Consider the following 288,358-nt stretch of genomic DNA (forward strand, 5'->3'; position numbering starts at 1 on the left):
GACATTCAACTGGCCTCCTCGCTCACGTGACCTTTCAGCTTGTGATTTCGCCGTATGCGGTTTAAGTAAGGATGCCGTTTACGTTGCGAAACCACGAAATCTGAATGATCTCCGACATTCAAAATGTTTTCAATGAACTTAACGTAAGTAAAAAAATTTCAAAGACGTGTGAATCTGTATATTAACATTACTTAGGATGTATTGATTTTGAGGGAAACCTATCGAGCATGTACGGTAAATTACAGTTATCTTTACTCAGCCATAAATACAGCTTCCCTTACTGTATTATAATTTTGCTTTCAGCTATGGAAAAGTTATTTTGGTCTATCTAGTAGTTTCATTGTTTAATGTATTTAACTATGAAATTTTTAGCTGGAAAAAATATTTATTACTTTTCATCTCCTTGCATCAAGTAACATGTTTTTTAAAAGTTTAATGAACTTCGAGAACAGTAGTCTTAGAATAATAAAACAATAAAACTGTAAATATAAAGATTTTTATTTCATACTTATAGGAAAATATAGAAGAATTATAAAGTTTTGAAGTTTATATAGTATGCCTATTTTATTGAAACTCGTACATTTTACTCCGAGCAGGTTTACCACTATGTTCCAAATGTAAATTGTTACATAGGAAAATTCCTTATACCATTTACTGGATATATCGTACAATATAAACTTCCACAGAGTAATTACTTTTTGCAATTGAATTGGAAGAACTACACCAGTACATAGCAGTTACATTCCTTATCAGATGTAACAAGAAAGTTTAAAAAATAAATAAATAAACAGTAAAATATAACTTAGATTCAACATATCTCTCAGCAGCTTTAATCTAAGGCGCGACTTTACAGCTCATTTGACTTAAAACAGCTCATTTCATGATAAAATTGCTCTTTTTGAAGTATTTGGAGGTTTCATTAATTTTCAGTGATTTTCCACAGAAAAAAAATACCATTAAAAACTAGAAGTCAAACAGTAGGAATTCTTTAGTGTTTCACTTTCGTAATTTCAAAATTAGTCGAAATTAGTGTAGCCACAAAAAGTTTGATGCGATTCGGTGGTATTCTAAAGATAGCAAGCTCCGGTCCAAAAGCGTAGAATTCGCAGCGCCATTTATTTATTTTTATTTTTTTCATACAGATGCATGAAATAGAAATAGAATGCCTATTGAGAATATGTACCACAGACAATAACGAAAATCATTTAGAATTGTGCAATATACTCAACGAGAATCAAAATTGTTGCAAAAACAAATAAATACATAAATAAAATAAAAACTTTTCTAATCATGTATATGTTAGAGAGGGGAGCGTATGTTCAGTTTTGCAATACTAGTGATGACGGTACTACCGAAACAATGCACGAATATTTGAATTTAATCTGCGAATCTGCGATAGTGGACAACGTTTTCATAATTTAGCCCTTAAATTAAGCTCAAAATGTATAAAATTTATATTAGAGGTATCTTCTTGCATAGCATATGAGCTTGCTCATTTCAATGACGAAGCTACTCACAATATTTAATAATATAAGTATATACTTTTGTTTCTATTTGTTGCAAATAAGAAAAAACTAAATAGTCCTGTAATGTTTACAATCGAGTATTACATCACTTTTTGCTCTATATTTAGTTGTCTTAACCTGTACTGTACAGGTAAATAAGCATTGTAACAAACACAATATTCTAGTCCACAGCGTTCGAGAACTTAGAATCAATGGAAGTCATAGAAGAAGCTTTATTGGTTTGTAGTTTCATTTTCTTTTCCCCAAATTGTCTACTTGAACCAAATTATAGAATTACATACCGAGGCTATTGCTTGCTCAGTGGTCTCGCAAATAGCCTATTCTGTCCATAATAATGCATTCATACAATCCACTGGTTTATTTGCGCGCAGTCTTTATTTTTACATTTTAAAGCACCGATCTCTTTCGGACACTGAGACACAGTTAATGTATTGTCTCAACCACACGAATCGAAGCAGCTCACAACCATTCAGAAAAATTCTTTCGGTGGATTCAACGAAGAATGTCGTAACCTTACCTCTATGATGTTAGATGAGTAAATGAACTCTACGGGCTAATGAATTATCCAGAAACAAGAGTAATGCATTACATATTTACACCAATTCTCATAACTGAATGAAGGTAATTTGCTTTCAATGCTTTCCAGTAAGACCACCATACCATACCAGTATACCATGCGTAACATAATTTAAAAAAAAAAAAAAAAAAAAAAAAAAAAAAAAAAAAAAAACCTCCATAAGTTTTACTCTGGAGTTTCACTTATAACACTTTAATTGCCTTTATTTAAAAATCCCAAAATCGTATTAAAAGTATGATTCTTTCCCATGAAACACCATAAATATAGTTACCGCTTGTGAGCATTTACTATATTTATTTTTGCATATCTAATCACATTGAATTCTACACTTAAATGTGAACATGGATCAATTTTAGATTATTGAAAAAAAAAAAAAAAAAAACACTTGTGTATGGTGTATGGCTACCATCCTATTACGTCTAAGATTGATGATCAACAAAAATGTCCTTTGACAATTAAAAAAAAAAAAAAGTATTTATACTTTTTATATCTTCCTTCTAATTGCATTTAACTTCAAAGAACTTCAATACTAGTCAAAAATCTTAGTTTTCATTAACCACGATGTATCAAAATGGATACAAAGTTAAGTTTACACAAAACTAGTTTAACATAACTTTACAACGTTTGAAACGGCTATATTGTTATAGTTTCAACACAAAATGCTAGCGAGTGCATTCCACAACATTTCTGACCAACTTTAAAAAAAACATGATTTCCTGCAGTCTAGAATGCGCAAAAGCCTTTGTTATATTATTGAAAAGACTACATTTGCTCGCACAAGTTATTCCTCGTAAAAGTAATTTAAGTCTAAACTAATTTCAGTTATACTCAAACAATCCCATCCCAAAACAAAAACTACTTATTATATTTAGAACATAATATAATTATATATTTGGAAATTTATATTTCCAAAAGTACTTAACAGTTACTCTAACAGAAAATGTGTAATTAAAATAGGAGCAAAATACGTATAATAAGAAGTATATAGAAGAAACAGGCACACATATGTATTAAAACATAATTGAATAAAATATTCTACTGAATTTTCTTGCCCGTGATAAAAAAAAAAAGAAAAAAAGCAAGAATATATTAAAGATCTTCATTACGCTCTCCACTTCTTTTTTGAATTTTAGTACATAAAAACAATATTTATCTTAAAAAAAAATAGAAAGTAAGCTAGATAGTTATCTGCAAATGCTATTTAAAAAGAAACTTAGTTGTTTCTAGATCTTTTCTTAAAGGCTAGAAATCTGAGGACGAAGTTTATGACGTCATAGTTGTAGATGCTCACATTTCTGCACTGCAAAAGGACTTGAAAATAGTTCATTTAATAGCATTCCGTAAGTACTGAATCCTTCACTTTTCAAAACTTAGTTATTTAAAATAATAATAATAATAATAATAATAATAATAATAATAATAATAATAATTGAGCTGAGAGAAGCGAAGCTCTTATACTCGGGTTAGCCGTTTGGTTGTCCGCGAACTCCTCCTAGACCGTTTGGCCGATCTCAACCAAACTTAGCACGCTGATAGAGTATGTCGTGCTGAGTGACAACATAGGTCGAAATCAAAAATCCGATGTACCATCGAGGAATAATGACCGAAAAACGCTTCCTCCTAGACCGTTTGGCCGATCTCAAGAAAACTTAGCACGCTGATAGAGTATGTCGTGTTGAGTGACAACATAGGTCGAAATCAAAAATCCGATGTACCATCGAGGAATAATCACCGAAAAACGCTTGCATAGACTTAACATGGGGAAAAAGTTTTCACGCGATTTTTTTTGTCAACAATTAAAAATGGCATTTATTATTGCATAATAGCCAGGAATGATTACGTAGTTTAAGCTCGCTCAGCTCATTTCATTGCAATCGGGTACATCCATTGCATTCCTAGTAATAATAATAATAATAATAATAATAATAATAATAATAATAATAATAATAATAATAATAATAATAATAATAAAAGACAAGATATACAGAGATGTTCTCGGGATATCAGCCAGGTAATGTCCAACGATAGAGCCGACGTTTCAAGAACTGACATCGTTCTCGTCTTCAGGACGATTATATCGAGACCAGTTCGTGTGTACTATATATAGGAATGGTAAGTGGGGGTGGGGGCTTAAGAATCTCTCTCTCTGATTGGATGGTCTATGGCTTGACGCTGATTGATCGTATTCATATATATATTTAATGACTGGTGTCCATGTCTGGCTGAGTTGAAATCCTGTATCCCTGTTGATATTGATGGGTTCTTGTAGTATGGCAAGACATTCTTTAATTATCCTATCCCAGTGGTTTGAGCTCTTTGAAATAATTATATTGTCTGAAAATATATTTTATGTCCTTCGTTTATACTGTGTTCCGCCAGGGTTGACTTCTCCGGATAAAACAGCTTGATGTATCTCTCATGCTCCATGCATCGATGTTCTGTTGTTCGTCCTGTTTGTCCTATGTAAGTTTTCCCGCATTCGCAGGGAATGCAGTATACTCCTGCTGTTTTAAGACCCAGATCGTCTTTAACTGGACGGAGTAGGTTTCTGATATTTGATGGCGGTCTGTGTATGGTTTTGATGATGTATCTCTGTGGTGGTCTTTTTTACTGGATAAGGTCCTTTTTAGGACCAATCGAATGTCATCTTCCTTGTATCCATTCTGCAGTAAGGTCTTCTTGAGATGTGCAAGTTCACTGGAGAAGCTTTCTTGGTCCGAGATGGCTTTTGCTCTAAGCGCAAGCGTGCTGATGACTATTGCGCTGTGATTTATGGTGAAAACTGTTTCCATTAAGATAAAGATCAGTGTGGGTAGGTTTTCTGTAAACACTGTGGCCCAGACTTCCATCAGGTTTGCGACGAATGAGGATGTCTAGAAATGGTATGAAGCCTTCTGTTACTATTTCCATAATAAACTTGATGTTGCTGTGTTGATTGTTGAGAAATTCAAGGAACGATTGCAGTGTATTTCTTCCATGAGGCCAGACGACAAAGGTATCATCAACATATCTATAGAAACACGATAGCTTTAATGGTGCTGATTCTAATGCTTCCTGCTCGAAGGTTTCCATGAAAAAGTTTGTCACTGTTGGTGAGAGAGGTGACCCCATGGCAACGCCGTCCGTTTATTCATAGTACTGTCCGTCGAAGAGGAAATATGTGGAAGTTAATGTGATCTTGAATAACTCAACTATCTCCGGCGGGAAGTGCTTACTGAGTAAATGTAACGAGTCTTGTACTGGAACTCTGGTAAACAGAGAGACCACATCAAAACTGACTAGGATGTCGTCTGAGAAATGCGTATGGTCTTCAATATTTCCACGAATTCATATGAGTTCTTGAAGTGGTGGTCACACTGTCCTACTAGCGGTTGAAAAAGAGAGATGAGGTACTTAGTCAGACGATAAGTTGGGCTTCCAATCACACTGACAATGGGTCTCATTGAAATGTCAATCAGCGTCAAGCTATAGACTAACCAATCAGAGACACGGATTCTTAAGCTCCTCCCTTCCCCTTATCTCTCCTATATATAGTACACACGAACTGGTCTCAGTATAATCACCCTGAAGGGGAGAACGATGTCAGTTCTTGAAACGTCGGCTCTGTCGTTGGACTTCACCTGGCTAATATATCCCGAGAACATCTCTATAATATTCGCCGCCAGGAAATCTTCAATTCTTATTTTAAGATATAGATTAGTTTGGTAGTAAAGATCTCCAGGACTTGGATTTTGGTACTGAATATCTTTAGGATCTAGATTACTTTGGTAGTGAAGATCTTCAGATCTAGATTTTTTGGCAGTGAAGACCATAGGATCTAGATTTTGGTAGTGAAGATCTTTAGATCTAGATTTTTTGGTAGTGAAGACCATAGGATCTAGATTATTTTGGTAGTGAAGATCTTTAAGATTAAATTTTGATAGTGAAGATCTTTAGATCTAGATTTTTTGATACTGAAGACCTGAGAATCTAGATTATTTTGGTACTGAAAATCCTTAGGATCTTGATTTGGTACTAAAGATATTTAGGATATATAGATATGGTTTCTAACTATACTAATTGATCACTATCATCATCATTATTAGTATTAACATTAAAACACAACATTTCACACCTTGCTCAAATATGAGATTGTTCGAAATTTAACATACGTATCACTATTCGTGTTAAGTCTGGAATAGGAAGGTCGAGTAGGTTCAAGTTCATTGAAAAATTATAACTACCTTTGTCTACATCATGCTAGTTCCGGAATGGCATTTTTAATTTAAACCCTCACGAATATACTTACCTTAGAAAGCCGTAAAAATATACCCTCACTATGGATCCTATCCACTGCCAAGCGAATCCAGTTAGGAGTTACCAACTTCCTTAATATCTTGTTCTATGTTGTCCTTTTGTCTTTTTGGTTTACTAGAATTCTATGTATCGTGTGCATACAACACATATGACTCCCGTTTATTACCTATACTACATTTGTGCACTATAGCTACTGTGCAATTCCTCATTATTTAACTTTCTAAATTGATGTATTTGTTCGTCCCTCTCCGCACCCACTATTTTTTCTAATTTTTTTTCTTTTTTTATTTAAGAAAAAGTTTCAATTTTGTTCTTCGCCGCGTCAAAGATCAATTTTGACAATCACACAACGGGAAGATTTAGATTTATTTTACGATTTTTTTTTTTTTTTTTTTAGTTCCGACGATTAAGAAAAAAATGTATGCAGTAATAACAATTATCTGCCGTTAATCTATATTTGTTTTCAATTTCCTTCTTGATTCTATTTTTATTACCACTACGCATACGTATTGAAATTTATTCGACACTTTTACATTATTATTGACTAAATATAAGCCGTACTTTACATTAAATGACATCTCTATGTATACGTAAGGGGCAATTTAAAATAAATGGTACAAAAGAAAAGTTACTTGTGATTGCTGTATTGTATTTATTGCAAAAACGACATCCCAAAAGGTTAAAGTTTCCAAGTTCCATTTAGCAACAGTAAAGAACTCCGCATTTCTGTGATACTCCAGTAGAGGCGCTAGAATGCAAAATGACACATCAGCGACAGAGGATTATTGTTGGAAGCATCCAAACTCGCCAAGCCTTACGTGCTGCGTAGCAAAACCGAAATAATGTTGATTGTGTTCTTCGCTTGCCGTAGTATTGTGCATCATATGGAGAGTAAGGACGTACAGTTACAAAGAACTACTCTTTGGACGTTCTCCGTTCTCTACATAACGTTTTCAGTCGAAAATGGACAGACCTATGGTACTCAATGATCGAGCAGCTGCACCAAGATAATACCTCCGTTCCTTTTTTTTTTCCGCACAGCCCAACATTCTGGTAGTTTGTCACAAGCTTCCTACTCTTCAGACATAGCCTCGTGCAATTTGGTTGAACCCTAAAATCAAAAGGCACCTACAAAGAATGCACATATACACCCGAAGGGACATCTAGTGCAACGCGTTAGTTGTGCTATCAGCTCCCCCCGTGAAAACGTTCCAGGTCTATTTCGAGCAACGGAAAGACCACTGAACTCGCTATGTAGAAGCAAGAGGGAACTAATTTGAAGGCGATTAGGACGACGAATACTCCAGAGAGTGTATTGATTTTTCGGGATTATGATCGGATATTTTTCTGACAGGTCTTATATATCTCAGTCAACCACTGTCATTTTACTGCTAGATGAATGTCTCCATAGCCATTTGTAGTTTGGAGAACTCTCTTACATTACTCCACGATATTCCTTGCTTTTGTTAAATATATGTATATAAAAATCATAATATGTTTCCTTCACCAAACAGCACAATAAGGTGTACGAGGTTCTAGTTTGAAGACCTATGAAAAATATAAAAACCTTCGGATAAACTAAGACAGCATAAAGATGGATCTTAGGAAGGTTGATAACAATGGATAAAAACAAACGAGACTAGATCGGCTTAGCCCAGGATAGGATACAATGACAACGAACCGAAGGGCCAGTTGGATACGAGCTTAGAAATTTTAACAAATAATACTTATCAGTATGTTTCTTACTATATACTCCTTATCAATTACTTTCTCCCTCCATAATCAACAATACTTACACAGTATTACACAAAATTGCATTCTATTCACTAGTCTTATTCAAAAATCAATACCATCTCCACTGTCACTAAGTGTGAGACTGCACTAAAGACTTGAACAGTTTGTTTTAGTTTTCACGCCCTACGTATATGGTCTGTATATTAATGAAATCATATATAGAACAAATTTTGGAATGAGTGTTGCAAAACTGACTAGCAACGAATTGAGCTCTGTACTTTAGAATCCTGTAACAAGGACTACAAGATAAAAAGGAGAATGATATCTGCAAATACTTGATCATAGATTGTATACATACTAGAGCCTTTTTGTTTCAACTGTACCCCTTCTGGCGCTGCTGTCGATATCTGCTTTCCCGTATCTCCCTCGAAAGATAAAAAAGTTGCTGCCGCCGAGATCTTTCAATTGTTGGAAGCGTTGCCACAATCAATTATTTCACAGACTTCGCTGTGCTCTGCCTTGTTAGCTATTCTAAGTAGCCTACGATCTTCACTCGTCAAGACCAAACAATTCAATGACAAATTGACAACACACCTGAGGTCATTCACTTCTTTCCCTTAACAGGGTGTCTACTAAAATTCCAAAATGAAATTTCGTGACTTTTTCGTGACCTTTTCTTCACCAAATCATAAAATTTCCTAACATTTTCAAGAGCAAATTTGGGTGCGAATTAGGCCGAATTTTCATCCATGCGATACAAACGTACTTTGCTTGCGATTTGGTGGCATCTAAAGCCGATTACAGACATTTCTGGTGGTGAATTTTGACGTTTTATAGAACGAAATTTTCCACTCTGTATTTACATTTGTACAGTTTAAAAAAATCGTGACCCAAAAGCTAAATTTCTTGACTTTTTCGTGACTTTCATGACCGTTTTCTGATTTCGTGACATTCGTGACTTTCATGACCGATAGACACCCTGCTTAAGCAAAGGGAGAGTTTCCTCTCTCAGAGGGTAGCAGGGATGGGGTCGAAGTATTTTCCGAGGGTCACACCTGAGATAGACAAGTTCTAATGCAATGAACTTATTCGAAAAAGAATAATAAATATTTAGAAAAAATTTCGGGTTATTTTAATAGTAGTAGTCACTTGACACTACTTCTTGACACTCTCCCGTAACAAGTTACAGTGCTTTACATCTGAGGACATCTAGGCAAGTACAAATGAATATTCGTGTAATGAATCTATAATTACTCTGTTCCTATAGATGGGGTATTCCTTGTCCTAAATTTTGCTTGAGTAACAAGGTGAGAAGATGTATTCCTAACTGCATGAACAGAAAATGATGATGACAGACTCTTAGGTAAGCTGGTGAAAGTAATGGCACAAGAAAGTGTGGACAAAGTATACAAGATGATTATGACAGAGACGTGCAATCCTCGAACATACTGCTGTTGCTATAACTGCCATTCATATATATATATATATGTGGGTTTGAACTGCTCAATATCCATAATATTCAGCCGATCTTGTGTCACATGAATACTATCTTCCCCCTAATCTGCAAAAGGTGCCAGCTGCAGAACTTTTCACCTGTTACAACTATTTCGACAACACTGAGAAAAACTTTTACCAAACTCAGATCAGAGCACTGCAAACTGTTAGCAAAATATAAGAACGTGAAAGGAAACGGACTATGTTATTTATATATATATATATATATATATATATATATATATATATATATATATATATATATATATAAAGCTCTGGGTTGACTATGCACTCCTTGTATATAAAGATACTGCAAGCAATCATCAATATAATGAGCTCTGACTTCTATATAATAATGAATAGCTTACAATATTCATGTCTTTAATTTTTCGAACATCACAGAATATTCGTATTGTATCAGAATTTACATGGTTAGCTGACCACCCCCATAACAAAGAACGTTGGGATTATTGTTCTGGCTAAATGACAAAAGATTCAACCGAATAATAACCAACTGGGTTTCGATTTGCAGCCGATCTCCCGACCAGTATCTCTGTAAATATTCCATGTTATAGTTCTTGTTTTAAATTAGTGGTGTCATCAACTTATAGACTGGAAAGCAGAAAAACTTGTAGATATTATGTTTTATTTAAAATACTTTCCCAGTTAACCGATAGGTATCGAAAAAATATATTACATAGACAGAAAATAGATACCAAATTTATTAATCAGCAGACTGGTGGGTACAGAACATCATTTTTATACAACCCCACCCATAGTAAGAATTTAATATTTTAAGGACATACAGAGAGCGCTTGCCAATCTTAAGAAGTGCCACGTAAGTCATCAGGAAGAGTAAGAGATTTTAAGATACAAACGACTTTCAAGTCTTTACTACATTCCCAGATACGAAAGAGTCTACACATCTTAAACACAGTGTTGCCAATTTTGGGGAAAAGTCGCTAATCTAGGGTATTCGACTTCCAAGATAGAGACAAAAATATATATTTTTTCCGATTTGTGACTTTTTGGTCACTTTTTTAATGATAATTTGGCGAGTTACATACAAATCTAGCGGCTTTTGTACTTAGAACAACGTGAATTTTTGTAATCAAGCACTCGGTATTAGTTCGAAGCCTCGTTTAGCGACTTTTTGTGTCAACACTTTGGCAATACTGCTTGAACAAGACTTCGTCTTATTCTCATAGAATCGAACGATCTTCATACTTTGTTTCAAATTATAATGCCATAGCGCATTTTCCTATATACATAAAAAAATATGTACAACTTAAGAACCCGTTGTATCGATATCCAACTTATCTACTGCATGATACTGTCCCCTATACGGGGAAATATACACAAAAAATACACGTATACATACAAATATTTTTAATTATTGCACAGTTCATCCATAACTCATTAGGTAGAAAAGTATATATGTACACAATCCAGTATAAAATTATAACATACCAAAGTATAGCATTTAAACATTGTTGTCTTTGGTTTAGATAGACTGTTGAGGCAACATAAGCTTTTCTATGTCGTCAATGGTCTTGGGGCACTTTTCAGTCAAGACAACTGGGCCGTTCTCGGTTATCAAAACATCGTCCTCAATTCGAACTCCGACACCTCGAAACTCTGGTGGCACCATCTGGTTGTCCTTCCAAATATACATACCTAAATTTTAAAAAAGTAGCAATAGAATTTTAGAGATCATGACAATTTATTGCGTTTTATTTACAACTAGTCGTTATCACATAAGTATATTTGCCCTTAAATTTCACCTGTGGTATATGTGTTCTTTATGACAATGCAAAACGCATAAACAAGCACCGTACTTACTGGCACATAAAACGCACTTTTTTTTTTAAATATTCAATTTGAGGTAAAATATATATATTTCACTGCATATTAAAAAAAAGTGATATTTTAGCACGTAACATGCGGAGTTACCAATACTTAACTAAATAGAGAACCGTATGCGCATCTACATTTAGTCTTAGCGCATATGTGTCAGTGACGTAACAATAACTATGCGAGGCCCCTACAAAAATAATTTTCGAGCCCTTTAAAAAGATTTTAAAAACTTTAAGGAACTAAATGAGTTACAATTAGTAAAGATATATCGCAGTAGACAAAATGCAAGTTGATATGCTGATAATTATTATTTGGTTATATTATATGTGAGAGTTTGCAATTATTTATCAGATAAATTACTAATACAGAATGCGACAGATAAATCAGGCGATTTGACATACGCTATGAACAAGAAGTTATCGCATTTGTTTGGATATAACACAGTGTTTATAAATACAATGTCGTATAAACATTTGGTTTTCTCGGTTTAACCTACTAAAAGCATAAAACAAAGTCCATGTCCGAAAAACATATCTTAGATGGCCCCATTACACTGAAAGCACCAATCTCATGGCAGATATCTATAGAAATTAATTTACCTGTTTCAGGAATTCACTGTGTAGTACTGAAGTTTGGAAAGCTTGGGATTTCATGCATCTTCAGAAAGAGAAAATGCATGCAGAAAAATCGGGCGAGTTGGATTCTGGAGATAGCCTAGTTAAGGAACAGATTCTTCACAACTGCTACAGAAGCTCGTGCAGCATGGCATGTAGCCCCATCTTGCTTGAAAAATGTTTCATCGTTGACTAGAAGATGGGTCCGATAGCAAGAGCTACGAAGTTCTCCAACATGTGAACGTAACGTGGTCCAGTCACAGTTCTTTTCTTCTCTCTTCTTTAAGAACTTTCCAAATGAATACATCGCGCAGCATACTATTACACCAATAACGGAAATTCTGCTTATTTGAAAACCAAGATACATGAAAATGAATTTAATCGCTCATTAGTAGTAAGCTGTTAACGAGATTTAGTTCTCTCTAATTAGAAAAAGGTCTAGCAAAATTTCACTCTGATTTTATGGTCTTGCTCCTGTAGCGAATGAAGAATTTGAATTTTATAGGGATTAAAGTCTAGAGCTTTGTGCAAACTTCTTTATATATATATATATATATAAAAGCTGGATTCAGACAATCCTAGTGACAAAGGTTAACGACGCACAGACTGGAGTGGATATCTTTCCATGGCTTCCCTCACTAGCTCTACATTCTCTGGTTTTTACACTGTAATCCTTCTTGTTTAGTTTAGAACCAGTACTTGAAAATTCTGAGCCCACATCTTGAAAGCATGGGCTGATCTACACTATTTCGATGAAACCCGAATTTTCTTCGAAATTCACGCTGAGCAAATGCGAAACTCTCATCATTTTTCACGAACGCTTTTATAGCAGGCCCAGACCATGGCTTCATTCAAACTAAAAAGTTTTGATTAAGCCGCTAGGTGAGAGAGTAACATAGTCTCCTCATGAGCGAACCCAAGAAAAGACACTGTTGGCCTGGCAGTGACATTTACTATAACTGACATTAAAATACAGAACAGAAATTCAATTTTCAACGACCATTGTTGCTCTATTGTAAAAGCATGAAATCTATTTTTGTGTCTGTCTGTGTGTGTGTGTGTGTTGTTGTTTCTTCAAGATCAGATCATTTAATAAATATTAATATTTCGAGTGAAATGTGGATCTTCAATCAATGGAAATTGTCGTGAACTGGGAAATTACTGAATTTAATGATGAAGTTACTCTGAACATAGGAATTTTACTTTTGTGCGTGCTAAAAGCGTAGTTCCAGATAAGAAGAAAAATATGTGTTGCATCTCTGCTATTATGAATGTATTTGGTGTCTATTGAGTCTTTCTCATTTCAATGTTACAGCGCTACGAAATTTTTTAAATCAGGGAATTTGATGGAAACAAAATTAAGGCGCCGATTAAACATAAAAACAATGTGTAGATCTTCTGTGTACGGTAAGATCATTATTAAAATCCCAGTGTCATCCCTTCACTGTCACAAATTATTCCTTATAGTAGATTAAAATTATTTGTACGGCAGTGAGAAATATTGAAGAGAGATTAATTCTAAATTTTGTAACTGGGTGAGGTGGAAACGAATCTCATAAATATTGAAATCTACTATAGTTTATACATCTTTAATTGAATTTATATTCAGTTGTTTATAACAGATATATATCCTGTATTTTTTCATGTTCGAAACTCCTGATTTCACGGCTGGTATGTACAGCAAGATTGGGAGAAATGAAAGTAGTATGCGCGATATACTGTACCATCGGCGATATCTGTCAGTTTCTCATACGGTAAGCATTCTTCATAATTGCCTCGATCTCAGCACAAAATTAAAATATGAAATTATTTGATGTTTTCGTACCTCTCTGAGCTATCCATAATGAACACTGAGGGCTATCCTACAAAATCTGATCTTTCTTATTCAGAAAAGAGGAGAGTCTACGGATCCCAAAGCCACGGACGGGCCCGCCTAAATACACTGCACATCCTAGTGTTTCTTCGCTGAATAAGAGATACTTTATCAATCTAACTTAATGCAGGTCATTTGAAATCACATCTGACTATTAAGCTTACCTTGGCCTTATGTATATTATAACTGTGCTGTATTTATCTTTTCTACAGACTTTCCCAGGATCATACTTGAGGGAAATGGATATAACACGAAAAGAAGAAAAGGGAATGAAACGGTCCAGCGGTCTAGGATATTAGGCTAACGATTGCTAGACCTGTGTGTCGTAGTCGAATCCCACCCACGGCATGGGTTTTCTTTTATCATTAATTCATTATCATCATTCATTTCTCATTGTCTCTTTTAATTTTAACGAAATTGTTAGACGTAAATAATAATAATAATAATAATAATAATAATAATAATAATAATACACGAAGAAGGGGAGGAATGAAAGTCCATGACGGGAAAGTGCTCTAACAAATTAAGTCATCCACAACACTATTAACTCTTATGCTTTTTGTCTGTTCCTCGAGCTTCACCTAATCACAGCTTACGCAAGATATTGTGTATATCACGAGGATATATACTTTTTTCTTCATTTCAGTATCAAAATAATGGATTAATAATAATAATGGTACAAGATATTGTTACTGGAAAACAAAGTAAGATACTATCTGGTTTATGCTAGACTGTTAGCTTACCTGCGACTTAATTCCACAAATAATGCGTCATAATAATTGAGATATTGCTCATCAACACATAATACAACTATGTGGTTGTAAAAACAGGTGGCACCGCACAGGTAAAAATACGTCTGCGTGACCACTATCAAAGTCGATGAAACCTATTTCATACTACTTCATAAAGACTAGGCTAATACGAACTTCAAATTCTGACACTATTCTTTTACTCCGTTACCCGTTACGTTGTAAATTGTGAAAAGAAACGCAAAATCAACGAAAACGCCTTGATAAAGAAAATTTTACAAGAAGCATAACACTTTATTTTGTATGTGATGCAAAATTTAAATAAAATAAATTGATAGTGGCCAAAAGGACTGATACTTCCACAGAGTTACTATTTTCAAACCACCAAATTTTTCCTTATTATGATTAGAACTACTGTACGTTTGAAAGAATCTTCTAATACTTAGTCAGTGATTTAATTAGTTTCAATACCTGTCGTGAGAGTATTACATATAATCATCAATACTTTTGTTCTTACATGGTGGACTGTTATCGTTCATAGTATGGAAGATAAAAATAAACTAGACTGAGGTTATTCATGATTTATAGGACGACAATAAGCTCGTCTAAGGTAGCAAACTTGTTAATGCCATGAGCAGACACAGACTAACCTGGTTCGACTGTTATTACCATTCCTGGCTGCAATCTCACACTTCTTGGAATCAGTGCCGTGTCATGAACGTCCATTCCTAGGTAATGGCTCACATGGTGAGGACAAAACGTATACGCAGCCTGAAAGTATGAAGAAGTCTTTGAGAACCATAGGATCAACACAGAAGTAGGGCTTATCAGAAGAAAATGAAAATACTTCGGTGAGTGGTTCTACATCAGTAGTAATCAAAACAAATTGGAAAAAGAAGTCTAGTTTCCGTTTTAAAAAAGACAAACACGTCAGGTGTCGATGATCAGCTGCCGCTGCGCCACATCCACATTCCCAAGATCCCCATTACAGTCGCAAGAGGAGTGCACCAGTATATGGATTAACTGATAAGCAGTGCTGTAGCTCGCGTGTTCTATGGGTTACATCGTCACAGAGAGGTTCATGTCGTTTTGCTGTTACGATCTGCACTTAACTGCTGAACTATGCCGCCATCTATACAAACTAAGAATACGTTGACATAATGTTCGTTTGTTGTACTGGAATGGAAATAGCCAGAAAGCTATAAGGGAATACAGACATTGTTTTCCAACCCGCAGAGCTCCAAACATTCGTGTTCGTAAGAATGTATTAGGCCATACGGGTGTTCAATAGGGTGCCCAGAGCTAGAATTGGTTTGGACAGGAAGAGCAGAATGTCAACTTGAGACGCATTGCACGCCATATCGACATCTGTGTAAACAATATTAGTTGACGGCGGGCTACACCCTCATTAGTTTCATGAGGATGACGAAGACAAGGGATTGCAAGTTTGTATATGTGTGGTTACGAATCAACACTAAATTCGTTACATAATACTCGATAACGAGATTACATTTACTAGGGACCCACACAGCCATAACTGGACTGCAAAAAATCTTCATGTGATTATCACAACATAATTCCAGCAACAATTTTCAGTGTATGTATGGTCTATCATTGTTAATGATATACTAATTGGACCAATTATGATGGAAACAACTTTTTTGAGACACTAGCACCTGTACTGGAGGACATATGTCTACACATACATTTCCAATTGGACGGAATTCCGGCCACCTGACACAGCAAGTGACTGCATTTTTCAATCGGCACTACCTCGCTCATTGGATTTGACGTTATAGCCAAATCGACAGCAGTCCAGGTCACCCGATTTGTTTGCAACATCTGGAGATGGACGAAAGATGAAGTGTGCAAGCTGAAAACAGACATCCCTGGGCCAACTCATTCAACAGATTCATTCAACTGCAACATGCATGAAAGGCAATGTGATGGCTGTTCTCAGATGTATATATTCCTTCGTCAGAGCGCGGAAGCACATCTTTGTGTGAACGGGGAAATTGTTGAGAATCTGTTGTACACAGAAATGTCAAGATCATCATCCCATTGATCCTGAGACGCAGGGGTGGCTGATCATAAGTCAAGCGTTTCTACCTTACTTCTTTCGGAAACTAGGCTTTCTTCCGATACATGTTTATGTGACTTTTTTTGATGTACTACTCATGTAGCATCACACCGAAGTAATTGTATTTTCTTCTGATACACCCTATACACAAGTCTGCTCCATTCCTCTAATTTACTATTTCAATTAGGGTAAAATCAGAAGTTTAAAAAGTGAAAATGCGACTCAGCCGTGATCGCACATGGATTTTCGGCTTGTAGCCTATGTGACTCAGTATTTCCTCAGATTTGCTATACAACCTTGAGATTGTACCCAACTCAGTCTACATAGTATGCGCCTGAGCCACAAGTTGATCTGTTATATTTGGATAGTAGAATAACTATAATTCTGAACATTCCCAACCAAGTGACGAGTTTTTCACATTGATATACAGGTTATCAAGTTATCAAAATAATAGAATCATATCTTTAAAAATAAACGATGTATGAAATGATAACATTAAGGATACGTATGGAACATATGACTGTTGTTAGTGATGTGTTAAGTGACTGTCTGTAGTACGTCAAGCGGAGTAGAACAGTCACGTGTGATCAGGCGGGCAGATGGTGGTGAAGCAAAATCAGAGTTCTCCGAGTTTCAAATTGTGGAGTCCGCGATTAATTGGCTTCGTGTATTTAAGGTGATGACGGTGATGATGGCCTACAGAACCCATTGCAAGACAACATCGGTGAAAAGTAACAGTTGACAGAAATAAGTCTCATTGCTAGAAATTGCCGAGCACTGAAGAGAATTGTCACTAAACATTGTTCGGCGTAAGCTCTAAACTGCGATAAACAAAGCCACGTGAAACTAAATCTCGCTGATTTGCTGTTGTCCTACCGACGCTTGTACTCCTCCGCAAAATAGTTCATGTGACTGGATTATTACTTTTACTATGAAGTTCCATATAAAACTGCTACATTATTATAAATGACAAAAAAATAATACGGATTATCTAATAATACTGCAATCGAGTGTGGCTAATGAAACAATAGAAATAAACACTAAGCATGCGCAGTAATTATGGCGCCAACTCAACTGTGGACGGGTGTTCTGCTTTTAAAGTCTGAAAGATGGCTGGCATGAATCCCGGTTCCGCGAGTGTCGTGGTGAAACACCAACAAGCCAAACCTTTACTCACTAAGCAACAATTGTTTACCAGCGAAATTCAAATACTTTCTTTTTAATCTTTCGAGTTTTTTTCTTTCTTTTCCGCTGCTGCTGTAAGTATCCGGACAACACGAGACAGTATTGTCAAAATGCACGTGTATAAGTTGCTCCTCCCCGTGGGGAGTGAGAGTGATACATCACTAGCCAATCGTATTTGTGACAAGCGGAAGGATAAAAATATTTTGTTTATCGGAGTTTAGAGCTTACGCTAAACAATGTATAAGAACATTAAAGTGACTGTGGAACTCTATCAGTACCTGAAACAATCTAATGCGACAATCACAATGCGATACAAGTTGCATAACCTGAATAACGATACGAGTAGAGCTGCAATTTTAAAACCGCTAATCCCACCAACAGCGCTTTAGTGCGAAGAACGTGCATACTGAATCACCAATGATCGAAAATGTATAAGATATAATCCGACGTTTCTTCTTTGGCCTCATTTCTTACAACAAGTTGTGTGTATGTATAGCGAATGCCCAAAGAAGTTTATGCTCCAAACTGTCTCATCCCTACCCTCCGTGAGTACGCTCATGAGACGCACTACTGACAGTGATTTCCTAGTATTTCAAAGATTCTTTATGAGTACGCTCATGACATGCACTACTGACAGTGATTTCCTGGTATTCCAAAGATTCTGTGAGTACGCTCATGAGACCCACTACTGATACTGATTTTCTGGTGTTCCGAGAGTTCTATGAATACACTCATGGGACGCACTACTGACGTGACTTCCTGGTATTCCGAGGATTTTGTGAGTAACTTCATACGACGCACTACTGACAGTGATCGTTAGGTGACCATGTGCATCGTAGATGTTGCTTCCTCACCTTCTTTTCTTCTTCTTTCTCAGCAAGATGTTTGCAGTTAGCACCTGAATGCAGGTTTCATAAAAGTTTAAATCGCGGAATCGGTGAGCGACAGCTGTATACACTTATCTACTGTATAAAAATTGTATGTATCTTGATCAAATATATTATCCTTGCATTTATAAGTCATGTCTTTCTGAAAACAACACCTATGTCTGAAGGACCTTCGTCTTTCTGATACTTCTTCAGGATACTCCCATTTTACCGGGCTTCAAAGTTGCCAGATTCAGACTAGATAGCACGCCTCCTGTACTTCAAAAACCACATCTAGAACCTTAAATATTTCTCCTAGTGACATGGAAAAAGTATCACAATTGTTCAACACGCATGTAGTTTGCTGATCAAAGTAAGGATGAGACACTAAAAAAACTCCTTTCTTGTTACGTCAGTTGTGAAGCGATGATTCGATTTCTCTCTCATGACTTTTTGGCAGCTGAACGCTAGGAAATCATTTTTGGTATTTAAGAACGTTTACCAAAAATGAATGAGAATTTGATTGAAGATTGGAAGGCGATCGTAGTAAATCCGTGCATTAATATTAGTACTCACCCCTCCTCGGATCAACTTGTGATCTTCGTCAGGACAAAAATAAGTGAAAACACACAACTTACACAAAGTTAAAAAGAAAGAGCCGCGGTAGTGTATCGATTAGAACATGTTTTACCGCTATAAAGAAATACAGCGTTACTTGGGATGAATAGTTCTTACAATACATAGATTCCGATATATTCTTCTAAATCCATCACAACGTCATTTGGAACTGATATTTTGTTCCTCTCGCTTCTCGTCGGCCGAATTTCAATAATAACTGATAAGACAGTCCCATCATCTAATCAACTGATTATAATCACGATCTGGTTGTTCTTTCTTTTTTTCTTCGTATTAGTTCATTTTTCGATAACCTACAAAAAGCACCAGCGGAATATCACGACACGTAAAACTTTTTTTTTTTTTTAATAGTGAAAATACTGGAGTGTTTAAGAATACTTTTCCTTCATTATTAGGAAAATCATTACATATATGTGTATGAAGACGTAAAAGAAATAAACTACGTTACATCCTTCACAGATCCCTTGAATTCAATGTATATTCAATGAAAACGTGTGGAACTAAGCGGAAAATCAAGCCCATGTCCCAGACTTACAGTTTCGTTGCGCTAACCACTTCGTTACGCAGCCTGCTCTCTGAATTGTCAACAGAATTCTCATATTAGTGAATACCTATCCTGGTTGAACTCAATATTATATGAGAAGGATAGAGAAAACACTCGTTAACCTTATCACACACTTTCTATAGATACGTATTGAATGAATTTCAAAGAATGGAAAATTCACTTTTGAAAATTCATTCTTCGAACTTCCAATGAATTCCTAACTATCGAACAATTCCCGGCAGAAGCTCATGTTGTTCGGATCCCACGTTACGCTGTATGTCCATGTCTCATATAGCCTTGTTGCTGAAAGAGATGCTAAACTCAAATGAAATCAAATCAAACCTAACTCTAGAAAATAAGGAGTACGGAAAATCGGATGTTTCCTGTAACTTTCTCATACAATTTCGAATTTAACTGTCGTAAGTGTTCACTAGTTACGATACTGGATTATATAAGGAGTTGCAGTATATTTTATATAGTCTGAAAGTATGAACACCGACCTCAAGAATGAAAGGTGCATTATGACTGAAGGAAGCGACTGGATAGCACAATGGTCAGCGAATCGTCCGAAATCCAAGTTTGACTCTCGGTTCAGTCCTGTACTATTTCACTTTCTGAACTTATGAAGCTTAATTATTTTATGTATTTAATAAACTTGCACATACGGCCTGGCAGTCAATTTATACTGAATGATAATAAGGATAAGAACAATGGGAAAGGAAGTTTGCACTTCCCGATGAAAAAAAAATAATAATAATATTACCCTATACACTTACTTTTGATAGCTGCTCATGTGTGGAATTTGCTGGCATAATACTTAATTCTTTGAGCTTTTGACCAAGCATACCACACATGCTATGGAAGAGCGAATCAAGTGTAGGCATATCCGCACAAAGTTTTATCAGAGCTGTTTGGACGGATAACACAGCCTCATATAAAGCTCGCTGGGCATCTGTGAAACGGCCAGAGACAGGCCACGTCCTTGTAATATCACTGCTATACCCATAATACTCACATCCTGAAACGAACAAAAAATTTACTATTTACCTGATAAATGAAACAGATAAGTTCTCTTAATTATTATTAAATTCAACAATGGAAATAATCCCATTACTACCAATGAAATCAAACATTGTGGTACATCTATACAACGTATAATGTAGAAAAGAAGACGCTACACGGTTTATCAACATGGATATTTAGATAGAATTTGAACTATTCTTTGTTCCTCCTTACTTGTAAACGCTAGTAAACAAAAGTATTTGTGTCCTTCCTCTATTTGAACATCTGATTATAACGTTTCATCTCGTTCTTCTAAAGGGAGGGACAAATGATACAGATGTTCTTTCGAGCCAGTTGTGCACTTTCCCACTCTTTGTATATCAAGGTCTGAGAATTATTTACGGACAAGAAACTACACACTAGTAAATACAACTGTTAAAACTATTAAATATTAACTTTTAGCTAGAAATATCTTATTTTAGCCATTAATTTTGCGCATAAGTAACTATCAACGCAAAAGAAACGATAATTATTATTTTTACATCAAAACGAAACCATAATTAACCATTTTAAAAATAATTCTTAGCCATACACACAAAAAGGCATCAGTGAAACGGAACAAAAAGAACGACGAAGTAGTAGGTTTTGCTGAGCATATACCAGTAGCGTAGCGTGGTATTCCGAAATGGGGATGCCAAAGTTAGTCACTTGTGCGATACAATACTGCTGCAATCAGCAATACGAGGGGAAATATATGATACCGAGGAAATATGGGATTATAAAAAAATTACGGGGCCAGGCCACCCTAATTGGTGGCCTAGTGGGGCATACAGAAGCAAATGCGTGGATTACGTCCCATTGCTGAATGAATATTGTTTTCAGTATAGTTAGTTCCCTTCATTTCTTTTTCGTTGGAAGCTTCTTTCTCTTTCTTGACATACCATCCCTCAATCTCGTTATATATATATATATATATATATATATATATATATATATATATAAATAATGTAGCTCCTAGAAATTTGTCATCTTGGGTCCGGAACTCAGTGTATACGTATATCATTTGAAGATGTAAAAAGCACTTAAAACAACTCAGGGGGCCTGTTTCTGTGTGTCTATTTTGCTGTCAGATATTCAGATTCGAAGGGTCCAAGCAATCTTTGCGAGGAGCGGGGAGTGCTGGCTCTCTTGGCCTACCAGATCGGTGACCCATGATTCTACATAATGCTTTATATCTATGCTTGTGTGTGAGCTCCCTTAGAGTTTCTTGCTACGCCACTGGGCATACTATGTATTTATGATGAAGATTAAAAGTTTGCATTTAATTACGATTACAATTACGATGCATTTAATTAGGACTAAAGCATAACTCTTTTTATACTATTATTTACATAACCGACGTGCTTCAAAAAGGCACTGAACTAGCCATTTCTGTTTTGTTCTATTTCCTTGCAGTTCGCACTCGTACGTTCTGTATAGCTTAGTTCAAAATAGATAGAGTTGGAAATACTTGAGAATATGCCAGCTTATATCTGAAGCAAAATGTAGAGTTGCGAGGGGTGAAGAGGAGTGAGAAAGCAAGTATTTGAGCATGCGCATTCGACAGAAAGCAGACGAAAACCCCGATGCTTGTAGTAGGCCTGGATGCCCAAGGAACATAGCATACAAGAGGAAAGAATGAATGTGCATTTGAGTGACGCGCATGCGTAGGTTCCGATTGTCAAAGTAAAGCGAGAGAGCGCATTCAGAAGATTGCAGTGGAAATATTTGTGATAATTACAAGCAAACAATTTATATATAATGAAATACGTACTTTTTTAACAGGGAATGCCGGGCGTACTGGCGTTCCCTTATGCTACGCCGCTGGCATATACTAGAAAGGAATTATGAAGCATGGATGGAAAATTAATTTGGTAAGTAATTCATAACCGATGGCTTTTAACATGGTACAAACGAATTATGAAGCTTGGATGGGAAATTCATTCTGGAAAGCAATGCATCACTGATAACTGTTAACCTTGAAAACTGTAAATTATATATAGATTTCAGAGCCTTCGAAAAATTCATCTATCTTGGCTCGTACGGTTCATAATCTTTTCTTTCATTTTCGTTTTTATGAATAACGCAAAGAAATTCAGAAAATAAGGAACTTATTATTTATAGTGTTTTGCATACATTATTGGCTGAAATAAGTCTCTTTTGAACACTCTTATCATGTCAAGAAACACAGTCATGTGTCAACACTATATTTTAATTTTCGATAAATTTTACTAGTTTACTTTTGCTTCTGCAACGAATTTATTATGTAACATTATCATTTGGCCGTTTCTGCGATCGTATATATTTTTGTATGTAATTGACGAATTTTCAGTGATTGGGGTTATTATCTTGTTTCCCAGCTTCATAACTAAAAGTGGATTGGTTGTTTGGTAAATTTTAAATAAGTAATAAGAAGGATAAGCTCGAAATTCCACGTCTTATTCAAGATATTTAATGAATAAAATAATATAGTATTCCTCTTTACTCTATTGGGAATGTCAATCTACCACTTTCCTCTTTCTCCACAATACTAAAATGTACTGTTTCTTGTTCTTATAGTTGGCAATATTAAATAAACTACAAAACAACCATTGAAGGTTGCGATCTCCCAAAGTATTTCAAACGTAGTAGTCCTGAACTTAATCGTTCTGGAAAAAGTATATTACGGCCCTAATCTATCCAAAATACTAATACGTGCATACTATCCAGCAATGTAGGACGCAAAGATTCATCACTTCAAAGAAAGAGGGGGTCAAAGTATTAAGGAATGACGTCATACTCTAGGAGATATTTTGTTCATAAATTCAACTGGAAATTCGTTGTTGTGAAGTAAAATAAAGTAGAATGAATGGCTAATCCAGTTAAGGCTCTCAAGCTCCTTTCTTTCCTCTAGTTGTGACTCACTGTCTTATCACATTCACAGCAGCACCGGTGAAGAATGCAGATATCAGCAGATGGCGAGAAAAGTCTAAATGCATGCTTGGCAAAAAAGTCCGTAAGTACTCATTGTTGTTTCCTATATCAATGATATTCAAACATTATTATGCTTGTTTTAACTGTCAACTCATGCAGGAGACTGTTGTTCTTTCGTTTGATCTACATTTATAACGATAAATGACGTTTATATTTTACATTTCGTTATATATGCCCACAGTCCGAATTGCAATATAAGTCAACACGGCTAAACATCTTAATTTTATTTACCTGTACTTGCAAAAACTACTGATTATATGCATTGAGAATTAGATACCTCAAATGCAGAACACCATTAACTTTTTATTCTCAAAACCTTCATAAAAATTATTATTATGTTGTCATAGCAACCAAGCAAAAAAGCTATCTTCTTTTTAACAACTCACATTACCTGATTATCAATATAAACTCAACATATATTCTACATTTCTTCTTCTTCTTCTTATCAAAACAATTGCGCACTTTTAAGCACCGTTGTCCAAAATAACTACATGAATATGGAAGTAATTTATCGCACAGATATACAATACCGTTGTACATTCCCCAGTCAGTGAACACTCACTCACTGTAAACACAGACTGGGGAATGTAAATGTAACAAAAGGACAACAGTCACCTGCATGATTTAACAGTTAGAACAATAAACAGAATTTAATATCATTGAAATAGCAAGCAGCAAGAGAAATGAGTACTTACAGACTTTTATTTGTCAAGCATGCATTTTGATTTTTCTCGCCATCTGCTGATAGCAGCATTCTTCACCAGTCCTACTGTGGGTGTTATAAAGACAGTGAGTCACAACTAAAGGAAAGAAAGGAGCTTGAGAGCCTTAACTGGACTAGACATTCATCCTATTTTATTTTACTTCACAACGACGAATTTCCAGTTGAATTTGTGAACAAAACACCTCGTAGAGTATGACGTCATTTCTTAATACTTTGACCTCCTTCTGCTTAAAAATACAAAACGCGCTATGTTGTGTATTATGGTATGCTAAAGGAATAACTATTCTTAAAATTTCATTTTTTTTTTTTTTTAATCCAGGCCCATTGGAGATATTGGACAGTGAAATTTGGCAGATTGACATAATTCCCTAACTTTACGATATTTGTTCAGGCCTTTGGGAGCAGCTACAGGTCTGCAAATTTTTTAGTATAAACGTTTGACCCCGGACTACATGCACACAAAAATTCAGAGCTCTACGTCAGTAGCTTTCTCTTCCTAAACATGTCTTCAATGTCCAAAAATGTTGCTACTGTAGGCCCTGATTTCCCCCCTTTCAAGTGGTTATAGACAAAAATGTTAAGAGGACAAAGTTTTAGCTCTGCACAAGCTGGACACGCCCAGCAATTTTCAATTTGCTAGGACAAATACATGTTGAGATATTCAAAACAACGTAAACACCTGAAATCGAGAAAACGCAAAATGTTGGCAGAAGCCGCGTCGCTAAGAAATGTTTTAAAAAATAGTTAATTATGGTTTTGAAGTACCCTGATATAGTATAAACATGCATGACGATTTTTTGGAGCTGGTAGAGCGGCACATGCCTGATCATTTAGAATGGATTTACTCTATAGCCATGTGGGTGCTCTATTTGTGTGTGTGTGTGTTATAATGTGAACAATGATACAGAACAAACTTTCTTTTTCCAAATGGTAAGCGCGTCACTGTTAAAGATTAAAGTTTAAAAGTGGATCATAATTTTGCGCCCTCATTACTCATACTGTATATACTGTCGTTGCTTGCTAGTATCATAATGAAATGCTTGATTACTGTATATTTCAGGATCAGTTTCTCTTAATAGTTGGCATATATTGTTTTAAGTTTACAGAAAGAAACTTGTTTTCTCGAAAACTACACTCAGCCGAATCATTTTGTTCAGCTCAGTGAAAGCTATTGGAGTTTCCTTTGCTTTTAAATGTATCAAACAAAAAGTCTTAAGCTTCATTCTATCATACGTACAAACTGCACCTGCTTCTTACAAACCCACTTCATTATAAAATTGGGGTTGCGGTAGCTTAGTGGCAGAGCGTTCACTTCTGGTACGTGGAATTCCTGATTCGATTCCAGTCCGCGCCAAGTGAACTTTATGGTGGACAAAAACCGGGTACATGGCTTCTCCCGTTTCCTCCCACTTACTTCTTTTCACCACTATTATCCATCTCATCATCATCGTCTCTCTTAGCCTTGATGCATAATCGTCAAACATTCAACAAACAAACAAAAATTAACTAATCTCGTGAATTAGAATCTAAAAATAAATCATATTTCTACAGTTCAAATCTAATATTACATTCCTTCAAACGAACCCCAAACAGAGCTGTACTACTTTTATTATGAGAAAGTACAAAAAAAGACATGGCTTTCATACCAAGCATTTCGTATTGTAACTTAAACGTAGAAAGAAAAGGTAACTACCATTTTTATACAGAAAAATCTAACTTAAACATATATTACCCCACTAACCGGCATCCATAAGTACCATTTCTCCTGGTAAAACTTGCTGATTGTTATTGATGTAGTGGATAATATTGGCACGATTTCCTCCAGCTACTACAGGCGGATACGCCAAGAAGTCAGCACCTCGCATGCGGCATTCGTAATCCACTTTGGCAAAAAGATTATGCTCCTTAACATACGGATGAGAGTACCTGATAGTTTCACTAATTGCTTCCGAAGCAATTTCACATGATTTGCTCATTAAAGCTACTTCAGCCGGAGACTTTATAAGACGTAACTGATGAACTAAGATTCTTGGTGACTCCAACACTTTACGCCACGTTGTATTCATGAAATTCCGAATAAGCTTATGTAAATCTTCTTGCACTGGGTGTAGGTAATCATACCACAATACACACGACCTATGACTTCTCACAAAAGCTTCTAAAAAATGACCGAGTTCATTGATAGGCAAGGCTTGGTCAACACCAAATAACCGCACAGCATCATCACCGCTAGTTCTTGGCCCATCCCATAGTTCAGCATGCGGGTCCTTCTTTCTCACAAATAACGTCGATATATGCGTAGGTAAACACTGCTCAGGCACTGTCGAAAGAACTAGTGCACTATCAGGTTCCAAAAATCCACTCAAATACCGGAAGTCAGAATTCTGACGGAAGACATAGGGTATTTTCTCAGTCATGTACACTTTACTCGCTGAAGGTATGATTACAATGTGGTTGGCAAGGGGCTGCTCACTCCGAGTGTTGAATTGCCAAATTTTTTCCATTAATTTCCACCTTCTCTCCCTAAGTTCACTCTTCGTTATTCCAGGAGCAATGATCTGAAAAAAGAAATAAAACTGAAGACTTTCTTTCATAAAATTTCAATCATGGTACAGTCCGCAGCAAAAAACCTGCAACATGGGCATGTAAGTTTATTGTGAAACTACGACTAACAGCGCATGGAATCAACATAACGTCTAGATGGCAAGAATCACGTCAGGAGAAACCTCGGCGTTCTCCCCTGCACACTTATTTTGGAGCAAAACACTTCGTCGTTTCACAATAAACGTTATGCTCATGTTGCAGGTTTTTGCTGCGGACTGTACAGAAAAGTCAATATAATTAATATCATTTAAAAGAAACATATTATTTAAATGTGCCAAACGAGGAAAATATTAACTAAGTAGGAACCTATGCCATACTTTTCTAATCGAAATCTGGAGTCGAGAATAAAAGTGGCGGAAAAGGTCTGTTCTGTGCAAGATAATCTTTCATGATGGTTCATACAAATAAACTTCAATTAGAGAAAATTGAATGAAATGAAATATTTAAGTTTTACGTCCCACGCCTATGCCGTGTAGGCTAAAGGAAACCGTGAAGATGAGAAATGAATGAAATAGTAGAATGAAGAGAGTGGGAGGAAACGGGAGAACCCCGAGCAAACCTACGCACATGGTGTTTGTCCACCATAAAGTTTATTTGGCTTGAGCGGGGATCGAAATAGGCCCTACGTATCAGAGGTAAACCCTCTACCACTTAGCCACCGCGGCCCCTAGTGATAATTAAGATATAGCTTTCAAGCTTCCTGAATTAACTATGATGTTTTTATCTTAGGTATTTTCGAAATTATAGTTCAATAGACGCCAATAAATTATATATCAGTGCGCAACCACGTTAACAATTCCACGCGCTTCCAAGTGCTTATGACCATAGTACCGGTTATGCAAGACAAAGTGAGATGGAATGTTAAGGTTGTTATGTACTGATATACAATTCACAGGCACCTACTTAACTACAATTTAAAAATTAAGGTGAACTGAATACATCGTAGGTTAGAAGTCCAAAATACCTGAAAGCTATATTTTAATTATCTAGCTACTGTTGTTCACTTGCTTAGATTCAGGAAAAAGGTAAGAAGAAATAGTATTGAATACTAAGGAAATTTAACACCAATAATTCGAATACGATAAGCATTACTTCTGCAATGAAGGAACTAATAAAAACATTTCACAAGCAACGTGACTTCTTAAGGGACGCTCACTGAGGACTGCGACAGCTGGTCGCTGAAATGTTTGCGTTGAATTGCTAATTGAGTGCTTTGGGAAGAATTTCTTTGCTTATTTAATATGCATTCTTTACGTTATTAAGAATAAAAGAACAATTACATTTCTTTTAAATTATGATTTAAGTTTCTAATTGTCTTTATTAACGGCTCGTTAATTAATTTGATCTATTTAATTTGAGCCCACTGTCCGCAAAAATGCAAATTTGAATTACAAATAAAATGGATGAAAAATCTAAAACCAGTGAACATAGGTATACGAAGTATAAAGGAAATAAATGCTATTTTTCTTATATATTATTGAACACCGACCTCAACTTTGAGAGTGTGTGGATACTGTAGAAAAGAACCGGCTAACGCAGTGACGGCATATTTACATGGTAAGCCGGAGAGTCCCCTTCGATCGCCAACCCACTTTTTTTTTTTTTTTTTTTTTCATTCTTTGTATTTCAATGCTAAATATATTTCTTCTAATTTCCGAATTACGTGATACTCAACACTTACATAGCCAAAGAAATATACATACGAAAGATATGTACTATAAAATTAATCATCTTGCACAGTCAGAAACAATATTAAGTATAGGCTGGAGGTATAACAAATAATAGATCCAACCTGTAATTAATATTGTTTCTGACTGTATAGGTAGCCAATTTATATTGCCAATAATTTGGGAATAAGTTTATGAATCTAGAAAATGATTTCAAAAAAATACTGCCAGTTTTCCAAAAGTTATTTTCGATTCAACCCAATTAATTGTTGAATTTTCGCTGCTACACTGGCAATATTTTAACAATCACAAGATAAAAGATGTTAGTGAGGACAGGATAAAAGGAAAATTACCAATATATATACTACATGTAAACGTGAAATAAAAAGTAATAGAGAATTTTGATAAAATAAAATACCAAATCGATCCATTTACGATTGCAGCTGTGGTTGCAAAACACACCACACTCCCTATATATCATCAATACAAATGAAAGTAAATTCCATAATTTAAATCCGATTAAAACTACTCGTTAAGCAAAACAGTACGATTATTATAAAAAACTAATATCGTGTAACAGTTTGCCAACTATCCACTTGGCTTCATCAGACACCATAAATATGAAATAGATATTTATAGCGTCTGATGAAGCCAAGTGGATAGTTGAAGAAACTGTTACGTTATTAGTTTTTACAATAAACGTACTGTTTTGCTCAACGAGTAGTTTTAATCGGATTTAAGTCCATAATTAAGTGGAACTTCAGTAAGGAGAAAGGCTAGACACAACAATGAATCTCTGCACTCTGTTTATTTGCTGCGATGTTTGGCACAAGTGCTGCATGAAATGTGAATGTGCAATTTAATAGAACAGAACTACACTGCCTCTGACGTAGAATCGAAACCAGGCCCCTCCACAAAAGGATAAATACAATAACCACTCACCCAGAAGAAAGGCATTATTTCACTGTTCAGAGATTAGAATGTAGAATATCTTCAGAGATTAGACATATCGTCCTCATCATATGTAATTTTTAACCGAGAGAATGCACCCTAGTGGGTACCGTTCTTGTCTTTAAATCGGAAGGTCCTCGGTTCGAATCCGAATTCTGGCCATCCTTACATTTTTTTCAGGAATTTTCTTGCCTCACCTGGCAAATGCCGGGATGATACCTTTAAATATATATTATTTTAAATATCCCAGTGGGGACTATTCTCAGATGCTATATCTGGAAGTTTGATTTAAAATAAATAAATAAACAGAGACTTCAACGTTGAAAATATTCTCTTACCTCAAGCATCCGATAAAATACAGTGCTGTGAACTGTTTCGGAGCACTCCTCACTCCTTCGTCAGCGCACCAAGATGTGAGATGAATGTATTTATATATATATATATATATATATATATATATATATATATATATATATATATATATATATATAAACGCAGCCTATTTTCATCGTGTCAATAACGAACTTTATAAAACAACAATATTGTACTAAAGGCAAATCCTAACCTAATTTAAATAGCAAAACGAAGCCATTTCAGTACCTATGTCGAAACTTTATACATTGTATAACGAAATCCGGGAAGACTTTAAAAAAATTATTATAGTACAAACAAGTAGCCAACAAAGAGTCAAGTTGTAAGTTTTTTCTCATTGTTGGTGTTACGTGTAGTTCCATATATCTTTGCTAGATGGTGTCATAATCAAGATGGTACTATTTTCTGTAGCTGAGAAGGCTTTCAGCGTGCTAGAAGTTGACACAACAAAGAGTGCAACGCATGTCCAATGAAAATTTAAGATGATGCACGGAAAATCTGCACCATCCACAACTGGCATGTAAAGTTTGTTTCTAACTGTGTGTGTGTGTGTGTGTGTGTGTAGAATAGAAGTGATCAACCAAGTGTGAGTGCAAATGACATTGAAAGAGTACAAGAAACATTATTTCAGAAGGAGGCTGAGAAAAGCATACGCAGCTTCACGTGAGTTGGAAATCTCAACAATGACTGTGTGGCGTGTTTTGCGTAAAAAAAATTAGACATGAAACCGTACAGACTACAGTTAATACGAAAGTTATATCCTAAAGACAAAGATCAGCGATTCTAGTTTTAGTGTGTACTGCTGATCAAAGATGATGCTTTTGTGACTTTCAATTTTTTCGGACGAGGTAACTTTTCATACAAATGGGAATACACAATTTTAGAACTTGGGGAACAGAAAACCCTCATAATATTGTTGACTTAAGCAACAATCTAACAAAGGCAGGGTTTGCCCAAGTGGGCCCAGCCCGAAAAAACCCAGCGGGTTTTTTCGGGTTGGACCCACCTGAAAAAACCCGCCTTAAACCCCACCTGGGCTTTTGAGCTTTTTGTTAGTATATTATTGGTATAACTAAGGTGATCACATTGAAAGTTATTTTTATCAGATTTTGAACTTTCTTTAGGCGAATTAGATGCTTTTACTTTAAGGTGCACAACAACATTCAACATGGGACCTTTTTAAAGTTCTGAATAAACTGAATGAATGAATATATATATATATATATATATATATATATAAACCTTCTCTTAGCTTGAGATAATTATAGAACAAATTAATGTGTGGATTATGCTTATAGCCTATTTGAAGTAAAATAAGCAATTTTATATTTTAGAAAAATACTTTCCGTGAATAGTGTGCTTGCTGACTCGGCGCCGCCGAGAGACGTTATCCCTCATACGTTGACGGGTTTAAGGTCATAGGTACCGGTACTAGCAGTAAATATGTAAATACATTACTTCTTACCTTTGGTGGTAACAAAAGTATTCAGTAAAATTTGGTTTTCCAACAACAACAGTCATTTGTTGCTACCCTTCAAATAAGCATTCTGTAGAATCAACACCAGCAATAGCGTAAAAAAATTGTCAAAATTAAGAAGCGCAATGCTCGGAGCTCCCAAGACTACGTAACGCTTACTATTTTAAGTGCTGAATTCAAACTTCAGTATTAATGGAAGTTTCGATGTACAGTAAAGCAAGCTGCATTTTCAGGGAAAACCTGTCGTGAAAAAAGTGTTCGGGAAATTCCCGCAATTGAATGGGCAAAGCATCGGAAATGAATACTTCAACAATAAAACTATTTATTTTACTCTGGAAGATGTTTAATCTCATTATTACATTTTGAAACATTGACTTTATAACATGTGAATTATAGGCCTATCTTTGTTAATTGTTTTAAATTAATTTTCGGAAAAGAATAGGGTTGGTTTTTCACCGGCCTGGCCATAAATATTGCTGTTATTTTGATTAAAGCCGGTGACCGGTGCAAACTTCTTACCAGCCCATTTATGACCGGTTTTTTCAAACTTGAGTTGAGTTGGTTTTGAGTTTAACGTCCCTTTTCAGCAGCGAGGCTATATGAGACGTGGACCTACTGATTAACGTGGAATCCGAACCACATGAGCTCCCGCCGAAAATCGAACCCGAGTCTCCCGCGCCAAAGGCGCGTACGCTAACCGCTTAGCCACGGAGGAGCTCTTTTTCAAACTTGTATCTAGTTCAAAGTATAGATTTAAAAAATGACTTTCATTCTGTAAATCCAAAACTCATCTTTCACCATCTATCAACGATTAATATATTTTGTTCATCTGCTTACATAATTTTGAAGAGATGACAGGGACTGTATCACGGAAAGTTTGAAATTTATTTGTAAGGAACTTTATACATTTATTGAGAGTAAAAAAAGGACTTCTTAAAGCAATTTCCTATAGTTGAAGTGTAAGCTTAAAGAATTAGTTTCATTTTACAAATCCAAAATTGTCACGTAAAGATTAATTTATTCATTTGTTTCGATAATTTTAAAGTAGTAGTGATAAATACAAAAAAAAAAAAAAAAAAAAAAAAAAAAAAAAAAAAAAAAAAGATCAATGCCGATTTCAGTTTCTCATTTATAGTAAGGATGGCCAATTCTGGAATTCGGAAAAAATTCTGAATTCCGGAATTTTCCGAAATCCGGAAAGTGAAATTTCCGGAATCCCGAAAATTTTGGCCATTCCTACTTTATAGCATCAGGTTTATTAGTGAATGTATTAAGGATATGCAGAATACAAATACTAATGCACTTTTGTTCACGATAGTATTTTCCTTCCCATGGGGGGGGGGGGGGGGCGAACAGAGATACATCACACTTAGATCTATATCATAGGGAATTTTGAGGGGGTGCCGGTTTTTCTACTTTCCATAGTTGCCAACACTAGAAAAGAACCGTCTTGCAACAAGTGCTCGGGAAATTCCGTAATTGAACGCACAAAGCATCGAAAGTGAACTTCAGCAATAAAACCATTTATTTTACGTTGAAAAATATTTATTTCATATAAGACATTTTGATGAATTATGTCTTTGTTTCAAATTAATATAGATATTTGGTATTCATATTTGGCGAACGTCACTGAGGCTCCTGGGATGATCTACATTTGTTCGTTTGTCTGCCTGTACTACACAGTGTTCAACTTTCGGTCTTTTAAATTTTCAGGATACAAACTAGAGACACACTAAATTTTCTGCATAGATTTTGGCGGCATACCAACGTAAAATTACAAAATGGCTTTTAAAGAAAATAGCGGATATTCACGCTACAAAGGGCAGTTTTCAGTGTTTCAGGTTGAAATTTTCAGAGTAGAAGCACGAAATTCTAAATTAGCTGTATATATTTTGGCGGCATAAAATTTCAAAATGGCGGCCATTATTCAAAATAGCATGTATCCATGCTACAGGGTATAATTTTCGTACTTTTTAAGTTCAAATTTTGAGGGTAGAAGCACGAGACGTTCTAAATTTGCTGTATAGATTTTTTCAGCTATCCAATAAAAAATTTCAAAATGGCGGCAATTTTTTAAAAGCAGCAGTGTATAGAAAAATGTTGCAAGTTGTGACAATGACAATCTTGAAATGTAAATCACATTTTAACATTTTTACCCCAAAGACATTGAAATATTTCGAAAAAACCCAATTAAACCCGATAAAACCCAATTAAACCCGAAAATACCCGAAAAAACCCACATGGACCCGGGTGGGTTGGGTTTTTTCAAAAATACCCGGGTTTTTTCAAACCCTGAACAAAGGTCAACGTATTATGTGCCATGTCCCACAACAAACTTTATGGGCCTTTCTTCTTTGGGGAATAAGATGTAACTGGAGAGTCTTTTCTTCAGATGTTAAAGAACTGGCTAATGCTATTGTTGTACACTGGATCAGAGAACTTTATCTTTCAGTTAGACTCTCCCGACCCCCCAATATACACATTTTCACCAGGATGTTAGGGCATATGTGAACGCACAGCTACCGAATCGTTGGATTGGTCATGGTGAAGAAACCGATCGATGTGTGCTAAAATGGCCTCCGAGGTCCCCGGATATCATTCCTTCTGATTTTTTTTTATGAGATTATGTAAATTACCTTGTATATGCCCCTTCTCTTCTATGTGATGTTGTGTGACTCAAAAGAAGAATTGAACAAGTAACACCCATAGTCTCGGAGGGCCATGTGTGGCAAGCATTGATTATCGGGTCAAACATGGCTCCCATATAAAGTGTTTATATAGTGAGTGCTGTTGTAAAAAAGCTTAAAAGTTTACTCTTTAAAATGATGTATTTTGTTACTTTGAAATGTTAATCATTTGGCTTACAATATATATATATATATATATATTTGGAAAGTGTTCCCGGATTTTTGTTACACGCTGTATTACAAATGTGAATCACCCACAAAAATGCATACACTTACCTCCCCTTCCTGAGGGACAGTAGAGGGCATAGGTTTTCCATAATATACAACTCCCTTCTCCTGCCATTTCGGTGGAGCTTCTGTTTTTATAGAAGTCGCCTTAGTGTGACACGCACAACGACTAAACCATTTTGAAAGATATCCTGAAATGAGAATAAAAAAAAATGTTATATCGTGCTAGGATTGAATGAGAGTGCACCTACTGTTCCGAGTTTCCTTATGAGCTAACTCACGCTGTATTGGATAACCAAGCTTCTAAAGATAAATAAATAATACACTGGTTTCATGTTTCGGCAATATTTGAATCAGGCAATAATACTATTAACGAAGGTATAGCTAAGGTTTTCAGCGCTCGGCGACAAAGTTAGTTTTTGCGCCCTCTCCTGCCACCTTCATGACAAGCTGAATTTTAGAACATTGAAAACATGCATTTCATGGCATATTTTTATGGTATGAAGAGGGTGAAAAAAATAAAATAATTAAGGCAACAATAGTACTTTGACTATGTAATTAAATAAGAGAGAAGAACAGAATCAAAACACAAGAATACACATGAAAAAAATTAATGCATAATGATTTTACACTAGAATATTGGTCAAATGCAACACTGCAAAAACTTGAAACATTTCTCTTAATATAATAACTTGAAAAGTTAATATAAAGGCAAAGAAATAGTTTGACGTAACGTTTTAGAGGTAATTATGTAACTTCAAAGATAAAATTCTCCTTCCCTTTGCTGCTGCAAATTTATCGATTAGTTCCTCAAAATTTATGTTGTCGGTAACCTCAGCAAAGCCAAGACTACAATCTTTCCTGCCCCATGGATGTTCCGACGTAAGATAAGGCAGGTTTTAACTTGCTAAACTTACGCAAGTAGCAATGAATGTTAAAACAGTCAGTACGATCTGAAGACCAGCTCTCAGATTTGGAACTCCACCCTCATACTGCAACGAAGGAAAGCAGATTCACTGGTAGGTATCGATAGCTTAACGCAAGCTCTTATCTTGAGTAGCATTCGGCGTCCATTATTTCGATGAACATCTCCAAGTTATACAAGTCTCCCCATAAAAATGCATCTCTGTTTCAAGCTCTTTTCATTAGTTCACGTCAACTCTTCTACGTCTGACAGGAAGTCTTAATAAAACTAGAAAGTCGAATCATACCTATACCTAGAACTTGTGTTAGGTGGCCACTAAAAAGCACGAGGCTATCTGAGTCATGGCAGGAGCGCAGCATAGAGACTGAGAGGTAATGAGGGAGTGCGTCCGTAGGGAGCAGGCGCGTCAGCGAAGGGGGGTATACGAATAAACAAGGATACTGGTAGAGAAAAAAATGAAATCTTTAAGTTTTACGTCTCACAGTTATGCTGGTTAGGCTAAAAGAGACGGTGATGATGAGACATGAATGAAATGGTGGAATGAAGAAAGTGGGAGGAAACGGGAGAACCCCGAGAAAACCCACGAGCACGGTGTTTGCCCACCACGAAGTCCACACGGCGCGAGCTGGAATCGAACCAGGAACCCCAAGAATCTGAGGTGAACGTTCTACCACTGAGCCACCGCGGCCCCCTATACTGGTAGAGAATACTTATATATACAATACTTTCATTATTACTCAAAATTCATTTCAACATGTTGTGCACTGACATTAATTACTTATATTCACACTCTCATTCCTTCAAAAAAAAAAAAAAAAAAAAAAAAAGTTTTACATCATATTTTACCCATACGTTTTCTATTTGGTAGAACGGTCTGCTCGAATGGACCCATTTCCTCATTAATGACAAAACTTCACATTTTTCAGCCTAAAAATACTGGACCTACTTCGGCCAAAGGCCATATGTAAAAAAAAAAAAAAAGGTAATAGTATACATGAGAACCCCCTGTCTTCCGTGCGAGAGGATACTTCATATTATATATTTATACGTTACCAAATTAAATCACTGCGTTGTCTTCATTATATGTGCTTAACATTCTAATTTTACTTTCTAGAATAAATTTTGTTGATTTCGATTCGAAAAATGTTAAATATTTTTAAATTTATATCATGATGCAGACCAAAATCCTTGTTGCATATAATGTAATGCGCTATAGCATATAAAGTACAAGGGCAAATAGGTACGTTCTTTTTTATTTTCGTATCACTCGCGAAGTAAATGAAAGTGGGTTTGTTACCCCCTTTTTAAGTTCGTAGATACTCAATGAATAATCCCTAAAAGTATGAGTGTCCAGCTCCTTCTGCAACTGCTCCGGTCTTACGTATACTATATCCAAAAAAAAAAATAAAAAAAGTAATTATGAATATGTTTTATACATAACACAATATGCATTGTGATTACCTTCGTGAGCCGCTGTTATTCATCTGCACAAGAAATCGTATGATAAAATTCTAAATGACTCCATAAAGAATAACCTCTGAAGCAAAGGAAAAATTTATTCTCAAAATTATTACTTTATTTTTGCACTCATATGATATTCATCTTATTCTCAATCTGAATGTAAAATATATTTGACTTACTGAAAAGTAGTGACCTTTGGGAAGGATGCCAACAATACAAACACAGTGATATATTCTCTGTAATGCTATATTTTAACTGGAAAATTATCTCAATAAACATTTTACTTTATACGGTATATACATTTCATAAATACCTGTGCGGAGGAAAGGGGAGACAGCATCCTGTACAATACCAATCATCTTGCCCTCTCCATTAACCCTTGTCCAACACAATTATTTCAGCTGACTACCGCGACCGCCACGAACCGCCGCCTTGTGCCAGATGTTCTTACTACGAAACAGAAGAATGACGAAATTCGTTGTTGTTTACATCTGTATGTTCATGCTGTCAGCTGATACACAATTTTTAATATTACATCAAAGACTAAACATAACGAGTGAGCCTTTCTTTTAACATACTTGACAACGCAATGGCACTTCAAGGTGTAGTAAACACTCCCCAGCCCTTTCAAAATCAATTCACAGGAAACAATATGTTCCAAAGTATGCCAAACACAGGAAATAATTTGTTTCAAAATGCAGGAAGTACTATGCCATTTGGAAGTACTATGACAAATTCAATCCAGCAAGGTAATTTTAAACATAAACAAAGTTAGAACTAAAAATGACAGTAGTAATTGTCACGCTAATTTTAATATGTACATTATTCCGTTAGAGTCATGATCCTTACATACGTACGTTAGAGCCTTCAACCGTAGTTACTTGTGGGTCTGTAATGAAACTAATGTATTTACCCTGGGCAATCACTTGTTTCGCTTAGCCCTCCTTTCAATACTAGATTGGTTTAGATTTTAACGTTCTCCTTAGCACTGAGAATATATGAAATATGAATCTGTAGCTTAATGAGATTCGAACCAAATAAGATTCCACCGTGAATCGCTCCCTCTATGTAGCGAACTGTCATCGTCGGGGAGAGGTGGAACTGAGAGGGCGGCTTCATTCTTCATGCATTTATCACCCCTTTATTTCCATGTTCTCGCATGGCTTCTTAGCCGCGAAGACTGCTATCGGTGGCTATCGGACTCGCAGGTGGTTGGTGGGAGTCTTGGGAACTGGATGGTCCGTGGACGCCTTCCTCCAACTAGAGTGGACATGCATCCATCCCGGCCTGCTGTTGTGTGTTGTCGAATTTTTGAGTCTTTGAAAGTATCAAAAAAATTTAAAAAAAGAAAAGTAAAAAATATATAAAAGCACAAAATGATTTTAAAAATCCACACCTTTTGTTTTTTATGGGTTTGTAGGGTCTATTTTTTGGTTTGACAGTTTTTTTCTTTTAGTCTCACTTTCGTTTTCCGGGGCCATGTGTGACTGTCAAAGGGAATGGTTTTCTTAGACCCCCATTCCCGTTGACTGCGTTGGCCCCACGCTGGTCCTACGGTGAAAGCATGCTTATGAGAGAGCCAGAGAAGTTATCTTTGCAAGCGCCCTGGTGTGAAGTTGCAGCGCTCACATACTTTTCTACTTATAAATGTATATTTAGTAACAACTTTTTATGGATACTGAGAAAACTAAAATCGGGTCCGGCCTCTCTTAAAAAGCCCAAAACAAGCGAGAGTGAGACCAACTCCCAAGTAGTAGATAGTGTGGAAGAAATAAGGCCGTGTCCAAAAGTGCATAGTGCACACTTCGAGGATGCACACTCGAAGTCTACAAATGGAGTGCACACTAAATAGTGTACACTTCGTAAAATTAGCTTTTGATCAGCACTTGGTTACAGCGCCTCGTTGTGGTGGAATATGGAACATTGATAACAAAAGAAGGGAGAATTTCGCGTACTAGAAAAAATTAGCATGCTTTTTTTTCTTTAGATGAATGACTTTCCAGTTATATTAAAGATAAATAAAGCGTACAGATTGACTATATGGGGTAACCATAAAATGATTTAAGAGTTTTTTCATGTATGCCAACAGCTTCAGCTTTGCCGTGCCTGCAAATATTTGTCATTTTGGGTATTTCACGCGCAGATTAACAAGATCGGAGCATAAATGCAATACATATATAATATATATGTGCGTTGTCTTATGTGCACAATAAACTCGTAACAGCATAAAAAACACTAAACTATTGGCGATATCCTACTTTATTAGGCATGCTTGCGGAGGGAATATTTAATAATCTCCCGAAAGAAGAGTAGCACTGGTGATTAGGGCGCTGAAGACACTTTTGCGAATTAGTTTAGGTATTTTATTGCAACTGAAAGTAGGCAACGTACAAGAGCGTTAGGACACCGAGGGGAGCGGTATTTACAATAATGTGGCACAAAACTACTTTGGGAGAGGGTTGATACTGAGTATAATTGCTTCCTGTACGGTAGATTATACAACAATGACAGTATAATTGTTGTAGTTCTACTGTATTCTTTCAGTTCAGGCATACTGATTGAACTGTTTCTACCATATTGCGCTAATATTGAAGTTCCTTAGATGTTATTCTTTCACTGTGTATTTATTGATTTTACCTGGAAATCATCGAAATAGTGTCTCCGTATTCTTAATCTACAGCAAAAGTTAACACATAGAAGGATGACAAGGAAAGAAATGGTAAAGTTGAACAACATGAGAACCAAAATTACAGGAAAAAGCTATTATGTCGCTATGAAATACCAATTTATAAGGATAATGCATACTCAAGGCGGATAACCCTAATTAAAGTAGTATGGTAAAAATAACAAAAAAAAAGTGAGATTACTATCTTATAAGCCTGCTTGAATGGAGTTCTGTATATTGTATACACTTCAACATTTACGTGCATTTTACTACGCTTTCGGCGCCCTACATCTCTCTTGAAATATACTCTCCTACATGCTTCCCACTGCGAAAATGGTTATTCAGTAACGAAAGAAATCCCCTCGTCCAAATATAAACGTAAAATAAACTACTAAAAATATAATAAGAATTTTATGAAAATTAAGAGACGGTTTTATGAAAAAATACAGTATGTAATGTAATGGCTCTCATTGTTCAACTATACGGAAGAAATTATTTGTTCATAATCTTTTAATACTGGGTACAGTAATGGGATTATATGAATTAAGAGGAAGGCAAGTCTTTACTTTGGACATTTCTTTCAATGAATCGTTCAATGAACCGATTCGTAACGAAGACGGAAAAGAAAGTGCTCTGCGGGGTTCCAACCAGCCTTCACTCGCTAACACTCGCTCGTCAATATTATGTGAATTAAATATTATACTTTGGTACAAAAAGGAACCAACCTAGCTACTACCTTATATACAGTATATGGGTGAAGAGGCAAGTTCTTAAAACCGGAACCGAGAGATCAAATCGCTAAATCGAAGAATAAAAAAAAAAATGAAATGGCCATAGTAAAGACTTACTAGGAGTAATTTGTGAAATCTTTGATAAATGTGGAGAAAGAAATTTTTTATCTGTATTTCACTTTTCGGTACCTCTCAAAAATACAATGTACGGTAATTGGTATATTACAGTCTCTCTCAAGTGCAAGGAAATATGGTAGCGTTGAAAGAAATTCGTTTAGAATCAAAACTATAAAATTAGGCTTATGTGTCTATGAATTAACATTTGCGGCTGCGGCTGTAGCTGTAGCTATACAGAAATCAATAATCTATGTATACTATGCTAGAACTTAATATTTTAATTCATACACCATTAAAATTTGTCATTTACGTGCAAATAGCCGCATTACCGATAGTGCAACTATTTCAATTAAGCTACATAAACCATGTAATATTTAAGCACAAATGTCTTTATAGCATTATTAAAGAAACTATTTGTTTGTTTTCCCTATACTATTTTAAATTCTATTGCATACTCAAAGAACATAACGTAAATACATTTGCTATTTGCGTAATATTTTTATATTCGACTTGTAAAATCACTAACTTGTATGTTTATCAAGTAAATTATTATAAAATCAGTCCACAAATATATTTACTTAAACAAAAATATTAAGAATATGCCTATTAAAATTTTATTAGGTCATTCTACGAGAAATCGCCATATTAAGCACACAAGTATACTAACGTAGTGTACATCCTCGCACACTACGCACTATGCACTCGCACACTTGTGAACTTGGACCTTTTGACGCACACTAGGTGACGTCACTTCCGGAAATAAGCGTACTTCAAATGTGCACTTGTATCTTTTGGACACGGCCTAAGTATCGCGACACCCGCAGTTCGGTAACTTGTAATTAAAGATAGAGATGCTGATAGTGCCAATGCTGAAACAAACCGTCCGAGTGATATTAGGGACTTATCCCCCTTTCTTTATTAATAAAGTTATTACTTATAAAGCCAGACAGGTTAAAAATATCAAAAAATTACGGATTGGAGGAAACTTTCGCCGAGAATCAAACATCGAAGCTGCTCAAATTGATTACTGTTGGACCAGTGAACGTGTCAGTAGAACCCGACTGTCTACTGAACGTCGCTCGAAGAATCATATCGTATTAGGACCTCCTAAATGCCACCGAGTAGGAGATTAAATCGGAACTCGCTGATCAACATTTTGTAGAAATAGCTCGTCTCAAAAGTCAGGTGAACTTGTTGCTATTCAGTCACTGATTCTTACTTTCAGTTTGCATACACTTTCAGACTACATGAAGGCTGGTTATTACCGATTTAAGGCCTGTGCCTATACTTCCAGTCCCATTTTAAATGTCAACACTTCAGGCACACCAGCACGTCTTGTAATGCAAGTGCTGCTCTTTATGCGAATTGTGGCCAGGGTAGTTATATTGTGGAATCCTGTACAGCGACCAAGCCCTTTTGTGTTAACTGCAAGGGCAATCATTCTGCTTGGTCTCGGAACTGTCCAGCCCGAGACGTCATGAGAACTACGTCATGAGAAACGTATCCGAAAGCTAATGGTTGTTAAGAAGATAGGTATCTGCTGTTGATGCTAAGCATAATCTAAAAGGAAGCATCCCTTCCTCGCCTTCTGTGCCCTTTGCTACTGTTGCAGTTACTTCTTGTAAATCTGTGGCGACCCAGACGTCAAACGTCTCCATCCAAACTGGCCTTGTTCCCGACAAAAGTCTAGAAATTCTAATCCCAGTCGCATCGACAGTGAACTCCATAAAGCCCCAAGTATATTGGGGGTCTTCAGCGAACACCAGCTCATCGTTGCCCACCTCTCATCGCCAGCCTTAATCAGCATATACGCCGGCTCAATGATACGGTTCTTTCCCCCAAAAGACCAAAATTTATACCTGTTCTTAAGCCACACCTAGTTTCTTTGAAATCTGACGTCAAAAGTGTAATACAAGGCAGTACTTGAGTTTTAATTCGAGTTAAGCACCTTACCTCCACTGAAATCGGTATTGTACACGGTAATTATAAGAATAAGGTAAGCATTTCTTCATTGGTTCCTACAAAAGTTATGCATTTGTCATTTCAAAATATATAACAAGAAACCAATGAACTATTCTCCTTGTTAGGAAAATATTGTGAAATAATTATTACGATTCAGAGAATAATAGTTGGTTATTTAGAGTTTAGCATCCCTTTCTGTAATGGGCCTATTTGAGACGACCTCCAATTTAACTTTTGATCCGAACTACATGAACTCCTACCGAGAATCAAACCCCGGTCTCTTGAGCTTGAGAGGATAATAATTAAGATACTTAATACTCTATTTATTTTACCTTTACAATTCTTGTAATATTGTTTTCAAGTCGAAATTGAAGAGAAAAGAGTTAATTCAAAGAATGTTCTCCGTATCTGGGTAGATTATGAGCAAAGAAGGCTTTCTCCAGTATTTAAACATACAAAGTATTTAAACATACAAATAGATGGTTATCAAACTATTTAATCAAACCGCTAGACTATTTCGTACAGTAATTCAAATTTGTTTAATGTAAAGTTGTTTTTTTTTTTTTTTTCACACTAGGTTTTGCTTATAGTCAGATACGACTGAATTTGCGGCGAATAATTGGAAATTATATCTCTTGTAATGATAAATGTATTTTTTAAGCACAAGTCACATTTTATTTTACGTCACAACAACTGATGTAAAACTGATTGAATCTGTGAAGTGATAGGGGCTGCAATGATCGTTAATAATAATAAAGCAATAGTATAATTGAAAAAATGAAATTAAATCTTTGAGTTTTACGTCCCATGGTTATGCCGGCTAGGGTAAAGGAGACGGTGATGATGAGACATGAATGAAATGGTGGAATGAAGAAAGTGCGAGGAAACGGGAGAACCCCGAAGAAACCCATGCACACGGTGTTTGTCCACCACAAAGTTCACTTGGATCGAACCATGGACTCCATGCTCCAAAGGTGATCGCTCTACCACTGAGCCACCGCAACCTTAATAGTATAATTGTAATAACTATTAGCTGAACAATAAAATTTGAAGAAGAAAATTAATTCACTCAACTAATGAGCATCTCTTCATAGAGCCTTAGTACAAGGGCTGTTATATAAATTCTAAGCAAGAAATGTTAGAACTAGATATGTAATACTTCTAGACCGTATTGAACCTTCCTATGATGTCATATCAAATTTGATATTAATATTGACTTCTATTCTATTATTACAGGTACAGAAAGACAGAAGAGTGATCAATTGGAGAAATTGAAGGCGAGAGCTGTTATTGATATCTCCACAAGAAAAGTTTGAAGCCGCAGGAGATTCATGGTTGCAACTTTAGGTGATAGTGCCTCTTCATATGCCACAGTGAAAAGAAATGGGCAGCCGAATTTGAGAGGGAGAGAACTTCCATTGAAGATGACACTCGATCAGGAAGGCCCGTAGAAGCACTAACTCAGGAGAACATTGCTCGGTGAATGACCATCAGCAGATTGCTGAGAGAGTGGACTTATCTACTCCAAGCGTTGACCGAATTGTCACCCAGCATTTGGGAATGAGCAAAGTTTCAGCGAGATGGGTATAAAAAAAAACTTTTGATACCTGATCAAAAGCTCCCCAGAAGCAACATATCAAGGAAGAGTCTTCATCTCGTCAAATCCAGATGCCTTTCTCACTTGATTCATAATAGTGGATGAGACCTGAGTCCACCATTACCAACCAGAGTCTAAACAAAGTTCCAAGCAGTAGAAACACCTCATGCCCACACCGGAGTACGCCAAGTCAGTGCCCTTACCTGGAAAAGTGTTGGTAACAGTTTTCTGGTATTCGGAAGGGATAGTGATGGTAGATTATCTTCCAAAGGGGAACAGTTACTGAGGAGTACTATGCAGTTCTTCTACGACATTTGCGTGATAATATTGGGCAGCCGTATGGTGGGAAACTGACAACAGATGTGCTTCTCCATCAAGACAAGGCCCCTAGCCACAAGTAAATCACCGCAATGGCAGAAATTCACTATTGCGGCTACGGATTGGTCCCCCACCCATCTTATACGCCTGATTTGGCAACTTCCAACTTTGATCTCTTTCGAAAGCTCAAAAAAATTGGAAGGTACTCATTTTAACATTGATGATGACGTTATGCATGCCGTAGATAAAATTTTACATGCCTTCGACATTATTATTATTATTATTATTATTATTATTATTATTATTATTATTATTATTATTATTATTATTATTATTATTATTATTATTATTATTTTACCAGTGTCATAATACACTTAAACATCGATGGGCAAAATGTCAGGAGACTGTGTTGAGAATGTTGTAAAGTAACACCATCCATAAATTCTCTGTTACTCTGTTCATAGGTAAGCTTAGAACTTTTGCAACAACCCTCATAGGTTCTTGAGACTTACATGAAAAGATTTTAACTAGCAAGCTACCTGTTGTTGTGCAGCGTCAAGGCACCAATTAGCGTAAGTAAACTGTTTACGTGTTGGATTTTGTCGTAGGAGATCGGGGCTCGAATCTCCTTAATTTCATTTTTTTAAATGCTTCGATGTCAATTTCAATCCATACTTACTGTGATAAGCAAGTTCTTCTCCCGTAGAGAAGAAAATAGATACAAGAATGGCGGGGAATTGGAGTAGAACTATGAATGGAGATAAAGATTTTCAAATTTATTTCCTTCAACCGTTCCAGATTTGATGTTTTCAGTTTCCTTCAGTCATTTCCAAACTCGTGTATGAGCAGTGATTTTATTCTTCTCATATATAGTGAAATAGGCATTATACACTCAGCGAGTTACGTCTTTCATATATGGCACTCATTAAACAACACACTCCAAACAATAGAGATTAATTTTGAAGTGGTTAATTTTTTGTTCATCAATTGCACAGAAAGAACTTGTTTCTGTGCTTCACAAGTTTATCAACTGACTTCAGATGTTTGAAATGTTAAGTGTAAGTTGGGTTGCATCTGCCCAGGCGTTTGTGATATCACCGAAAGCACTGAACCTGACCTAATGGAGTTTTACAGCAGTTAGGGATTTAAGTACTTTTGTCGATGAGCGTACAACGTTCTTTGTACTTTAGGCTGATATCATTGTACAATAGTTTACCTATCTGATGTTACTTTTGATTCAGATACATTTCAGAATAAAAATAATGCCTTTGTAAATATTATATATACAATATATATATTCATTTTGTTATTTTTGTATATTTTGTGTTGCAATACTTCAATCTAAAGTAGATTAACTTTAAGATCTGTATCTGAAACATTATTAAATAAATAAATAAATAAATAAATATTAGTTATTGGTTTCAGTACTTGGATGGCTTGCATTCACAATGTGAGGTGGTGTTATTAACAACACAGAGTATAAAGTGAAAGTGCTATTCCCTTTTCGGCGTTCCTTCCTTCATTTAGCTAGTTCTTTAATGTCACCGTTGTGTTATTTTCACATTCCTCTGTATGAAACGGTAATGACGGACCCTATGTTAACTGCAACAGCAGACCCTTGGTGTTGATATAACACGCGAAAGCGCTAGTCATGCTGGAACCAGTGGAATGTGTTAATATTGCGTTATATTAGCACCATCATTTTTTTTCTGCTCGGAAAGTGATCTGGAGTCTCTTCCATCTTGAAAGCTCATTTAGGCGATTCATATCCAGACGAAGTGAGATGTTAAAGTGTCCATAGTATCTTTATTGTTAATTTTACGGTCAGTCTTCAGTAATATGGTGTGTTGTGGAATAGTAGATTTGTGTTGTTGAGAACCAGAAGCGGCTTGTGAGGGAAATTACACGGTAAAAATGAAAGTTCTTTTTTTTTCACTCGAAACTAAAAGAAGACAACTTTCTTAATGTTTATACATTATATAACCTTTATTTCCTTAGTCTCAAGCGTTAAAATTTTAATTTTCACCAGTGTAGCCTTCGTCACGAGCTGCCTCTTTTGAGAACCAAGAAGGAAGTGTGTTTTTGAGGGATCAATTATCCCAAATTACATGTAAAATCAAAACAGAACTTTTTGCAATAAAGAAAGGATAATGATGTGCTGCTCTAGTATAATAAAATGCCGTATAACACTTGGGTAATAAATAATTATGATGCTAGTGTGTTGACTGATAAAAGTACGCTTAGAGTGAATAGTTTTCCATTTCTTATAATGAAATGAAGCGAAATTTTAGTTTAGCACCCTATGACAAATTATTGGTGAAAATAGAGGATTGCGAAATTAATTTTTTTCTGCTTTCCTACCGGAAATCACACCCAGAATCACTGCACCAAAGCCGCACGCGTTAGCCACTAGACTAGCGGGGACAGCACATTTAATAATTCATATAAAGAAAATTTAGTTTTTAATGTGCAACTAAATGCTGCTTGTGTAAAATTGTTGTGTATGAGTAACATGCAGTGTTCGAAGTGAGACGATATGCGGTGGTATGTCATACCGCCTCTGATTTTTCAGTAATAAGGACATACCGTCTCTGGTTTTTCAGTGATCAAAACAATATTTAACTAGCCGGTATGTTGAGTCAAAATCATAATAAAATATACCGCCTCTGCTTTTTATCCACTTCGAACAGTGGTAACATGTTAATACACACATAGGTATAATGAGCTATTTCCAGATTCCGCTATGTATGTTTTGAATAGTGACTGTTACCTATTTATGTATGAATATGTAAGAATATAATATAGAACTAGCTGAACCCGCGCTCTCTATACAGCACATCATTGACATAGGAGCATGAGTCTCCTTGCCATTCTTCACATTTGTTCACGTCATTTTACAGACACAAGTGAAAGACGTCCTGATTAAAAAAAAAAAAAAAAAATCAAGGGTAGGTTCTTTCGATCATTTTTTCAACATCTCGCACCGTTTGCAAGATTTGAATCTACTTCCGGTCAGAGTTCCTAATTCATGTATGATCATTCTTATTGCATGCAGTATGTAATAAGCAACTACATTACGTACACTATTAATTATAATGTCAATGATATATGGTGTTTATTGAGCAAAACCCTGCAAACAATATTCATTTTAGACTGGAAAAATGGTTATTCTTCGTTTTTCATTTGACCATGAAACCAAACGCCTGAGCGATATACAACCACTGTATACAACAGTGTTTTGTTGGAATGTATAACTTGTAGGATATGATGTTTTACTTTTTTTTTAAAGGACTCCCCTCAGAGCTGATCGAAATCTGATTTCCGTTAAATTGGCTGGTGTACCAATATGTTGAGTATTTTGGACCCCTGATGAAAAATATCAATGGGCACGAAGCTCTAAAACCCCACGTTTTTGACCTTGAAAGAATATTGTCGGGTCAAGAGAATGTTGCAACGTTCCCTCTCGATTTGACCTTTGGTGGACACACACCGTGTGCGTGGGTTTTAGAGCTTCGTGCCCATTGAGACTTTTCATCAGGGGACCAAAATACACAACATATTGCAATACCAGCCAATTTAACGGAAACCGGATTTCCATAAGCTCTGAGCGGGGTCCTTTCAACTCTTTCAGTGCACCCCTAAAAATGTAATAAAGAAATAACGGTCATATTTTTTTTAACTATTCACTTAGAACTGGACAATTTTCACAAAATTTAGAATCGACGGGTCAAAACGGCACGTTTCTAGCACTTGTGGTTTTCGAGATCTCCATGACCGTTTTATTATGACCATGAATCTCCTTCCCATTGTGCATGTCTCCTTACTCACACAAGTAAAGGATAGGAGACACAAACGAAATGAATTGCTATGCATAGATGTATAGGTGGAGTGTCATAACAGAACGATGCGCTGAGTAGACAGCACAGGTTTAGCTAGTCTATATATTAAAATGCTAGGTTTATATGTTGGTCTCCAAAGAAAAGTGTATATATAGTGTCTTGAGCTTGACAAAATGAATTTACTGTACTTTTATAAACTCATAAACCGGACTGAAAGTTTCGTTCAATCATTTTGGGTTTTGGGCCTTCAATTATTCCTTCTTTGGAAATCATTTACGCGTTTGAATTGTTCAGATTTTTTTCCATAACATGTTTTCCTTCAACATTACATTGGAAAGCTATTTCTTGGACGTGCCTCCCTAATGTTCTTGACTAATTTTTGTCTCCTATCGTTAAAACTAAGCATATATATTGGTTTTTGATTTGAGTTTTGACCACTTTGTTCTCTTGGGCTTGCTAATCTCAACGAAGTATACTGCATTTGTAGGCGATCAATGGCGTTGATGGCAATATTGGTGTACGCTTGGCTGCATAAGAGGGTATCATCGTCGCTTTTATCGCGAGCTCCTCCTTCTGAGGTGGTCCAGCTGGTAGCTGACGCAAATGATCAAATGTTCATTAATCGATGGAGCATCTGTATGCTGGTTGGTTTATGTCTAATTTGTCCTTTCCCGTGGCCAAATTTGATCATTTGTCCCTGACGAATCATAACAAATTTTGTATACCATGTAAAAAGGTCATCAATGACCTTCTTTTCAAGTCTGGTTGAAATCTTTCAAGCTGTTCCTGAGTAATGGAAACTTGTATCAATGTTGGTCTTTCTCCTGATTTTGGTCCAAATTTGGTAGCCCCCTGCCTCCCCAGCCATATTAGCTATGAGTGACGTTCAAGTCGATTTTGATTTAAGCCGGTGCACGTAATTCACAGACGGACGGTCGGATGCAAACTGTAACATGGGAAATAACAAAATAAAGGCCTGCTCGAATTATAAAGAAGAAATGCTTTCTGACCAAACTACTAATGAAAAAGTTTTCATGTATGCATTAGTTGTATTCAAAGATTTGCACCAGTTGAATGAATTGCAATCACATCTACGGCAACATACGCTTTAGTTACCATCTTTTACGTGGTCCCGGTGAGAGGGCGCAAAAAAAAAAAAAAAAAAAAATCTCAGCCATTCACTTTCATTGATCCTTTAGCCTAATGACATAATCGTGGGGCGTTAAACTAAGAATTTTCATTTATTTTTTCAACATTTGTTCAACTGTCTCGTAACTAGTGCATGCGTAGCCACAAAAGCTATCGTGAAAATAGGAAATATGGCAAAGAGCGCAGAAAACACGTGGTTGATGCATAGTCGAGAATGCTTGGTAGTATAGAATATACTACCAGCTTGGTAGTATAGAATAATTTCATTATTATCTTTTCAGGTTCAGGAGGTTGTTTTCAGCCATTCCCAAATCAATTTCCTACGAATGTACAGACCCCAGGAATGCAAGTTCCAATGGGATCTACTGGTATTAGTCCATCTAGCTTCCAGAATATGGGCGCGCCTTTTGGAGCACCTATGGGAAATATGCCACAACAACAGCCAGGTAATTGAAAGTATCTAATTTATTTATTTATATACTGTGCAGTAGTTCATGATACATTCATTTTAGATTGGAAGCAATTAACAATGAAATATCGGATTGATAGGGCCAAAGCAAAAGGAGTCAATGATATTGTTCCAACATTGTTTGTTAAGGCTGAAGGAAAACTCTGGGATTCGAACTTGGAACTCTCCGATTCCAAAGTGTAAACATTAGTTTTTTTTTTATTTAATTTGCTCTGTAAAATATTTCATTCGTTTTGTTTCACCAACAACTGTCAAAATTAATAAATATTGCTAACTACCATTTATTTATTCACTTAATCGTTACTTTTCTACCTTGCAGCGTCTAGGTTATACCACATACTTCTGTACTTCTTTCTATCCAAACTAATATCTTTTACTTACCTCAATTCTATGTCACTTCTCCTTTCAATATCCTGCACATCCCTCTCCCATGTGAATATAGAGTTTCCCGTTTCTTTGTTTGAAATAAATTGTATTAGTTTTCAGAAGAGATATCATTCTCATTGCCCAAAAGCTTGCTAAGCGTTTTAGGTCATTATCCAAATACCATTACTACATACATTGGTGAATACGTATTTTGGGAAACCACTAGAAATTCACATACATGGTCCAAAGTTCGTACACAAGGTGATGGTAAGAGTTGTGATCCTTATATCATACCGATAGGGCATCCTAAAAATGTTATTCAGAGTGTTTAAAATAATGCAGTACTAACATTGATAGACGTGTAACTATCCCGGACAGCCAATCAAGCAGCTTCTTAGGCATACACTAGATGCTAAATAACTTTTATAAGATATGAATGCCACACTATGATATAGATTTTAGCGTATCTGAATATGATCATCTCCGGAGTCCGGGTGGTGGTCAGACAGCGTTTCGCTATATTCCACTGATCCTTGGTCAGATTAGGTCCGAAGACCTAACAAGGCAAAATAGTAGAGTGGAGAATTTCGGGTTGCCATGACGGTATGTAGATGCGCATTATCATGCTAGAAGATAGATACGGTTCAGAGTAGCAATCTGTTTTAATACTCAGCGGGTGTTTTTCCGACTAGTGCTTCCCTTTGCCGATATGGTTTTAAGTTACGAAGGCCGTCATCACCTTGGACATTGCCCTTCGCAACACACCCACCATACTTGCCACTTTTGTCACGCTTGTCAGAGCCGAGCATGAACATCAACAATTTGCTCTCTTTGAAAATAAAAAAAGATGCAATTTTACATGATCACTGTCTGCTCTGTCCACTACCTACTGCCGTTCTACTGCTCCTCGCGTAGTACGGAATGTGCTCTAACATACTACCAACAACAGTCCATCGCTGTAGTCGCCGCCTCACCATTGACAACCCAGGCAACTGGAATGTTTGCAGCTTGCCATTAAATTAACAATGGTATGTAGCTAACACTGGTATGACACGTTTTAGCCAAATATCGCATATGTTCATACTTTTTAATCTTATAATTATCATTATTCTTGTGGCAGAACGACAGATTTAAGGTTGTGGGCTATCCACGGTTATCCAACGAAACACCACAAACTGGAGTTTTATGGCTGTTCAATGGCGAGTCCACATTTCTACAAGGGAAAGTCACAGTGGAGGTAAAACCGGGTTCCACTAGCTTTCGGACCACCAATCAATGATTTTTCAAATTAAATGTATTATTTAAATTCTGATGTAAGGTAAAAATATTACAGGAAAAAATAATAACCAATTTTTGATGCATTATATTCAGTATAGTCTCATATACAGAATTATTGAACATAATGTTAAATTTTTTACTCAACACAAAGAGTTAGATAATTCTAGAACTGTGAAACAATTTACGTTCCCAACAGTGTTTCCAATCTTTTTCTTTCATGTGAATTTTAGAGTCGATTCTGTAAAGATCATTCGGTTAAATAGCCATTTAAAAAACTGCATATCAACAGCGTAATTTAAAATAAAAACAAAAGCTAAGTAGAGTGAAGTTAACTAGGTTTGTTTCTCGTATTTTTATAATATTTATTACCTTATAAAATAGAGGCACGATAATATTTTGATGGTGCATTAAAATTTAAGTATGTATTCGATTTCGATAATTTCTAAAGCAAATGAGCAATTAATTCAAACATGAAGTTTCACATCAAGACGTAGAGCTATTGTTTAACGTAAAATTTGAATCACATGTGCTATTATCGGCAATCAAACCCTGGTAGCTCATGTCGAAGACGTGTTTGCTAACCATTTATCCATGAGGTCGTTACAAAATGTGCATGAAGTTCCGCATGACTACCAGGGACCGAATTTACTGAATCCCCGTGCGTGAGTGTTCACCACCATAAGCCTACACTACATGACTTGATAGTTAACTCAAACATACGATCTCTGATCTTCAAGCAAATTAAAACAGAAATCCAAGTTTATGCATTTCTTTGTAAAAATTGAAATTTTATTTTTGGGTATTTTGCTATTCTCTATTTAACAGTATTTCATATTTATTTGATTATATTTATTTGAGTGATTTATTTGAATTATAAGTGTAACATTTGCGTATTTCTCTGACTTCACATACATCCTTTCATAAGACATTTAGAAGGAAAATAAATTAAAAATATACGAGTAGTTTAAAGGCATTCATTCCTTTTCTAAATACGCCAATGTCACGAAACAATGACAATAGCTCGAAAATCTACTGCGGAGTGCTATCGACCTTGAAACAATGTGAGTCATTCATTTCTCTGCAAGAAGAAGATTAGATCCATATCTCAATCATAGTGTACAGTGCGCGTCATCAGCGGAGAACTTCGAGGCTTTACTCTATTTTTTCAGCTTCTGCTCCTCGCATGGAGGTATAAAACCATTTTTTAAACAAAAAAAAAAAAAATTAAGTGTCATTACATTTTATCTATGGGCAGAAGTTTAAAAGACTGTTTTGTTATAGCAGACGGAGGCTAAAAAGAGCCAAGCCACAACGTGGAAGTGTAAAGTAGCAACAATCATCGATCGTGACTTACTTTACGCTTGTTACTAATTCTCTAATGGACATCAATCAAGGTTGCGGACTCCATATTAAAAGAATTTACATTGTTGTTCTGTTGTTAGTTATTAATATACAGAAACAAATATCCATAATTATTTTTAAGCGTTTTCTTATTATCAATTGAGAAGGTACGTGATTTTGTGACTGAATTATGGAGTTACCCTTGATTTTCTTTCCACAGATTTCTGGATTTAAACATAGTAACATGTTTCGATACTAACATGTAACCTTAGCGCACAAAATTATGAACAAAGAGCAGTTGATTCGATGCTATATCTCGTTTTTTACTCAACGATTTCTTATAAATAACTTGTTACCGAAGAGTCACTCAACATTGTATCGTTACTTTGGTTGTTATTACAGATCTTAACCTTTTCTTTGGAGGTATTTCTCCAATTATACTTAGGGACCACGGTTGCTCAGTGCTAAAACACTAACTTCTAGTACGAAGCGTCCGTACTCGATCTCAGTCCGTGACAGTTTGTGGTGGACAACATCATGTCCAAATATTTTTTCGAGGTTTCTTATTTCCTCCCACATTCCCATTCTACCAATTGTTTCATAATCATCCACTTTCAGTAATCAACTTCTCCTTTAGCCAACACGGCATGAGCGTGTGACATAAAACTAGAAATTTCATTTACCTCATTTCGAATAGTATTAATGCTTTCGCCTTATAGTTATACTAACATTAGCGTTGATTACCCGCTTCGCGTCGTTGAAATAAAATCTTTAAATGAAATAACTTCTTATGACATATGTTTAGTAAAAATGACAGTAAAAATTAAATATGGGTCTATTACTATAGTAGGCTGATTTTTGATTTAAACGGCAGTGGAAGTAGTGTTGTAAAAAAACGGTTTTTTTTCTGTGAAGTTTTTTTTCAATAAAAAACGCCGTTCTTTTTCATGTTTTTTTCAAATGTCTGTTTTTTTTTCTGACAACTATTATTTATTGATTTATGTTGCAGATTATTGAAATAATCAACAGAACTTGAGTTGAAGCCCTCGTAACTTAAAAATCGCTTGTTTCTTTGTACCCATATACTAGCAAAATTGTGTGATTATTCCTTTCGGACCCAGGTCATTTTTGGCGTTTTCCTACATTTTCAGTTAGTGACTTATTGTTCAAAAACCGTTTATTTGATTGATATGGTTAAGGCCTTGTTTTCTAGAAAATAGATGTGGCTATTTTTTGGTGTAAGTTACATTGCAGTCTTGCCAACAGGTGGGAAATTATTGAGGGAAATGTAGGGTTGAAAATTTACAAAAAAAAATCCCTAACCGAATTTTTGTATCTAGCACCACTGCTGCCATATGGGTTCAAGTCACCTAAAAACATTCTTTGATGTGTTGACAAGGTACAGTGAAATTTTGAAGTCGCTGGCTTACATTCAAAGAGGCAAACAAAAAATTCTCCTTCATGATACACATGAAATTTTGACACTTTTTACGCCTCAGAAGCAAAAATCAGCAGATAAGCCGGAGCTACAGCTTCTCTAATTATCCTATTGAAACTTTTTATGCTGCGTTCTGTAGACCAAAGAGGAAGCTTTCAGGTGGTGGTACATTTGTTTCAAAGTACCCAGCAAGAGGAAAATAATAGAGGGGAAAGAGAAATTTTCCGAAATTTTTACCTAAAATCGGGAATTAATTATTTGGCTGGAAACACTGCCATCAAACAGACGAAAAGTATCTGAAGATAAACCTTGGTACCCCAAGAATATATTCTACAAGTATCATAGCGATATCTAACAAAGTAAGCATGAAATTAAAAAAAAATCTCATTCTACCTCAGAAATTCACCATTATCTTGCCATTTACAGAACATAGTTTATTGTAAACCTCAACTGTTCTTTCTCTAATTACGCGAGTGAAACTTTTTATGGAGCGCTGTGTAGGCTAAGGACGAGCCTTTTAGACACTGGTACGTTTGTTCGAATGTAGCCAACAAGAGGGAAATAATAGAGACAAAAAGGGAATTTTTCAAAATTTCCACCTAAAATCTGGAATTAAAATATTCTGTAGCTGGCAACACTGCTATCAGTCACAAACACACACAAACTATCTTAAAATAAGATTTTGTATCCCTCTACTATATCCTACAAGTATTGTGACGATATCTAATAAAGTAAGAATGTCAATAAAAAATCTCATTCTACCTTAAAAAAATCACAGTTATCTTTCAACTTAGAGAACAAGGTATACTGTAAATCTCAACTATACTTCCCCTAATTATCCTATTAAAACTTTCTATAATGTGTTGTGTAGGGCACAGACGAGACTTTCAGATACTAATACGTTTGTTCCGATGTAGCGAACAAGAGGAAAATAATAGAGACAAAACAAATAATTTTCCTCTAAAATCTGGAATTATTTTTTTTGTTGCTGGTAACACTGCTACCAGACAGACGTAAACTATCTTAAATTAAACATTGGTACACCACTAATATATCCTACAAGTATCATGCCGATATTTAAGGAACAAAGCTTCTAATTACCAAAAGTATATTACGGTAAACAGAAAAGTAGGAAAAAAACTAGAAAAATCAAGGGTTAGAACCTAAATACGAATTTTCCGTGCGCCGATATCTGTTCCCGCCTTTGTTTAGTAAGGACAAATGTTCGACTGGCGTAAGTTGACTTGCACTCAGACGTATAGATATGGATTTATGAACAAAAATTTCGATTTTTTTTGTCCAAATTTAGGGAAATTTTAATTTACCTAATTGGCAACACTGCGCGCAGGCCCGACCAATTGATGTGAACAATTAGGTATCAATCCGAAGTATGTACCTGGCAAGTCTTAAGGAGGTCTCTCTACAATGAAGGAAGCTACAGGGAAAAAAAAGAAGTAAAGGAAATTCGAAAATTCTCGAATTTTTAACTGGGCTGAAATTTGAGAAGAAATTCGACTCCGAGAAGAAAATGAAATTAATATGATAAACTATGGTCCAACCATATTTGGCAAAAATAATATCTCGATATCTTAATTAGTGTCCACACAGGAGCGGATTAAAAAAAGTGACACACCCGTGTGTCACTTTGGCCACCTGGGTCCGAAAGGGTTTCGAGTGTACATTTGATTACATTTTTTTTTACTACTAACTCGTGTTGTTCTAGTAGCTATAGTCTCGACTAATAATAATATCATTGTTGTAAACAATAACTTTATAAGGAAAATTATCTCTCCTTTTTACATCTTAGTTCCAATATTGTTGAGAAATGCAGGGTGTTTCAAAATGAATATCGGGGTTTTAAGTCTTCGTAGTACTTATTACATGTTACGTACAATTATAAACAATACATCAAGTAAAAGAGCACCTCAAACAGTCTTTGCTAAAAGTGTTCGATGTGAGCTTCATTCGTCACACGGGACACATCTAGTCGATAGGCGAGAAAAGCCCACAAACTTTTCGCCATATAGCACAAAACACATTCAAGTTAGTGGTGTCTCGTTGCAACTGTACCATCTCCTGAGGATTTGCTGACCGCCAGATGCGAACATTATGAGTATTCACATTAGCTCTTAGGTAAAATATCGATTCATCTCTGAAGACGACACGATCAAGAAAATCTTCATTGTTATGCATCAATATTTGTAAAATTGGCACGTAAACCGTAGTCTGTAGACTTTAGACCTGTACCAACTGCAAACGATAAGGACGTAGTTGCAAGCGTCTCCTTAATATTCTTCACACAGACGGTTGCACTGTAACTACAGATTCAGTCTTTATTAAAACACAAAAAGCTTTCTGCTCTCTAATCCATCTTTGCTACTTGCTCTTTCTAACGGCAGACAGAAGAAACAATGCATGTGAATGCGTGGGTACAAAACTCTTTGAGTTGCTCTTTGATTTTGTAATACAGTGAAACCTCTACTAACGGACACCTCTATAAAGCGGACACCTGCCATAACGGACATATTTTGTAATCCTCTAACACTGTAATAGGAAAAACATATTGGCAAACCTCTCTAAAGCGGACACTCTCTAGTACGGACACGGACAGTCTTTCTTGTCTTTTATAGGTATTATTTACCTCCGTTTTACGGACACTTTCTCTAGAAACAAGTTGGAAAGTGCAGGAAAAATACACTTTTAGTAATTCATACGTATGTCACCAAGGAAGAACATGTGGGTGTGACAACATATTGCCTCCTCAACTGTCTATTCAGCAACCCAGAGGAAGGGTCTCTGTTTCATAACACCCTTATATCCTTTGCTTGCATTCCACTCCCACCGAACCTGCTTCAGAAACAAAAGTGATTGACAGTTGCCCACTGTTTGAAATGACACATCATTCTACTGTCCCGCTGGAATCTCTAAGCAAACAGAAGACAATTTTGGTATCTTTGACCACGGATACGCATATTGTCTTTTAAAAAAGTAATTACTGGACTGCAATTAACTCACAAATTAAAGCAACACACCGAAAACGTAGTAAGTAGCGGTAAGTGTGAAGTGCAGAGAACTATAACATCTTATTCCCATGTTGTGCCTCGAATTGGATGGCGCAAGATAATGCAGGTACAGTAACATTTTGGTAATATTCATAAATACGTGATTCATGCAAAAATATTTTTTTTCTAATTGCATATTACCTTGTGTATTAATTTACATAAGAAAATATTGAAACCTCTTTAAGGCGGACACCTCTCAATAGCGGACAATTTTTGATTCCCCACGGCTGTCCGCTTTAGAGAGGTTTCACTGTATTTTATAATTGTAAGTTAAGTGTAATAGATACTACAAAGTTTCAAAACTCTAATATTCATTTTGAAACACCCTGCATTACTTCAAATTGAGTCATCCTATATTCATGTCTTGTGTATACATATCATCAGGGCCAGGGCCAGCCCTAGGCAATTTGTCGCCCCGTGCAATGGCATAATTTGCCGCCTTCCCCTTTCTCCAGATATAACCAATCTTAAAAGTCACGATTTTAAGTATGCTATTCCAGCATGAACAACAAAGGGGAGGGTAAGTACAGTCGCACTCAGAAAGGCTTAAATACTTACTAAAGGTACAATCTCCTTGTGTCTGTTTTTTTCTTTAAATATTAATCTGTAATGTTAGTGAGAGATAAAGGAAACACACCTGCAGAGGAAAGATGATAACCCTTTTTTATAGAATTCAATATCGAGCTTCAATCTCAATGTATCAGTTTGCAATTCCAGTGCAACTAGCTCTTTTATCTTTATTTCTTGATTTTTCTTCTACATCTGTTAACATTAAAAAAAACTTTTTTTAATCTTCAATGATAATTAACTTGTTTGTGACAAAAACAAGACTAGTTGTCATATCAAACTGTGATAACTAACTAAATGGAACAGATATTCGCTACTATTCGAGAATTGAGTGCTGGGATTTATTTGACTATTTGCTTTAGCATTGTCCATATGACCTTAAACTAATGCGACCTAAACATAATTTATGAATGTAGTTTTCAAATATTATGTCAGCTTAATAAATGTAACTACCATAATCATGAAGTCTGTTTAAAACAAGAAATATTTAATTTAAATAATATACTTTAGGCAGATTTTGCCGGACCCTCCAAACTTGCCGCTCCATGCAAATGCACGTGTTGCACATATGGTAGAGCCGGCTCTGCATATTATATATATCTAGTCGACAAATTATTTATATATGACATTTAGAAAAATAAAAGTAGCCAAATTAGTATTGGCTTTTGCCTTTAGACAAGTTATTTGAATTTTATACTGTTAGTGACATTATTTTTATACTTAATAAAGATCTGCTTTCACGAAAAACCAAAATTTCATTTCTACTTTTATTTCTAAGTTGATATTGATAAAAACTGCTGAAATCCGAATTGATAGTAGGTATGCTATTCATATAAATTGTAAAATATTTGTAGCGTAATTTATGTTGCATTTTACGGTAATTACACCTACCTATAAATATTTCATACTTAAATAGACGTAAGATGCATTAAAAATGACTATATGAAAAAAAACGAAATTTAGAAAAAAAACGAGAACCAATGTTTTTTTTTCTAAAAAAACGTACATTTCTAAAAAAAATACGGACGGTTTTTTTTTTCTATTTACAACACTAAGTGGAAGTGTCACTGTCGTTTCAGCTACCCCGAAAACTACGGATTGTATATTAATATTGCACCCCCTCTCCCGCAAAAATTTGCGGGGGTAAATTTGGATTTAAATGGCATCAGTATTGTCATTGTTCATCTCAGTGAAACCGGAAAGGTATGGATTCAATACTAATATCTCTCTTTTACGATCATTTTTAAATTTCCCATTCCTAAGTTGCACCGTCAAAGGGAAATAATACAAACTATCCCAAGCCCGAACCTAACCTATGTAGAAAATTTGATCGAGATCGTTCGGGTGGTTCAAGAGTTATTAAGTCAAAAACACAGTGACTTCCATTTATATATATATATATATATATATATATATATTTAAAATATCCCATCCTGCTTGTCTAGTGGCTAACGCTAGCGCCTTTGATTACGCGGTGCCGGTTCAATTTTCGATATGAGAGCATTGAACGCAATCACCGTGCTTCGGATTACACCTTAAACTACAAGCTCATGGCTCGCATAGCCTCGATGGTGGAAAGGAACGCTAAACTCCAACAATAATAACAACTAACGTTATAATCCGTTTCAACAATTCTCGATATTAGGGTTGAAAGTAACATATCCCAGGATTAATAATTCATTTTCTCATCATTACTACGATAACTACATGACGATGGTGCACCGTCATACTTGCACAATTTGATCTCAACGTTATAGTTGGCTATCAACTTTATTCAATTACAAATAGCACAGTATTTTTAGTAAAGAAGTAATTTTTATTGTAGTTATTCACACATTAATAACAATCTGCTGGAATTCTGATTTAGGTATCCAGAATCCATTTACAAGTATGCAGAACTTTTCTGGCGTGCCAAATCAAATGGTACCCACAGCAGTAAATCCTAATCTTTTCCAAAATACTGGAGGATTATGTCCTGGAGTTTCCGTACCAAACGCAGCTCAAGGTAGACATAATGTTTAATTATAGTAATTTATACTATTATATAAAATAGAAGTTAGTTGGTAATCATCGTCCAGCCCACTACCGTAGGTATTACTCCTCTTTTCATGAAAGCAAGATATACCAAAGGATTTACGGAAAGACTGATTCCAAGGGAGTAAAGGATTAAAATTTTCTCCAAGTATATAGTGTACCTCACGAACCACTGGCATTAGAGAGATGAAACTCGGCATATGAACTGCCATGAAACATAAACGAAAACCTTTTTCAGCGTTTTTGAAAATTCCGCTCCCAATGAGGATAGTTATGAAATATTTAAATTTCACTTTGTTGAATCAGAAAGTGCGAATATGAGGATTTGCTTAAGTTCGATATTTGAAATTCGTTATAGAGACCTTTAATTTAAAAATCTTATCTTTATCTCTTTTTTAAGTTTTACGCCCCATGGTTATGCCGGCTAGGCTAAAGGAGACGGTGATGATGAGAAATGAATGAAATGGTGGAATCAACAAAGTGAGAGGAAACGAGAGAACCCCGACAAAACCCACGTACGCGGTGTTTGTACATTACAAAACTCACTTGGTTCTAGCTGGGATCGAACAAAGGACCTCATGCACCAGAAGTAAATGCTCTACCACTGAGTCACCGCGGCCCCTTTAATTAAAAATAAACACACAAACACACACACACACACACACACACACACACACACATATATATATATATATATATATATATATATATATATATATATATATATATATATATATATATATATACGGGCGGCGATTAAGGAGGGCAAAGGGGGGTAGTTGCCCCCACTTCTTTCAAATGACCCATTAATGTATATAGTTTCATTTGGAAATATTAAGTTTTTGTATGTATTAATGGTTCATAGAATAACAATTGTGCCATAAAATATATGCCGTCCCGTGAGTACGTATTGGTTGTCTTCCGGTTCAGTTAAGAAAGCTACAGGAATTGCGTTTTAATTGCCATGAAAAATGGCCCAAAAATTAACCTATTGGAGCGCCATAATTCGAGTGTATTTTCATTCTTCTTACAAGGGCTCAATATGTTAGTCAGCCGCTTTGGTACAAATTGAGATAACATTTCGTACAAAAAAGAAGTCCTTCACAACTTGTGAATCACAAGATATTCTTTAATTGCACAAAAATAGAAAGTTCCTAAAATGACTTTTCATCTATCTAATACTAAGGAATAATTTGATTTGATTTTTTTTAGTTTAACATCCCGTTCAGCAGTGAGGCTATATGAGACGAGGACCTACTGATTAACGTGGAATACGAACCACATGAGCTCCCGCCAGGAATAGAACCCAGGTTTCCCACGTCAAAGGCGCGGCAATGTTTGCAGTGTAATATACGAGTTTAGGGGTGTACATATACAATTTTGTATATACAATTAAATTTAGTGAATTCAACATAATTTTATGTTTTAGGATTATTTTGTATAACTGGAGTGATTCTAAGTATTGTTGAGTTTTGATGTTCGTATTCCAAAAAAGTGAAAACTGTACATGCAACGAACATGCTTCGGAAAGCTGCAAAAGTACTTCTTTAAATGTCGCAGCATATGTTTCTAGTATTTACTATCTTTCTAAGAGTAATAACATACATTTAATAGCATGTGTGGAATTAAAAATATAAGTTGTTCATTAATCCCCGGTTTCAATGTAACTTTTGCAAAACAAGCCTCATTTTTCATTACTATTCGATTAATATTACTTTTTCTGTTTATTTGTTTTGCAAATTTGTTATTAAATAGACCCCTAATCTGTGCACACAATTTTCAAGACAGAATTTTAAAATGTTCTTGAGCAAGGAATCAAATCTCTTCTTACATCTTCGTTCTTTAAGAGTAAAAAAGGCTAGTATCTACTTGCGTTGCTCTTGCCAATTTATTTTAAAAAAATAAGAAACACGATATACGGTATTTTAACTGGAAAAGAGAGTATCCTAATAGTTATACAACCTTCCGTCAAATAAAATGTTAGAAGAAACCAGGAAAACTAACATTGATATACAAATATTGAGATCATGTCTTGACCCCCCCACTTTTAACGTCCAACCGCCGCCACTGTATATATATATATATATATATATATATATATATATATATATATATATATATATGTGTGTGTGTGTGTGTGTGTGTGTGTGTGTTTCTGTTAACCCTGCTGCAGAGGAGTGAAGAATAAAAAAGACAATTTCAATCATAATGAAATTTCCCTTTATATATTCACAAAGTGGCGAATGCAGGAATTCGCTTAAGCTGGAGATATGAAATTCGGTTCATAAACTTTTAATTAAAAATAAGAGAATACGTGTTTCAGCAGTTTTGAAAATTTTGCTCCCGAGGGGAAAGATGGTATTTCTTTAATATCAAAATCTCTCTTTATTTATTCTCGAATGTAAGGATTTGCTAAAATCCAAGACGTAAAATTTGGCATATCAACTCTTGAATAAAACCTAGGGCATACGTTTCCTAGTGTTCTCGAAAATTTTGCTTCTAAGAGGGAAATGTGGGTCATTTCTATAATATCCAAACCCTTTCTTTATTAGGAGAGAGTGATAGAAGCAAGATTAAAGGAAGAGACCGAAATAACTGACAAGTAAACCTTACGTTTGGGTGAATCGAGTTGCTGACTGAGACACATATGAGAAAGTAGTACTAAATGTGGTCAGTATTTCAGTGAAGTTGTAGGTGCGAAGCTCCAGCGGTTTAGGAGATACAGCTACCAGAACATCACATGGAAGTACAGAATAGTCTTCATACAGTTGGAGGTAAAAGCTCTGTAAGACCTCTTGTAACGACAAAAGATGAATAACAAATATATGGGTACATATTAGGACTAGGGGGAAGTCATATAGGAAGGGTATACCTGACGGCGGCCATCTTGAAATCCGCCATTTTGAATTAAGGTTAAGTTTTGAAAATAGGAATAGGGTCATGTGATACATGATTTAGGGCGCAAATTTAATCAGAAGAACAATGGTGACGTTAATTTTGATTTAAGCGCAATTGGTAAAAAGTTACAGGGAAATCAAATATTGTTGCAGCATATGTATTAGTCCTTTACCCCACCTTGTAAATTTTGTGTTAATGATAATAATTAAATAAAAAGCAGGTAGATAAATATTAGGTCTATGGTAAGAGTTGCCTTGATGGCGGCCATGTTCAAATCCGCCATTTTGAATGTGTCAAGTATAACTCGATTGCCTTTGTCAGGTGTGCTCACTGTGAGCAGAGCATATGTGCAAGTCATGCACTCCTTTATGAATTACATATTGATTGTATTTGGTCTAGGAATTAATTCGTGCGGGTGGACAAGAGATGGCGCAACGAATGGAGCGTCCCACAGTTCCGTGTATCCACACATGTGTTGCAAACCCCTGTCATCGCGTATCGTTCGTAGTATAGGGCAGTGGATTAAAGCGTCAACAACACCAGTTTGTAGTTAAGTGAACATGGCGCAATTTGTGCCTGATAAAGTGTTTTTGCGGGGTGTCCTGCTGCATTACTTTAACATGCAGAAAAGTGCGACTGAAAGTCATCGTATTTTGGTGGAAGTGTATGGTGACCATGGTCTAGCTGAGCGAACGTGTCAGAAGTGGTTTGCACGGTTTAGAAGTGGTGATTTCGGCTTGGCAGACCAAGAGCGAGCTGGACAGCCAAAAAAATTTCAAGACGAAGAATTGACAGCATTGCTCGAGCAGGATTCGTGTCAAACGCAGGAACAACTTGCAGCAGCATTAGGCGTTGATCAAACAACAGTCTCCAAACGCTTGAAAGCCATGGGAATGATTCAAAAGATGTCACATTGGGTTCCACATGAATTGAAAGACAGAGACGTTGAAAGACGAAAAACCATTTGCGAATTGCTGCTTCAACGACAGAGCAGAAAGGGGTTTCTGCATCGAATTATTACGGGTGATGAGAAGTGGATCCATTACGATAACCCTAAACAAAAAAAGGCCTGGGTGAAACCAGGTGAACCAGGTCCATCACAACCAAAACGAGATATTCACTGTGCATATGGTGAGATATGAAAGGGGTGGTGTACTATGAGCTGCTGCAACCGGGTGAAACTATGAATGGAGAACGTTATCGACGACAATTAATGCGTTTGAAGCAAGCTCTGGCCAGAACACGACCAGAATGGGAGAACAGACATGATAAACTTATTGTTCAACATGATAACGCTCGCCCACATGTCGCAAAACCGGTCAAAACCTATTTAGAAAATGTCGGATGGGAAGTTTTACCCCACCCGCCGTATTCACCAGACGTTGCTCCTTCGGACTACTACTTGTTCGATTGCATGAACAACGATTTGATTGGACAGCGGTTTACTTCTTCAGAAGATATCGAAACATGGGTCTCTGACTGGATCGCTTCCAAGGATGAGGACTTCTTTCGCCACGGAATCCGTACATTGCCTGACAGATGGGCGAAAGTGGTGGCTAGCGATGGACAATATTTTTCTTAAAGTATTTATGTATTTTGTGTTTGTACTACAGCTTCAATGTGTGCGTACCAACCGCACGAATTAATTCCTAGACCAAATACTAATTGAAGACGTTTCTGGAAGAAAGACCCAAGTTCAATTATGACTTAATTCCACTTTTGTAATTTTTCCTTAAATTAGCAACTTGTTTATGCGATAACAAATGCTGGTTAATGATAAAGCAAAAATGGTTATACCGTTAGATTTATGGTAAAATTTGCTATTAATAAGGTGTCAATGTTATGCGTTTTGTTTAAAACTTTTGTCAGATTCAAAATGGCGGATTTGAACATGGCCGCCATCAAGGCAACTCTTACCATAGACCTAATATTTATCCACCTGCTTTTTATTTAATTATTATCATTAACACAAAATTTACAAGGTGGGGTAAAGGACTAATACATATGCTGCAACAATATTTGATTTCCTTGTAACTTTTTACCAATTGCGCTTAAATCAAAATTAACGTCACCATTGTTCTTCTGATTAAATTTGCGCCTTAAATCATGTATCACATGACCCTACTCCTATTTTCAAAACTTAACCTTAATTCAAAGTGGCGGATTTCAAGATGGCCGCCGTCAGGTATACCCTTCCTATATGACTTCCCCTTAGTCCTAATATGTACCCATATATTTGTTATTCACCTTTTGTCGTTACAAGGCGTATTACAGAGCTTTTACCTCCAACTGTATGAAGACTATTCTGTACTTCTATGTGATGTTCTGGTAGCTGTATCTCCTAAACCCCTGGAGCTTCGCACCTACAACTTCACTGAAATACTGACCACATTTAGTACTACTTTCTCATATGTGTCTCAGTCAGCAACTCGATTCACCCAAACGTAAGGTTTACTTGTGAGAATCGATTTGGTTTCATGCCAGGACGATCGACAAAGGATATAACATTTGTACTTTGGAAGCTTGTGGAAAACTACAGAGAATACCATAAGGACCTTCATATGATTTTCATCGACCTAGAAATAAGGTATGATAGAGTGCTACGAGATCTTACTTGGTGGGCACTGAAAAATGAAATGAAATCTTGAAGTTTTACGTCCCACAGTCACGTCCGGCTAGGGTAAAGGAGACGGCGATGATGAGAAATGAATGAAATGATGGAACGAAGGAAGTGGAGGAAACGGGAGAATTCCAAGAAAACCCACGCACACTGTGTTGGTGGGCACTGAAAAAGAATTATGTCACAAACATATACATTTATATAATTCAAGATATTCGTATGTGTAATGGATGGAGAACAGGAGTGAAGACCGTGTGGAATGGCAGAAGAGTGGGATTTCATCAGGGTTCTAGTCTTAGGCTAGTTTTAGTCGGAAGCATTTATCTTAGTATTTCTCGTAACAAAATCATATCATCGATATCGTACCATATAAAGTAGCAAATGCTATAGCATTTCACATCCCTTGGCATATCCTATGGCATTTCTTATCAACAGAACCTGGTCTATTTCGTAGCATTTTCCCCAGCATTTCTGGCCCGATTACAGCGCCGTGGTGTGTTAAAAGATTTTGTGCAAAATATCCATGCTCTTGTTTTGTGTGGAAAATTGAATTGTACTAAGAAAAATGAGTTGGGGTAGGGATGCCATTGTTATGCTGATTGAAAAATATGAGGAGCATCCTTGTTTGTACAAAGAACTTTTCGAAGGCTTCATTATCCATACGCAGGAAGTTCTTGAATGCGATAGGATCCTGAGGCTTCAGTTCTTTCTCTACGATAGAAAGAACTGAAATATTATCATCCCTCCGCAATAACCAATTCTTTGCCCACACACCTCTTTGTGGTTTTCGCTTTTTCTTTTAATATAACGGGAGAGAACTGTTATTGCAACCACTATAGTTTTAGCTACTTTACGCTTTAGTTTCGAAGCCATAATTGCGCTCTTCTCCAGTGATTTGTTTGCTACGTCACGACAAGATGGTTATCAAAATGCTACCGTGTAAAAACATCATATACTTTCGATGCCATGGAAAATCATACGAGATTTTTAGCAGCATATCTGCTACGAGAAATAGCTTCCGTCTAAAACTAGCCTTAAGGTACTTTCGTGAAATGTCCCCTCGAGATTCATGTAAAATTGATTCAGATGCAAAGTTCTCCGTAGCTGAATGTGTATTGTATTAATTTCAGCGGCCCATACCGGTAATTTGCATATTTCTGAGCATTCCTATATCCGGAATTCAATCATAAACTACTATAACACTCAAGGGCGCCCATCAAGGGGGAAAAGGTAGGGCGCTCGCCCCTCTAGAAGAAATTGTACTTCAGAATATCGAAAACCCAGTAGAATTTTTACATTAGTTACAGCAAAATTTGAAACTATATTTGAAACGTCGCTTATACTTGCTTCCCCTTGGAAACTACAACATGGGCGTCCTTGATAACACTCGGCCACAAAATTGCTTTTAGTTTCTTTAAATGTAACAGGACATGAATGTGGGCATATACAAAACAAATTTTATTAAGTACTGTTTGTCTGACACATGCTACACATTCGACCGCCATCTTGGATTCAAATTCCAATTTTTCGAATGGGAATAGGGACACTAATTGGCATTCAATTTTCTCGGAAATTCACTGATGTAGTAAGTTTTACCGTATCTTCCACCGTTTGCAAGCTATTGCATTTTAAATTCAGGCAATTCACGAATATTAAACCAAATAGAAAGTTGTGCAGAGCAGAGCAGGCAGAAAGTTGTGTTGTTCAGTATACCCATGTGTATTAATATATCTAACATTTTACGTTGATTCCGTGATTTATCGTTGACGAAATATTCTCTGGAGATACACACCTACAGACATAGTCAATACGGAAATGGTAGGTCTGCACCCAAATCTGATCGTATTTGGATTTATGTTAGAGATTCATTCAGTTTGCTTTCTGTCGTGTATATTTATACTTACAGATTTGATTCATGAATTCTCATTAGCATGTATAGGTATGGGTTGTAGCAATTAGCACAATACACATGGGGCCCTGCAATACACACATTTAACTTGCAATACCTTGCAAATGGTAGAACTCACTACACCAGTGAATTTTCTAGAAAATTGTACTCGGATCCAAGATAGCGGCCAGGACGTGCAATGAGTGTCAGAGAAACAGCCCCATAAGCATTCCGCCAGCGGGCCGCCGTGGGCCCATCGACGTGCGAATGGCGGGCCGCTGATGGACGCCGCCGCCGGGCCACTTGCTCTATTACACTAATTACGCCTTCGTCCCGCCGGCGGGGTATCCGCCATAATCCCGCTGCTCCCCCGCCTTTAGCCGATACCGAACCGCTGAAATCCCTCACGTATTTCCTCATGTGCAAGACGTAATCGAATCTACCGCAAACCACGGCGGATTGCCCCCTCAATTTTTCTTCATGCCGCCTTTAATCATCTACTCTCAATTTTGAAAATGTATTGGCGCTTAAGCGCTGAAACCTTTATACTAATACATAGTTAAAATACAAACATTTAACACCATTTCTTTTTTTCAAGAATTCCATTCCTATCCGGGGATGGGTGAGCTGTAGAAGGCAATACCTTCCAAGCATATCTGAACTACTATCTCGTAATTGTCAGTGAGAATTGTAATTTTGAAGTTGATTGTTTGCAATGAGCAAAGCTTTAGGCAGTATATTTGACATTTTGCCAAGTAACAAATAACGTAACATGTTCTGCTGTAACCGGTCACGAAAATAGTTTTGTAAGGGAACGAACTGTCTGACAATAGACTGAAATAGTGATGTCGTCATTTCCTCTTCGTTACCATGGTGATCGCCATGTCTTTTTCTACACAAATGCGTGAAGCGAAAAGAATACTGTGAAGTCTACTGTTAATAAGACAACTGTAGTAAAATTTTGAAAACAAAGTAGGGAAAAGATACAGATTAAGAATATGGGGTCAGTATTTAGGAAATTTAGAGGGAAATCTAATAATTCTTGAAGTAACATCTAACGAATCTTTTTCTACAGAGCCCACATCTCTAGGTAAACTGATAAGGTAGAAACTGCATAAGTAATGCCAGCGCCATTACCACGTAATGCACGAACAAAAGCAATTATACACAGTGTCAAAAACCTAAGGTGCAGATTGCGAGCTGTTGGCACAATGCAAATAGAACAAATATATGATTTGTCTACAAGGAAAGATCATTGTCTACTTTGAGAATAATGTTAACTATATTGGCGCATTTAGATTTCTTACGCCCCTCTGAGTCCATACAGTAGCAACAAAATAAACACACATTCAAAACAAAAACGAACACTAAGGTTGTAACTATATGTGTGCTCAGAATTTTCAATCTGGACCAATTTTTGATTGGTTAACATGCATCGCATCTTTCTTATATTTCCTATTCACTTGAAAAATATACGCAGGCAATACAAGAAAACATGCAATTATGAGTGGCTCAGCATAAGTTTTAAACAGTAATTTTGTAGGCCTACACATTAGCAATGTAATGTGTGATACTGATATAACTAACTAAATAAAAATTTTCCAGAGTTGTTTAAACTTAAGATCCGATAATAAACAAGCTAAGTATATTTTGACACTTAATGCAACCTCCAAATTTATAAATACACAAAATGTGCGATATCGGAGAAAACATTTCACTTTCAATGCTTGTCATATTTTAACATATTACTTACCTAATTCCTTGCTTTTTGTATCTTTTCGTAGTTTCATTAATTGGATTTTTTTTCTTTTTTACATATACAAGTGCTTCTTTTACTCTAATGTTTGCAATCAATAAGTTCATACGTCACTGTTTTCACTTTGTAATTAGGTACTTAGGCCATGTTGTTTAGAAAATAAAATGACTATCACCATGGCAACGAGAAGGATGTGACGTCACACTATTTCAGTCCATAGTTACATGAGTACAGTGCTACCACCTGTTGCTCTTATATCCTAGGTCAGCAGACGTTACCAAGTTCTCTTCTGTTCATATGAAAACCAGAACAAATGACGTTCACCACGCGAAGAGTGAAGAATTGTAGGTAATGCAAAGCCAATCCGTGCCCGCCACACCACCGTAAGCAGGGACAACCGCCACGATAAGCGTATGGTCCGAAGGCTACATCCGTCGCAGTAGCGCGTTTGCGGGTACCCCGACATAACCGTCATCGGTTCGCCAGTGGTTGCAGTTACTCAACCGACTCAATATCCCGCCTCGTTTCCGCTCGAAATCCGCTTATATACCGCCATAGTAGCGATCGTCCCGACGATGTGCGGCGGACAATTACTTATGGGGAGTACTTGATCCAATTTGTTTTGCATATACCCACATTGATGTACAGTTACATCTAAAGAAACTAAAAGCAATTTTGTGTCGAGCGTTATATTAGTTTAAGATTGAATTCCAGATATATATATATATGAAAGCCCATAAATATGCAAATTATCAGTATGGACTGCTAAAATTAAAACAATAGGCCTACACATTGGGCTGTGGAGAACTTTGCATTTGATTCAATTTTACATGAATCCTGAGGGGACACCACGAACATTCCCCAATAAGCTTCATAAAGTTTTCTCTTGTTAATATTCCAATAATGTGTGTATTTGCATATAGGTAAAACACACCTTCTTCAACACTAGGACTTGCAATAATACTCCAAGCACGGGTTTCCAGCGATTTTGTATCTACATACATACAATCGTGAGCATAATCATGATAAGCACCCGGTCTACATCCATCGCATATTAATGTATCGTTGAAATCCTACTTTACAATAGCGTCCTTTACACATTCAGGGTCCACATATCTTGACACATTCAGGGTCCACTACAATTACAACTTATCCGGAAAAGTAATGTCAGGGATTGCTGCGGTGTTGGTGATACTGTAGGTGACAGGGGCGGATCCAGGGGGAGGCAATCGGGGATGAAACTTTCTTATTGTATGTATATAAATTAAACCCATTCCAAAGTTTGGAACCCTTAAAAGTAGCAACATGACAACCCACCGCCCCCCAGAAGTCGGTCCTGGATCCGCCCCTGGTAGGTAATGGCGTTACTGCACGTATATTATCAATTTTGTCATCTGAGTATGTATGTATTTCTGTTTTGATATCACATAGCGATCCACTCTTAATATGACCAGTTTCGTTAGCTTAATCATTCTCAAAGTCACATCCGCAGTGCAATCATGTGTTGACAAATGGTAGGAGCTATCGCGCCACGTTGGAATCATGTTACAACACGCTCCCGATCCGCAAGGCATGCACGTATTCACAAAGGATATGCGTTATTGTATTACAGCCGCAGTCCTCCATGTCGGTGTCTTTGTCCTATTGTACTAACGTGGACCGTCGCGCCTTATCGGCGTCATTATTCTATTTTATTAACGTCGACCATAGCGCCATATTGGGGTCATTATCCTATTTTATTTCGGCGACATGTTACAACACTTTCCCGTCATTTTAAGTTAATTGTCCTAAGTTACAACAACTTTCACTGCCGCAGGGTATTATCAGCCAAACCTGTTTCAAAGCGCGTGAAAACTCAGTCAGTTCCTTGAGCCCGGCAGAAGCAGATTTCTCTCCACAACGCTCCGCATCATCTTCAATAAGTAGGCCTATATATTATATAGAATAGAGTAGTATAGAATATTTTTGTCATTAAGCCTATGATTTAGGCAATGGACAACCTCAAAGGATTGTACGTACGGAAGCACCCTCTCGCTCGCTGCCCCTCGGGCCCCCTCCTGTCCTGACTCAGTTGCATAGCTATTGTGCTTTTTAGTGGCCACCTAGCACAAGTTTTCATATTTTATGTACTGTAGTTTTTATGCCATACGTCCACATTGAACTTATACAGAACCCTTCTGAAGTCAATCTGCAAGTAGTAATGCAGCTCCTCATTTAGTACATGGTCAGCGGAAAGAAATACAAAGCTCTAATCTACCCTGAAAATGTAATAAATGTGTCAATGGCAATATAAATTTTCAATTTGGTAGAACCGTCTGCTAAAGTGAACGTGAGCCTATTTATAAATATATGCTTTTTGTACAGAATATCGATAAGTAACGTGCGACTTGCGTAAGAGATAGACATATTGGGCCTTATGCATTTCTGAAACAGTACCATACTAAAGAGTTCGACTAACATATGTTTCCTGCAGTAGTCAGGTCTTTAGTATGACGCTAATCATTCGTCAAAACGACTCTGCATAAGGCGGATTGTTCCTTTTAACAGCGAGTGGGGATTACTTTATGCAATAATTGCCATTATAGGCGGAGCTATGGGGGAGCATAGGGGGCATTGCCCCTGAAACTTTTTGAGAAAAAATAAAAATGCCACATGTAAGATCCTTCAATTCTCATTTGTATTTACCCTGCACCCCAGCAGACAAAACGTCTGCCCCCAGGAGACAATTCCTATGTACGCCCATGATTGCCATCGTTATCAATTTTTAACGTAGGCAAATACTCCTCCGCCCAACCAAATAGTTGCCTTCCCAAGTTATAATAGAACACTTGTACGTTACATAATTTTGGCAAAATTTCCAACAACTCATAATCATATTGTTCAACAAATAAGCAGACTTAGTAGTAGTTTATAATAGTTTAACTATTATTTAGGTAGTAGTCTTTACGAGCCTTTTGACAGTATAAATTCACTACATATTCCCATTCACCCAATGTTATTACAACCACATTGTATTAAGGGGCGGATCCAGGACCGACTTCTGGGGGGGCGGTGGGTTGTCATAATGCTACTTTTAAGGGCTCCAAACTCTGGTATGGATTTTATTTATATGTATAAAACAAGAAAGTTTCCTCTTCTGGGGAGGGGCGATGGCCCCCTGGATCCGCCCCTGATTGTATTATTGATTTTTATAGGATAAAAGACGGGGCGCGGTGGCTCAGTGGTAGACAGTTCACTTCTGGTGCTTGGGGTCCCTGGTTCGATCCCAGCTCGCGCCGTGTGTACTTTGTGGTGGACAAACACCGTGCTCGTGGGTTTTCTCGGGGTTCTCCCATTCCCTTCCACCTTCTTCATTTCACCATTTCATTCATCATCACCGTCTCCTTTAGAATAACCGGCATAACCCTGGGATGTGAAGCTGAAAGATTTCATTTCTATAGGGTAGAAGAAGAAAGAAAATGTATTATCTTTGACACATATGAAATTCGAAACAACGTTGATTTTTTCGTCGTACAATTTTATCTAGGAACATAGACCATCAACAATAAAAGAGACATAAGTTACTATGGAGCATTACGTGAAAATACCTCTTTTTCCATTTTAAATATGGCGGATCGATTCGATATATGGGAGTTCGATGCCATCAAAGATCTCGCATCTGGACACCTCTAGGTCTTTATATTATCTCGATGGTACCAATTAAGAAAAATTCCCGGGTTCGAGATTAATTTTGCAATTAATTTATCAGCCCGCAAAGCGTATTTTTACTAGGGTGGCCATCTTGGCCAATTTTAGTAATAGCACACGTATGTGTACGTATCAACAAATATAAAAATAAAAATTATTGCCAATTAATTTTATAATGACTTCAATCTGACGAATCGAATTATTTTCCAAGACGGCTATATTAGCCAAGATTATAAAAATCAAGGATGTTATCAAATAGAGGATCTACCCATACAACAAAATCGTGTAGCCATACGTCACAACTTCGCCACATCTACTCTGCCCACTCCGCACCACTAAGATCGCAATATTTCGAGGTAACAATCATGGCGGTAACGAGAGTAGCCAATCAGATGTTCCGGCTCAGACGATGCTCGGTTGTTTTTCACCTTCACTGGGTTCACGTGATGAAGATACGTATGGGCAGATCCTCTATTTTATAACATCCTTGATAAAAATGAAAAAAGTTGAACACATAACTTGTCGAAACCTGCTCCTTCACCGCACTCCGCCCCCCCAGTGGGAAACCGTTTATCTACACCACATGGTTTTATTAAAAATTCATCAATCAAATCTTGACAGCGCCAGTAAACGATGCTGTCCGCCATTACTGCGTGTGTACAAAAACTGGAGATACGAGGGTCACTACGAAAGTTTTGAGATACGCATTGTTGTGGCACAGTATTTGAATTCAAACAATTGCGTTCGGTAGTGGTATCCAGAGCGGAAAAGGGAATGCAAGTTTCAACTCGCCTCGCTTTTTGGCGTGGCCGTATCACCTTCACTTGTTTGTTTATGTGAGCAGTATTCGGCTGTCTAGAATGGAGCTCAAAAGGGAACATTTTCGGGCAATGATCCTTTACGATTTTAAAAGTGGTTTGAACGAGACACAAAGCCTTGACCGTTTGCAGGGAGCATTTGGGGACCTTTCTCCTTCCCGTGCTACAATTTTTCGGTGGTTTAGTGAATTCGGAAGAGGCCGGACATCGCTTAAAGTTGAAGAGAGAGCTGGACGTCCGGCAACAGCTGTATCGGATGAAAACATTGCCGCTGTGGAACAAATAATTCGAGAAAATTCTCGGACAACTTTCAAGGACATTGAATCAACAGTGAACATTGGATCACCAGTAGTAACAAAAATTCTTCATGATCATCTTCGGCTCAGGAAGGTTTCATCTCGTTGGGTGCCTCACACTTTGAACAGCAGAAGCGCATGCGTGTGCAATAGTGTGAAGAATTGCTTGCAAGATTTGATGGAGGCAATTCTCGACGCTCTCTGACATTGTTACTGGTGATGAGACTTGGATCTATCAATTTGACCCTGAAAATAAACGCCAGTCTACAGTTTGGATCTTTTCAGACGAAAATCCACCCACGAAACTGAAGCGACCGAGAAGTGTAGGGAAGAAGATGGTCGCAACTTTCTTCTCCAAATCTGTCCATATTGCAACTGTGCCACTTGAAGAACAAAGGACTGTTACTGCTCAGTGGTACACCACTGTTTGCCTAACAAAAGTGTTCCAGAAGCTTCGAGAACGGCGTCCAAGAACTGGATTGCGTGGGATCCAGCTTCATCATGACAACGCGTCCTCACACACGGCCAACATCACAATTCATTTTTTAGAATCTACGGAGGTCAAACTTATGACTCATCTACCGTATAGCCCTGACCTGTCCCCGTGTGATTTTTTCTGTTCCCCAGGATCAAAGATCGCATGCGTGGGAAGAAATTTTGCAGCCATGAAGAAACTGTAGTGGTTTACGAGAATGAACTTCCAACACTTGAAGAAAAAGACTGGCGACACTGCTTCCAAAAGTGGTTTTCGAGGATGCAAAAGTGTGTACAGTGTAATGGTGAACACTTTGAGAAAATGTAAGTGTTAAATTGATTTTAAGTATGTAAGTTATTTCACATCTCAAAACTTTCGTAGTAATCCTCGTACTATTATTATCAAAGCATGAGTTCACTGCTTTGGTTAAAATTTATTAAACAATTTTACAACATTTCGAAATATTTCCAAACACTGAACATTTGGGTTTTAAACAATTTAAAATATATATATACTACGCAGCTAGAGCTATAAACGGGGTGTTTGGTTTAAAAAGGAAACACTGGGCCATTTAAAAAATCAAAACATCATTAGATATCATTTCGTATTGCGTCAACGCAACAATAATCTTACGATTTAGTTTGCCGTAATATATTATAGCGTACAACAGTTATTATAACTTGATCCATTTTTTGCGTTGTGATCTTGAAGTTTTGCCTAGACCGTTAGGAAAAAGCTTCATAGTCGTCCTACCATCGGAAAAAATTATAATTGGGAGCTCCCTTTTGAAATGACAGGCGATAATTACCTTCTACTTTGAAAATTTCATACTTTTTAATCAAATGTATACTAACATAAAGGAGCAGTTATACTTAGAAATGCATTTTTTACAAATTATTTCCATTTGTAGATTTGAAAGTTATAAAAGAAATGGTGTTTGTTTTATTGCGATACGTTCAGTCGTTAGTGAGTAACAGAGGAAAAAATATTTTGTGATGACGTCATACGTGGTCAAGCAGCGAGAGCAGGCTTCCATACACAGTGCGAAGCATTTAGCTTGTGAGAGGTGCGGTGGCACGTCTAAAGTGCGATTTCCTTTCCCAGAACTGATTGCAAAGACTTAAAAATGTCATCTGCATGTAGAAAATGATAATATGTGATGGTGTGCTGCACAAAAGTTTTCATAATATTAGAAAACGTAATTTTTTCTACAAAGCATAAATTCAGCGTTTCACAAAAGAAACTAAAATTTCGAAACCAACGCCATGTAAATAGATGGCGGACGAGATTGCTACAACACTTAAGTGCCTTTTCTTTAATCACGCTTTCGATTCCCAAACACAAGTATGTTCATTTTCACGTTTTGTTACAATTTTTAAGGCTGACCCTATAAGTTTGTGCTTCAAGGTATGTACAGGAGCGCGCTATATGTAGCAAAAATGAAATAACATATGTAAAGTTTGTCAGAATACGAAAAATACTTTACCGGTTAAATTTGTTTCATTCGCATCGCTCTCCGCGGAACAACCCTCGTCACCAGTTTCATCAATGTCACTTGGTACAAAAAAATTAAACGAAATCAATGTCCTGAGGAACACTGTCATCGTCACTGATTCCTTCTACGTGCCGGTATATTCCACTCCCCAATTCACATTGTATAGCAGTTGTATTTACGTTTACTTCTAAAGTAGTACCGTCACAATCTTGAGTGACACCGTTGCTATTACCCTCTAATGTCTCGTCTCGACTACAACCGTCAATTTCGTCTTGTACGATATTTTTAGGTTGGTAATTGGACATAGATCGGCGCTTATTCAATGGCTCGGATTCTAAACCTTTCAATAATATACGTAGAATAGCATTCTTTCTCAGTTTGCGTATAAATAATTCTCCTGGCAATAGCTTTCCTTTCAGTAAACATGACTGCTCGAAGTCGGACTCTTCAACTTGTTTGGAACAAACACGAGTGTTTTGAATTTCATTTCATTTAATTTTCATTCATAAGTCATACATGAAGCTCGAAGAAAGTTGAGCGTATGAATCGGACACGTCAATAAATAGATACAAAGAAATTGTTATTACATACTAAAAGACAATAACGCTATGGTATTATATGAGACAAAATTACACTACACAATCTACAAGCTGCATTTAACAGATAGGTATTCATCTACTGAATAAAAACAATTGTGAAGTAAATACTTCTTTGTAACTGATTTAAATACATTCATTAATTCAATGTTACGAATATCTTTGGGGAGGTTATTATATAATGTTTGGACCTAAATATATGGAACCGCTTTGAAACAATGCAGTACGGTGATTTTGAATGTGAAGATGTTCCCTATATTTAGTATTATGACAGTGAAAGTTTCCTTTATTGGCAAAGAATGTATTAAGATTTTGGCGCGTGAAAATCTGTAATATATAAAGACACGTAATATATAAAAAAACTTTAATATATAAAGACACGGCAGTGGTAATATTTGTAGTGTTATAAAAGTTTTTTTTACATGGTTCGTTTACTCTCGAATTGGCTAATACTCTAACAACTTTTTTTTTGAATACGGAAGATTAATTTACTTCTTGAATCATTTCCCCAGAAGATAATGGGTGATATCAATAAAAATAAGTAACTACTCCTGAGAAGTCATGCTCGAGAATAGGAGTAACTACACCTGGAGTAATCTCCTCCCTCAATTTTGTATCAATAAAACAAGCCACTACTCAGGTCTAGACTACTACAGATTTATGAGCGTTCACTCGCGTTTCCTCTACGCGTAACAGTGAGTCTTACCAATAAAAGAAGTGATTACTCATTTCTCCCATCCGTCGCGCGGTCATTTCCTTGTTTTTACCTATGGCGTAGTATGCTAAACGCCATGGAACGGGCAAGTAGCAACGACAGTTTCAATTAAAGTACATTTGTGGATATTATAAAAGGGTTTCTAGTGATACTTTCAAAGTCACAGTTACCAAAAAGTAAACGAAGGAAAGCCGAAGCTTTGAAGGCAATTACAGTGAAATGCAACGAAATATCAAATACATCTACGACTGAGACACAAATCCAAAACATAATCTTTAATATTCGAGCAAGAATAAAACAAAAAGAAAAAAGAAAAAAAGTAAACAAGAAAGTAACCCTGAAACCATGGGAACGAACCTATTGGAGCTGATGGATGTTGATTCGAATCCAGCAATATCAAGATTAACACGACAAGCGTATATCACGTGTTGTCCAAGGTCTTTGTAGATTGTTTGGCTTTAAGAACGAAATCAGACACTTGGCTCCTTTGTTTCCTTTTAAAAAAGTCAAGCCAGTCACGTCTAAAAGCACGTCCATCTGATTGCGTTTTCCACACCATACGTGTCCCCCTTTCGCTTTGACATAAACAAAATACACTCTCATGTATATATCCTTCCTGTCAACGTTGAGTTGAGTTGATTTTGAGTTTTACGTCCTTTTCAGTAGCGAGGCTACATGAGACGGGACCCACTGATTAACGTGGAATCCGAACCACATGAGCTCCCGCCGGGAATCGAACGCGGGTCTTCCATGCCAAAGGCATGTACGATAACCGCTTAGCCACGAATGAGCTCTTTCTATTAGTGTATTCGTCTCCAAAATACTATGTTTCTTTATTGCCACATGTATATAGTCAAGTGCTCCGATAGCACCCAGAAATGTATATTGTTCTTGCCACTCTGCCTTTGCTATTTGCATATTACACACATTTCCGGATTTTCATTTTTCACAATAATCGCATCCATTACATTTGTAGTACTCATAGACACAGTACCTTAAGCCACACCAGAATCCCCTGACATTCCGACCTGGAATCTCGGATCACTCACGTAACGCAAAAAAAAAAAAAAAAACGCATCTTTTCCTCATTACGTAGTGCACCACCCTGAATTTCGGTTAATTCTCCTTTAAAAAATGTTGTGGTAATCACTCTACATTTTCTTTCATGAACACATATCTTCACAGGGGGGCGCGGTGGCTCAGTGGTAGAGCGTTCACCTCTGGTGCTTGGGGTCCCGGGTTCGATCCCAGCCCCCGCCAAGTGAACTTTGTGGTGGACAAACACCGTGCTCATGGGTTTACTCGGGGTTCTCCCGTTTCCTCCCACTTTCTTCATTCCACCATTTTCACTCATCTCTCATAATCACCGTCTCCTTTAGCCTAACCGGCATAACCGTGGGACGTAAAACTTACAGATTTCATTTCATTTCACATATCTTCACAATATAATGGTTTTTGTAATCTCCATTTGCAACATTTCTATGTAGTTTACGAGTTTTTCTACGTAGCAAAACAATCATATATTCTGCCATATTTCGCATGGAGTCACCTATTTAGCTTGCTCCACAAATTTGGAGAAGTTACTAGCATCACAGAGGAGTCTTTGATTTTTATTGATATCAAACGCGGAGTAGTAACTCGGCTCAAGAATAGAGGTGTGCTTACTTCAAAAGGGCGGGGCTTATCCGAGGTCAGCCGAGACGAGTAGTGCTCAGTTTTCTCTTTATTGATACCAATGCGAGTAACTACTATAAAATTGGGAATAATGAGTAACTTCGTTTTATTGATATCACCGAATCATATACTCTGCCATATTCGCACAGAGTCACCTATTTATAATAGTTACACAAATTTGGAGTAGTTACTAGCATTACAGAAGAGTCCTTTATTTTTATTGATATCAAACGTAGAGTAGTTACTCAGCTCGAGAATAGAGGTGTGGTTACTTTAAAAGGGCAGGGCTTCTCCGAGCTCAGCCGAGACGAGTAGTGCTGAGTTGTCTTTTTGTTGATACCAAGCGAGAAACTACTAAAAAATGGGAATAATGAGTAACATCTCCGTTTTATTGATATCACCCAATAGGTGATATCAATAAAAATAAGTAACTAGTCCTGAGAAGTCAAGCTCTAGAATCGGAGTAACTACACCTGGAGTAATCTCCTCCCTCAATTTCATATCAATAAAACAAGCCACTACTCACTCCCGGCGGGAGCTCATGTGGTTCGGATTCCACGTTAATCAGTAGGTCCACGTCTCATATAGCCTCGCTGCTGAAAGGGACGCTAAACTAAAATCAACAACAACAAGCCACTACTCAGGTCTAGACTGCTATAGATTTATGAACGTTCACTCGCGTTTCCTCCTCGCGTAGCAGTGAGTCGTATCAATAAAAGAAGTGATTACTCATTTCTCTCATCCGTTGCGCGGTCATTTCGTTGTTTCTAATTTATGGTGTACGCCATGGAACGGGCAAGTAGCAACGACAGTTTCAATCAAAGTGCATTTGTGGATATTATAAAATAGTTTCCAGTGGTACTTTCAAAGTCTCAGTTACCAGAAAGTAAACGAAGGAAAGCCGAAGCTTTGAAGGCAATTACAGTGAAATGCAACGAAATATCAAATACATCTACGACTGAGACACAAATCCAAAACATAATCTTTAATATTCGAGCGAGAATAAAACAAAAAGAAAAAAGAAAAAAAGTAAACAAGAAAGTAACCCTGAAACCATGGGAACGAACCTATTGGAGCTGATGGATGTTGATTCGAATCCAGCAATATCAAGATTAAGACGACAAGCGCATATCACGTATTGTCCAAGGTCTTTGTAGATTATTTGGCTTTAAGAACGAAATCAGACACTTGGCTCCTTTGTTTCCTTTTAAAAAAGTCAAGCCAGTCACGTCTAAAAGCACGTCCATCTGATTGCGTTTTCCACACCATACGTGTCCCCTTTCGCTTTGACATAAACAAAATACATTCTCATGTATATACCCTTCCTATCAACGTTGAGTTGAGTTGATTTTGAGTTTTACGTCCTTTTCAGTAGCGAGGCTATATGAGACGGGACCCACTGGTTAACGTGGAATCCGAACCACATGAGCTCCCGCCGGGAATCGAACGCGGGTCTTCCATGCCAAAGGCATGTACGATAACCGCTTAGCCACGAAAATGAGCTCTTCCTATTAGTGTATTCGTCTTTAAAATACTAGGATTCTTTATTGCCATGTGTGTATAGTCAAATGCTCCGATAGCATCAGGAAATGTATATTGTTCTTGCCACTCTGCCTTTGCTGTTTGCATATTACGCACACTTCCGAAAACAGTAAATTTTCAGATTTCACAATAATCGCATCCATTACACTTGTAGTAGTCATAGACATAGTACTTTGAGCCACACCAGAATCCCCTGACATTCCTGGAATCCCGGATCACTCACGTAACGCAAGAAAACCCGCATCTTTTCCTCATTACGTAGTGCACCAGCCCAAATTTGGGTTGATTCTCCTTAAAAAAATGTTGTGCTAACTACTCTACATTTTCTTTCATGAACCTATAATGTTTTTTGTAACCTCCATTTACATCATTTTTATGCAGTTTATAAGTTTTTCTATGTAGCAAAACAATAATATATTCTGCCATATTTCGCACGGAGTCACCTATTTAGCTTGCTCCACAAATTTGGAGAAGTTACTAGCATCACAAAGGAGTCTTTGATTTTTATTGATATCAAACGCAGAGTAGTTACTCGTCTCGAGAATAGAGGTGTGGTTACTTCAAAAGGGCGGAGCTTCTGCGAGGTCAGCCGAGACGAGTAGTGCTGAGTTCTCTTTTTATTGATACCAATGCAAGTAACTACTAAAAAATGGGAATAATGAGTAACTTATCCGTTTTATTGATATCACCCAATGGCGTACATTAACTAAGGTTGAAAGATACCAAAACAAATGCTTCTACAGCTATTTATATCCAAAATATTTTTAATAACTTTCAAGGCATGGGAAACATTAGTTGAGTTGATTTTGAGTTTAACGTCCCGTTCAGCAACGAGGCTATAAGAGACGTGGACCTACCGATTAACGTGGAATCCGAACCACTTGAACTCCCGCTGGGAATCGAACCCGGCTCTCCCACGCCGAGGACGCTACCGCTTACTCACGAAGGAGCTCTACGAGTGTTTTCATTTGGCACATTTTTTTTCCTATCGATTTTCTTGAACCATAATTTATATCGATCTAGTGATTTCTCACGACTTGGAAACGTAAAAAAAAAAAAAAAAAAAAACCCTTTATGTTCTCAGCTTTAATCGCACGAAAATTACAACTGAAAACAGCGTTATGTATTTCTACCGCAATTCACAGACATAGCATATGCTGTACTAACACGTGCTTTCTACTTCACACCAAAGTTTCTTTCACACACACACACACACACACACACACAAAAAAAAATGTTCTGAGGGGCCACACTTAGTATTCGGAGAGGAACATTATTTTCACTCCTTCTTAATATATTTATTATATTATAGACATATTAATTTGGTCTCCTCCGAGGGGCACTCTGAGAGCTCCGGGTGAAAGTGCCCTCCTAAAAACATGTCTGGAAGAATACTGGTTCGCACAACACTACGTAATTACTGCTCTCTCTCTCGCTACTACTTTTTATAATAATGCTGTAGGAAAAACAACTATCAAAAACGTCCCTCAAGAATTCAAGATAAAGCAAGACTGCTAACGAACCCAAAATACGCATCTATTAAATCCACTGTACTATTAAATATTTATCAGCTGCATACAAGGGAGTGGCTGCTGATTCACATTGAATTCCTTACGTAGCCCACGAGCGACGTCAGCATTTGCGATTCATCAAAAACAAATGCCTATAGAACCAGAACGAGACGGCCTATAAAGATTTTTTAAAAATACGGGTCTTATTTTTTGTTACTCTTTCTTTTGCACCAAAATTGTATATAACTCGAACTGCTCCTATAATGAAATACATGTAACTCTTATGTCGGTCCAGCATCTTGCTTCCTTCTCTTTAGTAAGGTCTGAAATGAGGCAAATGATGGAAATATGTAGCCAGAAGCGTCCTTATACGGATTCAACGTCATATAATACATTGTATAACATCTCTTATTTCTGTACTTAAACCGGAAACCTAATTTTACAAGAAATGTGTAGCCAGTTAATTCCTATTTTTTCTGTATTTATCTCCATTTAGTAAGGACTATAAGAAAATGTTTTTGACACGGGTCCCATTTCATATGGTAACGCAAAATCGGCGTTTTAGTTTGCAACAACAGATAGAGCGTTTATAATTATTCTTGCATATTTTGCATTGCTTTACGCTTCGCAATTTTTGCGAAAGTAGGTGCGGATCAGGTCCATAGCTTTGAAGGTGCTATAAAGGGCATTGGATATCCCAAATTGTATTTTGCCCACTCTATAATTACGCTAAAGAGAATTTTCAAACTGACTCAAATCCAGTGAAATTCTTGCAATTGTATTTACCAAATTAAATTAGACTTTGCGAATTCTACTCGTTTCTGTGTAAAATTATATGTTTCTTGTTAGAAGCATCAATTATTTTCTTTTGCATTTACCCATTTCAAGAATTTCAAACCGTACCCTTGAGAAGCAGCCAAGGATACCGTACCTGATGCCCTTCCAAACAACAGTATCATAGTCCGCAACGTTAATTGTGAATATTAATACGAGCCATTTGCGAGGTACTTTGTTTCATATTAATAATTAAAATTGAAGTATTTCTTTTTTAACAATTAGAACAAAATTATTTTACAGCAATTGTAGATTATATCAATACAAAATAGAAGTATAGGATGCGGCAGAAATAGTTAGATGATGTTTTTTTTTTTTTATTTTAATGACCTTATGTCAGTGAGGTGTGCACCATGATTATTCAAACAGATCTCTGCACGTCGCCTCACAGCACTTACAGCTCGCTGAACCATGTCCAGCGGGATTTGGTGGATTGTATGTTGAATGGATTCACGCAAATCCTGTAACGTTGCAGAGGTTTTGTTGCATACACTTGTTGCTTCAAGTAACCCCGCAACAAGTCACATGTCGATAGGTCGGGCGAGCGTGCAGGCCAAGGAACATTGCCGCGACGAGAGACAACTCGTCCTGGAAAAATCCTCCCAAGAATGTTGATCGATGCAAATGCTGTGTCTGACGTGGCCCCGTGTTGTTGGAACCACATCTGTCTAAGGCGACGCCGTCGCAGTTCTGGGAGTAAAACGTTTTCGAGCATGTCCTCATATTGAACACACGTGACAGTTATAGTGTTACCATCCTCGTCGTTCAAAAAGTATGGTCCGATAATCCCATCAAAATAAACACCACACCATACTGCAACTTTAGGGCTATGAAGGGGCACTTCATGCAACAACTTTGGATTTCTGGGTGCCCAGTAACGGAAATTCTGCTTATTTACACGCCCATCAATATGAAAATGAGCCTCGTCGAACATGATTAACCTCTGTAGAAAGTTTGGGTTCTTATTAATCATTTGCAACAGCGTATTGGAGAATTGTACGCGAGCATTAAAATCCTCAGGGAGCAACTTGTAAATCATCTGAATTTTGAATGGGTGGAAGTGTAGGCCCTGGTGTAGTATTTGCCGCACATTCCTATCTGACATGCCAAGTGACACAGCATGCTGACGAGCTGAACGCCTAGGACTTCTAATTAATGCTTCTCGTACCCTCTCTATTTTGCCTGGTATTCTCACTGAACGTCGACGACCTGGGGATTTCTTTGATCTTGCAGAAGCCGAAGCTCGGAACCTTTTCACCCAATTAAGAACAGTTTGTCGTGTCGGTACTTGTCCATTTCTGCCAATGTTAAAACGACTTCGAAACTTACGCTGCGTAATTGTTGCAGAGTCTTTGTCCTTGAAGAAACACTCCACTGCGAAAGCGCGATGTTCGTCCGACCAATGCTCCATGGCTACTGACGGAAGGCTTACGTAATTCTTCCAATATTGCGCATGCGCACCGAACAGTCGAACAAACCTACATGCTTTGAACCAGTTTACAAAACAAAACAACAATCAGCACGTTATCTATCGGGTTACGTTTTCTATGTTCATTTTACATTATCTAACTATTTCTGCCGCACCTTTCATATGTTTTATTCAACGTTTGCACTCAATTTTCTAACTTCCAAACTAAGCGAGACACGGTAGTTTATTAAGCACACAATAATATATATATATATATATATATATACGGTTTCGATAATTCAACAATAAATAAAAATTCTGTAAATAATAACTAAATGTACATTTTATGGTGTTTTTTTTTGTCTTTTTCATTGTCCTCTCTGTCTTCATTTCGGCATTTCTGAAAAAATCAGGCTAGCTTCGGGCCTGATACGAATTGTAATCCGGTTACAAGAAAATGATCCATGCCCGCTCTTGACTTTGTATTTAAGTAGGAAATAGTAGAAGGTTACAAATTCTGTTTCCAAAACAATTTCCATAGCACATTAACGTAGTTTACGATATTTATCTAGCATCTGATAATAGGTTATTATCCAGCTTACCTTTGTATGAAACAATGAGTGAATGATCAATATTAAACCCCACAATTGGAAGCCTAGAATAACTCTAGAATTATAGATGAAGCGAACTTGTTTCTTTCATGCAAAATTAATCAATGCACTAATACTTTCTTATACAAGTGCAGATTGATATATAAATATTTTGGGAGACCACACAGAACCACCATATTAGTGTTGCCCCATAAGAAAGCAAGGGCCGTATTCATAGTTTTCTGAAGCGTGATTAGTGCCTTAATTAATAAAGATTTCAACTAACATAAATTTCCTGCAGCAGTCATGCCTTTAGTGTGATGATAATCATACGTCAAAACGAGTCTGCAAAGACGGCAAGTGTCTATATCTTATCTTACGACTGCGCATGCTAAATTAAACGATCATTGTGTACCAATTTTCGAAAAATTTTTGCATACAGCTACTCAACGCAAAAAATCATAACTGCTTTGCCGTTTATCGCAAGTAACAAGATTGTCTTATTGTGACGTAATCCGCTCGTGATTGAATCCAAAGAAGAAAATTTTCCAACCCTGTAAGCCTAAAAAACTGACAAACGATTAGCGCGTATGTTAATGTTGTTATTATCTAAAGCGCGGTGGTAATATTTTAAAAATTTTACCAGTTATTAAAAGTTACGACAGAAAAGGAAACTAAAGAAAACTTGTTAATTGTGCAAGTTAGTCGTATATCAGTATGGCATTTTCAGGTGCAGTAGGTACTGCAACACCTTTCTCGAATCCTGGGACCTCAGCTTCACCGTTCAGTTTTGGAACAGGAACGACAACCACTACTCAATCAGGAAATAGAGGTTAGATGTTATTGTTCATGGGTGCGACTTTATTTTAGGTTATTCATTTATTAAGTAATTATTTCCGGTATTTAATTTCATAGTTATTAGAGGAGATAAATTTTCAGTAGTGAAAAGTTAGATCATGTTTAGTTTTAGGTGTCTTAGGTTTAGGTTTTTAGAATTTGAATCATTGAATGAATTGCCTAAAGTAAAATCTTGTTCATTGTATATCAGTAACGTCATATTTAAATATGTGAAGACAGTACATACCTTTTAGAATACTTTATACAAGAGTTCGTTAATTTTTCTTATTTTAGCTAAACAGCCACAGATGGCGGTCTCAAATAAGACCAAGATGAACCTGTTTTTAACCTTGTATTAGTACTTATCGGTAAGGTTCTAGAACAAAGGTTCCCTTTACCGTTGGGCTATAATAAATACAGAGAACAACATGCCGGGCGGAGCTGTAACGCGCCTTCATTTGCTAACGCTCGCTCGCCAATACTATGTGAATTGAATATTAAACTTGGAGTATGTTTAGTATAAGAAGCACGTAAGAAGTAGAGGCACGTAAAAACAAAATTTACAGGAGAAATGAATGATGCAAGTACTTAGACGTAACCAAATCTAGCCTAACCTACGAGTAACTAACCTAAGCTAACCTGCACTAACCTAATATTAGTAGAAATAAGCGAAATTCTATCATTATTTGGAAAATTATGCGGGACCCCTACACTAATATAACATAAACTAAACTATCTTAACCTAAACTAACCTAACCTACGCTAAACTAACCGAATGTGAACAGAAATTACCAAAATTGTAACTTTTGTAGAGAAAAGAGCTGGACTCTTTCTGCTAAACATAGGCCTTGCTACAGAAACGAATCAACCTAGCCACTAACCTATATGGGGGGGACCTGTGTCCTAGAACCTTCCCCTATTTATGATTTCTTACTTTAATATACCTTACCTACAATTAAACCTGTTTCATTTCAGACCTTCACTGTTAATCACAAATATTTCTTATTTTCATGCTTCCTTTCCTCTTTCCTACATCCACATACATCTACATAGTATTACTGCGCAAAATTAATACTGTCAAGGTGATGTTACAAACTATGCTCTACTCAGAAATTACTAACACATTGATCCAGCTCGCGCCATGTGACTTTGTGTTGGACAAACACCGTGCTCGTGGGTTTTCTCGGAGTTCTCCCACTTTCTTCATTCCACCATTTCACTCATCTCTCATCATCACCATCTACTTTAGCCTAAGCGGCAAAAACGTGGGACGTAAAGCTTAAAGATTTCATTTCATTTTTACTAAAACATTGAGTCCTTACTTCTCCTGCGACAGAGGATATGATATGCCTTCGAAACTGTTATTAAGAATTCGTGAATATCATCCTTCCTTGTTGCTTATTTGAATACATATTCAACCAAGTATTCACCGAAGTCTTCCGTTTTCCTGCCATGTGTGTGAATGTAATTACAAACTGTTCTCCACTCTATGCAATCAACTGAAACGCGTACGAAGATACTCCTTTTCTGCTAACAATTCAGTGGAAGAATACTTACATTCACGAGAAATGAATTTCTTTCGGCATCACATATATTCTTACTGCCTTAGAAAGTTTCGTAATGGAGGAGCTTCATTAATAGGTGCAAACTGACTTCACGAGGAGTGAGTATAAATACAGTGTGTAAATGTATGCCACAAGAAACTACAGTGCATTAAGCACGAACCAACTTGTGCTAGGTGGCCACTAAAAAGCGCCAAATCTAGTTAGCTGAGTCAGAGCAGGAGCGCAGTAGGGGGAGCGAGCGACAACGAGGGGCTGCGTCCTTCTGAAGCAGTCATGTCAGCGACGGTGGGTATATACATTAATGATGATAGTCAAAAAAAAAAAAAAAAATCATATGACATAAAACATGTATTGTGTATTGCAAAGTTTGCGATACTTGTGTTACCACTCTGCACATTCCCCTGACATAGCACTTTCTTTCATGATCTCTTTATTATTGAGTATTATGTGGTACCGAGCACACTTTCCATTATGTTCTACTTTATTATACGTAACAGCCCGGTTTTCTTTCTATTGCGTTTATAGTCCTATTACGAAATCAAATACAAAACTTCTTCCGTGGGTTTCCTCTATAACATGGGATGTCACCCAGAATTTTTCTCCATTTCACTACATTTATCTCAAATGCAACTCCACTCCTACTGTGTCATCCTCACTACTACCAGTCTTTTAGTGGCATCTTAGAACAAGTTGATTACTTTTTTTTTTTTTTTTTTCAGATTAGCTTTTATGGCATAAGTACACTAAAGCTGACCTAATTGAATCTGCACTAAGGAGTGCAAGTTCAAACTCCGAATGTTACTGTTTAAGATACAGGAAGTATGTTTACTGAAAGTATATACTTCAAGAATACTTATATATCCCGATTTCTGAAGATGACCGCTCGCTCAAAAGTCAAGATCTATATATAACAATTCGGTTGACATTTACATGCGCTTCCTGTCTTTCACAGTGTACTTTGAACTTCGCATAACTCGAAACCGAACCAGTGTTTTCGAGTGGCAGGAAATTTACGGTAAAGCTAGAAATTTTTAAATGGTCAAAATGTGGTGATTTTTATTTAAAATAGGCTGATGATTAGGTTATGATATTTTAAACTGTACTAGTACCTTCAACATTCTTTAACACACACACACTCTCACTCACTCACACACACAAAATACTCGCTCACTCAATTCAAGGGTCAACCCGTAACAGTCTTCAGAAAATTCTGCGAAAAAACAGCGAATGCATAGAATGTTAATTATTATAACTACTTTATGATTATCGCAAACTAAATGCAAATATTGGTCAATGCCAGGGTTGACAAAAACCATGGTTTTTATTTAAAAAAAAACAGGTTTTTTGGGTTTAAACCAGGTTTTTTCGGTTTAAATAATTTGCTCTATCTATTTACATTACACATGAACGCAAATAAGTTTGTTTCGCCTTCGTGTTATTATGCAGCAAAGGGGTTGTGCTGGGAGAGGTCACATAAGCTTAAAACGGAATCCAAACCGCTTTTCGGCTTACATTGGAAAAAAATTGTTCTCTGCCGACTCACTCACGAAGGACTCTTGATAAAAATACGTGTCAAGAGTCATTTCAGAAAGACAAAAAGATAAACAGTTGCACAAATAAAACCCTTATACAGAATTATATAGAAATCAGGAAACTCCAGCCTTAGCCATTGAGGAAAATCCTGTTATTACTTTAAATGCAAAGCAATAACGGAAAAATTCCGTTATTGCTTGGCATGTAAAATTTTATAGTCAATGTATCATAATCAGTACGCTAAAACTGAGTTATTAAATTACAATCTAGTATGCAGATATCATTCAGTTAAATTAAAACTGAAAGTCCAATCCGACCTAATGTTAGAAGCTACATAGGCAATCGATAAATGTTGCCTATTTCTATCAATATATTTAAACAACCGTGGCTTCTTAATAAAATAACAGACATTCAGGCATACAATTGGGTTTCGTTTCGTGTGTTTAGGCTTAACACATTCTTATGCAATAACCGAGGTAGGAAGAAGACTCGCTTAAAGTGACATCCGAACCGCTACTTGTTTTACACTTGAAAGATTGGTTGTGGTTCCACCGAGAATTGAACATGGGACGCCTTGATTAAAAGCTGAAAAGGAGATAATATTAATGCATGTGTTATGATATGTGGAAACGTCACCATGAAGTTCATACGATTTAAAGCATTTTTCGTTCTTTATTTTATTTTTATTTTTTTATTTTTTTTTTTTTTTAACGGCTGGTTTAAAGCAGCCAACCCTGGTCAATGCAAAGCAACAATGGCGTTTTAGTTTGCGATAGTTGGTATAGCACTTACAATTGGTTCTTTCTGTTTTTTTTCATTGCGTTGCGGTCTACAAAATTATGAGAAGACTGGAACTTAATCGAGAACTTTACACATTTGACCTCAATGTAGTTTCTTCAAGAAACGGGACATACCGTATACTAATGAATTCCTCCGACAAATTATGTAGGAATACGTAAAGAAAGAAAAAAAAAACGTCAGGTTTAACTGTTTAACCCATTATTAGTATAAATACAGCATTCATAAGTATACCATAATTAATGAAAAAAATTAACGAACTTGTGCTACGCCGCCACTAAAAACAAGAACTATATCTAGTCAGAGGAACAACGCGGCAGGGGGTTTATGCGGAGATGGGTCTGTAGAGAAGAAGCACGCCAGCGATTGTGAGTGTGCGCGTAAACAAAGATAATGGAAAAACTCTTCATATGGCTTAAAAACACATGCCTTACGTGTCGAATAGCATTCGCACACTGTTATGGCTACATATCATTTTGCACATTGCCTTCAGGTAGCAGTTGAGTGCATCATGCTTCCTTTTAGCGTAGTACGTGATAAAGAGACCATACACTTTGTACACCTTGACGTTACAGCTAAGATCTCCATATATTTTCATTACTCGTATGTGTGTGTTCTAAAATAACACATCTCATCCTTAAATTTTACATACATGAATATATAATTTCCGTTGCTGTCGAAAATGCTTTACAAAATTTATAAACTGCGATACAAATTTAAACTTGTTTCTATAATTACTATATAAAAAAAAAAAAACTTATGAATACCTATAGACATAGATAATTACTTATTTCATTAGAAACTGTTACATTACAATCTATAATAGATTTTCTTCAAAATACATTTATTTTCTGTAAGTTGACCATATGTCTACGTCGTTCATTTTTCAATAGAACCAATGGTGACCAACATAGATAGGTTTCACTGTACTGTGAACGATATACTTATAGAACATAGTGCCTTTTGCTCGTCCAAACAATCTTTAAATAAAGTTGAGGCTAAGCGTTATCTAAACAGAAGCAAAGAATTTGTTGTACTGAAAAGAAAAGCCATAAATCTTTTTAAAATTGTGAAAAAATATAGCGTTTTTTATTGAACACACCTCCAACTTTTTTTTTTTTTTTTTTTTTTTCAATTCTACAACTTTAGTGAATATCACGATATGGGAATTTTGTACTCTTTGCTCTTTTCATGCTAAGAGACAAAATAAAGAAGAGAAAGTGCTAAGAAAACGGTGTTTATTGCAATGTTTTTAAATAGTTGTAATTTATATAAATTTACGCTAAGGTCTGCAATGTCACCAATTGGCATGCGCTGCTCAGCACGGCAGCCACTTAAACGGGCTGGGATTGTAGTTTCGAAAAACCAGCCTTTTTTGTGCTGCCAGTGTATTTTGTAATGCAGTATACAGAATTATTATAAATGATGTGCTATTTTTCAAGGTGTGTACTTATTAAAGTACAAATCCAAAATCAACAATCTTTATACCAATGGAAAGTGGAAGTTCTTTTTTTTTTTTTTTTTTTTTTTTTTTTTTTTTTTTTTGCAATACACTATAAATGTTCAATGTGCCCACCGTCTGCTGCACGGCAAACATCTATGCGGTATCTGAACTCGTCCCACACAGGAGCAAGTGTATCTACTGTTACTGAGTGCACGGCAGCTGTGATACGGATCCGCAGATCGTCCAGAGTTATTGGTAGAGGTGGGACGTAAACAGCTTCCTTAACATAACCGAATTTTGTACGAAATGCCCGCTGCACTACAATTTGTAACTCACTTCTTGTGAACTCAAGAACGCAGAAAACCTTGTGCTCCAGGGTAGCCATCCCACTCACAACTGAGAGGGAAACGAATGGCGGCCTATTCCCGCGCGAACTCTACCGGCCGCTTCGGGAACCATCATTGCCCACCAAAACTTTCAACCTTCCTCTTTGCATTGGTATAAAGATTGTTCATTTTCGATTTGTACTTTAATTACTACGAATTTTTAAAAATGGTCAAGCAACCAATATTTTTTTTTTAATTGAGTTATTTCATATGAATTGACTCCATAAACTTTTCCAAGAATGAATCTACATTCTAGGTGATACGTATATTTTGTGAAACGATCTTAGCCATCCCTAGTTTATATTTAAAATCATAACCACTAGTTTCGCTGCATGGTCTAAATATATAATATTACTGCAAGTGCATGATCATTAATAGTAAATCTCCGTATATTACCAGGTAATAAATAATTTTCTTCCCTCAATGGGTATCTCTAATTGAGGTATTCATTTACAGAATAAAAACAATGAGAAAACATAAATCATTTAACTACCTTTCTAAACCTTTTACTTTGTATTAATTTGATTTTATTGGTTAGTTCGGTGTATATTGTCATTGCTCTATAACTTGGACCTTTGCCATATAATTATGTAGTATAAGATAGAATGTACAGTAAAACCTGTCAACTTGGCCACCTGTTCATTTTGGCCTGGTTCGTCTTGAACCTGCATTTTCTCATAAGACATTCGTTACTTATTACTCTGTAAGTCGAGCACCTATCTATTTTGGAAGTTGGCCACACAAAATACCGTTTTGTTTATTTTCTTAACTCTTTCGTATTCCCATATCAGAGGCAGATGTTCTGTATTTTTGACTGGAGACAAAGAGGCATGGATTCCCATGATTTGTTCTTGGAGCTCAATCGCCAGAACTACCCTGATAAAGGGGTGGTGAAGGACGATGTGAAAAAAAAAAAAAAAAAAAAGAGCACATTCAGGAAATGGTTGTGCATATTTGTTTACCTTGTCTGTTTTGGTAAAACCATTAGCTATATCGGCTCCTTGGAAAATTCTCAAAGTTAAAACTAATAATCTCTGTTGTCGACTATTGGCACCTGACGGCTTCTCGAAAAGTACCGGAGATTTTGAGATACGAATTCCCTTAAGATTTTCTGAAAACATCTTTTGCTCCAGAGGAAACACTTGTAGCTCACTAACAAGAGGTAGACGATACTATACAAGAACTACAAAATTAGAATGTGTATATGTACCATAAAGAATTAAAGATGTACAGCAGGATGGTCCTTAGGTATATGGGAAAAAGTAAATTTTCGAATTTGTTACGCCGCACCCTCGATTTGTTTTCCTTTGGTAATAAAAATATCACACTCAAAATTTCACAAAAATCCATCAACGTTAACCCGTGCCACATCTTGATTTCTGCAAATAAAAAAAAATCCATTTGAATTTCAATGGCACTCGATTTACTATTTTTCAATAAACGTATAATAATTATTACAATTGTAAATAGAACGATCTAAATTTTTCCTCCATAATTCAGAATTGACTGGTGTTCAAATACAGTCGGTTGGTTATCAGGCAACAAGTTACCAGTATCATAATCATCGTCCGTACATACAGTACTTATGGTAATACATGGTGTTATGAACCACTGTGGAAAAGATATTTAGGTCTGTTTCTCATGCCACTTGCTTCGTTAATAAAATTTACATTAGTTAAGAATTAATTAGCTAGTAAATACAAATAAAAATGATAGTGGTTGATATCCCAAAAAAATGGACAGAAATATATACTTGAAATGTAGATCGACTTAACGATAACTGTTACTTTTTACATAAGGTAGCTTTTCCTCATCCTGAAAACTCACCACTTGCAAAAGGAATTGCTTCTGTTCTTCATTTTTAGTTAGAACAGCATTATAATTGTCCAATAACTTCACAGCTCTTTCCGCTGCGTCATTTGTAACATGCGGCTTATCAATTACTTTTTCTCGAAAAAAAAAAAAATCCTCATTTGTCGACCAACAAACCGGATCAAGGTCCAGAAAACCTGTAGAAATCCGAAACCTTTCGAAGAACTTGTTCGTGTTTCCTGTTACAAAATTTGCAATTTCTTTTCCTTCAATGCCATCCATTTCACTAGCGTGAAGTTCAAATCGATTCATCATTTCATGAATTTTCACAAGTTTTAAATTTTTCTGTCTTTCTGTTTTTGTTTATTACTAACATTCTCGTCAAAAAATGAAAGTGCCACACATTCCTTTGAGAGGTACCAAAGATGCCGGGAAAACTTCAACAAAGCCAGTCAGGAGACATCAAGGTTCATGAGTTTGTCCTTTGAAGGCTCTTCAAAAATTGTAACTCTTGATGTGGTCCACGAGATGCATTGGAACAAGTAAACCAAGCTTTTACATACAATAGAACAAGAAAAGTGCATACTTGACTAGTCCTTCCCGCTCACTTAACTTAAACTGATTACGAAAGAAAATTATTTTTAAACAATAAAAGGCTTTTCCCATCCACCTCGCCTGATGTACAACTCCAGGCCAACGGAAAACACCTCGAGGAGGCGTACTGCCTAGAAAAATTACTATATGCTTAAAACGTTCTCTGTAATCTTCTCTGTAATGCTCCATTTCCAAATTTTAAACAGCAAAAATTAGCGTATCTTTCTTCGTGTTGCAGAGAACTGAATTGACACTTCGATCAGAAATTCCTGTAACAAAATTGTTGTGTTGAAATCTCGGCCACTCTTTCTGGAAACGCTTAAAAATTGGCACCTCTGGACACCGATAGAAGCCGAAACATATTCTTCAAATACACACTTCAATACTCATTCAAAAATGTGATGCCTGCACGTAAGATATAAAAGGTCTTTCCCCAATTTCTGTTCAAGAATAATACAAGCTCCATTGATAAGTCCAGTATTAGAAGAAGTTGTGTCAAAGGACAACGTCTGCACACGTTCTTCTATTACCCACTCTTCTAAAGTGTGAAAACAATATTGGCAATGTTTTCTCATGTTCCAGACGGTAGGATAGGAACTCCAAGTAGTTTCTCACCACTTTCACCTGTAACAATTATTGGCTCTTCCAGTTAATGCTGCCAGTAATTTCTAGTGAACAACAAGAGGATCTGACGTTTTCGTAACGTATGCATGTAGCTGCTTCTGAATAATTTCTTTGCGGATATTTTCTCGACATCGTCGAAAAGACTATCTCTTTATTTCAAGTTCTTCCACATTATGTCCCAATGCCTCTGCTGTTGCGATGAATACGTGTATGCAGCTCTATCACTCACTTTATAGTGATCAAGAGCCGCAACGAGTCGTGGAGTAATGAAACGTACTTTCCTTCTTCTTCTGAAGATCCTGTCACTTCCTCATCAGTTTCTACTCCTTCCATTGAAATTGTATTTTCTGTTTGGCATATATCTTCGTCTTCACCACTTGAATATATAATCGACGATTCACCCTATTCACTCACTTTACACTGTTCCTCTTTATATTTCTGTTTCCGAGACGTTTCAAGCTCTAGTCGCTTTGTTACTCTTTCTTCTGTGCGAGCTAGACATATGTCCCTACCAAGCATACTTCAGGACGTCCTTGTTGCTTTTGACATATAAGGATTTCCTTGTCCTCTTGAATTTGTATTAAGCCTAAAGCATTTGCATGCGCTATATCAAATAAATCGTCTAAACATATCTAAGAAATATGTGTCTCGTCTTTTCTTCCCTTCACTATTTCTTCTACTTAATTTTTGTAACCGACGAACATTTCGTACAATCCAATGAGTTTATCGATGCTGTGGTGAGTATCTTTGATCGGTATTCTTGCTTTAGACCAAAATATTTCTGTTTCACGAACAGCTAAACGACCACTCTCTCTTAACCTCTACGGTCCCCGTGTTCTCAATTGAGTACATATTTCTATTTTCGTTAGTTGTAATTTGTAAAAGCTTATATTGAAACCCAAAGTTCTCAAATGAGCACTAACCAATAACATCCATCCGAAAGCAAATTTTTCACAAGCACTATGTTTTTCTGTTTATTCTATCCCAGAACACACGAATATTTATTTTTTTTCATAGTTTGAAAAAAAAATCAGAACTGTAGAGGTTAAAGGTAATTTCACCATTCGTAAGTTATAAAAGAACGCACTAAGTACTTGTCTGTCGTACGGTAACTTAGAACCCAATAGCTGTTCACTCATATTATCAACCACTGCGATGACTGCATTCACTAAGCAGCGAACACTTAACAATAACTTCGCTTGCTCATTTAATCTCACATGATGATATAAGAATCACAACGGAACTTCAATCCCCTGAAAATAACTATCACATTATCACATCAAGACTAAAAATACAAAATACAGAATTTCAAATATATATTATAAATAGCCTGAAATTATTATAGTTACAATAACACTTGTAATTAAAAACTAAGAATTTGCTTTAAATTACACACAAAATGGGGATTAAATACAATAATTTAAACTTGTGAATGTGTTGCCATCTGTTGAGAAACATTGGAAACTACTGTTTTCAATATTTTATTATTATAAAAATTGAAATGTCTTTGCGGCACAATTTATCGTCGTCATAACGATTTCAAAATTACAGAGGACACTTTTCTCATTCAAAGGAAAAAAAATAAGGAGTGCGGTCTCAGATATATATATATATATACAATTCGAGAAATAAGGACTATCCTAATGTACAGTACGTTATTTAAAAATAGCTGTCGTGCCATTGCTTATTAAAATTTTACACTCAAGTAATACTAGAAATCATATTCTGAAAATACACCAATCATACCGATTTTCTGTAATTTGGCCACTTGTCAATGGAACCGATGGTGGCCAACATAAGGTTTCACTGTACATATCTTTTGTTTTTAATTTTACTGTTAATAAATATTTATTTTTCATTTAATTCTGAAATACTATTCAAGTTTTCTTTAACAAACTTCTTGTATGTAATGATGTAGCAGAATAGCGATCTTTAAAAAAATACTTTACATGATGCCCTTGTTTTTGCTCCAACAATAAAGCCTCTTCTTTGTAATACAAATGTACATTTACTGTCTGTATGTGTGACCATATACGATGAAATACATACAGAGAATTACAGAGAATTACATCGGTATGACGGAACTACCTTCTAACTTAAAATAAAAGAGCAAAGTAGGTATTCAAATAAAATCTAGACACATATGATGGTGTATCGAAGGATTTATTGGAAAATAAAACATTTGACAGGATAAATATTGTTCGTAATTCCGGCATAAAAACAGAAAAAAACTTATTCTTGTATCACTGTAACATTTTACCAAAGAAATATTCCTTTACCTTGGACCAAGGCAATCGGCAGAATGTTATAATTAGGCTCTCCCGGGAGTTCAACATTGTACAGCATTCTTAAGAATTCATGTTTTCAAGTGTCTGTCCTCGCCTAAGACTACGCCTCATTAACTCGTAACTTCTAAACGTTAATAACTTAAATAAAACTTACATATGCCGTCGATTACAAGATTAGATTTACCACTTAGTCTGTGGCCATGCGTTAAGGTTAAGAAAATCCATTGTTTTTAATCTTTTGTTTTCCTTGAAGATTTTTAGTGAAGCTTATACAATGCATGGTAACACAATTTTAAATGCTAGGAAATTATAAAAGTTTTTATTACCGTATTTTCTTGTGTTTTGTGCTGGACAAACACCGTGACCGTGGGTTTTCTCTAAGTTCTCCCGTCTCCTTTCACTTTCTGCATTGCACCATTTCATTCATTATCATCATCACCGTCTTTCTTAGCCTCGATGCATAATCGTTTCATTTCATTTTTCTTTTCTTGTGTCCTGTGTATGAACCAAATTTATTGCTCCTTCCTGTCTAGTGGCTAGTGCGTCTGCCTTTGGTGCACAAGGTCTATGGTTCCGATAAAACACTGAACGCAGTACAGTGGACGTAAAACAAATCATTAATCAAATTAGTTGATTGGATTAGAGTTTGGCGTCCCTCTCAGCATCGAGGCTGTATAAAACATGGATCTACAGTTTAACATGGGATCTGAACCACATGCTGGGAATCAAACCGACGTTCCCCGCGTCAAAGATAGAATATGCTAATCATATAGTCCGATAAAGTTCCCAATCAATCAAATAAATTAACCTCTTGCACTGAAATGACGAGTCTAGCTCGTCATGGCCTTCCGATGCCAAATCGCATAATGATGAGCTACACTCGTCATAAAATTTAAACTATTGTAGCATCACGTAGGGTTACTGTATTGATGTTTTGAAAGTTATATAATAATAAACCATCTATAATACACTTTTATAACTTATACTTCAATTATCAGAATTCAGAAAATAAATCGTAGTGGAAGAGGTTAAGTTACGTAAATTGTAGAGGTTTTTTTTTCTCTCTCTCTCTCCTCGTTCCAAGGCTATGCCCTGGAAAGAATTTTGTGAGTTCTGTGCTTGATTGTTATAAAGGAAAACAATAAGCTCCAGCATGAATACTCGTTAATTAATAAACTCTTAACATGAATATATGTTAATTAAAGTTGTAGTTATTTTCCTGAGAACTTATTAACCATAGAAACAATGTTGATTGTAGGCCTCTTCTCAATATTTTTATTTCATTATTTTCCCTATATGCCTTTTCAAATCATAAAACTACAAATCTAACTTTACATATATTTTCCTTCCATTTCTTCTGAAGTGAGATAGTTAGATATATCCATAGTTGGAAATATTAATCAAAATTTTAAGGGATTAAAGTTAAAAGTTAAAACTTTGAAAATATAATTCATTGAATTAAAACTTAATATCAGAAAAAGTAACAGTTAACATTAAAAATCATAACTTTACTACAACGCAATATGGATTGTCTTGAGTTGTGATTGTTGATGTAAGATTTATTGGATAAAGTTAAATGCATGTTAAATTAATCTATTACTATGACAAAGTACTATTTTCAAATAAAACCGATAATTAATAATAAAAATTCAAATATCTTTTAAAAAAAACATTGAGAAATATACCCTCACTCCTCCTACCCTCCAGCGTTATTGTTATTTTCTTCAGAATTGTGTTCTATTCAGTCTATAGAAAAGTCAGTCGATATTCAAAGAGTAAATTGGAATAGAGAAGCTATTACTCATCATTCCACTCCGATTAGTTTTCTTTCAGATCGAAGAAGTGTGCTCTGCGCGCAAAATACGATATATACCAATATTCGCTTGGACTAATTTTGATATACGTTTCTCATATAGTTCAATTTCTGCGCTGTTTAATTTCTTTTTCTTCTTTCCTCGGAAAAGAGTTAAAAGTATTTAAAAACTTATTAGAACCACTATTGTGAAACTTTTCTTGTGATATTTCAATCCTCCTCTTGTGAATAACGTGATGCAACGTATACCAGGTATATATTTGTAGTCTTGCATCGGTTTAGTTCTTTAAGTTATGATATGTAGCAATTAAAAGGTTAGCTTTCTTGGTAAAATACGCCAATTAGATGCAAACAAACTCTTCTACTGGCCAGATTTACAAGTTTTATTTTATTTTGTTTTATTTATTTATTTATTTATTTATTTATTTTTAAGGGGATACAACTTGTAAATGAGATCGTTATTTCTGCACTCATCAGGAGTAAATTAAGGGGAAATCCTTGACCTTTCTCTCTCCCGAGTTAATTATTTTTTTCGCTATAATCTACAATTATGAATACTTATTAAAGAAAAATATTTTTTCTTGCTCCCCACCTTCCTACTCACACCAGGTGAAAATGGCTGAATTCTGCAATTCTTGTTTTCATTCTTATTTCAATGTTGCTCTAAATGTAAGCTATGGATATACATATGTACTATATCCATACTGCTATTATTCATCGACTTAATTAAAGCAATGATACGAATTAACTGGCCGAGAAGTAAATGTATCAGTTACATGTGTTTGTCTTTTCTCAGAAGCTGTGGTGAAAGTGTCAATGAAGTGGGACCAATTCTTGATAAAGGAGACAATTTCTGACATAATTAATCTTAATTTCCAATATCCAAGTCATCCATGAGTTTCACTCGTAATTTTAGATCATTATTTATTTATTTATTTATATATTTATTTATTTTAATATATAAGATCACGTATTCATGCTGTGAAACATATATTGGCATGAGAGAAGTTTGCACACAAGAATGAAAAGCACATGAGGGACACCAAACGTAATGATAATCTAGTTTTAGGTCGTGCAAAATCTTTTCATTTAAAACAAGTCCTGATTGACTAACCTATCAGCGCCTAGGCCAAATTACTTAAGCTAGAAACTTAAAATTTGGGCAATACGTAAACTTTTAATGTAAGGTACCACAAAGAAATGATTTTTGGAAATTCGATGACGAAGGGGGGAAGGAGTGATAGAACTTGCAATTATTATAATATGTCCATATCTTGGAATCCCTTAAGTTTAGAAGTATGTAGTATGATATTTAAAATGTAATTAAACTGTGTTCAAGCAGTTTTTGCAATTTGACCTAGAAGGAAAGAAAAGGATTTTATTATAAGATTTCATATCTTGGTATTCCTTAAGTTTAAAGACATAAAGTTTGGTATTTAGAATTTCCATTTAAAATAATGAAACAAGTGATCGAGCGTTTTTCTAATATTTGACTTGTAAGGGACGAGAAAGGGGTGGGATGGTTCAAAAGTTTGCTGATAGGCACCAAATGTGCCACGAACAGCCAGATGAGTGAGGGTATAAACGTAGTATTCATTAAAACTTATTTTCTCCGTTCGAAAAACGGAGGACCTCTGCTAGTATTTATATAAAATAAACTCAAAAAAATCTACATGCACAGGTTATTACAATAATGAACGGCTAAGGTAGGTGATAAGGAACTGAGGGTTCATTTCCGTATCCATTCTAATTAAAGAATTTTACATGAAACTGAAATTGAATAGTATTGCCCATAAAAATGAAAATATATGAATTCAGCTTTTAATCGAACAGACTACTATACATCAATTTTTAAAAGAAAATTACTGTATAAAGATCAAAATTCGTATTAACTTCTAACACAGTTATTGTCAGCCCCAGACTTTAGAAGTTGCGTTAAACTTGGTTCTTGCGGTTGACGGGGTTCTTCGTATGGATAAATTCTGATTGAGGCTCTTTTGCGATAAATAAGAAGCCCGAATCCGATTAAACACAGCACAGTAAGCGCACACCCAATGGTAATAAACACAATGTCTTTGTTCTGAAGATCTGACGTGGACCCTGAGTTGTCAGGAGTAAGTACTTGGAGTGGCTCATGATCGCATAACTGAACCTTAGTTAATAAGCTGCTACTATATGATGGAGGAGTTGCACACTTTGTTTTGTCTGTAGCCACGAGAAACTGTCCATTATAATAATTCCGCCTCTCAAGAAGCCATTTAAGACTACAATTACAATGTAAGGGATTTGAACTTAAATCAAGTTGTAGCTCTTCGCTTTCCGGAATGCTTCTGAAATCGAGATATGTTATACCTGTATTTGTTACACTGAGAAACTTGAGCCGCACAAAATTGGCCAGAACATTGCTTTTCAGTATCTGATCTGCCAAAACCGGACTGTAATCCAAGTAAAGGAAGTTCAGTCTTTCCAACTTTTCAAACACATGATATGGTATGTTACCTGTGAAATTTATGTGTTCCAGACGAAGATTTAAAATAGTAGATAAATTGGATAAAAAATTTAAATCTGGGATTGTGTAGTGAATTATGGCCAAACTAGAGAGCTGTGGTAACAACTGGATAAAATCCTTTGAATTACTACTCAGCACAGCATGAGGAGTATTCTTAGCACTTAATGTGAGATTTGCGAGATGGGGCAATCTAAATGTGAAGTCTAAAACTATTTTTACTTGATTATCACCAAGACACAGAGATTGTACTTCCGGTATTACAACTAGCATGGTTGAAAGTTCATCAAATTGGTTCCCACACAGATTTAGGTATTTGAGATGGTTCATGTAAATATGTCCATTGATGTTCGGACCAATTCTGTTGTTACTGAGATCAAATTCAACTAGATTAAGTGGTAACCTAGTAGGCATTTCTAAAAGATGATTATTTTGTAGGAATAATTTCTGTAAGGAACTTAGTTTGGTAAAAGCGTCCTTTTCTATAATTTTAAGGCCGTTGTCATTCAGGTACAACTCTCTTAAAAATTCGTGATCCAGAATACCGGAGTGTAGCATGATAATGTTGTTCCCTGATAAGTAAAGAGTGATAAGGTTGGGAACATTCTCAAATGCACTTGGGTACACTTCTTCTATGCTACAGTCACTTAAGTCTAAGGTTTCTAAGTTCTCACTTCTTGGTAAAAGTTCCTCTCTGAGCTTTGTGATTTCTTCTTGTATTTTGAGCCCAGTTACGTTACTTGTCAAGGTCCTTGGTATTTGAGAACAAACACTGAATACAGTTGGTGCTTGAAAACGTTGCGAACTTTGTGAGATCGTACAAGTACAGGCTTGAGGGCAATATTGCACGTTGAGCGCGTGGAAAGATGATGTTGATGTAAATAACACCAGTACTGTGACGTGGACGATTCCTCGTACTTCCTGTAAATAAAAATAAAATTAAGTTTAAGTATAAAGCAACAAATACTTCTATTTCAAATACACAGATATGACAAAAATCTTCTGTATATATAAAAATGTATGTATATTCCAGCATAACTCTGGAACACCTGGGGAAAATTCAACCAAACTTGGTACACATATTACTTACTATCTGAAAAAAAATACTGGAGGGGGGGGGGGTCATACTTCCTATCAGAGGCATGGGAAGGAAGACACATACAAAAACAATCAAAACCGATATTAATTTCGAATCCATAGTTTTCTGGGTGGCTTAGATGAATAGTGACACTGCCGATGCTTAAGTCCAAGTTTAACCTCCATTTGTACTCCTAGGAGAGAGAGGAGGAATAACAAGAAAAAATAATTGAGAACGACCGATATTATTATCTGTGCAACAAGAGCTGGCCTCTGACACATCAATATTTTAAGTACCATTATTGTTTATTTGGAAACCATACGCCCCTGTATATTTTTACGATTATAAAATTATAACTTGTTAAATATCCATGCCCTAATTTGACACCAGAGTTGCTGTGTCTGTTGCAGAGCCTTTGGCAACAGCGCTATCAATACTCCGCATGCTCTACCCAACTGTCAGATGCCAGCTCTTGTTGCACGGATAATAATGTCGAACATATTGCTTTCAACGCCACTGAGATGAATAGCAACTTCCCGATGCCGTTTAACTCGAAGTTCAGCCCGTAGTAGGGACAAGAACCCCCTAATCCCTAGGAGGCGGGGAAAGGGAAAAGTGTAAAAATAAAATTTAAAAAAATGACCAATCGTAGTATTGAATTCATAGTTTTCGGGGTCAGTGAGATAAATAGTGACCCGATTCCATTTAAGTCCACATTCAGCTCTCATTATCACTCTTAGAGGGTTGAAAGGGGGTGACATGTGAATTAACTGAAAATGACCAATATTAGTGTCGAATCCATAGTTTTTGGAGTTGTTGAGGCGAATAGTCACCCTCTCGATGCTGTTAAAATCCAATTTTAGCCCCCATCGCCATGGAGGATAAGAAGAAATCAAGCGAAATGTCTGAAATGACCGAAGTGAGTGTCCAATTTTTGGGGTCACAAAGCTGATAAGTGACAATTCCAATGATATTTAAATCCGAGTTTAGGGAAGAACAGGCATGTCAGCTGGCTTGGGAGACGTTGCTTATATATATATTAATGGTACCGTACGTGTATGTGTATGTTCCAACTAACTTTGGAGTGCCTGGAACAATTTCAACCAAGCGTAATACAAATATGACTTAAAAGTGTGGAAGTGGGAATGGGGTGGCGTGTAGAAATAAACCAGAACGATGATATTAGTGTGAAATCGATGGTTTTCGAGGTCGGGAAGACTACTGACCCGTTGGAAAGGACTTTTGGAACACAGTACCCCTCTCAAGCTCATATCACTTTGATTAAACAGCGTATTCTAGTGGGTATGATACTTCAAAATTTATGCCAAAAGTAGAATATCTTATGTTTTTTTAATCATCACTTTCATTGAAATGAGTATCCTAAGGGGAAACAGGATTCAAATATTTTTCACAAATGTAATTACCGATGCGAAATAAATGATTTCAGCTAGTAAATAATAAATAAATGACAAAGCTTTTATAGATTTTTTTACACATGTTTTAATTAAAAGTCACAAAGTTATATAGTCAGCGCCCAGTGCAAATATCATATACACATTTATATATTGTTGTTTTCTTTTGTCCTTGACTTATGCATTATATAAAACTGTAGTGTGTGTGATTGCATAGTTGCATAACACCTAAACGGAATGTTCTTTCTAAAGTAAGTAAAAGTGGAAAATGTTTGCGAAACATTCGATATCATTATCTAAAGTAGGCTATTAAGCGATATTTAAAGATGTTTTGCAAATAATATATAAATTGAAGAAACTTCTTACCTTTATACCCAATTAGGTGTAATTTTATATAGTTTCAATACATGTTGGTGTCTTTCTCAATATCCATATTCCGCTACTCAACTTCAAATGAGAATTCTGTATGTCCGAAGGTGTTAAAAGAGATGGAAATCATCGGAAAAACAAATATACAAAATATACCAAAAAAATAAAAAAAGGCTCGAATTTCTCTTGTAACTACTGTGTGAAGATTGTCAGGAATTGTATCACTTGTCCAGAAGAATGTGAGGAATGTTTAGAATATTTACAAACAAACTAGACACTTACACACTTAGCCACATTTCATAGAAAATTGTGTTCACCAAAAACATTACCAATGCATAAGACTTGTCCCTTTACGATAATATATAGTTGGATTTTAGCTATGTTCGGAAACTTGTCTGTGTACTCACTTCCTGTATATAGTCACTCTTCATGAAAATTGTATTTACTGTACATCTCCTATGTATTGGTGGTGTTCTTGTAAAAACAATTTCGTATGAAAAGTGCTAAGTACGTAAGTACTTAGTTTGTTTGGGGGATATTCAAAACGTTCCTCTCATTCTTCTGAGTGAGTGATGCACTTGCTAACAATTTTCAATTGGTTAGTGCAAGAGTCGATCATAGGTTTTCTGTGTACTTTACAGGGTTGGCAAAAACCATGTTTTTTTATTGAAAAAACCAAAAAACTCGGGTTTTTTTGGTTTAAACCAGGTTTTTTTAGTTTAAATAATTTGCTCGATGTATTTATATCACACATGGATAGAAATAAGTTTGTTTCGCCTTGATGTTATTATGCAACAACCAGGTTATGCTGGAAGGGATCACATAAGCTTAAAACGGAATCCAAACGGCTTTTCGGCTTACGTCCGAGAAAAAATGTCCTCCATTTGAACTCGAAACCCGAACTACTTGGGCATAAATGAGATACGTCTGCCGACTCACTCACGAAGGACTCCTGATAAAAATATGGTGTACTAATTTTTACATACTTGTTAATACAATTATCAAGAGTCATTTCAGAAGGACAAAAAGGAAACAGTTGCAGAAGTGAAATCATTGTACAGAATTACATATGAATAATTTCAAAATACTACAGAGTACAGAAGAACTAATTTAGTCCAAGTTAGTTCACTACGACTTTTATTAGTCCAAGTTAAAGAAATATAACGACTTAATTTGCATATCAGTAAGAAAAGTGAATAAAGATGCGAATTATTTGAGTTCACTTTGGCTCTAAACAGTTTATACATAGAGGATACTTCTGATTTCAATAAATGCCTCTTGTGGGGTTTGTATGACCCCCCTTCCAAAAAATACCGCATTTCGATTTATTTTATCAATAGTAAACATATTAAAAAGAAACAACATTTAGAATTTTCTTCGGTTGCAATTGCATAACAATAATAACAAACTACAAAAAAAATCACAAAAAAAACATTCATAAACTTATATTTTAAAAAAGCTGCTTTTGTAGTTTAATATCTTTGAGTAATGAATGGGAAATTTAGGTCTGAATATAATACTGTAATATACGGGAGTGAAACGTGATAACCCATAAGTGTGTGTTCATCAAGATGTTACGAACACTTACCCTTTTACGAACATTTTTCGTTGTCTGGTTTAAACCAGTTTTTTTTTTTTTTTTTTTTTGAAAAAAAAAACAGCTGGTTTAAACCACCTTGGTTTAAACTATCCACCCCTGGTATTTTATGAATTTGTTTTTACGATGATTCATATCGCTTTAAGTGCCTCATAACATACAGAATTCTTGCACGAATCCAATATGTAACGAGGTGTGGGTATTCAGAAAAACAGCAGCATGTGTTGAAATATTTATATAATATTACACTTAATTAAACACACTGTTTAAGAAATGCCTTTATTTTTTAATCTGTATCTCTCATTAAAATAATTTCTTTATTTTTCAATATCTATTCTCTAACATGTTTAATTAAATATAAATAAATTATTTATTTGGAAAATTTCTAAAGCAAATATCGTAAATTCAGAAACATAGACACTTAGGTAGAACTCATATTAGTTCCTATGTAATTGTTTTAGTACCGTGATTTTCATGCTAGGAATTTTGTACATTCTACTGCTTCTAGCTCTGAGAAGAGTTTTATTTATTTATTTTTACTTTTTACCAATGTCTATCAGAAATTTTTCTTCCATTTCATTTCTTTAATGAGATTTTTTACCTTTCCAAACAATCACTTCCTGAAGTTTGATGGTGATATATATGGAAAGAAAATCTGGAACATAGCAGGAAAGGCTTTTCATATTAGCATTTCAAATACTTGCACTAAGTAGAAACATGAACAAGGGCACCCATGTTGTGGTTTCCAAGGGGGAGGGGGCAAGTAAAAGCAACGTTTCAAATATAGTTTCAAAGTTTGCTGTAACTAATGTAAAAATTCTATTCTGTTTTCGATATTCCCAAGTACAATTTCCTCTTGGGGGGGGGGGGCAAGCGCTCCACCTTGCCCCCCTGATGGGCGTCCTTGAACATGAATCCTTTTACGTAGCTCAATATTTCTTTGATTGACGAGATATGTATTGTTACCTATATATAGGACTCAAAAGACTCATAAAATGCTTCGTGTGGAGTATTATACTGTATGGGGTGGAAACGTGGATATTATGTAAAAGTGATGAAAATCGACTGGAAGCCTTCGAAATGTGGGTGTGGAGAAGAATGGAAAGAATTAGTTGGGTCGATCGGAGAACGAATGAGAGAGTAATAGAAATGGTAGGGGGAAGGAACACTTTTAGATATTATTAAGAAGAGGAAGAGAAACTGGTTGGGACATTACCTAAGAAGAAATTGTGTCATGAGGGACGTCCTAGAGGGTATGGTGGCGGAAAAGATGGAGGGGGCGAAGGAGACTACAATCAGTGGATGATACAAAAACAAAGATCATATGTGAAGACGAAGAGGTTAGCGGAGGACCGTGGAGCATGGAAGCTTCTTAGCTGCTGCAAGTGACTGCCAGTAAGGACATAATAATAATAATAATAATAATAATAATAATATAGAACATAATGTTTACAAAGAAGTGTTGTCTCTCTCTCTCTCTCTCTCTCTCTCTCTCTCTCTCTCATTACAAGTGGTTTTGCATTGGCGCTATATATAATTATAAGTTGTAAATAGTGAATATTCAAATTTCTTTGTGTACAGATGTTATTTCATTACTATTAAATTTTCAGACGAAGTTTACTTGTGGTTTTTCCAATATTGAGCATAAAGTTGAGCATAGTTCAGTTGAAGAATGGATTAAAGTTGAGCACGTTTATATTAAAATCTTGAGTTTGAGTTAAGCTTACCGTGTTTCAAACGAGAGCGTCTACTATCCTAGTCTAACACGGGATAAATAATAAATTGTGTTGTAATTTTTTTTACTTTTTAAAAAATGTTTTAGGTCAAAGTTACTACGTATCATATCAACTGAAGTCGGTCTTCTGTTCTCGTGTGTACATAGATATTTTACGTAATTTTTGGAATATTTTTACTTTTGAATGATGGTAGGAGAAAAGAAAGTATAGTGACTGAAAAAATCATATCGAGATATTAACATACCTACACGATTCATGACCGTACATGCCGGTAGTTATTTTTGAGTGTCTGTCCATTCGTTCGTCCCATGTAAACATGCTCACTTGTCTACAGATCATGTCAGTCAACGTATGGGCACCAAACTTTAAATTTTAAGAATTTCATAAGATTGTCAAGGTTTTGTTTTTTTTGTTTCTTCTATTTTTTCCCTGGCCCCAAAAATAAGGGTCATGTGAAAATGAAAATGAAAATTTGCTATTTTCTTGAAAACTGCATTAACGATTTTGTTTAAATTTTATAATCCAGTATTTTATTAACAAACCTGTACTGTAATATAACTCATTTGGGAAAAATCTAGAAGTAGTAGTTTGGTTTTGGGGATGATTTCGTTTTGAACGATTTTCTCGAAAATGATTCAGGCGATTGTATTCATATTTCATAAATAAATATTTCGTTACTAACGTGAGAATATGGCATGGCATAACTCGTTTGTGATGACAAATTCCAAGGAGTGGTTTACTCTGGGAAGCGAATGTTTTTCGGGCGATTTTGTTCATGGTTTATAAATAAATGTTTCATTACCAGCGTAACAATATGGCATAACTCATTTGTCTCCAGAAGAATTCACAAGGAATCGTAGTTTACTTGTTGATTTTGGGAGTGTGATTTCTTCCGGCGATTTTCTCAAAAACAAAAAAATCCTTTTCAGACCATTTTCTTCATATTTCATAAATAAACATTTCATTAATAACCTATAATTTTACGTAGATTTCTTTTTATGAAAGTATCCACAAGGTAATTTACTCGTATGGGTGAGTTTTCTTTGGACCAGGTTTTCGAAAACGCCTGAAAAATGTCGTGGGTATTTTATATTTAAATAAGAGAATACATATAATATACATATACATATACATATACATATAATAAATAAATGTTTCAGTAATAACTGCAGCATAACGTGATTTAGTCGGGGTATCTATTGCTCATGGATGTCACGAAAAAGTCACGAATTCAGAAAACGGTCATGAAAGTCAAGAAAAAGTCACAAAATTTAGTTTGTTGCTCACTATTTTTTTTTTTTTTATCTGTTCAAATGTAAGAAAGACTGAAAAATTTTATTCTATAAAACATCAAAATTCATCACCAAAAATGTCTACGGTCGGCTTTAGACGCTACCAAATCGCTAACAAAACACGCTTCTATCGCATGCATGAAAATTCGGCCTAATTCGCACCCAAATTCGCTCTTGAGAATGTTACTACTAAATTTTATGGTTTGGAAAAGAAAAGGTCACCAAAAAGTCGCGAAATTTCATTTTGGAATTTTAATAGACACCCTGTTTAGTTTAAGAAATTGGAACGAGAAAGTTTAGTGCTGTGGCTCATATTTTTTATTTCATTCGTTACTCTTTTTTTTTTTTTTTTGTGTGTGTGTGTAAATATCAATAGAATCCTTCAGAAGCGGAATTGAAAACTATGAAAAATATAATTCAATTATAATGGAGTAATTTATGGAATGTGATATTAGATAATCTTTCAGATTTATGTTGAGAGCTTTTGTGGTTGGGAGATCCTTATTAAACTGTAGATCCATGTTCCATACGGCTACGGTATTGAAAAGGGGCGTTAAAACCTAAATCGCTAAATTTACAAACTAAAAGTTGCTTAATAGCAAGGTTGGTTCGTATGCCTGTCGAGGATCGAATTCTGATTTCGTTGGTCAGAAATGAGTTGTTCATTACCTAGTAATCATAAGGTGGTGTTTATCTGCGGAAGATGTTGCAAGAATCATTGACTCATCAAGTGCATAGAAGTATTGAATATGAAGCAGCGTATAATTTCAGTAGCTTTCCTGATATTTTATGGGTTAAAATTTAAGTAGAATCATGAATTTCTTGTTTAATTTTGCCCTCAAAATGGATTTTGTTTCTCTTAAGTTCGGTTGTAGCTTTCGCGTTTTCAGGAACATGAGAGTCAGCTTCCTTGCAGTTTGTTTTTTCAGTATGTGGATACACCTAGTCCCATTCTGAAAGGGTAACGTCATCTCTATGATTTAGCAAGTCCATTTGACCTGGCCGAGGGAATACACACATAGAGTTTCATTGACTCTCCCCACATCCACTACCCATTGATAATAGCTGGAAATATATATTGTAATTTTCTGCTGATTTTTTTATCGTCGTTGTCATGATTGGATATTGAAAAAAGTAAAAGTGAAAATCTGGAATCCCAGTAGTATAGTACGGATATTGAAGTTAAAAACACTTCATTACTTTTGTACCGTAGAGCGCCTTCGTGGCTAAGCGGTTAGCGTACTCGCCTTTGGCGTGGGAAATCCGGCTTCGATTCCCGGTGGGAGCTCATGTGGTTCGGATTCCACGTTAACCAGTAGGTCCACGTCTCATATAGCCTCCCTGCTGAACGGGACATTAAACACAAAATCAATTTTTGTACCATAGTATAGTACGGATACTTCGGTACAAAACTATACTAACAAAGTGTGAATAGAGAAAATAACACAACGTGAACTTCATATCAGACCAGGAAATTGAATTAATAATGTGATGCGAATTTTAGAAAGGTAGCTGTGGATCTAACAGCAATCTTACTAGTTTGGATTAGCACAAACTAGAATCCGCTGACTGTTCTGGTAAAAGGAACCTCAGCTTCTCTGAGTCATAGAATGAGCATACTATCAGGAAAATTATAAAAAAATTGTTAGTGTCTTACATCAGAAATGAATTTCGAGAATTTCCGATGACGAAAAAACTATGATATTGCATCTTCTTTGCGTAGGATTTAATTCCGCTTACTGTTGCTAATTGTGACAAGGCCTTAAACAAGCAAAGAAAATCCACATTAATTTGGTTTCATTCAGTTTTGTGGGATAGAATAACAGTAATTTTCAAAAAAAAAGATTTGGGCATCTATTAAAAAGTAAGATTGAATGTACTTAAAAGAAACAATAAGGTGTAATAGATTTGATATTGTATAAATCCCAGTCCAACCAAACAAGATGGATCGTGTCAGGAAAGACACCGGTATATGCCTAAACTGTTAGGTTTTTTTTTTTTTTTTTTTTTTTTTTCAAGTTTTGTGTGTGTTTACCATGTGGTAGTTAGTACATTATTGCCTCAGAACTGGGAACAACTTAGAATATAAACGAATAATTAGAGCGAAAATTTTGTCTCGGAATACGAACGCTGCTTTGGAATCTGAACTTCCTGCATGTTTTTTGTGTGTTTATACGTACCGGTACGTTTTCCATGTGCTTGGTCCACCAATACGCTTTGTCATTTGTTGTGAAATATGTAATATAGTGTTAACTTTCATTTTTTTTTTCTTTAAATATAACAGCAACTTAGTGTGTTTGTCATGGGTGCTAAAAAGTTCATTTATATTCATGTTTTACTGTAACTGGATAGTACTTTACCTTAATTAGGAATTAGATTTCTGGGCTGTCGGCATCTAAGGCCATTTAGGCCGTCACGTATATGAGGAATGATGTCCCTCGGCGATCACTCTGCCTCACAAATAAAGGGTCCAAATGGATGCATCGAGTTGCGGGATGAGACATAGTGCGCCTGATAGAGGATGTGAAAATATGCGTATATGCAAAGTTATAGCGGTTGAGCGCCATAAGAAACGGAAGGGGTCAAAATTGATGGGAGAAGGAGGGCTATGCTATGTTATTGAAATACATCAAATAAACCGTTGAATCCTGAAATAGTGAAAGATAGACAATGCAAACTGTGGCAGTTTCACATATTGGCGAAAGAAGAACGAGCAGAGTAGATCACGAACCTCCGACGCCATCTTGAAATCCGACATTTTGAAATTTGTGATACTTTTTTTTTTTTTTTAATGGAAAGGTAGCCATGCGGCTCATGTGTTAAGACTGTATTTTGATCTGAAATGCAATGCTGCTGTCACAGTAATCGAAGACTTCATATTTCAAACAAACCGATCAAATATAATGCGACACGATAGACACTCGAGAAAGCTACCTCACTGCAGTATTCCATTTTTCATCCAGATACTACATGCTACGCTCGTTCCACGTTGCTGTTGCTTACAAAGGTGGACAGAGAAAGTTGAATGAAAAATATAGCAAGTGGTAAAAAGTAGTGGTTTACGTAAAGTACGTAATAATTGCATTCCAATCTATCAGATTTTATTGTGTTATAGTCTATATTAGTAAGTATGTCATTTAACAACAGGTAGCTATATAAACTCCACATTGTTTTCGGCCAAAAGCGGAAGCGGTTCTTCCGGACCGGAACAGTTCTCTTCGGCAGTATATGAAGCAAATTAGAAGTAATGTCATAAATAATAATGTACAATTTGGATATCAAATTTCACTGTTAGTTTTCTTGACTTGTAGATATATTTAACTTAGGTGTGTTTTCGTGATAATCCAAACTTTCAACATACGAGTATCAGTTTCCTAGATCTTCGTAGATAACTATAAAGATAATCATAAATCTTCCAAATAAGTGCAGATAACGATCACTAAAGTTCATAATTGATTTGTGAGAGCATACTGGCCCTAATTGATATATCACATGACAGCCTTTCCATGGAAAAAAAATAATCAAAATGGCGGATTTCAAGATGGCGTCGGAGGTTCGTGATCTATTCTTCCCGTTCTTCTTCCACCAATATGTGAAACTGCCATCATTTGCATTCTCCATCTTTCACTGTTTTTAGGATTTCGCAATTTATTTGATGTATTTCTATAACATAGCATAGCCCTTCTCCCACCAACTTTGTCCCCCTCCGTTTCTTATGGCGCTCAGCCGCTATAACTTTGCACATATACATATTTTCACATACTCTATCAGATGCACTATGTCTCATCCCGCAATTCGATTAATCCATTTAGACCCTTTACTTGTGAGAAAAGGGAAGAAAGGGAACGGCCTGGGACCATTATTATGTTAGGTACCATCCCGGCATTTGCCTGGTGTGAATGAGGGAAACCCAGGATAAACCTCACTCAAGATGGCTAGCCTGAAAAAGCTGTTACACATTTTCGGCCGAGTGTCCCCACCGGGAATCGAACTCGGGACCGGTCGCATCAAAGGCGGGAGCGTTAGCGACTATAGTACGCGGAGTCACTACTTTACCTTAAAACTCAGTGTATTTACTGCCAAGTCATTTTGAAAATTCGAGTTTTTGGGAGTCAGGAACATAATAATCCAATTTCTATTATTTGAAAGAGAAAAAGAAACTGTCTTGGAAGTCGAACAAGGTTCTGAAACGGATTGAGTTCGTATTCCAATTCAATACTGTAACAGTAAATTTCATTCTGTCCAAGAGATCGAGTAGTGTTTCAAATAGTTATTGAATACCAAAATAATCTATCGCTTTCTAATTTACGGTACTTTCTTGAAATATATAGTTTCAAATAGTAAATAGGAAGTCAATATTTTCTTTTTAATCTGATTTTTCCTTGAGATATAAATCACTATTGTTTGATCTAATACCAAGGATATCCGGTGCTATAAAACCACAGCCTCAGTCTCCTGTTTCATGAGTCATACCTATCGTGATCGTTAATGCAATCTTATTCTTTAATCGACTACATATCTTGTATTTTACTGTGGCCAATTTTTACTTCGATTCAAAATAGAAATAAATCAATGCAGTAAATAATAGTAATACTAGATAAAATAATAAACAACCTATAAGGAACTGTTTTCTTCAAACGGCCGCTCTAACAGAACCAGACGTTTTCCAGGTTGTCGCGTGAAAGCTGAATGAGGCGGGACTTACATGTTAATGTAGCATTCTGACTATATGTATACTGTATAACCCTGTTTACCCTGGGATCGAATCCAGGACCACACTTACACTGAGCTTCCAAATCTAACGTTACCCTTATTAACAATCCAAATGTTACAACTGGGAGACACGGTGGCTCAGTGGTAGAGCGTGGAGTTCCTCTGGTGCGTGAGGTTCCTGGTTCGATCTCCAGCCAAGTAGTTTGTGGTGGACAACATCGTGTCCGTGGGTTTTCTCGGGGTACTCCCGTTTCCTCCCACACTCTTCTTTCACTACTTCTTCCTTCATCACTCGCTTACTTTAATCGTCCCTTAGCCTAACACGCATACCCGTGGTACGTTAAATTGAAAGATTTTCAAAGATTTCAAGTGTTACAAGTCTTGCACTTTGAGTGTTCTACCCGAAGATTTATTCTCGTTTTAAACCAACAGAACAGCCTTTGCTGGCCAGTAGCTTTCGCCTGTAGATCAAAAGATTATATGAAAAATCTGAAATTAAATAGCGGGTGTGAAGAAACGGATTGTGAATTGGCATTAGAAATATCATGAGTATACAAGACTTAAAGAATTCGTTGCTACATTATACAGCTATTGACTTACATTAATTAATATTCCTGCGCTATAAAGGCGCTCCGTTGGAGCACGGTGGCTCAGTGGTATAGCGTTCACCTCTGGTGCGTGGGGTCCGTGGTTCGATCCCAGCTCGCGTCAGGTGGGCTTTGTGGGGGACAAACACCATGCTTGTGGGTTCTCCCGTTTCCTCCTACTTTATTCATTCCACTATAGCATTTATTTTTCATCATCACCGTCTTCTTTAGCCTACTGTGGGACGTAAAACGGAAAGTTTTCATTTCATAAAAGCGCTCGGATGTCGTATGCTATTTATAAGACAAAACCATCTGTCTGTTATACTCGAATACATTCAAGAATTATGTACTACATAAACTTGTATGCGAAAATATTTATATAATCTTAATGCTTATTAAAAACACAAGACGTCTTAGTCTGTCGGTCACGCTGATTCCTTATAGTTCATAGTGAAGCTAATATTGTCGCTAGCTACGCTGTATCGTACCTGACTCCAAAATATGTAGCTAGCATGCAGGCAGTTTGCACATAAGCCAAAGGCTTGAAGGAACAATTAGTAGTACCGTAAACTGGGGTTACTTGGAGTTTTTTTTTTTTTTATACGACCCCTTGTTATTTGTTGCAATTAATTTTTCTTCTTGTAATGTTTCTAGAGCTTAGTCCATGTTACCATTTCCTGCAGTCATAACAAAATTTTACTGAGACTGAAGCTTCCCAGGAGCCAGAATGTGCTATTTCCAAGTAGCCCCGCTTTTGGAGCTACTTGGGAAATATATGTCTTTTCACTGTAGTAAGAGTTGTGTGAAAGATGGAACTATTTGGAAAGAGCCACTTGCAAAATCATATTTTCCTAAGAAGATTAATATGCATCAGGGGCGAATCCAGGGGGCGCGATCGGGGCAATCGCCCCCCCCCAGAAGAGGAAACTTTTTTTATTTTATGTATAAATAAAATATATAGTTTATTTTTTTGACGCTCTTAAAAGTAGCTCGAAGTAGCAGTATTACAACCCACCGCCCCCCCCCAGAAGTCCGTCCTGGATCCGCCCCTGATATGCATCATGCCTATGTTGATATGCAACATGCCTCTGTTTCATAGTAATGTGTTCCTAGTCTGTTTTAAATAAAAGTTATTGATTTATTTATTTTTTGCACAACCTTTTAGTTAAACACAATAAATTGTTGAACCAATCTAAACTAAGTACAGTGGTAAGCTTGTCTTCCTGAAGGCCTAGAGAACCAGAAAAAAAATGCAATATGCTTTTATAAACGGTAGTTGTATAACAATGCAAGGGAAATTTTGACAAATGTCAATACACGCACAAGCTCTTGAGACTTCTTTAAGACACTGAAACATGCCCTACATAATTTTATTAAATTTATGTATCAGATCAGCAATTGCCTTACATTGGTTGACAAAATTACCTGGTAGCCTACTATTTTTACAAGTGTACATTTACGTTGACTCTTTGCAAAAATAGAGCTCTCTCGTGGCTAAGCGGTTAGCGTACGCGCCTTTGGCGTGGGAGACCCGGGTTCGATTCCCGGCGGGAGCTCATGTGGTTCGGATTCCACGTTAATCAGTAGGTCCACGTCTCAATCACAAGGTGTCTACTGTAGTGGAAGTCCTTGAATTATACTGGATTTTGTTTTACATACTAGAAATACTGGAATTTCAAAATTATAAAAACTGAATTAACAATAAAATTTTGTAAATTTAAGTTTCAACGAAAGTTAAGTGTGCTTTTTATTTGATAACTTTTCAAGCCAAATGTAAGTCGACCAGACTACATATGATTGACTGCATTACATACATAGTGAGCCTATTCCATTAAAAAACTTAAAGCAGGCCTTCTACTGTAGTTACGCAATAAGTGTGAATGTCAAACACATTTCTAGTGGCTAAATGACCAATATATGTACACTTAACTGATATTTTTCACTTTGAAATAGTTTTTTTTTCGCCACTTTCTTTAATGCAGATTAAATGCTTACAATGGGACGAAAAAAATGTGTGTTAAGTTTTGATTTTTATATTGGAATGTTAATAAAAAAAAGTGATACCAGAAATACGGCATACTACAGTTCCTAAACTCAATGTGTTAGACATCCTGTATGCAAAATATGTCTTACACACCATGTATGCAAAATATTTTTCCCTCAACTCGATTAGGATTTAGGATTTTTAGATTTCTGGGCTCTCGGCATCTAAGGCCATTTAGCCCGTCACGTTTGAGGGAGCACACTATCCGGGGAAAGGGAAGGAAGAAAGGATTGGGGAAGGAAGGAAGCGGCCTGGACCTATAAATTAGATACCACCCCGGCATTTGCCTGATGTGAATGAAGAAAACCCAGGAAAACCTCATTCAGTGTGGCTGGCCTGAAAGAGCGTGTTACACTTTTTCGACTGAGTGCCCCCACCGGAAATCGAACCCGGGACCGATCGCACCGAAGGCGAGAGTGTTAGCGACTACGCTGCAATCTTTTATTGGTAGTTCTTTATTGGACTTAAGGAAGAGAAGAGTTTGGCAAACGTAATACGAAAGAAAACCAATTTTAATATTCATAAATATGTAATTATTAACTTTCTTTAAAAAAATACAAAAATTAAATCAATATGTTTTAATTAACATTAAGAAAATTAACAGTTCGTCTGATTCCTTTATTTCCTAGCTTTCTTATATAATACAAAAATTAGATCAGAAGTACAAGAATCGTGAACAAGCGAAAAATCAATCCATGACGAGGTTAGGCAACAAATCCCACAAACGCATTAAAATATTTAATTTAGATGAATAAATAAGATAGAGATAGAAAATATACAGATAAATGAGGTGAGATAAAGATAGAAGTGTAGGAAATGTATATATCTTGATTGGCGCTTAGTTTTCAGTGCCTAGCTTACTTTATATGTCGTAAATTGTGATTTTTACTATGTACCTCGCGCCCAAACGTCTGGCGCCTAAACGGCTTTGCGCCCAAACGTCCGGCGCCCAAACGGCAGCGCCAAAACGTCCGCGCCAAAACGTCCGCGCCCAAACGGCAGCGCCAAAACGTCCTGTCCCGTCTCATATAGCCTCGCTGCTGAGCGGGACGCTAAACTAAAATCAACTCAACTCTTTGCAAAAATATCATTGGTATTGATATAATAATAATAATAATAATGTAACACAGTACGATAAAGACAAAAAATCACATATTGAAATTCTTTGCGGCAAAATCATATGGAAAGACAGTTGTTCTCTGCGGTTGTAGGTAGGTTCAGCAAAACTTCAGTGGTGTCATCGTGGTCTATCCTCTGATCAATATAATCATTTTTAGGAGAAAAAAGGATGGAAATTAATAAAAATGACCACAGATTGTCCCAGAAAGGAAGTGGAAATGTAAAACTAATTAGTCTCAGTAGGAAATTTCCGAAAGCAATGACATTTAGCATAACTAGGTAAAAATCATTTTTCATTACGAAAACACGGAGACAATGTACAGAAAATTTAAAAAATACAAGAAAGTATCAATTGCTGTGACTTACATTGATATACAAGAAATCAGTAGCGGATCGTAGTCTGTACTAGCACCGGTTGCAATGTTGCAATATCAAAGGTATGTAGGTACGCGCAAGTGTTCCCCTCCCCCAGCATTCTTCAGTCTTATCCAAGAAATATTCAGGAAATATGAAGAGGAAAGTCTTTGAAGCTCTATTTGCATATTATTGCTTAAATTATTTCTGTAATATTAATTTAATATATAAGCTATTTGCTTTTTTTCAAACAACCACTATCAATGTACGTTTATACACTATTTATATACAAAACCTCTACACTCATGTTATTGAACACGAGATAAATCGAATATATAGTATGCGCTGTAAGCCATGAATGATGGCGTTAATCCGAAAAGAAGAAAAAAAGCAAGAAAATTGCATGCACGCAGTTAAACAAAATTATTTAATTATATAAACTATGCATTATTTTAGAATGGAAGGTCTTTCTTCGATCTTTCGGGCTTCAAATTTTTCTATGACTTTATTGAAATCTGAAATGTTGCTCGCCAAGTTTCTCTGAATAGAAAGCGTCGCTACCGCAAATATTTTCCGCTTTATTTTCTTTAGGGTCCAGAAACACTTCTCTCTTCCGACAATATGCATTTTGTTAGCATTTCTTTGTATAAATATACGGAACAAAAAGTCCATTTTCAGAAACCACGTATTTTTTTGTTTGTAAAGAAGCATGAAATCTAAGATGTTTTCCTTTGAAAATGAAAAAAAAAAAGTTTAACATTCCAGCAAATTAGGCTAAAGAAGACAGAAGAGTATTGGAAGTGAATGATTTGATATTAATTTATGCTCTCCGACGGAAATCGAACACGGAGTCATGTGCACGAAAGACACAAAGCTAGGAATTAGAACAATAGTAAGACATTTTCTTCTTGGAGACTCGATTGACCCCCCCGCCCCCAGAATAGGATTTTTTAAAAAATAAATCTTACCCAAGAATTTTCACCTTTGTATTATAAATGTTAAATAAAATCTATTGACTTCGAACGACCGCCCCCCAAACTTTTAGCCTGGATCCGTCCCTGCTACCACCAGACACGTATTTGTTCTTTGCGAGTTTATGTTTTGTGAATAACTTCTTTCTTCCACGCGTCTGTTTCTTCCTCACCCTATCAATTGAGTCAAGCGCTGCTAAGCGGAGGAATTCGTAACTATTACAGAAGCCGACCAGTTGCGGAAGAAAATGCAACCGCACGGGACCAATACGGAAAGATGGGAGCGTTGCAAGAATAAATCCACTTCCCCATGTTAAGAGATAGGATCTCGCTGCCATATGCTCAATGTTACTGCTTCCAGTGGCAACGTTCGCTGCCACTGGAAAGGTAAATCTCTCTCCTTCTTTCCGTTTTTTAATTGACTTTTTTCAGAAATGCATCAATACTGTTTTGCGCTCAAGAGCAAAGGTTTATTTTTTACTGATACACTACTTTAACACTTAAAAATATTTTTAGTATTAAAAAAAATATCCGGTTGCAAAACCATGCAACATATAGTACCAGCCGCCACTGCAAGAAATACAAAAAAAAAAAAAAAAAAAAAAATGCAAGAAAGTATCAACATGAGACTTGTAGGGATACAGAGAAATTTTCTTCCAACTGTACTATAACATGTCGAGTTTTCAGATTGTTTCCGATTGAATTTTCCATCACAGCCTTCTCGTTCACAAAGAAAAGTTATAATATTCCCTTTGTAAACGTTTTAGTTCGCTTTTTTCCATGTAAGCACCATTATACAGGATAAAGCTATATTGATATTATAAGGCATGTGATTTATATAAATAGAACCAACCCAGTTGCAGGTTCATAGGCACAGCTTAATTAGCTGCAGTTAAATAGCAATAAAGTTCAAGTCGGTGTGTAGTTAACAGAAACTTAACATAAGTCATTCTGGTCGTATTTTATTGATGTAAATGGTTGAGGATAATCTGGGTGTGCGGCTGTACATATGCATGACAGCTTATGAAAATAAGTTCTATCCTTTGTAATGAGTGAGAATAAACCGATTCCTCTGCTGACTCAGTCGTCTTTCTTCATTATCATACTTCTTATGTAACCAGAAAACACTATCATCATTGCTTCTAGACCGCATTGTCATTTCGCAGAATTCAGAAGTTTAGAAAAATATAATCTAATACGAAAAAGTCTAATTTCGCAGGGTTGTGTCGCCATCAGTATAACTTCAGACATACAAGTTCAATACATCCATTGTTCGCGCTCGGTTCTTCCGGAAACGGCAATAGACTATATTTCCCTTCCGATTTGGAAATCATTTTAATTAATTTTATCATTTGGCAGTTTAAATGACGCTGTTGTTTGCAGGCGTCAAAGGGAGATACACAAAGCGCTTTGATTATATGCTGTTGCCGCTGCCAATGACTTCATACCAGTTTTTTTTCTCTCTCTCTCTCTCAGGAAGGGGTGAAAGCAGAGCTTTAGCCTTATTCCAAGTAAATTCACATCGTTTTAGTGTTTACAAATTAACTATTAAAATTTGGATTTGGATAGATTGATTGGAATTTTCCCTTATTACCACCGAGGATATATGAAAGGAGATTAACTGTTTAAACTATTCAGTTTAATATTTCATGATTATGTCCTTTAAGCTAAGGGAGGTGGATAATTAAGGCAAGTGAATGATAATGGAAGAATTTGTGGAATGAGAATGTGGAAGGAGTGGGAATACCACGAGAAAACTCCCGGATATGTTGTCCACCACAAACTAACTTGGCCTTGAATCAAACCAGAGACCCAGGCACCAGAGATAAGCGCTCTATGCCAATGAGCGGATATACTGTTTAAAAGTAGGATTCGAACCACTACTTAGGTTTATGTGTCCACTGGAAATCCACCCGGTTCACTCATCGAGAAGACGTAAGATTAGTCACTCATACACGAAGGGGCACTGTATTAGTATTAGATGAACGGGACACTCTAATGCATAGTAAATACTACGAAGTAGCGTAGGAAGAGTACGGTGGGTGAGGAAAGGTTTCATACTGCAACTCGTGATGAGTCTGTACCCTACTTTCAGTGCCATACGGGCGTGCAGTGACGTATGGGCATCAGACGAAAATGCGGACATCTTATTCGCATCAGCCTTTTTTTTTTTTTTTTTTACACACCTCACCTCCAGGTTTTTTGAGAATACCTTCATGCGTTTTTGTCAATTATGATTTGCAGTCCTCTTGTAGCAGCGGTGAATTGCGAATTTTACATGTCCCTATCACTTCTTACGTTTTCGCTACTTTAAAAATCTGTAAAATTAAGTATCTTCTGTCAGACTTCAGACTAGTAAACTTAAAAGAAAGTGAACACACAGCGTGAACTGAGAAGTATAGACTAATCACACAGTTCAATGATAGCCGTCAGGTAGGCTTATTAATTACAAATTAGAATTTGAATTTTTAGGTGCTCTTAACCCAATACCAAGTTTCTACATAGTTTGCTGCCAAAAAATGAACACTGATTTATCTTTTAGCTATAATGCAGATGAAAATTCACAAAATATCTGTTCTCGGGGAACCAGGAAGCGAGTATTACTTGGTTGGTGGAGCTTGAATGGTTTAGCGTCCCATTCAGGGTGGTCCTACACCTTAACGTGGGATCGGAACCACATAAGCCTCCGCTGGGAATAGAAAATGAAAATGAAATCTCCCATTTTAACGTCCTATAATTATGTCGTTTGGGCTAAGGAAGACGGTGATTAAGACAAGTGAATGACGATTGAAGAATTGGTGGAATGAGAATGTGGGAGGAAACGGAAGTACCACTAACACGCTGTTGTCCACCACAAACTTACTTGGCCGATAATCGAACCATGGACCCCTCCCCCACACACCACAGGTAAGCGCTCTACCGTTGAGCCACCGTCCTTGGATACAAGTGAAAGTCTTGACTTTTTGGATCTAGTAATGCCTCGTCTCGTTTACAACACTAGTTTACTTAAGTCTTAGATCTTAAACACTTATTAGCATTACGTGATTACTGGTGTAAATTAAAAAGAGATTATACAAACATAATAAAGAGTATTTATCAGCGTTTAAAGATATGCAAGTCATACATTATATAAATACTTCACAAACTAAACACACTTTCTTACAAGGCTGTCTAAAATCTTTATTATAAATTAACTAGATGATAAATTAACTAGAACTATATTGAATTTTATATATCAATATTAACTAGATTAAGATATATATTGAATTTTAATGAAAAGTGATTCCTGATTGGTAGAGATAACAAATGATGTAATGTTATTTATGATTTCAGTTGGAGTAGTAGTCTGAAGAAGGAAGTGATATACTTCCGAAACTGTAACATTTCTAGTTAATTTATAATAAAGATTTTATACAGCCTTGTAAGCAAGTGTTTTCTAGTTTGTGTTTCAGATGGTCACAAGGCCTTTTTATCATATTATACTCCAATAACAAATACAGTTTAAATGTTATATAACACTTTTCGTGGAGCTCGTATGACGCAGAAGAATTCTGATAACTTTTTGAGATGAAATTGAGAAAAAAATCTGAGTATTAATTTTGTACATAAATTTACAGAATAACCGCTTATTCTTGATTGATTTTAGTCCCAATCGTGTTAGGGATACATAAAAAAAGTGAAAGTGTAGATATATTATATCAAATCCGAACGAATTTTGGAAAATTTGTCGTTGAACTCGGAGAGAAAGCTAGGAGGGTTAATTCCGTACTTTTATTCTTTACTGATTTTAACTTCCTTCAGAGGGTATGAAATGGGGAAGCCTCAAAGAAAATGTAGGAAATATTACGCCAAAAGTGAACACTTTTTAATGAAAATTGTCGTGGAACATTCTCTTAAGTTGTAAACTTGTAACATAGAGTTGATTTTATCACCTTTTTACTGCTCCCTTATAATTGATGGATTGCAACCCCAAACAATAGGGTTACTTCTGCAAGTGGAATGAAGACACATACCAAGTTCTATCAAAATTGGATAAGTTGTACGAGAGTTTTTGTGGAACAGATGGACAAACACAAACACACACATACACATAAATGTCAATCGAGTCGAATAGTAGAAGCTTCGCTAACGCTCGCTTTAATTATTCTAATAGGAAATTCTGTTAAGGATATAGTTAATTTTTATTAACATCAAAAGAAGTTAGAGTGTTTTTTTTTAATATGATGTATTAATTGATTATGCAAATATACATCTATGTAATGAAGCTATAATGATTTAGTTTGTTTATGTGCGTGCTTCTGCGTGATATCCCTAATCTATATTATGCAATTGAAAGCGACTATGTTTGTGACTCTTAATCTCTAGAACCGCTCAACCGATCTCGATAAAATTTTTGATGTAGATGCGATTCTGGAAAGTTTTTAGCTATTCACTTTCACGGTAGAACTTAGGGGAGAGGGTGGAGAGGGAATTAAAAATAAATAAAATTTAATATACTCTTGAATCTCGATCAAATTTTCAACATAGATAAGATTCGGCCTGGGATGTTTTTTTGTCATTTCACTTTGACGGAGCAACGTTGGGGAGAAGAGGGAGATATACTAATATATATATATATATATATATATATATATATATATATAAAGATGACTATGTTCGTGAGTTAATAACTCTTGAATCACCCGATCGATTTCAATCAAATTTTCAATATAGATGAGGTTTTAACCTGGGAAGTTTTTTATCATTTTACTTTGACGGTAGATCTTAGGGGTTAGGGAGGGAGGAGTTAAAAAATAAGGCCCTAAGATATATTTCCTCTCCGCTCGACCCATCTAATTCTCTCCATTCTTTTTCACACCCACATTTCGAAGATCTCCAATCGTTTTTAATCATTTTTGCTTACTACTGCTCCATAATTTCGGGTTTTGGACGTACCTTTTTTGGAACAAACGTAGAAAATAAAATAAAAAGGCAATCCTACCAGCGATTTACTCTTTTCCCTTTAGATGTGTTAGGTTAATAGCCAAAGCATGCCTTCTGGTAGGACATTCATAGAAGATAAAATTATGCTAACTCTTTTCATTGGTCTAGTGGCTGGCGTGTGCTTTTGTGGTGCATTGATTCAGGATTCGAGTCCCGATGGGGGAGCATTTAAATTTGAATACATTACGATGGTTCAAATTGTATTCCATGTCTTATATAAGCTCGGCACTGAGAAAAAGACACTAACCTTCAATCAACAACAATAAAATTATCCTACATTGATTCAGAATCGAGTAATCTTATTTGCACCACCAATGAACTAATCCCTTTTCCACACACTCTAGCGAATAATGATAATTTTAAAATACACAATACACAAATGTACTTACGGTAGCCATTTAATGAAGAAACGCGATGAACAATTAATGATGAATTACACTGACGGCGAATGAAGCAGAAGTGTTGTTTGTTGTGTATAAACACAGTATACTGACTGTAGTTAAATAACTTCGGATGCAGGCGTTTCCTTTGATAACTCATCAGCTTCCTGTCAAGATATATTTGAGCACACGTTTCCAGAAGTACGATAGGAATGAGTGAAGCGATATCACCAGTGCAAAGTGTTAGTCTACTGGTAGCTGCCTTCCCCTCTTTTTTTCAGATGGGTCTGTACAGTTTACATTTTGGAGATTTATGCAGCGTAGTGAACTGTTCAATTTTAATTAGCTTATTTTATTTATTTATTTTTAATGCATTTTACGTAGGCTACCTGATAATATAGATTTATATGAGGGGATGAAAAACTTGCTATTGCTTTATTATTATTATTATTATTATTATTATTATTATTATTATTATTATTATTATTATTATTATTATTATTTATATCTATAATGGTAACTTGGTTCTATCCAGTAACATAAGTATGATTTTTTCTTTCGAAAGAAATGCAACAGCAACATACATAAATTTAATAGAAAACACCTGAAAAAGTGCAGCTGATAAAGTAAAGATTAATACGGAATTGGGCCACCTTTCACCCTCAAAACATTTCCTGTTGTGAGGTGAAGTGGTGTCATTTCAGATCATGAATAGTAGCAAGTGCAATACTATTGTACCATTCCCGTGCAGTGCATCACTGAGTTCCGTGAGAGATGAAGGCGTAAATCTGCTCGGGATTAGTGTCTCCAGAACGGACTACTAATGTTCAGTTATTTTCAGGTCCGGGATTGGGCAGGGCCAGGGGAGATGCTCAACCTCAATCCCGATATTCTTCAAACCATGTCACAACAGCTCCAGCTGTGTGATTGGACGCATTAAATGGACAAAACTTCTGAACCATAGGATATTCCACTTTAGACCTTCCTAGCGGCCTCCCAGAAAAGTTACCAAACTAATACCTTCCCTGTATAAGAAAAAAAGTATAACACGAAATCTATTAAAACATCGAGGACAAAAAGAAAAAAGGAAAAGAAAAAAAGCAGCAATCGGTTGAAAATATACTATGTGATCAAAAGTATCCGGACACCCCCAGAAACATACGTTTTCATATTAGGTGCATTGTGCTGCCACCTACTGCCAGGTACTCATTATCAGCGACCTCAGTAGTCATTAGACATCGTGAGAAAGCAGAATGGGGCACTGCTCGGAACTCACGGACTTCGAACGTGTTCAGGTGATTGGGTGTCACTTGTGTCAGAAGTCTGTACGCGAGATTCCTACACTCCTAAACATCCCTAGGTCCACTGTGTCTGATAGTGAAGTGGAAACGTGAAGGACACGTACAGCACAAAAGCATACAGGCCGATCTCATCTGTTGACTGACAGAGACCGCCGACAGTTGAAGAGGGTCGTAAAGTGTAATAGGCAGACATCTATCCAGAACATCACACAGGAATTCCAAACTGCTTCAGGATCACACCAAGTACTATGACAGTTAGGCGTGAGGTGAGAAAACTTGGATTCCATGGTCGAGCGGCTGCTCATAAGCCACACATCATGCAGGTAAATGCCAAACGACGCCTCGCTTTGTGTAAGGAGCGTAAACATTGGACGATTGAACAGTGGGAAAACGTTGTGTGGAGTGACGAATCACGGTACACAATGTAGCGATACGATGGCAGTGTGTGGGTATGGCGAATGGCCGGTGAACGTCATCTGTCAGCGTGTGTAGTGCCAACAGTAAAATTCAGAGGTGGTGGTGTTATGGTGTGGTCGTGTTTTTGTTTGAGAGGGCTTGCACCCCTTGTTGTTTTGCGTGGAACTCTCACAGCGCAGGCGTACATTGATGTTTTAAGCACTTTGCTTCCCACTGTTGAAGAGCAATTCGGGGATGGCAATTGCGTCTTTCAACACGATCGAGCACCTGTTCATACTGCACGGCCTGTGGCGGAGTGGTTACACGACCATAACATCCCTGTAATGGACTGGCCTGCACAGAATCCTAACTTGAATCCTATAGAACACCTTTGGGATGTTTTGAAACGCCGACTTCGTGCCAGGCCTCACCGACCTACATCGATAGCTTTCCTCAGTTCAGCACTCCGTGAAGAACGGGCTGCTATTCCCCAAGAGACCTTCCAGCACCTGATTGAAAGTATGCCTGCGAGAGAGGAAGCTGTCGTCAAGGCTACAGCAGTACCAATGGAGGGCGCCACAAAGTTGTAAGTCATTTTCAACCAGGTGTCTGGATACTTTTGATCACATAGTATATATATATATATATATATATATATATATATATATATATATATATATATATATATATATATATATATATATATCGTTATTTTATTCTGTTTAGATGTAAAATTTAGTATTTCCAGCCTACGTTCATCGTCTAAGAAACGATCCACTACTGATCATAAATACACATGGGACCAAAAATATGACGCATATGTCACAAAAAGGCCGATATTTTAGAATAGCAAGAAGATGATATTAGAAGAAATTTATTGTGATGTATAAGTACATACCTTGGCTATTTTTCGACGATCTTCCAGACATTTTTGGTAGCGTGGGGTGGCAGAGAATCTTCCGTATAACCTCTGTATAAAAATCTGCCGCCTGAGAGTGCAGCCACTGTAGAACTGAATGTTTTGAGCAATTCACTGTCGTTGAAACACTTTGACGCACGCCACTTTTTCAGGTGAAGAGGAAGACAAATCGCTGGGGGTAAGGTACGTCCTTAAGTAACATGATAAAAGCCCAGCTTGAGATTGATACTAATCATGTTACAAAATGCGTATCAAACGGTTCAGACGTTTTCTCGTTAAGCAATTATAAACAACAGACAACGTCACCTTTACTGTGGAAAAAATATATAAATAAAAGGCCTCCCTTGGCCCCCCTTTAGACGAGAATTTTTCAAAAACTCAAGGACACGGGTTCGTTTATTTTTAACGAGGAGTTTACATGTCGAGTTTGATCTTGCTCTCAACTGGTTTGTGAGATACCCCCCCTTTTTTTTGCATGGCCTACCAACTCCCCCTTAGGACATACTTTTTGATCAAAGTAACATGATAAAAAGCCAAGTTCGAGGTAATTGATAACTACGTTCAAAAATTAATTTCAATCTGTGTAATAACCGCTTACCCGTAAGACGATCACAAAGATCAGTTTCATGTTTAGATTAGGAATGGCCACAAAGTTCCGGTTCTCGGAGATCCGGTTTTCAGAACCGATTCTGGAACTGGTTCCGGACCTGAAACCGAAAACCCGGTTCCAGAACCGGATCTTAGGAACCGGTTCAGACCTGGATCCGAAAACCCGGTTCCAGAACCGGATCTAAGGAACCGGTTCCAGATCTGGATCTGAAAACCCGGTTCCAAAACAGGATCTTAGGAACTGGTTCCAGACCTTGATCCGAAAGCCCCCAAAGACCCGTAAAGGAGACACAAAGTTCACCTTCAAAACACTGCAAAGAGGACCATGCGCTTGTGCCCTCCCCGCCCAGACCCGCTTGTGCCCCCAGAAAAAGATTTTGTTCCACCAGTGGGTGTTTAGCCAAATTAGTTGGCCAGTTTGCCTGTTTAGACAATGAGTTTGCCAGTTACCCAGTTTATTTAGCCAAATAAGACAAGCGGCCGCCACCTGGGCGCCTGCCTGTTGATTCCACTATTTCATCTAGCACACTGTTCACAGCCTGCCAGCAGCCACGGTAGGAATGGTCACAAATTTTCGGTTCCAGCGGAACCGGTTCTTGAAGATCCGGTTTTCAGAACCGGTTCCAGACCTGGATCTGAAAACCCGGTTCCAGAACCGGATCTTGGGAACCGGTTCCAGACCTGGATCCGAAAAACCTGTTCCAGACCTGGATCCGAAAAACCGGTTCCGGAACCAGATCTAGAACCGGATCCGTTCAGTCCCGAAAATGGTTCCACCAGGAACCGGTTCTGGTCGTTCCTAGTTTAGATTGCCATTATATTTTATTTCAGTCGGTAGCATTCGCCCCTTTGCTCGGTTTTCCCACCCTTCAGGGAGCGCGCCCGCCAGGTAGAGAACCACTAAGATAGAGAAAGAAACTTAGCTAATGACAGATTAATTTTTCTGCCTCAAGAGCCGACACTGCTTAGTTCATATTAGAATACTTGTTTATTGAGTTTGCTGTCACATGCTTATGCACAGGGGATAAGGGACACTGAGGTGTGAGATAGATTATAATAATGGAATTAAGAAAGTGGGAGGAAACAGAAGAACACCTTGCAAATCAACAACGCACATAGTGTTGGTCAGTGAGCGGAGGTGAGCACTGCCCCCCCCCCCATACTTAACATAGTGTGGACAATGTACATAGAGAGATTATATGTTTTGGAATGTTTTAGTATGTCAGAATTTGTCAACAATTGCGGAGTAGGACACTTAATTCTTACACTAAGGGTCCCTTGTTCACACTCAGGCTATATAAGTGTGTGATGGGCATGATGTCTTCGGAAATTCTAGGGTACTTTCGTTTTCTTCCATATTATTATTATTATTATTATTATTATTATTATTATTATTATTATTATTATTCCATCAAATATTCTATAATCATTCATTTTTGGTAATCACACGTTTCTTTTTAGCCTAAAGGGCATAATCGTGATGACGTTTACCGTGAAAATGTCATGTTTTTCTTGCTCAATGGCTGACTTTTTTTATTTTACTAATTTCGCTTTTGTAGTTCTATATGATAAAAAAAACACCAAATATTTTAACAGATTTAAAGCAATAGCTCGTTAATTTAACCAAGAAAAAGTAGGAATATTTAAACTGTTACACAAAAATATAAAAAAACATTTTCTTCAAATCAATCAACTAAAATGGGAAATTGTTTCTTGGTTTCATGGCTTTGTTGGTGGAATGGTTACTCAAAAGTGGAAGTTCATATCCTGTACGAGATAGCAATGCATTAAACGAACTTTTATCATGAAGACACGCTTACACCCGACGCCCGGGACTTCCGCCGAAACTTAACTGCGAAACTCATTTTGTGCAAATGATGATAAAACTAGCATCTTGTATGTATGATTTTTGATATCTTGTGTTGTTTCAAAACACCAGAGATTCGTCGCTTCGCGAACAAAAGACCTCTTTGATCCTATTACTTTCATATCCATTCAATACAACTGGATCGACTCTGACATGTTACAGATTTATTCTCTCTTAGAAAGAACTGTTTGTAATGCGATAAAGCTGAACTAAATCGTAAAATCAGTTTTGATTATTATCAGTTATAGTCATGACTAAAATTCGAAATTCTGTGCTGTCATATTTTTATCCTTTTATTATTATTATTATTATTATTATTATTATTATTATTATTATTATTATTATTATTATTATTATTATTATTATTAGAATACCCATTCTTCGCACGGAGAGAATACGTTTCATTTTGGATATAAAGATCAGCAAAACTGTCACTAGTCAACTTACGGACCCCAAAAACTATGAATTCAACACTAATATCAGTCATTTTCAATTATTTTTACATATCACCATTATTTTTCGATCATTCTTATGAGGCCGCGGTGGCTCAGTGGTAGAGCGTTCACCTCTGGTGCTTGGGATCCAGGGTTCGATCCCAACCCCCGTCAAGTGAACTTTGTGTTGGACAAACACCGTGTGTGTGGGTTTCCTCGGGGTTCTCTCGTTTCCTTCCACTTTCTTAATTCTACGGTTTCATTCATTACTCATCATCGTCCTCTCCTTTAGCCTAACCGGCATAACCGTGGGACGTAAAACTCAAAGATTTCATTTCATTTTTTCGATCAGTCTTATATATATATCTTCTCCTCCCCTCCCCAAGTTGCAGGGCTAAATTTGGACTTAAACTGAATCGAAAGTGTCATTGTTCATCTCAGCGACCCTAAAAACTACAGATTCTACACTAATATTGGTCTTTTCCGTTCTTATATATATATATATATATATATATACGTAAGGTAAACGCACCGGATTTCGACAGGTTAAGGACCTTTTTCAAAATCAATTGCCTATTGTGGCCATAATATTGGTGAGTGTTGGCCCATTTTTTTCCTTGAAATGTACAGTCTCTACTAATACTAAAAGTCACTTCAAGGTTCAAATGCTAATGTTAAAATTTTTTATGAAACTGGCACTCGTCAATGGAACCCGAATTCGACACACTTCGCCTGGTTTCGACAGTTGCGGTATCTGAATTCGACACCTTCAATTATATCCATGTAAAACATTAAGTCGGCATTATTAGTAGTAGTAATCTCTTCTCAGCTTCAAATATTGTTTTATTATTATGCAGAAATTATCAGACGGGCAAAAGAACACAAATTTTCTGAACTGAGTAGTTACTTCGATGATAATCAATTCGACATGCTGGAACCTGATTTCGACATTCCATGTCGAACTGAGGTTACAACTATCGGAGAATTATGCAACAAATAGCTTTATGAAAGACTTTGAACACACTTGTACGTTTAGATATTCAGTTAAAATTGTATTTGCACTACTGAGCGTGAATTCGACAACCTTGTCGAAACCCGGTTCACGTTACAAATAAAGGTTCGTGTTTTCGACAACCCCCCTTTCATGTTACATCACAATCTTTGTCCTCACAGAAGAAAACAAAACGCACTGATTGAAACTCCTTTACAACATTAAAGTACCACTATTTGCTTGAAGCAAACCTAACTTTAATAAAAGTCTTACGAAAATAACTTGCCGTCTTATGATTTCCTTAAGATTATGTGTTTTTTCTCGAAGAGTGTATCACACACACGACAATGTACTTCTTTTCTCCATACATATGACTCATCTACTGTAACCGCACTTTTGACACGAGAAAAGACACTCTCATAATGTTGCCACTTCTATTCACGATCGCAGGGATGACATCTTACGCTTATTTCACAACATTTAAGCACAGGTATGTCGAATTCGGGTGCCTGTCGAATTCAGGCGCGTTTACCTTTATATATATATATATATATATATATATATCCAGGGTGTTAATGAACTATACCGACAAACTGTAAAAGGTTATTCCTCACATCAAAATAAGAGAAAAAGTTCATATAGACCTATGGCGAAAAGGGCATAGTTTCAGAGCAAGGGCTGAGCAAATTCGCGAAAAATCTAAATTTCAACAGGACCTATTTCGAATTCCAGAAACTGTGGATAGTGGTCCTTATTAGCGTAAATTACGTCACGCATACGCAATGCAAAAAAATTTCAATGCGTGTACAGAGTATTCCATACAGGGTGAAATTCCTAGACATACCAACAACGGAATTTTGAGATATGCTCTGACTTTATGATTGGTCCAAAATAGGCAAACGATAAGCCTTGATGGCAGTGAACACAGACTCCTTTGGCGCGATGTCGGAAGTGTTAAGGGTGGTCAGCAGCACGGTTTCTCGTATTCGGGAAAACGCATGCTGCAATATTTTTTTTCATGCTTATAAGTGAAGAAAACGTGAAAATACCGTGACGAAATACATTGCATCACGCATTATTCCGAACGCAAAAAAATCATGGAGCTGCCGGTTCCTGACACTTCCGACTCTCCTCCAAATCATTGGATGTCCGTTGTCAAGGCTTACTATTTGTCTATTTTGGACTCTCATTGAAATCAGGGTGTGTCTGAAAACTCTATTTAGAGCATATCTGAGAATTACATCCTTGACATATTCACTAGTGGATTGTGTGTACGTGGCTTTTTTAGGCTGATAAGGACTACGATCCACAGTTTCTGGAATTCGAAATAGGTCCTGTTGAAATTTAGATTTTTCGCGAATTTGCTCAGCCCTAGCTCTGAAACTATGCACTTTTCGCCATAGGTCCATATGGACTTTTTCTCTTATTTTGATGTGAATCACCTTTTACAGTTTGTCGGTATAGTTGATTAACACCCTATATATATATATATCCTCTCCCTCCCCTACGTTGAGCCGTCAAAGTGAATTAGTATCACGATCCCAAGCCCGAACGTCACCAATGTTAAAATTTGATCAAGATCGGTCGGGTCGTTCAAGAGTTACAAAGTCAGAAACATAGTCAATTTCATTTTTGTATATAGAGATTATTATTACATGAATAATTAAGTATAAACGTTTTTTGACTGTTCTGTGGTCATATAAATGCGTATTTGAACCATATTTTAGATTTTTTGGGGGAGGGGGATCCAAAGTGATGCAAAAACAATGCAAGTGATGCAAAGTGATGCAATGTTTTTGGTATTATTTCAGGCAAGAGAGTATCACATATTACTCAGAAATTCTCTTTGATAGGGTTAGCAATGAGGAAAGGGATATTCAGTTTTCTTTTTATGGGGTTAAGCGATATGCTGTAATCAGTGCTTCAGATCTTAAAAGATATTTATTCGGTAGAGGGCCACATCCATGGGGGTCAGCCGGATCCGGATCTCAAAATAAACTTCCTAACTCAATATACATTTCTACACTTTCTTAATAAAACTATACATGTTTAACAGGGAAATGATTGATGTAACATAAGCATTTATTCTTACGAGTTAAACTTGATCTGAACTCTTTCTCTTGTAAAAACAATCTAGTTCTGTCATTTTTTTTCTGAAAATATAGGTAGAAGTATTGTACCAACTACTTAACGTCTTTTCGAGTGCAGCATAATATCCGTTCAATAGACGTAGTGGCTTGTAGTATTGGACTTCGCCTTCCCCCAAAAGCTTGGACTCCTCTCTACAAAAATTTCTAGGTGCGGGCTTCTCTCACATGTCAGTACAAAATAACTTCGTAGGCTTCGCTATTCTCTGAAATTTTTATTTATTTTTATGAGTCATTCAGTCATATTATGTCATTTTTAGATCACAAATGCGTATATGTATTCAAAGTTTTTAAGTCATAGAAATTTGAGTCGTACTCATGACACTGAATCAAATTAGAAGTAGTCTCCACACACATTTATAATATTTCATTTTGTAATGCATAAGTGGTGCTTGTGCTAAATGCACGGATTGGTGTAGTCGCGGACTCACGAGTAAATCTTCTTCTGATTTGGGGTTGCATTCTTCCAGAATGTGGAAACCCTGATTTATCAAGAATAAAAAGATAACCAAATTTGCAAATCGTTTCAGTGCATGTTGAACTTAGACTTTTTTTTTAAAAAAAAAAGCTCGTATTTACCTTGCAGGGATAATCAAATCAATCGTAAAATAACGTACGAGGGATGTTAAGAAATTTCTGGGCCTAACTATAAAAGGAGCACCTGAGATTCAAGTATAGTGTTACTTTTCAACTTACAAGCGCTACAAATCGATATTCGAAAAAAAAAAAATCAAAATCTTCCAGTGTGTCATCAACAGTGCGCAAGACGTCATCATCGGTTTCAAAATCAAAATCTTCCAATTTCTTTTTTTAAGCTATTAGAATAGATGAAAAAGGAGCCAAATCACGATAATAAAGGGTAGGCTATGGGGTCCAATTCGAAGCAGCAATCCTGAATTGCTGCAGTGACCAGTACCAACTTGTAGGTTGAGCAAATGTCCTTATGGTTAGGAGCCTTTTTAAAGTTTCTCATAACGCTTCTTTCAAGTATGATCACGCAGCTTTCGTTGGACGTCTTTATAATATTCTTCAGTTGCTGTTTCCGCCTTTTGGAAGATAATCTACAATCACAATCCCCTCCGAATAAATAAATAAATAAATAAATAAAAACAGTATCCATCACCTTTCCTGCTGAAGTCACTGACTTGGGATTCTTTTTAAAATGGGGATGAAGGATGTTTCTACTGCTTGGAACAATGTATTGACTCGGGTTGATAATGATATATCCATGTGTCATCTACTAATTATTATGAATCGAGATTTGTCCGGAAAGCCTCTCGAAATATTGCACCCGATCATCTTTTGGTCAGGGATTACAAGTTTCCAGTTTCGCGTAAACATATCTCGTTTCCAGATACGGGTAATTTTTCTGTCAACGTTTTATAGCTTACAACCCCACCAGGGTGGAAAAAAATCATGATTTTTTTAATAAAAATCATTTTTGTAGATTTTTTTGATTTAAATCGATTTTTTTGATTTAAATCAAATCTTTCTCCTCGTATAATACAAGTCGCGAACTGGAGAAAAAACATTAGGAATTAATATTAAATGGCAATTATGCCATTTAAGTGAAAGTATTTTGGTTTAATTTCGAATTAATCCTCAATCGTTAACCTATTTCAATCCGAAACAATATTTCTTAAGCATTAAGGAAAAAACGTACAGCAACGTTTATCAAAAGAGACACTGACCAAAGCTTAAAACTTTACTTTATTTTAAATTATAATTTGTAACTGTTTCGGATATCTAGCATATCCTTCTTCAGACACGATCGAAATTAATGAAAATACAGAAATTTTCATTAATTTCGATCGTGTCTGAAGAAGGATATGCTAGATATCCGAAACAGTTACAAATTATAATTTAAAATAAAGTAAAGTTTTAAGCTTTGGTCAGTGTCTCTTTTGTTAAAACAATTAATCCAAAGCCATGAATAGTCTTACTAGCAACGTTTATCAACATAACACTTTTCTTTTCACGAAAGTTCCTGATATTTGGCAGGAGTATATTTTTTAAAACATCGAAACTATCCAGCGGCACGAAATACATGTAAAGTACATAAATTTCGCCCAAAATTAACTGTTTAACTCTATGGCCTATGGAACCCGGAGGTTCAATGCCGCGTTCACGGAAACTCTCCACTGACTTCTATCTTTAGCCAACTGGATCCAGTTTCTATTTTGTATTCCTATTTCTGCGAGATTCATCTTAATATTGTCATCCCATCTGCGCCTAGATCTTCCTAATGGTCGTTTTCCGATTGGTCTTCCAGTTAAGAATTTGAAAGTGTTCCTATTTTCTTCCATCCTGGCTACATGACCTGCCCACCTGAGTCTCCTAGACTTGATGACTCTAGCAATGTTTGATAAACCGTAAAAATTAAGTAGTTCCTTGTTACGAAGTTTCCCCCATTCCCGCTTCTCTTGGGTCTGAATATTCGTCTCAGGATCTTGTTCTCAAATACTTTCAGTCTACGTTCTTCCCTCATAGTAAGCGACCATGTTTCACAACCATACAGAAGCAGGGTGTCTACCAGTCAGAGAAAGTCAGGGAATTTGCAGGGTCAGGGAAAATGTCAGGGAATTTCATTGTGTATCAGGAAAAAATCTTTCCCAGGCTGTGAGGGGTGAAGAAATGCCACTAAAATAGTCATAAATTACAGGTAAATGAATTGGTTCGTTTGTACGTCTGTAGAATATTGTATAAGCATATAAACAATGGTGAAAACTTACAGTTCACTTTAAATATAAGTTAGGGGCGCAATGGCTCACTGGTAGAGCGTTCACTTCTGGTGCTTGGGTTCCCTGGTTCGATCCCAGCTTGCACCGTGTGAACTTTGTGGTGGACAAACACCGTGGTCGTGGGTTTTCTCGGGGTTCTCCCGTTTCCTCCCGCTTTCTTCATTTCATTCATTACTCATCATCACCGTCTCCTTTAGCCTAACTGGCATAATCGTAGGACGTAAAACTGAAAGATTTCATTTTCATGATTTAAATATAAGTTACTTTTCATGAGTTACTAAGAAAAAAAGAATGACAGTCAGAGAAAATTATAATTTTGTCAGGGAAACTCAGGGAATTTGATTATGCTTCCTTCTAGACACCCCGAGAACAACAAGCATATATATTTTAATCTTCAAATTCCTGGACAGAATTCGTGACGACAAGAGATTTTGAACTGAATAATAACATGAATTCTCTGCTTTTAGTCGACATTTAATTTCTTTGTAGATATCGTTTTCGTCTGTTTCAAATATTGATCCTAGATATTTGAAAGAATCCACTTTATCAAAAGTATTATTCGATATTTTAACGCATCCAAAATTTGCCGTATTACGATCCCGAGGAACTTCGTTCTATGTATTTAGTACATAAATTTCGCCTAAAGTTTTATTTATTTATTTATTTATTTATTGTTTCGGAAAGGGGATCGGGCCCATCTAAATACGCCCCTATTATCTGGAAACAAACAAATAGACGTGGACATAAAAGAATTTTTGTCTTAAATGTCGATGGTGATTTCTCAGTTGGAATAGTTAACGATTTAAAAACCCTATGTTACGAAGAGAAGAAAGCAGGATTCTCCCGTTACCCGTTCAAAACGGGATTTTCCCTAATCATCCTCTGCATGATACTCGTTTTCATACTGTGTTGTACATACATTGGAGTCTCATTGTATTATGAATATTATCTTCCATAATCGAAATAACAGAACAGAAACGGGATTCTACTTATTTTCACTTTAAATTAATTTATTTCGAAATTTGATTTAAATCAACGATTTTTATTAAAAAAATCAAGTGATTTAAATCTTGATTAAAATCGTGATTTAAATCAGACTGATTTAAATCAATCCACCCTGAACCCCACTATCTCAGTTATCTTCCTAATGGTCAGTCAGTCTTTTTCTGGCTTAGTGCTTCAATGGACATTTCTGATCAACTGCCTATTTCAATGCTGATTCCCCTCCTGTATTCATTAATTGTCCATTTTTTCACAGACTTAAAGGTCAGACCTGTGATCTAATATAGTAATCATTTTGACGTGGATATTCTGCGCCGTTAAACCTTTCTTATGGAAATATTCAGATATTCTTCATTTTGTAAAAAAATATAACGTCCCACGTTTATTCTTCGAGGCTAAGGAAGACTGTGGTGCTGATTTTTTTTTAAAAGGTTAAAGTCCCATGATTATGCACCGAGGGCGAGGGAGATGATGATGGTTCATAATGGTGAAAAGACTAAAGTAGGGGAAAACAGGAGAGCCCCGAGAAAACCCAGTGCACGGTGCTTGTTCATCACAAAGCCCACTTGGCACAAGCTGGGAGATGGAACCAGGGACCCCACCCTGCAGAGGTGAGCGCTTTACCACTGAACCAGTACGACATCATAATGACTTCTAGTATGGTAACACGAATAAGGAGGTGGGTTTTCCATAGAACAAGCTCGTGATACTGTGTATAGAGTGCACAAGACTTAAAAACTGGAGTGTTCAAAATTCTGCTGCAATCCTGGATCGTGCTATATGAATTTTGTAGTGTATAGCATTGCATGAGTGGGTTCTCTATAAGGTTTTGCTTTCCCTCCGGCCACACTTTCATTTTATTAATTATTTCTTTATAATCCCAATTCATTTAGCACGTCTCCTTTAGTATAAAGAGCATGACCGGTATATATTAAAACTGCAACTTTTCTTTTAATAAATGTTAAATAAATTAGTAAAGCTATGTTTTCGCAGTTTACAGTAGTGAAAATAATATCAACTTGTTCTTATTTCCACCAGCTAGCAAAAATTAGGGGTGATTAGCTTCCACTCAGAAGTAGATTTGTAACTTGTATCTCAATAGTTAAGCATTGTTAATTTCGCGTATGTTCCTTGCTAAATATAACTTTGTATCATTTTTAAAAGTCTATAATATGCAGTAAAAATATTGTTTCCTAAAGATTTATGACAGAAGGTAAGATGCTTCTATATTTCGGCCAATACATGGTTAAGCTAATAGTTTTGTAATATCTGATGTTTATGTATTTCTTCTCGTTAGGTTTTGGAGGTCAACCTGGATTCTCTTTCTCCAATCCTAATCCTACAACTGCACCTTCATTGTTTGGAGCAACAAGCACATCTACGGGTGTAGGAGGATTCGGAAATTTAGCTTCATCTGGGGCTCCTACTGCTTCGACAGGTGGTTTTGGATTTCAGAGTCAGCCGTCGTTTGGAGCTACATCTACAGCGGCCACAGGAACTGCTCCGTTTGGTACTGGAACTGGTGGATTTTCTTCATTTGGCACAGGAGCAGCTGCTACTTCAACGCCGTTCGGTGGTGGGCCCACATTTGGGACCCAGGCTTCTACTGCCCCCAATTTGTTCTCAACGGGAATTGGACAACAGTCAACAGGCACCTCCGGTAAAACTAGATTATTTAATAGTTCCATCTCTTGTAGCCTTTGGCAGTGATTGTTTTATTTTGTTTGTTCCTTTAGTTTATGGTTAAGGCAAAGGTAATAATAACCGTAAGCAATGCTATTTTAAAGTGCAATAAAAAGGAGCTTTAAGTGTGTGGAAGATGGGAAACAAAAGCACTTCCTAACGCAGAGGTGGACAACCGGTCGATCGGCAAATCGTGGAAGATAGACCCCGGTAGTCTGTTTTTCACTATTGATTCCAATGCGAGTAGTACCAGTGGATTAATCCCGTTAAAAGAAAGTACATTGCTCACTTTGTAGAGTTTTAAGTATAAATGGCAACCCCTTTGCACTACAATCATTTTATGTTGCTCTGTGCAATAAAATGTTTTAAAGCTAAGCAGTCTTTATTCATTCATAATAGCCGTAATGTCGTAACACTCTTTTTTAAAAAATAGAAGCTCATCCCTGTATTTGAAACTTTTTTTAACGTATTAGTTACAAAAATGCTTATTTTGGTATTGTAGAAGGTAGGAACATGTTTACGTCAATATGATGAATTTTTGATATTCTTGAATAGGCAGTATTGTATTAAGTTGCGGGACAGGGGGGAGAGTGGAAAAAAGAAATTTAAAAAAGCAGTAACTTTTTTAAGCTGCGACCTTCCATTTCGTAGTACACACGCTTACGGCCCTTAGGTTCGTTACAATTGTACACTACTGATCTACTGTATATTAAGATGAGTAGACTGTCAGTGATTTCTGAAATAAAAAGTAGTTCTCAAACATAAAAAGTTGGAAGACCTTGCCCTAAGGATCAGGACTGGTTTTCAGTCTTACTTTCTTCATTTTATTCCAACAAAAAATATGTTTTCTCCTTTTTTTCAGTGGATTTTATAAAAGCATTGTTTTTAGAAGTTTTTTATGGTTATTATTATTATTTTACTTGTTAGTCTTTATTCAACATCGTGCAATCACTGCTTTAGTCTTATCTTCCATAATTTGAAAATACATGATTCCAATGTGTAGTCTTTTTTTTTTTTTTTTTTTTTTTTTTTTTTTTTTTTTTTTTTTTTTTGAAAAGCTTATCAAAATGTGACTGCTCGAACTTGTTGATGCAAGGTCATCAGAGCGCCTTATCCTCTGCAACCAGCTACATTTCTGTGGAAGGTCGGGTTGCATAAGCAGCAGACGTTATTTATATTTTTTTTTTTTTCTAAATCACTAATTTTACAGTAGAACGACAAACTACAGCGAAATTCATATGAAAATGTTGTATTGTCATCTGGTTTCCGTGTCGGAACAAAATTTCAGAGCTCTAGTCCAAGGACCTGACAATGAGGAATGTGTGTGCTTGTTTTGCAAAATGTATCGCATTTTTGACAGGAAAGAGTAATGTAAGGATTTGGTGGCTACTGCAGTACGGAATAATAACTTTCTGAAGTGCATCGTGGCGGACGATGAAATTTAGCGTTCAGCAGTTTCGTGTGGCAACTTCACGTTAAAATGCATTTGTCGCTAAAATGCTTACCCAGATACAAACTGCATTAAACAGGCATTAATAGGAAGCTGTAGACAAAGGTTTTTCCAGTGTTGTCATACTACAGTAACAATGTTAAGGGAGTTGGGATGTTTGTAAAAGTTCGGTTACTTTATGGGCGCATTATGTATGTCCGTTACCCCACATTATATTTTTAAAGGAAAGCAATTTTTTAATTTTTTTTTTTTTTTTTTTTTTTTTTTTTTTGCAATAGACAGTTAGAGCAATTAGAGTTCATTAATGGAGTCAGTCCGTCTAATGTTGACTTTAACAATGGCTATCCGTACCCTTTCAAAAACTGACATTCCCTAACTTCAATGAAATCAGCACAGTATCAAAGAAGTTTTGGTTGCCTACAATAAAAGGCTGTGAGCGTTTTCTTGCTGCAAATATCCCATATATGGAATCTTGTGATCCTCTTTACTGTCTTTAGCAAAGTTTATATCACTCTGACACATATCGGATACTCATTGCACTTCTGAAGCACATAGTATACAAGTTATCTCCGTTTATACTCTAGTGTTAAAACGGCATGATGGCTCAGTTAAACACTCTCTGTTGGTGTCAACGGTGGTGGTCCTAGACTATGTAAATTTGTCATGACAACTTGTGTTTTTATTTATTTATTTTTGTTTTTCTTTCTTTCTTATTGCCTCTCAAATTCTAATATCACTAAATTTTCCACCTCATTCACTGTCATTTTTTATCTGTCTCCTTTTAACTCTTTAATTCAAATTTTGATGTGACGTGATTTCTTTTATTTTGAAAATCAAGAAAATAAAACAAATCCTCAGAAGTAGCATTGTAAGACATCGAGAGCGTTAATTGTTGAGGTTGAGACACGAATACATATTTTAAAAAATGTCAGATTTATGAAAGTTGGCAATGAAAGTTTGTCAAATATTTCAAGTAACATGTAATTGACATCTGGAATCTTTTACAAGGATTGATTTTATTATTCAATATTTACTATTTGCAATTCCATTTTTTTTAAATATATATTTTTCACATTCAGTTAATCTAGTTCCGTGTTATACTGCCTTAAATGGAGAAATATTAATAGACATGTATAGCAGGGTCAGCATTATTTAGTTCTCGAATACTGGTATACCTAATCGTAATACTCAATTGGTATTTTCATCCATATATCCTTTTAAACCCAGGGGAATGGAACTATCTACTCTCCTCATGTTTTAACTACTTAGTAATGTCACCTAACTAAGTTAGGTAAACGAATCTCTTGGGCGGAACATGATGATAAATTAATACATCGAATAAAAATTTAAAATGCTGTTTTAAAGCAGTATTTTCTTAGTTTTTAGTTACTTTTTTTTCTGCAACAGGATTTGGCGGCTTCGGAAGTTTTGGAAAGACAGGAACCACAGGTGCAGGAACTTCTTTTGGATTTGGAGCTCCTACTGGCTTGGGAGGGGGATCTTCAATTTTTGGAGGCCCACAAGGACCAGGTAATTAGATTACATATAACTATTCCTGTCACTTGGTTTTTATCAAATCATGGTAATCTCTAATATGTCTAAGATTTAAAAGGATGATGGTAAAATGTTACATGTAAAAGGTATTTAATAAGAGACTTAACTAATTCTGGAAAAAAATTGTCGTTCATTGATCTTAGAAAATTGTCTTTGTAAGTACACTGCTTTTATAGACTAATAATTTTGATGGTCAATATTTACGGAAAACTGAAAGCTACCTTTCAATGCAATAAATTTTGCTAGCACAATTACTGAATAGATCCTATAAGGTACATCTTAATATATAACAATGTACTTACCTTTGCACCCGATATCCTCTTCATTTTAGTTTATATTAATATTGTGACTCGTGAGGAAGTCATGATCATAAAAGGTTGTAATTTCTACATCCTACAAAAATTGAAAAAAAAAAAAATATGCATGAGAATATCACATTAGACCAGAGAAAAAAGTTAAAAATTACAAAAAATGGGTTTCGTTACCCCTTTGGCCAGGCATTTACGGAAGAATGAAGAAAATAGGCCACACCAACGGTATTAATTTTTCTGTGAAACCTCGAACAAGGTTGAAAATTCCTTGTCAACGTACAAGAAATACTACAAAGAGAAACTGGTCTTTTCAGAGATTTCCGCTAGACTCAAGAGAAGTCGATAATGCCCTCTTCTACTTCAGGCTTATCAAATCATCTGTGAGTTAGGACACAAAATTGAAAAAGTGGAATTACATTTCTTACTCCAACATCGAAAGAAGTGTGTTTAAGAAATTTTATTCCATTTACAGATCTTTAGAGGTTCTTATTCTGGGACTTACGAAATTATCTAAAAACTCAAAACTAATCGCAGGTTTAGCTCAATATAAATTCGATCTGACTACAGTGCTTCACATATGAAGTTGAAAGTTGGAGCCGCGGTGGCTAACAAAGTACATTCGCGAAGTGTCCCCTCGGGATTCGTGAAAATTGATTCATGAGCAAAGTTCTCCGCGGTCCAATGTGTATTGTACTAATTTTAGCGCCTCATACCGGTAATTTGCATATTTATGGGCCTTCATATATCCGAAATTCAATCATACACTACTGTAACGCTTGGACAAAAAAAAACCTTTTAGTTTCGTTAGATGTAACTGAACATGAATATAGGCATATGTAAAACAAATTGGATCAAGTACTGCTTTTCTGACACATGTTAACCACCTCGGCCGCCATCTTGGATTCGTCATATTGAATTCAACTTTGTTCTTCAAATGGGAATATGTGCAAGTGATACATCATATTCATGTACAATTTTCTTGGAAATTAATTGGTGTAATGAGTTTTACCGTAGCTTGTACCGTTTGCTAGATATTGCATGTTAAATGTCAGGCACGAAATACCAACGAAGAGTGGTCCCGCGTAGCGCTAACGCTCTCGCCTTTAGTGCGAGCGGTCCCGGGTTCAATACTCGGTCGAAAAAGTATTAGAGCTTTTTCAGATCAGCCATCCTGAGCTTCCAAAGGACGCTTCCTTGTTCACCATTCATTTTGATCACCGAGGAACGTCACTTCTCATAAATGGCGGGTCATAGATACCGAAAGCCCAGAAATCAATTTCAATTCCTAATACTAACTGAAACGACGAGAACTACGGGTACAAAGGTAAGCACATTGTTATTTAGGTTTTGTTGTTCCTATATCCAGTTGCGGAGCGACGTTTTGAGCGAACTGTGTATTGATATATTCATTAATTGTTTTTAATTTGTAGGTTTAACACAACAACAACAACAGCAGCAGCAGCAGTTGAACCCTAATGAAGCTTTATATAGCTCTCTATTCTGCGTTAATCTCTATGGGGATGAGAGAGATGCCACTTTGCAAAGGTGGAATGTTTTGCAGGCTATGTGGGGCATAGGAAAAGGTAAGAGTATAGATTTTTGTCTGTATAGTAGCGTTGTAACTGTTACCCTGGTACCGTATGTTGTAACTGTGAAAGCCATCACCTTCATGTGACGCATCTGGGTGTTATCAATGGCTCCTTCAAGATATTGTATTTCGTGTTCGAACTTCGCAAAGATGCGAGATAGGAGATTTATCTGAGATAATCTCCGGAAAGAAGACGACTAAAATATACCATGTAATATTCCCAAATTGGCAAGCTTAAGTTATTCGTACTTGAACGTTTTCTCATTAATCCCATTTTACTATGTTAGTTTGAATTCCATTTCCCAAAAGCAAAGTAGGAATAAAAAGTTAATTACATTCAGGTAAAGCAGGAAACAGTTAATTAGAGATAATAAAGATGGTTAAAAAAAGAAAGAGCATATGTCAGGTTGTCTAAAAAAATATTGAGCCTTTCGAGGTCAAAATTAAGAATAAATTCGTAATTTGAAAATAATGTAATGAAAGCACATATGCACCATTTTTGTTCGATAACCTTATGCCATTTTTAGGCAACACCATAATTTCGTCGCTGTAGAACTTCTGTGGTGTTTGGTCAAAAAATGGGGTCACGTAGTTTTCATAGGCCTCTGTTCATACTAGCTTAACACCATTCTGGGTGTTCTGCAGAGACAAAAACAAATGATAGCGTAACGGTGCCAGGTTCGGGCTATATGATGAATACGTACATTGAAACCTCCCATCCAAGTTCTCTAAATTTCTGACGGGTCGTTAAAGATGTTTGCGATCTGGCTTTGTCATCGTGGATACGTCACCCTACTTGTTGACTTGTTCTGGCCATTTATTTTAAATTGTTAGGTGCCTTACTCTAATTTTCAACAGTATAGGTTCGAGTGTATCGTTCTGCCCGGCGACAGCAGTTTGTGATGCACGATGCTCTTCCAATCACACCAAAGGCACAGCATAATCTTCCTCGGCATTAGCGTGGGCTTTGCCACAGATTGTGGAGCTTATCCGTGCTTCGACCACGATCTTTTTTCGCACATTGTTTTCATAGGTTATCCACTCTTTTCATCACTCGTAACCAGCCGCTTCAGAAATGGCTCGAGTTAGTTACGTTTCATTAGAGATTTGCATATGAAAATTCGATCGAGTAAATGTTCTTGAATCAGATCATGTGGCACCCAAACGTCGAGCTTCTTTTAGTGGACAGATTTCCTCAAATCGTTTAACACTTTTTTGGTGATGTACGTTGAGGTCATTGGCAATGTCATGACTGCTTACTTACTGGTTTTGCTCGGCATTTTTCAGAATATCATCCGATTTTCCTGCTTGGTAGCCCACTACGAGCATATTTGACATTGAAGTTTGTGATGAACTAAAGATATTTTATTTTTCCTGATGTGAAAGATGTTATCTATGAACAGAAGAGAAGACAATCCAGTTACGGAATCCTCACGGATTCCAGACTATTGGATCTAATACAACATACTTATTTGTTCTCTTGATCAACACAGATATTTCTTTTTCAATCACTAATTACAAAAACAGCAGAAAATTTCAATTTAACAGAGGAAAAAGAAGACAACTGGCTATAATTTCACGGCCATTAACGCCAACACACCGGTGGCGCATATTAATTGTAACCCAACATTAACATAAGACACTACGAAATAACAGAAATAATGGCATAAATGCAATACTAACAGTAACTAATAACTTTTGATGTTGGTAAAGATAAACATTAAGGGCATATAAAAAGAAAGATAATCTTATACTGTAATGGAGATCAAACTGCTCCATTACAAGTTTCCAGAACGAAAGCGACTGCACAATATTTTGGCTGTTCTTTACATAACGTGCTCGGCGTATCTCTCCCATAAACAGCACAAATTTCTTCATAGGTCTGCACATCTGCCGTTTTATTGAAATACAATTTTAAATGTAAGGTAATTTTATGGAAAGTTTTCGCTCATTTTCACGGCGCATTACGTTACATCTGATTGTAAGAGTTTTACCACTTTTTGCATATCTACTAGATTCAACTGTCAGGTGCCAAATGACGTTACGGATGACCTGTTGCGACTCATGTAATCTGAGATTTGGAACACTAACGCTATCTCGTCTGCAAAAGACTCAATACTTTTTAGACGACCTGATATATTTTTAGCATAAGAAATTGGTTGTAAATACATTACTTATGCAGAAACATGCGACAATAGAACAAATAAAGATAAACAAGCAAAAATATAGAGGATTAAAATTATACAACATTCAGTTATTAGTTTTACAGAATTTACGTTTAAATTAATACTTTAGTTATTAGTGCTATGTGCTAATAAATTAACATATTCAATGTTATATTTATTTTGCATCGCAATTAATTGATTATTTATTGCTATAATTGTCATTTATTCATTTCCTTCGTTGTATATCATATACATTTTAAGCCGCAGAGACATAAGTACATACAATCATACTCAGTATTTATTCACAGATATAACATGTCTTCATTGGGTTAAATTGCATGTAATGTTCATATCTTGTTTTGTGTGTTTTGCGGATGTCTGCATAATATTTTAGTTATGTAACTGCTTTCATAATGCAGTTTCATAGTTTCTTTCTTGAATAATTATATAAGAGGAAATGATTCATACATAAGTTTGGACGGTTAAAGCGACTACTGTTGATTACACGAAATTTATTGATCTCCTTAATTTAATAATATCATCGTAATTATTTCAGCTCTTATTTCACCAAGGATGAAACCTATTTAATTTAGATAGACAACAAGATCTACAATAAAATTATTAAAATCCTCAAACTATATCGTCAAAGGACACAAGTTTCAAGTTGTGATATTCGAAGATTGTTTTTTGTTGATTTCACAAACTTACATTGTAATAAAGTATATTAAACAATTTTCACATCTCATTATCATAGGTATTTTGCCATTATTGGCAGGTCATTTGCTACAACTGAGAAGCTTCCATGCTCCACGGTCTTCCGCTAACCACTTCATCTTCACGTACGACTTCTCTGTTTTGACATCGTTCATTAATTGTAGTCTTCTTTGTCCTCTCCCTCTCTTTCCTGCCACCATACCCTCTAGCAAGTCCCTCATGATACAGTTCCTTCTTAGCCAATGTCCCAACCAGTTTCTCTTCCTCTTTTTAATAATATTTAAAATTGTTTTCCCCCCACCATTTTCAACACCCTTTCACTCGTTTTCAGCTCGACCCAGATAATTCTCTCCGTTCTCGACACCCGACTTTCGAAACCTTCCGTTTGTTTTTTCATCATTTTTGCGTAATGTCCATGTTTCTCACCCAATCAGTACAATACTCCACACGAAGCATTTTATAAGTCTTTTTCTCAGCTCTTTATTTAAGATCTCACAACATAAATCTTTTCCTCCTCAAGGCTTCTTTCGCCATTGCTATCCTTGCTTTTATTTCACCTTCACACTTCATATTATCATTAATGATACTACCCAGGTATTGAAAACTAGTCAGTTGTTGTTCTATTTTCTCCCCTCCTATTTCTATATTTGACACCGACCGCTTGATTCTAATCACCATGACTTTTGTCTTTCTAACACATATTTTCATTCCATATTCTTCACAGCTCTTCATAATGTTTTCTAATGTCTTATTGATTTCCTTTTCTGATTCCGCAACTAGCTCCATATCATCTGCAAACCGTATACACCTAATCATTCTTCCTCTTACCCAACTGTCGTCTTCATTAGGTAGGTTCTTTTTCGCTATCTCTTCTAGATAGATATTAAATAACGTTGGCGAGAGACAGCATCCCTGTCGAACTCTTCTTCCAGTTGCACTCTCCTATGTCAGTTCCTTCCCTATTCTAACACTTGTTGATTCATATATAAGTTTCTTATGAGTCTTCGATCTTTTCAATCCAATCCCACCTTCTTTAGAACTTCCCAGTTCACGCGTTAGAAAGCCTTTTATAGACCAATAAATACAACAAACACCTCTTTCCTTTTTTCTATAAACCTTTCAGAATTACCCTTAATAATTCAATTGCATCTCTTTTGCGCTTAACTCTCCTGAACCCAATCATATCTTCCAAAGAAAGAAAAAAGGTACAGATTCGTATGTCTAGCGGTGCCACTTGAAAACTCATCGCAAGCAAAATACAAATATCAGTAACATTACAATTAAGAACAAAATAATATATAACAATAAACAATGATAATGAACATTGGCTTATACAGAACAAACTAATAGACGCTAGAGAATACATACTCTAAATAAAATTAAGTACTAATTTGCCGGTTTGACATCATCATAATAGTAGAAAGAAAAGTACAGCATAATGTATATATAGGAAATTGAATTGCAACGTGACATGAGATAAAATAAACCCTAAATGAATCAACTGTGATCTACTACAATGTTTAGTTGTAACCTAATATGATGAGGATATGAAGCGAGAACTCGATTTGTACGCAGAAGAATCAGAAAAGCGACGCCTATTAAGTTGTGTATGCCATTGATTTTCTTCTTCAGCATGCTACTTCTCAGTATAAATTTTATTGCAAATGTGATACCTGGTTATCTGATTGTTAAATTTATTGAAACATATTCCTGTAGTCACTGTTTTTCTCAATGCTTCAAAATAGATTTCAGGAATCAAACTGTCCCATATTGAGCCATTCTTTTAGTTACGGCTTGGTTTCTGGGTTGAACAGATGTGACTAACTTTTTATTAGCAGTGAGCATGTCGTAAAAGTAGCTCTCTTTATTTTCCGTCTTCCACTTTCTAAATGAACTTCATACATATCTCATGTTTCAGTTAAAATTTTCAATGCCGCTAGTGTTCTGTAAGGAGTTCTCTCCATGTTTGTCAAAATGTGAAGCAGCTCCATTCGCATTTTATATTTCAACTTCATACTACATTCACTGAGTGATGCCACCAGTGTCTGTTCGTATCCAAGTGGCACGTTAGTGCCATTCGCGATTTCGTGTTATTTTAATAAGTGAACTGAGTATGCAATCCTCTTGTTTTGTTGTCTTCGCTGAGTTCATGTTTTGTTCTTTATCTTAGTTTTTCTTGCCTCAGTTTTTTTTCCCTCACTTATAGTGAACTTCAGCCGCTTGAAGATAAAGATTTAGGATTGAGATTTCTGGGATTTCGGCATCTATGGCTATTTAGCCTGTCACGTTTAAGGGATAACGTCCCTCGGCGAGCACACTATTCGAGGAAAGGGAAGGAAGGAAGCAGCCTGGGATCTATAAGTGAGGTACCACCCCGGTATTTGCCTGGTGTGAATAAGGAAAACCCAGTAAAACCTCATTCAGGGTGGCTGGCCTGAAAAATCGAGTCCCCCACCCTGAACCCGGGACCGCTCGCACCGAAGGCGAGAGCATTAGCGACTACGCTACGCCTTAATAAACTAAAAGCTACTCACCTTCCTATTTAGTACGTGTTTTGTTGTGGATTTATCGAACAATCATCAATCATTCACATTCAATATTTTCAAGATACAAGAATGGAAAAAGGAAGACAGCGGAGTTAGGACGTTGGAAATTAATCACACAAGTAATAGCTACTGTATATACACAACTAAATATAAATACCACTAAGGAGGGTCAAGTAGGTTAGAATATGCTCTAGATGTCTATTAAAATATAATTTCTTGTAATACCTTAAGACTTACGTAGCTAGCACAAAAATCAGATTTAACTTCCGAAATCAGTGTGACTCGGCAACATTGCGATAATACTGTTGTATTGTGATCTAAATAATTCAGCTGTTCTATTTATTAAGCTACATAAAGCATTTTTACTCACTTTTAATTACTTTGTCAGTCTTTCTAGTTACGTTAAGTTTCTTTCTCTTTTTGACAGGTTTTTATGCTCGAGACACGCCCCCAGTAATATATACTCAAGAGAATCCATTTTGCAGATTCAAGGCAATTGGCTACAGTTGTATGCCCTCAACTGATAATGCAGAAGGACTTGTTGCCTTAACGTTTAATAAGAAAGAGTCCGAATTAAGGTTAGTTATTTCTTTTTATAGATTTATATAAAATAATTATTTTAATAAATATTGAAGAATTTTACGAATGTCTTACTAGCGTGCTCTTCCCGTTTGTTTCATACAACCCTAGCAGAGAGAACTTATTTCTTTTGGAACTAAAGATACCAATACATACGTTTTAATGTCCAATGCTACAATAGACTAAATACAATTATGATTACTAATAGTATGGAATACATTTTACAAAGAAAAATTATACTTACCTTGCTTGTATCCCTAGTAAACAAATAATTATTATGTTTAAGGTATATTAATCGATTATCCGTTTTCAAGGTTCACAGAAGCTTAAATCATTTTAAGCAAAAGTTTTTTTTCACATTCTTTGCTTCAACATCAGTGGCAGGCAAATCATTCAATAACGTATTAATACGGAATAACGTTTTTACGAAGCAACGTATAGTTTGAAAACTAACAATGATAAAGGGGGCATCAACTCCTATACGTCTCCTCACAAAATTCTGATTATGTAAATACAATTGTGCACTACCCACATTAATTATACCTGGTTACGCAAGATGTCACAAAAATATATCAGAATATTTTGGGAATAGAGTCCTCACATCAAAATAAGAAAAAAAGTTCATATGACCCTGTGGTCGAAAGTGCATAGTTTCGTAATTATATGGTGCCGAAAACGTAAAAAATGAACTTTAGAGGTCCATAGTTCCATACTATAGGACCGATCGTAGTCGAGTCAGGCATCACTGAGGAACGTGAACTATCCAAATATCCATCTTTCAGAACCTCCGATACTTGCACAATCATTTTTAGAGAAGCTGTTTGGGAGTACTTGATCACTGTCCACTTACCTCTCTAAAAAAAATTGGTGTGCCAGTATCGAAACATTCTTAAACATTGATATTTGAATAGTTCACATATCAGTTCCTCAGTAATGTCTTGACCCGACTACAGTAGGTCCCATAGTAGTGGAGCTATAAACTTTAAAAATTCACGTTTTCGGCGCCCTATAACTCTGAAACTATCCACTTTTGAGCACAGGTTCATATGAACTTTTTTTTTCTTATTTTGATGTGAGCAATCTGTTCCCAAAATATTGTTCCGCATTTTCGTAACACCCTGTATATTATTATTTAATTCTACATGCACTTGAGAATATTAAATTCATCAGCGGAGCTCCTCTTGGCGTCGTTAAGGCAACACACATCTGACATCTTTAGGGATAATGAAAAGTTAAATGTAGCCAAATACTATTGTGTTATATACAGTTGAGTAGTACAAATATAATAATACATCTGTACAAATACAATTAGTACAAATATAACTGAAACAATATACAATTTGTTTTCGGAACATGAAAAATATAATTTCGTAAAATACTTTTCTAGATGAACTGATTACAATTACCTGTAAGTTGGTCGTAAGAAATAAATTCACAAATTAAAAAAAAAGAAGAAGAAAAAAAGAAAGAACTATTAGTAGGTATATAGTGTTTCTTCTGCAGCGTTTCAGGTATATCAAATTTCTTTCGTTACGAATCAGAAGTATGTCCAGCGTAAAGACAAGCAGCCTCCTTGTGGATTATTATTTTTTTTAAATTTCTTTCATCGCCAGCATGTAGGAGTTGAGAATAATAGCGAAGCCAAATTTTGTCTCATTTGGTTTCCGGAAATACAATGACCAGTTAGTGGTATTCCGCATTGTATACTATTATAAGTTTGTGTGTTAAGAGTTTTGAAACAACCTGTTAATCGTCATTGGTTTTGTATGGGTATATATTCTTTCTTTCAGAAATCAACAGCCACAGATAAGTGGTCTTCTGTCTACGATATTTACAAAGCCAGGACCTAACACAACCATAAACGTAGTAGTCGATGGACTGAAACCAATGTCAGATAATAAATCACAGGTTATTTTCTATGTACAAGAAAAGACTAGCCAAGGTTTGTATGTTTTCTTCCCCTCACGCTTGTTCTCCTCTCTAATTTGTCTTACGTATTGCTATCAACATTTATTTAGACGATGATTTGTAATTGTATTCAATGAACTGGTGCATAAACAAAGAAAAAGCTCATAAAAATATGTCGATACAAAAAATATTAAAGGGGCAAAGATCAGATAAAACCATTCGTTCAAAAGAGGTGTTTGAAATATTCATCCCTAACGCCACAAAGCTACACACGTAGGTCATACGGTGACTTGCCCCTCTGCTTACAATATATGACTGCAGCAACTCCCTTCACGTATTGTATATTAGGGTGGGTCGAAAAAAAGCGTATTTTCAAATATTGAATTCTCATTGTGCGGAAAAGTTGCGTACTCGCATGCAAATAAAGGAGTAAATATTAGACGCACAAAGTGCCTGAAGTTAAAAAAAAAAAAAAAAAAAAACTACCATTATCAATGATACTTTAACGCTCAAATTTTAAAGATTAAGTTAACCGACTTCTAATACATGAAATTACTTTATTTTAGTTACTAAAAAACTTGACGCACTTTTGTATTAATATATATATATAAGGCCATTTTTTTAAACTCATTTTCTCTAGAAAGTGATGGATTATATATATATATACACATTTGAGATGAAAATATTGGCTTGCAGCTCTTCGCCCATTTCATAAAATATACCTGCTGAAATGACCAGATCCTACCACATGTAAGTGGTTGCAATTCGAGCTCCATTCACGTCCTACCAATCTTCCAACAACTCAGGACATGTTAAATTAAGTTGTTTCACCATGATCAGTCAAGGATTTCATCAACATAATCACGTGGAATCAGATTTCCGATCTAATTCCATGGGCATCAAAGATTGCAATTGCTCTAATATAGCCTTCTCTGTTATCTTGTCCGCACACTTTTCCGGCGGATTCCGTCACAAGTTTAACACATCTTTGCACTGTTTAAATATGACACTGGAAGTTCATAAATTCAAACTTAGAATTTTATTTTGCATAACTGATAAAATATTTTCTGTTGTCAAGTTTTTCATTATTGAAGGGAATGACAGGTTACATTTCATCCAGTCAGCCAGCTCGATGTAGTCCTTGACATTAATATGTATTAAAGAAAGCTTAAAAGTTCTAACAAATTTTCCCTTTATTTGTTGATTCCTAGTTCTCAATATTTTCCTGTAATGCTACTCAGCCACTGTAATCACCAACAAGATGTTTTCAGGATGACAAAGATATCGCGTTTCTCTTATTGGACTGATGGGTTCAGTCATTCCCAATGGTTGACATGGGCACCGGGTCTTACTAATATTTGTTTCTCAAACTAGTCCTACGAATGAACTGAAGATACTAGCCATTTACATTGTGAATATGCTGCTGTCTAGTTCGATATTAATTTTTGAAGCCGGGATCCCAAGTACACACTTACTATTAAATGCGTACCTTATTGTGGGATCCCGAGTATGCACTCGCTAAATGCAAGGTATTAAAAAAAAAAGGATGGCTGTGCCAGCTATGGAGTTTTACTTCCAGTAGAGTAGAGAAGTATGGATTTATATGTTGTTTAGGCGATTAAAGGGTATCATTCAGCGAAATACTGTAGATAGTGCGTATCTAAGGCCTTGGAAACAATAAGGCATGCCGACGAATAGTAAAGAAATCGTCACTCCAGGGATTAAGAGAAATGCGTTCTTCTGTCATTCTGAGAACATGTTGTTGGCGACAATAGTGACTGAGAGATTATACATACGAGACATGGGTTACAGGAAAATATGTCACAAATCAAAATATATTACAGCACTTATATATCATTATAACAGCAAAGATAAGGCAGCTTACTGGCCCCGTAAATAAAAGTGAATGAGAGAAACTTATGGAAGCAATGAAGTAATGAACTAATGAAGTAAGGCAGGGTGAATGTTTACTTTCATATTTCTACTAAATGTATTCTGAAGCTTCTATGAAGACACACAATAATAGTCAGAATTCATTGAGTGAATAGTTTGTGTAGAACTCAAATGACAAATCTTCGACAGCTGCAGGAGCTTTTGACTGAGTGTGATATTCCCACATATTTCTTCATACGTTGTGGAAGTATTAAGAGTTTATTCTACAGAGCGTTCAAAAAGTCTCTATACACCTGAATCGTGGCAAGTCAAAGTCGCATTCAAAGTCACATGAAATAAAATTTTATGCGAAGTTTTGCAACACTGCTATATTATCGCCTTGCGTGAAGTTCCTTTCTTAGATTCCAGTCGGCAAAGTGACGTTGAAGTGATTGTTGCATCTAGTTAGCGGTCTCTGAAACAATGGTGTTAACTTTGGAACAACGAATATTCGTGGTTGAACATGTGTTCTGTGAACAAGGTGAGTACAAACAGACAGCCAAAGATAAGTTTGCAGCTAGGTTTCCGGATACACCTGTTCCGAATCGTCACACTGTAAGGGCACTGATCGATAAATTTAGAGACATTGGAACGGTAATGGACTATGATCGAAGTGGTAGATCGTCAGTGCTCGATGAAAAAAAAAAAATGCTACACATATCGGATGCAATGCAACATAGCCCCTATAAACCACTTCAAAAACTTGCCCAGGAAGAAGCTATAAGTGTTGGTACGGCACAAAAGGCGGTTCGTAAGAAACTGCATCTGAAGTATGTATAAGGTGAGAGCGGTGCAGCAGTTACTTCCTCCCGACAGTGTAAAACGAGTGCAGTATTGTGAATGGTTTTCACGTTTTGTTATGGACAAGTCTGACGATGTTTTGGATAAGGTTTTTTTTTACTGATGAGGCCTGGTTCCATTTATCAGATTACGTCAATGCCCAGAACTCACGTTTGTGGTGTGCAGAAAATCCACATGAAGTTCCTCTGCATGACCAGAAGGTAGGGATGTGGATTGAAATATCCAGAAGAAGAATAGTCGGCCCCATATTTTTCAGACAAACAATAGATTCAACTCGTTATTGTGAAATTATTCACTAGTTCATGGGAGAACTAACGGAAGACGAAATTCGTAAGGCTTGGATACAACAAGATGGCGCTACAGCACATACAGCTCGCCCAACCATGAGGTTACTGCAAGAGGTTTTTGAAGATCGAATAATTTCAAAAGGATTGTGGCCACCCCGGTCTCCTGACTTGTCTTTTCCGGATTTTTACTTCTGGGGTTATGCAAAGAATTCTGTTTATAAAGGGAACCCCCACACGCTACAAGAACTCGAAACAGCTATTCGAGATTTTGCTCATAGCATTCCACATGAACAACTTGTGAGAGTATTTGAGAACAAGAAGAAACATGTGCAAGCATGTTTGGAGGTTCATGGGGGACATGTCCAACATTTGCTGTGAAAATGTGTGTGTATGTGCTACGCCCTGTACATAGTGCTTTTGTGCCTTAAAATATAATAAATTTTGAGTAAAATAATTTTCTCGTTGCTTTGAATATGTGACAATTCAGGTGTATCGAGACTTTTTGAACGCTTTGTATTTCTATTTCCAGTTAATTTTAAATAATTTCAAAACTTACAAAAGGTTATATGGCAGTATGTTTAAATAAAATAAAAATAGCTGTTTTACTACAAGCGGGATAAACAATTTCATGTTATTACATCGTGCAATAGGTAACTGTTTATTCAAAAGACATTTGTAGGTTTAAGTTGGGCCTCTACAGCACGTAGGAAGAAGCTTTTATAAAAAATACATAAAAATGTATAATACGTACTTCATTACTAAATTTTTTTTTTTATTTTTTTTAATTATTTTTATTTTTAAGGTATCACAAGACGTATCCCAGCCACTGAAATTTCAAATTTTGTTTTAAATGCACCACAAAAACAGCAGTTGATGACTATGGGTGCCATAGATTGTCATCCTCATGTTTCTCCAAGTAAGGAACAGCTCAAAATATATTTGGATAATCCTCCAGCAGGTGAGATATATTTTCCACTCTATTAATTAACCACTATACTTGGATCAGATATTATTTAAAGAGGTTGAAGTAATGTTTGAATAAAAATATACTGTATGTTGATATTTATCAGTATATTTGTCATGAAATTCTTTCAGACAGATGGCAGTAATCAAGTTCTTAGTATAAGGGTAAAATGAGGAATAATAAATAAATAAAATAAACCGTCACTTCTACACACTGTTATAGGCATGTAATAAGGACATGGAAACTGATCCATGGACCGTCACAACACACGAAATGTAACACGGTTCAAGAATGTATTTAAAAGAAAATAAATAAATAAAAAAAATATATTGAAATTGTTAATGTCTCCATTTCCTGACCTGAATATGAAAAGTTAGTCAATGTAGTCCTTCCAGCCAGCATGTAAAATAATGGAATTGACACTTCTCAACGGGATTCAAACTATATTAAACGGTGGTTCCCAAGTTCTGGTAACCTTCGGTAAAATGGGATCAAAATTCCAAATTATTCTCGTTCCATGTCACTTCCTGGAGGCCAGTCTTGTTAGAAAGATGACGGTAGAATATTTGTAAATGCAGAACTACGTGCTTCCTTTGGGTCACGTTATTTGTGAGCAGTGTGGTGTAACGTAATACATTTGCACGTCGTTGTCATGGTACTTGAACCCAGCATTATAGATATTGTAACAATGGAGCATTTTTTAGCGAGTTTCCCGAAGTGATTTTTAATTCTCAGACAAGTAAAGCGAATAGGCGGAAATCGAAGGTATAATCTCGGCCAAGTAAATTTCCGCTTTCTTGGCCTTTTGTCATAAGGAACCAAAACAGCACAGAAAAGGAAAGAAAAAGCCTTTAGTTTTATTATATAAAATAAAATAATCTCTTAAAATTATAAGGCAGAATGCATGAGTTTGAGCGTCTACCGTGGAATTAATTTTCCCACAATCTCTGTATGACTAAATTCCTGATCAAATCTCTGGCTCATGGTTAATTCTATAGTAAGTTTGATCAGGAAATGGTACGTGTAAATTCGATGGGAGATCTTTAGCGTAAGTTTAATTATCCTTCAATCCTTCTGTTAGTTTTCTTGGCCAAAAAGAAATACCTGTGAGAAGCTGTGAAGATTCTGAATCCTAATTTCTGGCAAAAAGATTGAATAAATAGAATACATTGCACAGTAATGTTGGCAGAAACAAGGAAGAAACTCGTAATTAAATTATTAATTTCGATAATCTTGGGCCGGGGTTTGAACTTTGGTCCATATCATGGGAATCTGTAATGTCTGAACTACAATATGATCAATTTTCAGGCATTTCGGGATCGTGGTTTGGCCAGAACAGTGTAATTTGTTACTCTATTTTTGATTTTCCGTCTGGTTCTTGAAAAGATCTGTCAAGGCTTCTGAGGATTCTGACCAATATAAGACCAATCAAGACAATAGTGAGGACCGTTCCCTCCTTTTGCTGTTTTGCCCCAGTTTTCATGAATAATAATGTACTTTGACAAACTACTGCCGGTCATTTTATATATGGATTTTTGTTTAATGTAACCGATTGGAACTCAGTGTGACGGAGAGCAACCCCTGTGTGGTTGATAGTGATGATAAATATTTATTCCCATTACCATTTTTACTAGTTTACTTCTTTTTGCTTTTACTTCGACTCCAAGTAAGACCTAATGATTTAACATGCATCATACACGGACGGCGCTCACATTACAACCCGTCTACTACTTAATTCCTTTAAATTACAGCACTTCGGGCTTTGTACGTTAAAAGTGCGAATTTTATTGTGATTGAGCAGTATTAATGAGTATCAAGAGAGCTATAGTTTAGATATTACTAGTTATTTTTTGAACAATGTAGTTCACAATTTTATACAATACTGTATGATCCAGTGTATTTCATTCTCGTATGTTAAACACAAAACAGTGTTTATACTTATAATTTAACATAGCTGACTTCCCAAAGAATACTACTAGTAATTTCGAACTTCATTTCGAGGCTGAGACGTGCTGCAAGGGTGAGAACACCGTAGGTACAATATTCGATATTCGTCATTCGCACCATCTTACTACGTGTTAGCTTATCAGGAAAGTATCTACCGCCTTAATTCTGCACGGGTTATATCTAGTAGACTCCTCAAGCGTGATCCCAGTTAAAGAGCTTCAGGTCATAAGTGATCTTCTCTGATGTGGAGTCTTTCCCTTTACGTTAGTTTCGCTAACGTCTACAATAGTATCTTCAGGCCTGTTAAAAACATATGGTTCACAAATTTTGGATGACCCAGGATCATTCTCTTCTCCGTTGTAAAAGTAACGGAGTTTAGTGTTCTCCCTGTTTCCAAAGGTATCACACCCTCATCCGTTTGAAGACCCGATCTCTTTATCTAGAGGATTGAAATGAGGAGCTCCGTAGCCAGTTCCGTTCCTGAGGGTTCAACTTACGTAATGAAAAGAAGCTACACTCATCCATAATTATCATCCCATGTTCGGGTTTAGGTTGTGCCTGCTCTCAACGACTTTGAAGCCCTAATACGGGGTATTCTGAGGTTTCCTGGAATTGAGAACTTCATTTTTTTAAGAAATTCTATGTTGTGTCTTTTTTTGATGTTTCAACGATAAAATGAATAGATAAATGTCAGTCGTAGTCAGCGAGGCAGTATAAAAAGGAACTTAGCATATTTGTCTCCCAGTCCGTTCCGTTCACAAGAAACACTTTCGAACATATGGAGGGGTGTCAATCTAAATTACTGTAACAATAAAACTTAATATCAGTAATTATCAAAATAATTTAAGGAGTGTAGTTTTCAAACATGCTGTCGCCAAGGGTAATAACTCCTTACATCTCCTCACCCCGGCATAAAAACAACGTGGTAACTCAAAGCGAGCCTATCCATTTTTTTAAATTTAAATGTTTTTACATATACAACAAAGGGTAAAAAAGGAAAATTCAACCTTTAGTTCTTAGAGAGTAGGGTCCCGGGTTCGATCCCAGCCCCCACCAAGTGAACTTTGTGGTGGACAAACACCGTGTGCGTGGGTTTTCTCGGGGTTCTCCCGTTTCCTCCCGCTTTCTTCATTCCACCATTTCATTCATTACTCATCATCACCGTCTCCTTTAGCCTAACCGGCATAATCGTGGGACGTAAAATTCAAAGATTTCATTTCATTTTTCTTACAGAGTAAACATAATCTCCGTGTTAAATATATATATATATATATATATATACAGTGAAACCTCTCTTAAGCGGACAGCCGTGGGGAATCAAAAACTGTCCGCTATAGAGAGGTGTCCGCCTAAAAGAGGTTTCAATATTTTCTTACGTAAATTAGTAATCAAGGTGATATGTAATTAGAAAAAAATATTTTTGTATGAATCGTGTATTTACGAATATTACCAAAATGTTACGATACCTGTATTATCCTCCGCCATCCAATACTCTATGTTCGAGGCACAACATTGAAATAAGATGCTATAGTTCTCTGTACTTTACACTTATCACTACTTACTACGTTTTCAGTATGTCGCTTTAATTTGTGGATTAATTGCACTCCAGAAGTGTCTTTTTTGAGACAATATGCGTACCCACGGGCAAAAAATACCAAACTTGTCTTCTGCTTGGTCAGAGATTCCAAAGGACAGTAGCATAACATGTCATCCCAAACGTCGGGCAAATGTTAATCACTTTTGTGTCCAAAATAGCTTGGGTGGGAGTGGGATGCATTCAAAGGACATGAGAGTGTTGCTAAACAGAGACGCTTCATCTGGGTTGCTGAACAGACAGTTGAGGAAGCTAAATGTCACATTGCTTCCTTGGTGATACATATATGAAAAAATGAATTTTTACTATACTTTTTAACTTGTTTCTAGAGAAAGTGTCCGTAATACGGAGGTAAATAATATCTATAAAAGACAGAAAACACTGTCCGTGTCTGTACTAGAGAGTGTCTGCTTTAGAGAGGTTTGCCAATATGTTTTTTCCTATTGCAATGTTTGGGGATTACAAAATATGTCCGTTACGGGAGGTGTCCGCTTTATAGAGGTGTCCGTTAGTAGAGGTTTCACTGTATATATATATATATATATATATATATATATATATATATCAGGGACGTCATTTCAGACTTCGCTTGGGGGGGGGCAAGAGCGCCACCGACATAAGACTTTCATGTTTTGTAGTAGTATATTAGTATACAACTGATTAAAGTATATTACTCAAACTCTTGGAGGGGGGGCAATTGCCCCCTCCTGCCCCCCCTAAATGACGCCCCTGATATATATATATTTCAAAATTATAAGTCCTATTCTTTGCTCTACCAACATTAAATTACAATTTTATATATTAATTAGTAGTAATTATACCAACAGCTTTTACATAACTTGGGAGTACCGGTATTCTTTCACACTGGCCCTCCACAAACAACAGGGGAGTAGGTGGCTTAGTAGTAGAGCTCTCACCTGCAGTGTGCGAGGGGTCCTTTGTTCGATACCCGGCCACCTAAATTTGTGATGGACTTCATCATGTCCGTGGATTTTCTTGGGTTTCTCCTATTTCCTTCCACACACTTGTTCCACCAATTATTTCGCGATCATTCAATTTCATTGATCACCCGTTTCCTTTAGCCTTAAGGGTATAATTAAAAGTTTCGTTGATCGTAAAACTAGATATTTCATTTTCTTTCAAAAAACGAAAATGTAGGAAAATGTGAACAATACAAAACAAGAAAGAAAATAAATAAGCGTGATTCAAAGATTGCGCAAGGAAACACTTATGAAATGGCTAATCAGCCTTATGTCTTCATCAGTATCTATAACGGTGTGTAGTGGTGGCGATAAATTCATCTGTCTCTTCCTATTTCGTTCTATTTCTTTTCAGGAAGTTTATTTTGGATGTGGTATGCAATAGAAGGAAACCACCTTTCAATAAGAGTATTACATCCGAAAGGCAGAAAGGGGTCGCGGTGGCTCAATAGTAAAGTACAGTACAGTCTGTGGTGCATGGGGTCCCTGGTTAGATCCCAGCTCGCGCCAAGTGGGCTTTGTGGTGGACAAACACCGTGTACATGGGTTTTCTCAAGGTTCTCCCGCTTCCTCCCACTTTATTCATTTCTAACATCACCGCCTTCTTTAGCCCACACGGCATAACTGTAGTATGTAAAGATTTCATTTCATTTCATTTTTCCGAATGGCGGAAAGAAATTAAAAACAATAAAATTAAGCCATGAACACTAAACATTGTTAGGATGTCTGATCAGAATGCAGAATATTATTGATAGTTTCAGTAGCTGTTTTCCTCGTGCATTCTTTTAACCAAATACGTTTTATGAGTTGAATCTTGTTTGCTGTATTGTTTTACCTTTTCCTAAGCGGAAAGATAAATTGAAAGTGAATGAAAATTTGTAATTGAAAATAAAAGTTTAAAGCCAAACATAGTAAACTCTTTGTACATTAGTTCACAAGCTCTCCTGCACGCAAGGTATAAAAATGGTATTTAATATTTGGCAATGACTTACCATTAAATACATCACAATTTGAAAAATCCCAAATGGTTTCAACAAAACCTCTTGTCTTCTTCGGTGGCTTGGAAATTCGCACTGCAAACGTACATTAAGTAATTATGAAAGCTGCAGTCTATGAAACAGTTTAATTTAAGTAGAAAGTACTGTGTTGATAGATGGCCCTGACTATTAACTCAGTTTTGAATAACAATTGGGCTTCTGCGTGAGTTAGGGTTCTCACCTTCGGTACGGGAAGCCCAGGTTCAATTCCCAATGGTAGTTCTTGTGCTCCTGCATTCAGCGGTAGAGTCACTTTTCATGTCTTCAGTGTTGAGAAGAAACTTTGAACTCGGAACGGACGAATATAAACTCAATTCTTCATGAAAGCACAGTCATAATCTTACTTAAAATCTCTTGTCGTATCTGCATGCTTCTAATTCTTCATGCACATATATTTTATATTCAAAATGCTATTCAGTTATCTCGTAAACTGCTTTTGACACATTATTAAGTTTATTACCAAGAGCACAGATAAACCGCAACTTTTAGCTTTATTCCATTTCTTAACTCTCATCTATTTTTCTCACATTTGGCCTGGAGCACTCATGTTATAAAATGTTGCAAATCACTCGCTGTGTACTGTTGATTCCATAGTTTCATTATGGTTAAATTTTGATATTGAAAGATATCAAGGTATCTTAACACAAGTGTTCGAAGTGAATGAATCCATAAATTTTCCACAGTAATAAATATTACAACATTCGTGCATTCTTTTGTCGTTTTCTAAATTCATATTCGCCTCGCCAGATGTAATATCGATTCACATATTTTTTATCCATCATTCAGTTTTGGCTCTATATCATTAAAAGATTACTGAAAAATCGATGCAAAGCTGTGTACTACGTATCTTCCGTACTTTTTGTACACTCTTTTTCCAAAATTTTCTTTAGTCAATTTTTCGGTGCCTAAACAGAATCATCAGGCATAATGAGTTGCACGCGATGAAGCAGAGAAAAATTGGTTGAGTTAGAAGAGGTTTGTGGCATTTATATCACTGAGGTAGAATGGTAGATTGGCAACTCTCCGCATGTCAGAAGGAATCGTCACACGGAACAAACTTAATACATTTTAGATTTATCATGGTATCTTTCAGTCTGAGTATACTTGTTACCCTAAGATATCATTAAATTTCATAACATCGTTGTTATCACATATTTTTACAATGTCAGCAAGATTAGAATAAAGTGTTAAAAACTGTAAACCAAGTGAGTGTCTCAAAGTACAAGTAGACCAAGAATCAATTTAAGGTTTGATTGGTTGGTTAGAGTTGCAGTGTTTCTTGTCAGCACCGAGGCTATATGAGACGTGGGCCTACAGTGTTAAATAGAATATGAATCAGCGTAATGCATTCAAATTTCAGGGCTCCTACCGGGAATTGAACTCGAGATACCGTGCACTAAAAGCGCACTAGCCATTAGACCAGCGGGGACAGCTAAATTATCTTGTGAAGTAACACAGTGCTGAAAACTGTAAAGCCACTGTCACTACGTCTGGAATTGATATCTGTACCAATCAATTACAGCGATTTCCGTCAAGCCGATTAGTAGCTGATAGCTTTGTCTGAATACTCGAATTAAATAAAATCCAAGGATGATCCTTCTAGAGTTATCTTCGTAATTCAGTACTGTTACATACGTTCTTCTTCATTAGCAATAAAAAGTGTCTGCGTGAGGTATTTTCTGTCAGGTAAGTGTTAAAAAAAATTGATGTGCGTGACTATTCACCACTAATATAATACTAAGTATAAATCTCTGCTTGTCGATGAGAAATTTTGAAAGTAGCCCTGGAAAATCAGGACATTTAATTAGCAAAATTTGTAGCAATCCTTAAATATATTAGTTTCTTAATGAATTCTTATTGCTGTAGGTATTGATTCAAGATTATGGAAACAAGCTCAACTAGATAATCCCAACCCAGAGAAGTTAATACCAGTACCTATGGTTGGATTCAAAGAAGTGCGTTGGAGGATGAAATGTCAGGAACAAGAAACTCAGCTTCATCAAGCTTTCCTCGATAAAGTAGCCCAAGATATAACAGAGCTGCAGAGAAGGCACTCTGTATCTGTTGCCAAGATAGCTGAATACAGAAGAAGATTTGTAGAGCTGGAGCATAGAATATTGCAGGTAAACACGACATTTTTAAATCCACAGAACGAATTGGTAAATACAAAACTTCCATTCTCATCGCTACCTCGTTCATAGTTTGTTCAGTGTTCATGAGTAAATAACTAGTATTACGGGTTTTTTTGTTTGTTTGTTTGTTTGTTTTAGGAGATGCTGTACTTTTAAATAATGTAGTGAAGAGGTACGACTATTTGTAAAATCAGCATTTGTAATTATTAGATGTAATTTTTAACTAAGGCCGTTGCTATGAATTTTCATCTGCAAAATATAAGCATATTTTATCACTCCATAGACATTAATATGTGATACTACTCCTGATGATAGTAACGCTAACAGATGTCACTGCCTGCTCTATAAGATGTTAAACTGTGCAGGCAGTTTTCCGATTTAAAACTACTAGTACATATACACCAGGAGGAGTCCAAAAATAAGTTTCCCTATTCGACTGTGGACAGAGGTAGAGATGCAAGACCAAAAATAGCATGTGACATTCAAGATCAGACTACCTGTATTTTTCTACATAAGTATCACGTACATTGAGACATTCGTCATTCCGGTCTATAAGCTTCAAAAACCCTTCCAGGAAAAATTCAGGGCTCTGTATACGGAAGAAGCGTTGAACAGCTTCTATGATCTCAGCATTGCTTCCAAAGCCCTCCTCTACTTCATTGATGGTGATACACCGGTTCACTTTAATCATATCATCCACCATCCTGACAATTATTTTCTGTAGTGGCCGTGCAGGTCCTTCCAGGTTTCGGTGTGTCCAGGACTTGCTGCCGCCCCGAACTGGATTGATGACACAATCTCCGCATTTTTTTTAGAAATCATACTGAAAGTGTGCTTAGCACATGCAAGAGCAGCGATCTTCATTAAATTTGCATCAATTATTATTATTTTGCCCCGCCCTAGTGCACACTTAAGTATGGTGTTGCATTATAAATATGTTCCCTTGTAGCAGGGTTGGCTGGTTTAAACCAAGGTGGTTTAAACCAAAAAACGAAAAATGTTCGTAAAAGTGTGTTTGTAAAATCTTGATGGACACACATTTGTGGGTTATCACGTTTCACTCCCGTATATTATTTGTATTATATTCAGACCTAAATTCCCCATTCATTACTCAAGAAGATTCTATTACAAAAGCAATTTTTTTTATAAGTTTATAAATGTTTGTTTTCTGATTTTTTTGTAGTTATTATTATTGTTATGTAATTGCAATCAAAGAAAAATTCTAAATATTGTTTCGTTTCAATGTTTACTATTGATAAAATACATCGAAATGCCGTACTTTTGTGTGTGTGTGGGGGGGGGGGGGGGTTCATACAGACCTCACGAGAGGCATTTAGTGAAATGAGAAGTATCTTTGATATCTATTTATGTATAAATGAGTCTGAGCCAAAGTGGACTCAAATAATTTGTATCTTTAATCACTTATTATTTATTTATTTCTTACTGTTATGCAAATTAAGTCGTTGTATTTCTTTAATTTGGACTAATGAAAGTCGTTGTTAACTAACTTGAACTAAATTAGTTCTTTTGTACTCCGTAGTACTTTGAAATTGTTCATATGTAATTCTGTATAATGGTTTCACGTGTGCAATTGTTTATCTTTTTGTCCTGAAATGACTCTTGACAGTTATATTAAGAAGCATGTAAAGATCAGTACAATTTATTTTTATCAGGATTCCTTCGTGAGTGAGTCGGCAGATGTATCGCATTTGTGGCCAATTAGTCCTGGTTCCGAGTTCAAATGGAGGACAGTTTCTCTCGGATGTAACTCGAGAAGCTGTTTTTATTCCGCTTTAAGCTTATTTGACCCCTTCCAACATAACCCGGTTGTTGCATAATAACATCAAGGCGAAACAAACTTATTTCTGTCCATATATGATATGAATATATGGAGCAAATTATTTAAACCAAAAAACCTGGTTTAAACAAAAAAAAAAAGTTCTTTTTTCAATAAAAAGCATGTTTTTTGCCAACCCTGCTTTGTAGGGTCTTTCTTTTAAAGGTACTCGCGCCGCCCCTGACAATCTTCGGCGCCACCCCAGGGTGGCGCGCCGCACAGTTTGAAAGCCCCTGTCCTAAGCAAAGAAAAACTCAAATTTATCAGGTATTTTCTCTGCGAAGACAATAATTATTTACAAAGATAAAAACACATTTTCAGATCTTATTATTGAATTTAACAGCATCTACGAAAGTTTAAAATTTACTGTGGAAAACATTCGTCAACAATCTTTAATTTTCTAGACATCCACATTTACCGAAACAACAACAAATTCTGCATTTCAACCTTTAGGATAAAAGCCGTATTATTTTATATGTATACAAAGAATTGGCACACTTCTACCTCATAAAGGCGAAAATTTGGAAAAAATTTCTAATAGCTTTCCGATATTCTGCGGAAGGAAAAATATCAAGCACCTTAAAATACTGTTTGATTTAGAAAAGAAGTGTGGTGTTGATTCACTAGAAAACGGAAAAGATCTGCATGGGTGGTTCACAACAAATAAATTTGTAAATAATCGGAAAACCGATAAGGTATGCATTCCTTGACGAATTGAGAATCAATTTTGCGATAAAATTGTACACAAGTTTTGAAAGCTTTTTGTGAGCATTCAAAAATTATTTCAGGAATGAATTAGTTTCTCCAGGAATGTACGTTATTGCTTGTGAGTATACTGAGTCCTATATAGGAATGGGAAAGAGAAGTATTTCCACTACAATTGAAGAACATATTCGAGACCCTAGAAGCTAAGAACCCCTCGACTTCGGGTTTGTCTAGATATTTACAGAAAACATGACACAACATAGAAAGAAGGAGTTCTTTATATCCATGTTTCAGCAACGCGGAAAGGAACATTTTTGAATAGTTTTTCATTAGGACTGAAGACCTCAACTCAATTTATATAGGGGAACCTAGGTCATAGATGGGACAACATAATCACGATATAAAGAAAAAGTCAATACCTTGCAAAATTTACTGTTATTTTCCAACAGTACATGTTTTTCACATGTTACTACTAAAGGATGTTTCGAGACACTCTCCTCGTAACTATTATAGCTCGGATTTGCTCACAGTGTCATGACACTGAGTTGGATAGTCAGTTGCTTAACCTTGCAACTTAGTATATGGAACAACGCAAAAAATGAAAGAAATCATTTTTGAAAAGAAAATTTATAAATAAATATAACATGTATATATTCAACTTACAGTAAATTGTTTATTAGATGATAGTGTTTTTGTCTCTTATAAGGACAATTTATAATGACATATTAACTTTAATAGACAGAACCAAGTTAATTATTTTAAAGATACTTTTATGGACTTGTATATAATAAGTCCGTTAATTAGGACCAAAATATTCTGTTAAATTAGGTAATGGGCTAACATTAGAACCTAGGAATTGTTAAAATAGTGAAGAATCAAGATTTTGCAGAATACTGAAATATACTTGTATTTTATAGGAAAATACACTAAACATACGCGCAGAAAATATCTTTCCAGCAACGCGGTAAAAATTGTTGATGAACAAGATCTCCGCGAGGATCGAAATGGTACGATAAACAGATAAAACCCTGAGGCACAAAGGTAGTTTTGTGTTCCTTATGGATATGTACCCTATAGTTCAATCAGTAAAACTTGTGCACAATATTTATTTCCAGTGTCACTGCATTACTGATGCATCATACAACACCGTACACCTTAAATTCATACTTACCAATTTTGTACTCTAACATATGTATTCTTGTTACTGCCGATTCACTGTTGTTACCGTCTAAAATGTAGATAAAGTATGGTCACTTCTTGTCGTTTTACATCCTTTTAGTTTTAGGATTTAAAAATAATATAAATAACATACACATTCGTATAAATACTGTAATTATTTACATATATTGCTTGATTTTTAATTATTTCATTTTTGTCCCAGGTGCTTGTAAAGCAAGAAATCTGTAGAAAAGCTGGTCTTACTATGCAACCAGAAGAGGAAATGTTACGTTCGCAGTTAGAAAATCTGCAGGCACAGTTAAATATTCCAACTCAATTCAAGGTGAGTTTGTTGATATTTGTGATACTGCGGGATGTAAATATTTTATGTAAATAAATATAAGGAAGTCCTTTTTTAACGGAATCACTCAAATTGTTAATACAGTGGATGCAACTTGGTCCAGAGTATAATTTTCGAGCTTTTAATCAAAAGTGAATTGAAATTTTTGTAGTTGAAAAGTTACAGGTTAAAAATTATAAATTTCTGTAAGAGAAGTAGACAGGCCACTACTGACAATAGTACAATTAAAGGAAGGAGAAAAGTTTGGAAAGACAAATCACAACGTACTGATATATTGTATTCGTATTCGTAGTTACTCGTACATCTGAGGGGAGCGCGGTGGCTCAGTGGTAGAGCGTTCACCTCTAGTGCTTGGGGTCCCGGGTTCGATCCCAGCCCCCGCCAAGTGAACTTTGTGGTGGACAAACACCGTGCTCGTGGGTTTTCTCGGGGTTCTCCCGTTTCCTTCCACTTTCTTCATTCCACCATTTCACTCATCTCTCATCATCACCGTTTCCTTTAGCCTAACCGGCATAGGCGTGGGACGTAAAATTCAAAAATTTTCATTTCATTTCATTTTCGTACATCTGATAAGTTTATCAGTTGAGTTTTGATTTTTGTTAAAAAGCGAACATGATCTTAGTTTTCATGTTTTACATAAGTGAACAATCAATATTTAATCTAATAAATACAAGATAAAAGGGACAGAGAGAGTAACAAACGAAGATGTTTTAAAACGAATAGAAGAGAAGAAGACGCTTTTAGCCAGCATCCTTCGTAGGAGGTCCAATTGGATTAAACATATTTTGCGAAGGAATTTTTGTGTGTATTAATAATAATAATAATAATAATAATAATAATAATATAATAATAAAGATAATAATAATAATAATTTTCAACATGAAAAGCTGAAAACGAGACATCTGAAAAAGTTTAACAACGAAAGTTTTATTTTCTTGGATATGCAGTCATTTGAGGGGCCTTGAAAAGTATTTGTATTGGGAGAGGAATTGAGGTTCCACTACTGTGTGCGAGACAATTGCTAGTAAACTTAACGTTCCTCAGCAATAATCTCTAATTTTTTCTTTCTTTCTTTTTAATTTTTATATATGCAGGTTAAGGGCCCAGATCTTTCAAAGGAGAGCTATTAAAATTAATTTGTCCTCTTTTCGTTTACAGGGTCGACTAGTTGAGCTGCTGTCCCAAGTTCGAATGCAAAGTACAAAGACAGCTCCAAGGAACTTAGAAAGATACGCAATGGACGAGGCAGTGCAAGAAGATATTAAACAGGTATTGCGTTTAAATATATTTGTATAATGTTATTGATAATCATTACAATAAATGTTTGTTACGAGATGCATTCTTGTGTGCATGTGTGTCTAGAGGCTCTTGAGTCATCTGATATGTCTTGAGCACTTCATATTCTTATTTCTTCCAACAAGTGTGTTTACGACTAGCTTAACAAAGTTATAACGACTTTTAAGAAATAACGGAGCCGAATTATTTTTTTCTTTTTCTAAAGAATCTCAGCAAAAAATCATAAGGCTTGAGTTTATATGCTCCGCCCGTTACATGTAATGGAGAAGTCGACGAACAATCGAAAGTTGTACAAATGCCATCGTACATTGGACAGGTAGTCGTTTATAGTACTCTGGACGAGACATGGATGTATATCGGAAAACAAAGACCATCTTCTGTCGTTTCTGTGGGTCCAGAGGTAGTTCTAAGTACTTTTTTTTAAAGCTTATTACCAGATGAACATTTTGGAGCCAATGTACCACCATGATATTTCATTCCTATGTGGGACACATTTCAATTTTAATTCGCAGGACAATTTTAATTCTTAAGAGGAAGTGAACGGTGACGTAGTGGCACGTAAAGCGGAAATTCGTGCATTCCGCTTTACAGACATTCCCGTGAAGTCCTCTGATGGATTTCCCATGAATGTTTGTTGGTTCCCGTTGTTGAATCGAGCTTTGAACCATCGACAGCGCGCATATTCAACGATCTGTAGAAAGTTTCGTAAGACGAATGGAACAAACTTGATTAAATTGTGCTTCAACACACTCTTCTTCAATGGAAACTGAGATGCAAGGCGATGGATAACAGACAGATCTTGTATATCGAGCTCAACTCTGGTGGCGTGCCAGATTCATTAGCAAAAACCTGAAACGACTTTGCGTTTTAAAAATATTTGAAAGATAGAAATGAATGTACACAACCTAATTTCTGTATGTTGACAGCCATATTAAGAATAATGAAATAAAACAAAAAAAAAAAAAAAAAAAAAAAATGCGGGAATTAGAATCTCGATTTCGCACTGTGCAAGCAACTGATGTTAACGTTAAGCTCAGTTTATACTATAAGTAAAGATAAACGGGTATGTTGGCTAACACAGTTGGACTAGGATTTTGAAGTACTGAGATTAAACCTAGGTTGCTTTTATAGAAAATCAACAATTACAAAGGTAATACAGACATAATGGTAGATGGGCTAAGAGGGAAAAGTAATTTGATAGTCATTTCATAAGATATAACTAAGAAAAAGGGAAACAGGACAGTACTTTGATGTTGCACTGGTCCTTCAGGTTAATCTGCTTCTCTTCTCCCAGTGGCTTAAACTGACAACTGTTACGGAGGGCTCTGGTCCAATACTTAGCCAAGGCTTCCCAAGTATGTTCACTATTCCCGTCATTCTTGAGACGAAGCCAAAGCGTGGAAATTCTCGTAAACTTAATAGTGAAACACATGGAAGCATTCTCTACCAATTCAAAACTTAGTCAACTTATCCTCGTCAATATGTACTTGTACTTTTCACAAAAGAAATGTCTTGGGGAATATTCAGTGAGCCATTCCCTCAGACAATCTCCTACGAATGCCGATATCACACTCCTCTCGAAAGCACTGGGCTTTCCTATATCAATCAACTCGGAAGACTAGAATCCGATACGTGGATATGACTTTATTAAGAAGTAAAGAGCCTAATGCAATCTTAAGAATGTGGAAGTGGGAGTAGACCTCTCTTGTTTTTTTTTCTGAAAGAATACTAAGTTAAGTGAATGAAATGTAAATCATATACATATTTGTTGTCTCACCCAGTGCAACAGTCGGGTTCCTGTGCTATCGTTGTTCTGTTCTTTCGGTATTTCTTGCATACCAAATAATCGTATGTCCATCATCTCATAGCTTCCTTAACAAAATTTGTCCACTATTGTTTGATTACTTCTACAAATGGTCAGTAGATGATTAATGAATAAGTGTTTGAAGAAAGCACACACACACACACACACACACACAAAAAAAAACTACTTATGTTACTGGTAGTTGAATTGGAAGAGTAACCTCTCGACCAGTGCGAGAAGCTCCCTTGTGGCTAAGCGGTAGCGTACGTGCCTTTGACATGAGAGATCCGGGTTCGATTCCCAGCGGAAGCTCATGTAGTTCGAATCCCACGTTAAGCTATAGATTAACGTCGTATATAGTCCCACCACTGAAAAAGACACTAAATTCAAATCAAATCAAATGAACCAGTGTGAGGTTGGGGTTAAAATCCCTACCAGTTGAACGGTCAAGATTTATGTATAATGCAGATTTGATTGCAATTGCTGTTGCAGATTTAGAATGACACTTTAATAAAAATAAGTTACGTATTTATTATTAGAATAGTAATCTTGATAATCCTAGATTCTGAAAGCCTATTAAGCTATATGTTTTTCTTTTACAGTTCCTTGCCTCAGAACAAATTGGAATGGCTTCCCTAGTGAAGACTGTTCAGGAAGACTTAACAGATTTGAAACTGATCAAAGACGGAATGCTGCAATTATTACAAGGACACTAGACAATGTAATAAATTAATGTAATTCTTATTTTTTTTTTCCAAAGTTAATATGAATAACTCACAGGTTGAGAAGAAAAAAGGAACTATGAAATTTGTGTATACTGAACATTTTCTATCTTTGAATGCTACACTTTTAGTTATGTGTCATCTGTGTGAGTCACAACCAACAATTTAAGTAAGAAAGGCCAATTCTTTTTTTTTTTTTTTTTTTTTTTTAATTAAAAATAAGAAAATGTGTAATATGATGTATATCATTTTGAAATTTGATATATTTGTATGTGTATATTTCTTCTTTCTTTATTTTTTTGTAACATTTTAAAAGACAAATATTGGAAAGAAAAAGAAAACATTTAATAATGGCAATGTACAAACATTTGGAAATAAAATTTGGCTTAATTATAGGAATTTACTTTTAATTCCATGTGTAAAAAGAAATCTTTGGATACATTGTTTCTGAACAAGGAGACGGACTATCATAAGGTTGTTTCGAATTCCTGAGAGATAGCGTGAATTTTGGTATGCGTGGTTCCAACTGCAATTGCCGTTTGGAGCACATGTAGTCCCATGTTCTAAGTGTAAGTTCATCTCTTCCTGAAATTAGAGAACACGAAACTCCTAAAAATAAACTCAAGACTTCTAGTGCAAATAATGTTCTTTATCGTATACTAACTCTACACTTGCTGCAGAATCAGATAGATCAAAAAGTAGTTTTCTTTAGCATAGAGGCGGTAGGCTACTGTTTCCGTATTTGTATGTATATGAAAAGCGTAGGTGCTTAGCACCTTCCATCGTTTAGATAAGGAAAAGATGCAAAATTTTGTATGTTTTCAAAGGGTACAGAAACTAATTCTACAGAACACAGACAGATAACTGCATTTGAATGAATACGCTGATGTTAGAAACACTGACATTGAAATTGAAGCAGAGATCAAATACAAAGATAAATCACAAGTCTTGCAATATTTCCACAAACCAAACAGCATGCGCGTATATACGCCGTGATCAACCATAAGTAGTGTGGCAAGCGGACCATTTAACACGGAGGCCGCTACTCCGTCAATGTCTTCAGTCAGTTTTTTAGTGACAGTGACAATGGGTGCTTAACAACGTCTGATACATCAACAGTTGGAGTATGAGTTCGAATTCAGATATAACAATTCGGCAGCAATCCAAAACATTTGTCACACGAAATGAAAAGGTGCCAACAACTCGTTGGTTCCAGAAATTTCGTGCATGTAAAAATGTCGAAAATCAGCCGTCCCAAAGTAACGGATTCGGAGTTCATACAACACGCTAGTAAAAGAAATCTATCCACCAGCATAAAACTCGATTTTGAAATAAACTCGGCAGTCCCAGTCCACTGTAGTGCGTCACCTTCACGAATTCGGGAAAACTATCAGGAGCTGCAGCATGGTGTCACATGAGTTGATCCCAGCTCGGGAATGTCATGTTCCGACAACTTCTACAAATCCATGTGATGTGCGTTTTTTGAAACAATTATCACATGCGATGAAAAGTGAGTGTTTTTCCGAAACCTGAATGTTCAAAAACAGTGGTTGAGCAAGGGCCAACTTCCAGAACTGGTTATCAAACAGGGCCGTTTCGAGCATGAAGTCAGTTCTGTGTGTGGTGGAACTACGAGGGGCTAATTCACTTCGAGTTTGCTTCTAACAATCGTACCATCAGTACCAACTTTTAATCTGAACAGTTGGAGCAGATGTATTCTGCGCTATGCCAAAAATATTGTGCATTGGGGGAACCGAAAGTGCGTCCTATAGCAACAATATAACACAAAACTGACACCACACTATATATACAATCCCGACCTTGACCCTTTGGATTATTTCCTATTTTGGCCCATGATCCACTTCGGAAATCACGATGCTTTGCTAACCAGAAGATGCAAACATCAGTGACTGACTTCTTTATCTCGAAAGACAACACATGGAATCGAGGAAGTGGTAGGAAGGTGGCTGTAGACAGTCCAACACGAGGGGATATACTCAGTGGGGCTAGTCAGCCGGTTTGCACGGGTTCACTAGAACTGGTTGTTAAAATATTTCCAATTCGCAGAACCGTTTCTTATACCCAGACATAACAGTAAATTTTACCCAGTTATACTCAGGGACACTAAATTTTAGTTTAACTATCATTGTTTTTAGAAATTCATACAGCTACAGGGTTAAACATATAATCTCTCAGAACAAAGAATAAGCATTTATTTTTTAATCTCAAATACTTAGATATCAAGAATGAGAACTGGAGTCACATTAATGTAGTGGTGAGAATTATTTATGCTTAAAACACATACATACCATTATCAACAATTGTTGATCCATTGCTGGATTAAGGTCCTTCCAATAGTTTTTGACAACCATCTACAAGAATCATTTCAAAAGTCTTGCACACGGCGCATGCACGACCGTTTGAGTGGTGTGATCAATTTTATGTCAGTTGTGAGTCAGAGTTTGGGCTTGACAGTTGTGTCTGTGTTGTGAGAAATTCAGTGTTAAAATGGAAGATGAACCCGATTCAGTTCAGATAACCCATAGTGACCAGCGTTCCTATATCAAAATCGAAACTACGTGGAAAGAATCCAACTCAAATTTGCAATGCTTTGCAAAAAATTTGTGGTATGGTACAGTGCATCGTAGCACTGTATCATGTGGTCAGCTCGTTCCGTGAAGGTCGTGTAATCACTGCGGACAAACCAAGAAGTGGAAGACCAACAATTGCAACAGAATACACCTCTGAGATTATTGTGAATGACATTTTGAGAGAGGATCGACAAAAAACATGTGAGAAAATTGCATATGAGGTAAAGATGTCTGTCACTTCAGCTTGCAGAATCATAACTGAAAAGTTAAAGATGAAAAAAATTGCTGCCAGATGGGTTCTGCACGATCTTAGTGAAGAGCAGAAAGCATGCCGTAAAAGAATCGCAGAAGAATACTTCCCCACCCACCATATAGCCCTGATTTGAGCCCACCAAACTTTGATTTTGTTTCCCAAATTGAAGGAACCACTCCATCAAAAACGTTTTGATACAATTGGCGAGGCTTCCAGTGAGGTGACCCGAGTGGTTAGACAGCTCAACAATGAAGGTGCCTTATCCAGTATACAGAATTTACCAAAACGTTGGGAAGTCACACCACCTTGTATCAGGATGCTGTATAGATCTTTACTTGTCATACTTGTCATTTGTGGTGTCCATTTAAAAATTGCTTTTGTCTACCTTGTAGTTTCCTAAGAGAGTTATATCTATCCATTTACTCTCTCTCTCGATATATATATAGATTCAAGAGACTGTGGATGGCGGTCCTTATCAGCGCAAAGGAAATCACGCTTACGCAATCCAAAAATGCATATTTCATTAATGTTCAATGGGTGTACGGATTATTCCCTGCAGGGTGAAATTCCCAGACATACCATCAACCGAATTTTGAGATATGATCTGACTTTATGATTGGTCCAAAGTAGGCAAACGATAAGCCTTGATAGAAATGAACATGGAATCCTTCAGCGCGATGTCGGAAGTGTTAAGGATCGTCAGCAGCATGGTCTCTCGTAATCGGGAAAACGCATAGTGTGATGTTTTCTTTCACGCTTATAAGTGAAGAAAATGTGAAATATACCGTGACGAAATACATATCACGTTATTGCGAACACAAAGAAACAAGGAATTGCCGGTTTCTAACACTTCTGCCTTCCCTCCGAAGCATTGGATGTCCATTATTACCAAGGTTTACCTCCTGGCTACTTTGGATTATTCTTGAAATCAGGGTATATCTGAAAACTCTATTGAAAACATATCTGAGAATTACACCCTGTAGCGAATAACCTTTACACCTATTCACAATACTGATAATACTTGTATTACTTGAAGCGTTATTTATATTGAAGCATTGCAATATAAATATCCAACCACTTTGAGAATAGGGATAAAGAAATGAGGAACAGGAAAATTTTCAAATGAATTACAATATGATTTTCATGTTTAATCATAACTATACACCATGTCACTTGAAATTCCTAGGATTTAACATCTGTCTCCTCTATATTTATATTAATTCGTGCCAATAGTCACTATTAGTGAAAATTAATTTATGTTTAGCGTTATCATATGACATCCAAGTAGTTACGGAAGGATCAATAAAGATACAAGAATGCTCAGGAGAGACTATAGCCTGTATTAGCCTAACCACCCAATTCAATCTTCGTGTGACTGTTAATGGTGGATGTATATAACAAATATATAACTCTAATATCTTCAAAACTTTGAAATTAAGATGATGTGCCAGTTAAATAGTCTGTCTGTAGCCCAGTGTGGCAGAATCGTAGTTCAGTGCTTCCTTATGGCGAAATGACTAGCGTTTTCGCCTTCAGTACAAGGCTTCATTTTGATTCCCAGTGACAACTCATTTGGTTCGGATCAATGTTTCATATAACTGTGGTGAACAAATGAAATACCTCCCCCAAAGAACAGAAGTGTACCAACATTTCCAACATCTGTAAGGATGATTGAATAAGTAAGATACATCCAAGATTACACAGATGTCCATTAAATAACCCCTCATGGCCGTCACACTCCCAACATTATTTTTAAGATTGCGACGCTTACGGAAACATGATCGTTATGTGATCACATTGCTTCGTCTACAGCAGCCCTGGCCACGGCGAGCAGATAGTGGAAACTCACCTCGTGAACGCTCACGAGCATTCTACGTGCAAATACCGTTGTTCGTACTTCGTGCATCTTCGGGTTTCGTCCTTAGAGGAGCGGAAGTGTTGTCAACCTTGGCGGTAATCACTAGCTTACCAAATAAAAAAAAAGTATGTATGGTAACTGATTGCCATTTAGTGTAAAGTGTTTTTTACAATGTGGTAACCGTTAACTATAGACAACACAAACTTGTAACAGCAATCAAATGATAAACTATGTACGTTCCTTTTCTTCTTTTTTCTTTTCTTTTGTTAAAGAAGGATGTGGTGGAACCAAACCATCGCTTATATTTATAAAAATTTGCTAGTTTGCCCAATGGAAAACCAGTTTTCAATATACAGGTATATATATGTAGGGGAAGGTGTTGTACCTTTGAAACAATATACCTTTGAACACCTGTCCTTTTCTCGAATTCAGAGCTATCTAGGTACAGTGATTAAAATTCGTTTGAAAGAGTAAATGAAAAAAAGCACTACAAATGCGTTTGGCTGTTGTTTACTGAGTGTTGTGCCGAGTAATGTTCCTTTTAATTTTTTCACCCCAAAAACGAAGATTTTTTGTAGTTACCTTTTGAGTTTTGTGCTCTTCGGTTTTCGCAACTTTCGCTTATTTGTCCAAACTTCGGGTAGAATCATTGGTGAATACAGTAATATTTTTAGTTTTAACTTCTGTTCAATATTTAAGCTAGTGAAGAACTTTTTTTCGTAATGGTGGCCCTCTTGTACCTATGAACATTAATGCATCGTGTACTTTTGAACGACAAATAATACTGTTTAAAGCTACACAATGTAAGTAGTTAAAACAATTGATATATTTTATATAGGTTAGGTTAGGATATAAAGTTATTAATTATAATTTTAAGTAGTTTCTAAATATTCGCTTATTGTATAACATATGAGGTTATGTTGTATATGCTCAACATTATTCTTCACAAGTTTATGTTAGAACTTCTCTTCAATTTTTAATTTAATTAATAAAATTTCAATTCTGGGGAGCTTTTTACAGCTAAACCTTTTATTACAACTTATAACTATTAATATTTGTGGCTTTTTTCTTATATTATTGCCTCAGAAACATTGTAATTATCAATTTGTTCAAAGGTACAAGAGGGTCTGTTCAATGGTACATGACCATAATGTAACCTGTGAACAAAACGGATGTTTTCTTATTATATCCTATAAAATATACTGCAATTATGTAACACGTTTAAAAATCATCCTATCTGATAGCAGAGATGGCACTTCAAATATACAACAAAAATTGGGAGAAAAGTGCTGAATATTAGCACCAAAATTTCGAAGACTCTAAAAGTGTTCACAGGTACAACGCCTTCCCATATATTATATATATATATTATCAAGTTCTTAATCCGAGTGTGGGTTTGTTATATTATGTTGTTTCGCTTTTTAGGAAAAGAGACAATCTGTTGATACGAAAAAAATACTGTAGCACTTGTTTGTAATTATCTAAGTATTATATCCAGAAAATTAGCTTATGCATGTATGTGTGTACGAATAGGCTTAGCAAGAGGTTGGCTGTGGAGATTAGAAGCCACTATTACACTATCAATAGGAAGAATAGTATTTCTTACTCCACTTTTAAAGTTACTTTGATCGCAAAGAATCAAACAAAATATTAAGAGAGCCAAAGAGATTTTCCATTTTTAAGAGTGACCATTAGTGACTACCATTAGTGTGTGTGTTTTATGTTTTTAACAAGGAGTGTCTTTTTAATAATGAAAAATATATTGTCCCTGGCTGGTTGCTTGCCGGTGGCTTGTTAAAAGTGAAAAAGAATGTTAAATCATATCAACGACTGAAGCTACACGCTTGTCTTTCTTCGATAGTTACTGACTGATTTTGAAAGTCACAATGTTGTAGGCCTACTGTAACAGCGTAAACTCGAAAGGAAACGTTTCAACTGAATGATACGAACAATTATTCCCAATGTCTTGAACATGAAACATGGGTTGCACAGATAACGCTTAAAGTGGGCTGGACTACACTGGAATTTCCTTCCGGCAAATTAGTGTTTGGTCGGAACTCAGTTCTTCTGTGTAATTATCTCTTAACAACATTTGAACATTTCTTTTAGATAATAATAACTAACTAACTAACTAACTAAATCTATGGCCTATGGAACCCGAAGGTTCAATTCCGCGCTTACAAAATATTTCCACTAACTTCTGTCCTTAGCCAACTGGATCCAGTTTCTACTCTGTACTCTTATTTTTGCAAGATATATCTTAATATTGTTTTCCTTCTACGCCTAGGTCTTCCTAGTGGTCTTCTTCCAATTGGGTTTTCAGTTAAAATTATGAAAGCGTTTCTAATTTCTTTCATCCTGGCTACATGGCCTGCCCACCTGAGCCTTCTACACTTAATGACCCTAACAATGTTAGGTAAGCGGTATGAAGTATGCAATTCCTCGTTATGAATTTCCTCCAATCTCCATTTTCATCCCTCTTTGGTCCGAATAATACTATAATAATAATAATAAGAAGAAGAATACGCATTATTATTAAATATTATTATTATTATTATTATTATTATTAGTAGTAGTAGTAGTAGTAGTAGTGGGAGGAGGAGGAGGAATAGTAGTAGTAGTAGTAGTAGTAGTAGTAGTAACAAAAGTAAAGATTAAGTACATGATGAAACACCTTTACTAGTGTATAGCAGACTGCGACTAATGCCACTTATGCTCAGCCTACTATCATCCGTGCTTCCAGTTTTGGCACCTGCATACATAATATGTTAGTTATCTAGCCACTAACTCCCCCTGTGTACATCTGCTTATAGAGACCAGTATTGAGCGCAGTCGTTGTAAAGAGTTGAAAGCAGTAAGATGGCGAAACGATGCTGCCCTACACCTACTTTTAAGTTCAACACGCAGTGGGAGGCGGATTATCTCTTTGTCAAAGAAGACGGTGTAGCCAAATGTTTGGTGTGCTTTAAAACATTACACGGATTTAAAAAGTTCAACCTTCAACATCACTACAATACTTATCACGTGGAGCAATACGGGGAACTTGAGAGACATCTTCGCAAAGAAGAATTGAAGAAGTTGAAAGAGAATAAGATCGCATCGGAAAAGGAAACGGGGAGAGAACGTGTGAAGCCTCTGTGCGGGTGAGTTATAAAATTGCGTTGCATATTGCGAGATTGTTGCGCTCTTTCACAGACGGACACCTAATAAAGGAATGTATAGTAATATCAGCAGAAGACTTTTGTCCATCTCGAATACAGCAGTTCGAATCGGTTCCACTTTCCCGACAGACTATTACGCGACGCATAGAACATCTTGCAGATGATGTTTTGAGCCAGCTATCGAAACTTTCGAAAACGTTTATTGCATTTTCCCTGGAGCTCGACGAAAGTACGGATGTTACAGATACTGCGCAGCTTGCTATCTTTATTCGTGGTGTACATAGTGATCTGGAGATTCGAGAGGAACTGTTGCACGTAGTACCTATGAAGGGCACCACAACGGGCGCTGACATTCTTGCGTGTGTTGAGGAAAGTGTCGAAAATACAGGCCTTTCGTGGTATGCACTGGTTTCTGTAGCGACCGATGGGGCACCTGCTATGGTTGGGAAGCAAGCAGGGTTTGTGGCGCGACTAAAACAAAAACTGCAAGAGCTTGGGGTGTCGCATGATATCAGGGGAATTCACTGTATGCTGCATCAGGAACAGTTGTGTGCAAAAAGTGTAACGTTGAACGATGTCACGTATCAATGTCGTGTTCGTACCACCAGCTACCTCAGAAAACATGGACTGAGACATCGCCAATTTAAATCCTTCCTCGAAGACCTAAACAGTGCATACGGAGACATACCTTATTATACTGAGGTGCGCTGGCTGAGTCGTGGGAACTTATTAAACCAGTTCTTTCAGTTACTAAACGACATTGATATGTTTCTCGATATGAACGATCATTCCGTGCCAGAACTGAAAGACGACCAATGGAGATGAAACCTTGCGTTTTTGGCAGACATAACTACTCATTTCAATGCTCTTAACCTCTCATTGCAGGGTCAACATCTGCTAATTACAAATATGTGCGATCGCGTCGAAGCGTTCAAAATGAAGCTATCCCTTTGGGCGCAGCAATTTGAAAACAAGATTTTGGTTTACTTTCCCAGCTTAGGCACCTTACAAGAGTCCGGTAAACTTCTTGACTTGACTCATTACCGCAGTTTGCTGCTTACCCTTAAGGACGAGTTTGAAACCAGATTTCAGGACATAACATGTTTGGAGATGAGCTTCAGGGTATTTGCCACCCTATTCTCTAGAAACATTGAAGACGCTCCTTCTGATGTTCAGTTCGAACTTATAGACTTAGTGTGCGACAGGGAATTTAAAGAGAAATTCCATCAGAAAAGCAATTTACAAGAGTTCTATAGGAATTTCCCTCAATGTCGATTTCCGCGACTGCATAGAAATGCTGCCAATATTATGTCAATGTTTGGTTCGACGTATGTGTGTGAGCAATTATTTTCAAAAATGCGACTGACGAAATCAAACCAGAGAAGTTTGTTGTCCAACCATCATCTGGAATGTTTGTTACGTCTAAGCTGTGTGCAAACAATAACAATAGAGACACTTACGAAGAAATTGTGCTGTATATCTGCCTCAGAGAACAAGGCTTGAAGCAAAACACTTGTCAGTTACTAGTGTTTATAGTGTGTTTTCTTTTTTCTGTGTTTCTAACTTTATACACATTCGGCCTCTTTGTGCGTTTTCGAGTTCTGTTGGTTTGAATTTTGATTTGCTACTGTCAGACATTTTGTCTCTTGTGGCGTTAAAATACTTGAGTACGCTTTGGCAAATGTGATTGAATTTTTCGAACTTTTGGGAATGTGCAACAAGTGTTTTTCTTTTGGGACCTTTGTCTACGATCTCGGATTTCTGTGGTAAGTTATAAAAGCTATTACAATGTTTATATTTTGTAGCTACGGAAATCTAATAAGTATAGACTATTTGGATGAGTTCTAATTGAATAATATATTTTCGAATAAAATCTATTCAAATACTCTGATTTTCGAATTGTTCCATATCTCTGTTTCTTTGCCTACATTAGCATCCAGTGGCAATTTACAGCAGAACTCAAGCAGGTATTATGCATATTTCGAACACGACCTTATTATTATTATTATTTTCAACCTCCCGTCGTTCTGCTATCAATCTAGCAACGAAAGACGTTTACAACTTAGCAAACGTGAAGCGAGTGACAAGTTACAGACCGAGTGCTAATGTAATACAACGTCACGAATTGTGTAAGTAAGCTAAAAAGGTCTGAAACAATTCGTTTCCGATTTTTGCAGTCGTTTTTACGTCTGTAAGCTGACATGTTTAATATTAGTTTCTTTCTTTCTTCCTTTCTTGTTCATTTGTTAGTTACTTCAACGTTAACTGTAAACTCTATCATGCGTCTTCCTCGACCAAAAAACGTACCAATTTTATTTCCTGCAGTGTTTTCGCGTCACTGCTTTCGAAATGGGGAGGGGGAGAGCACACGTGCATATTTCACGCTTGCGTCTGCTCAATGCTTCAACATCGTGCAAATTTCTGACCAGGCTTGGCCTAGCTGTTTTGCCATCATGTGTGGTTGGCAACACTTATCGGATGCAGTGGAAGGGGCGAAGCTACCAGCACCTGTGCTCACCTGTTCTTGTCTTCGCTCGTGCTCGCTCACGCTTCGGCTCCGGGAGCCAATTCATGAACAGGCCTGGTCTGCAGAGTACATCACTAACTGAAATTCGCTGCATTAATAGAAAACCGATTTGGTGTACGAAGTTCAACAACAGCAAGATAGACGTGCAAGTTGAACGATGATCTAGCCGAACAATATGTCTACCGTTGAAAACCATCTGTTCGTACTATTGAAGAGGTATTCATTAGACAGGCGATTCACAACTGACGAGCAAGTTCAACAAGTAATCATGCACTTGTCAGCCACTTCGATGATGAAGATTTATGTAAAAATAATAATAATCTGTTTCAAGGTTATCTATTGTGTATATATGTACAACTTCAATAAATTTAAAGTAATGCAAGGTCACCCCACTTATTGAACTGTCTTTCTCTTAAACTAGTAAATTTGTCACCGACTTTAACAAATTGAACTACATGATAGCTAGGTAGATCTTGAAAAAAAAGTGCTTAATATATTTTCAAATAATCTTCATTTATAAACTGCAAATAAGTTACAAAAAGTATACATATATATAAACACCCAGAGCATAATTTAAAAAATACAAACATCTCATTACATGTTTGTTTTACATATTTCTGATATACTCTTATATATAGCAACATAATTCACAATAAGTTAATCACAGTAATTGTCTATATGCATTACATGCTAAGTTGATCTATTTTAACTTTTCTTAATTCAAAGCTTTACATTATAACATTGCACAGCCACTTAAAAAGCTTATAAAGCTTTTGAAATAGCGTTAATTTGTACCAAATTAAATTTAAAAATTACAGAATATTATTGCTATGTACAGTCTTCAACGTATTCGTATTGTAAGATAAACTGAAACAACATTATGAGCTTAATTTGTTTTGGACGGTTTGTCTAATTATAGAGAATAACGTTTAAAAAACATATTTGATTCACTTCGAAAAATCTGAATCTTTTACAGAAGCATTGAGCTTATTGCAGTTCGAATGCATTGTTTACCTAATAGTTCTTGCGATTTAGTAATAAAGAAATTGGTTTGTGCGCCTTTGTCAAGTGTAATTGGTATGTGCTTTTAATAAATTCAACTATTATAATCAGTGTTGAAGGAAAGTACATTGATAGTGATTGTTACTTGACATTTTGTTAGATGTACAATACATATTTTTATAAATTGGCTAACCATGCTCACTATAGATGCTTCATCATACCCTGTTTACATACACGTCCTTTATTTGTTTATGAACTTCAACAAACTAAAAACTCTACTTATGTAATTCAAAAACCATATCCAACTTCGCAGGATTGACAATTTTCTCGAGCATGTTAGTCGACAAATGTCAGCAACTAGCTCATGCTAGGTGACTCAACTGAGCTAGGACAGAACGTTTATTAAACAAGTACGTCAGAGGCAGTAGGGGCTAAGAGAGTTGTCACTAAATGATTGAATATCTTGGCTGCAACAAAGAGTACAACAGTGGTGTAGAAAAACTGATACTGTGCTTGAATTGACATAGTAGCTTTGTCGGTAAATCAGGTAAAATTTGGAATGTGTGTCCAATAAATCTTCTCCGTTCATCACTTGTTTTTCGCTAAATCTTCCTTTATTTCCTAAACGAGCTATATATATCACATTTTCTTTTCTCAGAAACTTCGGAATGAAGATCTGGCAGTAACTTGGGGGAGGAATAGGAACGTTTACTCATTTCACCCACTATTTAAATTTAAAAAAAAAATGATAATGTACTAACTTTTACTGGGGTCCATGCTATCTGATATTGATTGCTTTTACAGCTAACGTATTCCATTACAAACAGCCCTACATGTAATTGTTAAATAAATGTTTTTCCCACTCTGTGTACTGTACACTAAAATTAACAAATGGGCCACTGCGTAGTTTAAGGATTTTTTTCTATTATTTTTATTCGCTAGGTCATATACGTATAGCTAATAGTTATTACACTAATGGTTCACAACTTCTTTTTCACGGCACAGTTATATTCTTTGTAGTGAGTCCCCCTCAGCGTATATGGGATGTAACTGAACTTTTGTAATGAAAATAAATTCAATATAATTATTATTATTTGTAAGCCACAAACTATCTTTGAAATAAATGTTTAAACTGTTTTTGTTCTGATTTGAGCTAATTTCGAATTAATACTTTTAGCGTATAAATGGATTTATCATGTTTCCTTAACGTACTCTGTTGTCCCACTCAGTGTGGTGATTTCTTTTCTTCCAGTTCAAAGTATTTACAGGAGACATACACAGTAGTCATGTAGATTTGCTATATTCTTATCCTAAATGTAAATATCTATATTACATTTTCAGTCCTCAAATTTTTTGTTTGAATAACTCTTAATTTTAGAGAAGAATTAATATATTACATAATTATCGGCTTTTATCTGTACATACTGCGAAGTTAGAGTTCCTTGATAATAATTAAATTTGTCTAACAAATTCAGTTTTATTTATTTATTACAGTATGATATGGTATTCAACAATACGAGAACAGTGAAATTGTTTGACAGATACAGATTTGTTTTTAAAAAATTCTCATGAGAGAGAAATTGTACAGCCAGGTGTGAAAATGCGTATTCCCCTCATACAATTTATTATATCAAGAAATCCAGAACTAAAAGATCAATTTCAATAGTCTTGTCTTAAATCAAAAGCAATATAATTTTGAAAAATTGCATTAGAAGAAATGCGTTGTTGACATTGACTGACTGTACAATAGTAAAGTAAATTCTACCAAACAATTTCAAGAAATGTCTCTTCAGAATTGTTTCATGCGTCGTGTAAGTCCAATTTTCAAATTTTTTAAAACTCTTATTCAAATTTTGTGTAAAATTTTAATTTTTTATCTCTTGAAAAATGGATCTCTTATTCTATTTTTATAAGGTGACCCAAAACTCACGTTTCCTCTAGGAGAAACAAAATTATATTTGTAGCAAGGAAATTGTATTTATTCATGAGGAAAGATAGGAGGGAACTACAGTCTAATATCTTTTTAAAATTTAGGCCTTATGCAGAGTCGTTGTGACGCGTGATTAGTGCCACACTAAAAAGTTCGACTAACATGTTTTCTGCAGTAGTCAGGCTAATTATACGTCAAAACGACTCTGCATAACGTGGTTTAATTCTGGATTGTAGTTTTAATTTTTTGAATTACGTATGCAGTTTCTCTACAAGGAAACTGACTTTTTTTTTTTATTTACCCTGTATTTAAATACCAAATGTTTTCAACTTGATTTGTCTTAAAGGAAATAGTCTGGAGGAGAATTTGTCTTATCTTGACAATATATTCTTTTCTAATTTCACGATTCTTTCCTAACTCCCGAATCTCAAACTAGTCGTTAAATCTTAACAAAAGTCTCATAATCTAATTTTGAATCGAAGTAAAGCAATGCTTTTTTTTATGAAAGAGAAAAAAAGTGGGACCACAATTTTTTGTACCGTTCCAATAATGCACTATTAATACACGTAAGTGAAATTATCCATTTCATTTCATTCCTACTATTCAGAGATTTCGAGCAACCTTGTGCAAATAATAAAGTGAGCAAGACTATTTTCCGTTTACCATGAATACTTCGATTTATGGGAGTTGTGGATCGGAACAAAGCTAAGGAGCTGTACATGAAAAGGACATACTTATCACGTGTTAGGAAAGAAGCAAAAAATATAGTACAAACATTTCAAGAAAGTGTGTGCCCACTAACTGAAGCACTAATGTCAAGTATAAAACATGATTTCCTGAGTTAATTTCAGCAAAAGTTTACTGAAATATTTGTTTTCAAAATACTCTACGAAAAATGCCTTTGATTGTTCTAATCATTATAATTAACATGACTTTGTAAGAATCCGAAAACTGGTAATTTACTATGCAGTATACAATTCGTAATATATATGTATTTCCTGTACAAACGATAAAACTCTTTAGAAAAAGATGTCTTCATTTGTTTTTTGGTGTCTTAATTTTTACACGCTGCTTTAACAGTTAGATCCAGAGGTAGAATTTGTTCAGTGCTACTCGCACAACTGAAAAGACCACTTTTTGTTGTAAGTCCCAATGGTGAAACGTTATTTTCGTGCGCCCTTGTCAAATTGTCTCGATGAAATGCACTTGGAGACCAGTACTGCAATCCAAACGGGAAACTGTATGAAAGAATTGCAAGATCAGCACCAAACCAAGGACTTGTCGTAGAGGGCGAACGAGTGCAGTCCCAGAACTTATCAGCGTGATAACTTGAAGTAACACTGGTTTTGGACGGGCTGTAATGGTCCCTCATAATGGGGCTCGAAGATTGATCACTTGGAGATGAAGATTGATCACGTACTTTGGAAATGTTATCATTTTGCAAAACACCACCGTAACTCAAAACTGACACACTCTCAGTTTTCAATTTCTTTACTACATGTGAGTCTGTGTCATCGTGTTTATTATGTTTGGTATCAGCTACAAGGTTCTCAGAACTACACGTGTTCTTTTCTACAATAACGTTCCTCTGACTTAACACATTATCACTGCTTTTGTTTTTGATATTTGTATCTACAGATGGCTTGTTTATGTCACCACTTGTTGCGTTTCCAGCCGCACTGGGGAAATGTTTGTAGGTTTTAACGTGCTTGCGAAGGGAACTTGGATCAGTGTAACGTTTAGGACAACCAGCTACTTTGCAGACATAAGGCTTATCCACGGAATGCGTCCTCGTATGCTTAAAGCGGTCGCTGGAATTGGAGTAAGCCTTCCCACAGCCTTCCACTGGACAAACGTACGGCTTCTCACCTGGAAAAAGTAAAAAAGAAAGGGCAAAATTAATAAAATCTTTAAGCAGGACTACATATGTGTAATTATTATATTGTTGCTAAATCCAAAAGGAAACGAAAAAATAACTAGATTGATCTGAACATTGTATGTCAACACAGCCAGGCAGTATTTATTTTATCCTCATAACATCACACGAACATGTGTGCAATGATGTGTCAACATCGAGAAAGGGTACAATATTTGTTAACCTTTTGTTATTAGACTACTCTGTCTGTATTGCTATCACAAAATCTACATTTTTAAATGTGCTTCAGCAACTACACGAAGTTTTTCCAGATCACCACACGGTGATAATTGAAATAGTATGTATTATGCTGCCCAAATATAAATGCTAGTAAATAGAAGTTGTATAAGTAATGTCCTTTCCAAAATGGAATAGCCAATAAAGAATTAGTAAATCAAGACGTTCGTAACTATTTCAAGATACCCTAAAATGGGAAAACAGGTACGTCATTGACAATTAAACTCGAATAACTCTCTTCCTGACTTTCTACTCCTCAGTTTAATTAGCTACCAAATGCAAGGGTAGCGAAGATTTGCCTTAATGTTTTTCTGGACCTTTTCTGTGGGCATGTAGTTTAGTGGTAGAACACTTAACTCTGATGCGTGGAGTCCCTGATTCTATTCTCGGCTAAGTAAGTTTGTGGTGGACAACACCGTGTCCGTGTGCTTTCTCGGGGTACTCCCATTTTCTCTCACATTCTCATTCCACCAATTCTTCCATCATCATTCACTTGCCTTAATCATCTGTCTCCCTTAGCCTAAAGGGCATATTCGTAGAACGTTTAAAAAAAAACAAAGATTTCATATTTTAAAATGCAACATGGGAGCCTTATCTTTGTTGCGATGACTTGTATTATTCCGGTCTTACCTAAAATTTCGCATTACCATAATACGTAATATCGGAATGACCAAAAATATCCAACTATTTTATATTTCATTATTTTGAATAAAATATATTGATCTTTTCTTAATGTAAGGCTAACGGGAAAAGTATACTTTCAGTTTAGTTTGACAAAACATTTACTGAGATATTTACTTTCTTTATTCATTGTGTGAGGAGCTGTATTATTGCAGTTCTCTATGTATGTTCATAACACAAAGTTCTATCATGAATCGAAATTCTGTCGACTTTATCCAGAAACGTGTTAGTTATTCGACTGTCAAAGCATTTCAGAAAAATTACTATGGTGTTGAAAAGTGACACACCACGTTTGTAATATATGCCCAGTACCTACCTGTATGTGACCGTGCGTGTATCTTAAGATTCTCTGCTCGACTGAAGCTCTTATCACATTTGAAGCAGCGATGAGGTTTCTCGTTTGTATGAGTGCGGACATGCACCAACATCTTGTATCTGAAAAGACAAGTAAATATACAGTAAGCCCAAAGAAGAAAAAACCGAAATTTTTTATTAAAAGTGACTGAAATAAAAATATTGTGTGATCGAATCGCTTTTACATATTTCCATTAATTCGCTGTGGCAACAAAACAGAACAGAATTCACATCTATTTGATTTATTATGTTTCTCAAAGAAATAACTGTTCAAAGCTTCCAAATTGCTTCATAGTGAAAAATCTTTCGCAACTGGTAATACACATATTGCAAGCTGTAAATTTCCAAGCTTTCTCTCTCTCTTTCTAATACTCGAAAAGCTTTCTTCCATGACTAACTACAATTTAGCAAAATATTTGTTGATTCTTTTAACTTTCTGAGCTAACTATATATAAAAACTTCTAAATTAAGTCAGAGAGTGAACATATGACTACAAAATGTGCCAGAAACTAAATCATTATTGTTGAAGGTGAAATCCAAAAAGAAAGAAAAAGTGCACTTTAAAATTTTATGCTAAATTTCTGCAATTTTCTTGCCTATTTCAAATATTGTTTTAAATGTGTGATATACCAATTATACATTATGTATTTTATTCACGCAGAATTTACTTGAGCTTTGAAATTATTTTTGAAAAAAAAAAAAAAAGCACTTGTTCTTTCGACTTATATTCGGCTAATTTAATTATACAGTTGCTAATTATTTGCTAGTAATAAAAAAATATTTAGGTTCATATTTCGTTTTCTTATGAGAGGAAAAAGAAGATCCCAATATTTGCATAAATACTGGAATGAAAATAAATGTTAAAGACAAAAGCCATGGTGGTTGGAACGAAGGGATCAGTGTCAAATATAGAAGCAGGGGGGGAGAGAAATTATGACAGGTGAATAGTTTTCGATACCTGGTTAGTAGTATTAGTGATGAGATGAAATGTGAACGTGAAATAAAAGCAAGGATAGGACTGGCGAGAGAAACCTTTAGGAGGAAGAACATACTATGTTGTGGGACCTTCAATGAAGAGTTGAGAAAAAGATTCATAAAATGCTTCGTGTGGTGTATTGTACTGTATAGGGCAGAAAAATGAACATTATGCAAAACTGATGGAAAACGACTCGAAGCTTTCGAAATGTGAGTGTGAAGAAGAATTAGGAGAATTAGCTGGGTCGACCGGAAAACGAATGACAGGGTGTTAGAAATGGTGGGGGAAGAGAACAATTTTAAGTACTATTAAGAAGAGGAAGAGAAACTGGTTGGGACATTGACTAAGAAGGAACGGTATCATGAAGGACGTCTTAGAGGGTATGGTGGCAGGAAAGGGAGGGAAGGGACAAAGGAGACTAAAATTAATGGACGATATCAAAACAGAAAAATCGTACGTAAAGACGAAGAGGTTAGCGGAGGACCGTGGAGCATAGAAGCCTCTCAGCTCTATCAAGTGACCTGCCAATAATGGTAAAATATTGATGATGACTCGTACAAGTTCCAATTTTCGCCAAGTCTTATTTCTTGTTTTAAAAAAGAAAAGCAAGCGCAGTCCCTGTTGAAGATATGTAGTAAATATTTGTACTTCTCCAAAAATAAAACATTCACGAAATACTGACAAACCTTTTAAAATATTTAAATTATACTGAACTAATATAACAATGCTACGTAACTAGGCATTTCCAATACAATTGCTGTAGTATTTGTTAAGATGAAGTATTAGAACTGTGTGGCACTAAGGATAACCTGTACCGGAAAAAGCGAAAAGAATGTAAACCTACCTTGCATTAAATCCTTTATCTCCTCGTGTGCATCCTTCCCATCCACAAAAGAAAAGTCCACCATTACCTGCAACCGCATGAACTTGAGTCACATGGGCTGCTAAAAGCTCCAGCCGGTCGAACCATATACCACAGCCAATCCATCTGAAGAAAAACAAGACACGTGTAAATAGTTTTTGCAACAATATACCATAATTAGAATATTCGATGGTAGTGATCTACAAGCAAGAAACAAGCAGTTATTCCACATTGTTTCCGATTTTTTTTTTTTTTTTTTTTTTTTTTTTGCTTTAAATAAACCACTGTCCTCAATGATCTTATCCCTGGTTCGCTACTAGCATTCTAATAAGTGTATTCTTACAATATGACTGTCCATATTGTATGTTGTAAAGCTCTACGATCCAACTATTCTTGAGTTACAGTTGAAAGGTTTATTCTAAAGATGCATCGAGTGCTAAGCAGGAACGCTCCCTAATTCTTTTGAGGGGGGAGGGGCGAATGTACACATTTTGATGCACTCGTAACATTTCATGTAAAACAATTATTATTATTAACGCACATTGACTCATAACTTTACTAACTACAATAAATATATTAAATACTATACTGGGTGAGTAAGCAAATCTAACATGTTTTGATATGTATTTCGAAAAACCGAACTTCTTTCGAAAATTCAGAAGGGCGAATTGCCCCCGCAGTGGGCAACCATGACGCTAAGACTACATTTTACGACTTTAAATTACTACTTTTAGTAGTAGTGGTGGTAGCAAGAATGGATTACGAGGATAAGTGGAAACTAACTGTAACTCTGAAAATTAAGTAACCCGAAGGTTTATCGCTGCAGAAAAAAAATTCTCCGTAAAATTCTATCCTTTGCTGATCCAATCCACAGTGAATTGTCATTAGACCATCTTCCTGCTTCGTACTGTTCTGAATCTCTGGCTTCCCGACTACAATTCTACACAACCCAGAATCCTTGCAAGCGATGTCGACATCTCGACTGTTTGCCCACACGATATTAGGTAATTTCTAGCTATAGGTAGGTTCGCTTTTGTGTACCTTTCTAAATTTACTAGTTTTTTCTCTCTCTCTCGCCAAATACTTTCCTCAAGAAAATAAGCACAAAATACAAGTATAGTGCAATGTTTAAAATACTTACATAAAATTGAACTTTGTGTCAATATATTATGCACACTCTTTTTCAAGTTATGGATATAAATATAAGCATTTATATATACAGGGTGTTTTAAAACAACGCCGACAACGTTTGGTAGATGATTCTTGACACCAAGATAAGACAAAAAAATATAGACCAACTTGGGTGCACAAATGCTTCCTTTCGGAGTTATCTGCCGAAAACATGAAAAAATCAACTTTAGAGGTACATAGTTCCAAAACTATGGGACCTACCGCAGTCGAGTCAAGACTTCACTTAGGAACTAGTATGTGCCCTATCCAAATATCCAAATTTCACAATCCTAGGGTACTTCCGAAACAATTTTTATAGAAGCGGTTTGACTATGGGCACGTAATTTGAAGTACTCACCAACTACCTCTATGAAAATTATTGCGGAGGTACGGCAGGATTCTGGAACTTGGGTATTTGGATAGGGCACACACTAGTTCCTGAGTGAAGTCTTGACCCGACTACGATAAGTCCCATAGTTTTGAAGCTATGGGCTTTTAAAGTTCGTGTTTTCGGCGACCTATAACTCCGAAAGGAGGCATTTGTGCACCCAGATTAGTCTATACTTTTTGTCTTATCTTGGTGTCAGGTATCACCTCCTAAACGTTATCGGTGTTGTTTTGAAACACCCTGTATATATGTCCACATTTTCTGCTATTACAAAACAGTTTCATTCTATCAATTTCTCGCTTCATTTTGAAATATTTATGATGATAGTTTGTAATGATTGAATTGACTAAAAATCTACAACGACGTTTTGTTCAAGTTTGTTTTAAAGTAATTTAACAAAAAGAATCCTAAGTAAGTTGGCACGTTTAGTTTCGTAAAACATGTTCCCTGCCATGTAAAGGATAGTTTTATGCTGTTGCTATATTATTGTTAAAGAGGTATTAAGCGGAAACCTGTTTACAACATAAATAAATGTCTCTTCGTTTTAAGTGGATACCACTGGGGGCCTCAACCTCAAATTACACTAGAATAATGGTTCAAACTCCATTTTAAACAATAAAGCCTCATCTCATATAAATTCTGTGTTTAATAGAGGCATTTAAGTGGTGAAGAATTCCGTTAAACACAAATTCAATTGCAGCAACCTAGTTCAAGAGATGTGCGGTCAAGTTACAAGGGGCAGGTAATTTACGGAGTAGAATCTTAATGGTTTCGTGTATCAACAGTCAAATTATTTTCGGTGGACAACACATTCTATTGTTCCGAAAAGCCGAGGATGAGTGGAAGAAAAATGGAAAGCTGCCATAGGCTGTTGTAAACTGTAGCTATACGCACCTGCATTTAAAACCCTTTCCTTTGTCACCTTCCTCAACCGTTTCATGGTGGTAGGTAGGCATTTTGTAGAGAGTTTCAGTTTCATCGCCCTACAATAAGTAATAAACAAAGAGCAATTAAACAAACATCTCTATTATCTTTCTCTGCGTATCAATTTAATAAGTAGATCTCTAAAATATACAAAAGACCAAATTGCTGAGATGTAAATCCTCATATATGTGTCCATGTAGGCACGGTCAACGGTGTACGCAAGGGGACTTCGGGCTTTTAACCCCATACCTTGGGCAAGATATTATGCAAAAATATTTTTCATATTACGATATGTACTAAAACACCTGAATTTGTATGAATTTTGGGGCTTGAACACCTTTCCCCTTGACGAACTTCTTTGTACGCCACTAGTCACGGTATCTTTTAATTCACTTTTCTCATCGTTCTAACATCATTTCCAACTGGCCGACATATGACGTAAGAGCGCGCTTTTACAATCCGACAAAAGCAGACAGGAAACTGAGGAAAAGGAGAGAAATAAGTTGGAGAATGGATTAAGTAAATGTACACGTAATCATGGATCCTCGACTAGTATGCCCCCAAACCAATCGGCTACGCTATCAATGTGTTTGTTTGCGTTGTTCTTGTGACTGTCTTTTATCAACGTCAGGTTACCTGTCAGCTCCTTCCCCTCTCAGTGTAGTTTACTGAGAAAGGGAGCAATAAGCTGTGACATCACAGAGCATTCAATTGGAAACGAATACAATGTATCATTCAAAGACAGAGAGAGAGAAAAGAATTTGATACATTGAAGCCAAAAATGTGTCTCCAACATTGCACACATTTCAACTAACCACAAGAATGGATCAGCAAGCTGCATGAGTGAAAGCAATAATCTATCCAGAATATTTTCATTGGTGTGTGGATTCTAATAGAAATGAGGGTCTAAATTTCAGATGGGAAAGGCTTCAGTTAACTAGCGGGAATATTACAGACTATTATGAATCACTGCACGGAAGAATAAAAATGCCAATAGATGTCAAGAAGGCCGAGAAATTTGATCACTGTACACTCTCACTATTGTAATAAATTTTTGCATGTTGGATTTGCACCTCAGTAAAATACCATTTATTCTTACTAATAAGATCGCTACTGAAGAAAAGAAACAGACAGACATCAAGCACAAAACAGACAAAGAAAAGAAATTTGCTGGCTATGGCCATTAATCAGAACATCAAAGAAAGCTAAGAAACTGTTAAAAAGTTATCCAAAAGTCTGCATTCGTTAATGTAATAAAATAATGCTTCTGATAGATAATATTGGAGAAGTGTAAATGAATTTCAAATCAAGTGAATGCAAACGACCAGAACTTCGTTTAACGACAAAACTGTTTTACGTATGGTCAGATGATAGAATGTGCGGCTTTTGGCACGGGATATCCGGGTTCAATTCCCGGTGGGAGCTCTCATGTTTGAATTCCATGTTAAGCTATAGGTCCACATTTTGCATAGCCACTCTACTCCAAACCAACCATCAAACAGAATGCTCCTTACAGGTCGCAAAACAATCCTCATTGGATTTGGTATTTAAAAAGAAAGAAAAAGAAAAGGATGATAAGGATTATGATTTGAAGACGCCATATGTTAGGCCCGTGTTTCTTCAATCTTAGCGTAATTGATGAAACATACATCTTCCTGTCATACAAATTGGCTAATGCCCCAGTAACACGTGTTAGGTGAACCTTCCCCAGTGGTCCCCTTCCTCTTTATTGCATAGCTATAAGACACTTTGTAAACTACAATTTCACTACTACATGTGGCTGTGTGGAATGGACTTACCATGCCAGATATTAGTCCCGTTAATTTTCTTGTCCTTAGAGATAAACTGAGAGAAAAGATGTAGTCAATGAAAGTAAAATACGTTAATAATCTAAAAGATCGCATCATAAATGAATGTGCTAAGATAGATAGGAGGTAGTCCTATACTATCTCTATTATATTTATGTGAATCGCGCAAACCGCGCCCAACTTTGGATAATCAATATAACTAATAATTGACACTATACTGAGGATGCACTTAACTACAATTACCTCTTTTCGGCTTATGTAGCCAGTTTCTTGGGGATACCCTATATAATTTCAAAATTTATTTTGTTTTCAAAATAATTACTTTATTCACTAGAATTCCTAAGTAATATTCTATTAACAACCAATATATTGGTAATATATTATTACCTGAATACTCATTAGCTTGAGAGGCACTGAATGTTTCCCTGTCGTCGGTATCATTTCACCCATTTTCAGTTTTAATCACTGCAATCTGTGAAGGGAAAAAGTAAACGAAAACATTAGTTTCTTAAAATCTACTTTCATAAATATTATAGAAATTTTACTAGAAGTTTAACCTATTCATTGCGCTTAGGGCTGCCATTTGTCCCGGAAAATCCGGGACCGTCACGGAAAATGAGATCTGCGTCCCAAAAATATTTTCGGGACGCTTAAATATCCCGGATTTCAGCGAAGAAGAAAGAAAGAAAATATTATAGTTTGCTTTTTCACAGAGTTAGGTACCGGTATATAATTATTTTCTTCAGAGTGCGGCAATTCAAAAGACGAAGAAAAAAAACCTTAAATGCGTAAAATATGCATTTAACTAAAATGCCTAAAAATATGATTACGTAATACTTGAAAAACTCTATCTAATGGAAGAAAATAAATTAGTATATAAACTTCTTTTCATTTTAAGCATTTCAAAGATTCTCTAATTTAGTAGGGTCCGGGATGGCAACTCCAATTGCACTGGAGGGGTTAAAAAAATGCATGTAGAGCAATTAATTGATATATTGGGGAGGGGTACTTTTAGAATGTATACAGCCTGCAATATAAAATTCTTACAGTCATTATAATTTTTAGTGACCCTCATTTGGAAGAAACCAAACAATCTGTTTTGTAACATAATTCATTGGTTTATGAGATGCATAAGTTTATTTTCTTTTTCTTGGTGAATGGATGCATTTTTGGTGCATCTTAAAACGAAAAAATAAATTCTATTTTGTATTACAACAGCACTGCTACAAAACACAAAAAATCTATTTAAATGTGTCGTTCTATTAGTACGTACAATACTTTCAATAAAGTAATTAACAGCAACAGCCGTGAAATTATTGTTAGTCTATAAAATAATAAAGTATGGTCTTTAAGAGTCTGTATCACTGCAAAATTAAAATTCCGCTAATTTTACAGTAATTATGTAATATCTTCAAATAGATAAAAGATAATCGAAAAGGGGATCAAGACCTCCCTAGATGATGTTATTTTGCATGAGACCGTTATCACGAGTCACCTAGTAGCTTTTCGTTTGCTGTTATTTAGAAACGCGAAAATAAATGCCTATTTTCTAAATGGCTGGAAATGGAAAGCAGATAAATGAGTCGTGATAACGGTATCTCACGCAAAATAATATTGCCTAGGGAGGTTTATTATCTTTTATCTATTTGAAGATATTACATAATTACTGTAAAATTAGCGGTATTTTAATTTCGCAGTGATGAGGCCTCTTAATTCGTTGCATTGGGACTTCATTCTGATTTGTAACACTACAACAGGAACTTTATGTATACGCCTTCGCCGCGAGAGATCCGGGTTCGATTCCCTATGAGACCTCATGTGGTTCGGATATCACATTATAAGCTTTAGGTTCATGTCTCATAGAGCATCGGTGACGAACAAGATGCTAAATTGTATATCAAGCGCGCACACACACACACACACACAAAAAAAACATGAAAATTCTATATGAAAAGAAAAACAATAAATTATCAAGGAAAAAATATTAAATTCAAAATTGGATCATTTAAATTATTATTACCGGAAAGTTGCTATACAATAGATCAATAGGACTAATTGAACGAAAAAAAAAACGTTTAAATGTTTATCTTATCTGAATAAGCTGTAATTTTAATTTCATATCTGCAATATTAACAACAGCACTAGTAATATATACACGATGTATACCTATAAATATGTATAAATACAAATACATGATAAACCTATATTGTATTTTCCTTATAGGATAAAGCATGGGTACCAAGCAAGAAAAAGAAAGGAAAGCAAGCAAGCAAGCAAGTAAGAATAAATCCCTAGACAAAAGGAATATATAGACATTGCATAGTTGCCAGCAAAAGAGCATACTCCCCGTTACATGTTCTTTGTCAATATAATTTTAACTTTTTTAAAAAAATTAAATCTGAATAGTTTTCCATTCATAGTGAGGGCACGATTTTCTGTGTCACCGACAACCGTATTCAAATTGAACAATTCATTATTAAATCCAGAGGAAGGAAAACTTTTGCTGGCAAGCACTTGTACTTCTAAACTTGATTCCAAATAAACAAAGGTTTAAAAAACGATAAAAAAAATATACTGTACAGTTTAATTCATACACTTCCTGAAAACTTCAAACCTAAGTTGGAAACATTGATAACAAGATTGCGTTTGGCAGCACTGTGTATCTACGTATTATAATGATATAGGAAATTCTGCAAGTGACGGCGCGGCGGTCACCTATAGCAACGGGATTGGCGCAAGTGTGACAGAAGGCAGATAACTTGAACCAGGGAGCCGAGTCCAAGGACAATCCAGCTTAGACCGGTTCTTACCAGCTGAAGATTTTTCCACTGGTTATGGTCACCGGGTCACCACCCGTTTGACCCCTTGTTTCTCCACTAAAACCGGTACTTACTGATAAATAATGAGGGAAGCATATTTTGCTGCGACATTTTTATTTTACTGATACTAATCACCATCTAAGTGTATCGTTTTTTAAACACAGTGCAATGCATCATCAAGTATGTACTTAATGTAATAAAAGATCTTACTAATTGTCAGAATAGGCGATGAAGTGGAAGATAAACTGTGTGAAGTTTTTATACTGTATATGATATAAAAATAAAATTAACATAGTCTACTACACAATATTTTACATAAATGCATGAAATGCAGCTATGTTCAAAATGTGCAATTTTTTTTTTTAAAAAAATTACTATTTAAGAGTCAAGAATACTTTATCAAATACTAACCTACATTTTGGGGTATTTCTTTACATGTACTGTATCACATTTATGATAAATTTTTTACTTATTTTATCTTCTCTTCTCTCTTTCGGTTACAGATGAGATGCATTAATACAGTTTTTGTACTTTTATTTATTTTTTTAAACGTTGATTAAGTATACAACAATCTGTTACTGAATTAAATCTATATATACAAGTGATGAGGAGGTCGGGCTTTAGGGAAAAAAAAAAACAATAATAGAGTTTTATAGTCTGTAATACATGTTATCAACGAGGCCTAATGGTAACATGTCCGCTTCTTGTAACAGGCTCCTAGTTCGATCTCATGCCACATTCTCATTCCACCAATGTTTTATGATCATTCACTTTGATCAATCAAACGTTTTTGTTCGCCTATAAGGTATATCTACTGTACGTCAAATTGAAGATGTTTCGAGTATTGTATGCATTTTCTTTTGTGAAATGACAACGTATACCTTAGATGCTAAACGCAAACAGGACCCGTGGTGTACCAGTGGTTGAGCTTACATGTCTGGTGCGTGGGATGCCTGTAATTTTGGCTTTGTGGTGGGCAAACACCGTGTGTGTGAGTTTTCTCGGAGTTCTCCCGTCTTCTATCATTTTTTTTTAATATATCATTCTATTCATTCTCATTATCACCTTCTCCCTTCGCCTACACATCATAGCTATGGAATGTAAAACAAAAAAATCATTTTCTAAATGCGTACACACCATTTCCAGTGATACTTCGCAATAATTACAGAGGTAATGAGATAACGTTAGCCGTTTATTTTCTTACACACTTAATATACGTTTGATGGCGACGTCTAATATACTTGAAAGTTCTAAATATTTTGATATAACAAATAAAAATAGATTAAGCCGCTCATCTACGTAGAAACATTCTGCATTTTACATATATGCTTTGAACAGACCACATATCAGCTTTCATAGGCGCGAACAAGGAGACAAATTTTCCTTCTGGAATTTTCGTAGAAAGGATCAATGTAATTGTGCTCCAAGTACGAATTAGGAAGTACCGGATACCTTCGACAATCTACAAAGATATCCAAGATTGTAAGATTGAGTTTTACATAATAATACATGCGTATTGTTTTATTTGGTTTAAGAGAAATTAGGTTTATATTGGCCGATGTCAACTTCATGGGTTTTCTGGTAATCATACCTACTGAGGGATTTCATGCGTAATATTATCATAGTTTGTAGCTAGTATTTCCCCATGATACGAGAAATAAGATTTATTGTCTGGTGTTGTAAATTTTATAAAGTTTCGTCTCGTCTTAAAATTTGTTTCGTCTCTTTTGTAAATTTATGTTAATAGCTTGGCACTTTTGAATTATCCATAAGCTATAAAGGAGATTTACATCATTTTACTCCTTTATAATGACAGAGGTAAACGACAGGACAGTGACCATTCTGGACAAAGTTACCTTTTCAGTATTTGAATTGTAGAAACCAAGACACTGTATTAGAAATGTTAATTTGCTTATTTATGTGGGTAGTTTTACGTTCCACGATTATACCCTTTAGGCTACGGGAGACGGATAATTACTGAAAGTGAATGATTGTAAAATAATTGGTGGTAGAATGAGAATGTGAAAGGAAACGGCAGAATCTCGAGAAAACCCACGGGTACGATGTTGTCCACCACAAACTCAATTGGCTTGAAATAAAACCAGAGACTAGGAATGCGCAAGAGACAAGATTTGTGGCTGTCTCGTCTCGAAAATGTGCTGTAAAATTGATGTCTCGACTCGAAAAATGTATATTTTTCTATGGGAAGAGCTGTGTCTCGACTCGAATTTTGTCAGGAAAATCCTGTCTCGACTCGTCTCGTGAGCATCCCTACCAGAGACGCCTTATACTAAGTGAACGCTATACTACTGAGCTACTGTGCCCCCTCCCCCCTTATAGTGGAAACAACCTTTTGTTGACGTAAAAAAATGATCCGATTTTAGAGCATTTTTTTAAATCTCACTTGCTCTTTTAAAAATATTTTTTTAATAAATCAATAGTTGATTTATATGATAGCAAATTTACAAACAAGGAAGGAAATTAAAAACATAATTAAGATGTCATTAACTTTTAATACTCAATTACTTTTTCACTGCTAATTTTTAATTAGAAGTCATTAAACATAAGACTTAACTTAAACTAAGTTATCACTTAAGTGTTTTTCTATAGTAATTTGTTTAATGTATATGTGTATATGATGTTTAAGTTTCTTTGTTTCTTTCTTTCTCTCTTTCTTAAAAAGAAAAAAAACTGGAAATAACACCCATTTTTCTATTTCGCCCTTTTCCCGAATTAAATCAATACATTTACACAATTTTTATCATTCAATACACAATATTTTACTTTCTATAGACTTTTCTGCGAATAAATTTTAATTGTAACTGTTTTTTCTCAGTTTTAAGGTTAATCTTCTAACTATAGTAAAGTAACTTGACATAAATTTCAGAAAAGTATCAATTCTTCTAAATTCCTCTTTATTTAAACAAAATAGGAAAAATTTTTCCATATAAGTTATTATCACAAATTAGTGAGCCAGTGTACTTGCCTACTACAGGCTTAAGTTCACATGCATGATCTCCTAACTATACAGTATGCAGGATATTACTAGATTCCATTATCTGTTTCGGAACTTAAATGTTCCGTTTCAGAATATAGGGTATATGTACGGCGTGGACCAACAATTTTAAAAGTAGAATCCGAACTACATGTAGAGCTCTTTCGTGGCTAAGCGGTTAGCGTACGCGCCTTTGGCGTGGGAGATCGGGATCATTTCCCGGTGGGAGCTCATGTGGTTCGGATTCCACGTTAACCAGTAGGTCCCGTCTCATATAGCCTCGCTGCAGAAAGGAACGTTAAACTCAAAATCAACTCAACCCGAACAACATGTACTCCCACTGGAGGGTTGAGCTCTGGTCTCCCTCACCTAAGTCGAGAAAAATAACCAATATAGACGCAAGATAACTCTAGAGCATCCAAAACAAATATCTTGAATATTATTATTATTATTATTATTATTATTATTATTATTATTATTATTATTATTATTATTATTATTATTATTATTATTATACATACCAGCGGTAAACAAGCATTCATCGTTGCAGTGTATTAATTCAGAATCTGAATTAAAAAGATGAATGTGTTTATTCCATTGCCCGGTATTTGCCCCTTGCTATTATGTAAGCCTGCAGAACAAACCTGTGATGGGGTTGTATAAAAACAAGGCGTTCTTAAAATAACCAGGTTAGAAATATGTATAAAATTTGACTTCCCGACCCCTCTCGAAGCAGAAAATAATAATAATAAAAATTCGAATGGTTCGTACACGAGCAGATGTGGTAAAGATCAATCTCTGTACCATATTTGGTTATTTTAAATGACGCCTTTGTATGTGAAATTCTGTGCACTGATATATTATTATTTTATATACTGTATATACCATATAAAATAAACAGCATCTTACCTTGTTTGAACTTCGATTTCTTTTACAAGGTTTAACCTATCTCCTTATAAGGATGATACACTGTTTAAAACTTGGAATCGTTCACCGAATGACTAGTACAACCGATATCTTGTTGTTTATTTAATAAGTGCACAAACTCTACCATTACACAATACACCTCAACTGGATTGGTTCCGTAATATCGGTGATTTCTGCTCAGGGAGGAGACACGAACACGTTATAGTATTGTAGAGGATGTATAGCCATGCACTATTCATCTGACGTGATGGGTGACGCGAGCGCGTGCAATGGAGACAACACTTTTAAGAAATGTTATCAGTTCTTAACTATCATTCGACCACACACAGACTGAAAAACTTTCTGCTCGTCCCCCGCGTTCCTAAGCAGAACCAGCTATAACTTGTTTCTCTACCATTTCACAATCTGCCGGGTTATTGCAAACTATCATTTCTGAAGTGGAAAAACACAAATAGCTTGTTTGTCTCAACTTTTTTCTTTTTTACCAATAACCTTCATGGGATGAAGTGATTTCCTTAGTAAAACAACACTCAACGATATGTTGAACTAATTATCTTATTTTTTAATGTCAAAACAGAACCCTGCCTGGTTACCTTATCGAATCGAATACCTGATCAATATCATGATTATATGGGGCATGAACTAACAGTGCAGATTTTCTTCCAGAACATTTTATCCAGGGGAAGGGGTGCAAAATCAAATGTGAGTGAGTTGCACTGAGACACTTTTTGATAAAAGACGTTCCCTAGCCAAATAAGCCTAGAAGAAATAATATTACAATGTAACTTCAGATCCTAATCAATTTGAAACACCTGGAGGCTTTCTTACAGAAAATTTTGTTCTGTGGGGGATCAAAATGTGCAGGACTATACTGAGATTCTATTTTGGTATACTGGCAATTGCAATTTAATTTTTCTTAGCTCCAGAGGGCGCAGTTGGGGAAGTTGGGCAACTCCAGGAGGCAAAGTCCTCTCCCCCCCAGGGGCGGTTTTAGGATTTTAATTTTGGGTAGGTTCGCTCCCTCGCTTATGGATACATATACATGATTGATTAATGATAGTAGGAAATTACTTTTACAGTAGTGGTTAATACTATTTTTAAATAATTAGTGGAAAATATATTTAGTCTTTATTGTATCATTTAGGGATTATATAGTTTCAAAATTTTTGGGTCCCGACCTACCCACTAAAGACGCAATTGCTCCCCCCTCCCCCAAGAACGTCTGGAAGAAACACTGAACACCTGGACAGCTGGCTAAAATTAGATTCTCGTTATACCTGAAAATCTACATTAAGAATATCGGGAACTTTTGTGCGTGTGCAAACAAATACGTTTACGAATGTTGCTCATTCAACATAACACACTGCTGAGTATCATGGGTAGATTTCAACGCTGAAAAACGGCCAATAATGCTTTTCCTTGCTATCTTGTGTTTTCAGCACATTGTTGATTTTACTCTGTAAAGAATGAAATACTTGAATAAAGAAAATATTTCCTGAGGATTACAATGACCTCTGGATTAGGATGGCCAGAACCGGTTTCTGAAACATCTGGGTCCCGGGTAATAATGAATCCGGATACCTGATTCTAGGTTCTGGAGCTGGGTACCCGATTGTAAGTTCTAGAACCAGGTACTCGACTTTACCTTCTGGAATCGGATGCCTGATTCTAGGTTCTGGATTCGTGTACTTGTTTTCAGGATTCGGATACATACTACATTGGTATATGAAGTATAATTATGGTATTTAAAGCACTCTAAAATGGAAGTCGGGTCAGGAAGCACACAAAATTACTTATTATTATTGTTGAGGTTCAGGTCCACGCTTAGCTGGCTATCGGATACTTTTTTTTTCTGTTGAGTATCTTGATTTACATGTTTTTTTTTTAATTTTTTATTTTTAAAAAATGTGTAGCGAAACAAAGAGCATGATAGATTTATACACTATTCTATATCTCTGTGCCAAATGCCACGTTATACTTATATATATATATATATATATATATATATATATATATATATATATATATATATATATATATATATATATATAAAATGCTACAACAGCAATTAAAAGCGCCTGAGCTCCAACCTATAACTTTAGCTTGAAGTTAACAGCCGGGTTTTCTGTCAACTGAGAATCACATCTGAATTTTCAACCATATGCTATGCATTTATCTTTCACCTTACAATTGCAGCACTCTGATATACAGGATGTGTCCTAAAGCCATGAAATATATATTTTTTAAAGTACAGTATTAATAAGATCTGTACAAAGGGTTAATATTCTTCGAGTTTTCTCCACCGACTCTCCCATGTCCGGTACACCCCCTCGAAAACCTCGATGGGAATATCCTGTTGTTACAGCTGCATGAATAGCCTTAGTGTTGTCAAAACGGCGTCCTTTGAGTACTTTCATAATCTTGGGGAGCAAAAAGAAGTCGGCCGGAGCGAGGTCGGGTCTGTAGGCTGGCTGCGGCAGCGCGACCACGTTATGGTTCGCCAGCAACTCACGGATGTGCAGAGACATGTGGCTGGACGCATTGTCATAATGCAGAAGCCAGGTAGCGGCAATATCTTTTCGCCCTCTTTCACATTCTTTCCAGAACACCCATGTAGTACGCAGCGGTAACGGTCGTCCTTGAGGTACAAACTCTTTATGAACCACACCCTTAGCATCGAAAAAAAAAAAAAACAACCAACATTGTCTTCAATTTGGATTTGCTAATCCTCGACTTCTTCTGTTTCGGGGTTCCCGGGTGTGCCATTGGACACTCTCGCGCCTCTTCTCTGGGTCGTATTGAAATGTCCATGTTTCATTACCGGTAATAACGTTCAAATGATCCGGTTTACTTTCCACACGTTCCTTCAGTTCACTCGCGACCAACAATTGATTGGCCTTTTGCTTGTCTGTCAACAATTTGGGGACCAGCTTAGCGCACACCTTTTACGTGTTCAAATCTTTCGTAATGATGCGATTCACAACGGTTTTCGGAATGTCTAGAGTGTCATATATCAGCCAAACACTCATTCAATTGTCAAAATACAACAACTCACGCACATAACTCACATTTTCATCACTTTGGTTTGATGATGGCGGTCCAGAGCGAGGGGCCATCGTTCACTCCTTCTTGAACTTCTTCATCCACCTCATAACTTGTACATACAAAAAAGCAGACTCCCTGTATGCTTGTTTAAGCAGTTCGTGAGTTTCTGCAGAGGTTTTGTCAAGTTTTGTGCAGAACTTGATTGCCCAACGTTGTTCGAAAATATCCGCCATGACGTGGTCTCAAGACATGGATGCACTAAATCACCGATCGTGACGCCACCGACATTTGGAGCAGAGACTGACCTAGAGTGCGCTGCAAAGCTGGGGGCCCGCCCACCTAAAACACTCGAACGTGCTGCGACCTATCGGGGCGAAGCAAAAAAATAATTACTTCATGACTTTTGAAACACACCTTGTATGCACAAGTTCTGGCATTCTACTGATTTCTGCATTGTTGAATTCAGGAACTCTCAAGAGAGGGCAAAGCCTCCTTAGGTTGCCCCACGACTTTCTAAATTTCCAGAAAAATATGTTTGTAGTGTAGTAATCAAAGTAGCTACTGCTAAAGGCGTTGAAGTTTTCAAATGTACTAGCTTCTAGGGGAGAAAATTCATTGTTTCTTGACAAATGGACCAACATAAACTTCCTTGTGTAGTTATCTTCATTCTGAAACTCGTTTACCTGTAGAAAAAAGTCTATGTAGCGCGAAGTTATTTGATACCAAAACGGACACTAATAAATATTCGATGTTGTGATACACCAACTGAATAAAAGAAACGTTGTCAAAGATAGATAGTTGCCCACGTATTCGATGATCTGTAAGTATATCAGTGTAGGCACGTAGGCAGAAATTTATGTACAGTGAAGTCCAATGCTTTTGAGGGGGAGGTGCAAATTCAATAAGGATAAATTATATTAACATTCATAAAATCGCTCCTAAAATTAGACTAAATTCGAAAAAAAAAAAAGTCGGAATTTCATAGGCCGGAGCCCCATAACCCATCCTCTGTGTCCATCCTGCGTCAGTGGAACTACAGCCTCGAAGGGCTACGTTCGCCAAGGTTGCGCTTGTTTGGATGAAGCGAGGATAGCCCATCAGGTCCGATAGCGGTATGTTCTTTGTTTCTTGGTAAGATGAATTCTTATGTTAATACATTTTTTAAATTACGTAAAACTGATAAGTAAAAGCAATTTTAAAACCAAGCAAAATTTTAACAGTGGAAGTTGTCTAATTAAATATTTGTTGATTGTTCGTGTGAGAACAACCTAAAGGAGTTTCTTTTATTCTCATTTCGTAAATATGATAGGCTTAACCTTTTGGCTCTGTGCGTTTTTTCCTTCGAAGAAAAATTACAATTTTATTAATATTAATTTTCGTGAGTGTGAATTTTGTCAACGTCCAAATTTTCTTGGTGCACCCTTGAAAAAAATCTGTATTCAACACTGGTCGCAGTGGTTCAACTATAGAGTGCTCGCTTTAGTGCGTGGAGTTCTGGTTAGATTCCAGCTCCCGGCAAGTGGGTTTTGTGGTGGATAAATCATGTGCGTAGGTTATCACAGGGTACTGCCCCCCACTTTCTTCATCACACCATTTCATTCATTACCACCATCACCGTTTCCTTTAGTCTGGGTGCACAAAGTGGGATGAATAACAAAATTTTAAAAAACGAAAAAATCCCAGTAACGAGGTTTTCACTAAAGCAAGAGTTAGCACTTCCGAATTCTAATAACGTTTGTTTGAAAACGTGAATCACTGCATAAACTAAATTATTCATTGACGTCACGTTCGCACCAAGCACCCACTATGCATTTCTTGTCATTAATATTGCAACATTGTTGTTGTTGGTAAAAATACGTGATGGCAAATAACAAACAAAAATGTGACTGTGGTGATATTAATAACTGAGAATGCGCGTACTTTAATCTTCTGCTGAGTTCAAAGGCCAATAATTCGTTCCAATGTTGTTTGATAAATGTTTGCCCAGTGCTAAACTACGCATATAACAAACACCATATTTGTACTATAATCATTATAACCTCCATATTGCTGACGTAACAGGTTAGTTGTTCGAGGAAACGTTAAAGAAAAGGACAACTCTTTTAATCTGCATAGCTTTTCACAATTCACTCAGCAGAGAATAAAGTGAGGAAGTAATATGATAAAGATTTGTGGTTGTATTGGATAGATTTTTACTACACCTAATAAATTTAGAATCGAGCCTCTTTTTCTACCAATTAAGCGTGTCGTAGTTATGGGACAGTAAAAGAATATGAACCAGGGCGCCTTGTTGGGAGAGGTGCCAAGAGTTTTGACAAGAATATTTATCTCGTGTTTTGCATTTCAAACAGGGACATAATTTAGGGAGGGAAGGGACAACTGCTTCTCCCTAAGTTTGAGAAATCCATGCAGTTTAATCAATTACTTAAAAAGAAGAAGAAGAAGAAGAAGAAGAACTCTTATAACAATAGACAATCTCGCCTCCTCCTAAGCTCCAAAGCAAAATCAGAATTAAAGCTGCTGTCAAAAATAGCATGTATTTATGTATTTATATACTTGCATGCTTTGAGGACATATATTTGGGCATTACCAGCATCTATGGCCTTAAGCCTGTCACGTACTCTGTATAAGGGATGACGTCCTTCGGCGAGCACACTATTCGAAGAAGTGAAGTAGGAAGGAATCGGCAAGTTAAGTACAATCCCGGCATTTGCTTGGTATGAATGAGAAAAAACCTCAATTATGATGGCTGACCTGAAAAACCTCGTACATTTTTTTTGACAGAGTGAACATCATAATAATAATTATATCTTTGATCACAATATCATTTTTAAATGTTAATGAAGGGTTACAAATATTCATAATACATATTTTATGAAAATAAAATTCATAAGCTTTTTTACCCACAGGCAGATTTTAGAGTTCAGGCTCCGACCATTAGATTTTTGGTGGGGACGTAATTTTTCCATTGAAAATGACAGAATCGAACCTTAATTATACCATAATGCTCCTTTGAAGGACGTTGACTGTGAAGCACAACCTACAAGGAGTTATCATAGAAGGCTACAAGGCATTCTCTTTTGATTGAATTTTTGAGTTTTACGTCCCACGGTTATGCCGGGTAGGCTAAAGGAGACGGTGATGATGAGAGATGAGTGAAATGGTGGAATGAAGAAAGTGGGAGGAAACGGGAGAACCCCGAGAAAACCCACGAGCACGGTGTTTGTCCACCACAAAGTCCACACGGCGCGAGCTGGGATCGAACCAGGGACCCCAATCTTTTGATTGAAAGTACAAATTCTGGCAAGAGGAGTAAACATATGTATACGGATTCTGTTCAGAAAGAAAGGGGCACAATCTCATGGTCTATGCCTTCTTAACAGCGTTATGAATCCCTGGTCAAACCAGTGTACTAGGGCCATCACGACTAAATTTTATATGTAATATATGTAATTCTGCTCGTGTGGCTCCCGGACATGTAACCATTGGATCTATGCGTTAAGACGACCCTGCACAGGTTACCAACTAAAGTATAACTCCTATATATTTTACATATTAATGGTGTAAGAACTTGTTATTCTGATTTTTATTTTTAGATGAAGAGGTGGGCACCTCTCCCACCCTGTTCACAAACAAATAATCAACTATTTTATACAATTAGAAGATAAAATGGAAAGAGAGAATAATAAACGAAGATTACGAGAAAAAGGGCATCAGCTTCCTTAGTAGAAAGTCGATTGGATTGGACACAATTTGCGAAGAAATTATCTTCTTCACATCGTCACAAAGGGTAAGACGGAAAAGAGACGAATAGGAACAAGAAGAACATAACTTATCGATGATATGCAAAATAGAAGCAAATATTGGAAGTTAAAAGAGGAAGCTAAAGATCGAGAAACGTGCAAGAAACATTTCCAGACCTTAATCTAAGGAGGGGGGATCTCTTATTAGTCCTAGGACCTGCCAACAGGCATAATACTTAATAATAATAATAATAATAATAATAATAATAATAATAATAATAATAATAATAATAATAATAATAATAATAATTTATTACGAGACGACATAAAGCTGAATTTTCGTGGAAAGAGAGAAACAGAACACTTTCCAAGACGACATTACTTTCATAGCACCTTTTCGAGATGTGACAAATTCAACTCTTGTCTCTATTAGGCACCTTAATTACGTACTTACAAGATTCGTTAGCTGAAAGACTGGCATTTATCTATTGAAATGCTACAATAGCAATTAAAAACTTCTGAGCTCCAACCTATAACTTTGGCTTTCAAATCTTTCATTTACGGTTATATTTGGTTTCACGTTTAACAAAGACAAACGTTTTGAGTATGTGTACTTTAAACAAATTATTTAAATAGACCTTTTTTCATAATTCATAAAGTTTACATATCTATTAAAATGCTACAATAACAATAAAAAGCGACTGAGCTCCAACCTATAACTTCGGTTTCACATCTTTCATTTACGGTTATGTGTGATTTCACGTGTAACATACACAAACATAACATTTTGAGTATGTGTACTTTAAATAAATTAGTTAAATACATCATTTTCATAAAGTTTATGTTTTAAAATTATTTTTCAAAGCCTTTGTATTTTAATAAGCCTTCTCTAAAATCAATGCAGGTGAATTGTGTTGCCATCTTCCGAGTTCTTTTAAACTATATGTTGTGGACGTTTATATGTTTGTGGTCAATCTTTTCGACAATGAGATCTCGGAAACTACAGGCTCTAGAAAGATGATGTTTTCACTGATCGATTGCAATTTTCATGTAGATTGTCCAGTTCTAGTTGAATATTTAAAAACATGGCCACTATTTGTTTATTACATTTTTATGGGTACATTGGAAGTGTTGAAATTAAAAACTAAAGCATCATATCCTACGCATTATACATTCCAACACCACATTGTTGCATATAGGGGTTGCATATGTCTCAGGCGTTTGTTTCATGGCCAAATAATAATGAAAAAGGAAGGGTAACCATTTCTCCAACCTAAGATGAACATTTATTTTTGGAGTGTTTTGCCCAATGAACACAATATATAACTGACATTATAATTAATTGTGTATGTAATGTATCTGCTTATTACATACTGCATGCAAGAAGAAAGAAAACACTGGTCATACATGAATTAGAAACTCCAACCGGAAGTAGGCTCAAATCTTGCAAACGGTGCGAGATATTGAGAAAAAATAATCGAAAAAAGTCTCCCTTTTATGATACCCTTTGGCTTTTTTTTAAATCAATATGTCTTTCACTTGTGTCTGTAAAGGGACATGTACAGATGTTGTGAGGAATGAGAAGGAGACATGTTCATATGCGAATGATGTGCTGTGTAGAGAGAGCAGGTTCAGCTAGTCTTTTAAAATTATTGTTCAAAGCCTTTGTATTTTAATAATCCTTCTCCAAAATCACTGCAAATGAATTGTGCTGCCATTTTTGGAGTTCTTTTAGACTATATGTTTGTGAATGTTTATATGTTTGTCTCCAATCCTTTCGACAATGAGATCTCGAAAACCACAAGTGCTAGAAACTTGCTGATTTCGCTGGCAGATTCCAAATTTTGTGTAGATTGTCCAGTTTTAATTGAATATTAAAAAAAAACATGGCCATTATTTCTTTATTACATTTCTAGGGGTACACTGGAAGTGTTGAAATTTAAAAAAAGTGAATTATCATATCCTATGAGTTATACATTCCAACACAGTATAGTTGTACACAGGGTTCTATATCTCTCAGGCGTTTGTTTCATGGCCAAATGATAATGAAAAACGAATTATAACCATTTCTCCATTCTAAGATGAATCTTTACTGTGTGGAGTGTTTTGCCTAATAAACACCATATATCACTGACATTATTATTAATTGTGTATAATGTGTTTGCTTATTACATACCGCATGCGAGAAGAAGAATGGAAACAGATCACACATGAATTAAGAACTCCAACCGGAAGTAGGCTCAATCTTGGAAACGGTGCGAGATATTGAAAAAATAATCGAAAAAATCTCTTCTTTATAGTAGTCCTTGCCAATTTTTACTCAGACGTCTTTCACTTGTGTCTATAAAGGGACGTGCATAGATGTTGTGAGGAATGACAAGGAGAGTCATGCTCATATGTGAATGATGCGCTGTGTAAAGAGCGCAGGTTCAGTTAGTATATCTAAAAGATTTTTTTTAACTCTCTTTCAAAAAATGTTCTTTCAGAGTAATCGTTGAAGAAGGAACAAAAACTTCCTAATCGTTAACCCGAAATAATTGATCCAATTGCATAATATTAAGTCTTGAAATAAATCGTAAGATTGTAGTGCACACATATTGTAATACCAAATACTATTTTTAAACTTATTAGACTGACAGGCCTTTTCAACCTTGTAGAGACCTGCACGGGCCGAATTTTTCGGCCCGAGCCCAATCCGGCCCAACCGTGCCTAGGCCCGGTCCAGCCCGGGCCCGAAAAGTTTTGGAGATTTTCGGCCCGAGCCCGGCCCGGCCCGATAAGTTTTTTTTAGAATTCTTGGCCCAAGCCCGGCCCGGGAACGATCAATTTTAAAAGGTTATGGCCCGACCCCGGCCCGATAAATTTTTTAAAAAATTAGCTCGAGCCCTAATCTTTCTCAAAATTTAGTACTAAATTTGACCTAACCCTCAGAAACATTTTCTAAACTCTGGTTCACAACCTGACGCTTGGCTCTCGAATGGTACCATGGTACCATTGCCTCCTAGAAATTTGCCTGTCATCGAGAGAACAAAAACTTCATTCCCTGTAACACAAATCTAACTTAATTGATTTTTAGCATAAAGTGAAGATGGCAATATTGTTTAGCGTCAGGCAAAACATTCCCACCCCTTCTTGTTATGTTTTGAGTTCAGTGAAGGGCAAGGTCAGAGCTCAATTTACCGCATAATGACTGCAATCCTCTATAGTGAAAGTGGAGCCGCTAAGCAACACAAACTGTAAATAGCTATTGCATCCTTTGTAACATTTTTCACGGACACACTTCTTCAACGTTTGGCTTTATTCCAATTATCGTTTAACGAAAGTCAATAATTATTAAAGAATTGCAATTGATCGACCCCAGCCCGGCCCGATCTAAAGAGAAATCAGCGTCGGCCAGCCCAAGCCCGGCCCGGCCCAAAGAAATAACAGTATCGGCCCGCCCAAGCCCGGCCCGGCCCAAAGAAATAGCAGAGTCGGCCCGCCCAAGCCCGGCCCGCGGGCCGGGCCGGGCTTCGGGCCAGGCCCGGCCCGTGCAAGTCTCTACAACCTTGTTGCACAAATTTGTTCATTGAACCCTGAAATAATGCAGAGAAGACTCCCAAGGGCAACCAAGTGAAGCTTTCACTCAATAGTCAACAAAGTGTTTTGTGGATATAATTTTATCACCAAACTTGTTTTGACCACAGAAATCACGTGGACGACGCAATATGTAATGACGTAAATAGTGCCCTTAGTTCTTGCTGTCTTTCACTAAAAACAGGTGAAGAAAGATATTAGTTTAAGGAAGTGTTTTCAAAAAATAATAGGTATTCTTCTAACAGGTGACCTACAGCAAATGGGTCAGGAACCATGACCAAAATCAAAGAAACGAGTAATATACCCGTATTGAACTCCACGAAAAGCTCCAGTACATAAATGAACAAAGAAATTATACATAGTTACTTTTCAAGATCTACCGAATATGATTATGATTATTTACCGCCGCATGGTGACCTACTCCAGATGAATTTCGAGCAAACACGGCATATTCAATAGGAATGTTGGTAAAGTTATACAACATAACCAGAAGAATGTAAGTACTGATGTGGCCAAGAAAAGGACCTATCCACTGGTGTTATTATATTTTTTTAGCAACTGGTTCCGTATATATACTATCTCCCTCTCTCTCTATTTTATGTATAAAATAGAGAAAGAGAGAGATAGTAGATGGATAGGTAGATGCATAGATACAACTCTCTTAGGAAACAAACCATACAAGGTAGCCAAAAGCAAATTTTTTACTGGATACAATAAGTGACAAGTAGCGACCTATAATACAGGTGACGTGACGAAATTAGGTAGCAGTGCGAATATCTTGGAAATGAATTATCCAAGATAGATGGTCAGGGCCAAACCTAAGAGATGCAAGGGGTCATGCCCCCCCCCCTCATCAGCTAATGATGTAGCCTATTTTAAACGAGTAAAAAATTAAACGAAAATAGTTCTTCATTGAAACTTTATTCAGTGGAAGTTTATAATAAGAAACAGAAATGAACGGGACCGGGTATTTTTCTCTTTCTTATTTTTCTTGACTAATTCACTTTACACAAGTTAGATAACAACATTGTGTTGCTAACAGCTTTTTTTCTTTTTTGACATTTGGATTTAACCAAACATTCTGGACAGCGTTTCAATATTCGTGCTACTTTTTTTAAAAGCACGAAAGCATTTTATATGAAAGCAAACACCAAAAAAGAAATGGTATTAACGCTGAATGTTCTAATTATAAACGAAATACTAGTTGTTTGCCCTCTTTTTCTTGCAATACATTCGCCACAGAGCTACACCGATGAATAGCATAAGAAATTAACACATTCTATTTTTCTGTCTACCTGTCTCAGGCAGTGGCGTAAATAAGGGCCCTGCAGACCCCGCATTGCGGGGAGTCCAAGCCATCAAGGGGCCCCCAAATCGTGAAGTAGGATGTAGAGAACAGACCCACTCCACGCTGTCTGCGGGGAGGCCCCCAAGCCTTTAATTACGCCACTGGTCTCAGGCTAATAGACGGCATTCCTAATTTCCCGAGAGTCTTTTCTTTTGAAATTTTAATTCCTTTATATTTTATTTTATAGGTATCTATGGGCATTACCGGCATCTACGGCCTTAAGCCTGCAGGCCAGTAGTCAGGATTATTTCATTGGGAGGGTACAGCCTTTTAATGGGAGGTCCTACTAAAACCTTATACATATATTAAAACATGTTGAATAATTTATGTTGATTTGTCTCGGGGTGCCCGGCCCGGCTCCCGTAGCTGCGGACTTGTATGCATGAGGGATGACGTCCCTCGCCATGCCCACTAGGGATGCGCACGAGACGAGTTGAGACAGGATATTCCTGTCCTGACAAAATTCGAGTCGAGACACGGCTCTTCCAATAGTGAAATATACATTTTTCGAGTCGAGATCACTTTTACAGTATATTTTCGAGACGAGACAGCCACAAATCTTGTCTCGTGCGCATCCTTAATGCCCACTATTATGGGAAGGGGGAAAGATGAAGGCTGCTATGACATAAGTAATGAGGCCCCTCCTGCTAGTCTTCCCTAAAATACCACTACAATTTGTAATTCACAAAGGACAGCTGGTTATATAAAGAGTCTCATTACATTGATAGCTTGGGTCTCATCAAACTTCAATCTTGCTCTGTGTATAGAGCATGGTGAATCAGGGTCGGATTTAGGGGGGCTGCACCGGTGCACGTGCACCTCCCCTTCGTTGTAAATATGCACTATCTTAAATTAGGAGCTAGCACTGAAAATAGTAATACTTTCCGGAAACCTTCTGCCGTCATCATGTTTCCGTTTGTGGCTTAAAAGAAAGTTTTTTTTTTTTTCCCAAAAGCAATAGTTTAAGTCATTTTCTGAAGGTCGAAGAAAAAGGATATAAATAGGATTTGTCAAGTAGGGAAGAAACCAGAAGCCAAGAAGTGAGAACAATTTTTCCTTCACATCACTTGTGAGCCTCTTTAAAATCCCCCTCCCCCCGTTCTATCTATCAGGTGTAAAGAATATTGTCACATGTCACTTTGAAGAGTTTCAATGAGACTGGTTATTTCGGCAGTTATGGTTCACACACACCCTTCAGAAAATCCTGGATCCGACCCTATGGTGAATCCAAGATAAATTCTCATCACTTCAGTAGCGACTAAAAAATTATTTGCGCTTAAATTTTTCGTCAAATGTGGCAAGTGGATTAAGTTTTTTAACTTCATATTAATTTTGGATTCACGCTAGGCAATAAAACCCATATTCTCCATAAAGCAAATGAATGTACCCCTTCTACTGAAAATAAATAAATAAAATGTTAGCATTCAGATTTTAAAGAGAGAATATTCGCGGAAATGCTATTGGTCACAACAAGCAAACAAGTGGAAAGACATGTTTGATTGAACAGTGATCGCAAATTAAGAAGAAATCATAAACTCCAGTGTATCAATAGAAAGAAGGGGTGCCTACTGCTTATTCTCCCTTCGTCCATGATGCACTGCCTAATTTCACCTAACATGTAGAACCACCACCAAAAAAAAAAAAAAAAAAAAAAAAAAAAAAAAAACTGTTTTTGAACTTACTCAGCTGACCTCCAATTCCTTAGACCTTGATTAAGAGTATTATTCATGTAGAGTCGATGACAAAAGTCCTTTTCCGTTTGGTAAAATTTATTTTGCGAATAACAATGGTAGGGCTGGAATGTACACTCATGTCCAAAATGATTGTCGCATATCTATAACTGTCTTCTTGTAAGAAAATAATTTGATAACAATTTTGCAGGATACTTTTAATACTGATACTATGTGTATAATCGGGAAATGTATATTTGTGATAAATTTCATAGGAAAAAGAATTATAAATACGAAAATTAGAATGAGTAAAACAAAATGTTGCTAAATGGACAAGAAAGTTTTATTTTCGTTGTATTGTTCTTATTTATTGCTCTTTTGACATGAAATTTTCCACATACATGTCTCTGTCGATTATACACATACTAACATTATAAGAAATACCGGGCGAATTCGTTATCGAATTATATTTCTACAACAACATATTTATAGACATACGACAGTAATTTTGGACATGAGTGTACATCGGTAGTATGGCTGCAGCGTAGAGAAAATTACATTCTTTTAAATTTATTGAAAACTGTACTCAAATTCTTCTTCCATTCTGAAGTTATTTACGAAACTAGCTGCATCTAACAGAAAGAACATTTGTCGCTAACTGTACACAGTATACCTTCTTTTACTTTTTTCCCCTAGGTAATTGGTTGGTTAGTTTGGAATTCAACGTCCCCGTTCAGTGCACAAAGGATATAAGTCCACTTTTTGGTCATTTTGGATATATTTAAGATCTCAAACTGAAGCTCGCCTTTACAGGTCAGGATAGAACAAAGAAAAATTGAAGAGGTCGATAATTTCAAGTATCTGGGAATATTTTGACGAAAGACGCTTACTGCACCAAAGAGATCAGGTTAAGAACTGCCATAACCAAAGAAGCATTCAACAAGAAAAGATCACATTAACTTGCAGGCTTATTATTGTACTAAAGAAGAACTGGTTCAAGTGCTATATATAGTCTAGAATATTGGACTATATGGTTCAGAGACTTGGAGATTAGGAAAGTTAGAGAAGAAATATTTAGAAAACTTTGAAATGTAGCGTTGGAGGAAGATGGAGAAGATGAAACGGACACAGAGAGTAACAAACGAAGATGTTTTAAAACGGATAGGAGAGAAGAGGACACTTCTAGCCAGCATTTTTCGTGGGAAGGGCAATTGAATTTAACACATATTGCAAAGAAATTGTCTTTTTCATGGAAGGAAAGTAAGGCATAAAGAACACAATTGATCGATGAATTTGAAGAATAGAACAGAAATATTGGGAGTTGAAATAGGAAGTTGAAAATTGAGAAACATAGGCCGAAACCTTAAATTAAAAAAAAAAAAATGTCCCAGGATCTGCCAAAGCCAGAATATTTAATAATAATACCTGAAGGTCCTTTCAGGGATTAAAAGTTTTATGTCTTAATGTTGTAAATCAGGGGTGCTATGATGCAAACTGCGTCATTGAAATATTTGGGGGGTTAAAAATCTATATAAATATGTTTGAGGGGGTGTAAAAATTAATCGAAAAGATTTTTTTCATGGAAGAACACCTACGGATAGACAATTGGGGGGTGCGTCATGGACATAAGGGGGGCACCCCACTGTATAAATAACTATTATTGAAAAACACTGAATTTTTCATATATATATATATATATATATATATATATATATATATATATATATATATATATATATATATATATATATATACATAATGCGTCTTTCTCTCACAACTTTGGCAACTGGACATGAATCCCCTGTGCGCTAAACGCCCTATATGAAATGTAATATTGCCCACGAGACGAGACGAGATGAGAAATAAGATTTCCTTGTCTCGTCTCCTAAATTTTGTAGGAATTTCATCTTTCCTCGATTCACAGAGAATTAGTTCTTGTCTCGTCTCGATTCTCAAAGAAAGCTTTCCTTACGTACAAAACTTTATTCCCTGATTGTTTTGTTTTCTTAACCCTTAGACTTAACATATATGCAAAATGAATACATAGTGAATTATGCAGTTCGAAACAGCATAAGATCAGGACACCAATGCAGACATCATGTTGTATTGAATAGCTCTCCGGTGTGTGTATTTTTCTCCAGCATGAAAGCAGTGTTGCCAGTCATGTGTTTTTACAACATTTTTTCGTAAAAATAGGTGAATTTTCTCTACTTTTGGCAACACTGCTTTCCTGATAGATCTCATATGAAATGAAATGAAATCTTTGAGTTTTACGTCCCTCAGGCTAAAGGAGACGGTGATGATGAGTAATGAATGAAATGGTGGAATAAAGAAAGTAGGAGGAAACGGGAGAACCCCAAGAAAACCCACACACACGGTGTTTGTCCACCACAAAGTTCACTTGGCGGGGGCTGGGATCGAACCCGGGATCCCAAGCACCAGAGGTGAACGCTCTACCACTAAGCCATCGCGGCCCCATAGATCTCATATGAGTCCCAGTGTTACGGAATATGAAAGCGTGGCCTTTGACAAATCCAACGAGGTATAAATCATCACCCTGCTACAATATCTCGAGTTGCACATAAGCATTCAATGCAACATAATTTCTCTGCAAAAATAACTATTTTCTCTATATACGAGGGTTTCACGCATTATTTTTTCTTAGTACTTGCTCCCTACAATTTTGCGGTACTTGCAGGATATATTGACAATAGTCCAGCGCACATTTTCCAGTATTTTTCTCCAGCATGAAAGCAGTATTGTCAGCCATTGTTTTTTTTTACAATATTTTTTCGTAAAAATAGGTGAATTTTCCCTACTTTTGGCAACACTGCTTTTCTGAGGGACCTCATATGAGTTCCAGTGTTACGGAATATGAAATCGTGGTCTTTGACAAATCCAACGAGGTATAAATCATCACACTGCTACCATTATGGACCAAGTTACACTTATTTAAGCAAAACTACCCAATTTTCACCAAAAAAACCCTATTAATTCTAAGGATTAATTTAATCTAGAATTGATCACAATCCTCCCACATGACGAGAAGTCCACGAAGCTTGTGATATAACAACATTTAAACCATATTTGTTAAAGGAGTAGGCCTATCTTGTGTAATCCTTGCTTCTCGTTAAACGTTGATAGATGCTCTTCATTGTTCTTACAATCACTTCATTAATACCTAAGTATATAATGTTCATACTAATGGTAAGAACAATGACACATTAGAACAGTGCTTCAGATTTAAGACTTGGGGTGAACTATTGTTGCCCATGAGGTTGGTGAAAATTCTCACTAATGGTAAAAACAATGACACATTAGAACAGTGCTTCAGATTTAAGACTTGGGGTGGACTATTGTTGCCCATGAGATTGGTGAAAATTCTCACTAATGGTAAGAACAATGACACATTAGAACAGTGCTTCAGATTTAAGACTTGGGGTGGACTATTGTTGCCCATGAGGTTGGTGAAAATTCTCACTAATGGTAAGAACAATGACACATTAGAACAGTGCTTCAGATTTAAGACTTGGGGTGGACTATTGTTGCCCATGAGGTTGGTGAAAATTCTCACTAATGGTAAGAACAATGACACATTAGAACAGTGCTTCAGATTTAAGACTTGGGGTGGACTATTGTTGCCCATGAGGTTGGTGAAAATTCTCACTAATGGTAAGAACAATGACACATTAGAACAGTGCTTCAGTTTTAAGACTTGGGGTGGACTATTGTTGCCCATGAGGTTGGTGAAAATTCTCACTAATGGTAAGAACAATGACACATTAGAACAGTGCTTCAGATTTAAGACTTGGGGTGGACTATTGTTGCCCATGAGGTTGGTGAAAATTCTCACTAATGGTAAGAACAATGACACATTAGAACAGTGCTTCAGATTTAAGACTTGGGGTGAACTATTGTTGCCCATGAAGTTGGTGAAAATTCTCACTAATGGTAAGAACAATGACACATTAGAACAGTGCTTCAGATTTAAGACTTGGGGTGGACTATTGTTGCCCATGAGGTTGGTGAAAATTCTCACTAATGGTAAGAACAATGACACATTAGAACAGTGCTTCAGATTTAAGACTTGGGGGGTGGACTATTGTTGCCCATGAGGTTGCTGAAAATTCTCACTAATGGTAAGAACAATGACACATTAGAACAGTGCTTCAGTTTTACGACTTGGGGTGGACTATTGTTGCCCATGAGGTTGGTGAAAATTCTCACTAATGGTAAGAACAATGATACATTAGAACAGTGCTTCAGATTTAAGACTTGGGGTGAACTATTGTTGCCCATGAGGTTGGTGAAAATTCTCACTAAAGGTAAGAACAATGACACATTAGAACAGTGCTTCAGATTTAAGACTTGGGGGGTGGACTATTGTTGCCCATGAGGTTGGTGAAAATTCTTGTCTCGTCTCTAATCTGAAACCGATACAAGATGATCAATTTTTTCGCCTCGTGGACAACACTATAATGCGTAATCTACCGCTCAGCGGGAGATTTGAACCACATGAGTTCCAGCAGGAACTGTCCTGGCTCTCCCGCGAAGAAGGCACGTTTGCCAACAATGTTAGAACCATTTTTCTCTCCTGTATGTAAAATGTAAATGGTGGGGAGATCATACTAAATTTATGAAAATCCCGTGTAGAAAGCCAGAAATAGCAATGATAGTAGTAATGTAGAGACCACGCATCATCCAGTTGAAAGCTATCTGAAGGACCACCACCGTGTGTAAATCATTACTTAAGAACATTACACACAAAAGAAAAGTAGGTTGTAACAGGTGGTACACATGAGAATTCGAAACGAGATACGAAATATGACAATTCTGTGGACCTCTCGTGACGCGGAAGAATTCTGATGTTTCTTGATCACCGGTTTTCAGTCTTTTTCTTTGGCGTGCCACCTAAACATATTAATTATTCAAACCACTATAAGTTGTACGTTCCTTCAACAGTGGTTAGCGTACCACCAGTGGTACGCGTATTACAGGTTGAAAACCCCTGTTCTAGTTACAAAAGGAGACGAGAAGAGACATGACAAGTCTTTTTACAAAATTTTACAACACAATAACAGAACACCTTATTTCTCCCTCCGTTTCGCCATATGAGAAGGGAGTGCACCCACATCTACTTGAGTTCCCTATTGATGTCACTTACGCATAGACCTAATGCAATATCACTTTGCAGAGAGTAGTGATGAGCGCAAGAGTCTTGGTCTTGCAGTTTTTGCAAGAGTCTTGCATGCAAGACCAAGACCAAGACCAAGACCAAGACCAGGAATCCCGATGCAAGACCAAGACCAAGACCAAGACCAAGACCAGGAATCCCGATGCAAGACCAAGACCAAAACCATACCAGCAAGACCAAGACCAAGACCAAGACCATACCTGCAAGACCAAGACCAAGACCAAGACTCTTGCGCAAGAGTCTTGCACAAGTATGGTACTACTTGATTTTTTATAGAATGTAAAAAGGAAGGGGAAAAATCATTACATCTTTCACGTGAACTTCTTGGCTCCAGTAAAAATACCGCCGGAGTGAATTTGTTCCCAGTAGTTTATGCAATCCATGTGAGTCGATCTGCTCCTGTAACATATAGCTACAGTATGTCGTTTTTTGAATCGGTTGTTCACGAGACGACCGACAGCATAATTCTATGAATTGTTACAAGCTATAATAACTTCAGTGTCTGATTTACTTTGGTCATCATTTGATCATTCACGACGGCCCATGATTGGATTTTGGGAAATCATACGAAGAATAGTTGTGTCCATAAGAAGTGAATAAGCAAAAATAAACTAGAGCATGTTATGGACACGGTAGCTCAGTGGCAGAGCGTGCACCTCTGGTACATGGGGCCCTGGTTCGATCGCAGCTTGCGCTATGTGAGCTTCTTTGGTGAACAAACACCCTGTGCGTGGGTTTTCCCGTTTCCTCGTACTTTCTTCATTCCACCATTTCTCATCATCACTGTTTCCTTTAGCCTCAGTGTAATAATCGTGGGACGTTAAAGTAGATATTTCATTTCATTTCAAAACATATTAATGGTGTTCTTCCTTCCAAAACTAAAGAAATGTAGTATTGAACATCGGCAATTCCGTACACCATACATGCCGACTACATGAGTATGGCCTTGGCTCTGAGGTTCAAGCATCCGTTGGAAATGTTTAATGTGTACTTATAAAATTAATATTGAAATAACATTTTCATGACATTGACAAAAACTTAGCGCATGTGACCGCAAGTTTGATTTCATAGGTGGATGCTTATACGTTGAATAATTGTTTATCAATATAACTTATAGCCTCCTTAGGTATACGGCATATCTAGGATTTAACGATATAACATTATACAGCAATAAATAATCTATATTTACAACTAAGAGTGATTTCGTACTTATTTCAAATAACTTGAAGTTTGATGCCGTTATTATGTATTTCTAATGTAGGTCAAAAGTATTTACATAAATTGAGTTTACACAAAAGATCAAATTATTCTAAGATAGTGGGGCCGCGGTGGCTCAGTAGTAGAGCGTTCAGCTCGGGTGTTTGGGGTCCCGCGTTCGATCCCAGCCCCTGCCAAGTGAACTTTGTGGTGGACAAACGTGGGTTTGGGTGTGTGTGTGTGGGTTTCCTCGGGGTTCTCCCGTTTCCTCCCACTTTCTTCTTTCCACCATTTTAATTCATTTTTCATTATCACCGTCTCCTTTAGCCTAGCTGGCATAATCGTGGGATGTAAAGCTCACAAATTTAATTTCATTTCATATTCGAAAATATTAAGAGGTTTAATTATTATTATTATTTTATTTTTTTCTCTCTATTTTGGTCAATATTGCAAAACATATCATCATCGTCATAATAATAGCTATTCTGCCATTATTGACAGGTCACTTGCTGCAGCTGAGAAGGTTCGATGATGTGGTCCTCAGCTAGTCTCTTCGTCTTAACGTAGCAATTTTCTGTCTTAATATCTTTCTTCAACTACAATCTCCTTCGCCCCCTCCCTCTAGCATGTCCCTCATAATACAGTTCCTCCTCAGCCAATGTCCTCTAAAATTCTTCTTTTCTCCCCTACTGCTACTATTTCTAAAACCTTCGCATTCGTTTTCCGTTCAACCCAGCTGATTCTCTCCTTTTTACTCCATGCCCACATTTCGAAAGTCTAACTGTTTCATCGTTTTTGCGTAATGTCCTTGTTTCTGCCCCATACAGTACATATTAGAATCAGTAAAAAAAAAATCAATATTTAATTGGGAGTTTGTTTAATACAAAGATGAGCTAATCGTGGTTGGAAAGAAAAAATTCTGACGCCTTTAGAGTGTAAAAATAATTTTGCAATTTATGGTATTTCAGTAATCTGTGCCGTCTTGGTTTTCTTTCGTGCGTCTCACTGTCAGGGCTAGCCTCCCCAGTTTGGGAACCAGTGGAGTATTGTATCTGTTAAAATATAAAAATATTACGAAATGTTGTGATTTATCTTCTAAGTAGTGAAGCGTGATCACCCATTGACAAAAAAAAAGTAAAGGTCATCGCCTATGTTATACAGTATCATCACACTTACACGAAGGTAAAATATATTACATTTAGAAACATACATTGTATTTCCCTCACTATTGACGCAATGTAGGATTTATTATCCCTTATATCCAGAGTAAAATTTACTTATGAAAATCATAGATTTCTTAAAAGCAAAACTTGCAAGACTCTTGCAAGCAAGACCAAGACTGGATGTGCAAGACCAAGACCAAGACCAAGACTAGGTGTGCAAGACCAAGACCAAGACCAAGACCAAGACTAGGTGTGCAAGACCAAGACCAAGACCGCATGTGCAAGACCAAGACCAAGACCAAGACCACTCGGGTCTTGGTCTTGGTCTTGCATTTGCTCATCACTAGCAGAGAGCAAACCCTCTACTGCCACAGAAAACTTTTCTCCAAGATAGTCGTATACAGGATTTCCGTCAGGATTTCAAAATCGGGGGGGGGGGGGCTTCAAAAATTTAAGGGGAGTGCGGGTGCTCGACTTTTAGAAAAATTGTATTATTATTATTTTTACCTTTTTCGTATTATCCTAAAATTCTGCAATAACTCAAAAACTGATATCAACCTTCAACCTTTCCACTGCAATCCTAACTTCAACAAAGTAAAAAATGTTGAATTTACCTTATTTTCGTTTTTGTTGTTGTAGTTTTGTTTTTTCTACTTTGCGTGAATACCTATTACAATTAAGGTAAGTTATAATATTAACGATTTTTTTTTTTAATTCACTTGCCTGATGCCGAACGAAAGTCCGTCGTAGTTTTCTTGATTAATGTATGTATGGAGAAATAAACGTCGGAAGTTCACCTAAATTTATCATTTCTATTATTGTTCTTAGACATCTATTTGCACTGCCTAAAATGGAAAAATCTTCATGTTTCACGACTGAGATCAGTTAGTGGTTACGTTTGATTAGATGAACTCAATCTGATATCTCAAGTGCTAAAACAACATGGTATACTAGAACATTTATTGCTTAATTGCAGATATTGTACATTTATCACAATATTGTTGGGAACTTTAATTCGTTTAGATTTATAGTCAACTTAAATGTAATTTTGTACTTACTAATGTGACTCATATATCCACGAATGTGTTAAAAGCCTTGATGATTATGCATATTTTGACAAACTCTCCTCTGAACCGTCATTAGGGTTCTTCACATTTTCACACATTGTAACACCACTTAATAACCTAAACGTGCCTTATGCGGGTTCGTTTAATAATCAGATTAAATTCTATATATTGGAAATATATTTACAAGCATCTTGTGAACCGCTGCACAGTCTTACAAAGATTGAAAATCACTATTGCAAGTTCCTTAATGTTCTTTGAAACGCAAATTCAATTATTTTGATTCACTCATGATGCAACTGAACTGATGCCACTCGTCTAGGACTAATAACCACGCAACTTTTTTTTTTTTTTCGTAAATTGGAAAAATTCCCTGTTCAGGCTCGGATCTAAACAAGAAGATTAGGGGGATGTTACAGAAAGTTTGGAGGGGTGACACTTTCCCATTGGAGCGTTTGGCGGAATCCCTGGACGTATACGAGGATCGTGGTACATACATATGAGAGAACATCACAGATAACCTAAAATTCTGGAGTATATATTTTAAGTATTTATGAAAGATAATTAACTAAAAGATGGTGATCATCTAGAAGTCCATTATTTGATGTCCAGTGGCGTATTTACGATTTTGTTTCGGGGAGGGCTTTGCTAACTTTGGGGGGGGGGCTTTGCCTGAAAATGTGAACATTCTACAAGATATTTCATATACTTTACTATAATAAGTAAGATTTCGGGGGGCTTAAGCCCGGAAGCCCCCCCTAAATACGCCACTGCTGATGTCATTATTGACTTGCTGTAAACGAAAATTCGATGCATTCACATTTTTAAAATAATTTTTACGAGCGGAAACGAATGAGTCTTACAAATGATGGGGGAGAAAAGAACAATTTTTGGCTATTATTAAATATATGAACCATTCTCTATATTTTTTCATTAACACAGTTCACTACTTGTTTTCAGATGCTGCGTTAACATCGAAAAATATTCAGTATCCAATTCACCTGGAATTGAACTCAGGACCATGAATGTCAATATAATTATTGTGTGTCCAATGAATTACACCGAAGTTCTATTTACAAAATAATGTGAAAACTATTGAAAAAAGAAAAGGATTGATTTGTAACATGCCTAAGAGATGTATAACGTAAACAACTAAACTGGCAAATAAAACTGCCAGTTAGAAACACAGTTCCGATGTACTGGACACATAATTTTAATTTATCCACAACGTAAGAGTTGCCAGGTTACTAGACTCGCAACTTTTCGAAAATCGGGGAAAACGTCCAATTCCAGGAGGCACCAACAGAAAAAGATAATTCTACATGAATTGCAATGAATTTTACACGAACAATTAAAAAAATAAAGGATACAAAATAACGACTATTGACCTTGATGCTGCTGAAATATAAATTATATTTAAAAATGCTGATAAATTATTTTCCAGCTCCTGACGAATAACGTTGCTCAAAAGATCTTTTTTTTTAAGAAAATATATATCGAAAAACTTCCCTTAAAAAATACTTAACAAAATCATCGTAATGTTTCAGCAGTTTAGTAAGAACCTTCAAATAAAAAAATATAATGACTTTTTCTTACCTGTATTCAGTGTCCTCTGGAAAAACAAATACTGAAAACGTATTTCCGAAAAGACTATTGTTGTCCAGGAAGTATGGTAAATTCACAAAACTTCTTTTCTGATATGGACACTATTTCGTTAACTGGAAGTAAATGTGGAAATAGAAAACAACAGCAATAGTCCAGCACCATCAACCATGCATGAACTTCTGCGCTTCGTTGTGACACTGTCCGCAGTGGCATCAGTTACGAAATCTCTCCACAACATCCTTGCGCCGTGGGGGTCAACACAAAACTTGCCGCTCCCAGAGGCCAACGCTTTGGCGTCAAAATGAAAGGGGAGTGGAAAAACAGAACAACTGCTGACCTCTACAGACAGGAGTCTCCCAGCGCGATGCACTGCTGGGGATCTCACTCGGCGGGGAGGACAGACAGAGCAGACCTCCCGCGGCGTCGCACACATACACCGGTTGCAGCGTTGCTAGGTAATAAAAAATTAACCGAGAACTCCCACGAGTTTCGCCTTTCTTTTACCCCCGGGAACAGCATTTCCCTGTTGAACATTTGAAGGCTTTTTAGGTCATGAAGCAACACAGGATTTACAATTACAGTATTACCAGAAGATGAAGAGAACCAATTGAAAGTTTATAAACGTTGCATTTAAATAAAATTAAGCAATGGAATTAACAGGAAATGTTAATAAAGTTTTATGTCTGATCTAGTCCTGTCAGAACAGGAAGGGCCACGCCACGACACTACCAATTCTGAAGAACCATAGACAATCATCTGGTTCCAGGAAACATTATAGAAAGCAATATCACGAGAACTACGTTTGTTTCAGCAGGTTTACGTGGCCACAGAAATATTAGATGAAATAGAACATTCATTAGATTAGCATGTTGTGTAAAATATCCATATACAGGGGCTATTCTCGATTGCTTTTGGTGTGCAGTGATATGTTACCCTTTCGATTCCCGATGACATCCTATTTCCCAACAAAGCACAGAACACACCTTCGAGAGAAGTAATCCAAATGAATTTCTACTACAGTTGTTCAAAGTAAAGGTTTTATGCATTATGTCTAGTAATACATGACATATGATTTAAAATGAATCAAAAGACGGTCATCATTATATTTCTTAATACAAACTACTTAATACAGTATAAATGTTTTGTTTAATTGATTAGCGCACCTAAGCTTCAACGTCCCTTTGTTGAGAATCCGTGTTCTTGACACTACAGAAGGTCGGAACGCCTTAGATTGGAATTGGTGTTATTAATTGACCTGTTCAAGAAGTAATTATTCATTAATTAATAACTATTTAGTTCTTATATACGAAGTACCCCTAAATTTAGTTCTCATCCTCTTCACTCCAATTCCCTGATTTCAAGTTTTCTATTTACCATTTAGAAGAACAAGAAAAGAACAGACCACACCATTTCTGTTCTGCTGTTTATAAGCTAGAACTTGCCTTTAGACAGAAATCAAGATAGGACATAAATACTATTTCTATATAGTTTTCTTTTTTAAATTTTATCTAAATCAGCCAAATCATTAGATATAAAATAGGCCTATAGGCTCTTTTTTTTTAACAAATGTAGAGCGATGTTCAAACTCGCGAATCCGGCTCGTAATTAAATGCTGGCACGTGTGCCCACAAGCATTATGCTGGAGTCAACCAATGCAGTGTGTTCAATGCTCTCCCACCGGGAATCATTATCTACAGGAGGGACATTTCTTGTAATATTAAAAAACTGGTGGGCAATTTCTCTCATTATTGAGATCTACTATCATATGAGTACATTTGTTTTCCCTTTCTAAGAGATTTTGATTAAATTATTTAATTTATTTTTTTTTAGTTTTAGCCAATAAAAGTTCTTAACTTTTTCATCTTTCCTTTATACAGGTTAACCCCCTAAAAGTGCCCGAGTCCAGGGAGGGCACAGGCCTCTAGCTTGTCCCTTGTATTTATGCCAAGCAACACTCTAAAAGATCCAATGCGTAACGTTAAATTTTATATTATCTTCCATCATGCAACACTAGTTGTAGGCCTAGCCTTAGTCAATGATTTAAATAATAAAAAGTGGTGGATTGACAACTAGGACTGACAAACTTACACATATAGCCAAGCTGATAACTTCCAGTTCGAGAGAGGGGAGGCACGTTGTTAAAAGAAAGACCAGTAGGCCTACCTAACATTTTAAATATAGAAGGAAATGTAATGTTGAACAGACGCATGACTGATCTAGAAGGTAAAAACGGGGAAGGGGGCTGGATTAGAATCCAGGCTATGATAGGTATATCGTTAACTTACAATTTTACGTAGACCCTACAGAACTTTCCAGCTTAACTCTCTCCCTATGGGTAATATGGCTAAGTTGGACGTTGACATTCTGAACCTCAAGTATTGTTTTGGCCACTGTATACCAGAAAAGCTGCACTGAAACTATAACTAATGTTTCAAAAATCTTCAACAAGGAATAACAGACAACGCTTACTATGAATTTTCTAAAATATATAAATAATAGCGTCAATTATTTTTGTTACTCAAAACACTAGTGGGGCCTAGTGCCCCCAGCCCCGCGCTGGGTCCGCTACTAGAATAGAGAAAAGTTATAAACGTTGCAAGGGCAAGAATTCACGAAAATCTAATATTATAAATATAGAAGGAATAACAAGTTGAGCAGGAAAACTTAAAAATGTTATTGAGTATCACGCTCCGCTGATATCTAATATTTTAAATACGGAAATGAATAACTATTTACGTAGTGATATAAAATATCGTATGCAATTTTCTGTGAATCAAAGTTTTCGAAGAGACTATAATAATTTTGCCCATATTTCACAAATAAAATATTTCAGAAATAAGTTATTACTAATAACTGAATAATATGTCATGACTATTTAGCAATTTTAAAAACAGGAGCGACAAAGTTTATTGTGGTGTGGCTGTTATCTTTTCATTTGAGTTTATTCCAGCGAATGATCACATCGGAAAAAAATAAATAAAATGTAACGGCTACAAAGTAAGCGCTAAACTTACCTACTTACTACTTCCTGTTCACATTACGTGAATGCAATAGGTAAGTTTTCTTCCTTTAATTTGTAACAATAAAATATTAATTTTCACCGATGTGACTTTAACTCAAGAGACTGCACAGATTTATCCCTTTCCTATCAATTGAAGATATTTATTATTATTATTATTATTATTATTATTATTATTATTATTATTATTATTATTATTATTATTATTACATTCGAGCGGCGATAAGAGAGAAGAAAGTCTGGTGATCTTGAAAAAGAAAGAAAGAAAAAAATTCATATGTGTAGTGTTGCCACGAGACGAGACTTCAGGTTGTCTTGTCTCGTCTCGAAAATATGTGCTCGTCTCGTCTCGTCACGAATGGTTCTATCTCGTTTCCTCACGAGATACGATAAATGTCTCGTCTCGTGGCAACACTAGACTGGTTGAGGCCCACAAAAAAGAGCTGTTATACAAAGTGCTTAAAATTAAAACTTTTAACCAAGTTTGGTTTGGTTAACAGACCATAACACACAACACGACTACAATCTTCCAATAACGACTGCTTAGTTTCGACTGAACCAGTAATGAATTACTACGATAGGAATATTTGTCAATACTGTCTGTACAGTCGAGAAGCAAACCTTCCCAACTTATTCTGAAATCCTTTTTTCAGAACCTGTGGCGCCATTTCAACAATAAGGGGGGCTATGTGACTTTCCGATTTAAAAAATGGCTTAGGTTCGAATAACATAAAATAATAATAATAATAAAAAATATTGTCAAACCAGCATCCTTTAAAAACTCAGTACCGAAAAGGGCTGACCGAGAAAGATCACGAACAATGGTTAGTTACTGATAAAACTGCCATTAAAAGAATTTATAGTTCTATAACTGGACTATTATAACACATATCCCTACCATTCACTAGCGCAAATTCCGGTGGGATGAGGGGGACATGTCCCATCTATCTTGGAACTGGGGGCTGTCCCCCAACAATTCGATTTGATTTTTTTTTTTTTTTTTTTTTTTTTTGAGGGAAAGAAATGTGATAGTTTGTGTCCGACTGTCATAAAGAAAAGTGAGATGAAATTGGATGTCCGTTGGTTATTTTCATTTTTAAAATAAATTATATTCTTTAATATTTCAAACTGAACTTGCTCTGGTGCATTTAGTAGTCATATTCATCTGTATTAATTCCACTCCCGTTACTTGAGCGCAAATTGTGATAAGTTGCAGCCCTTACCTCATGCTGAAAAATTGACATAGCCTACACATATTGTAAACCTCATGTTCATGCCCTAATTTTTTCGAGAACTTCTGATTATCATTGTTCAGTATTGGAGGGTGCTTCCTCTTTTCCTTGTGAAAAATACCAGTAAAAAGACATGTGTATTTATCATATCTATTGTGTAAGAGCCAAAGCAGTTAAAATCTCATTTCCACCCCATATATTTCTGAAAATAAAGTACAACAAAAATGAAGGTGTGCGACTGTTAGTGACTTAACCTGATGTGAAATCTTATCTCCTCCTCTTGGCTAGGCCCTAGCACATGACCAGTATATACCCTATGTCAGTATAACCCATCTTTTTAGTAAATGCGCATTTTATCTATTTCTAGTATCAACCTAGGTATCTACTCATGTTTCGTAAGCAAAGAAAAAAATTCAAAGAAGAAGTTATTATTTATATTATTATAAAACAAGTGTCCTAAAATTTTAATAGATAGATTATTGTGCATTCCTAAGTAGAAACACTTCAATTATAAATATGCATGTTTTCAGAATTCAGAATATGTTCATGACACTGATTTGTGATACTGTTATGTACCACTACTTCATCTATACCTCATGATATTTAATATGCAGCAGATTCACCTCAGAAGTCAGATTCATCTTCCATAATAATGAGTCTCATCTCCCCCCCCCCAGAATAAGCCTGAAATCTGCCCGCCTCCCAAAATTGAAGACAACTCTGCTCCTCTGATCCTCCACAGCATAGTTTTCCAAGTTCATAAATATTTTGAACATCGCTTAAAAATAAAGATAATAGAAACGGTCTTACCCTTCCCCCTTCCAATGTTGAAGACAGATTAGCGCCGATGCTACCAGGAATGAAATCTTCTGAAACACTGATCTCGATGAATGCTTTAATATTGTACTTGAATCTGGAGCACCATAAACAAAATAATTAAACTTGAATCGATTGAAAAATGGAAGTGAAAGGTGTTTGTAAGAATCATTTAAAAAAAATAAATAACTTTAGATATGCCCTGTTCTTTGTAGGATAGTTCTCATTTGAAGCAATAAATGCTGGTATACATTTCGAAGGCAAATAATTTATTCCGAGTTAATAATTTTTTAAACAAATTCAAAAGCTGTGTTTGCATTTTCGAGATAAGACGAGACATTTCACGAGACGTCTCATCTCGTCTCGGAAGCGAGGCGAGACAAGTTGTCTGTCCTCTGTCTTGTCTCGTTTACGTTAAGTCAGTTTCGACCGTATTTTTCAGTAGCGCATGTGAAATGACGCCACAGTAGTTGATGGGCTATCCAATATTTAGCAACTGAAGACATTTTGTAGAGCCTAGACGTTCATCCAATTAGGAAGATATTTGAACTCATTGGATAATTGATTGAGATGAGAATATCACCACCGAGGCTATTTGCTTCCATCACGATTAGTACCCGACGATATGTAAAACAAGTTTATTCCTTGTGTTCACTGTCTTTGATTATAATGTTTGTTCTCCAAAGTTATGAGAAGTCGTCGCAGGTAATGCTAACAATCAGGGGCGGATCCAGGAGAAACTTTCTTATTTAATATATATAAATAAAACCCATCCCAAAGTTTGGAGCCCTTAAAAGTAGCAGTATGACAACCCACCGCCCCCCCCCCAGAAGTCGGTCCTGGATCCGCCCCTGCTAACAATAACAATAATTTTAGAATACTTGAAAACTTCTGATGGCATGAATCCATCAACAGCTGAGAGAGACCTAGATAACATGTGTTGCATTGTTAGTCGTTCAAGAAGCCGACACTGATAACATTTACTTATCATCTGTAAACAGCACATTGTAGTTGTGTTGTCTTTGTGTGAAGGAGATTACCGTTTAACGATAGCCTAATATCTCGAACTGAGATCATTGTTTTTTTTCTACTTGTATGTACTCTTCCAATCTCATATTGATAATGGATGAAGTACCAGTACTGGTTTTGTCTGGTTACTTCTGGATTTGTACGTTACATACTGTCAGGTGTCTTGCAACAGCGGGAAGGGGCGAGGAAAGGGTAACTGTCAACAAGACGAACAGTAATCTTGTGCGACAGGTTATGTGAGTTGAGATCTGGGCTGGACTTTATTCATTTTTAACTTCTGTAAATTTGTATGGCATAACAACCTACTTCTCCATTGTGCAGGAAGGAAAAATAGAAAGTATGTGGAAAATAAGGCAGATGATTCCATTGCAAGGACCTTTAACTAGTTGAAGAAGATTTTTTTCTTTAGAAATAAAATAAATTCTACCGGTGCCTGATCGGCAACCGTTCATACATTCCGTAGCCGGTAAGCCGTTATAAGATACACGATCGCTTTGAGAAATTGCCTTCTATATATTCTATATTACCACATCTTTAAGAAGTTATATAAAAGCATGTTCTTGGTCATTTTAGGCAAGTTTTACTTATTTCTCAGAAATATATCTGCCAGAATCGGCAACAAGGCTATTTGGTACTTCTTGCTTATAAATATTGGCCTTGTGTAACAGGGTTTGAAGGAATATCGTACAGTGCGAGGGATGAAAGTGGTTGAGCTAACGTAACATCAATTGCTATGAAAAAAGATATCACCACCTCAGCTACTGTCGTTCTCTGTCTCATTCTGCTCCCCTGCGAAGATACAGGGTGATTTTAAAAAACGAGAAATTTTGAAAACTAAATAAATTCATGAAAACAAATTGTTTTAGAAAAAATATTTATCTCATTTATTAGAAAGATGATGCCATATTAGAATGCATACAGTACAATTTACTTTTTTAAGACGACATCCTGCAGGTGAACTCCTTTACCTTTCGAAGCATTAATTTGCAAAATTGTTGTCTCATAAGATGATCGTTGGGTTTCAGTTCCTGGACGATCTGCAACTTGTATGGATGGCATTCCAAGTACTTTACTAATCTTCGAATACCTGAATTATGCAACTGTAAAGATACTGAGAGACGACGGATTCACCGACGTGGACATCTTCTGACAGTATCTCGAACAGCTTAGATATTTTCTGGTGTACGAACGGTTCGCACATAGCCTGGAGTAGGGGTAAAAGTGGATTTGGAAGGTAGGGGGATGCATGACGTCACGCCGTCCCTCATCCCCCGTGCCTATCTTTGCCCATTGTATTTTTTTTAGAAAGTGGGGGGACGGTACGGATATTTTCTGGGAGGCCGCCGTCCCCCGCATTCCCCCGCTCTTTTATCCCTGGCCTGGAGGTTTCTTTTTAATTGCCAAATCAGCTTGCTCGAAATCACGTATCCATGTTTTAATTGCATGTGCTGATGGAACACGATAGTGGCTCCCTAAATTAAAATAACAGTGGAATTCTCTAAGTGTCCCCTACACACTGACATTATTCTTGTAAAACGCTTTGATTGCGAAAGCACGTTGCGCACCACTCCAAGCATTCATGATAACCAAATGGTAGGGTGTCGTTGGCAGCTGGTGTACGTTATTTCGTGTTACCAAACGCCCACTGTTGCCAACACAACTTTCAACATTTCCCGTTTCTTTGAATCACCCTGTACTTGTTTCCAGTTCCTTTGTTACATATTGGTGAAAAATATTTCCATTCCCATCCGAGGAAGACTTTAAATACACGGAGGATTTAAAACCAAAAGCAAACCAAAATCAAGACGATAAGCAACTCATGAAGATCTATCCAGTTCAAAATCCACACCTCCACGATCAAAACTCATACCTCCAGGATCCTAGTTTCGAATGAACTCTCTACAAAGGAGCAGATGACTCCTCAGAGCAACGCAGCCACATCACCTGAAGCAGGTAACGTTCTTAAGGCCTAACGGCATATAGGCACAAGTCCTAAATTTTAGGTTTTGTGACGTTTAGGCCTTATGCTGTTTAGGACTTTTGTTGTTTAGAACTTGTGCCTGTCCCATTCACTTGCTTTAGTTCTGAAATTTGCCACCCATTGATAAAAACGGATCTGAAAATATAGGGGAACGGGATGCCCCTGTTGCCACGACAAAACAGAAACTGCGACAGTGCAGAAGTTGCCATTGTGCTGTTGCGAGGCATAGCTAATTCCAATGGTAACAACTATATTATAATACTAAAATTATTATTTACAATTAGGGGAGAGTTCCCGAAGTTGGACCGATTCCTAGATTGGACCGCCTTATATTTTGAAAAGTAAATACATTTGAAATATAAGAGTTAGCTACACTGTTTGCAGATAAGGGAAGGAACTCTTGTGTTTACATTTTTGCGCCACCTTCACGCACGCAGTGAAGGTGAGAACGGCGAACGTGTATATTATGCAGATCTGTTAGTCCTGGGATCGCAAGTGAACTTACATCATTAACAGGTAACTATAAGGGTTTTAAGCTATACACGCGTCAAATGTGTTCTTTTAACTACAACGTGATGCATGTGCTTTAATCAGTAGCGTACCCAGGAATTTATTTCGGGGGGGGGTTCAAACTAAATATGAAGCTATTTTATATTAAAATTGCTAAAATTGCCCCTAAAATTAGGCTAAATTTTAAAAAGTCGAAATTTCGGGGGGGTCCGGACCCCCGTGTCCCCCCCTTCCGTACGTCCCTGGCTTTAATATTTCAATGTAATGGAAAATTTGAGAACACGTCTTTTTGTTTCAACGTAGCAGTTGCCCAGTTTGAACCAGCACGTGTTGCCTGGATTGGACCGGTCCATTGCATGCAACCATTCTAAATAATTTTGTGCAGAGTCTATGAATAATTTTAAATAAATTGTATTACCTTGGGTAACTGCAAATATATTAAAGACGTGTTTCTCCATTATTTCAGCTCAAAAATGGCCGAAAGAGGACAATATGGCCAATGGAAGGAAGAGGAATTACAAATGGCCATTGCTGCTTATCGAAATGAAGATTATGGTTTAAATGAATGCAGCAGAGTATATGGAGTTCCTAAAGTAACGATTTGGCGGCATGCTCTTCAGAAAAATAGTATCGTTAATGGAACTAAGGGACTAGCAAGGCAGGCTACCTTCAACCCAAACATGAACAGGACTCTTGCGGAGCACATGATAGCATTAGAAGGGTGTTCTTTTGGACTGACGATTACAGAAGTTCGGCGATTAGCGTTTGACTTAGCAGAAAAATGTGGTTTCTCACACGTTCAATCGGGAGAACGGTTTGGCTGGAAAAAAGTGGTTGTATGCAATTATGAGAAGAAATCCTGAACTTTCTGTGCGTCGACCAAAAACTACCTCATTACAAAGAGCAAAAGGATTTAACAGAGAAAATGTAGAACTTTTTTTTTTTTGATCTTTTGGAATGCAATGTGGACCAATTTCAAATCACAGCAGAGAGAATTAGAACGTGGATGAATCAGGATTCACTACTGTCCAGAAACATCTACCGAAAATAGTTGCTCAAAAAGAAAAACATGATGTAGGTGCTGTTACAAATGGAGGGGCGGAGTGAATACTACAATGGTTTGTGCAGTGAGAGCGGCAGGTGTCTACATACCCCCCATGATAATATTTAAAGCCAAAAAGTGGAATAGTGATTTTGAGATTGGTGCCCCTGTAGTTAGCATTGCCAAGATTTCGGATACAGGATACATAAACTCAGATCTTTTGTGGTATGGCTTGAACATTTTAGAAAGAATACAAACTGCAATAAAGAACATAAAGTTCTTCTTTTGCTTGATGGACATACCACACACAGCAAGAACTTAGCAGCTTGGGAATTTGCAAGAGAAAACGACATTATTTTACTGCAGCTATCTGGTCACACTACACACCGTTTGCAACCGCTTGATGTTGCATTCTTTGGACCTTTGCAAACGTATTTCGTCCAAGCTCAACAAAAGTTCTTAAACACCTACAAAGAACATCAAAACAAACAATCAAATATTCCAGCTCTTTTGAATGAAGCATACGGCAGAGCAGCTACAGTCGCTAATGCCCACAGTGCATTTCGTGCAGCAGGGATTTGGCCGGTTAATCGTCACGTTTTTGCAGACCATCTCTTTGCTCCATCCAATGCTTTCTATTCTGATGGCATTTCTCAACCAGGATGTGAGTCCCCCAAAGAAGATCGTACAAAACAACAAAGCAAGTTATCAGCCATGCGAAGTCTAGAGTCAGAGCTCGAATCAGAAGACGACAGTGATCGGGAGAAGGATTACGTGCCACCTGCCTAAAGAAACTAAAGAACTTCAAAAACACCTTATTACAGATATCCCCTTTACCAAAAGGAATAGATCAACCAGGACCAGCTGGATCACGAAGAGGCCGAAGTAAGGCACAGAAGGCTGCTGTGATCACAAGTAGTGCTTACAAACTAGAGCTTGAACGTTCAGCCGCGAGAAGAAATAAGATGATCCAGAGGAAGAAGCAGTTGTTTCGAATCAGTGAGAAGCAAACCAGTTGGTTTTGCTCCCTATGTAAGATTGGTTGATTTGTGTTTAGCGTCCCTTTCAGCAGCGAGGCTATATGAGACATGGACCTACTGATTAACGTGGAATCCGAACCACATGAGCTCCCGTCGGGAATCGAATCCGGGCTCCCTATGTAAGAAAAACAGGCAAGAGGATATGATTCAGTGCTTGAAATGCCGCCGTTGGGTCCACGCTGGTTGTGCAAAGGTGAAACCAAGTTTAAAAAATATATATATATATACTATTGTTCAACATGTAACGTTCCTCCCACTTCTTAAACACGCAAAGTAGATGCAATTTTTCATTTTGTACACAATACACAAGACTTATTTCAGTTTCGTATTTGAGCAGTGAATATTACTTTCATTATTATTATTATTTTTTTTTTTTAAATTTCTTCATTACGTGAAGGTTCTGTAAAGGTAATAAATTTATCCTAACATTTATATTAATTGCACAAGCACTTCTGCGTTTCAATTGTCAAGTATTTTCTTTCTTGTTTGAGAGTAAATTTATTTTTTCGTTAAAGTCTCTGCGAGGTCCATTCTAAGAAACGCATGGTTCAACGTAGGAAACTAGTTTCCTTAAATGGACCGATGTGAATAATTTAATTTTTTGGTAATAAATATGTTATTAATGAGTTTTTTTGTTACAATATGCACACCATTTTAAAGCAGATACAATATATTTTGAAATTAAAACATCATTCTCTTATTTAATTGTGTATTGTCTAGTTTATGTGGCAAATAGTGGTAACTGGTTCAAATTAGGCAACTCTCCCCTATATATGAATTATACACAGTAGGAATGGCCAGACGGATCCGGATCTCGGATATCCAGATCAAATAAGATCCGGATCTTGGGTTCGGATCCGAAATTTCTCTTGAATCAGGATCCGGATATCCGGTTCCTGGATCTAGATCCGAAATTTGGATTCGGACTCCTGTTTTGAATATTTTAAGCCTTAGATTCAGACCCAGAACTAAAATATCTATATGTATAAAATAAACCGCTGCAGATCTGTCCATTTGCTTAAAAACAATGAATATTAGATCGCGTTGTCCTGTGTTCGTTATTCATGGTAATTATCCATTGCTTCTGTTGTATGTCTGCTCTCAACTGACAATACGAGTAAACTTAATAAAATGTCCACCCCTGTAGAGAAGTGCCTTAAAATCTTTGAACAATAGTAGACTACATCCCTTTCAAGAAAGTACAAATTAATATAATTAAAGAAAAAAGTATTCTTGAACGTGGGGTAGGTGAGAAAATAATATCAAGTTTAATATTTTTAAATGATGAGTAGGATCTAAATTAAAATTTGAAAGTTGTATTAAATTCCATCATTTCATGGATGTCTCGTCTCGTTTCAGTTGCAACACTATTCGTTGACATTTTCACATTTTTTTATATGTATTAAATTACATAAGTTTTCGGGAACTGTGAGTAATCATTTGCATTTTCGTCATTATTTCTATTTTTTATCATTAGCAAAATAAATATCATCAGCGGTATTTTACATAATACATATACAGTATAACCTCGTTAACACGAACTCGCTTAAGCCGAACACTCGGTTAGGACGAACAAAATTTCGGTCCTGGCATCGTTGTACGTTATCTTATAGGAAGTTTTATCGGTTAACACGAATTTCGGTTAGCACGAATTACGAACTAATTTTTAGTCCCTTGAGTCAGTAAAGGTTTTCATTTAACACGAACTTTCAATCCAATCCTTCGTTTTTTTTTCAGATCATTTTTCTTATTTCAGATTTCACTCCAGATCAGTTTTTGTCATACAGTATTTATACAGACGAAAATTGCCTTGTAAATAAGAGAAAAACCAGAAACAGGTATCTTTCCTTTCTCATGAGGTGTTGATTCTGTCCTCCGTCAAGCGCTGAACATGCAGGTGCTTGGCAGACGAGCTGGCGACAGCTCGAGACAAAACATTTTCTCTCCCCTGTAACTCCAAACTTGTGACAGCTATCATAAATACCTTTCCGTTATTAGCGGTACTCACCCTGCTAGCGGAGTTATCAATTTTATAACTTGACCTGGAATTTCTGCGTGGAAACTTTTTTTTTTTTTTTTTTTTTTAATCTTCGAAGATATGATAATAAACTTACTGTAGTGTTTTCACTTTTCAGAGGATGGTACCGAGACCGAAACTAGTCTCGATCTCGATCTTAACTCGAATTTGAGACCGAGGAGTGCTTTTCGAAATCGAGACGAGACCGAAACTCTCAGTCTCGTCTCGAAACAACTTTGTGCATGGTATCAAGACAGAGAATAGTCTTGGTCTCGTCTCGAATTTGGAACCGAGACGAGACCTAGACTACTCAGTCTCGTCTCGATACCATCTCTAGTGTTTTCTATGACATACATAATATACTGTAGTGGTATGTATAGTTTGTATACTGTAGTGCGTATGTATGGAGAAAATGTATTCGAATAATAAAATTTGAGTCCCCGGTTAACACGAATTCTTTTAACACGAACTCCTGATTTTTCAGTCCCTTGGAATTCGTGTTAACGAGGGTTTACTGTAGAAGCAGATCAGTCAATTGATTGCTTAAAGTTTACCGCAAAGCGATTACATCTCTAAGACACTGACAGTCTTAGAACAAAATCCATGGATTTCCCATAAAATCTTAAACCTCTCTATACAAAAAAGGCAAAGTCCTGAGTGACTGAGTGTATATGACTGATCACCGTACAGGCTAAACCGCTTAAGCTAGAAACTTAAAGTTTGGACAGTATATAGAATATGTGACGTAGGGTACCACTTAGGAAGGATTTTGGGAAATTCGACGGGGAAAGGGGAAATGGGGTGGGAAATATTTCAATAAAATGGCCGTATCTCCGAAATCCTTGACGTTAGATACTTCAAATTTGGTATTGGGTTTTTCATTGAAAATAATTTGATACTTGTTAAAGTGTTTTTTTGATATTTAAATTAGAAGGGGCAGGAAAGAGGTGAAAACTAAAAAGGGATGGGAATTGCAATTATTGCAATTAGTATAATAATATGACGATATCTCGGAAACTTAAAGGGTTAGAAGCATGGAATTTGGTATTTGGACTTTTCATATGAAATAATTAGATACGTATTTAAGCGTTTTGTGATGTGTGTCCTAGAAGGGAAGAAAAGGGGCGGGAACAAAAGATTTCCATATCTCGGAATCCCGGAATGTTAGAGAAATGAAACTTGTTATTTCAACAGAAATTCGTTATGTTTGCAGGCGTATGATGTGCGAGGCCGTAAGCCGAACAAATGTGTGGGCTGTGGGGTACGAATCCCGACGAATCTCCAAACTATTTCTTTTTAAATTGAGTATGATTAGAGGCTTTTGTGATGCGAGCCTGTAGGCCGAGAAATAACGGGGCTCTGGTGGCGAAGCCCCCAACTAGCCGCAGGCTAGTAAGTATATAAATGTATTAGCGCAGCGTTTCCCAACCGGTGTGCCGCGGCACACTGGTGTGCCGCGAATGTACCGCTGGTGTGCCGCGAAGAAATCGAAACAAAATTATTAATTCTATACCAACCAAATTGTAAGACATAGGAAAAAATTTATATTTTTGTATTTCACATTACTATGAATTTCTACCACGAAAAAGATTACTGTAATTCTAATATATTATTCTACAACTATTACTGTGTAGCAGACAGTATTTCGGCTCGTACACATTTCCACGGCTAGCTGCTATGTTACGCTTCAATTGACAGTCATACTAACACCGAAAAATGGATGCACTTTTACGGTACGCGTCAAGTGAACGTTCGTAGAACACTCATTCGCACGTGAATGACAGAACAACACTTTGTTCAACAGGTGTGTTTTAACTTTGACGCATCGCAAGCTGTGTGATTGCAATAATATGCACCGGTTTTGGTTAAAACAGAAAAGTTAAAAGTACAAGACATTTGTTTGTTCGTTCGTTATTTAGTGATCTTCGTTCTTAGTGCAAGGTTGGGTACAGTTTTCAAAAAAGAAAGCGTATTTTTAAAAATCTGAGTCCTATATTTCGTTGCAATTGTTTTCTATTTTAAAATTAGAATAAAAAAATAAGCATAATGAATTAGCATAGGGGAAAACCAGTGATCGAGCTTTCGTCTCTGTGAGAAGATCAGTAATCACAGAAAAAAATTACCATGGTATTTTATATTTGCAAATAATAATAATAGTATCTGAGTGTGCCGCGAGAATTCAAGTTACACCCGTAGTGTGCCGCAAGTTGAAAAAGGCTGGGAAACGCTGTATTAGCGTAATGACTGGAAATTGCATGTATAGCTGTGGACAAAATTGCATAAGTAGCTACGAGAAATAACAATTCTTTAAAATAATAATAATAAAAAAACTTTTAAAAGCCAACAAAATGTACTCTTGAATGAGTTGTATATATGTTTACGCAGGAGAGGATCCAGGACGGTCTCCTGGAGGGGCAGATTGACTCTTAGGGGACGGTTGGGGATGTTAGCAGTGAAAAATTACTTAGATGATTTGAAATTGCCACATATTACTACTAAAGTATACTGTAATGGTGTCGCTGAGGTTGGAGCGATAGACTCTTCGCCCTTCCCCTGGATCCGTCTATATGTTCGCGTGATTGACAAAGCTCCTTATAGAACTTATTCAGATTTAACAGTGGTGGATTACTAATTATAAAGACACGTGTTGCTTCTCGAGGCTGCATATGGTATTTTGTATACACATATAGCTACATTAATACATTAATTGACATTTGGAACTTTATCTCTGCTACAATTAATACTCACTGGGGTGGTACGGTCACAGAGAAACGCATTTTTAAAGAAAGAAAAAAGCTCATCAAGAGCAAGAAAAGGAAGTTGTTCCTTAGTTTGATTTGATTTTTTTTTTTTTTGGCTGTTCTATTAGCTATTGCCTAACCCATCACGACTAGAAAATGGCGTCATTCAGTGATTAGAGAGCTCAGAAAGGATTAGGAAAGGAAGCAACCTGAGTCTGATGAAGCCTGGGCTAACGTCATCCCATCTTTTGACAAGTACACCTTGTTTCAAAAAGAATATACGTATTACGAAGAATTATTTTGTCCAAACTATCGATCGCTGCGCCTCGGCTCGGCTATTGGAGAAACGAATACATAGTCTAGTTTATATGTGTATACTATGCCGCTAGATGTCAGTTGTCTTCTGTTTTGCTTGATAACCGTCATATGTTTAAAATGGCTACTCCGCAGCAGAAATCATTTTGTGTTCTCGAGTTTGCGAAGTGCAATTCCGTGATTACAGTGCAAAGACGTTTCAGGTTGAGGTACAAAATTGATCCTCCGAATGGGTGAAACATTCGCAGATGGTATCGACAGTTTGTAGATACAGAATGCATATGTAAAGGAAAGAGTCCTGGCCGCCCTCGTGTTCCTGAAGAAAATGTTGCACGAATTCAAACTGCTTTCTAACGTAATCCTTTAAAATAAACTCGTCGTGCCAGTCAGGAGTTATAAGTGCCGACAACAACAATTTGGCGTGTTTTGAGACGTCGGGTGATTATGAAGCCGTACAAGTTACAGCTGTTACAAGCTAAGCATGCTGATGACAAACGCAAACGTGTGGCATTTTGTAACGAGATTCTGGATGCTATTGACAATGATAACACTTTTGCACAACGCATCTTGTTCAGTGATGAAGCGACTTTCCGTGTTAGTGGTCAGGCAAACAAACAAAATTTCTCGAATTTGGTGCCTATAGAACCCACATGCAGTCATTGAATATGAACGAGATTCGCCCAAAGTCAATGTGTTTTGTGCGATATCCCGATCATCTGTTTACGGCCCATTCTTCTTTAATGGAAACACGGTTAACAGTCAGTAGTAGCTCGCTATGTTACAAAACTGGTTGTTTCCGAGGCTGCACGAAGACAACTTCATTTTTCAACAAGACGGGGCACCCCCTCACTGGAGTCGCCAAGTGCGTGAATATCTGAATGAAACTCTACCGAGCCATTCGATTGGTCATCAAGGAGCTGGCGACTTAGCATGTCTCAGCTGGCCTCCATGGTCACCGGATTTGCACCCTGTGATTTCTTCCTGTGGGGTTTCGTTAAAGACAACGTTTATGTACTACCACTCCCACAGAACCTGGAAGAGTTGTAGAACCGGATCCGTGCTGCCATAACATCAGAGACGCAGGACATGCTTGCCCGAGTATGGGAGGAATTTGAGTATCGATGTGATATTGTTCGTGTCGCTGATGGAGGACATATTGAACATCTGTAATTTGAACTTTGAACTGTAATTTGAACTTGAGAGGTTCGTAAATATGTGTGTAAAATTTTATATTCGTATGTCTTAGTTTAATAAATATATGCATTCGAAATACGTATATTCTTTTTGAAACACGGTGTATTACAGAAAACAAAGGACAAACTTCAATCAAGACGACCGCTTTAAAAATGATTCACTACCTTCTCGATCGATTGTTTCCACTAAAATCGAATCTGACAGTGAGATTGCTGTCTCCAAAGTCGACAGTGTTAGTCAATCAAATTTGGAGTACAATCGATCGAGACATATTAAGGCACGGAAACCAAATATCGACAGAATGAAGAGAATGCAAGGCCGTCACACAATCACATACCACAAGTGTCTTAGAATCTTATTTTAAGTATAAGATTGAAAATCACACTGTCAATCATTTTGAATACTTTGCTGATTCGGAACATCCGAATTTTCTGACACAGAACTTCGGATCCGGATTCAAGATCCGAAATTCCGTATCTGAACCCAACTATACCCGGATACCTGGATCTAAAAAGATTTGGATCTATCCATCCCTAATACAGTAATTTACTTCATTGTAAGAATGAATTAATAGTTTTTTTTATATGCAGGTTATTTTAAAACATAAATTTCGTTAATAACATAAATACTGACTTTGTAGAGGTAGTCAAAAAAACTCACCAAGAGGGAATATAGATTACTTGGATATGTCAGATTTATTTGTCAATGGACTGTGGGATTAGAAATATGTATCCGTTTATCAGAAAAAGGGAGTCCTGCAAATAACCTATGTCATAGTAAATATTAAAGTAATACTTTTAGATGGAGTATTACTCTCTTCATTAAGGCATAAATCTGTACTTTCAATTGGGGGCCGCTGTTCCTAAGTGGTAGACCTTTCACCTCTGGTGCGTGGGGCCGTGGTTCAATCTCACATCCCATCAAGTGGGCTTCGTGGTACGCGTGTGCGTGAGTTTTCTAGGGGTTCTGCCTTTTTCCAACTTTCTTTATTCTACCATCCCCATGCCGCCAGCGTCAGTGGACCACCGATGGGTAACTCGTGACCTCTCGCCAAAAATTGGCGGCCCTGCAGCGACGATCCGCGGTGGCCCCACTCCTGTTTTGAAAATTATACCACCAGCGGCAGAGACGCAACGGAACGCTAATGAACCACAAAATTAATCCCCAAAAATACGTTAAGTCGCCCATATGGGTGGGATTTGTTTACATTAAGGTAAATCTAAAAACACTTTTAAAAGTAATAAAAAAAAGTACCACGGGCATGCGCGAATCGTCAGTCTTATGATTATTAGCCGCGTATTCTTCCGACTTCGCCACGGAGGTAATGGAGAAAACATCGCTTGTAGGGGATAGACAAATCGTTGAAGTCGTTTTAATTTGGCTGATCCTTTAATCATGTATATTCGGCGACAACCGTTTGGGATAAGATAAAATGCATTCGCCATGTAATTTTATGACAAAATGACACGCGCCTATTTACTTTATTTCATTGTTTTCCCATATTCACTTTCTAATGATTATCGACAGTGTCCATCTAAATTCATACAGTTACACGCCCTCATCTCAAGATTTTTCACTTCATGATATAGAGGCAGGGGTTACTCTTGACCTCCGGAGCTCACTTTAGGAAACTTCGTCAGGAAAAAATAATATATAATAATAACCGCATGCATATGACTCACGATAGTTCGCGTTGGTCCCTTCGCAATTCTCCGCGACGAATCGAAGGAGAGCGGACCAAAATGAAGTCCTCGCTGCTACGTGGTGGTAACTTCAACACCCCAACTCTAGATATCTGGTTCGACTCGACGAAACCCTACAATTAGTGGCACACTAGCTACAATCCTTCGACGCGTCACTATATCGACGATCGACATTTATCGGCAAGTGGGCCATTAGGTGTTGGCGACGTTTACGGCATGGCGATTTCTTACATTCTCGTTATCACAGCCTCCTTCAGTCCACACGGCTAATCGTAAGCCGTAAAACGTAGTTGCAGTTCTGCCCTGGGAGTGTTTGTTTTTAACTATACACGTTGACGGTAGAACTTACGGGAGGGGGAGGGAGCAATTATATATATATATATATATATATATATATATATATATATATATATATATATATATATATAAAATAAAACTTTATAACTCTTGAACCAAACGACCAATTTCGATGAAATTTTCAACATAGATTACGTTGGTACCTGGGAAGGATTTTACCATTTAATTTTGACGGAACAACGTCAGGGATGGGGAGGAGTGGGAGTTAATAACAATTGAACCACCCGATCGATCTCAATCAAATTTTCAACATAGATGAAGTTCGAACCTGGGATTTTTTTTTTAATTATATCATTTTGATGGTAGAACTTAGAGGAGGGGAGGGCAGGAGGATAAATACATGAAAATGAATAAAACTTAATAACTCTTGAACCACCCGAGCGACCTCGATCAAACTTTCAACATAGATAAGGAATCGGACCTGAGATGTTTTCAGCATTTTACTTTGACAGCACAATGTAGGGGAAGGGAAGGAGACATATATGTAAAAAAATAAAAATAAAAGTGATTGTCTTTGTGACTTCATCACGCTTAAACCACCGATCTTAATCAAATTATCAACATAGATGAGGTTCGAGCCTGGAAAGTTTTTCTTAAATATTATCACTTTGACTGTAGATCCTAGGCGAGGGGGAGGAGATATTAATATATAAAAATAAGTAGAACTTAACTCTTGAACCACCCAACCGATCTCGATCAAATTTTCAACATACATGACATTTGGGAATGGGGTAATTTTTATCATGCCGTGTCCCGCAACATGGGGAGGAAAGAAGGATATATAAAAATCACCGAAAATGACCAATGGAGCACTTTAGTTATAGAGAAAACGGAACATATTATTATTTTTCCTTAATTTAATCCAGCGAAATCGAGGTCCGTCTTTGATTCAAGGACGTCTTAAATTGGAGTAATTATCGAGAAAGTATTAATTAAAGATTATTAACGTGTTATTGAAACTACTTTGCTAGCCATAAATATTTTGTATCATTCAGACAACAATAGTGGCATGCGCTTGCGCAGGACGTGCGGGTTTGCTAGTTTTCATGATTATACTAACAGACATTACACCGTCGGATATTTTATTTTCGGTAAATTGGAATACTTCTATCCTTCCTAAGAGGACCCATAAATCGAGAAAGACGAAAACGTGGTGTAAATTCTTGTAGTATTTACACTCAGAAAAATCCGTTCTCCGGACAGAGGTAATATACGGAATCCTCTTGCTTACTACAGAAATCAATACGGAGCATACGTTGTTCGTATGCTACATTGGCACTGCCCTTAGATGTTACATCATGCCGTTGCAGGATATCTGATATATGTCTTCTTTTATGTTGCTTTCGTCAGCTATATGTTATATACGTCCACTTGTATGTGAGATCCTGACCGCCTATATTGATTCATACGGAAAGTACGTACAGATGGAACACTTATACAGAAAGTGTTATAAAACATTCGTTCTCAGTTATACGTTTGGTGTACGTTAAGTCCAAAAACTACATGATTTACAAATGTAACATACGATTTTAAGTATGCCACATACAAGTTTTTTTTTTTTTTCTCATTGTATTACCTGTATGAAATGTATGAGAAATGGTTTTAGATCGCACATGTATATTTTATACTTGCATTAGAAATTGACGTGACCATCTGCATTCACATTCATGAAACAGGACTTGAGCTACACCGAGCATATACAGGTGTCTCAAAAGTCCCCGGAGATAGGGTAACTGCTAATCAGAGTTACAAGTTATAACTTATAGTATTACCATGTAAGTTTACATGGCCCTTGTCTACCGTTTCAAAAGCATTATAAATAATAGGCCAATTTTAGCAACGGTTTTGTTTATTTATTTTTTTTACACCAAAAATTATGACAAATTTATCGCAGATGTTCCATTTAATATAGTATGGAGTTAGCAGGAACGATTGATTTTCTTTCTTTCTTTTCCTTTTTCCTTTCTTTTTCTTTCTTGCTTTCTTCATTCTTCATCTGAATAATATTCCAAATACTACTAACAGAATAACTCGATCCAATACTTTTCCAAAATATTCTTGGAAGATAAATGAACATTTCCAGAAAACTTTTATTCAGTTATCAACACTCCATAACAATATCAGCTTCTTCTCCTCTTTTTTGTCCTCTGCTCTAGGTCCTAGTATTACTTCGAAATATAAGCATTTTTTTCCAAACAAAAGTTCCCTTGCTTCACTACTATTCAATATGGGCAGTCACCTGGGTTTACAGGTGATGACGTATCACAAAATATCCGTAATACATTAAACCATCAATACATTAAATAATCAGAAACAACGTTTCTTCACAATTAGAGTACAATAAAACAAAGTACAAGAAAACATACAATATACAACATTCCCACATGTGGTAGACCATATATATATATATTCATGAAGAAATTCGAACCATTTCCTAGTAACCAGATTCAATTCTTTTTTTTAATAATTTCAAACAGAAGAAACTGATAACTCCCACTTCGTAGTTGGAAACTTTTCTCGTTCATCATTCTTTATGCTTTCTTTTCCTTTTGTGATTAAATAATCATCAGTATATATCAAAATGTTTCCAAGATCTCTTCTCTTAAAGAAAATTTGTACCAAGGCACGGAAGCTACATTAAAAATTTTCTTTTGTTTTGTTTTCCAAAAGAGTAAAGTGCGTTAAAGCATCTATCACAATCAGGGTTTTTAAAAAGAAACATCAAACAGTGACAGCACAAAGGTGTAAAAAGCTGAAGTTTCAACCCTGTTGCAAGGGCTTCAGTAGTTGTTTGAAGAGCCTCTTAATGTTCATCGATTTCCTGTGAAGCAACACAGTAGGCGCCGCCACCACGATCTTTTCTTCCTTGGATGTTCTGAAGTTTCAGGAAAGGAATTGCGTATCACTGCATCAATTTCTGATTCTGGGATGTCATCTAACCACTGTTTCTCAGGAGAGGAATTGAATATGATTCCATCGAGCTCTGATTCTGGGATGTCACTTAGCGCATCATTGTCTGAGACATCGCTTTTATCATCATCTGAAGCTATTGCTGTAACTGAATTGCTGCAATGTATTAGATGCTCAGGCATGTTGTTGACGAAATCGAGTTCTTCACCGCCGCATAGTAACATGGCCCGTTCGCTCTCGTCATCTCCAGTAGCATTTGGATCGCAGGAAGCATCTTCTGGAACATACTCAATGGAAGGCTCCTGATGAACTACAAAGGATCGTAAATCAGTGCGGATACTGACATATGGCAACATGCATTTTACACACATGTCATTAACACAGAACCATGTAATTGAGTAAGCACGCAAGGTGTATATAAAAACACGAGTAACCACCTCTTCATCATACTTATAAGTATATATTATATTTCCGTTCGCATCCTTGCTTTGGTACTCTGTGCAGCGCCTGTCACAGCTGATGGTATTTCTAGGGTTATCGATGAACGGAAATCTAATTTGCTTTGAGTAGAGAGCAATAAAGGAAGTCTTAAAGTAGTCAGCCATCATAAAATTCAGAGCGTTTCTCTCATACGTATAACTAGATTGCCTATTGTCACCGCACTAAATTTTCCAGCTCTTAGTAACTACAACAGTAGACACAAGAATCGAAAATTTAGTTTTACCAACAATGATTATGATATTTTGTATTAGGTATAATATAAACAAGAACAGGAAAAAAATAAAAATAAAATATGTTTAATAATTTTTGGTATTACCTGACCAGGATAGCGGTGCAGTTTTGGGAGGATGGCGCTGCTGTTGTGTTTACATCAGTTTCTTGGCAAGCGCGGCGGGACAGGGGAGCGGAGAGTTTCACTCTGCAGTGTATCCAACGGTTTTTAAAAGTTGCAGTTTGGATGTTATGCATAGCCTAATCTCTTTCCGCTTAATAAAGAACGCCGTAAGTTATATGGTTGTAGTGAACCATTCCTGCAGTAATGCAGATGTATTGTGAATAGTGATATATGAATGGAAATTACCAATTTAAGAACAACATAGCACAATTGACAATTTAGTGAGCTACTACCGTGTATTAAGCAGATTGTATAAAAAATGATTACGTTTTATTCGGTGTCATTATAAAACAGGAGCACCCTGTAAAACGCTGCTCGCTAGTTTGTTCGCAAGTTAATATGGAGGGTGTATTTTTGTTGTAGTTTTTTTCAAATATGTCAGATAAAATAGAACATCGACAATAGTTTAGTGGTTTTTATACTGTTACCAGTTTATTGTGCACATAACAACATATGTATATAGTTATTGTCTTTACGCTCCACTCATATTAATATGTGCGTGAGAGATTTGAAATGACAAATATGTAAAGGTACGGCAAAACTGAAGCTGTTGGCATGCATGAAAGAAACACTTAAGAGGCCTCATCACTGCGAAATTAAAATACCGCTAATTTTGCAGTAATTATGTGATATCTTCAAATAGAAAAAAGATAATCGAAAAGTGGAACAAGACCTCCCTAGACAACATTATCTTGCGTAGTTATCAAGACTCACTTATCTCCTTTCGATTTCCAGCCATTTAGAAAATCGGCATTTATTTTCGCGTTTCTAAATAACTGCAAACGCAAAGCTACTAGGCGACTCGTGATAACGCTACCTCATGCAAAATAACGTCGTCTAGGGAGGTCTTGATCCACTTTTCGATCACCTTTTATCTATTTGAAGATATCACATAATTATTGTAAAATTAGCGGTATTTTAATTTCGCAGTGATAGGGACTCTTAAAGTCATTTTATGGTTGTCCCATATTGTCAATGTGTACGATATATTTATCTTTTATATAACTGGAAAGTCAATCATCTAAAAAAAAAAAAAAAGCATTATTTCATTTTTCTCACATTCGAAATTCTCCTTTCTTTTCTTATATAAATGTTCTATATTCTACCACGATGAGGCGCTGGAAAAAAGTGCGGATCAAAAGTTAATTTGACGAAGTGTACACTTCCTATTGTGCACTTCATTTGTATACTTCAAGTGTGTAGGTCGAAGTGTGCACTTTGCACTTTTGGACACGGCCTAAATTTCATCATTTCTGTCACTCTTAAGTTTGAATATTCATCTCAATAATTTATTTTCGAATACTTTCAGATTGCGTTCTTTCCTCAAACTAAGTAATCATGTTTCGTATCCATACAGCACATCAGACATAATTATAGTTTTGTATCTTTTAAGCTTTAAATTACGAGTATTCGACAGAATTCGTAAAAACAAAGAGTTTGGATTGAATAATAACTCTAATTTCTTACAGTCCTTTGACATTTAATTTCTTCGTGGATGTAGTTTCCGATGTTGGCGCTAGACAAGCCCGTATCCAGGGGAAGGGGTCTAGGGCGAGCCGGTCCCCCTAAAATTTTCTCGTTAGGCTTGCAAATGAACTATAATATGGTGATGATGTATAATATGGTTGGATCGGGCCCCCCTAACTTCAATCGGACCCCCTACATTTTTGGACTGGCTACCGGCCTGGTGCTAGATATTTGAAAGTATCCAATTTGTTGCGTCCATAACTTACAGTATTTACGGTCACACCGAATTTCCATGTAATATTTTCCTCTGGATGTTGAAGTGAAAAATGAAGTAGGCGAGGATGATAAAGGGTTTAGTAATTTTCGGGCTGATTTTCGACTTGGGCAAACCTACTTTGACACTGTGCTTCGTCCCTTATTTTCGTGCTTCAGTGATTATATTGTTGTTTGTGGTTTTAACTAGTTAGAATCGTATACTGTACGTTCTCTTCTATATCCGATATTCATATAGGAATTCATATAGGCCTATCTTCAAACGTTGGCAACACTGTACATCACGACTGCACAGGTATGGTTCTAATCATAATTAAGTTTTCTAGACGTTATAATTTGTGTTCCGTGCCATTTAACAAAACTTCACTTTGTGCTCAGTTAGCAACACTGCATTGCATATGATGTTATTGAGCATGTCTGTGGGTACAATGTTTGTTTACTATACTGTTGTGTAAATATCATTTTGACTACTTTAATCATTTTAAATTTTTTTTTTTTTTTTTTTTTTTTTGTGTCAGTGTATCTTTTGCATTGCAATCTTCACATGATTCTAGATCCTTCCTTCCTCTGTATCTCCTGTGTTTCAGGGTGTCGGCCAAGAAAACTTTGGATTTCTCACTTTTCTTCACTCCTCTAGCGATTGCACATTGTTTGATTGGGCAACGCTACTATCAATATAAGGTGTTCCCTTATCAGTATACATATAAACTCATTCTTTAAAAATAAACTAGTACTTATCCCAGCTTTTCTAGAAATTCCTCGTTTACGGGGAAGGGAGTAATTTGAAATAACTTTCTCTACATATTCAAATCGATGTTATCTCTATTATCATGGGAAAATGGCTACATTAGAAAGAATTAATTTTTATTAACTTAAGAACAGCATATTCTCGAGCCGTCTTTTTATAATGCCATTTTTATTAAATTGATGTTCTTAGAGAGGAGGAAAGATTCAAAATGTACGTATGTGAAAAATTGAGTATCTTACTAGCCCCTGAAGTCTGGAAGATGAAACTCGGAATATACATTGATTATTAAAAACAAGCTAATCAATATTCTCAGAATATAGATTATCTATCAGCAACAGAAGATTAGGGATAATAAAATGCGCTTTCATCTTTAAAGTCCCATACACAACACTAATCTCCAAGTACTTAACATAGAAACGAAAACAATAATACAATAGACAACTCCAAACATGAGTTGAGTTGATTTTGAATTTAACGTCCCGTTCAGCAGCGAGGCTATATGAGACGTGGACCTACTGTTTTAACGTGGAATCCGAACCACATGAGCTTCCGCCGGGAATCGAACCCGTGTCTCCCACGCTAAAGGCGCGTACGCTAACCGCTTAGCCACAAAGGAGATCAACTCCAAACACGATTATGCTTAATATCTTCGCTCTTCATGTTGGGATTATGCACGTGACGTCGTGAATAAACGTGTAGTATGAAATTAGTGTATTGCTTGAAACACTGTCAAAGCTTCTCTGTATATGAAATATTACGATTGATCTTTAGGCGAAATTGGAAAAAGGCCAAATGAAAATTACAACTTTGCCCAAAATGGCGGACATGATTTTTATCAGTGACATATGACCGGAAATTTATTAGGTAGAATAGGAATTAGGCAAATTGAGTATTAAACCCGTTTACGTGCGGGATGTAATGGTAATATTTCTTATTTATGATTCATATATTGATGTCGTGCAGATAGGCTTCTCATGAAAGTGTAATCAGCTTGACTATTCTGGGGTTTTGTATTCAAAATTGTGTTGAATTACGAAAAATCTGTTGTCAATAATTAAAAAAAAAAATAAAATAAAATAAAATAAAAAAAGAGTATCTGAAGCGCCGGGTACTGGGCATGGGCGGTTTTCCGGTTTACCCTATATAAAGACGACCACTGATGCTATGAGTTACGATGGGAGTCTTAGACAACGGCTATGTCAGTCCATCTGTTGACAGGTATCAAAGCCAAAACGGTAGGAGATAACGAGAAACGGTTTCTTGGGATATTGAGTCAATGTCTCAAGAATAGATTCCATTTGCTCTTTTAACGCTCTATTTTGACCGAGAATGATAGAAGTCAAGCATTTCCGATTTCAACGTTATTCAGCACATGTAAACAACGGTAATATGTAGCGAGGAGCAACTTCCAGCAATGAATTCAGTCTCAAGAATAGGTTTCAGCTCCAGCCTTAGCCCTGTGGCTTTCCGCCAGTTATATGGCCTTTCGGGTACGCAATCACTGAGCTCTCGCGCTCCATAATGGTAATAATAAGAATAAACCATCTTTCCTTTCGTGAAGCTGAAAATTTTTTACGCCTACATCTGCTAAATAAAATTATCACATTGTACTTAACTGAGAAATTACAAAATTCTCGAATGATTTTTTCCCAGATTTGAAAACGAAGAAATGTATTTCATGCCTGATAGTAAGTCTGTTTCCGAATCTGATGTAAGATCCTCACTGATCTACTGGTTAGTGCTCAAGCCTTTGGTGTGTGTAGTCCTGGCTTCGATTCTCCAGTGGGAGAATATGTAATTTGAATGCATTACGGTGATTCGGATCCCACCTTAAAATGTATGACCAAGAATCATATAGAATCGGAGCTGAAGAAGGGACGATAAACTTTAACAAATAAACGATTCTATTGTAAAGCAAACAATGTTCTTTACGCTAGTCTGGTGTTATACGAGTTAGTCTATGGCAGCGTTTCCCAACCTTTTTCAACTTGTGGCACACTACGGGTGAAACTTGAATTCTCGCGGCACACTTATAGATATTATTATTTGTAAATATAAAACACAGTGGTATTTTTTCTGCGATTACTTATCTCCTTCCCACAGAGGAGAAAGCCCGATCATTGGTTTCCCCCCCTGATAAATCATTATGCTTATTCTTCATTCTAATTTAAAAATAGAAAACAATTGCAATGAAATATTGGACTCAGGTTTTTAAAAATACGCTTTCTTTTTAAAAACTGTATCCACCCTTTTATTAAGAAGGAAGATCACTAAATAATGAACAAACAAACAAATCTCTTTTACTTTAAACACAAATGTAGGTAATTTGTACGCATGTTTGCTTTGTCGAAGAGATTGAATGATATTCTAAATTTTCAAGTTGCGAAATAGCCTCCAACAATAAAGAAGTAATAATAGTCATAACAATGATAAATTCCTGTTTTTCAACATTAAAAATGTTCAGAAAAGTAACATGGTATGAAACTTAAAATTGTAGATTCATAGTAGAGGTTCATAGTAATGTGAAATACAAATATACATTTTTACCAACGTTTTGTAATTTGATTGCTATAGAATTAATAATTTTGTTCGATTTCCTCGCGGCACACCAGTGGTCCATTCACGGCACACCAGTGGTCCATTCACGGCACACTAGTGTGCTGCGGCACACCGGTTGGGAAACGCTGGTCTATGGCGTTGAGCTGACGATCGTGAGGCGAAATCATAGAGATACTAATCTTATAAGTTACTTCTCGTAAGTGTATGGGCGAAGTCTATTGGGGGTTCAAATCTCTTTATTTGGAGAGCATGGACGTTCTTAAATGTTCTCCCGAAAGTTTCTGTGTTCGTGTCTTTTATCATGGAGACAAGTGGCCTTGTAGCAGTGAATTAAAAACAAAATGTAAATACAAGTAGCGAGCACGCGTGGCGTTGGTTTAGTAGTCCTGGGTTCAATTCTCGGTGGAAAAATATTGAGCGCATTACGATAGTTCGGATTCCACCTTGAACTATAGGTATATGTCTCATAAATCCTCTGTGCTGAAGAAAGAACACTAGATTTAGTTGAAAAAACAACAGTAAGAGAAATGCAAAATTCTTCCATTCTATGAACAGTAGATATTAAGGGTCTTCACTACAGCGAAATTAAACAACCGCTAATTTTGGAGTTTTCTGTAATATCTTCAAAACAAATAAAAATATTCGAAAAGCAGAAACGTAGTGAACTAGACGATTTTTACATGTGATACCGTTATCACAACTCATCTGTCTACTTTTAATTGGCAACTGTAGATAGATTTAGCATTTTTTGCGGCATACCAAAAGCCGCAAATAGCGGCATACCAAAAGCAGAAATATGAATTGTGGTAAAGGTATCACATACAAAATCGTATTGTCTAGTTCACTACGTTTCTGCTTTTCGAATATTTTTATTTGTTTTGAAGATATTACAGAAAACTCCAAAATTAGCGGTTGTTTAATTTCGCTGTAGTGAAGACCCTTAACCAGGGCGGGCTCTATCATATGTGCAACACGTGCATTTGCACGGGACGGCAAAATCTGTCATAACTACCTAGGTATATTGTTTAAAATAAATATTTCTTGTTGGAAACAGACTTCATGGTGATGGTAGTTAAATTTACTAACCTGACCTTCTATTTGAATACTACATTCAGAAAACATGTTTATAGGTTGCATTAGTTTAAGGTCACATGAGCAGTGCTAAAGCAAATGGTCAAACAAATCCCAGCAAGAATTGCTTGATTGTTGTAAATACAAGAACTCAATCCTTTAACAGTAGCGAACACCTGTTCCATTTAGTTATTACAGTTTTGATTTGAAAACTAGTCTTGTCTTTGTCACAAACAAGTTCCTTATCATTGAAGGTAGAAACTTTTTCTTTTTCTCTTTCTTCTTTTTCTTCTTCTTCTTCTTTTTTTTTACAAAAATTAACACATGTAGAAGAAAAATTAAGAAATAAAGGTAAAAGAGCTAGCTGTACTCGAACTGCAAATTGATAAATTAAGATTGAAGCTCGATATTGAATTCTATAAAAAGAATTATCATTTTTCCTCTGCATTATTATATATTATAGATTATTATTTAAAAAAAAAAACGAGATTGTATTTGTAGTGTTTAGGCCTTTCTGAGTGCGAGTGCAGTTTCCCTGCCATTGAACGGGGTTTCAAATTGGCTAGGGTCGGCCCTGTATATAATGTTTACTTTAAAAAATTACGACTAAGTCACATACGAGGAATTTTCTCTTACATCCAGAGAGGGCGTTATTTTATTATTTTTTATGGGCTTAAGCCCCTCCTGAAGACCTTGTTGGCGCCTCTGCGTAAAATCACATTAGCGTTAAACAATTTTCGCCTTGCCCATGGCAACCCTGCGAGGAAATGTTGGTGCGAACCATAGTTTTTTATTTCAGTTCTTGTCACGCTTACGCCCTGCCTGACTAGGGAGATGACAACAGGTGGCAATGAATCGCAGGTGGCGTTCGAATCGACAGGTGACGCTAGTATTCTGCTGATGACGGAAGACAATAAATAGGCCTATTATCACAGTGATATCGCTGCATGGGCTCTATTGAGGTGTTTTGAATTTTCAGGAAACATTTCATCATGCACTTTTTACTACAACACTGGTGGGAAACAAAAAAATAGCAAATTTCGAATTGAAAACTGAAACAGCTGTTGCTCAATGTTCAATCTTCCTATATCGTATTCTGAAAGAAATTTATGGTAATACTACCGCAGCAAAGCGATCGAACACACCAGTATTCAATATGGATGTCTTGAAAGGGGTAGAGGCCGTGGCCATTCCGTGGAATTCAAGTGAATCAATAATTGGAATCAAGTCTTCGGGTAAAAACAATATTTTCTAAATTTAATTCTCCAAAATTTTCATTATTTAAATGCCCATCTACGATGTACGATACTACGGTAGATAGTCATCAACATTTGTTGAAGGCCACAGGCACTTTGGGTTTCAATTTATTTTTGTCTATTCTTCTTTCACCTCCGTGGTAGAGTTGATTTTACAATCACGAACTTGTGGGTTCAAACTTCGCGGCCGGCCTTCCTGAATAGGTTTCTCCTCTGTCATCACGTGAATGCTGGTGTGGTATTATACAAATTAGCCTTTAAGCGCGTCCTTTCCATGTCTATCCCTTTTCGAGACAAGTAGCAGAAATTTACTTCAGAAAGCATCCAAAACTTTTGGAGGAATCCAAATTCAATAGGAGAATAAATTATGTTAACATATATAAAATCACCTCAAATTAGACTAAATTTACTGATTTTTTATTACTATTAATATAAATTATATCTGTAGAAGTGCCAGAATAGAAGTTTTTAGTGGTACTATTTTTTTTAACAACCGGTTCTGTATATATATATATATATATATATATATATATATATATATATATATATATATATATATATATATATATATATATATATATATATATATATATATATATATATATATATATATATATACAGTGGTTAAAAAAAGTATTTGGACACATCGCACAAAAACAAAAGAGCCGCTACTTTGCAGCGTGCATAAGAAGATAACAGATTGAATTGTAAGATGGAAACAAGGGGCAAATACGGTCTTTACAAATCTGAAAATTTTTCTTTATAATATCGAACGAGAGATAACAACTGTTGACAGTACAACAACAACAAAAGTATTTAAACACAACGAAAAATGAACATAAAAAAGCTATGAAATGAAAACAAGAGGACCCCTCTTGTTTGACACCCTTTAGCTGCGACAACTGCTTGAAGACGTTTTGGCATTGAATTGATGTATTTACGACAAATGGTGGACTCAAACTGGGCCCATTCCTGTCGAACATACTGTATCAACTGTTCTCTGCTGGTAGAGTTGCGTTTACGGATTTTTTTCTTTAGTTCAAACATAAGTTCAATGGAATCAAATCTGGTGATTGCGGCGGAGTTTCCAGATAGTGGGGTGTATCTAAAGAGTCCAAAGTTCCGTGCTTGGAGTCATTATTTTGCTGGAACATCCACTTATCACCTAAGCGAAATTTTTACACCCTATTTCTTAATTTTGATTTTAAGATCTCCAATATACTCTCGCAGTCATAATACTATCAATCATATGGATATCTCCCACTCTATTAGCATTTACGCACCCCCACACCATCACTGAACAGCTGCTTTGGTTAACTATTGGAACAATATTGTTTTTTGAATGCTTTATTCTTCTTTCGCCACACATGTTGGTATCCATCACTTCCAAATGCGGTAATCCTAGTTTTATCTATGAAAATCACGTAGTGCCAAAAGTCTACAGATTCATTTTGGTACTTCTTTGCAAATTTTAGTCTTTTCTTTCTGTTGTCTGAGAAATGTATGGTTTCCTTTTTGCTGCACATCCTCGAAAACTTGTTGTTTTCAGCGTATTTCGTACTGTTTGAGGTGTAACATTGACTTGCATGTACTAGGCGAGTGATGTGGCCACCTGCCGTGCACTTCTTCGTGGATTTTTCTTCACAGTTCTATGTACTTTTCTTGACGGGGATTTAGCTTCCTTGGTCGGCCTGTTCGCAGTTTATTTTGAAGTATTTCTTCGGTTTTGTATTTCTTTATAATATAACCATCAGTGGAAGGTAACTTGTCAACTATATGGCCAATTTCTCGGTAACTTTTACCTTCCCCATACAATTTCACAATTAACTTTCGTTCCTCTTAGCGTTGTATCTCTCCGTTTTCTCTCTATTGATACTGGTTTCGTCTTCAACTGCTATAAACTGCCTTACTCTATTTTGTAGACTACCCAGATACACTGAAGCAACTCTTCAGCTCCTATTTTTGCGTGATTTGTTCGCGATCACAGCGCTGTCCAAATACAGAGTACCTTTTTTGCTACCCTCCTACCTACATGGGATACATGGGGTACATGGCCAGTACTCAATAGTCGACATAAACTATCATACCTCTGGTGTTAATACCCCCAATTAATATTTTGTTCTACACTGCCTTGCATATATGGTATTTTCTTGTGTTTTCATCCTAAGTCTAGCTGTCCAAATATTTTATTTTTACCCACTTATACTTTTGTATAAATAGAGAGAGAGAGAAAGAGAGAGAGAGAGTAGGAGTACATGGATAGATATAACTTACTTAAGGAACAAATAATTCAAGATAGACAAAAGCAAAATTTTTACTGGATACTATAAGTGACAAGTAGAGACTTGCACAGCACTCTAATACAAGGTGGTGTGACGAAATTAGGTAGCACTGCGAATATCTTTGAAACGTATTATCCAAGATAGACGGTTGTAAGAAAAATATTGGAAAGACCTTAATCTAGCAATGGATCGACAATTGTTGATAATGGTATGTATGCGTTTCTAATATAAATAGCCCTCACCACTAGTGATTCCAGTTCTCGTTCTTGATATCTGAGTATTTAAGATTACGTAATAAACGCTTACACCTTGTTCTTAGAGATCATGGGCTTTTGCATAGTCGTTCTGACCCGTGATTAGTGCCATACTAAAAAGTTCGACTAACATGTTTCCTGCAGTAGTCAGGCTTTTAGTATGACGCCAATCATACGTCAAAACTACTCCGCATAAAGCGGCATATGTGTAACCCGGTAGCTGTAAGAATTTCTAAAAACAAAAATAGTTAAACTAAATTTATTTGTTTCTGGGTACAACTGGGTTAAATTTACTGTTATGTCTGGGTATAACAAACAGTTCTGGGAACTCGAAATATTTTAACATGTTGCTAACCGGCTGAATAGCATTACTGTTTCTACTAACAAGCAAGGTTTTCCAAGTTTCAAACTCCGTTTTGCTTGAAACTCCTGCAGTTAATAAAGAAATCAAAAGTAGGACATACGTGTTATTTTATATCGGCCAACGTGTAGATAAAGGGGGTAAACACCCCCCCTAAATTGCGAACATAGGGCAATAAGACATAAGCCATAGTAGTAGGTGAGACTGAACTATTATACAGGTACCGTTATGTACTATAATTAATATAGAAAGTCATGTTTAATGGGATGTGTTGGCAGCCGGTTGTGTTAGGTCATTAGGGTTTGATGACATGCTTACGTGTGTTTGGAAAGTTGTTATGTTTCTTTTTTTAGTTGTGCTGACATGTGTGTATTGTTGTAAAGGTCATATGGTCTTTTTCGAGTCTGTATGCGTGTCTGTAGAGACTTTATACTGGATATTTTTAAAAATAATAATGGAAATTTGAATTGGTTCGATTTGAATTAAATCTGTTGATATGATTAAATTAATAATCCGTATTAGTGATTAAATTAATAATATTGAATATATTACACGAGCAATATGTGAGAGAATAAAAGATATTATACAAATGGATTTGACTAATAGAAACTTACATTGAGAAATATATAATTTGGAAAAATGAAATATTTGAGTCCCACCATTATGCCTGTTAGGCTAAAGGAGATGTTGATTATTTTATTTGTTAAAAATAAGATGTTCGAACAATATGTGAGAGAATAAAAAGATATTCTTCTAATAAATTAGTCGGAGCAACTTGCAAAATAAATCGTTTGCTGTGCAAACTCTGAACAATTTAAGATGTTCGAACAATATGTGAGAGAATAAAAAGATATTTTCCTAATAAATTAGTCGGAGCAAATTGTATTTGCGAACATATTAAAAAAAATGTGAACCTACAAATAATTTTGAAAATATTTTAAAAAGTGGTAGGAAACTATTTTATTAGAAGGTGAGAACACTTACAGTGTGTGATACGTACTGGGATTGAACCCGGGACCCTTAACACCAGAGGTGTACACTGTATTGTATTGGGATTAAACCCGGGACCCTTAACACCAGAGGTGAACACTGTATTGTACTGGGATCGAACCCGGGACCCTTAACACCAGAGATGAACACTGTATTGTATTGGGATTGAACCCGGGACCCTTAACACCAGAGGTGAACACTGTATTGTATTGGGATTGAACACGGGACCCTTAGCACCAGAGGTGAACGTTGTATTGTACGGTTATTGAACCTGGGACTAGTGTTGTAAATAGAAAAAAAAAACGGTTTGTATTTTTTCAGAAATTTACGTTTTTTTTTAGAAAAAAAAAACATTGCCTCTCGTTTTTTTTCTAAATTTCGTTTTTTTTCAAATAGTCATTTGTAATGCATCTTACGTCAATTTAAGTATGAAATATTTTTATGTAGGTGTAATTACCGTAAAATGCAACATAAATTATACGCTAGATACTGATACGCTACAAATATTTTACAATTTACATGAATACCATACCTATTAACAATTCGGGCTTCAGCAGTTTTCATCACTATCAACTAAGAAATAAAAGTAGAAATGAAATTTTGTTTTTTCGTGAAAGCAGGCCTTTAATAAGTACAAAAATAATGTCACGAACAGTATCCAATAACTTGTCTGAAGGTAAAAACTAATACTAATTTGCCTAATAGTATTTTTCTAAATGTCATATATAAATAATTTGTCGACTAGATATATATGATATGCAGATCCGGCTCTACCATTTATTCAACACGTGCATTTGCATGGAGCGGCAAGCTTGGATGGTCCGGCAAAATCTGTCATAAGTATATTGTAATATCCTATGTGATGTGGTAAACAAGCAATTCTACGCATCAATGTTTACAAACACCTCCACATAGTTCGGCAAGAGGATCTCCCACCAGAGGGACCTATAATCACATGCAGACGACGGCTTCTGGCCCCTCCCACGGAGCAGAAGACATCGGAGCTGCAACGCCACCGCCACCCAAAGGACCCTATAAATTGGATGGACGAAGGCAACTCGATACCAGTTTCCTGGAGACCCTCCTTTAGTCCGCTACGGGACTCTTGGAGTAACATAACCCCAGGCCTCTAATCTGCTATGGGAATAGGCCTATCCCATCTCCTGGCTTAGTCTGCTACAGGGCTCTGTCTGGGAATCCTAACCTCAGCCGCTTAGCCTGCTACGGGGCTCTGTTGGAGATCCTGTCTGCGACCTTACGGTCAAAGACCACCTATAACTCACCTTGATTCTAGAGAGATCAATTTGTATAGTTTGTTAGTGAAAATACTTTTCTAGAGGAAACTTTTAATAATAAAAACTGGTAGTGTGAGTCGATTCCGGACGCTCTTTTTATTAACGGCTCTACCCAAAGATCCTGTATGAGACAAAGTTTTACAATATTATTTAAATTAAATATTTCTTGTCGGAAACAGACTTCATAAGGATGGTAGTTACATTTACTAAGCTGACCTATTTGAATACTACATTCATAAATTATGTTTAGGTTGTATTAGTTTAAGGCCACATGGACAATGCTAAAGCAAATGGTCGGATAAATCCGAGCACAAATTGCTTGATTGTTGTCAAATGCAAGAATTCAATTCTCGAATACTAGTGAATATCTGTTCCATTTAGTAAGTTATCACAGTTTTGATATGAAACTAGTCTTGTTTTTGTCAGAAACAAGTTCCTTATCATTGAAGATAGAAACAAGTTTTTTTAAATGTTAGAAGATATACAAGAAAAATCAAGAAATAAAGATAAAAGAGCTAGTTGCACTGGAACTGCAAACTGATATATTGAGATTGAAGCTCGATAGTGAATTCTATAAAAAGGATTGCCATCTTTCCTCTGCAGGTGTGTTTGCTTTATCTTTCACTAACATAATAGATTAATATTTAAAGAAAAACAAACAGACACAACAGGATTGCATTTTTAGTAAGTATTTACGCCTTTCTGAGTGCAACTTCACTTACCCTCACCTTTGTTGTTCATGATGGAATAGCATACTTAAAATCATGACTTTTAAGATTTGTTCTTTCTGGAGAAAGCGGGAGGCGGCAAATTATGCCATTGCACGAGGCGACAAATTGACTAGGACCGGCCCTGATGATATGTATATAAAAGACATGAATATAGGATGACTCTATTTGAAGTAATGCAGAATGTTTCAAAATTAATATTAGGGTTTTGAAACTTTGTAGTATCTATTACAATAACTTACAATTATAAATGTTATATCAAATGAAAGAGCAACTCAAACAGTTTTGTACTCACGCATGTACATGCATTGTTTCTTCTGTCTGTCGTTAGAAAGAGCAAGTAGCAAAAACGGAGACTAGAGAGCAGAAAGCTTTTTGTGTTTTAATAAAGACTCAATCTGTACTGTGCAACCGTCTGTGTGAAGAATATTAAAGAGAAGCTTGCAACTACGTCTTTACCGTTTGCAGTTGCTACAGGTCTAAAGCCTACCCTACAGATTACGGTTTACGTGCCAATTTCGCAAGTGAAATATTCCTGCATAACAATGAAGATTTTCTGGATCGTGTCGTCTTCAGTGATAAATTGACCTTTCACCTAAGAGCTAATGTAAACACTCATAATGTTTGCATCTGGCCGTCAGCAAATCCTCAGGAGATGGTACAGATGAAACGAGACTCCCCTAAATTGAATGTGTTTTGTGCCATGTGGCAGAAAGTTTATGGGCCTTTCTCTCCTATCGACTAGATGTGTGCCGTGTGACGAATGAATCTCACATTGAATACTTGTAGCAAAGACTGTTTGAGGTGCTCTTTTACTTGGTGCATTGCTTGTAATTGTACATAAAATGTAATAAGTACTACGAAGACTTAAAGCCCCAAAATTTATTTTGGAACACCCTGCATTTCTCATCAACAGTGTTGGAACTAAAATGTAAAAAGGAGAGAAAATTTTCCTTATAAAGTTATTGTCTACAACAACGATATTATTAGTCGAGACTATAACTACAACAACAACACGAGTTAGTAGTCAAAAAAATGTAATCAAATGTATACTCGGTGGCCCAGATGGCCAAAGTGGCACACACGGGTGTGTCACTTGTTTAATCCGCTCCTGTGTGGACACTAATTAAGATATCGGGATATTATTCTTGCAAAATATAGCTAGACTATAGTTTTTCATATTAATTTCTTTTTCTTCTTGTGTCGAATTTCCTTCTCAAATTTCACCCCAGTCAAAAATTCGAGAATTTTCTAATTTCGAATTTCCTTTACTTCTTTATTCCTTGTAGCTTACTTAGTTGTAGAAAGACATCCTTAAGACTTGCCAGGGAGATACCTCGGATGGATACCTGCGCCTGCGCGCAGTGTTGCCAATTAGGGAAATTACAATTCTCCTATATTTGGGCAAAAAATTAGAAATTTTTGTTTATAAATCCGTACCTATAAGTCCGAGTGCAGGTCAACTTACGCCAATCGAACATTTGTCCTTACTTAACAAACGCAAGTACAGATCGTTACAATGGGGTAATTAGGGGGCGCACGTAAAATTCGTATTTAGGTTCTAATCCTTGATTTTTCTAGTTTTTGACTATTCTGTTTACCGTAATATATTTTTGGTAATTAGAAACTTTATTCCTCAAATATCGCCATCATACTTGTAGGATATATTAGTGGTGTTCCAATGTTTAATTTAAGATAATTTGCGTCTGTCTGGTAGCAGTGTTGCCAGCTACATAACATTTTAATTTCAGATTTTAAGAAGAAATTTTGGAAAAATTATATGTTTTGTCTCTATTATTTACCTCTTGTTGGCTATATCGGAACAAACGTACCAGTATCTGCAAGTATCATCTTTGCTCTACACAACGCACTATAGAAAGTTTCAATAGGATAATTAGGGGAAGTACAGTTGAGGTTCATAGTAGATCTTGTTCTCTAATTGGAAAGATAACTGTGATTTTTTTAAAGGTAGAATGAGATATTTTTTATTGACATGCTTACTTTATTAGATATCGTCACAATACTTGTTGGATATATTAGAGGGATACCAAAGCTTATTTTAAGATAGTTTGTGTGTGTCTGATGGTAGTGTTGCCAGCTACAGAAAATTTTAATTCCAGATTTTAGGGGCAAATTTTGGAAAAAAAATCCCTTTTTTATTTCTATTATTTCCTTCTTGTTGGCTACATTCGAACAAACGTACCAGTGTATAACAGCCTCATCCTTAGCCTACACAGCGCACCACAAAAAGTTTCACTAGAATAATTAGGGGAAGTACAGTTAAGGTTTATAATAAACCATTTTCTGGAAATGGTAAGAAAATGGTGAATTTGTGAGGTAGAATGAGATTTTTTTTAATTTCATGCTTACTTTGTTATATATCGCCATGATACTTGTATTATATATTCTTGGCGTACTACGGTCTATTTTCAGATAGTTTTCGTCTGTCTCATGGCAGCGTTTCCAGCCAAAACAATTAATTCCCACTATTAGGTGAAAAATTCGGAAAAAATCCCTTTTCCCCTCTATTATTATCTTCTTACTGGCTACATTGAAACAAACATATCACTACCTGAAAGCTTCCTCTTTGCCCTACAGAACGCACCATAAAAAGTTTCAATAGGATAATTAGAGAAGCTGTAGCCTCGGCATATTTGATTTTTGCTTCTGAGGCGTAAAAGGAGTCAAAATTTCATGTGCATGACAGAATTTTTTTCCTCTTTGAATGGAAGCCAGCAACTTTAGGATTTCACTGTACCTTGTCAACACACCAAAGATTTGTTTAGGTGACTTGAACCCATATAGCAGCAGTGGTGCTAGATACAAAAGATTTTGAAATTCGGTTAGGGGATTTTTTGTAAATTTTCACCCCTACATTTCCCTTAATAATTTCCCGCCCGCTGGCAACAATGCAATGCAACTTACACCAAAAAATAGCCACTTCTATTTTATAAAAAACAAGACCTTAAGCATACCAATCAAATGAATAGTTTTTGATCAATAAGTCACTAACTGGAAATGTAGGCAAACGCCAAAAATGACCTGGGGCCGAAAGGAATAATCGCACAATTTTGCTCGTATAGGTACAAAGAAACAAATGATTTGTAAGTTACGAGGGCTTTGACTCAAGTTCTGTTGATTATTTCAATAATCTGCAACATAAATCAATAAATAATAGTTGCCAGAAAAAAAACAGACTTTTGAAAAAAAAAACATGAAAAAGAACGATGTTTTTTATTGAAAAAAAACTTCACAGAAAAAAAACCGTTTTTTTACAACACTACCTGGGACCCTTAACACCATTGGTGAACGCTGCATTGTACTGAGAATGAGCCTGGGACCCCATGCACCAGAGATGAACGCTGTATTGTACGGGGATTGAATCTGGTACCCTTAGCACCAGAGGTGAACGTTGTATTGTACAGGGATTGAACCTGGGACCCCCAAGCACCAGAGGTGAACGTACAACGGTATATTGTATTATTATTTACCTGTACCGATCTTAGAATGGTGATCAGAGGTGCGACAACGGAGCATATTTTGTAAAGAAGAAGAAAAATGGTATTGTAAAGATTTTTTTAGTGCTCCTTAGTTACCAAAAATTAAATATATAAATAAGTAAGTTTGTTGAGTTATAGATTGCAGGGTTATCAGGAGAATTTGATGTTTAAGGAAATTAATCGTTTATAATAGGAATATTTATACGAAGGTATAAAATAAATGATATTTACGCTTCAAAGTTCTGTTTTTGATATTGTGGCTCAAGAAATATTTATTAAGAACCAGTGGCGTTACATAATTAAATGGTGCCTTCACACCGGGAGTTAGTGTATCGTTCTGAAGTACAGTAACAACGGACACAATTGAGCCCAATATTTATGTTACTATATTAAGAAGCGGTAAACGAATAAATCGAGGTATGTCGGAAACAGAAGGTATACAAGACCGACCTATGCAAAGTGGTAGTCAGACTCCTGATACCGTGACAAACCTTTTAAAACAGATATCATGCCAAATAAACCAATTCCAGCAAAATATGGTTAACCAACAACAATTTGAGGAGTTCCAACATAAAATGGACCAACTTCAACAGAATCAACAGGAGTTCCAACATCAACTTCAACAGAATCAACAGGAGTTCCAACATAAAATTGACCAACTTCAACAGAATCAACAGGAGTTCTAACATCAACTTCAACAGAATCAACAAGAGTTACAACATGAAATGGACCAACTTCAACAGAATCAACAGGAGTTACAACAAAAAATGGTTACACAATAACAATTTGAGGAATTCCAGAATGTAACCCATCAACAATTGGAGGACTCCCTAAAGCAATTACAACTTAAAATTGAGGAACGACTGGAAGATAAAATGGATCAATTACATCGTAAAATAGAAGGTCAATTGGAGGAACAGATTTCCACGAGGTGTAAGCAGTATGACCAAAAGATGGAACGAATATCCCAAAATTACACTGAGATGCAGGATGTAGTCAAAGCCATGGAATCGGTAATTAACGAACACACCTTTCACATCCGAGAACTCCGGGAGGATATGAATTGTTTGCAAGAGTGGTACCATACTACTAAGGAAGAGCACGACGGTGGACATAGACATCAGTCTCACAGTGGACATAGAAATCAGGCTATGTATAATGGATTAGAACCAGTAATCTCTCATGATGGTGGTTATAGAAATCAGTCTCCTTTTAAGGAACCCGAACCAGCAACACCTCATCGAGTTTTGGAGGATAGTGAGTCTTCGGGATACAGTGAAGGAAGTACCGAAGTTGGAAGAAGAAAGAAATCCGGTAGGAATTCAAAATGTTACGGTAAATATTCAAAATCACATAATAATGACAAACCTTTGCGATTTAGCGAGGTAAAATCATTGACCAAATTTAGCGGTGGACCTGATGATATTCCTGCACGGGTATTTATCGAGAAGTTCGAGGATGAATGCGACTTGATAGGAATCAAAGAATCAAAATTCCTGAAGATACTTCCACACGTCTTACAACCTCCATGTTTAACGTGGTTCAAAGCCATTCGAGAAAATCTCCATGCTTATTCAGATTTTAAAGCGGCCCTACTATCCAATTATGAAAACGACTTTATGCTTGCTAACAGGGATGCTTTATTACGTACCAATGTTTTCGATCCCCGAAGTCACAAAAATGTTACGGAATTTGTAGTATCGACATACAACGAATTAAAAGCTCTAAATCCTAATCATCCGGAATCACGTATAATTGCTTCAATTCGCATACTATTGCCGTTTAGATTACAACAAATGTTAATGTCTGCACAATGTGTCAATTTCAGTCATATGGTCATGTTAGTGCAGAACTTCGAGAGTCAATATTTGATGAAGAAAAACAATAAAAATCCCAGCAGAGGTCAGGGTAATGTTAGCCGCAATCCTATTAATTATGCTCATATTCGCAATATAAGTGTACAGAATGGAAATTGCTCCAACACACAAGGAAATGGCAATCGTCGTTTTAATGACCGAGCGTGTAATCCAAATAATACCGGTAATTCAACTCAACCTAATGGAAGAAATAATAATAGGAATTTCAGAAATAATCACCGAACTTATAATCGAAGTAACAACAATTATCGTAATTATGCACAAAATCGGTTCATAGGTGGTAGCAATTATAATAACAGAAATCCAAATTCTGTGTATACATACAATCGATCCGATTCTACTCAAGAATGCGGAATACAATGTTCCTTAATTGCGCCCTTTGAACGAATAACTTGAACCATTAAAAAGGCGTCCGACAGATGTGTTTTAGATCGACTTTGCTTATGTCTATGGTTAATGTGTTCTTTATTCAGTTTATTATTTTGGCAACCTACCGAAAATACTAGAAAGATATGAATGGACTTAGTTAAAAATGTAGTCCCTCCTGAGATCATAAGTAAAATTAATATAAATAATGTATAATAGAGGGAACTCAATCTCAAAAAGAGATAAACGTCGTATTTCATAATTATATAACTTATTTATTGTATTTTTCTTCATGTTATTTTATCTTCAACTATTTTTCTAGTGTAACAATTATTTTCTTCAATGTTAAAGTATGTTATATTGTTTTATTATGTTCACAACACTATAATTACTCACTAAGCCCTCTATGTGTTCTATATGTATATTCACGTAGTATGTTTATTCCGTGTTTACATCTGGATCAATTCTATTAGAGAACATATTTATATTTAATTCAGTGCAATTATATTTAACTTCATGAATAAAACTATGCACATTATAGTAAATATAGTCCAATGAATCAAAAAAATTGTGGACCGTATTATTATTGTTATTTTTCTGTTGATGTACTTTGATATTTATATTACAATGTAAGGCCAAAGAATATGCTTAATTATGTGATTGATTTTATGATACAGATGTAAAATATAATTTTATGTATATACAAGGGCTGATCAAAATGTGTATACTTATACGGTCCAGGATTCTTTTCATTTATTATTAATGAATAAATGAAATCCATGTTCGTGGCGCCAGATACAACGGTATGTTGTATTATTATTTACCTGTACCGATCTTAGAATGGTGATCAGAGGTGCGACAACGGAGCATATTTTGTAAAGAAGAAGAAAAATGGTATTGTAAAGATTTTTTTAGTGCTCCTTAGTTACCAAAAATTAAATATATAAATAAGTAAGTTTGTTGAGTTATAGATTGCAGGGTTATCAGGAGAATTTGATGTTTAAGGAAATTAATCGTTTATAATAGGAATATTTATACGAAGGTATAAAATAAATGATATTTACGCTTCAAAGTTCTGTTTTTGATATTGTGGCTCAAGAAATATTTATTAAGAACCAGTGGCGTTACAAACGCTGTATTGTACTGAGAATTATTGCAATCCTCACATGTAAATTGGTGAGAAAAAAAACATGGGAAATACGAAGTGTGTGTGTGTGTATGATTTGAATGGTTTATTTATTTATTTTGTTAATATTCATCGTTTTATTGATTTGTTTATTCCTTATAGTTAACTCCGTGTTTACAGCCAAGTTTGAAATACGGAGTGAGTGAATTGTTCTTCCGTCTCTCACAGAAGGCTGTCTTAGAATGAACAGAGTTTTATTTTTGTAAATGGGTTTACTTCCGGGTCACTGCCTTATTCGCGTTTCCCTTTTGCTTACGTTAGAACTTTGAGTGCTGACACAGATATAGAATGTCAATGTACTTTCTACTTTTATTTCCGCTTGTCAATATGTACTGAAATAACCTTAGACGCTTTCCCCTTGCCCGTTAGAACTCTGACTGGTGATATACTGAAATATTTTTCCATTAACTATGATTGTCACTGCGATACTTATCGGCAGTGATGAAGAAGACAGATAGAAATTTTATGTTTCTTCCCCCTTTAGAAGATGTTTTGGGACAAACACGTAAATGTATTTTTTGGCAATATCTGATTTTGGCAGAATATCTAATATCTGATGAAAGTTTAACATGTAAGCATTTTCCTTAATTAGATGAGAACAGCACATTGCTACAAGGCCCAAATGTCGATACCCTGTCTGAATGAGATTTCTCCAGCGGTTGACGAACTTGTAAATAAGAAATTTTTAGATTTCTTGCTGTAGCACTGAATAAACGATGTTAGCGGACATGATGACTTTATTTATTTATAATTAATGAAATCGGGTTGAAAACCTGATGAAAACATGATGCTTGGGGGAGGGACATAATGAAATCCTTATATATATATACTATTGAAATAAAGTTTATTATTATTGTTTTTACACAGTTCCATAGTGTGTGTTGAAAAACTTTATTTGTGTGTTTATTGAACTTTTTTCGTCAGTGATTTTAACAGAACGAACTCTGATTTTTAAGGTGAGAACTTTTTTAAAATGCTAAACTGACATGTATTATTCACTTAATTATAATGAAAGTTTTTTGAATAATTATTGGAAAACTACACGATTTGCTTCTGAGAAACATTATTGGGGAATAAACCTACGACCATTTTGTAATCATGCAAGAGGGACAAGATTTCAAGTGTTTGCAATCTATTACTAAAGTTATTATTATTATTATTATTATTATTATTATTATTATTATTATTTCATTATTATTTCATTCTTTCGCTTTATTAGAAGTTCATTGTAAAAAAATATTATGTTCGAACAATATGTGAGTGCACTAAAATAAGCTTGCTGTAAAAATGAATATACGGTCCCTTAAGAACCGCGATTATGATTTACCAAAAGGGCTAAAGACGGACCATTTACTTGTAGAGTTTTATTTGCTTAATTATAGGATGCTTAATTACAATATGTTTGATTCATTTGTTACGATTTTTAACTGTTATACCGATCACTTTAAAATCAGTTATACCTAATATATATATGTACGTTGTACAGATGGGACTTGAACTGTTTAAGTAAGCTCATTTGCCAATAGATGGCATAAAAGTACGCTTTGGTAACATAGCTGATAATCTTTTAGGAAGGCAAATGTTTGAACTAAGACTAGTATTTGCAGAAAGAAATGTTTTAGTCTTGGGGAGGGGAGGGAGCGCTTTTTCCCAACATTATTGTGTTTTAATAGTAAATATTACTGAATGTTAGTTATTTGCGTGGGTGGTAGCCACATAACGCATACAATATTTTTAATGTTAAGAAAGAAAATTTTACGGACCCCCTTAAGTACATTGGTTATTGAACACTGTCTTTTGATTTGAAAACTTGTTGTGTATTCTTGAAGCAAAATGAAATGATGTCCCTCTAACTAAGTGGCATTTGCCTCTCAGATAGATTGCCTAGATTTTAGCAGTATTATAGCAAAAGAGAATTACGTACGACTATTGTAGCATGTAGCTATAACTGGCGGGGGGCCATTTCCCTTAGTTATAGGTGACCCTAGAATTAAACAATATTGTATTACAAGGAAGCAAAATGAAATTATGTAGTCCTATTTGTAGTATGTTCCTCTAACTAAGTGGCATTTGCCTCTCAGATAGACATCCATAGATTTAAACAGTATTGTATTACAAAGAAGCAAAATGAAATTATGTAGTCCTATTCGTACTATATCCCTCCAACTAAGTAGCTTTTCCCTCGGAGATAGATTGCCTAGATTTTAGCAGTATTATAGCAAAAGGAAATTATATACGACTATTTCTACCATATACGTTGACATGCGTTAAAGTTTCCCATTAGTTAGTCCCTACAATTGCGGGTTTTTCTGAATATTTAATAACATGATGATAATTATGTTCAACTGAAGGTCCATATGTGTTGGTGGGTCCCCCATTAGGGATTTGTAATATAATGAACGTATGGTGGTTTACTGATAGAAGAATCAACTATGCCCTCACAAACTGTTTTATTAACAGAACACAACTGCGAGAAGGGTTCTTGGTACTTATTTAATGCTATCAGTAGTATTTAATGGATAAAAAGAAATATATATCATACTGTACCTTTAAAATATAAATATATATTCAGGACTAATAATAAATACGTCAACACGGAACACGACGGTAAACTAAACTAAAGTTAATTTAAAATTTCTCCGACAGATGGCATAGTACCACAATTTTCTATTATAGTTGATTTTGTATTAATGAAAACAAATGATTGAAGAGAATTATATAATAATTAGTACGGGGTTATTCGATGAAAGAAAGAAAAAAATAAGTATAGAAGAAGAAATGTAATTTTACTGTTTTAATATGGTTATTGAAAACACATACACAATCTTATTTTTGTTTCTTGTTGAAAGAATATTTATAAGTTTAAAATTGATATAGAGATGCATAAGAAAACTGATATACATTTCGTTTGTTCATTTATGACCGATTCAAGGTTTGAACTAGAGACAATGCTTATATGAAGCGAACTTAATCATATATTTTATTTTTAATAATCACTTTGTTTGTTTGAGTTTGTCCGGGTGGAAATTTGATTTATATACAGTGAAAAAAAATAACTTAATTTGTTTAGTCCGTCATATTTTGAGGGAAATGGCGTGAAAGATATATTCAAATATTGCAGAATACATTTGAGTGTGGGAGAATATTTTATAGCTAACTGGATTGGAGTGACATTGAATAAAACCCGAGATTAAATATAATGCTTATCATTGAAAATTAATTTCCGACCCTTTGCAGCGCTGTTGGTGTAAAGCATTTAAGGTTGGTTTGTTTATACGAGTAAGCGCACCTGGGATTTGAACCCGTACCTCAGTGTTAGATTTACGCGAAAATTAAATCCGCACCCCGGTGTTAAGGTGACTTTGTTTATGCGGATAGGCTTGCCCGGGAATTAAAATTGTACGTCTTAGCACGACAGGCAATAACATTAAAAAAATTATGACATGCGAAATTTGTACTTGAGAACGGAAATATGTTTGCAGTAAAGATGATGACAACTTTAGTAAATACGGTAACATGGTTTTGTTTGCACCAAAGGCAAAAGCATTAAGGGGTTAGAACATGTCGAGCCATTGCAAATTAAATTGTGATTCACTTTAACAAAATGCGTGAGCCTTAACGTGAAACTTTTAGGATACAACCGCAAATTGAATTCGTGGTTGTTAGCACCGTTTATTAAAATATACGAACATACTGTAAGATTTAATAATAGTAGCTTAATTTCAGTTAACCAAGACGTTCAGCAGCATTGATATATGAGACATGACCCCTTTAAATAACAATTATTGGAAAAATAAACTTGAAAACTTTGAGACGTATGCTATCGCCTAAGTTAAATTGATTTTGTGTTTGTTGTTGTTTCGTTCAGCAGTATAGACATATGAGACGTATACCTACATAAAGTGAATTGATTTTAAGTTGCTATACCGTTCAGTAGTATGGGTATATGAGACGTGTACCTACATAAAGTGAATTGATTTTAAGTTTACTGTTTTGTTCAGTAGCATGGTTATATGAAACTAGTATTTTACCACCACCGGAAATTAAATCCGGGACAGTTTGTACCAATAGCATGATTATTAGCGTTAATCACTATGTTAGGCTACACAGGAACACTAGACATGATTTAAGAGTGATATTTTTTTCTTATAGGTTTTTTCAGAACAAAAACTGAAAATTAAACATATATCTCACACAGATTTAAAACTTTGCTCGTGGAAAAATTTTAGCGCTAATTGGAACCATAAAATCCACACCGGAAATCAAATAAATTTTTTTTTACTTGTCGGTGAAATTTTTGTGAAGTTAACCCCTTTAAAATTATATATAAGTTGTCCAAGTTAATCAATGTAATTGAGTTTGTGATTAGAATAATAGAATTTTATTAGTGTTGATTATAATTGATTTCATTTTGGTGAAAATAATTTGTACTAATAATACTTTTCTTTATTTTACTTTATAAAGATGGAACCGCAGCCAAGTACTTCCGCCGCTGCCTCCTCCTCCTTCTCCTCCTCCTCCTCCTCTTCGTACCGCCATATCCAATGGTTTAACAAGATGGAGGAATTATTGGATGTGGCCGAAGGCAGAAAAAGAAGAAGAAGAGATGAACAGAGGAGAAATAAGCGGGGACGATATAACCCGGTGGTGGTGGAAGAACAAGTGCCCCAAGAAGTATTAGTAGTGGTAGAAGAAGAAGAAGAAGAAGTGATACCAGTGCTACCAGTGGCGGAGAAAGAAGAAGAAGTGATGTCAGTGGAACCAATATTACCACCAGTGGGGAGGGGATAAATAACAATGATTTGTATTTATTAGAAGATGGGGAAGACGATGTGTTTATAGAAGCATATAATAAATGGGAAAGACTTGAAAAAATAAAAAAACTAAAACAAAATTTTTTTGTAAATAGTTGTAAATAGAAAAAGAAAGAAAAAATGTAAATAAATCATGTTTTTGGGTGAATGGGAAAATTTTGATTTTCCTTTCCTTTGAATTTTTAAACCTACCTAACGAAGGTCATAAAATGCCTAACTTTTTTTTCGTGTCATATTAAACTTATAGATACCTTTTATTAACAGTAACGTTTCGAAGCATAGAAAAGATATTTTCAGAATAAGAATTGTTGTTAGAATTTTTTAAAAAAAACAGGAAAAAATCTTTATGCTTTTCAGTACGCTGCACTATTCAGTTAACAGTTACCATTGAAGAGTTTTTTAAAAGCAGGAAAAAATCTTTATGCTTTTCAGTACGCGGTACTATTCAGTTATCAGTTTCAATTGAAAAGATTTTAATTATGCTATCATAACTAATTTGATTTCCCTCTAGTATCAAACTGTACTTGAGTTTTCAGGATAATTAGTTTGTTTTCCTTTTATTTTTTTAATCAATATACATAGTTGTAGGGTGAAACAAGTTTAATGAGATATTTACTGGTGTCCATAAATAAGAATTAAATCAACAACAAAATTTTCGTTTACTAATTAGTTGTTGGTATTAAATGATAGTATACTGAAAGAAAAGTCTGAATTTTACTTTTTGATTAAATCCGTTTAAGATGCCTGAATGAATTTACATTGTTTCGTTTTATAAAAGCTCTTGAAAAAAGTATATGATAAAAGTGGGAAAAAACGGTCGAATGTTGAGAAATTTTATGCAGACAAGATAGAGAATTTGAATACTTTTTTTCTTCTGTGAACACTAAAATGTAGTTGGTAGCATGGAACATACAATAAAATCAGTTTTTATTCCTTGAATAATTAACTAGGTATTTCTTTTGGGTTTGAAGCTATGGATTTGCGAGCCACGGCATTTTTTATATGAAATTTTGTGGAAAAACACGATAATATCCAACTATCTAAGGTAAATATAAATAAAGGGTTACAGTGTAGAATGACATGTATGTTAATTGGCATACCATTATCTACTTGGATGAAAGAAAAAAATGAAATGGAGTCGAGTACACTTAGGTCATGAAGATTTGTTGTATAAAAACTCTTAGACACTTTATAAAAAAGCGACCCTGAGAAACACATATACACAGTGTTTACCCATTACATAATTCAAAACTTGATACTTGTGATGAAAATGTTCAAATAATTGGAGTATCCTAGGATCGACCCCAAACACCAAAGGTGAGCGCTTTACCACTAAGCCACCGCAATCCCCAAAGAAGAAGAACTTTAGTTCAGTTCAGTTCAATTCAGTTTAGATACTTTGTGCAGCATGGCATCGAACTCTGAATAAATGTAGAGATAAAATAGCAAATTCTCTCTTAGAAATAAAAATTACTTACTTACTATGGTATCTGTGTACGCTTAATTATGAAATTATTTTGAATAATAAATGAAATCTATGAGTCCCACGATTATGTCGGATCACTTTAGAAAGGTTATGAAATTGGTGGAATGAAGAAGTGGGAGAACACGGTGTTTGTCCGGCACAATTTATAAGAAATAAATCCAAACTTAATGTTTGTCATAAAAATGTTGAAATAATTGATGCAAGCGGTAATCGAACCAGGAACCCTAAGCAGTGGAAATGAACGCTTTACCACTGAGCCCTTATGGGCCAGCTATGACAAATGAAATAATTGATGCAAACGGTAATCGAACCAGGGACCCAAAGCAGTGGAAATGAACCCTTTACCACTGAGCCCTTATGGGCCCGCTATGATAAATGAAATAATTGATGCAAACGGTAATCGAACCAGGGACCCTAAGCAGTGGAAATGAACGCTTTACCATTGAGCCATTATGATCCTATAATGATAAATGAATACCTAATGAAGAAAAGTCTAACTGTAGGAACCAACTAGCACTGAAAAAACATTGAAACTTTGTCAGCATAGTAATTCTTCAAATTTTATTTTATTGGATGCTCAAGGAAATTGTATTTCAAAAGTGTTAAAATTGAATGTGAATCATGGGACTGACCTGTTATGAAAGAATAAAAGTTTGGTCTCGATAAGAAAACAATAGTGAACTATTACTAACGTACTTATAGATTTATCATCAAATCGTTGAACAAATCTTTTCTGTTTTGAACAGTACATAAGTAAAATTAACGAACAACTGTGTGTGTCAAATAAGTAAGATTAATACATACTAAAAGATGGTTGTTTTCAAGAACTTGAACTGAAAATTGTTTCTACTGGGCTTTTTTAAAACAAGTGGTTTAATGAAATGATAGGAAAAGGTGGTAGTTTAGTTGACCTCCCCTATGAACAGCAATGGGGTATATATATATATATATATATATATATATATATATATATATATATATAATCTCACAAAGTTATTGTTCGTGAAGAAAAGTGTAAATAAACTGATTTCTCGCGGGACTATGGTCTGCCAACCCCGATAGCAGGGACGCTATTCGCTTAGCAAAGAGGAGGAGGGTCATGTTGGGAGATTGAATCTAATTCAATAAATAGAGATATATAACCTAACGCATCGATATAAAAAAACCTGTTTGAATAAGTAAATGATCTTTGAATATATGTCATATAGACATTAAAAAAAAGAATACAGATAAATAGGAAATAAATCAGTGATTACTTGTACAAATAAATTTTACTTTCATGAAACTTCAGACATAAGAAGAAGTTTGTGAAACAGTTTATTCTCCTTTGCCATTGCAAAGTTGGTGTTAGTTTTTTTCTTTCCTAAGCTTTTAACATATAGCCTACATAATGAAAATTCACAGGAATTTCTAGCACTGATCAAATACACGATGCAGGCTTCAGTTTTAACATATATATTTAAAGGATTTAAAAGCATTATTTATCGATACGTTGGAATCCAACAGGCTAATTAAAAAACAAGCAAATACAAAGGAGCTATTGGGGTTAAGGTATCGTGATTTCTAATTATTGCTTTCAATGTCAATATATATAGAAATCCAAGCACGCGCAGTAAACGGTCTGGGTGACTTTGTCGATTGTAAAAACTGATGCAAAGATGAAATATTCAAGCTAATTTGGATAAAAGAATAGTATCTAAAACTAATAGGGGGTGGGAACTATGAGTTTCAGGTCTACCTTAAACTTGTTCAAACCTGTTTTCATTGGTTAATTCAAACATGCCATTACATCCCACGGTGAAAAGTATAAATACCGCGGTTAAGAAAGCTACATATAAATATTCTTGTGCTGGATGTAGTCGATGAAAAGATTTCTTCTTCTTCTTTGTATGGTGGTCAATGAAGATATTTGTGCCTAGTGTTTTTTTTATTTTAGTTTGATCACTTTATATTTTACGAATCGTATCTTATTTTTTATATGCTCCTTTCTTATAGAAAGTCGTAAGAGCAGCTACGCTGCGAAACTTACAAAAAAAAATTTTTATTTTATTGGTTCGTTTGCTAAGGAAGATGAGAACACTTGCAGTGTGATTATTTTATTCGTTCGTGTTATTTAAAATTAGAAAGTCGTAAAAACAACTACGCTGTGAACTATTATATAATTCGTTTACTTTGTCGAACTGAAAAATGTCTAATGCTGAAAACGTATTGGTCTGTTTCTGCGATAATATTCACATAACCAATCAGTGCTTATTAAATGCTTTTCAAATGTGGGAATCTAAAAGAAGAAGTATGCTTCTTTGCAGTGGATGTGCACGGGGATTGAAACATGCAATAAACCATGACTGTATTCTGTTACATAAAAATATATTGAAAACAAAAGTACTAAGTGTTATTATGGATATGGACACACAAGATGAAATTTGGTATACGTTTGAAAAAATGCATGACAATACTTTTAATAAATTAGAACAGTTTTTTCATATATATGATGATGCCATTCATAATGATACAATTGTTAATCAACTGATAGAAATATTTTTGCAGAAAGATTTTAAGAAATTCTTAATTTGGAATAAAAACCAAAGTGATAGTGATAGTGTTTGTGATTGAAAAATATGAAGAAATAATAGACGTATGGATGAAAATGTTACTCTTCTGTAGGTATATTACATGTACAAACTGTAAAAAGGTACAATTTGCCATGATTTTTTTCTGTGAACGTTACAACTAAATCTTACTCAAGTAAATATCTAAGAAAAAATAGTTACTGTGTAGTGCAGTGCTATCATACTAAACATTTCTTCAAATATTTATGTGAATGAGTTGAAAACTAATTAACACAATACAAATTTTTAAAAACTCGTGTAAAAACCAATATAAACTAATGAAAGATGTTTCATATTGCTGAATAAATGAAGACTTTATACAAGCTTCATATTGCTGAATAAATGAAGACTTTATACTAATAATAATAATAAATCGGAGATTTTTTATTGTACTTTTTGCAACAACAATAATCGCAAAAGCTCTCAGCTACCAAAAGTTTGCGGACACTAGTTACCACTTGATAGTGATTATCTTCATATAAAATGTAAATTTGCTTACCACCCTTTATTCCAGGACACATTCCATGAAATTCACGACTATTAAGTTTCTTTCATATACAATGATTTGGTACTTGGGTGCCAGGTATTGTTGAAATTTTTTCACATCATTAATAGTACATCCATTTTGATGCTCAATAGTAACATTAGCATCATCACACAAATCCTTGGCTTGTTTTTAACTTGTATACTTGAAATCGATTTTGATCGGCCCTAGCCTTCCCGAGGATGATAGCCTTAGAAAGACATTATATGTCCTTGTTTAATGGGATGGTACACTTTTCCAAAAGAGTTGTATATTCCTCATATTTGACCGATCCACGGGTTCGACCCCTTCCCTTACATGTATTAACAATGTGGGATCTTAAAATCCGCCTTTTTCCCCCAAAAAAAGAAAATGTTCATTACTATTAAGCACGTTTTCAACTGTATGTAACAATATATCGGGGTTTAATTCCTTTTTAGGACGCCATGTTATGTACATTGTTTTAACTTTAAGGTAGTGCTCTCGATAGTTATTCCTATATAGGTGTTCTTGTCAACATCCTTTATTGTATGGGTCATTACGAAATCAAACAGATCTCGTACATATTTTTCCGGGTCTTCGATTTCATACACTTAATGGTTATTTCTGTCCCTTTTAACCCAAAGTAAACATATGTTTGTGATATACTCTTTACTATTTCAAATTCTGATGCACCCATACCATCCATTATCTTAGGTACTTCTTGAAACCCAGTTTAAATCTTAGGTTCCCCAGAACTAGCAGAACTTGGTCGTGGTAAGCTTACCTATTAGTTTAGCATTGTCCTTAACAAATAAGTCAGCTGTTTTACCTGCTGCTTGAACTTTTTTAGAATCCTAATTTTTTTATTTCACCTACTCGAAAGAACCCTGTTCGATATAAATCAGAAATATCAGCAGCGGTTTCACAGATTGCCAAAATAACATCCTGTCTTCCTTTAAATTGTTTTAATAACTCTGTTAACATTTGATAATATTTTTCATTGGGTACACGAACCCCCTTAGAATGATAACTATCCACCAAACGCTTCCAAAAATCGTTTCTACTCAAAACTACGTACATGCACCCATTGCTATGAAATTTATCTACTATCATTTTCCATCTGTAGTAAACAACTTCGGATGCCTCATATCCGAAGCGTTTTGCTATAATTAACAATTGAGTTAGTTCGTTTTCACTTGTAGAAGTCATCTGTAATCGAAATAATGTATTCTTCTTCTTCTTCTTCTAATGAAATAATAATAATAATAATAATAATAAAACCTATAAATTTGTCTATTTCTCACTCCTCTTTTACTTCGTCGGTTAGTTCACCCAAGTAGGGCTCTAATGTAAGCGGAGATTTCTCATCACGGTGTTGTACAAACATTATGCTGTCCGTGTCACAGTACAAAACATTTTTAGGTCCTACTGATGTCATTAAGTCATACAGTTTTAACCGCGCCCATGACGTAAGAAACGCCGCAAGAACAACGTTTGAAAATTTCCATGGTTTGTTCTTATTCTCTGTATTGTGATACGTAAGAATAAGATGTTTATCTCCAATGGTTAATACGGTTTGTACTTCGTATTGTGGTGCCCATAGTACAAAAAATTTTTCCAGTGTGTCAACAATCACGAATTGCAACAAGTCCGTTCTTTGTCCCCATTTCCCATAAAGCGAATTGAGGAATATTTTGGAGATATACCTCAGTCCCGGGTTCTTCCTGATATTGTCATGATTTAATTGAATGCCTTCGTGGACATGATACTCTTTAATGTATTTATTTTCGTCTCCTTTGGTTTTGCACCAAACAGGAAATCCTGAAGATTCCTGCTTCATTTGAAGGAAAGAATTCACATAGTCTTTAAACAAACTATCTGAATTACTAAGTTTGTAAGCACATGAATTACAATCCAATCTTGTTTTCTCTGATATCATAATTTATTTATTTATTTATTTTTCAATATATATCGTTTGTTCCAAGATTGCTTTAGCAAACACTAAGTGTTAGTAAATGAGTTACAAAGTATGAAATTGTTAATATTATTAATTTCATCCCTAACAAATCACGTACATGTCTATTATTACATATAAATGTTCTAATGATATAATAATGCTATGAAAAAACTTTATATAATCACATCTGTTTCTTTTCACGATGTATTTAAACATAACAATATAAATTCTATGCGTGCGCATACTCGTACTAGATTTTCGCGCATGTCAGATGTGTGTGTATACTTGTACTTGGTCTTCGCGCATGTTAGATGCGTATGTATACTTGTACTTGTTTTTCGCGCATGTCACAATATAATATAAAAGCACGCATGCGTATATCTGTAGTAAATCATATAAAGGGGGGTGATACGCTGTTACAATGTACAGTCAAAAGCAATCTGTTTTCACAGGTAAAAAGCAAAAAACAAATTCTGGTTCTTCATCTCATAATAAGAAACGAAAAGGTGAAATTGAAACCAATCTTTCTTTATTGCAAAGTGAATGTGTAAAATCTAAATACATTTCACCACGTGAAAAACGTTCTCAACTTGAAAAACAAAAGAAAATTATTCTTGTACATCCAAATGATCCTGACATTCCTGAAGAAGACGCTGAAAGATATAGGATTATTTATCCAACACAGGAAATTACCATAGACGATGCTGTGTATAGACGAAATTTCAGATACCCAAATGAAATACCCTTTGAAGAGGAAGTTGTAGTAGTAGTAAATCAAAATACAATTTCTAATGATATTCTAATATTCAATGCTGTGAAGTGTGGTTGTACTCCTAATGAAGTAAATGAAGTTTGTGTAAAACAGTTACTAGAAAAATATAAACTTTCTGAACCACTACTTTGTGAAGGCTGTGCGAATCGTAGTGAGAAAGAAACTGAGCATAAATGTGTGAGTGAAAGTGATGAAGAATTAAATACTATTGTGTGGAATTTCCTAATCAAGAAATCAACACGTGATCAAATATTAAAACAATATCTAAAGATACATGTGAAATATATAGATGTAAACATTATTCCCCATCTTATAAACAAATTTAATTATTCATATCAAGAAATCACGTTTAATGATTATCATATTTCTGACTTAAGAGAAGCATATCTTGAGCACGATAAAGATGTGTATCAACAATCCAGACTGTGAATACCAATGTCGCTTCCTAAATACATATGACAATTGCGAATATCAATGTTCTTCTTTTTCTATAAAAGAACAATGTGTATTAATGTGTATTGACCGTTGGAAACCACCGCGAGAACTTTTGTGTTATGGGTGTTTTCAAAACAGGAGCAAAATAGAAGAACACGATTGTATTACTTCGGACTATAATATGTTATGCTATAATGCATGGCGTACAATGGTAAGCGCACAAACTTTTGATGATTTATATGAAGAATTTGCAAGAGTGCATTGTGATACTGAAATTGATGATTGGGAATTTACATGTACATTATATAACATTTTATTAAACAAAGATAACATTCAGTTAATTACAGAGTTATTCTTACAAAAAGATTTACATTATAATATGCATAAGAAATAGTAATAATGGAAAATAAAAACTCTTCTGTTAATCAATTACAAAATAATAATAAAAACAATGTGTATAAATTAACAAAAGCACGTGATAAAAGACTTTCAGCAATAAATTGGCCAGTATGTAATTGTGCATATACTAATATAAATATAGATTGTATTAAACAATATATCAAGGAATGTATCTGTATGTAAACTATATATATATTATTGAAATTTGTAAATATTTTTTTCTCATTTTATATTACATGTTTTATTTATTTCCTTACACATCTTATATATTTTACTTCAACGCGAAAAATTTCAATACACTTACAGTGTAAAAGTAAACTGTTTCAAATATGATTTACAATTTATACGTAGGGAAAAATTCTTTAAAAATTTTTTCATGAAATTAGAACTTTAACATGTGCATATAACAAAAAAATCCGTATGTTATGATTCGCCTATATAAAATTTGTTTGTACATTTTATATTGCATGCATATGAAAAAAAAACTTTTCACATTTTTAGTTTACGGTTCTGCATTTTTTTAGTTTGCATTTTCATTTTCGTAACTTGCATTTCTAAAAATTTTTTGAAAATTACATTTTCGTAACTTGCAGTTTTTTCGTTTGACAAGTTGCATTTCCACGTTTGACAAGTTGCATTTTCATTTTGAAAATTACATTTTCACTTTTAATTTTGTTCAATCACTTCATATTTTTATTTCATTGGATCGTATGCCAAAGCATACTCGTAAGAGCAGCTACGCTGCGAACTATTAAATTCTTATTTTTTTCATTGGTTCGTATCTTTTACCGATCGCTTGGTACACAAGCTCAGAGCAGCTACGCTGCGAACATTTAAATTCTTATAGAAAGTCGTAAGAGCAGCTACGCTGCGAACATTTAAATTCCTATTTTTTATTGGTTCGTATCTTTTTTTATCATTTCGCTTGGTACACAAGCTCAGAGCAGCTACGCTGTGATCATTTTATTCGTTCGTTTGCTGTGCAAATTCTTTGTTAACTTTAATTTGATCGCTTGCTAGGCAAGCTCAGAGGAATTACATTCCGAAATATTAAAAAACTCCTAATAAATTACTCGAACACTTTGTGTGAGCATACTAAAGATGTTCCGAAATATTAATTATTTATTCTCTCGTCTGTTAAACAAACTCGTTTTTTAAAAATTGGTGTTAATTATTTGTTTTTGAAAAAACACTTTTCGACATTTATATCACGTGTATGTGAAAAACTTTCTGCATGTTATGATTCGCGTTTGTAAAATTAGTTTCTGCATGTTATATTGCATGTATGTGAAAACTTTTTGCATTTTGTAAGATAAGTATATAAATCATACTATAATATTACTGAGTTTTTTAAATTCGTTATTAAATCAGTTTCTGTTTTATATTCTCCTCTGCCATTGCAAAGTCGGTTAATTTTTATTCTGAATATATTAAAAAATTTGTGTGGAACTCTGCTTATGTAATGGATCGTTTGCTGTGCAAACTCATTGTTAAAATAGATTGTGAATATTTTATTCGTTCATTTGCTACACAATTTCTGGTGTGCTAGAGCAGCTACGCTGCGAACATTTAAATTCCTATTTTTTATTGGTTCGTATGCCAAAGCATACTCGCTAGAGCAGCTACGAGGAACTATGTTTTCAAAAATCGCAAACTTGTCAATGTAAAACACTCATCAAACTTTTAAATACTTCAAAGTATTAGTAAAAATCAAGAAAAATATAAAACAGTCATCAAATACCAATTTTAAACGATTTTCCAAAAAAGTAAACGATAGAAACCATAAAGGAGTTTCACCTTATAAAAAATGTCAATGATACCTTTTATTTAGGAAAGTTTTAATATTAAATAAGAATCAAAAATGAAATTCGTATATATTTATTTCGGTAATATTATATATATATATATATATATATATATATATATATATATATATATATACAAACAAAATAATAATATACAAGCAAATAATATACAAGGAAAATAATAATAATAATATATACAATCAAAATAATATACAAGCAAAATAATATACAAGCAAAATAATAATATTACATAAGTTAGACAATATATATACAGAATCACCGAAAATTAATATTTCTTATTCTTTAATAGTAGAATATCTACTAATTCATTCAAATATCTTGGGTTTCTTATTAATTTAAAATATTCTTCTTCAAATATGTTTGTATTCACATACATTCTATGTGAGTTCCGAAATATGTTATAAAGTTCTTTTCTCACATTTTCTTTAATAAAAATTAACCATGTCTCGGTTTCTAAAGCTTCAATGTCCATAAAAATGCAACGGTGAGACATTTGTTGCGGACAGTCAAAAAAACAACCCTCACACAATAACACACAATTAGGGTTCCAATTTAAAATAGTGTTTTTGATGCACTTTTCATCCACAAACACTTGTGTACACTTACTTTTCTTCTTCGTTCTTCTTCTTCTTCTTCATTGATAAGTCTAAGGGCGCCGTTTGTGGTGGTGGTGGTGGTGCTTCTGGTGCTGGTGAAGGTGTAACACTTGCATGTGGTGTGTCGGGTTTACACTCGTCCAGTTCGTCAAATAAGCGCAAAATTTCTTCTTCCTCCCCTTCACTAAATAAGTCAGGTGAGGGTGCTCTTTCTTCTTCTTCTTCAGTAAATAAATCAGGTGATGGTGTTCTTTCTTCTTTACTTTCTAGTGTCCACTTTAAAGATGGTGGTTGAATGTTTTTTACTCCTAATAATGACGGGGATGCTGGAAGTACTGATAAAGATGTCCTCACTCCAACAGGCGATGATGGGATTAATACTGGATCTTCTCTTAAGTCAATGATTTCTTCCTCTATAATAATTTCTGAGGATACTGGCGAAGCTGGAGAAAAATACTGAGTTTCCTCGTCAATAAATATATCTGGTAAATCTCTCGCAGTTTTAAACTTTTTCCTTGGAGATTCTACAAAGTCAAACGAAGAATCCCAATCTAACTCTTCGCACAAGTCAATTTCTCGCTGTACTTGATTCAGAATCGACTCCATGATGATACTATACCAGTCTTCTCTTCATACCCAATATATAAGGAAAACTTTATCGATAACATCATATCACGTGATACTTTAAACATTTTTCAAACAGTCCTACCACGCCAATTAAAATATATTCACATGTACTTTTCCAATTCTCTATAGAATTTTTATAAATGTAGAAATAGAAAACATGTTCTCATATAATCTTTTAAAATATCAACATTTGGCATTTTCACGTTGGTAAAATCATTCCTCCCATTGTTACAACGGTATTCATAAGGCGTACTATTTAATCATCTGTCATCTATGTGCAAAGAATAGATCTAGATAAATCACGTGTAAATAAATAGTTTACATGCTTTTAAAATAAAATCTGTTATTTACAACTTTTATTATTATTCATGTAAACAAGACATCGACCCTACATACACCAGCATATTGTCCACGTAAAATAACGGATGCCACAAACTATCTTTGTATTTGCATTCATTCATTCATTATTATTACATTAATATAACCATCTTCTATTTCAATCGTATTTAAAATCCCTTCATGTCTCAACATGATCATCATCATTCAATAGGTGAATGTTCTTTTGCATTCGCGTTCAATGACCTCATATGTTCTACCATTCGTAATGTAAAACTTTCTTTGTATTCATTATTAACAAACTATCATAAAACTTGATTTTTTATTAGTCTGTCTCCAATCTGTGATGTTTATCTTCCGCGTCCCCAATCTTTCTTTTATGTTTTCGCCGACAATGTCTTTTGTTCACATCGCCAAAGTTATTGCTATTAGTTTGTCCCCAATTTCTGATGTTTATCTTCTACGTGTGCAATCTTTCTTTCTTTTATGTTTTCACCGACAATGTCTTTTGTTCATCTACCACGACACCAAAGTTATTTCTATTAGTCTGTCTCCAACCTGTGATGCTTATCTCCCACGTTCGCAATCTTCCTTTTGTTCACCTACCGCAGCGCCAAAGTTATTTCTATAATTCTGGCGGTATTCTGTAATGTTTACCAAACGTGTCAACGGTCTTCCTTTGTATTTAAATTCAAGTTTTAGCAAGCCCTGCAAGCACACATCATCACTCTTACCCAACCGGTTTTCCAAAAGCGCGCGAAAAGTTCAGTTCATGTCTTAAGTTCACCAACAACAGACGTACGGAAACCACGCTCTGTATATGTACCAGCATAGTGTATCGTACCGTACACTAGCTTTTACCACGTTCACCGAGTATGATCACACAGTGTTCGAGTAATAATTACAATCCGACAAATTAAAAAGTCCCGCATGAATAAATATTTCCTTCCCATCATACAGTGTTCACCTCCGATGCTAAGGGTCCCGGGTTCAATCCCAGTACGTATCACATAAACTTTTACACATTATAAGTGTTCTCAGCTTCTTATTTTAAAATATTTTCAAAATTATTTGTAGGTTCACATTTTTTTAATATGTTCGCAAATACAATTTGCTCCGACTAATTTATTAGGAAAATATCTTTTTATTCTCTCACATATTGTTCGAACATCTTAAATTGTTCAGAGTTTGCACAGCAAACGATTTATTTTGCAAGTTGCTCCGACTAATTTATTAGAAGAATATCTTTTTATTCTCTCACATATTGTTCGAACATCTTATTTTTAACAAATAAAATATCAACATCTCCTTTAGCCTAACAGGCATAATGGTGGGACTCAAATATTTCATTTTTCCAAATTATATATTTCTCAATGTAAGTTTCTATTAGTCAAATCCATTTGTATAATATCTTTTATTCTCTCACATATTGCTCGTGTAATATATTCAATATTATTAATTTAATCATATCAACAGATTTAATTCAAATCGAACCAATTCAAATTTCCATTATTATTTTTAAAAATATCCAGTATAAAGTCTCTACAGACACGCATACAGACTCGAAAAAGACCATATGACCTTTACAACAATACACACATGTCAGCACAACTAAGAAAAGAAACATAACAACTTTCCAAACACACGTAAGCATGTCATCAAACCCTAATGACCTAACACAACCGGCTGCCAATACATCCCATTAAACATGACTTTCTATATTAATTATAGTACATAACGGTACCTGTATAATAGTTCAGTCTCACCTACTAGCCATAAGGTCATAACTAGCAACGCACAACGGGAATTTACTTAAAACTAATGCAGTTAATAAAGGAATCAAAAGTAGGACATAAGAGTTTTATATATATATATATATATATATATATATATATATATATATATATATATATATATATATATATCGGCCAACGTGCGAGATGAAATGGGTAAACACCCTCCTGAAGTGCTAACATAGGGCAATATGACATATTTTAGCAAGGCCATAACTAGCAACGCACAATGGAAATTTGTTTGAAACTTGTGCAGGGAATAAAAGAATCAAAAGTAGGACACATGCGTTTTTTATATCGGCCAACGTGGGGGATAAAAGGGATAAACATCCCCCTAAAGTGTGAACCTAGGGCAATATGACACATTTTAGGAAGGCCGTAACTAGCAACGCACAATGGGAATTTGCTTAGAATTAATGCAGCTATTAAAGAATTCGAAAGTAGGACATACGTGCTTTTTTTTTATATCGGCCAACGTGGGGGATGAAGGGGTAAATACTTCCTTCAAGGGCGAACATTGTGTAATATGACACCTTTTTAGCAAAGCCATAATTAGCAATACACAATGCAAATTTGCTTGGAACTCCTGGAGTGAATAAAGGAATCAAAAGTATGACATACGTGCGTTTTATATCGGCCAACGTCGGGGGTGAGAGGGGTAAACACCCTTCTAATTTGCGAACATACGTAATACTACACCTGTTAAGAAGACTATATGCATGTATAATTTTCCTTAAATTTCTACAAAGCACAAGAATTCATAGCACCTCTCACATTGCATGCAGATGATGATACAATATTCGTAATTGATTCGCCATTTGCCAGACTTATTGACTACTATTACAATGTTTTCATCTTATTGCTTTTTTGCTCTACGTATTTGCAAAGCATCTAGCGAATCGACAGAGTACGTTGCTCGTTATGATCTTCCTACATGGTGTCATATTGCTCAATGTTCGCACTTTAGGGGTTGTTTATCCCCCTTTATCCCCCACGTTGGCCGATATAGAAAACACTTATGTCCTACTTTTGATTTCTCTTTTAACTGCAGTTTCAAGCAAATTCTCATTGCAAATTGTTAGTTATGACTTTGCTAAAATGTGCCATTTGCCCTATATTTGCAATTTAGGGGGTGCCGTGTTTACCTCTTTATCCCCACGATTACCGATGTAAAAGAAAACACGTATGTTCTACTTTTGATTCCTTTATTCACTTCAGGAGTTTCAAGCAAATTCTCATTTTGCGGTGCTAGTTATGGCCTTGCTAAAATGTATCATATTACCTTATGTTCGCACTTTAGGGGTCTGTTTACCCCTTTATCCCTCACGTTGGCCGATATTAAAAAAAAAAAATGTATGTGCTACTTTTGATTCCTTTATTCATTGCAGGAGTTTCAAGCAAATCGGAGTGTGACACTTGTAAAACTTTGCTTGTAAGTTATGATTGTTGCTGCATTCTGCATTGAAACATTGACTGGTACAGTCTGTCTGAGAATTGATTTTAACGAATTATTAATTACTTCATGGTTTTTAAATTCTAAATTTTAAAACACTTTTTGGGACTGCCCGAAACACTGATTGGGAGCCACTGGCCAAACCTATAAAGAAAAGTTAATAAACAAGTGTTTAATTCAAGTATGTGGCAACACTTAATACACGCTAGTGTTATGATTAGGCTCATCGTCTAGGGGGGTTAAAGAGGATCAATTGCCCCCTGAGTTATACAGTAAAAACTGTCTTCAACGATCCCCTTATTAAACTGAAATATTTCACGGTCCCCAGTGACGCCCTCGGCGGCTGGGGGTCTAGGCCCCCTCAGTATTTTAAGTTACAAAAATAATTTAAGTTATTATTTATATAATTTTGGAAATTTATGGTAAACTCATGATATACCAATCATAGTCTGGGTTCTGCTGCCCCATTTTTATCTTCTAGATCTGCTTCTGATGGTCCCATGAATTTAGTGCTTTAAAAACGTGTTAAATTCTCTTCATAAAACGGAAACTGTGTTTATGGTAGATAATGGTCCATTCAGTGTATTTTACTAAGTATCTAAACTGTATAATATGTACCAGAGATGAAAAGTATTTCAAATTTTCAGCACAATTGTATTTCTACTGCGTTCAATAATAATAATAATAATAATAATAATAATAATAATAATAATAATAATAATAATAATAATAATAATAATAATAATAATAATAATAATAGAATAACATGCAGATATTTACTTGTTCTAAAGCAAGTAGGAAGCTAACTAAACATGTAGTCTCAAAGATGAGACTCTTCCGTCTTTCATTACTTGTCTGGCAAATTAAGTGCTGCGTACATGAACTCTGACGAATAACAACATACGTGTAAATACATACATGTACTAAGGAAGTGCAACAGTTAGACGAAAAACAAAATGATGAGACGACCGGCCTTACGAAATATGTAATCAGCGAAGTGAAGCGTGGTTCTTACATGATTTTCTGATTAAATATGGACAAGGAGTTGACCAATTTCTTCTTCTTCTTCTTTGTTTTAATTGACATCAAGGAGCTACTGTGGCAAACAGAATCCAAACCAGATAAATCCAGTTTGGGAACTAACCTCTGAAGACTTTATTGACTGTTTGCCCTTTCCAATTGCGATAGGATTAGGACGCCTCAGTTATTTATAAGGAAATCGCATAGTGACATGATGACTGGTTTTTAAATGCCAAATCCAGATGGCATGACTTACAGTGTTTCTTCCAGACCTGTTTTTTTTTTGGGGGGGGACACTTCCCCCCCGAGCAGATCAAAATATTACGTCTATAATATAATAATAAATAGAATAGTATCAGCAGTGCCCCCCCGGAATACTAAGTGTACCCCCCGGAACATTGTTTCTGAGAGAAACACTGATGAGATAGCGTGACTGACAGATACGTCTGCACCAGTGGCGGATCAAGAAGGTGAAAACTAGGGAAATGAGACAACCCAGGCTATAATAGATATGAGTTTACAAATTTTCATGGGTCCTACAAAAGATTCCAACTTAACTCTCTCCCTATGAATAGTCTATTATGGCTAGGTTGGACGTTGACAATGTGAATCGCAAGTATTGTTTTACACATTGCATAACAGAAAAAAATGTAACTGAAAGTGAAACTGAAACTAAACCTAATGTTTCAAAAATAGCTTCATTTATTTATTTGCTCAAAAAACTGGGGGGCTAGGTCCCTCCGACCCTGGACTAGATCCTGCAGAGAGACTGTCTGGGACGCTCAGTAGGGAAACAACGCATGTTTTTCAAGTGCCTACGGGGTTGCCGAAAAGAAGAATAATGAAAAAGCAACAGAACTTAAGGTTTCATTGAAAAGTAAACTATTAGCTTATAATCAATTATTTGAATATGCTCGAATATTTAAGGACAAGGTTATAGGGTAATAATTTGCAAGATCATACAACAAAGTATCTAACTTATTACTGAAGTATTACTCAGTCAATGCATTGAATTTACTTAACTTACTTAAATATGTAATCAGTACAGCCCGGATTTATATGCAAAATGTATGTTTATATTAACATGCAGAAACGCATGGAAAGTATATTTTTCTTTCCGACGTACTTGTAAGTATTCGTTTGAGACGCATTTGTTAGCGCATATAAATGCATATTTTGAGTGAATTTCGATCCGCCTACATATTTCGCAAACTTTGCAAGATACTGCATATTTCCGAATTTTGATTGCTGCATACTAGCGTACGTATGTCAGAGTATATCACAAGAAAGTAGGTTATATTTAAAGTGAACTTAATCACTTTGTAAACACGGATGTAGAAAGAAATACTTTTTGGAAATAAAAATAGCATTGAGATTGTTGTTCACAATCCTAGGTAAATTCACTTTCGATTGCTTTCGCATTCTCTGTTTTTCACATGCACCAGTAACTTCTGATATAGAAAGGAGCTTTTCGATCTACAAGTTTCTCATTGATAAACGCAGAGGGCTTTCAGGAGAAATCCTAAGGAAGAAATTCATAGTTCATTGCAACAGAAGTC

The 288,358-nt window shown here is 36.0% G+C and overlaps 6 protein-coding genes across 8 annotated transcripts; 3 read left to right on the forward strand and 3 right to left on the reverse strand.

Annotated features, from left to right (window-relative positions):
* Positions 1–480: 480 nt before the first annotated feature.
* On the reverse strand, positions 481–37,609 carry LOC145681076 (xaa-Pro aminopeptidase 3-like). Its single transcript, XM_081752435.1, has 6 exons — positions 37,455–37,609; positions 34,804–34,946; positions 26,511–27,327; positions 20,808–21,049; positions 15,371–15,491; positions 481–11,304 (listed from the first exon to the last, which is right to left on the reverse strand). The coding sequence occupies exons 1-6, from the start codon at positions 37,498–37,500 to the stop codon at positions 11,132–11,134; spliced, it is 1,542 nt and encodes a 513-aa protein (XP_081608561.1). The 5' UTR covers positions 37,501–37,609; the 3' UTR covers positions 481–11,131.
* A 50-nt stretch (positions 37,610–37,659) lies between these two features.
* Nup54 (nuclear pore complex protein Nup54) lies at positions 37,660–170,569 on the forward strand. 2 transcript variants are annotated; one of them, XM_081752431.1, is made up of 13 exons: positions 37,660–37,890; positions 49,801–49,965; positions 59,908–60,045; positions 137,417–137,779; positions 140,660–140,782; positions 142,548–142,700; positions 148,558–148,708; positions 150,500–150,651; positions 154,440–154,595; positions 162,026–162,282; positions 166,215–166,334; positions 167,511–167,621; positions 170,055–170,569. In XM_081752431.1, the coding sequence occupies exons 1-13, from the start codon at positions 37,731–37,733 to the stop codon at positions 170,166–170,168; spliced, it is 2,163 nt and encodes a 720-aa protein (XP_081608557.1). In that variant the 5' UTR covers positions 37,660–37,730; the 3' UTR covers positions 170,169–170,569. The 2 variants fall into 2 exon arrangements, with proteins under 2 accessions (XP_081608557.1, XP_081608558.1); XM_081752432.1 differs by lacking the exons at positions 37,660–37,890; positions 49,801–49,965; positions 59,908–60,045 and adding an exon at positions 85,443–85,709.
* LOC145681075 (extracellular matrix protein 2-like) lies at positions 96,615–123,877 on the reverse strand. The gene is made up of 2 exons (XM_081752434.1): positions 123,722–123,877; positions 96,615–101,998 (listed from the first exon to the last, which is right to left on the reverse strand). The coding sequence occupies exons 1-2, from the start codon at positions 123,728–123,730 to the stop codon at positions 100,460–100,462; spliced, it is 1,548 nt and encodes a 515-aa protein (XP_081608560.1). The 5' UTR covers positions 123,731–123,877; the 3' UTR covers positions 96,615–100,459.
* A 7,792-nt stretch (positions 170,570–178,361) lies between the features above and the next one.
* LOC145682224 (general transcription factor II-I repeat domain-containing protein 2A-like) lies at positions 178,362–178,862 on the forward strand. The gene has a single exon (XM_081753807.1). The coding sequence runs from the start codon at positions 178,362–178,364 to the stop codon at positions 178,860–178,862; it is 501 nt and encodes a 166-aa protein (XP_081609933.1).
* A 111-nt stretch (positions 178,863–178,973) lies between these two features.
* Positions 178,974–179,540, forward strand: LOC145682225 (general transcription factor II-I repeat domain-containing protein 2-like). Its single transcript, XM_081753808.1, has one exon. The coding sequence runs from the start codon at positions 178,974–178,976 to the stop codon at positions 179,538–179,540; it is 567 nt and encodes a 188-aa protein (XP_081609934.1).
* Positions 179,541–183,036: 3,496 nt separating this feature from the next.
* On the reverse strand, positions 183,037–223,499 carry LOC145681077 (uncharacterized). Of its 2 annotated transcripts, none has more exons than XM_081752436.1 (6): positions 223,149–223,499; positions 193,199–193,283; positions 190,974–191,062; positions 188,504–188,647; positions 186,646–186,764; positions 183,037–185,365 (listed from the first exon to the last, which is right to left on the reverse strand). In XM_081752436.1, the coding sequence occupies exons 2-6, from the start codon at positions 193,259–193,261 to the stop codon at positions 184,551–184,553; spliced, it is 1,230 nt and encodes a 409-aa protein (XP_081608562.1). In that variant the 5' UTR covers positions 193,262–193,283; positions 223,149–223,499; the 3' UTR covers positions 183,037–184,550. The 2 variants fall into 2 exon arrangements, with proteins under 2 accessions (XP_081608562.1, XP_081608563.1); XM_081752437.1 differs by lacking the exon at positions 223,149–223,499 and adding an exon at positions 199,535–199,899.
* Positions 223,500–288,358: the final 64,859 nt, after the last annotated feature.

The sequence above is a fragment of the Thermobia domestica genome, chromosome 3 (genome assembly GCF_964235325.1).
Source record: "Thermobia domestica chromosome 3, izTheDome1.hap1.1, whole genome shotgun sequence".
Taxonomy (NCBI): Eukaryota; Metazoa; Arthropoda; class Insecta; order Zygentoma; family Lepismatidae; genus Thermobia; species Thermobia domestica.

What these genes read in the sequence shown, in the direction of transcription:
- LOC145681076 (XM_081752435.1), bottom strand. Translation starts at nt 37,500, where the DNA reads ATGATTGGTATTGTACAGGATGCTGTCTCCCCTTTCCTCCGCACAG. An exon ending in CTGTCCCTCAGGAAGGGGAG is followed by an intron (nt 27,328 to 34,803) that starts GTAAGTGTATGC and finishes TTCTTTTTTCAG; the next exon opens with ATCATTGCTCCTGGAATAAC. An exon ending in GGTAATAACAGTCGAACCAG is followed by an intron (nt 11,305 to 15,370) that starts GTTAGTCTGTGT and finishes TTTAAAATTTAG; the next exon opens with GTATGTATATTTGGAAGGAC.
- Nup54 (XM_081752431.1), top strand. Translation starts at nt 37,731, where the DNA reads ATGGCACTTCAAGGTGTAGTAAACACTCCCCAGCCCTTTCAAAATCAA. An exon ending in TGGAGGCCCACAAGGACCAG is followed by an intron (nt 140,783 to 142,547) that starts GTAATTAGATTA and finishes TTTAATTTGTAG; the next exon opens with GTTTAACACAACAACAACAA. An exon ending in ATATTCCAACTCAATTCAAG is followed by an intron (nt 166,335 to 167,510) that starts GTGAGTTTGTTG and finishes TTTCGTTTACAG; the next exon opens with GGTCGACTAGTTGAGCTGCT.
- LOC145682224 (XM_081753807.1), top strand. Translation starts at nt 178,362, where the DNA reads ATGAAGGGCACCACAACGGGCGCTGACATTCTTGCGTGTGTTGAGGAA.
- LOC145682225 (XM_081753808.1), top strand. Translation starts at nt 178,974, where the DNA reads ATGAAGCTATCCCTTTGGGCGCAGCAATTTGAAAACAAGATTTTGGTT.
- LOC145681077 (XM_081752436.1), bottom strand. Translation starts at nt 193,261, where the DNA reads ATGGGTGAAATGATACCGACGACAGGGAAACATTCAGTGCCTCTCAAG. An exon ending in TCAAGCTAATGAGTATTCAG is followed by an intron (nt 191,063 to 193,198) that starts GTAATAATATAT and finishes TACTTATTGTAG; the next exon opens with GGCGATGAAACTGAAACTCT. An exon ending in GGAAAGGGTTTTAAATGCAG is followed by an intron (nt 188,648 to 190,973) that starts GTGCGTATAGCT and finishes GTTTTTCTTCAG; the next exon opens with ATGGATTGGCTGTGGTATAT.